Raw genomic sequence first — 235,160 nt, 5'->3', positions numbered from 1 at the left:
TTTTCAAAATAAATTAATGACTATAATTATTTTTTATAAAATTAAGTTAATATGTAGTTATTCTATGAAATTTTAATGGATAATGATACTTTGATAATATTTTTTTGACAATATTTTAATACAATATACGTGTCATTTTATGATTGGTCCAATTTGACCCCTTACATGGTTTGGTCCATGTTAGTATACTCTTGAAAAATTATAGGATGAGAATTATATATAATTTTCTAATAATTGTATCTGCAATATAAGACAATCGTATTAAAATTGACAACAAAATAAAGTATTTTTATAATATTTTAGTAAAATAAATTTGTAATACTATTTAGTTGTATAAAATCAAGTGTGTGGTTTGCAATTGTTTTTAATTATTTAAAAAAGTAGTTATTTTGAATATTAAATATTCTATTAAACTATAATTAATTAGTTTTATTTAATAATTTGAAATAAAAAATCAATTACATGAATATAAAATTTAGTACTTTTAATAGTTATTATGAAAATGTTGAAGTTTAGTTTCCAAAAATATTTTAGTGGGACTAAACCCACCTTAACCCTGACCCTAACCCCCTTGAGAGGGGGCTTTGGGGTTAGGACTTTTTTTTGGCCCCCATTTGAGGGACTTCTTAAGAATAGGCTTTTTGAAGAGTGAGTTAGGGTTAGTCCCGAGGTCATGGGTCAAATTGACAGCTCTAGAACTCTCCTCCTATAAAAATTTCAATTTATTTTCTATAGTAACTATTTTTGTAACAAATTAGGAGTTAATTATATTTTTTCTTGTATTCAAAATGAACATTTTTTCTAAAAAAAGGCTCATGGGTTGGCCCTGGCCCAGAGGGCTTTTGAAGATATTTTGGCCCCGTGGACTTTTTCTACGAGAGATTTTTTGGTTCTGTAGATATTTTTGGCCCCAACCCACGTGGGTTAAGACCAAATCATGTAAGGAAGACCAAATTGACTAGTCAAATTAGAGCTAGTCCCAGGATCATGGGTCAAATTGACAACTCTATATTAGTGTTCATAATTATTATTATTTATTATAAAATAATTTTGAATTAATCACATAACACAATAATATTAAAATATTGTAAAAAAAAAATATATTAAAAAAGTATGATTGTCCAAATTTAATACATACAGTTTGATTGTACCATATCCTGAGGCATGGATTCCGGTGTCTGGATATGCTTATTGAAAGGACATTCAAATGACATCTAAAGTTAGATTAGATAAAGAAAGATATATAATCCAGATGTGACATAATTATATGTTTTAAAAGTTAACACCGTCAACATTACACGTCATCATAATTATGAGTTTAAAAGTTTGAAAAAAAAATATAATATAAATTGTGAAGAAATTATTATTAACTTTATCTTATACCCTTATTATCCTTATTACCTATTTGAAGAGTTATATTATCCTATAATCATAATATTATGTCATCCCTGCGGTGCATGAAAGTGAATTAGCATAATAAACATATTTTATAGCTATGTAATATATAATATTATATCTAAAACATTTAAGGCGTTTTTACATTACAAACTAATATATTAAATTACTTTTATTCAAGATTTATGAATGGTTAAATCATATCTTAATCATTCAATGTAATTTGTCACAATCAATCTCTTAAAAGAACACGTATTAAGCATCTTCTATCAAGTACTAACATTTGTGACTGTAGAAAAAATAATATTAGTAAAAATTAACCTTTTCCTATAATGTTAATGTTATAATATCAGACTTGGTTTATTAATTGTATAATCCTTATTTGTGTAAAATTTTGGTAATTAAGGGTTCTCTTAAGTGAACATTGTCTAGAGAAGGAGGTTTGTTCTCTCAGTCTCTCTTGTTCAAGCAATGAAAATTCACTAAAACGAGAAAGTTTCAAAAGAATTTAAAGATAAATGAATGGTTAAAAGTTAAATGACATGTATATAAGAAAATTTTTACTAAGAGACTTACCCAAAAATAGAAAATCTCTCTTATTTTTTATGTTTTAAAAAATTTGAATTTATAAAAATTAATAAAATTAATTTATAATATATGATTAAACACACATCTTAAATTACTGAATTTATTTTGTATAATCAAATTAAACTTAAATTCACCGCGAAAAGAAAAAAGGTGTTATTTTTAACTCCATCATAACCACAAATTTTTAATTATTTTCAAATTTTTAAAATATCTCCAATAATATCCAAAGTTAACCAAACTTATTTTTAAACATGTTTAGAAAATAACATTTGTGTGGTCGTAATATTCCTGAAAATGTTATTCTCTATATTACAACGTGGATTACTTGAAATAAAAAATCATTAAACGTGTTGCATTTGACATCAATTTCGAGTTAAACTTTTTTATATTTTAAATTTTAATACTTGAAACATTATATATATTTACACGTTCTCATGATAAAAACTAATGGTTTAACTTTTAAAATATATATGTATTTGAAACGATATTATGGATTTCTAAAGAAAATAATGTTAAAGTATGTTTTTGCATAGATAATTAAAGAACTAAAAATCTCAAATCCACTCAACTTGAGATAATAAAAGTTTTAAGTTTGATAAAAATGTTAGATCTCATCTCAATTATAAATAAAGTAAAATTATACTATATAATTAAATGTAAACTTTATTTTGATTAATCAATTTTATGTAATTGAATTAAACTTAAATTTTATTGTTTTACTATGAAATTATATGTAAATCATTTGAGATCATAATCATTAAAAATTTACCTTAGTGAAAGTTATCATAATTCATTTATTTTCACGTGTCATATTTTTTGTTTGAATGAAATACCTTGAAAACTTATATAATTAGAAATATTATCAAATTATAATATATAAATATATGTAAATATCATTACAATAAACTAATTTTATAAAATTAAATTTTAAATTTTCGTAATGTGATATTAAGATAAATGTGAAATTAAACCGAATAAGAAAAATTTAACCATTAAACCTAGCAATTATTTATGTTCAAATTGTTGGTACCTAATGAGTAGATTATTAGGGAAGAGAGATGTTGATTTGAAAGTTTCACCTCTCCGAGTTCAAGAATGTAAAGACAAACGCACCGTCCGTACGGATTTGTGTGACTATGATTGTGATATTTGTGGTTAAAATCAGAGCAATGTGGTCTGGTCTGTGCCCACATTTGAAATATATAGAGACTAATGTATGGTCACTTTGCTCTTTCATGCTCCTACGTGGACACGTTTGCTGCCATTAAAAAGATCTATTTCTCTGTTTCAGATAGTAGCAACAGAAAATAAAATCGAATTAGGGCGTAAAATTAGAAAACCAAACAGATGACGACTTTTTATAATGTTTAATATGATAAATAATAAATAAAATAAGATTGCATTAAAAAATATTGTTTTCCTCCATTTCTCTTCTGTTCTATCAACCCATCTTGGTTTTTATTTTATTTTTTATCTTTGTTTATTCTCTTTATTTATTTTTTCACTACACCCTCGCAAATAAGTTTGAGACCTGAGACGGCTTGATCATTAAACCTTAATTTGGGAAATAATAAACGGAAAATTTACAAGAAGATGTGTGAATATTATTAAATAAGTTTCGAATACGTTTATATTTTTATTATATTTCTCGTTTCTTGTTTCTTGATTTCTTTTGCATGTGTGTTTTTTTTACGGGTGATGTAAGTTAAAAAATATGAATAGTTTCTGTTCTATATATGTAGGGATATATTTGATTATTTATATAACAAGTAAATTATAATAAGAAAAATTAACTTTGTATTTTATTTTAAAAAATGATAATGATGATAATGAAACTTTGATGCATTTAACCTCAATATTGAGAATTGTTTATATTGATTGAAAATGAGTAATCGTGATGATGTTATATATATATATATATATATATATATATATATATATATATATATATATATATATATATATATATATATATATTCACCTACAAAATCTTTTTTTAATATCTTAAAATTAATATTAAAAGTTCAGTTTATTTATCTACTTCATATATATAATTAAATACATAAACATGGGTGAAATTTAATACAACAAGCACATAATTGAATTCACAAGTTTCCATGCGAAGGTGGAGACAAATTTTGTTCACCGCCCTATCACGTTGGATTGCAGAACAAGGACGAATTAGGAACATAGTATCGACATTACAAACAGTTAAACAATATTACAACAATAAACATAAGAAGATATTTTTTGATCCATTATTTGTGTACTCTACATCTTAAAAAAAAAGTAGTTGTCGGATAGATCCTGAAGATTTGGTTATTTTTTTAAGAGAAAAAAAGCAACGAAAGGGACAATTTTGTAACCGAGCAACTATCATGACAAATGACAGGTTTACTAAGCGACAAACATGGAGGTCGGCAAGTGTCGGCCGGTGAAGCGGGAAAGAGAGAGAGAGAAACAACATTATTTTCATTCCTAAATTCCTAAAAAGCCAAAATTTGTCCCCAACTTATGCTTATCTTAGTTATATTTAATTAAATAATTTAATTATGCTGGTTCGTAAATAATGACATTAATTTTTTTTTTCTTTTTTGAGTTCTTGCTTTATAGTTTTTTATCATTATATTTTATTTTGTGTTTTTAATCTCCATACTTTTAAGACACTCATCATTTTAGTCTAATTTTTAGGGTTATATATGTTTTGTTTGTTTATTCTATTTCAGCTGTATTGAATATGTTTTTTTAAGATAAAAGTGATCTGATTATTTTAAATTAAAAATATACATATAAAATTTAAAATTAGAACAAAACCGTGAACTTTTTAAAATCTAAAGGCTAAAACAGTAAAAGTGCTAAAACGACGAAAATAATGTGAAAAATTTGAGAAAAACATATTTTATATGTGAGATGTCTCTCTTAATTTTTTTTAAAAAACTATAACTGTGTATTAATTTCTGTACATGTTATTTCTTTTCCAATATTTGAAATATTGTAAAAGAAAAAATATATATTTTAATAGCTCTTCGTTTCGATTCCTAACCACGAAACTATTGAGTAGACTTATATATATATATATATTAATAATTATTTAAATGAAAAATAATGAAACGAATAGAAATACAGTTTGTCCCGACAATTTTAATATGTTTTAAGAAAAATATTATAACTAGAAATAAATTATTAGTTAAAGTAATTAATCTGTTAATAAACTTAAAACAAGATCTTATCTTTAGGGTTGAAGAGATTAGTCAAAGAATGAAAAGTATAAGCATATAAAGTTTTCATCTTGATGAAAAAATTTGGCAGAGTTTGTTATGGTTCAAAGGGAAAGGGAATAGCGAAATGTAACGTGTGATCTATTCTCTCACATTCTTCTGCGTTTGCATTTCCTCTTTCCCTTTGTCCCCTCTGTCCTCGTGCGCTTCCTCCCAACTATTTGCTGTTTGGTTTCAACCTCAATACCTGTCTCTCTCGAAAACCAACATAGCTCACAGATCCTCAATTTCTGCTAATCTAAGAACCCGTTTTTTTATTCGCCTTCACATGCATCATTTTGTTCTGTCTATTCTCTCCTCTGGTGCGTCTTTCTCTTCTAAACCCTAACTAATTCTCTCTGATTCGGAATCTCTCTCTCTGTCTCTCTCTTTCAGAAGATTGAATATAAACGATTAACATGTTTTTCGATTTCTACTGCCGAAGGTGATCTGGTACCTCGGTGTTGTCAATTTGAGTGAAGATCTTAGCTCGTGATTGTGTGTTTGTGGTTTTTGCGGGAATTATGAAGACATCAATGTATTTTTTAAATTTGCACGTCCTGAATTTGTTTTCAATCAACGTTTCTCTTCTCCTTCCGGTGGAAGAATGTTCAATTGATGTGGATGTGTTTTCTTATTTTGTGTTAATTCAGTGTATTATGGAATTTTAGCTGTTGGTGTATTGTTTTTCGTGATGTCATGTCGACACATTCTTTTTTCCTGTTTAGTTATATTTTACCAGTCTTGTGGTCTATTTGGATGCAGAGAAAATGCTGAAAAAGAAAGTGACAGTTATTTGTTTATTTTAAATTTAAGAGGTGTTTATCAAATCTAATTCCTCACTGATTTGACTTTATCCTTTTTGGTTACATGTTTTTTGGCGCGTGTTCATTGCATAAAATGAATGCGCATTCGTAACAACCATTTTTTAAAATTTGTTTGTGAGGAAGATAGCGTGAACTTTATGATTTTTGCGTATAAAAAACGAGATTGAAGAATTTGTCTCCTCAATTCTCATTAAATATTGAATTCACTGAATTATGGTTAATATCTCGAACTTGCTACCTACTTTGGTAGTAGAACGTTCAGTTAGTTGGTTGCTGCAGTTTGGCTGATTTTTATTTATTTTTATTCTAAACTGGTTTAGGATTCCTTTTTATCCTACTTTACTAACTTTATTTCTGTCATCCTCTTGATCCTGCTTAATTTATACAGTTGAGGTTAGTTAGCACCTAAGTTTACACAGTGAATGTGGATAATGGATATTCCCGAGGTTGACGAAAATCTTTTTGCAGCAAGCGATGCCAAGGTATGATGATATATCTTTGATTATTGCAAGTTATGTTCTGGATTCTAATGCTATTTTGTAAATTAATACCTTGTAAAGCAAGTACTTAGATTGTTTGAGGTGTTTATAATAAGGTATAACTAAGGAGACAAATTGCTTTGTATTAGTCAATTTCTTTTTGGGTACAAGCACTGTTTGAAGCTCATTTGAATAATTTTCTTTTAATGTGTGACTTAAGTGAAGATGTAACATATCACCTAACAAATATATATTTTTTCCTTGTGAAGTTACATGGAGAAATGTGCAAGTCTCTTTCGGCAATACACTGCAAGATATTGTTATTATTCCCTTCTTTAGAAGCAGCTAGGCCTAGGAGCAAATCTGGAATTCAGGCATTATGCTCATTGCATGTAGCCTTAGAAAAGACAAAGAATGTTCTTCGACACTGCTCAGAGTCGAGTAAACTTTACTTGGTAAGATTATTATTGTACAACTCCACTTTCATTCTCTGATTTTTGTCTCCTGGCGTGTGAGGAAGATTTAATTTACCTTAGCTCTCCGTACATGTTATTTTATGTTGGTTGAGAAGGTTATTTAATGTGTAAGACATTTTGCAGAGTATCTTATATATAACTTCACTTATGATGCAGGCTATAACCGCAGATTCTGTTCTTCTAAAATTTGAAAAGGCTAAATGTGCTCTTGAGGATAGTCTTAATGGGGTGAAAGATATTGTTCCTCAATCTATTGGTTGTCAGGTGAGAAATTTCAACAAAATGGCATACGGTTCTCTCTATATTTTTCTTTTTTATGTTTGTAACCTCCATTCTGGGTTCATGATCCGGTAATCCGGCTCTTTTAAGTAAACACTTTTATTCTGCCTTGCTAATTGCTTTCTGATTATCTGAGCAAGGGGAAACCTAATTTATGAGCTTTCACGTATTATTTACACAATATTCAAAAGGCATGTTATTTGCAATACTGTGAAGTCAGCTTTCTTAGCATTCTGACACTTTTATCTAAACACACATGTATATGCACAATGGTACACTTTTAAGTCATCTTCATAGTTTGACTTTTTTTAAGTGGCATTTGTTCAGATTGATGAAATTGTGAATGAACTTGCAAATACGGTATTTGCACTTGATCCATCAGAGAAGCAAGTTGGTGATGATTTAATTGCATTGCTTCAAAAGGGAAGAAAGCTTAATGATTCTAATGACAGTAGTGAACTTGAATGCTTTCATCTAGCTGCTACTACTATTGGAATCACTTCTTCAAGAGCCGCTCTTGCAGAAAGAAGATCTCTTAGAAAACTCATAGAAAGAGCTCGAGCTGAGGATGACAAGCGGAAAGAATCAATTATTGCTTACCTTTTACACCTTATGAGGAAATATTCCAAATTATTTAGAAGTGAGTTCTCTGATGATAATGATTCTCAGGGTTCTCAACCTTGTTCTCCCACTGTTCAGAGATCTCTTGAGGATGGCATTACCGGTGGTCATTGTCATGTCTTTGACAGACAGCTTTCAAAACTTAGTTCCTTTAACTTTAAGCCTAGTAATAGGGAATCAGGGCAGATGCTCGTTTTGCCTGAAGAGTTACGATGTCCAATATCTCTACAACTTATGAGTGATCCTGTTATAATTGCTTCTGGGCAAACATATGAAAGGGTTTGCATTGAGAAGTGGTTCAGAGATGGGCACAAGACCTGCCCAAAGACACAACAGAAACTTTCACATCTTTCTTTGACTCCTAATTACTGTGTGAAGGGTCTTGTGGCTAGTTGGTGTGAACAGAATAGAGTTCCTATTCCTGAAGGCCCTCCAGAATCTCTTGATTTTAACTACTGGAGATTGGCGTTATCAGATACTGAATCCACAAATTCAAGATCTGCAAACAGTGTTGGCTCTTGCAAGTTGAAGGGTATCAAAGTTGTTCCTGTAGAAGAGAGTGGTATCTCAGAGGAAATGGGGGGGAATGCAGCTGAGGGCCTTTCTGCACAAGAGGAAGAAGATCATGAACGGTATCTTAGTTTTCTTAAAGTCTTGTCAGAAGGGAACAATTGGAAGAGGAAGTGCAAAGTTGTTGAACATTTGAGGCTGTTGCTGCGGGACGATGAGGAAGCCAGGATTTTTATGGGGGCTAATGGATTTGTTGATGCACTTATTCAGTTTCTGCAATCAGCCGTGCATGAAGGGAATGTGATGGCTCTTGAAAATGGAGCCATGGCTCTGTTCAACCTGGCTGTGAATAACAACAGGTGTGTATTGAATGGTAAAATAAAACTGCTTTCAATACAATTACAAAATTAAAAGTTATGTTATTTCAAAATTGACACCTTGTATTTACTCCATACAATTGCTTTGTTTTCTTGTGGTTAAAAAATCTTCAGTATCACAACAATCTGCTCCTCCTCTCGCTCTCAAATAGCCTTTACCCCATATATCAGCTGCTGCCAATTTTGGTTGACCTCCTGTACATCAGTAAAATACAGTGGCATTGGTCCAGCAAAACCTTTTAAACTTATTTTCGAAAATTAAAAATCCCTTTTTCTGGTTTGTTGAAGCATCTTTTTATTATGTATTTCCAAAAGAAATGTTATCATAGTAGAAAAACACGGAAGACGTGCATAGTGCACAAGTGTATGATGAAAATTGATAATCCCTTTATTCAGCACGTCGCAATCAAGTTTGTTGAGAAATAATAGAATTAATGTAATTGGCTCAATGTCTACTCTCTTTTTTTAATCATCAATAACACAAGGTTGCCCATTTTTTCTTTTTTCGACAGAAATAAGGAAATTATGATATCAGCAGGAATCTTGTCACTGTTGGAGGAAATGATATCAAAAACTAGTTCCCATGGTTGTGTAGCCGCCCTGTATCTGAATCTTTCTTGCCTTGAAGAAGCCAAGGACGTGATTGGCACGAGTCAGGCTGTCCAGTTCCTTATCCAGATTCTTCACGCCAAGACAGAAGTCCAGTGCAAGATAGATTCCCTCCATGCACTCTATAATATTTCTACATTGTCCTCCAACATTCCACATCTCCTTTCATCTGGCATCATTGAAAGCCTACGATCCATTCTTGTAGACCAGGGTGATTGCAGTTTGACAGAAAAATGCCTTGCTGTTTTGATAAATATGGCTGTCTCTCCAGCAGGAAGAGAGCAAATGATTTTGGCTCCTGCACTCATAAGTGCCTTGGCGTCCACGCTGGATACTGGTAAGCTCACAGAGCAGGAGCAAGCTGCATCTTGTCTCCTAATTTTGTGTAACAGGAGTGAGGAATGCTGTGAGATGGTCTTGCAAGAAGGCGTTATCCCTGCGTTGGTGTCATTATCTGTAAATGGAACCTCGAGAGGAAGAGAAAAGGCTCAGAAACTTTTGACGGTCTTCCGAGAGCAGCGTCAACGGGACCATTCACCTGTTGAGACAAATCAATGTGAACCTGAAAGTAGTGATTTCTCTATACCTCCTCCTGAAACGAAACCGTTATGTAAATCAATATCCAGAAGAAAGGTGGTAGGGAAAGCTTTTAGATTTCTCTGGAAAAGCAAGAGCTATTCTGTTTACCAGTGTTAAGTCTCATGTAAATTTCTGTTCGATTCTTAACTTTTATGGCCCTGCTTTTCACCCTCTCACCCGTTTCCACGGGTGCTACTTACTTTTTGGTTCCAAAGAAGAGATGTACAGGCATGTGTTATTTATGGGTTTTTTTTTCTCATCCATCTTTTTATATCGATCTCATTAAAGGGAGTTTTTTCATTTCCCTTCTAAAAGTTGAGGTAAATTTGAATTATGTCTTAACGACGAGGAAACCAGTGCAAAGAAACTACTTAGTATCTTAGGATAGATGCTGTTGCATGTTACGTTACTCGCCTGGTAGTGTGCCAGCTGCAAGGTATCTTTTGATTTTTGTTTTTTTTCTAACAACTAAAATGATTTGTTTTTTTTTGTTTGTTTAGACATAATGCTGACAGAAATCCTAATACAAACGAAACATTTATGGAGGGGAATTATATGTTTGTAGAAAAACGCACTACTACCTTAATATGATTAGTGACGATGGAGTGGGGACTTTCGAGCAAAAGTATACAGTTATAACTGATGATTTTCTGAATATAGGTAATTAGCGACGAAGTAAAAGTAAATTTTGCATTACTATCTTAAAATTCTATACAGTTAAAAACACGATAAAAAACATCAGCTACTGATGTTCGACTTTGTTTCTTTGGAAAAAACATTTTATGGCATATTACTCAATGAAACATTTTGATAGCTCGCCTATTTCTCCATAAAGTTACAAATTACTAAATTATCAAAATTAGCAAAGAACAAAATACAACAACTTCACACAAGACAAGAAACAAAGGTGGAGGCCAAAGAACCGATTCCTTATCAATAGAGAATAATAGGATTCCAATATTCACACTGTTGAAGAGCTTTGTCCACAATTTATTGGGGGTCCAACCAGTTTGGTTGATAGTTGCATCAAAACGTGTATTTCAAAGCGACATCTTCAATATCTCATGCTGCTGAGTTTGTATTATTTGACAATCTTTTAGTGTGAGCCACCCACCAATTTTGAAATCATTACTCGATTCTGAAGAAGTTTCACATGGCGGGCATCACAGTGACATTCAAATGTTAACTCAAAATGCATTTATCTAATAAGCAACAGCTCATTAGATAAAACAAGTCAATTATAAAAGTTCACTATATTTGTTTTTCATCTAAAGTTGTTTCAATTCAAAATCAAATACAGAAGGAGAATCTATTCTTCAACTCAGACATGTGAAGCTAAACACATGGCCAAAAAGAAAACAAAATGCAGGATTTTTTCAAGAAAAAAAAATACATCTGTTCCATTGATTTTGAAACGTTTGATTATTGGCAGAATGAATTGGGTATAAAGAAAAAGTAAAAAGAAAAAAAGAAGGAAAAGAGAACCAGATTCTGGTGCTGAAATTTATGCCACAAATCAAGCAAAAGAATAGATGAAAAGGAGTAGAAAAGTTTGGTGGAAATGCCTAATAATCCAAACTCCAAACTCAAAAGACAAGGACAATATACTGTTATTCTTTTTCTTAATTTATGCAGTACCTGGTTTAGCATTAGTTTGCCGTTCAAGTGATGCCACAGCCAGAAAAATCGCTCGGTAACAACCTTCCAATAATTCGTATGTTTTGCTAGTTTCATTTTATTGCTACCATATTATTCTGCTTCAATTGCTTCTGAACTGTAATAGTTGAATCCGTTTTCCTACATGATGCTTATGATGTTTGTTTGTTACTTGTAGTTTTTTAGTACACAGTAACTGCAGATTAACTTATTCATGACACTCCAATTTTAAATCGATAGGAGTAACCTCTCAACTTGAAAAGTATGCATATACATCACTGCATGTTGCAAGATTACAATAGAAAATTTGCTATGATTAACTTCTTGCACCATATTGCAGGCATTCCAGGAGACGGTAGATGTTTGTTTAGGGCTGTGGTCTACGGTGCATGCCTCAGATCAGGTGAACCATCTCCAAGTCTTAGTAGGCAAAGAGAACTTGCAGATGAACTTAGAGCCAAAGTACTGTTTTCTCCCCCATCTACCTAAAATTTGCAAATAGATTATGACTATTTTTCAGCTCAAATATCTGATCATGTATATCCTCCTTGAAAACTGATTGTTTCACGTTTCAAATTATGGGAAAACATCAAATCTTGTTTTTCTGCAGGTTGTTGATGAATTCATCAAGAGGAGGGCAGACACAGAGTGGTAAGTTATCTAAAAAGAATGATAATTCATCTCAATCTTCTAATTTGAAATGCTTCATATTTATAAAATTTGAAATCTTTTTCATGAATCCCTTTCGGTAGGTCCTACTTTAACTAGTTTGTCTGAAAAAATACGTATTCATATTTATATGCAGCAGCTATTTCTCATTAAGCAACTGCAGGTAGCATGTATGTTTACTTGTAATAGTGCATAATTTTGAAGTTTCATGCTGAGATTTTTGTGATTATTAACTTGTAAAACAGGTTTCTAGAAGGTGATTTTGAGACCTATACGATACAGATGCGAAAGCCCCACATATGGGGAGGAGAACCTGAACTTCTCATGTCCTCACATGTTTTACAGTTAAGTCTATTTCTTGTAAGTCATATGAGTATAACTTAATTTATGTTGATTAGAAATAAAGTTAATTTATATATTATAATATATAAGTGAGTGTAAATCTATCTTATAAATAAATTTTATGGAATTGAGTTAGAATTATGTTCTAATTATGATTATTTTATGTCTGATAATGATAATGATTGTGGTCGTAGGATGCCAATAACAGTGGTAATGCAGGATAAGAATTCGAGTAACCTTAAAGTTATAGCTGAATACGGTGAGGAATATGGAAAGGACAACCCTATTGGAGTGATTTATGATGGTTATGGCCACTACGATGCATTATTGAAGAGTTCTACTGCTTATGTGCAGTCTTAGCTAGCTTTAGCTTTCCAATAACTGTTCAGAATGTGCACATATTATAATATTACACATCAATGTGGAAGCTAATTGAAATTCTGAAGTTTGAGCAAACTTGATTACAAATTTGGGTTTTTGTTGAATTTTTTGGGTCATTATTTCATTATGTCTTCAAAATATATTAATATAAACTAATTTTGATATTTTAAAATATAATAATTTCTTTTAATATATTAACATAAGCGTATTTTAAAGATTTACTCTAAGACAATTAAAAAATTACAAAGATTCTGGATTAGTTAATTCATGGACATTAAAATGGGGGAATGTGTCTATGTCTTTTAAGAGTAAAAACGGTAATAAATTTATCCTTTGTAATAACTTTTTAATTTAATTTTAATTATGCGGTAATGATAAGACAAACATGTAATAATGCAAAGAATGAAAAGAAATATAATATTGTATGTCTATTGTAAAAATATTATGCAAATAATCATTAATTGACTGTAAAATTCATATATTAATTATTAAGGATGAGAAAGAGAAAGAGAGTAGAATATTTTTCTTATATATATATATATATATATATATATATATATATATATATATATATATATATATATATATATATATAACACCTTAAAATTAATATTTGTCCAAGTCAAACTAGATATATTAATTTCGGGATTACAAAATAATATTAAATTTGTTAAAGAGTGTATGCATTAAATAACATTAAATTGGTTACGAAATTAGCTATCAAATAATTTTCTGTCAAAATATGGGTATGAAGATATTGATATTCGGGGGAGTTAATAAAAGTTTAAAATATAAATTAAAGTTGGTTTTATACTCTTGTGATGATCACTTATCAAATATAAAAATATAATATTAGTTTAATTTTTATGAAATACTGAAAACAGAATTTTTATGGTGTAGATAGCTTAAGTAGTCCATATTAATACAAGTCTTGTATTTTTTTTAGAATATCATGTTTTATATTATAGTGCGTGATTTATTTTAAGGACGAGGTCTCTAATTCAAATTCAAGATGGCTAAGCTACTTTGAAGAAAGAAAATTATTTTTTCCTTCATGTATACGCCACTTGCCTCAAAGTCCCAAACCCATTTCATAAATAAATAAGTGAATAAATTGAGTAGATAATTCATGAAATATTTTCCATGATATTTTTATTCCAAAATTACGTAGAGAGTATAAAACTAATTATGAAAATTGAAAAGCCTCAAATGATGCTTTGTGTATTTCTAGAAACTTTAGACTTTGAGATATAGATAAGTCAATAAGGCTTACTTTTAAATATATTTAAAAAGACATAAACTTAAAAAATAGACCTACTAAAAAAATTAAATAATTATTACTAAAAGAATGAACAACCAAGGAACTATTACAAGCACAACAAATTTCATAGCCATAATCATGTTGAGGACATTTATTAACCTGAAGGTATGAAGTGGAGGTTAGTGGAAATAAACTACAATTGATTTATTATACATAAACATTTTTTAGTATGATATTAGACATAATGGATGATTCAAGATTCAATAGCAAGACATAATAAATTCAACAAACAACAAATTTCAAATATATTTGAAATAGTTCTGATATTATATTAAAAAATAAATTTTATACTTAATTCAATTTTAAAAATCGACCGACTAATAACGTAAGTTCTACAGTTATATAATTTAAATTTGCAATATTACAATTTCATAAGTGTTTCTCCAGAGACCCTACAACTGGTGTAAATGGATCCTATTAGTCCCCATAACCTGAACAGGATTAGAACTTGGATATGAATGTTCAACTGGATTGAGACATGCTGAAAACTGACCCAACCTCAATGGTCAAGTAATTTCAGATCAGACCAAATCTAAATCACATCCAAACAAACTCAACATTTGTTCTTGATTGGTTTGAACCATATTACTATAGACGCCAACATAGGAAAAGAAAAAGAGAGGGAAATAAGAGTAAATTTAGATTTATGTCTGAGTTATTTTTCCCCTAAAACTATCTCTAAGTTTCGGTTAAAATACAGATCACCTTACAGTGTGGTAAAATGACTTGCAATCCAAAGTCAACATCTTAAATTCGAAGAACTTACAGCCAATTGGAATGAGGAATAACCAAAATTATCATGCCATATTATTTCCAACTATACAAGAGTAATATGTAGTAAAGACTCAAAAACATGTATCCATTAAAAGACAGTAAGAAACACAAAAACACAATTACTGCAGTAACATCCGCATCACCTGCATAAACATTAATGTTTGTCCTCCTTATGAATGTCTTTAGGAGGAACCTTTGAATCAAGTTCTTTGGGAGTGGACTTCTCCATTGACCTATAAAGATGACACAAATTATGTTACAACATAAGCATTGAGACACTCTTACTAGTACAACAAGATTACGCATTATTTTATTACGCAAAGAGCGTAGGGGGTTTTCTATGAATTCTCTAACCTCAAAAAGGAGAGAATGATTTCAAATATTCAAATCTGGCAAAACAGATTTCATGGACACATTTCGATAATCCAAGTGGCAATAAATTTCAATCAGCACAAACATCTTAGTCATTGTAGAATTCGATTTTCATTTTTAAATAATCAGCACATTTCAACAGTTTAAGAGGTCAATAGATATGACGTCCTATGAGCTCACTAGCCAATTTCAAATAATCCATTGATCAGTCAACTGATCATATCCGCTTCATGAAGGATTTGTTATCTGTCTGAGGCAGAATATGATCGAAGAACATTCTCCAACCCAGTGATATTGGTCAAGGATAGCTTTCCGCACACAGAATCAGTCACTAGTTACATTACAGGTAGTGACCATTATCCTAAATAATAGGACTACTTGATCAAAATGCGCATAAATAATCATGTGTCTGCAATCCTTGCAATGCATGACTCAACCCTTATTTTCATCCCATTACTCATCAAACAAATCTTGACATATCATAATCATTGAAATGATCAAACATGGCAATCTACGCTTCCACATATTTTTTTTATCATCTTACCCACAAATCAACGACTCATTAAAGCAAACATATGCCTCGGGAATCATTCCATACAGGTTCTTTCTTTAATATTTAAACATCATACTATAGCAAGTACATTATTAGTATTCTTATTGTTGTAAATACTTAAGGTATGGTATTTTGGGATCTATTAATACTTATCCTACAATTTCAAATAATATATACAGACATGTACCATGCTCTTTTTTCTCATTTTGTCTATTCCTGCTAATGGGGTTTTTAAAGGAGTTATTGCTTAAGAGAACGGTTATCTTTTGGTATTTCAATCTCAGCCATACTTATTCACACTAGCAGCAGCATCATTGCAAAGCACAAATGAATGTTCCCAGTTGCCATCAGTTCCATGGTCTCTCTCCTTGCTAACACACTAACCCCAAAGCTTATTGTTAGAAATCAGACCACAGCCCATTTGACTAATGCAAGGTCCAAAACGATTAGTACCACACCAGCCCATCTGAAGGATTACATCCCATAGAGCTCTCTATGTCAGCATGTTTCTAGAATTGAAATCAAATATCAGTTTCATTTCTCCTATCAATTCTCAGGGGTTCTCTTAGCCATCAATTAAGGAAGAAAACACATAACACACATCCATACTAATCAATATGTTTGCTTAAAAAAAAAACCCCTAAAATGTTTTACTCAACGATTTACAATGTTCAATCTCAGATAAAATTTCACTCCTCCAAAACCCAAATTCCAATTCAGTCTCTCTTTTACGAGTACCCGAAAAAAACTCAAACTTTAATTAAAAATAAGAAGAAAGAGAGTAAAAGTAGTGACTTGGAAGAGGCGGCAGATTCTTCTTCAAGCCAGTTACGAATGTGCTTGACGTTGCGGCGGAAGATGGAGGCAGATTGCTTGACGTCACTCCTGAGGAGAAGCACAACGGCGCTTACACCCGCCACGGTCAGCACGAAATTCGTCAACCCCATGCCTTCGCTTTGCACTCAAAACAAGGGCTTTCTTTTTCTTTGGAGAATTCCGGCGGCTTTTATGCTTCGTAGGTTATAACCATCTAGACAAAGGTTATTGTTCCTTCCCTTTGAACCATTTGATTCAAAATAGCATGTTTTGGTAATTTAGTTTCTATCTTAATTTTACAATAAGATAAAAAAATAGTTTAACTTTTATTCATTGTTAAAAATATTTGTTGATATGGTTTTTAAGACAATTACTACAAAAATATGCAAACTTATAACGCATGATTGTTTAGAAAATTTGTGATGATTTTTAATTAAATGATAGAGAAAAAAATTATACCATACTATATTTTTTGAAATTTACTAGTTTATTATAATTATTTATAAAAATATCGAAACAATCCAATTAAGTATGTATTAGAGTAATTTACGTTACATCATTTAATAGTGTTTTTAAGTAAAAAAGTTATATTTAAATTAATTATTGAAAAAGATATTGAAAAAAACATGTCCTTAAAGCCTTGTTCGTAGAATTGAGAGAGTGGATTTGAGGGGATTTGAGAGGATTTGAAGATAAATTTTTTGTTGTTTATTTGAGTGAATTTGGAGGTAAATAAGAGTGAATTTGGAAATAAAATTTGTGAGAATTAGTATAGAATTGTATTGATGTGACAAATTAAAAAAATTTATTTCCAAATTCACTCTCATTTACCTCCAAATTCACTCAAATAAACGACAAAAAAATTTATCTTCAAATTCTCTCAAATCCCCTCGAATCCACTTCCTCAAATCCAATCCACTTCCTCAAATCCACTCAAAAGAACAATACCTAAATATTCTAATGAGACAAATACGGACAATAACGTAAAAAAAGTAAGATGAAAAGTTATTCTATATAGTTTCATTTTTTTTTCTCAATTATAATTATAATATGTTATTTTCTCCGTTCTTTCATTTTAAAGTTTATCTTAATAAAAATCAGACATTTTAAAACTCTTATATTATTTTACAGAAAAATGAAAAATATTTCAAAAACAATTTTTTATTGATTAACTTATTTACCAATAATATTTTCTAAAATATTTCTCAATTTGAAAATATTGTAGTAAGACGCGGCTCTAAAAAAAAGCTATAAAAAGGTATTCACTGCACAATTCTTTCTGGGGTGTTGCTCCCTCCACCACCACACCTTTCTCCCTCCACCTCCCATTTAATATTTTGCCCCTAAGTAAATTTTTTTTAGGGTTATTTTTTAATTTTACCCATTCACAACCCTATTCCACTAATAACTTATTCCAGTCCTTCGTATATGAGTAAAATATTCCACTAATAACTTATTCCAGTCCTTCGTATATGAGTAAAATATTTTTCTTTTATTTTAACATTATATTTCTTCCTCTCTTTCTTTTGTCGGTGTGAGATACTACAAGTTGTAAAGGTTGATGGTGGTGGAAAGAATTATCAAGCAGTCTCCCTCTCGTGGTGCAGTGTCGCTCTCGTGGTGCAATGTGTGGAGTGGTGCAGTGCGTGTGTTACTTCCTCAAGGTGCGTATTCGAATAAACCTTCAAATAAAACCCTAAAATAAAAAACGTAACCTTTAAACAGAGGTGACATCCTTCAACGGATGTCAAAATCCTTCAACGGATGTCAAAATCCTTCATCGGATGTTAAAATCCTTCAACGGATGTCAACATCCTTCAACGGATGTCAACATCTGTTTAAGGAAAAAACGGATCCGTTTTTTCCTTAAACGGATTTTGACATCCGTTTTTTCCTTAAACGGATGTTGACATCCGTTGAAGGATGTCACCTACGTTTTTAATTTTAGGGTTTATTTTATTAGTTTATTCTTTATTTTAGAAATATTTTAATAATTTAATTTAAATGTTTTGATTTATTATTTTTGAATATTTTTTTAATGTATTTTAATAATGTAAGGAAAATGAAGAAGAAAGAAACAGATGAGGAGAAGTGAAACGAATAAGACAAATGGAGTTGTAGAGTAAAACCGAAGACAAATTGTTAAATGGAATTGAGAGATGGAAAGATTGAATGGGAGTAAAGTAGGAGAACTAGGTTTGAAATAAATTAAAATAGTATAAGTAAAAAAATTTAATTTGAGGATATAATTGGAATTAAAAAAAATTGGGGAGGTGGAGGGAGAAAGGTGTGGTGGTGGAGGGAGCAAGACCCTTCTTTCTGCCGTCCATAATTTTACACAATAATTTATGATTTTTAATTTCAGTTCAAGATTTAGTAATCTAGAAAAATTCATAGATTATATAATTTATAACGTTAAATATTAATATTTTATATTTTGAAATATAAAATAAAAATAAATTTTAGATTCTATATTTTAAAATAATATTTTATATTTAGAAATATAAAATACTGCATGTCATTCCAATTGTGTCAAAAATATTCATAAGAATCTTTTTAATATGTTTTTAAACCTTAAAAGAATTATTTTTTTCTTAAAACCAATTCAGTTAGCATGTTTTCTTCTTTAACATAAAATAAGTAACTAATATTTTATTTACTTTTATTCTATATAAAACCACTAATAGATGTGTATAAGCATATCATTGAAGTTGCTTTTAAATAATCGAGGATTGTTACCTTAAAACATTAAAACATAACATCCATTAAGAATGATAGCAATATAATTGAAAAAATGGAATGAAATCCAACCTCACCACACATTTTAACTATCGTTTTCCTAAATTCAGATTTTATTAATCTATTCAATCAAAATCTCGTTGCAAAAACATTGTTCCATTGAATCTAAAGGTAAACAGTGGATAATCCTTGACAAATCTTTATATAGATACACACTTAATTAATATTTTAATACACAATTGTATTTAGTGAAAATATGTTTAAACACTTTATCAAGGTTGGACAAAATTGTGTGTTCGTGCATTAAGGTCCTGTTCTTTTGAGTGGATTTGAGGGAGTGGATTTGAGGGGATTTGAAGATAAATTTTTTTGTCGTTTATTTGAGTGAATTTAGAGGTAAATGAGAGTGAATTTAGAAATAAAATTTGTGAGAATTAGTATAAAATTGTATTGATGTGACAAATTAAAAAAAAATATTTCCAAATTCACTCTCATTTACCTCCAAATCCACTCAAATAAACGACAAAAAGAATTATCTTCAAATCTCCTCAAATCCACTCCCTCAAATCCACTCCTCAAATTTTCTGTTCACAGATTTACGACATCTCTGATGTTCACTTCAGCATATATGCGAAGAAGAGAGAACGAAGAATTGATACATCAAAGTGTTCGGATTTGGAAGGAATTATTTCAAATTGTCATATTTAACCCTTGCTATTTCTGAAATGACAAGCCAAATCCAAAGTAATACTTGTAATAGATTCCAAAATTTTCCACCACCTCCTAGTCTCACATTTCCTCGCGCCCCACCACCGTGAAAATTCCTTTCCACCTTTTTAGCACCACGTTCCATGTCACCTTACCTCCTCCTCTCCCTCCTTCAAAACCATGCTGCTGTCACACTAGCTACGGCGTGCGGCAACCGCGTGGCCCATGAAAAAAAGACGGTGGTAGGAAAGGGTGACCAGAAAAGGAAACATGTTAAATGATGGTGTATGTTTTGAGGTTTCTGAATCATTGTTTTGAAACTATTAAAACAAAATGACGAAGAACACAGGTGAAGAAAAATTGTTGTTTGCATGATTTTGTTATGCCACCTGCCTAGTTTTTTACCAACATTGAAAAAACAATAAAAAGATAATAAGTTTTATTGTATGTTTTAAATGCCTTCAAAATGCTATTATTAATTAATATTTCATTTATTAGGGTTAAGTGAATAATTAATTAAAGAAATAAAATATATAACTAATTACATTATTTTATTTTTACTTAATCAAATATTCTATTAATAGCCATAATTAAATATCACATAGTTATTTATTTTACTTAAATACAAATTTATTTTATTTTCAAAATTTATTTTTATTTTTTTCTCTCTCTTATAAAAAAAATTATTTCAATTTACTAAATAGCTAAACTTATTAAGAAAATTATTTCAATTTATTAAATTACAATTTTTTAAATTTTAAAAATTAATTTTTATTTTTTTCTTTATAAACATTTTTACATTTAAATATAACATTAACAATTGTTATTTTATATTACTTTAATAATTAGGGGCATTTTGGTAATCTTTAATTTCTACCAATTAAACTAATTTTTAAAATCTGTCACATCAATCAAATCATACACTAATTCTCACATACTTTACTTCCAAATCCACTCTCAATTACCCACAAATCCACTCAAAAAAATAACAAAAAATTACCCTCAAATACACTCAAATCCATTCAAATCATTTCCCCCAAATCCCTACAAAAGAACAAAGCCTATATATATATATCAACATGTCATTCAATGTAACGTTCATCTCATCGACAAATTTGTCTCTATCTATATCACATATGAATAAAGGCTAATATCATCATAAGAAATATTATAAAAAACACTGAAGAAGAGTTGAAAACAAAATTATCAATATTCACAGTTACATGTTCTAAATTTATTTAACTTTTCTTTTCAAGGAAGACTAACTTCGTTTTTCTTTTGACTAGTCAAATAAAAAGAAAGAGAATAAATGAGATTTTTACCTAATTAAAAGTAAAGTATTATTTTTAAACTTAAGAAGAATGAGATGGAGGAAAAAAAACTGTAAAGTGCAAAAAAAGAGTGCATTCAAATTTAATCAGAGCAACATTTAATAGTGAAATTAATGTATTTTTTAAAATTATTGAATTAAAAAAAATTGAATTTACTCAAAAATATTATTTATAGCATTAATAAAGGAAATTGATGAGACACATATTTCAAATTTTACTTTTTGAGTAAAATAATTTTTTTATCTATTTAAATTTAATCATTTTTTAATTTAAGCTAATCATCTTATTGTAAGACGATTGTATACAAACTTTTTTAAGTGATTATTTATTTAAATTTATTCATTTTTAAACTAAGATAATTTTCTTAATAATTTTCCCTTTTAAGTGGTCATTTATTTAAATTTAATTATCTTTTTAGCTAAATTGTATACTTACAGTAAAAAATAAAAAATACATGCACAAAAGAAAAACCCATGAGTTTCTACTAGTTAAAAATAATTATGGTATAAAAATCCAAAGAATACCTAAAATTAATGTTAACAGAACAAAGTAATACAAACATAATTTATATATAAAATAAGGGTGAAGTGGCATTGGCAAAACTTTGGTGGCCACGTGGATAGATTATTTGTTAATCACTGTCAGAATCACTGTACGAAAGATTAAAAAAATAATAATGACACTGTCAAAAGCTTAAATGGGTTTTATTATTTGATTTACTCGTGCATTGTTAGAAAATAAGTGCAGGCTAAATCCGGTTAGGATGATGATGATGGTAAAATGGTGCTATCATACGTTGAAAAATGCTTCGCATTGGAAAAACATCCACCTTCCTTGTCTCCTTTCACCTATCTATTTATCTTTTTTATCATCTCAATATTAAAAAAATTACTTATTAAAATATAAACTAAATAGGTTAAAAGAAATTTACGCCATCTTTTAGTTGAGAATAATTGTTCAAAAAATGGTTGATTTTTATAGTGAAAAAAAATAGAGACCTTAATGATGACTTTTTATCATATGGTAGTAAAAACTATTTTATTTTGTCTTGACTTTATGCTTATAAGATAGTTATTTTCGATAAAAAAATATATTATAATATAATATAATAAAATAAACACTTTTAAGAAGAAGAAAAAAAATTGTTCAAAAGGTAATAATTAATTCTAGAAAAAATCAATGCCAAATATATATTAATGATTCAAATGTTGTGTTGAATTCACACTAGAAGAACCTTTGGACAATTTTAAAATTTATACGTAGAAAAAGAAAAAGTTGAAATGTGAGACAGAATTGACTCATAAAAAGAAAAATATCGTATTTATGAACTAGTTTAGTAAACAAAAGAAATTTAGGCGAACTATAGCAAATAAAAAGAATCTTAAGTATATGTGTGTAAAAAGAATTTTATATTTTGCTTTAAAAGAAAAAAATCTTTACATTTATTACGTAAAGAAATACTACAAATACAATTTGAATTGTTTATATAACATGATACTACTCAAATAAAGTTTTTCATCAAAATAATTATTCACTCTCCCTTTTTATTGATTTAAAAAAAATACTTTTTGTTATTCTTTTCCATGTGCTAACCCGTGTTAATTAAGAGTACGTATGTTGGATAGAAAAAATAGAAGGTAAATTTAGAAAATTGAAAAATTCCCATAAAAAAACAAAATATTAATTATATAAATAAAGGTGACATGACATCTCATGTGATGAAATATGTTTACAAGAGCTGATATGGTTTTACGATACTGTGTCTTTTCTTTTGATGTGATTGAGACCTTCGTAGATCTTATTATGGTGATATTTCTCTTCTTCTTTAACTGTTTTAAAAATATTATATGAATAATAAGTATATAATAAATAAATAATATAGTTGAAAATGTCAATTTATTTTTTCCTGATGAATATTTTACCTTAATAGGAGTATGCAACTCATTAAAAATTTAGTAATTTACTAGTTTTTAATTTCGATATTATATACATAATATCGTCTATGTAGTTTAACACAAGATGATGTTAGTCTCAATACATTAATCACTTTCTAATTGATGTAAAAAAAATATGTAATAAATAAAAGAAAAATGAAGAGAATATGATATAGTTCTGAAATGGTTAAATTTATAAGAAAGAAAGATGATCACTGAAAAGGAAAATAATAAATATTTTATTGTTTTTTTGGATTCATAAAATATGAATGAATAAGGTTTAGCATATCATTAATAGTAACTTTAACTGCTTATTGTTTGTAAGAAAATACATATGTGCAATTTAATGAAGCTTTTAAATAAAAAAATTAAAGCTCAGATCCCCATCGTTTATATTATTAGGAATAATCTTGTTTGGATTATGGTAAAATTCACTTCTACATGCACATCTTTTTAAGAAATGTCTATATCTACAACTACTTCAATAATAATTTTAAACTGATACTCTTATTTATTAATATCCATGAATATGTAAACTCATTACACTTATTTCAATTAAATAAAATTTTATCTTTCATAATAAGTTTATAGAAAAAACTTAAACACTATTTTATAAATGTAATTTATGTTTTTTTATTGAGAATCAAAATTTGACTTTAATAATATAGTAAATATTTTTACTAAATACCAACATAAAATATCAAATCGAAACTTTAACTTTTATTACTAAAGGACAAAAACATATATATATATATATATATATATATATATATATATATATATATATCCTGTAGAACATAGATTATTAATAATAAACTTAATTGAAAAGATAGTAAGAAAAATCATTGATTAAAAATGGATAATGATACTTTGACAACATTTATTTGACAATATTTTAACATCATTTACGTGTCATTCTGTGATTGGTCCAAAATTATTCCACAATCAATAATAATAATCATAAACATATGGATCAATTACAAAATAACACAGATGATATCAAAATGTTGTCAAAAAAATGTTATCAAAGTATTATTATCCATTAAAAATATAGTATATAGCTTGAAATAAATTCAAAACAATCAAATCACGAAATAATAAATAAAGTAATGAAAAAAAAATTAATCATGCAAAATGATAAAGGAAAAAATCGTTCGTTATATAATTATTTTATCAGCAGTATACACATCCATATACCTTCTATTCCACTTTATTTATATCATATTTAAAATGTTGATACATGTATTAAGAAATGCAGTTAATTTCTCTGATTAATTATTTACTCTTAATGAATTAAGATAGTTCTAGACAAAATTAATACATTATTAATTTGTTAAAATAACAATTAAATTTCACCAAAACATTAAGCGCAACAATATATACATACATACATATATATAAAAACTACGTTAATTAATAATAATAATAATTTTTTTAAAGTTCTGATTACCCTCCACAATGAGTAAAACCGGTATACCAATCTCACGTAATTGTAGCTCCAACAACCAATTACCAAATAATCTTGCATAACTACGTCAAAATATTTTAACCACACCGAGCCAAAACCCAAGCTGTACTTTATTTATTTAAATAAAAAATTAATTTATTTATTCAGATGGTGAAACTGAGTTCCCTAAAAGTAAAACGAAACGTTTCTTGCATATAAAAACATGCAGTCCCTGCTCTGCACCTGGTTACAGCGAGTTACAACATTCATTTACAAAACAAAGCACCAAAATTCGTAGGTTTCGAGGAAAAGAACAAAGAAATGATGGTGCTGGCGAATTCTGGTTCGGGCCTTCGGAGACAGGTTTTTCCCGTGGACTACGAAACGGAGCTTTCGCAGCGTCTCGTAGAAGCGGCTTATTATGGCGACACCGACTCTGCTTTTGACTTTGTCGACAATCCCTCTGTCGACGTTAACTTCGTCGGAACGGTGTCGTTTAAGTTCAAAACGACGGAGATCGTGCTGCAGGACGAGTCGCCTCACCGAGTTAACTCGGTGTACGAGGAGTTCAAGACCGAGCTCACCGCTCTGTTCCTGGCCGCGCACACAGGGAATTTGACACTTCTTCGGAAGCTTCTGGTAACGCCTCTCAATGCTGTTTTCATTGTGTTTTGTTGTGATTTGTTTCTTAAAACGACGTCGAAGCATTCGACAGAACCAAATGAAGGTGTTCTGACAGTCCTTTTGTTTTGTTTTGTTTTCTCGAAACGCGATTCTGGAATCGTGGCGAACTTTTATTCTTTTGTTATTTGCAAATATTCGCTATTGTTTTTGTTGATACTTCTGTGCCTGCTTTTGCGTTATGTGTGATTGGGAGTGCTAATGCTCGATATTTGTTTTCGTTTTCTTTCCGTTTGATTGATTTACCAGTTTTTCAATTTTTGAAAACCAATTCATTTTCAAGCCACGAGAGTTTGTGAAATTGAAGAATTAAACCAAATTAAGGAGTATAGATAATTTTATTTTTTGATTTTTTTTTGTTAGAAAAGCTTTTGGATTTTCTTTGTGAAATTATGAACTAAAACCAAATAGGTTTTCTTTTTTTATTATAATGTTTTTCTCGTTAACTTTTGTGCTGAACAAAATCTCAATGCCAGGTAACACAAAGTAGCGTTTGCAGTATCACGTGACGTTCCTAAATTTTATTATTTATTTAATTGCATATAAATGTTAAAAAGAAAAAAATATATATTTCAGATTTAATTTAAGTTGACTTTTTTTTATAAGAAAATAAAATAAAAATATACTATTTTATTGGGATGAAAACTGCATTCAATAGTTAGATGATAATTTTTTTTTTCAGATTCCCAAAGTAAAAAGTTTACCCGAAACTAGAATTATATTTAATTTCTTAAAGTGAATTTCGGCTTCCACTAATCAAGTTAGATAAGAAAGTAACCAATCGTTTTCTTGCATGTGTTGAAAAAAAAGTAAAAGAAGAAACCCTTTGGCGGTTAATCATTCACTCCTCAATGAGGCTCAAAAAATATACTGTTCACCTAATTTATCTTAGTTTATTTTAAGTTAAAACTTAAAAGGTATGTTTAATTTTATATATGTATATATAATTCTCCCCTCATTTCTTAATTTTTGTAGTCACATGGAGTCATGTGACTATTCCGTAGGGTCTGGATATCCAAATTTAGTTTTTTTGATATCGTGCATGAAGAGAATTTTGTACTATTTAGTTACTAAAATAATATGATTAGTATACTTTTAGAGATAATTATGGTAAAAGTTAATGAATTTATTATTCGTATTAATTTTAGAGTAAATTCTTTTGCCCTATTAGTGTGTTAGTGCATAGAGTCGCCCCGTTGAATATGCTTTTCACAAAATTTCAAAGTAGAAGGAGCCATTTGCGATGTCAAATGTAAAATTTGCGCATGAAACTTTAATTAGGTTAGTAAAATTAAAACTTTTGTACAAAATGTCATTAATTTTGTTAAAGACATGCAAAACTAAGCTGATTTGTGATGCGTATAGTTTGATTTAGCTTGCACATCCAAACTGTGGGTTGGGTTGATTTTGACATTTTTTTATCTACTTTGGGAGTATCTTTCATCCTTGTTCTTTCGGATAACTGGTCAGCTCTCAAATTTGATCTTGTTATCTAACGCTAAACTCCATTTACACTTTTTGAACCAAAACATATTGAAATGTTGTCATGAGATATTCATCAATATATGTCCTACATCTTATCTGGCATTACTCTAAGGGCGATGTAGGAACAATATCATTAATTTGTCTATTTATTTTCCATAAATTTGCTTTTGAACTCTGAAATATTTGTACACACTGATCATAGAAAAGTTCTAAAATATTAGTTGTGGTGTCATCTGTTTAATAGTAAATTGTATCTTATAGTTTTTATGTCAGTCCATGACATCTTGGTTAGTGATGATGCAGTTTGAAGTCTTTTCTTGTCCCCTTAAATTAGATCTTATCAGCACTGTATGGAATAGAATGGTGCACCGAGAGATAGAGATTGGAGGAAGCAGAATGGGAACGAGATGTTTCATCTCAGAGTGTTCAATCTCCTTCTAGAAACCTGATAAGCAAATGAAACTAGTGATAATAGAAAGTATTTTATTCATGTAGCTCACGTGGTAGATATTTTTTATGTGGATGAAACAAGAAGAGACACGGTTTAAGTTTTGTTATGTCATTTGTAATAAACTTAGTTTTGATGTTTTCATGTGATAGAATGTTGGAGCTAATGTAAATATGAGAATGTTCCGGGGCTATGCCACAACAGCGTCAGTGAGAGAAGGGCATCTAAAAGTGTTGGAGGTCCTCATCAATGCTGGGGCATCACAACTTGCATGCGAGGAGGCTCTAATGGAAGCAAGCTATTTGGGCAGGGCCAGATTTGTTGAATTACTCATGCAATCCAACATGATTCGTCCTCAGGTTGCAGTTCATGCCCTTGTCTCTGCCTGTTGCAGAGGCTTCGTTGAGGTTGTTGATGTACTCATCAAGGTAACACCATTTTGCTTGATAATAATACAGATTGTGTAGTGTGTTCTTTTTTGAATAGTGGATGTGGTAATGTAGCTCCTCATGTATGCAAAGTATTATATTTGATTATTGAATGACACTGTTCTATATGTTGGCAGCATGGAGTGGATGCCAATGCAATTGATAGGACTTTGCTTCAATCTTCAAAGCCATTTCTTCATGCTAATGTTGATTGCAATGCATTATTTGCTGCTGTGGTCAGCAGGCAGATTGATGTTGTTAGATTACTGTTGCAGGTGGGCTTCTCTGACTTGCATAAGTAACCTTCACATGGAAAAAACATGTCTGGTTCTGAAAGCAATAATGGTGTTCATTAGCAAGTCTTTTTTATTTTTAATATTGGTTGTGTCGTTACAATGTGAGAAAACTTCATCCATGTTTGATGTCTGTTAACTTTGAAATGGGTTGAGAGACCCTTGTATGATCAAAATGTATTCATTACTGGCAATTTTACCGAATTGCTCTGTCATATGAAAATGAAAAGGGCATAATTAAGCATCACCTTTTATTGCTACCATATGGGATATTATGACGGTTCTGCAATTGGTTCAATTAATCATATAGTCTACTGATATTTATACAAATCTAATTGTGTTGGTCATATTTTGGCATCAAGTACACTTATTTTCTATTGTATGATAATTTATACTTTTGGAAACAGGTTGGAGTAAGGCTTGACATGAAGGTCAAACTGGGGGCTTGGTCCTGGGACACAGATACAGGAGAAGAATTTCGTGTAGGTGTTGGACTAGCTGAGGCCTATCCAATCACCTGGTGTGCCGTTGAGTATTTTGAGTCCACTGGTGCTATATTGCATATGCTGCTCTGCCATCTCTCACCTAATAGCTTACACATTGGGAGGAGTCTCTTGCACCATGCTATCACCTGTAACAACGAAAGAGCTGTAAATATTCTTCTAAACAATGGTGCTGATACAGAAGTGACTGTGCAAACCACTGAAGAAACCAATGAACGGCCTATTCACATTGCTGCACGGGTTGGATCATGCAACATTCTTCAGTGCCTGATCAATAGTGGTTGTAACTTGGATTCCCAGACAAAATGTGGAGATACAGCACTGATGATCTGCACAAGGCACAAACATGAGAAGTGCCTTGGGGTCCTAGCATCAGCAGGTGCTGATTTGGGAATGGTAAATTCATCTGATCAATGTGCAACTTCAATTGCAAACTTTGTTCAGTGGACTAAAGTCTACCAGAAAGTGATATTGGATGTAATCAGAGCAGGGAAGGTTGTTAAATCAAGCAATGCCGCTAGATTCTGCGCATTGTTATTTGTAACTCGTGCAAATGACATGGAGGGTATGAAGAAACTCATTGAAAATGGGAACATCAATCTGAATGAGCAAAATGCAAATGGATTTTCTGCTGCTATGATAGCTGCTGTAGTGGGTAACGTGGAGGCTTTGAAGTTGCTTCTTTATGCAGGAGCTGACGTGACTAGGCTTAAAAACAAATATGGTTTGACAGCACTTAACCTCGTTGATGTGAGCCAAAACAGTGAAGCGTTCCACAAGGTGATGCTTGAATATGCACTTAAAGGAGGAGGCGATGGTTCAATTGAGGCAAACCCTCTCCACCGTGCAGCTTGCTACGGAGACATAAGCATTGTTCACAAACTACTAAAAGAGGGTTATGAAGTAAATGCTTTTGATGGTGAAGGATATACCCCTTTGATGTTAGCAGCAAGAGGGTGCCGTGGTGAAATGTGTGAGCTTTTGATCTCATATGGAGCTGAATGTGATATTCAGAATGAGAGACATGAGACAGCCCTTTCACTTTCCAGAGAAAATGGTGCAGGAAATGATGCTGAACGTGTGATTTTGGATGAGCTAGCTAGAAAACTGGTCTTGGGTGGACATCGTGTGAAGAAGCATACAAAGTGTGGCAAAGGTTCACCTCATGGTAAGTTACTACAGATGATTGGTGCTGCTGGAATCTTACGTTGGGGAAAATCAAGTAAGAGAAATGTGATTTGTAAAGAGGCTGAGGTTGGGCCTAGTGTGAAATTTCGATGGAATCGTAGGAGGAAGTTTGATGTCGAGGAACCAGGATTGTTCCATGTTGTTACTACAAAAGATAAAGAGGTACATTTTGTGTGTGAAGGAGGGGTTGAAATGGCTGATTTGTGGGTAAGGGGGATTCAATTAGTAACTAGAGAAGCCATTTCTGGTAGAAGAGCTCCTGAGGTTTGAAGGAACAATGGCTAAAAGAAAACTTGGAGAAGGTTGTAGATGTATTTCTGTGTTCTAAATGTATATCCACTTCAGCTTTAAACATATGATGGAATGCCATGTTATTAGTGAAAAATGATAGAAAATATTTTTTTCTCTCTAAATGTTTTAGTGTAAAGGAAGTGAATTTCAAAATACAAAAGAAATAGGAATTTATCTAATTAAATTAATTTAATAAATCATGTACGGAAAGAGTATTTTATTATTTAAGTGTAAAATTAATAAATAGAAAAAATTAACTAATTAAAATTTCATTTTGAAAAAAAATCATCATTTTTTTAAAAAACTTTGTTTTATATTTTTTGTGTCTTCTTTATAGATTTTTGAAGAATTTATTCATTCAAAGTCCATTATAGAAATATTGCTGGAGAATATAGTAACTCTCTTTGATCAAATTTTGTTTTAGAGTAACTTTCTCTTTAACATTTTCTATACTTGGTTTCTCTGGAGTTATGAAAATAGGAATTTTGTACGTGGTTAATGAATGTTTATTAATCTAATAGTATATAGATATATTAAAATTATTGATTAAAATTTAACTTTCTTGTTAAAAATAAGGAAGTTGGAAACTTAAATTTCAATAAAAAAATATGATATGGATGTGAATGTGATGTAATCAAAAGATTTGATTTTACGTAAGAATTGTTTATTAATTTTAAATATATTGAAATTGTTTCAATCTTGAAGTAAATATTAATATATTGTGTATTTTAATAGTAAAAAGTTAAAATATTTCACTTGTGTCAAATTGTTATTATTTTGGAACAAAACATGTATGTTAGACATAGTATTACAAATTCAATTATCAAAATCAAATTAATTAAATTGATTTAAATAATATTATATTATGAAGGTTTAATGTCTCAATAGGTCCCTATTTTTGTTCAGAATTTGAAATAGGTCCCTTTATTTTTTGGCGTCTCAATTAGGTCCTTATTTTTGTTAATTTGATGCAAATAAATCCTTTCCGTCAATTTCATCAAACGGCGTTAATGAATGTGTGACGTGGCCTTACACCGTGTCAATACTGTCCTCAGGCCACGTCACACATTCATTAACGTCGATGAAATTGACGGAAAGGATTTATTTGCATCAAATTAACAAAAATAAGGACCCAATTAAGACGCTAAAAAATAAAGGGACCTATTTCAAATCCTGAACAAAAATAGGGACCTATTGAGACATTAAACCTATTATGAAATAAAAGTAAAATATATTAAATATTCAAATAATTAAAAATTTATGTTAAATGATCAAGTAATTATATAAAAAAATAATACTTTCAATATAAATCATGGATAAAAAAATTAAATTACTTTTCCATAGACATGTAACAAAAAAGAAAAAAGAAACAAAGAATTAACTATATTAAATGATTAACTAACAATTACAAGTCAACAAAACAAACATATGTAATAAAATATTTTTTTCTCATATTATAACATCCCTAATATTTTCTTTTTTCTTATATAATATTATAATATATTATAATTATACTAGATTTTTGTCATCATATTTTAAGTGAAAAAAAAGCAAGGAGACATATAAAGTAAGTGATAACCGCGGTTAAATATTTATTATTAAAAAATAAAATGAAAACAAAATTACACTTATACACCCGAGAAACCCCACCAACAAGATCTGTGCACTTATTATATAACCCACCAACTATTGGCAGTTGCTGATTCGCTAATCCTATTTTTAATGCCTAAAAAGTTAACTTCGAAAGAGGTGAAGCAGTGTCATTTCAAAAGAAAATTTACTTTTATGTCTTCAGATTCTCCAGGTCACGTCGCACAAAACATGGCAAATAATATATTATCCTCCTTCCTCGTCAAACAAACAAAAAATTTGTTGATCACAGTAGTACTGTAATGTTTTACACTTTGAAGTCGGCGTAAGAACCATAAACCTTGTACTGTTCTTATCCTCAAACATGTTTGTTTCTTCGAGTTTCTATTGTAATCAGCATTCCTGAACAAGTGAATTTTGCTGATTTTATTTCTCTGTTTCCTTCTGTTCCTTGCTTAGACTGAAAAATGAAACTAAGTCCAAGGGAGATCGAGAAACTAGACCTTCACAATGCTGGCTACCTTGCACAGAAGCGTCTTGCTCGTGGTTTAAGACTCAATTATGTTGAAACCGTGGCTCTCATAGCAACACAGGTTTGCTTCTGTTCCTCTTTGGTGTAAATTTTCAACCCTTTTAATTCTTCTTCTTCTGTGTTTTTAATTCCATGTTACAATATGGGTTATCTGTTAAGCAGTTTATCTTTTTTCTATTTCCTGTAAATCCTTTAGAAATTATTTTAATTTTTTTTTATGTTACTATCCTTTTTGTTGCATAGATTTTGGAATTTGTGCGTGATGGGGAGAAGTCTGTTGCACAGTTAATGTCCATTGGGAGAGAACTTCTGGGAAGGTATTGTGTTAATTTTCACTTTCTGGTGTTTTATTTTTGTTTTGCACTTTCTGGATTATAGTTTTTTCCCTTTAAATTGATATAATGCTGTTTGTACCCTAGAAAAGAAACGGGGAACAGTTCTTTATTTTAGAACAGACCTCTAAACTTATCTCATACTTTAACAGGAAACAAGTTCTTCCAGCTGTTCGACATCTCGTGGAAAGTGTTCAGGTATTTATGATTATGGCAATGTAGTTATACCATACAAATCACTTTCCCAAATGGCTTTGTGCATATTGCATGAAGTTAGATAATCATTCAATTTGTTACTATAAGAGGTCTTCAACGTTTCGTGCGAAGAATAACTTTAAAATAATTTTTCATTTTCAAAAAAACTCTTTTATGGCCCCTTTAACCTCTATTTTGGATCTTAAATCTTGAAAAGGATATAGCTCAATTTTTGCTATAAATTACTGTCTCACCCATGCTCAGAATGAAAGAATTTGCCACATGTTATTGCCATAATGTTTTTAAGTAAAATTCAATGTAGGTTGAAGCCACCTTTCGTGATGGAACTAAGTTAGTCACCATTCATGACCCGATCGCTTCCGAGAATGGAAACCTTGAACTAGCATTATTTGGTTCTTTTCTTCCAGGTATGTCTCTACTTTGTTGTAAAAAAGTAGATGATTTCAAACTTATTTGGATCAACTTTCCTGAAAATACTTCTAGGCTAAGAAGGTAAAATAAATTAAGTTTTAAAAGCAGCTTATGTACATCGATTTTTGGATAAGTTACTAGAGAAGATTGGTTACCTTTTTATTTTTCTTCTTTTAAAAATGTTTGTGAAGAAACTACCTTAAAATCTTAATGCATATCTCTACCAAGTGCTTCCATCTCTAAAAATGCTATTCTGTAACTAAATTCTCATTATTGTGTTTTTGTTCAATCGACACGACTTACAGTTACAGTATATATTTTATTTATCGTTTATCCATGATGAAATAATGTTCAGATTGAAATTTTGCAATCTTCTACCATGTGGTTTCAGAATTTTTGAAGTTGACATACAGAAGCACAAATTTTAAATTGAAGCCTCTACTAACATTTGTATATTTCTCTTATGGGTGGAAACTGTTTACAGTACCTTCACTGGACAAGTTTACAGAGAACGAAGAAGATCATAGAATTCCAGGACAAATAATATTTAGAGGTGAAAATCTGATTCTTAACCCTGGAAGACGTGCAATAATTCTCAGAGTTGTCAACAAAGGAAACAGGCCAATTCAGGTGTTTGCCTATGTGTTGCACCTAGCACCTTATCATTTTTTTCTTCTTTTGCTTTAAAATGATTAATTCATTTTTTCCATATAAAAATGGTTGGATTATGCTCTATTTACATGGAGTGCCGTTGTTTCTGAATTCAGTGTGATAGGCTTCCCACACATGATATAACAAAGTCAATGAGTGTAAATAATTGTTTTAAATATCCCAGCTAATCTACTAGCTGATTCCTTTTCCTACATAAAAATAAGTTAAAATAGCAACCATTTCATAATACTTCTGAAAATTTCAGGTTGGAAGCCACTATCATTTTATTGAAGTAAATCCTGACTTGATCTTTGATCGAAGGAAAGCATATGGCATGCGCCTCAACATAGCTGCTGGGAATGCCACACGCTTTGAGGTGAAATTCTACTTTGTTGATGTCAGTTTTCAAATTTACCACAGTAATATATAATGTCTAGTTCATTGAGTTTTTGCATTATAATCTATTTTTGTCCATTGTCAATATCATGTGGACAGGCTACGCATGTTCATTAGTTGAACTAATTCATTTATTATATTACAAATGATTAATTGAAAAACATTTTAATCTTTTAGCCAGGGGAATGTAAAAGTGTTGTACTTGTCAGCATTGGAGGTAGCAAAATCATCAGAGGAGGTAATAACATTGCTGATGGTCAAGTTAATGATTCCAATTGCATTGCAGCCATGGAGGCTGTGACCGCGAGGGGATTTAAACATGTTGAAGAGGAAAATGCTAGGTTTAAGATTTTCTTTTTGAAGTGATTATTATATAACTTCTCTTAGATGTGTTACAATTCCATGTCTGAGAAGATTTCTCACCACAAATATGAACTTCTCAGGGAAGGTATTACTGGAGAAGACTATTCATTAACTACAGTCATACTTCGAGAGGAATATGCCAACAAGTATGGCCCTACAAGTGGTGACAAAATTCGTCTTGGTGATACCGACTTGTTTGCTGAAATTGAAAAAGATTTTGCTCTCTATGGTGATGAATGTGTTTTTGGAGGTGGCAAAGTCATAAGAGATGGAATGGGTCAATCATGTGGTCATTTCCCTAAGGATTCCTTGGATACTGTTATAACAAATGCGGTGATCATTGATTATACCGGAATTATCAAAGCAGATATCGGTATTAAAAATGGATTGATTTTCTCAATTGGAAAAGCAGGAAATCCACACATTATGAATGATGTATCTCAGAATATGATAATTGGGGTAAGTTCCCTTCTAGATATCATAGGCAATGAGCTGAATTCCTACCTCATTATTGTGATACCACTTACAAATACACCCCTCATATCTAGGCTAATACTGAAGTTATTGCTGGAGAGGGCTTGATTTTGACAGCTGGGGCTATAGACTGTCATGTTCATTTTATATGCCCCCAGTTAGTAAATGAAGCCGTAACGAGTGGTAAGTTTCAAAACTTGAAGCAATTTATTCTAAGAGTGTGCATTTCATGTATTTGTAAACATTTAATGCATGTAGTATGCTGCATGCATGACTAGCATATGAATGGAAATTTTGGAAGTTGTTGGAGACAATTTGGTTGTGATTATGCTATATTTTTATGCATTAAAACTTCAGTAACCAAATTACTTATTTTACAAACATCCTTCTTGATGCAACCTGTTCTTTTGGATTTTATTCAGTCCTTTTCTGCATTGTTTATAGGTATCACAACATTAGTGGGAGGAGGAACAGGACCTGCTGAGGGAACACGTGCTACAACTTGTACACCAGCCCCAAATCAGATGAAAATGATGCTACAATCGACAGATGACATGCCTTTAAACTTTGGTTTCACTGGAAAAGTCTGTTATTTTTCTTTCCCATTTATTCATATATAATGCTTGTTCTGAGTTTTTGTTTGTCTAGTTTTTTTCCTTTTTTTTTTGCTTAACTTTGGGTACTGGGCCTCTAGAAAACTTTGATATATGACTGAAGTCAATTAAATCCTCCATTTATTGATTCAGGGGAATAGTGCCAAACCTGATGAACTGCATGAGATAATCAGCGCTGGAGCTATGGGACTGAAGCTGCATGAGGATTGGGGAACTACACCGGCTGCAATAGACAATTGTTTGTCTGTTGCAGAACAATATGATATCCAGGCACAACTTTCTCTGGCTTACTTATTCAATTGTGTTATTTTTTGATGACTTTCATCGTGAACCTGTATTATAACAGGTTAACATACATACTGACACCTTAAATGAATCTGGTTTTGTCGAACATACGATTGCTGCATTTAAAGGAAGAACCATTCATGCTTATCACAGGTATGTGTTAACTTAAGGATATTTAATAAAGCACTGGCATAGCATGGCTGTTATTTGTTAAGTACTGTTTGTAACAGCTGCTGAGGAAAAAATATCCACCTTAACTTTATTTGTAAAATTCATTACATAGAAGTATTAACACAGAGAAAAGGAGCATATCGACCTTGGAAACATCGAGTCTTTTCTGTAATAGGCGATAGGTTAAACCTTTTTTTTTTTCCACAATAGAAGGCCTGCATCAATAGGTGTCCTAGTATGCATTTGCATATTGCTGCTCATTGTCTTTTTTTAATCACCGGCTCTTCTTTCCGATTCTGTGTGGTATTCAAGGTGATCGTGGTTTATTATATTTTTGCTAACATCTGATGTAAATAGACTAGGAATTTTCTCTTCCCCTTCTACCATTCATTCTCTGAATTTGGATGTGTTTTCCAGTCTAAGTTGGCTGATTCTGGACTTTCCTCCAATATTTTATTGGACAGTGAAGGTGCAGGTGGTGGCCATGCTCCAGATATCATAAAAGTATGTGGTGTGAAGAATGTCCTGCCCTCTTCGACAAATCCCACACGCCCTTATACGTCTAATACCATAGATGAGCATCATGATATGTTGGTATGAACTAAATCACAGAACTAATAGTGCATATCTTGTGCTATTCATTCCTTAATTTACACTCATGATGTACAGATGGTCTGCCATCATCTTGATAACGATATTCCAGAAGATGTAGCTTTTGCAGATTCAAGAATAAGGGCTGAAACAATTGCTGCTGAAGATATTTTGCATGATATGGGGGCAATTAGCATTATATCTTCTGATTCACAGGCTATGGGTCGAATTGGAGAGGTCCTTCCTTAACTAAAGCTAGCCTATATGTACAACACTTAGTTGTGCTCATTAATTATGAAAAAGGAAATAGAATGATTCATGGTGTCATCAAATTGAATCCAGAAAACGAGTGAAAGTTCTCTCAATTTGTTTTCAGGTCTCTGTTATTGTTTTGTGCAGAAAGTGTCTGTGGAACAATGCACTCGTTTCTTACAGTTGTTAATATGACACCCCCGAATGTTCGCAGTTGTCTTTTTATTTACTTTTTATAGAATATTCATAAAAATAGATAAACTATTTTTGTTATCACCGGGAGTGAGGATTATATTGTTGAATCATTTTCTTGCTTAGGTGATATGCAGAACTTGGCAAACTGCAGATAAGATGAAGTCACATAGAGGACTACTGCAACCTGGTGAACAGAACGACAACGTTCGGATCAAACGTTATATTGCAAAGTACACTATAAACCCAGCTATAGCAAATGGTTTCTCGCAATATGTTGGTTCAGTTGAGGTATGATGTTTGAATGCATGGTGCTTTGTCTATTTGAACATGAATTTTCCAAGAAAACTGATAACTAGAAGTTCATCTTTCCTGTGAACAACAGCTATCAGTACTCAGTTACCTACGAAAGCTACGGAAAAAAAATTAGCATTACTAATGCAGCGGGAATCCGGGCCTAGATGGATTAATGGGCTCATAATCAAGACTAAGTGAATCAAACACTTCATCCATCTAGGCCTGGACTCCCAGCAACTAACTTTTTGTTTCTGATACGTAGTTCTCTCCATATTTGAACAAAGCTGCATTAATAATGCTAATTTCACAATACTTCAACAGTGAGTTATAACATGGAAATATTGGAGTATAAATGTTCCCTACTGCAATTCTACTTTCTGGAATTCAGATTGAGTCACCTATATTGCTTTCTATTGTGGATCTAAATACTACACTCCTCTTTTTTTTTTTTGTCCTCATAATTGTTTACATCAATTGTCATATCAAATTGGCTGCTATAAACCTGGTCCTTATAATAGCAGTATCATCTTGCCCCCCTCATTTAGGTCCAGTTTTGCAGGTGGGAAAGTTAGCTGATCTTGTATTATGGAAGCCGTCATTTTTTGGAGCAAAACCAGAAATGGTGATCAAAGGTGGTGCGATTGCATATTCTAACATGGGTGACCCAAATGCAAGCATTCCAACACCTGAACCGGTAATATGACTATATGTACAATTACCAACTGTATGTCAAACTTCGTTAAATCACACTTCTATAACGTTATAAAAAAGTTAATTTTATCAATCTATAAATAGAAGTTCTTGAACTAAACTAGGAAACAAACTGTTGTAGGTGTTTATGAGACCTATGTTCGGTGCATTTGGCAAGGCTGGTAGTGCACACTCCATTGCTTTTGTGAACAAGGCATGTCTCTCTTTCATGGACTCGTGCATAAACAGCATGCATATGTTTGTTTCTCTTCAAAATTCACATCACATGTTCTGTCACGCGCAGGTAGCTTTGGCCAATGGGGTAAAAGCTTCGTATGGGCTTAAAAAGAGGGTGGAAGCTGTGGAAAATGTAAGGAAGCTCACCAAGCTAGACATGAAACTGAATAATGCTCTTCCACATATCACTGTGGATCCCGAAACATACACAGTTACAGCAGATGGGGAGGTTCTCACCTGCACCGCAGCCAAAACTGTTCCTCTTTCTAGAAATTACTTCCTCTTTTGAATTCAAACTGCGTCTGCAATACACAATTTTATTGAAAGAAACATTGAATAAGCATGAACATTATCATGCTGATAGATATTCAAAATCAATAATTTTTTTCCCCTTCTTCCACAGTTGCATGAGTGCATCCTACTACTAGACTATATTTCATTTTATAAGTAATTTATGATCGAAGTTTGTGTCCTATTAAGCATCAAGCTTGCTAATCAGGTTATATAAGATCAAATTACTGTTTTTAGTTGTATTTTTCGACAGGCGAAAAGATCTGTGATAATAATTTGTTTTCGTTGCTCCTGCTGTTGTAATTGTATAAATTAAGGTCTTATCAAAGTTTTATTTTTAAAATCTGACTATGATAAGTTGACAATTTTTTAATAATAGATTATGTGTTATTATTTTATTGGTTTGTTTCAATTTATTTTAAAATAATTTATATTTATTTTTTCTTTAAAAATTATCTTAGAAGATAGAAAAAAATATTTAAATTATTTTAATCTTAATTTTTAAGCGATATAGAATTATTTTAATCTTAGTAACAATCGGGTCCACAAAATGATTTTTTTCATAAATTTAGAAGAATTTATCTAAGATAGAAAGATAAGTTAATAAGTGTAAAGTAATCAGCCTTGGAAAATTTTAATAAAATTTTATTATATTTAGTTTGTGTTTTACTAAATACATAAACTTCTATGTATACTTGATAGGGATAGTCATTTTTTATCAGTTTTAACCTGGTTTGATACTCAATAAATGGGATAGAAAAATGTTTCTTTAATAACGTTCTTTTGACAACTTTTTTACAACAATCTATATGATTTTAAATGAATGGGATAGAATATGATTTTAAATATACGAACGAATCAAATGTAATATTTCTTAAAAAGTTGTTAAAATATCATATTCTAGAATTGGGTAGAAAATCTTAAAAGACAATTTCTTCCTGCACTCCATCACTTTCTCTCCCACATCTCATCAACTTTGGAAAATGACAATTTTATCCATATAAAATTGTCTTTCAGATTATTAATTCCGGAGTAGGCTGTCCGGAACTAGATTTCCAGAGTTTCTGAAATAACATTTTCATAACAAAATTCCTGGAACTCGTGAAATAGATTTTGGAACACGTTTTTCAGAATAGATTTCTAAAACAAATTTCCCGAATGCATATTTCCAAACACATTAAATCTTTTGGAAATAACTTTTTGAAATGATTTCTTTTAGTATTTTTCCATTCTTCTTCCTTTGCAGTAACGGTTCAATGAAGAGTATTTCAGTATTTTATTGTGAGGTGCAGAAACAATTGCTTGAACTTTTACAATCAATTCAATAACATTTGATGGGCAACCTATAACATGTGGTTGCCTTTCTCCAATTTCCACGTCTTTACCTATATATATATATATATATATATATATATATATATATATATATATATATATATATATATATATATATATATTAAAAACAGGTCAAATCATATAAACATGTTTTATATTTTTAATTAATTAATTAATTTTTTAAATGTTAAATTATAACTGAATTTGTAGATGTTAATGGATTAATTTACAATATCATTATATATTTGTATTATTTAAATAATACAATGCAAAACAAATTATCTTTTAAACTATTTTTTATATGTTAATTTTTAATTTATAAAAGTTGGCTAGCATCCCATTCTTACCTTGTCTTTATCCCACCAGTTTAACAAATTAAGTAGAACTGATTAAGAAAAATGTATCAAAATAAATTGATAGATTAAAAATACTAATCCGACTTATCAAATTTGGATAAGTCAATAAACTTACTAAATTTTGATAAGTCAATAAGTTTACTAAATTTTGATAATTTAATAGACTTACCAAATTTTGATAGGTCAATAAATTAGTTCGTAAGTCAAAACCTATTTTATCACCATTTAAAAAAAAAAGAAGAAAACTAGTATAAGAAAGAAATTGGAGATTTAAGAAACAAGAAATAAAATTAAATAATAATAATAATGCATTAAAATACATTGATCGCTTTTCTAAAAGTTAATAACATGTAATTTTATTTTAAAAATTGATTATTAAATCAACTTAATGTAAATCTTATTAACTAAAGGTGTTCACTTTTAAAAGAAAAAAAAATGTATTAATAAGACACTCCTTACCATAATTCTAAATTTTGTTATTACACTTTCTTAACAAATCCCCAAATGAATAACTAAAAATGCCATTTCAAAACAAAAATACAAAAAGGTTTTATTGTCCTACATATCTGGTTACTTTTATTCATTCAATCATAAATTGTTACTCGTTTAACTTTTAACTAATTATTGTAAAATTTAACAGATTTTTTTGTTAAAAAATGTCAGAAAACTATTAAACAAGTTTGGAAAACTATGTTATCAACTTTACTCTACATTTTGGTTACCTTCTCAAATTTCCAAACAGCGAAAACCGAAATGGGGTAAACACGTGGTCTTCTGAGAAAGGAGTGAGGTAGTCAAATTGCTTGGCTCTATAGCTCCCACAACATGTTTGATATAATGTCTGAATCATAGAAGGTCTGAGTGTTGTGTGTTGACAATGTTTCATTGGAAACTGTGGTCGCTCAACAGTTTTTAACTTTCATTTTCAGGGCTGTTACAAGTACCCTCGTGATTCGAATAATGACATGAACTGTTTCTTTTAATGTCCTGATTGTTATGATGATAGCCTGTGATGGTAGTGAGGTTTTTACTTTAGCTTGTTCATGATTCTTCTGCTCTTCTTTTATCCAGATTACTTTTAAGCCTTCAGTCTTGTTGTTCTTGGAGAACAATTAAGACCGGCTTTTAAATTGCAGTGTCATGGGGTTTCTAAGGTTCATAAGACGGTATGGTTACCCCTTTAGGGATAAAACTCGAATTAGACTTTACGCACTTCAGCATATGCAAAGCAGAGGATTCTCAAAGGAGGGAGTTCCCAATGGCAATGATGCGGTGCATCCAGTTCTGATCATCGGCGCTGGACCTGTGGGTCTTGTTCTCTCTATTCTTCTCACAAAATTAGGTAGACTCTAAATGGTAAAGGCATTCCTATTGATTGATACCAACTGCATGTTTTGGATTCTATTGTGGTAAATCTGACATTAAAGTGCGTGTTAGGAAACTGTTCTTGTTCGTATATATTTTTCGTTTAAATCCACTTTTGGTCCCTGTAGTCTTATGAATGTGCAGTTTTGGTCCTTATAAAATTTTAATGGCAGATTTGATTCTTGAGTTTTCAAAAATTATGCAATTTCCGTGCATTGTATATATGTTATCTAATTGCTTACATGAAATACTACATGTTTGTTTGTGATAGTAGTATCGACTACTTATTTACTTAAGATATTAATAGTAGGTTTGACAATTAGCTTCAATAAATGTTAATCCTCTGTTTATAGAATTACTCCTATGCTTTAATTCAAGCTGATATTTGCTCATGACATTTGTATCGCTTTTTCATTATAGGTATTAATTGCACAGTTTTGGAGAGAAACAAGGCATTTTCTAAACATCCTCAAGCACACTTTATCAACAATCGATCCATGGAGGTTAAAAAATTCTCTGATAAATTATTTTATTTCCAAAAGAGCATTGTGATTTACTTTGATCAGTGTTGCAATTTTAGATATTCCGCAAAATTGATGGCTTTGTTGAAGAGATCCAAAGGTCTCAACCACCAGTAGATTTATGGAGGAAATTTATATATTGTACTTCCCTCTCTGGTTCAATTCTTGGATCTGTAGATCACATTCAACCTCAAGGTGCTATTCCATAGTTTATGAGAGTCGATTTCTGGTCTCATAGCAATAGGGAGATATATATTTTCAGTATAATTTTGACAATGTTTATGCATAGCATTCAAAATATGCGGTATATCAACAAACAGACTACATGATTTGTTCATTTTGGTCAATATTGAGCTTTAGAATATTCATATATCTTGTACTTGCTATCAGATCTTGAGCATGTTCTCAGCCCAGTCTCTGTTGCACACTTCTCACAGTACAAGCTAAATATGTTACTACTCAAGCAACTTGAAAATGTAGGCTTTCAAATATGTACACCTGAAAGCTTGGAAGGGAATGAACAGTCTTGTGAACAGAAAATAATGATGGGCCACGAGTGTGTATCTATTGATGCCAGTGATGATTTTATAACAGTAACTGCATCTTCTGTCATTAAGGGGAAGCGTGTAGAACAGAATATTCACTGTAACATCCTTATTGGCACAGATGGTGCAGGTAGTACTGTAAGAAAGCTTGTAGGAATAGAAATGAGAGGTGAGAAGGACTTGCAAAAGCTAGTCAGTGTCCATTTCTTTAGCAGAGACCTTGGCCAGTTTTTGCTCGAGGAAAATCCTGGTATGCTTTTTTTTATCTTCAACACTGAAGCTATCGGGGTCCTTGTTGCTCATGATCTCAGGCAAGGGGAATTTGTATTACAGGTATATTATGCTTTATTTCTGACAGAATCTGTACACCTTATATTAATCATCAAAATGTAAACACAAGAGTGTGATGATGAATGTTGAGCCTTGCATAACTTATTGCCACCCAAGCTAAAGAATGGGGCACAACATTTGCATGGCTCTTTACAAACTAAACTCCATAGCTTCAATGTTGGGAGATAAGTACTTACACTGAAGAACAACTGCTCCAAGTTATGAAGAATCAGCTATACTACCAGACACTTTGTCCACCACCATTTTGGAATCCATCTCAAAAATGACTTATGTATACTGCTGTTCATCCTGACCCATGGTTCAGCCCAAACCTTTATGTTAGATCCATTCCCAATCTTCCATCTGCCTTCACTAAGATCCATCCATATTGTGCCATATGAGTATGATATGCTTTATTGTAATTGGAAAAATGTCACTGTATTGGTTTCAACTGATTTTTTGTGAATCAAATTATATGATTGCAGATACCCTTTTATCCACCTCAGCAAACATTTGAGGATTTCAGTTCAAAGGTATCATTCACCCATCAAAGATGGTTTATACCCTTTATTCAATAAATTTGTCATAATATAATAGATAAAATTTCTGTGTTGACATTAAAATTTAGAATTTGTGGGAGGATAGAAATATGTTGTAGTATGCATATAAAGTAAAAAACAAACATGCATGATATTATTCATTCATTTTTATATGATTAAGCATAAGACATTTATGTAAGTAAATTTGATTTATAGTAGGCATGTGAGAAATTGATCGGCAAACTTGTTGGTCAAGAGTTTGGAGATGTAGATATAATAGATATAAAACCATGGATCATGCATGCTGAAGTTGCCGAGAGGTTTATATGTAGAGGTAGCCGAATATTACTCGCCGGTGATGCCGCTCATCGATTTCCTCCTGCTGGTGGATTTGGTTAGTTGCTTTATCTTCATTGTGGATAGTAGATGTCTAATGGTATAAGTAAAAGTAATATGTATTAATATTACTTTTGATCCATGCAAAGTAGGGCAGAATCTGAACTTTTACTCTCTTTTTTCTTGGGAGCATGATAGTGTCACTTCAAGAGACAAATCCATGTTTCATTTGCAGAACTTGCTTGTATCTTTTTCTTTGAATTTAGGCTTATGGCTTAACTCAAAACCATAAAAGTACAGAACTGCTTTATAAGGTGATAACTATTCATGCCTTGTAAGCTCTATTTTAGTCATATGTCTAGTTGTAGAGGCCAGGTAGGAGTGACCACAATTAAGGCAACTTTCCAACACCTTCCTTATGCCTTGGGCTTAAAAGGATAGAGATATGGCTTAAATGGTATTATAAGGCTTGGATAATTCTCATCTTCCAAACTGGTTTTGTGAAATAAAGTTAGACTCTAAGTTCAAATTCTAAGAATTTCTTTTTATGGGCATGGCATTGCCATTTTTCCATATTTCACAATGTCTTCAAAATTAGATATTTTCATGGGCCCTTCTAAACATACCTTATTTTTGTTATAAATATTTAACAATTCTCTAAATTTAGAAATGAAAAATTAACTCTTCTCTTTACCATACAAACTCCTCCAACCTCAAAGACCCTAACGAAAAGGAGAGGAATCCCATCCAATATGGAAAAGGAAATCAATAATTGAAATGTTGAATAATGAACATGCTGTAAATATCTAGTGTCTCAAGTGAATACTACTTAGATGTGTGCTATTGGGGCTTCAACATAGCTAAAACATATCTATGTACATAGGATGAATTTACCAGATGATAGGTACTTCTTTAAAGTCAGTATGTGGGTATTTTATTATAATGTTTGTTTCAAAACAAAATTGGAGCAGCAGTTCTGCATTTTATTTTCAAAGTTACTAAATAAAGTACACTCGCAAACATGTGGTTAACCATAACAAGTGGTTTTAGAAGATCTTAAAGCCAAGACTGATTGTCTGTTCTATTTCTGGGTACACAAGAGTCTGCACTCGTGGCACAGGGGCTGATGGTTTGGTACAAACAATCCTCTCCAAAGTGTCAGCTTTAGGATTTAAATTCCTCTTTGTTGATGCAGTTTAGATGAAGCAATTTGACATATAATATTGATGTGATATGCCAGGAATGAATACAGGCATTCAGGATGCCCATAATCTTGCCTGGAAAATTGCTTCTGTGATTAAGGGTATTGCCCCAACTTCAATGCTAAATACCTACGAAATTGAACGTAAACCGGTAGTACTTTTATCTCCTGTTACATCTTTTGAATGTGTATAGATATTGATGTTAGATAAACTGATTGAAATTTATTGCTGTCTATTATTTCCAGATTGCTTTATTCAATACAAGATTAAGTCTAGAAAACTATAAAGCTGCCATGTCTGTTCCTGCTGCACTTGGTCTTGATCCAACTATTGCAAATACAGGTACTTATAATCAGCGTATGAAATGATTTCTGTTGTTTTCTTCATCATCGATAGGTTAATCTTACAGAGAACGATGCTCAACACTTTCAATTGCTAATCAACTGAAATTGTCCTTATTTAATTGCAGTGCATCAATTTATTGTTAATGGGATTGGTTCCATCTTACCAACCGGGCTGCAGAAGGTAGCTTTGGATGGAATATTTGGTATAGGTCGTGCACAGCTCTCAGAATTTGTCCTAAATGAAAGTAACCCTCTTGGATCCTCAAGGTTGGCTAAGCTAAAACATATATTTGAAGAAGGAAAAAGCCTTCAGCTTCAGTTCCCTGCTGAAGATCTTGGTTTTAGGTATCATTGTGAATAATTAGTTATCCACATTTTGTATTATTGAGCTATGTATCTCCATTCACATATTCCTCTAACTCTATCAGTTTATTTATTAATAAGGTTTTGTTCATATTGGTCAGTTGGACCAATATTATTATTAGAGAATCAATTATTTGAGGGACGTATAACTCAGCTGCTGAACTTAGGTACCTACAAGGAGCACTTGTGCCAGAGAGTAATGACATTGAGAGTCCTCCAGAAGTACTAACAGGGCGTCGGAGGGACTACACCCCTTCAGCGCAGCCAGGATCAAGACTGCCTCATATGTTTGTGAAAGTAAACCCATTATGTGAGGTTTGTGGCACTGTATACATATATAATCCATGACTATTCATCATGACTATTCGCCTTTAATAAACAATTTTTTCCTCCCTGAAAATTTTGCATTTTCATTTTATACTTATTCAGATTTAGCTAGTGGGTGTTTACTGATTAAAACGCCAAGTTTCTTCTTTTCTTAAAGTGTAAGGATGTTTTGTAGGAGACTATTTCTACACTGGATCTTGTGTCAGTGGATAAAGTTGAATTCGTTCTCATCATCGCACCTGTGGAGGAATCTTATCATCTAGCTCGTGAAGCATTCAAGGTGGCTGAGGAACAAGAAATTTCTCTCAAAGTGTGTATTTTTTGGTCTACCGATTCTGTTGAAGGACTTGAGAAAGGAAGTGAAGCTGCATTATCACCTTGGAAGAATTATGCAGATGTTGTTGAAGCTCAGTCATCAACTTCAAATTGGTGGGATATGTGTAACATGACGAGCAGAGGGGCCATTTTAGTTAGACCTGATGAACATATTGCCTGGCGTACAAGTTTAGGACTTGCTGAGGATCCTAGAGTGGAAATGCAGAGGGTTTTTGCTGCTATACTGGGAGAACACCGTTAAAATACACAAATACACAAGATAATTTTATACTGATTTTTTCAAGTAGATATCATGGCGTACTCCATTTCAGAACTTGGTGGGGATCCTAGAGCATAATGCAGAGGGCTTTTTCTGCTACAGAGTGTGCACTGTTAAAATAAACAGATACACGGATTATTTGTATTGATTCTTTCAAGAAAACTTTTCTTTTTAAAGTTATTCAACTCTTTAATGAATAACCTCTCTGCTTCCAAGGGTTAGAAGCATACATTTGGCCATTCAATTCCTCTGACCTTCAATAATGGTAGGAGCCTAGTGGACCCAGCTCTCTTGATTTGAACAATTCTTGTGTGCTCTTGCCTGGTTGGCCTCTGTACCATTTAGACCAAATTTGAAGTGCCTCTCTTAAAAGTTATATATCACTGCACAGGATACGGTGTGTTTTATGGAATTTTCGTTGAATGTTAGCATTACTCGTGTTTTTTCTTTGATGGTCATTTGTACATGCTGGAAGTAAATTTTGGCTTTCGGCAATGAATCTCAGAATCCAAAAGCTATTTCTTACCTCTCAGTTGCACACTCCAAAAATCATTCTTTCCTTTCAAAAATGAATTTTGCATTGTACAATTCAGTAAAAATGAAATTTTATTATGACAGTACGGGAAGAAGTTTATGAAGGTGCAGGAATAAACTGTCCGGTTTCTCTTTTTTTTTCCTAGACAATCTCAATAGATGTGCACACTTCGTTTAACAAGACGCATAAGTTAGAGGGGAAGAAATTGAGGTTTTTTCTTCCAGGACCCCATAATTTTGATAATGACTTGTTTTGGTTCCGAAGTAAGCTTTCTAGAATTTCCAGAATATGATTTAAAAAACATATTAAATACTTTCATTATTAGAAAAACACCATCCTCTAACAGTAAGGGTTATTCGTAAGCATTGTGAAATGTTGAGATTTCTAAGAGTTTTGGAAATACGAGGGTTATCAGAGATAATTTTATATAGAAGAATTTGTTATTTTATTTTATTAATATACTTTACATATAGTGTAAAATGTAAATATAAATGATAATTCATTTTTAAAATTGAAAGGTATTTTTAAAACTGAAAAAATTCGTAAAAACTAATTTAAATAAAAAAAATATATCAAGTAGATATTCTCAACATGAGAGTAATTTCTAACACAAATACACTAAATTTATAATGTAAACAGGTTGAAAGAACGTCATATTCACATGTCATAACCAATGAGATTACTTTTGAGTGAGGAAAGAAAAAAAGTATTTGTAATATCACAAGAGTTGTATATAACCATGATCACAGCAAGAAAATGATTTAATGTAATGCTTAGAGATAAATCCATTCAAAAATTCTTAAACTGAACATGCTAAGAAGCATACAATAGGGCTAAAAAATGATCCCACAAGACATATTTCTATTCTATCAAGTGTAATCAATACAATTCAATTTATCGCCACTGTTGAAATCACAACAAGATTAAGTGATTACGGGCTGGGATAAGAATGAAGGAGCACATATCAGACTTTATGAAGGAACAAGGCTCTAGAAGACACTGGTGTTTTTGATTCCTATACAAGGGTCCTCTGGAGATGTCAACAACAAATCCTCAACTTCAGGTACTAGCCATGGTTATTAGATAACCAATACCTGCTGTTATAATTCCAAGTACCCCACCAGCAACAACCTGCAGTAAGTATTGAGAATATTAAAAAAGAAAACCAACAATTGAAGAGTCCCAAAGAAATGAATATCAACTCAATTTAAACATTCGGATCATGGAAACCATTAATCTAAAATACTAGACTACCTACTTGACCTTTCTTTTTGTTTCAAAATAAATTATAAAATATATATAACAAATTTAAACTACTTGTCTTATCTTCTAAAGATTTTATAAATTGGGTTGTTTAATATTCAGAGAGATAAGAGGGTGAGATTCAGTGAGATAAGTGAAACAGAAAATAATTCAAACCAAAAGTATTGCAGAGCGTGTCCAAAATGTGTACTAACGAGAAGGCCATAATCTTGTCAATGACTCTTTTTTTGTAATAACTTGAAACCATAGTTTTGGCTCATTCTAATCTCTGAATGGTGTGATTCGTCATTCACTTAATACTACTATATCAGATATTTTGACTATATAGAATCCTGATGGTACTGAAACAGTGTATTAAAAACAAGGAAAACCTCAGCCCTTAACATTTCAAAAAAAGTATGATATAGAATGATAAAACATAGATTCAAATGTTCATAAAAGACAAAAATTAACACGATCATAACCTAATTTTTTTAAGTAATGGCAGTTACATATTGAGTAAATAACATGGTGTCCGCTAATTATATTTTAATAAAAACAGTTGCGGAAAAGTGAATAACTTTTCCCTATTCAAATTGATACAAAGGGGAATAATAAATAGCAAGAGGAAATTAATTCTGTACACTAATCCTAGCCTGAATACCAAGGAAGGATCTGCCTGAATATCGGAGAAGAATCTCACTGAATATAAGGAAAGATTCTTTCCCATAAAGCTAATCTAAAAAACAAAGAAATAAAATCAGATCCTAATTACACCAAATCAAATTATGAGTATGATTGATTTCCGTAGATCAAAGTTATGATTCTGATTCTTTCCTTGACTATTAACACTCTCCCTTAAACTGGGTGGTAGAAATCTATCATTCCTAGATTGGAACTGATGCTTCCATAAGTATTTTTTGAGAGAGCTTTTCCCCAATTTTGTTTGTCAAGGTGTTGAGGAGCTATGACATAACTAAATTGTCCTCTAATTTCCATTTGGAAATTGGGTGTCCTTCCTCAGGAATTTTGGAGTTTCCTTTGATGTAGCCTTCCTTTTTCCTTTTGCGACGATTTGTACCAACCTCTCGCATTGGATATAGTTCTGACCACTTAATTTGTGGCCAGAAGTGGAGGACCTTCAGTGGAGCTGTTAAGGAGTGTACCTGTCTCCACCTAGGGCAGGCCATCTGTTTCCTTCCATGGCTGAGTCACCAATGAGACTGGAGATGGTTTAGATCATGCTCTGATACCATTCAGAGAAGTGAATATTTTTCCTTATTCAAATTAATTCAAAGGGAAGTAATAAATAGGAAGAGGAAGTTAATACTGTACATTAATCTAGGCTTAAATATCAAGGAAAGATCTGCCTAAATATCAGAGAAGATTCCCATTGAATATCTGGAAAGATTCTTTCTTATAAAGCTAATCTAAAGATAAAAAGAAATAAAATCAGATCCTCATTACACCAGATCAAATTACACAATTCCGATTGATTTCCATTGATTAAATCTACGACTCTGATGCTTTCCTTAAGTATCAACAAAAGACTTCATAGTATACATAAAAATCCCTTAGGTTTATACTAAACAGCTTTCCAAAGAATAATGTCATTCTATCAAGGATATAAACAAGTAAATGACACACTAAATTCCTTTGACCAAGATCCATAAAATAATCATGACAGGCGAACAAATAAAAAATGGTGAACCTGAGGGGGTGTATGCCCAAGTGGTTCCCGGAGTGGTCTGCTTTCAGCTAGAGGATGTTCAGCAGGAAGTTCAAACACGATTTGATTCAAAATCTGGGAAAATTCAGTTATTTAAACTCAGTAAAAGAAATAAATGGAAACCAACCAAACAAAACATAAAATATTTCTTTCGCTGGAATCACAGGCAAATAGAAAAGGCTTTTGTGGCATTCCGACTCTCACATTAGGCATGAAAGAAATACATATGACAGAATATGGTGCACACAAGTAAAACAAGGAGAAGAGTGTACCTCTGCTTGGCGTCCAGCTTGCAATCTTACACCAGTAGCATCATACATCACCTGCCAGCAATATGCCATATCAGAAACTCGCCCAACCATAAGCTAGTCATGAACAATTAGTTTATTGCTGTGTAATCTAGTCAAGTTTTAGGACATCAAATCCTTTCTCAAAGTTACTATGTTTGAATATTCAAGGGGGAGTGGAATGAAAGGAAATTAAGTTATCACTTTACTCTTTTGATATTTTATGGTGGAACATAAAAGAAATCCAACTCATGCCTCATAATTGAAAGGGGAAAAAAGAGGTGGACTGAACGGCATGGAATGGAATGTGTTCCACCAATTCCATTCCATTTGACCCCTTTGTCTACCAATCCAGACGTGAATCATGAAAACCACACATACATGTCCACTTCTTAAGAGCAGAAATAAAAGAAAAATAATAGATTGAATCTCCGTCATAACATCACAATTTGAAAAGAAGAAAATACCAAGCTCTTGATGAAATATCCATAAAATGATTGATTTGAAGAACTAAAGACATACAATACAAGCTAGAACCAAAGCAGTCGCAAAAAGAGGTCCTCCAAAGCCTTCATGGAACCCTATTGCGGCGGCAAGAGCAGCGACAGTAGCTGAATGGGAAGAAGGCATTCCACCAGATCCAACAAGTTGCTTCGGATCCCATCTTTTTTCCTTATACCTACATATTAACAATGATCATAACAATAAGAATAAAAATTATTATTATTAACCCTCAATTAAACACATCATTAGCCAAATAGCTACAATTCAACTGTTATAATTTCATTCTTCCAAAGAGATCCATAATTCACATATCATTGACAAACCAGAAACTTAAATCATTTTTCTAAACTATTGTTGTATTCTACACTGGATTCGTGAAATACGACAGAAAACAGTAATTGAAAGAAAAACAAAACGAACGAACCAGGTAGTGAAAAACTTGATTGCTTGTGCGATGACAAAAGCAACAATGGCGGAAACGAGAGGGTAATTGTGCATTATTGACGACGTCGTAACTGCCACCTCACCCATCTCCCTTCTCTGCTTATTTGTCAAATAGTTTTGTTTATAAATAAACAAATTAATTGTAGTTTTTCCTTTTTCTCCTTTGAGAAATGTTACAAGCAAACGCAAGCAGGAACAGGAATTGAATATCCTCTGAATTATGAAATGTTTTTTTGTTACACTAACGGTCTTGTTTATTTTCTTAGCTCAGCTCAGCTTAGCTTTCTCGAAAGTCGCTTCCCTTGTTCGATTACGTTAAGAATATGCCTTCATATGCTATGCACTTTTCCGCAACGAAAATGTCTTATTCAATTTATTTATTTATTATTTTCTTCTTGCTAGTACTTTTCCGCAACGCAACTTATTCTGCTTTGACCCAAAATTTGGAATTTGGAAATTCATATAGTTGAAAGTTCTTGGCAAAGAAAACTCGTATGCCACGAAATGCCATCTAGAAAATATTGACGAAATAGTTTTAACGAAAAGAACATTTCGTTAACTTTCTCTTATAGCAAGTGGCCACCTACCTTCATAATGAAAAATAATAGAATATATTCCGCACTGCGTAATTACGACACTATTAAGCACGACTGATAAATAACTTACAACGTTCATGTGCAAATTGGTATTTTATTCTATAAAAATGTTGACAAATATCCTTTGAACAAACATGGTTAAGAAATTCAACTTTAGAGTGTTTATGGGATAATATTATCAATGTATTTCTGCAATCATTTTCAATACAGAAACTATAATTTTTGGCAATTTTTATTTATAAATGTCTTCACTAGTATCATTTCCAACATTCTTTTATGGGATTCTAATTTTTGAAAGGCTGTTTCATATTCATTTTCAATTATTTCATCTACACATGCAATTTTCAAAAATAGTCTTAAAGGTTATTATTTTTTATCAATTTTCAAAATTCGATTAAAAATTTTATCTTCATCAAATTTCGAAATTTGAAAGATTTTTTAAAGACTTTAAAGAATTTCAAAATTTAATGAAAAAAAAATTTTCATCAAATTTTGAAATTCAATAAAACACAAAAATGAAATATTAGGTTTTTTGAATTTCAGAAGAAGACAGTTTTGAAATTTTAAAAAAATTTGGAGATACAAAATAAAATGTTATAGAGATTATCTATTATATATAAATATTTAAAAAAAACAAAAACAAAACATTCAATGTTTGTTGTTTTAAAATAATTTCTAACATTTAATTACTGTGTTTAATAATTTCTAACATTTGATCTAATTTTAGGGGCACAATAGCATACCCCTTCTCCCCTTTATTCATTTTTAATAGAATCATTCTCAAAATAAGGTATTTGATAAATTGTGTAACTGTGAATGCTACAATTCTGTCGGGTTGAGAGGTGCATGAAAAAAGAAATACACGAATGGATCTCAATCTATCTGCATGTGGTGACAGAGTGTTGTTTCACTGACAAACCTGCACGTGAAGTTTTGATAACTCACTTGAGTCAGAAAGAATAGGAATTTTGACAAGCAACAATGTAACAATGAATATGAATGCTTCTACTTCACACTTGCTTTGATGGATCACTAGTTGAGATGGAAATAACAAACAAGAATGCAGCAAGTGGAGGGGGCACATCATAGTCCTCCAAAATGCCTTTTAGCTTATGGCCTACCAACAAAAATAAGGAGGGAAAAAAAATAACTTTACAATTATGTCAAACACAACTTGGCATTTGTTACAAAATATATTAGAACCAACACAAACCAATTGGCAGTGGTTATTATCCCAAACAGCCTCCAACCTAAAACCATAAATGCACAAGCACTTGGTTTAGCTCCCATGTGTGGCCAAAAGGAAGTGCAGAAATGCTGCCAGGAATTCAAGGCACAACCTTAACATTGTCCTCTCACATTATGATGCAATTGCACCTTGATTCCAGCTTTGGGGGCTTCATACTATCTACTTTGTTAGAAAGTCCAACATTGTGTGTGAAAGACTCGCCAATATTTTCATCATTCTCAGCCTTGCCAGAAGGGGTTTTGACATCAGTTTCCACCCTCCTCTGCTTGGTCTTGGTCTTCTGGGATTTTGAAGTGCGCTTGCTGACAGGGCGGCTGCGACTATTTCTATCAGAATTGAATTTTCCCAAAAAGGTCACAGTCGGTTCAGAACCCTCAAATGGGTCGGAACATTCCTTTTCCATTGCTAGTGTTGCAGCCTGATATGCAAGATCCTGCACAATGGAACTGCAAAAAAGGATCGTGTCTGTTGCCTCTTCAAGTGTCAAGCTCCTAGTATTGCCTGCACCTTGACACTCCACTGTAACTGTTGATCCCTCTGGCATAAAGCATTAAAGAACTATTAGATATTGAACAAATAGTTTTCCAAAGAAAGTTTCATCTGATAAAATATATTGCAGGCACCATGTACACAGAGAGGAAGAATCTTAAGCGATAGAAAACTAAATAGGCCCTTTTTGTTTCCATGAATTTCAGTTAAGGTTCCCCCAAACAATGAAAACATAAATTCAGCTACGTTGCCGGTGAATCCTCAGTAAAATGACACTGAATTAAAATTGCATGCTGTTTTAAAAAAAGTAGCCAGAAAGACCACAGAAAGTCTTACTCTTGACCGAGAAGTTGGAAACTAGGCTAATAAACTGCCTGTAAAGTGCCCAGAACACATGAATGAGTATCAGAATACAAAGTCTAAAAATTACATCACTGAGTTTACATTGCACAGTATGAATCAACATTTCCAAAAATCATGACTATCTGTTCGAGGCAAAGCAGATTTACTGACATTAGATTGTTATTCTGCACATTTTAATATCTCAAAATTTATGCATTGTATGGCGTACTCAAACAAATTCATCTCTAAGAGAAGCATGAGAAATTATTATTCAGTTGTTATCAGTAAATGTAATAATATCTTTCATTTGAAATTTTAATACAGTAGATATCATACCAAAGCCATGGGACTCGGAGACATTGACCTCTGAAACAGAAGCGGGACAAGAATCACTGGAAGGATTTTGAGCTGAAGGTTCCCTAAAGTCATCAAGGGCCCTCTTTGACAGGTCATCATTAACCATGTCAACCATATTGTAACAACAGTTTTCTCCTTCTATTTCTGCTTCGGTAATAGAGGGACAGTTGGTTGCGACCAAAGCGTCCAATTCATTAACATCAGAATTCTGCACCTCATGTTTCTCTTGACTGGATAATTCTGGAGTCTTAGCTGATGTTTCTGTGTCTGAGTCACCCTTGGCATTATTTGGACGATCATCAACATTTTCGTGTGGCACACAATCCCCATGATTTGGAATTGATGTGACTGGATTGTCATCAGACTGGACAACAGTAGCCTGACTTGATAATTCTGAGCTGCAAGCATTATTCAATCTAGTGCTGTCATCACATTCAACTTCATCTTCCTCAGCAACTAAATCAATGGAAGAAGCATCAATTATCTCTGACATCGTGTTTCCGAAAGCTGGCATTTCTTGAAAAAGTTGAGATACCTCCTCTACAAAGCCATATTCTGTACTGCCTGTCTCTTGAGTTGCAAGACCTAACTCATGGCGAGAATGGTTTGAAGTTCCAGAAAAGGATGAAGCAGTGCTTAGAGGCTTGATCCTCAAGTCATATCCATAGTCCACATCCAGTTTCCTGGCACTCAACTGCCTTTGCACACGAAACTCCGTTTGCCTAGTTGAGCCAAGATCAATTGATGATGAGGCAGAATAACTACCAGGTCTTGTTGTGCTTCTAAAACTGCTTACACTGTCTCTAGCAAGAGACAGATCGTCGTAAGATAAGGTTGTGGCAGTAAAACTCCTGCTCTGAACTACAGGCCCTTTATTGCTGTTAGTCCTTTTCAGCAATAGAGAAATACCAGTGCCTTCTGTGGGGCCCACATTCAAATTAGGGCGATCACTTGAGTGATGCTTATCCCCAAATTCATAATTAGGCTTATTGTAATCAACTCCTGATTGGTTAATCTCTAGCTGGTTGCCACATGTCTGTCTGCCTCCCTCCCCCAAAGAATTTGGAAGAGAATTGTTTTGTGAGTGATCCTGCTTTAGTTCACTGCAAGAAGTTTGACTTTCCTCAGCATCCTGCTCACTGTAGGGAAACCTTAAGTTACCCACGTTAGTCTCTTCAGGCAGTTCCAATTGGTTTGCTTCAGATAATGATTTTTCTTCTTTAGGAATGTTGGCTGCAATCAATGGAGGGTCTTCAGATACTGTCAAAGGTGTCTCAGGGAAGATGACTCGCAACAATGAGGTTTTCCTACTGCATTCTGGACACAGCCCAATATTCTTCTCAGCATGATTAGTGACCTCATAACGACAACCACAATAAGAACAGCCAGCAGAATTTTCAAAACTATCAGTATCAGAAATGCCACCTCTAACCCGTGAAATTTCTGAACTTTCATTAACTCTAGTGTCAATGTGAATGTGGGATATAGAATCCGCAAATTCAATTGGAACTAAAACATTCTTTGGGTCTGTGTTTTCATTTTGCAGAACATGTACTGATTCCCTTTTAATCTCTTGCTCAATCTTTGCATTTAATGCATCAATCTTATCAAAGACAAACACTTCATGCATTTCAGGATATAGTATCTTATCAGCTTCACTTGCCATATCATCTTGATTATGTTCACTTCCTTCAGTGTCTAGTGCAAAGGTTGTACCTTGATCAGAGCTTGCATTGCTGCTTGTTGTAACAGATGAATTCCTAGATACAAGGGAACGATGTGCGGAATTTGCTTTTCCAGCATAAAAGGTTGTACTTGGAACACTGTATAGAAGTGGCCTGAACATGTTCTGAGGAGTTTTTCTATCCTGCATAGCATTTTAATGGTAACAAACAAAAGTTAGTATTTTTATTAAATTTGACTATTAATCATGGCAATAGATAATTAGGTGAGTTGCACAAATAAAAGACCCAATAGAAATCCAGATTTCCGTTCTTAATGTTCACCAAGTGTTGACTTCTTTGCTACAAAGATCAGCAGAGGTTTTAAAGTGTCAACCAACAGAAAAACCCTGATATAATGATTATGCTTGGTGCAAATATGTTATTTCGTATGCAGATCCTCAAACAAGATAGAAGATAACTTAATAAGAAGCCATTACTTCGGAGTACTTGTGTAATCAAATATAATTAAAAATATATGCAGATAGTACATGCATGCTCTAGAAATTAAGCATAGTAAGCACAGCCAAAAAAGTAAATATTTTGAAGATTGGCAATCCCAAAAGAAAGTTAAATCAGTCAAACTTTCAATGTCGTAAACTGGTACACATCAGAAAAGACGTATGAAAAAGAGACAGTGTGCTAGTGCATAGGAGGGTGGAGACAGAGGGTTGGCAGAAGCACAGGGAAATGCTTTAAAAGGAACTAAATCTCAAATTTCATGAAAATTAAACACACTTCATGATTTCTGTCAACCAATGTTGTTAAACAGCAATGCCATAATCACCATGGTCGAATGGCATGGCGGACATTTTGCCAATAACCACAAGCAATTTGTGAAGGGAGACCAGCTATGGCATTGCCATGCCGCCATTGGCTGCAATGGCATGTTTGTATGGCGGAATTTTGGCCTTTTGCCACATTCCACCGTCTGCCATTTATAACACTGACAAACCAAGGAAGTTGTTTTAAGTGATAAGATGAAAAAATACCATTTGCCTGATAACTGAATCGAAAGATCTTTTAGGAGCTGAACTTGGGGACACAATCCTGGCTGATTTCTTGGAGATGGTAGGATTTTTGTTGGTTGAAAATGAAGCACCTCTTCTTGAACTTAATCTGTCTACACTACCCACTGTGATCGATTGCAGAGAGTCTAGATCGTCGTCACCAGATGATGCAATGGAACCTTTGCTGCGTGTGCTCAATTGGTCTCTATCATGACTGTAAAAAGAGCTACTACTCCTAGAAGCAGTTGGAGACATTGATTGCCTATTGAATTTGGAGGCAGAGTCCCTACCATTTCTGGATGCTGGGGATGAACCCCTCACATATGATGCTGGTCGATCAGCCAATGAAGTACGAAGATTGGGAGGAACTTCAGAAGAGAAGCCAGGAATATTGGTTTGCCAAGCCCTTATCTTTGGTGATGCAGAGTTTCCACGATTTGTCTTCACTGGAGAAGTTCCCCTAACTCCTGATGAGACAACAGAACCACTGGAGCCAGTGCTTATCCTACGGGGAGTATAAGTGGAATGCTTGGAAGCAGGTGTTATGGGCTTACTTGGAGGTGGAGATGGTCTTCTCGATGGAGTGGCATATCGCACACTTGGGGATGGACTGGAATTTGGCACTGATGAAGGTCTTCCCCTTGATTGCAATGTGTTAGCTCCTGATCGAGGGGATGGACTTAAGCGATTTGGACTTGCACTGCCCCTACTGCTTCTGTGACTTTTATCCATCTAAAACAGGAGGGCGTTGAACATATGATGAATGATCAGTATAAGCACGGCTACATTTTTTGAGATGAAAAAAAAAAATCGGAGGAATTTTTCCCTTAAAGACATAACCATGCATGAATATAACAATATAAATGCATTCAAGCTCACCGTAGAAGATCTTGATATGGAAATCGGTTTACTCTGAGGCCTTCCTCTGCTTCCAAAACTAGTCTGTGATGGCTCATCATCTAACGAAGGAAACAGTGGTGTGTCTGGGGGCGTTAATAACCTTTAAAATGAATGGTACAGACATGACATCAGTGAGGTAAATGGTAATGATCAGAAATAAACTGATTCAGAACAAAGTCTCAAGCTTTGTGATCAAGAAACTTGAATAACTAACAGCATGGAATACACATGATTGGATACGGTCAGAATCAGAATTTTATATTTTGAGCACATTAAACAATGCAATCTAGTAGTAAAGTTAAAACATGAAAAATGACCCACCAGTCGTAATCATTCTTGTCACCATCATTAAGCAACTCGCTGCTCTCTCCTCTACCAGGAATGGAGATTGCAAGATTGACATCAGAAATATGTTTCAACTTTGTAGCTGTATAATAACACCCCAGAAAAAAATGCATGAATGTTAGCCAAAAGCAGCAGCCAAAAATAGGAACATTCTCTTCGTATGATGTAAGTAAAGAAAATTACAGAATGAGTCCTCCAAATCATCTGTCAGCTGAAGCAAAAAGCTCTCCTTCTCTCTGGATTGCATTTCATTGAACAAAGTAAGATCCTCATCCTTCTCCCGGATGAGCAATCCACTCTCAAGACTGCGCCCACGCTTGTGGCCGTCTGCTCTTGGCTCTCTCCCAGGAGAGAATCTCAATGCTGGAGAAGGTGGCATCTCCACTACCAAATACAGTGTCACCCCAAGCTCTCCACACAAGCCAAAACAATAAACCTTCTACACCCCAACCAGCAACCCATAATTAAGCTCAAGCCTACAACAAATTTAAGCACCAACCATCAATTCAGCGAGAAAAGAATTACCCACTTACTATATTCTCTTGGTTCATTAGATTAAATGAGCAGCACCCCTAAATACCCAATACACATTGTCATCAGCGTCAATAAGAATGAAAGCAAATTGGGCACATTAAAATAGTGACTCGTGGTGGCAAGAACTGTACCATTAAAATGCAATGCCTCTTCGGCATTCATTCAATTCATATGCAGCAAATATCCAAAATCAAATTGACCCAGAAACCCTAGAACATTTCCCAGTTACAGATCCCAATTATGGGGTTGAGAGTTAAAAGGGAACCTAATTGAAACCCAAAATTCAAGCTTGGGACCCACCAAGCCGCCATTGAAGTTGAAAGCAAGGTAGTAAAATTGAGCACTGTAATGAGTAACAGTAGTAGCAGCAGTTGAGCTTGACTTACCAAATTTCCAAGCCAAAATTGCTTGCAAAGAGTGTGGAACGTGGAAGAATGCGCTTAAGATCCCAAGTTCGAAGATAAAACAGAGCTTAAATGTCAATTACAATGCGAAGAATGTTGTATTAGACACTCGGATCTATAGCCTTCATGGCCATGGCCAAGCGACCAAAGTACAGATCGAAAACTAGGATGATCCAACGGTTACAACAAAAGCAATCAAAGTGAAAATAAAAATAAAATTTTGATCCATTATTCTCTCCCCTGCCAAATTCTTTAACTCTTCCTATTAAAAAACACTCACAATTATAGAGTGAAAGAATAATACCCAAAAACCTTTGTTTTTGTTGTCCTTGGATTTCGCTGCTTCCCTCAACAGCAAGCATCCAAGTTCTTTCTCTACCCCTTTTCCTTTTCTTTTTAGTTTTCTTTAATCCTTATTCGTTAAACAAAGATACTTCCCAAATCAACTTAGATACGTGACCAATATAAACCGTATAAATTTAGGAACTTAATCAAATACACACCATTTTTACTTAGGCAACTAAACATATGTAATTATATAGGTTAGCGTTGCTAACTGTTATAATCATTATTTTGAAAGTTTCATCATGATTTTTTTATTTTCTAACAATTGTTTGGGGCAAAATGACGCATAGATCAAAATATGACGGTGATCACATGTTATGATCAATTTCTTATTTTTTTCACCCACATATAATAGTCGAACAATCAAGTTAGGAATGATTTGGAGAAGAGATAGGATCATAGGGAAATAGTCAAAAAGCACATACTATGTTTTTTTGAGTCGGTTAAAATACCTGGATTTCGGTGTAAAAGGTAGTTAACTAGTTCGAACATTATGTGTTTGCATACTTAGAATTTGGTAGGAAAGTTTATAAAACAGTTGAAATACGATGTTATCGCGCGACAAAAAATGTTACTTCACACTTACTGTATCACAAAAATCAATATATAGAACCCTAATGTGACTATGTTTAAACACATTTTACAGTAATGTCATTTTAATCGAAATTGGGTTTTTCATCAATTTTATGTCGGTACATGATATAAATCAAAAATTATATTTAACAGTCTTATAAAAAAAATCTACATAATTAAATCATTAATATGAATTATAATACCAATGAAACCTGAGTTAAATAGATCTTCAAAATATTTTATTTTCTTATTTTTATCTAAGACTTACATTTAAAATTTTAATAAATACTACATTACAAAACTGTAAGCAACAACTAAACCATTAAGTACAACATCGGCTGGATCAGTCCAATTAATATTAATGAGCCAACATTCGTTAGTTGTAATAACAATTAAACAAGGAAAAGATAATAAAACAAAAACTAGAGACTATAATAATATGAAGTCGTAATTTGGCAATATATAATATTACTAAACTCATCATACTGTGTTGACTCAAGATAAAATAATATCTGAGAAAAGATATTAAAAAAAACATGTCTTTTATATTTTATTTTGGATGGTACAATATTAAATGTGAGCCGAAACAGACTAAACTAACCAATCATTACATGTATGGTTTTTTTTAGTCTAAGCATATAATTTTATTTTCCAACTATAATATTGATATGGAGAAGTAATACAATTTATGGTATAATGCACTCATTAGTATACACTTTGGATCAGCGAAAAATATGAAACAATAATAAAGTTATTTTTCGTATAAACTAACATTGATCCATAAAAGTTATAAGAAAATTAAAAATTTGAATGAAATAATATATTAAAAAAGAAAGAGAAAAACTTTTGTTAAGCATTATTGAACTTTAATATTTTAGCTATGTTGACATTCCTAAAATTCAATAATAGTTATCACATAAAATTTTTATTAAAAAAACACTAAAACAAATATATGGGAATCATCTATTAAAAAAAATACATCTTATCAAAATATAAACAAATAAGATTAGTTATGAAAAATATTTTGAATAATACAAAAAGAATCACCTTATATTATTCCTTATGAATAAAAAATAAAAGTCAACATGTTAATTTATTCGTATAATAATTATTTTCGTGAAAAACTTTAAACACTCGTTAGTGACATCACAAATACAAATAACATGTAATTTAAAACATTAATCATGACAGCAAATCTAAATATCAATTAAAACGTAAAAAAGTGGTTCACCCAATTGTGTGAAACTAATTAAGATGTATTAATTATTACTTTGGAAAATATCATGCAATTTTTGTAGTAAATTGTATGAAAATATCTTCATCTTCGAGTTGCTTTGTACTCTGGCTCAACAGTGACGTGTAGAAAGAAGCATTTCCTCACGTAGAGATGTAGAGTAGATGAAAGGTATTGTTCATACACTTTTTGGTGTGTTTCGTGATATTCATTATTTGTTTGCTGAAAATGGGTAACAATTATGATTACAAGTAAGCTTAAGAGTAGTTTTTCAATGTGAATTTTTGGATAAAGTGCATCTAAAGTAGGTTGGATAGGATTATCAAGTAATTTTCAAAACCATCATCGAGTGTCTCTTTTCCTTTTACTCTATGATTAGTTTTTATAAAGTTTTTTTTTCTTATCAATATTACACCAATGCCACTAATTTAATTTTCATAATAAAAGAAAATTTTAAGTCTCAAACTTTAAAATAAAATTGATTTTAATATAATCTCTAACTTTTAAAAATAAATAAATATAATTATTTTAATACAAGTGAATTAAATATGTTAGATATATTAAATTACATTTCAGACAGACATTTCAACTGGTTATAACATTTAACATGTTGTTGTTTAAATATAAATGTAAAATATTATATAATTTTTTTATCGTTTTTTTGGTTAAAATTATTATATTTATTCACTTTTAAAATTTAAGAATTAATATTTATCGTAATTTAAAATAAAGATGAATTTATCTCAAACTTCCTAAAATTACATTTTACAACTTATTTGTAATTATAGTTGTTGAAAAAAGTGTTTACTTTTGAAAATTTAAGCATCTATTTAGAGTAGAATGTGATATTGATAGTATATTGGATTGAACATTTTTCTTATAGTTTATTTTGTTGGGAGAATGTAAGAGGATGAGTTACTGAAACTAATAAAAGATTACTTTCATACGACACTGCTTTTTTTTTATAGAAATTAAAATAATAGAGTGGTATGCGAAGGATGTGAAACGTTGCATTAATGTTTGCTATATATTCCAAATCTAAAAATCTTATTAAGTTAAGCCTTAATGCATAATTATAATAATATATATATATATATATATATATATATATATAGAAGTGAATTTTAAATATAGTTCTATTTCACATAGTTAACTTATAAAATAATATTTTGCAGTCGTTTATATATTATTAAATTTGTTTTTGATGTAAAAATTTCAACAAAAATCAATAAATGCTGCATTGACAGATTTTGGCACGTTTAAAACCCCAAAAATCTGAAAATGGAGGAAAGAAACACATGCGTAAAAATGAAAACTATAAGAAACTGTATTAAATGTGTGGTGAATGTTACTCTATTGTTTAGATTGGTAAGGGTTGAGGTATTACATAACTATGAGAATAGTTATGGAATAATAACTCCAATTTAATATTCTGATCGTTATATTTACCATTTAACTTATCTAGTTGGACAGGGATTATATAGGTTCTGAGTTAATTCAGATGGTTTATTTAAATTATAAGTTTATATTGAGTAAACTTAAAAAAAAAAACTTTAATTTTAGTTTTGAACTAGTGAAGTAAATATACTAAATTAAAAAAATCACATATAAATGGTACCAACTTCAATTAACATATAATAAATATAGATTATTTTCAATAAATATAAACATTACATTCATCAAAATAAATTAAAAGATTTTATTGAATAGTTTCAATAAATATCGAGGTCAAAATAATATTAAACTCATTTAAATTCACTAAAACCCATATTTGTTTCCCAAAAAAAATAAGGATTTCAAAAAACAACAAGGAGAATATTTAGTGTTGTCAAAATAGGTTGTAATACATGAGTCAATCTTGCCCACCACGTGTTTGAGTTGGATTAGGTTTGAAAAAAATATAATTTTTTTATACGGGTTAGTTTTCAATCCGGCTTACTTAGAATCCGGCTCATTGAATCTATGGTGAGTCAGATTAGCTCACCAACCCACCTAATTTTATTTAATTATTTATTATTTTGTGTTTTAATAAGTTAGCATTTTTTTTATATTGTAGATGGGGATAAAAAAAAATGTTTCAAGAGAAAAAAATATTATGAATTTATCAATACTCTAATTATAAATGGACAAGTGATACAAAAATTATCAACATTAAAAACTTATTTGCTCGCCTTTTATGTTTGCTTTTGACTTACGCTTGGATCGTATGATTTTTTTTTTAATTGTCTTTATAGTTTAATCATTTTTTAGTGAAAATTATTTAAATTTGAAACAAATTATAATTTTTTTATTTTAAAAAACTTATAATTAAGTGAGTTAGTGAGTCAATCCGTTTAAGTTGGTGAGTTGGATCGAATTCAAAATTTTTAGCTTGCTAATAAATGAATCAGATTATATCGGCTCTTTAAATGATCAATCCGTGATGGGTCGAGCCGACCAAATTATCCGATTTCACAACAGTATCAAGTCAATAAAGTTACTTTTGGAGAACATGTCCCAACCAATTATCAATTCGGACATACCAATGTACCACTTCCAGCCAGACCACTAGTAAATTTAAGAACTATTATTAATCATGATATTTTTCACTTTTAATTTTAACTATTCTCCAATCAGAGGAAGCACATACGATAATTAATCAAAATTAAAGCTCCACCAAAATATTTGAACTATCACAGTCAGTGGAATCATATGGTGAGTTTGTCAAATAATGGAGTCACATGTCCAAATTAGTTATTTCAAGTTAAAATTTCTCTCAACTAAAATAATATTTATATAATACCTAAATGGTGTTAAACACGAAAACACATGTAGCGGCAAAGTTGGACAGTAGATAGATTTTTGTGGGACAGCGTGGGATAAAGTTGGAAGAACAACATTGTTATCATTAACCAGACATATAGGTAGCTATGGAAGATTTTCCAATTATGCCATTCTATGATTCCTAGGTGATGTAGGAAACTTAAAAGGCTACATGCTAATTATTCAAGCGCTTTCGATTGGTTTAAAATTAAAATAGTGATGAGGATATATTTATTCTTTTGGAAGAGATATTTTAATACTGTAATATTTGAAATCTTTTTTATATGAGATATGAGTGTGATGTTTTTTCTGGGTAATGGGTGAATTTTAATAAAAGTAACTTTTACAGTGTTAATGTTTTTGTTAGAAGGAAAGTATGATGGAAAGAATCCAGTTAATAAATTTAATAATTATTTCTTATTGTTTTATAATTTTTAAGTTTACAAATGATTTATTTAACTTTTTATTGAAGTAAAATATGGATTTAGAATATTTAACTTTTTATTGAAGTAAAATATGGATTTAGAATTTTGTTTGGACTTAAGATAAAGAGAAACTATAATGAGTATAGGTTGAATAGTGATTTATAGATTATTAATATTTAATTAATGAATAAATCTTATATACTACGTTTAGCGTAAGAGTTTGTTATTGATAACATAAATTACATTAAACTCATCCATATTCGATTTATTAAGTCTAAGTATTAGAATATATATTATTTAAATCGTCATTAATTTGATATTATATTAAGAATGCATGTGATGTTATTTTAAAAAATATTTTTTGAACACTAATTATATTAATTTTTGGAATAATGGTTGATATTTTGATATTTATATATCTAAATTGGTTATAGTTTTTTATTCTAACAGAGTTAGATTATACTTTGTTGTTAGTTCGACATGGACAAACTCACTGAAAATTTCCTTATTTTGTTGTTAGTTTATGTGATTTATCTTATTTAATGATTGATGAGGATGATGATGTGTCTAACTGGACTTTGACCAATATTGTTGTGTTTTATCACAAAACTGCAAATAAGTTTTACTCTTCTAGTATGAAATGTGTGGGATTAGGGAAACTTGATTTGATTGGATGATGTGCCATCACCTAAAACTTTAGTTTTTTGGAAATTGTTGTATGTTTGCTTACCTATTAATTTGGAGGTTAAAAAAATGAATGGTTGTATGCCCTTTGTGTGGTAATGATGTTGAATATTTCTCTCGTCTGTTCTTTCGTCGTTCTGTTGTTTAGTTTATGAAATCTCCTTGTGGTCATTTGCTTATAGTTATTAAAATGACCGTTATTATTGTAACTATTTAGATGGTTTACGGGATGAGAAGTGATAGTATATTCTAGGATCTAATTGTGTTTTCTACCACTATTTTTTCAAATTAAGGAGTTAATGGTTGGAAACGAATATAAGAAACATATAAGTGATATTGTCTTTAATTTTTTGGAGCTGAAAATTTTTCAATATTCAAACTAGGGTAGTTTCATTTATGGATATAATATGACAAGTTCAATATATTAATTTGCTTAAGGTGAATATTGATGGGGTGATTAGGAGTTGTCTCGATTTAACTTCATGTGATAATATTTTTAAAGAAAGTCAAGGTGAATATGTGAATAATTTTTTAGCTTTTTTAGAGATATAAACTTTTATTTATGATGAGTTTACGTTGATCATTTATGTTTTAAAACATGCTTTGAGAGAAAGTTTTAAAAGACTTTGGTTGAAAATTTATTACTCTCTAGTTTGTAATGATATTTTTAAATCAACGAGTGGTTTATTAAACAAGGAGATGACATTGATGTTTGCATTTTTATGTGTATATGCAATTCAAAGTTTGCTCATGTTTTTTTGTTAAGGAAGTCATTGTACTGATTGTTGGAAGTCCTAAATCGACTAGAGATAAAGCCAATTTATAATATATAAGTCAATGCAAACCTTATCTTATAAGCCAATTTTGTGAAGTTGAGTTAGACTTAAAATTTACTTCTTAACATGGTATTAGAATTATGGTTAGAGCATATACTAGTGATATTTGTTGTTTGTTAGACATATTGTTCCACTCGTTATCGAACGTTATCGGATCATCCATTAATATCTAAAGGTAATTTAATGTTTTACCTCCACATATATTTTTATATTTTTCTTATAATAAATATAATTTGTTTGCATAGTCAAGTATAAAATTTATCATAAATTTGGTATTGTCCTACACTTTGCATTTTTTTATTTTTATTTTTAATAATTTTTTTATAATCACAAATGATTGATAGGCTTTAAAGTGTATAAATATTAAAAAAGATTTTTTTTAAAACCTTGTTAAATTTCAAGATTAAACACACAAGAAATAAACATGTCTGTTTTATGAAAAAACATTTAAAAAAAACACATTTAAAACTGGAGCTATTTTGTTATATATATATATATATATATATATATATATATATATATATATATATATATATATATATATATATATATATATATATATATATATAGACTTTAGAACGAACTGGGTATTGCCCGAAACTAGCATAATAGGCTTATTGATTTTTTTCACAATTGTAAAAATTAAACATGTTACTCAACTAATATACTTCTGAATTTAATTTAGATATCGATAAAGAAAATTTTCAACAATTTCAAAACAAAAATTATATTTTGACACATAATTTTTTTACATTTATTTAATACTTTCTTTTTATTTTATATTTTCTTTAAGTATAAAATTTATTTGTTTATAATCATTTTATCTTTATACTGTGTTCAAATAAATATAAAAATGTATCACTTCATCCTTACTTACTTCAAAAGTATAAAAAATGATATTATTTATGAAATTGTACAATTTTTAAAAATATATTAAAATTTCTTGCTACAAATGGAGTTTAAGCCTAATATCTAAATTTAAATATTATAAAATTGTTGTACTTGTTTAAAGACTAAAATTTGCTGTTATGAATTGTGTATTTTTTTTTTTTAAATATCGTGACAAATATTTCAAATGTGGAAGATGCGACAAAACATATGTACACTTTTTTTATCTACTCTTCTATAAGCATAAAATGAAGAAATGTGGTTCACTGTTCTAGTTTTGACATGTGGAAGTTTGAATGAAAAATGAGAGAGTGAAGTGCCTCCGGAGACAAAACAAAAAATAGATTAATACGACACTTTTATTCATTCATTTATCTCTCTCTATATTTATATTTATTGTCCCACATATATAATAAATTCATGTAATCATACATCTAGCAAAACTACATATAAATGGGTGAACTAGGGTACGTGTGTCAAAAAATTATGTTTGTAGGATAATTATGAAAGGGACAAAACCTTCGAAAATTCAGTTTGTAGAAATTTATTTATCGTAAGACTGTGAAATATGCGTTGCTGAATATGATTAAGACTTTACATCTTTTCTCTCTTTGCCACAAAACCTATTATGTAACTTGGTGAAATGATTAACTATTTGAAGAAATTGCTATGTTGTCAACCAATTTAATATATATATATATATATATATATATATATATATATATATATATATATATATATATATATATATAAATTAAAGAACATGATTTAATGAGATTGATTAAATCTTTTTATTATGGAATAATTTAAACTTATATAATATTTATATATCATAATTAATTTCGATAATTTGATGTTATAATTATTATTTATAATAATGAATCATTTTATTATTATGAAATAAATATTATTTTAATACGAACATATAACATTTTATATTGATCATGTAAAGAGAATATTCATCACTCATATTTATTGTATATTCATAGAAATTCTAAACTCTCGTAGTAACTTGAGTGTTGGACTATCTTTTACAGAAAGACTCTTCATTTGAACAGCAAAGAATTCAATTTCAATCAACAATAATTTTCAGGCCATCACTAAAATTTTGTTATCTATCCGTAAATTTACACTCAAAATTTCAGTAAGATCCGTATATTTTATTCATTTAATTTAGTAAAAAAGAAAAAGAAAAAACAAAAACAATAATTTCCTAATGCACGATTCAATTTTCTGTGTTCTGCTTGTTTTCAGCCTCTCTAAAAATACATTAATAAAATAGGTAAAAACACTTTTGAGATGCAAAACCATGTTTAATATGTAAGGAACATAAAACTAAGTAATAGTGAAGAAAACAAAGCAAAACATGTTTTTCAACTTTACAATTGTAGCGCGGCGATTCCTAGTTGGACTAGTTTAACATTACTAAACTTTCCAAGTAAAACATGGGAATTGTGGAAAATATTTAGTACAAAAAAGAAAACGATGCCAGAAGAATTTCTATTGAAAAATGGACATCGATGTTGACATAAGATAAAGCTCTTTTGCTTATGCACGAATGCAAATAAATGTAAATTTGACCTTTGTCGCATGGTTGCATCATAGATCTTCCAAAAGAAATATCTTTTTCAATTTGTCATCATTCCCTTCTTATACGTTTGTATGTATGTGCTTCTCATAAAATAAGTGTGGACAATAGTTAAAGTTCATTTAAAAAAGATGTTTAAAGAAAAAATTAGAAAAAATATATAAAAAAATGGAAAATTCAATTTATATAATAATATAAATATACTTATTTTAGTTTTCTTTTATTACTGCAATTAAGGCTGGGCATAATTAACTTAGGTACAGTAAACTATAGATAATCTATACTATTTTGTACTATAAAAACTGAACTGTTTTTATAAAAACTGAATTATACTGTTTTTTGGTGCAGTTTAAAAAAACTAAACTTTTTCTATTAAGAGTAAAATTAACTGTTTTAAACTCTGAACTATGTTGTTTCGTTTTTTTTCTTCAAAATAAATAAACATTGAACTATCTTTTAGATTATATATATATATATATATATATATATATATATATATATATATATATAATATGGACAAATAAATAAATAACTGACTTTATATATAATATGGACAAATAAATAAATAACTGACTTTATAAAGTTAACTATAATAATTATTATAATAAAATAATATTATTAAATTTATACCAAAATTCATTAAATATTTTAAAAGAACTAAATTCTATTAAATTGAAATTATAAATCAATAATTACTTTGTAAATTAATAAAATTAAATATATATATATATATATATATATATATATATATATATAATATAGATAAATAAATAAATAACTGTTTTTAAATTATTTAAAAAGTTAATATAATAATTATTAAAATAAAATAATATTATTAAATTCATACTAAAATTCATTATATATTTTAAAAGAACTAAATTTTATTAAATTATAATTATGAATCGATAATTATTTTGTAAATTAATAAAACTAAATATATATATATATATATATATATATATATATATATAATATGAATAAATAAATAAATAACTGTTTTTAAAGTTCTTTAAAAAGTTAATATAATAATTATTAAAATAAAATAATATTATTAAATTCATACTAAAATTCATTATATATTTTAAAAGAACTAAATTTTATTAAATTGTAATTATAAATCGATAATTATTTTGTGAATTAATAAAACTATATATATATATATATATATATATATATATATATATATATTATGGATAAATAAATAAATAACTGTTTTTAAAGTTCTTTAAAAAGTTAATATAATAATTATTAAAATAAAATAATATTATTAAATTCATACTAAAATTCATTGTATATTTTAAAAGAACTAAATTTTATTAAATTGTGATTATGAATTGGTAATTATTTTTTAAATTAATAAAACTAAATATATTTGTAAAATGAAAAGATAAAAGTGTGTATGAGAAAATAATTATAAAATATAATACAATTATATATATATATTTCTATTTTGTGTGTGGTGTAAGCAATGATTAGTAATTTTTTCTATATTATAAATATTCAATATTATTAATATATAAGCAAGATCGGTATATGTACGTAAAAATTTATTAGATTTCAAAATTTATTAATATAGATAAATAAATAAATGTTGTTTTTCAAGTCTCTTAAAAAGTTAACTATTATTATAATAATTATTAAAATAAAATGATATTATTAAATTTATACTAAAATAATTATATATTTTAAAAAAAACTAAATTTTATTATATTGTAATTATATTTCAAAAACTGGTAATTATTTTTATAACTTAATAAAATTAACTATAATTGTAAAAATAAAAAGATAAAAGTACTTATGTAAATAATTATAAAATATAATATTATATATATATGAGAATTCAGAAAAAGGTGAGAAGAGAAGAAAGATGAGAGTTTTTATATTAAACTAGATAATTGTCAAAATTAAAAATATTTCGAATAACGCAAGACAGAGATAAACAGAAATATTTTTTAGAGATTAAGTTTTTAATATATATAAAATAATATATAAACAAATTTATATTATTAAATTAAACTATATTTAATATGAGAATCAAATTTTAGACATTTTATATTTTTAAATTAATAATAAATAGTAATGATAAATAATTATAGTTATTAATTTAATTTTAATAATATGATAAAATAGTACCAATAATATTTCATTAATTTTTTTAAATTTTTTATTATAATTATTTACTAATTCTAATTATATAGATTTATAATTTAATTTTTTTAAATGATGTGATGTTATTGAATATTAATTTATTTGTTTGTAATTATTAAAAAAAATCAAATTGAACTAATTCTTTTAACTCTATCGATAATTAGCCATTGACAGTTGTACAAGTTCAAAACTACATTTATTTATTAGAAAAAGGTGCATTGTAGTTAACTGAATTGTTTTGTAGTTAACTGAACTAAAAAATAGTTTAGTTCAGTTTTTTTGAATTATTTTCTAGTGCAGTTCAGTTTTTTTAAACTATTTTATAGTTAATTGTAATAGATTTATAGTACAGTACAAATAGTGCAGTTTGCCCACCCCTTACTGCAATCCACTACATCAAGGACCAAGTATGGGAAATGTTGAAAACTGAGTTCTTAGAATCCCATCTATGAAACTATATATACACACAGTAGACAAATAGAAAAAAAAAATTAACATTTTAGTGAATTTAAATAGGTTTAATATTATTTTGACCTCAATATTTATTGAAATTATTCAATAAAATCTTTTAATTTATTTTGATGAATGTAATGCTTATATTTATTAGAAAGAATCTATATTTATTATATGTTAAATTGAAGTTGGTACTATTTAAATAATAAGAATGCTAAAATATATATGTCAGATTGAATAATTGAATCACATTATTATCCACTAAACAAATTACTACCGATTTAATTAAAAGAATCATAAAAAAAAATTAGAAGATTACAATACACAATTTATAATATGAACAAAACGGTATTAACGATTTAATTAATGCTTTTAATCAAATTCAACCCAAAATACAACAGAGAAAAATTGCAAATGGGGATAGATTAATGGCAGCGAAAAAAAAACCTAGAAATGAAAACGGCGTCGTCGCGTTACCAAGGGTTATTCACAAACTCACTCGTACTGCTCTGGTTTGATTTGAGCGTGGAACTGGAATGTGGGGGCTTCTTCGAACTAGAACGTGTTTGCGATATTCAGAGGCCCTTCTTCTTCATCAACCATGGAAGAAGAAGGTAGGGTTCTGTTCTTTGTCCGCCGTTGACGGCCGTAATTGCCTTCTGGATCTGCCGGAGACCGAGAAGGTTCTGACGGATATCAAAGCTGACGACGTTAAGGTGATACCGGTTCCCAAGTACTGCGATTGGGCCGATTTCATGGTTCTCGCCACTGGCAGGTCCACCTGGCACGTCAAGAACATAGCCCAAGCCCTAATTTACAAGGCACCACACCCTCCTTCCTTCGTCCTTTTTATCGCTATATTTGCATTATTGATTTTCGATTGAAACTCAAAAGTGGTTTTCATTTTTGTTTTTCTTCCGACTTATGTATATTTGTGTAATTAACCAGGCCAAACAGAAACAGAGAGGAGCTGAACGAATGGTGCTACCGAGTGTAGAAGGGGAAGAGGGAGGAAAGTGGATAGTCATTGACTCTGGTATCTCGTGCTTTTGTAATCATTTTTGTGTTCATTTTGTTTGAGTTTAGAAAATCCATTAGGGGTCGTTTGGACAATCTTCTTCAATAGATAGTTTTTTTCGGTTAAAATTAATTTATACATACCCAAATTTGTAGAATTGTTCTTATATAACTTTTTGTTTTTGTTTTTTTTTTTATCTTTTACTTTGTGCAATGAGTTAATTAACTTACCTTCTCTTTTTTAATTTTTCTCACTTAAAGTCATTTTGAAGAAATTTGTCCAAACAGAACACTCCAAGTAAAGAAAATTGCAGTAGTGATAATGGCTGATAACAGATACAATGTCATGAATTAGCATCTTGACTGCCTTTGCTAAATGTTCTGTTCTTTTAGGAATGTTAGGTATTCACAGGCCTTTCCAATAATTAATATTTACGAAGAACTAGTTTACTATCTTTAATGGGGTCTTCTTTTTCAGAGACGTCTATTCCATCCACACACGATAGATGTTGTGTGATGTTATAAATTAGTAAACCAATATGCAGATACTGGTTGACAAGGCTTCGGGGAAAAAATTACTTTGTTAGTCTTTAGGGTTTAATAGGTCTTTTCTCTGTCACTTTCCTTCTATCAGTCTATTATTTTTGGTGATGTATGATTTGCTAGATCGGTGAACATTGCTTTTTATGTTATGAAAACTTTCAATTATTGGATTTATAGTTCTAACATGCCTTGCTTTCCCTTTTTGGTTCATTTTTTTTTATGTTTAGGTAAAGTTATAGTTCATGCACTTGATGAAAAGGCCAGAGCTTACTACAATTTGGAGGGTCTTTGGACCCGAGGGACAATTCAAAATGAACCTGATGGGGTAAGTACGAGGCTAGCTTATATTCGTTTTAAGTTGTAAGATAGTTAGATATAGTTTGGGTTTGTTACAGGTTTACTATTTAATCATTTTTTGATTTATAGCTTATATTTACACTGTCATACCTACCAAATTTTTTATTGGTTAATAGTGTAGATAACAGCACACCAAATAAAACTCAATTTGAAAACCATTAAGTGGAATTCACCATTTCTTACTTCTGTGCCTGCCACCTTAACATTCATTCACTACTTGGATTTATATTATGATGGTATTGCCACACCAAATCTTCCTATGGATTAGGCGTTGTGATTGAGGCCAATTCCTGTACCAGTTTGTGTCAAGAGTAGTTCAAAATGGTACTTTAAGTTATTCTTGGTGGAGGTCTTAGAGCAGGCATTCGATCGGTTTTGGGGGCTCGCGCGAGTTATCTGATTAGGCTTATGTGTATATGGCTTGGTTCAACTGGGCTTGAGCAATTACATAGACATATGTCTTTATTATTTTTATTATGATGATGAATATGTATTCTTGAGATAAATACTGTAGGATGAATGATTCGAATGATCATTTTTCTTTTTACTGATTGTAGGATTTACAAAAAGCTTTGGTGAAGGTTCGTCGAAAAAACAATTCGAAGAAACCTGTACAAAAGAATGCTTAATTGGTGTCTCAATGTAAACAACCTTTTAAAACTGTAGCTTCTGACTGCATCTGATCTAGACAATTTAGAAGTTTGTATACATATCACGGTTTTCTGATCTGTTATTTTAGTTGTTTTGAATACAAATTTTGCTAGGGTTGTCTAGCTGCAATGGTAAAGATAGAAAAGAGGTAACATTGATGCTGTCCATCATCATGCACTCCACTTTTATTTTTGGTGAGTCATGAATCGTTACTGGAGCCTGGACTTTTACATCACCTACATAAATATGTGAATTATAAAACCTGTTTACAAACAGAAAGTAAAATATATATATATATATATATATATATATATATATATATATATATATATATATATATATATATATATAACATACATCTCATTCTCCTAGGTGACAAAAATTACTTGAGTTGGAAAATGGCTAAAAAAATGAAATATTTTCAACTTAGAGTGATGAAAACGGAGGAAAGTATATTTTTCAATATAAAAATCAACTTTAACTTTTTTTAACAGTCAGATAATTCTCTTTAGAAATGGTTCTAACTTCTGAATTCTTTTTCTGTAGAAGTAAATTATTTTGAAAAAATTTCAGCTAATAATTAGAAGTTAATTTTGAATAAAAATTTCAAGAAATTCTATTTCTTAAATACTCTTTTTAATGTATATTAAGAACTTTGATGTCGCAAAATTTGGCAATATTTTCTAAATTCTTTTAGAATTTTTAATTTTTTACATTTTAAAATTAGAATTTACAGTTGTAAGTTTAACTGTACTTGCATTCGTAATAAATTTAAAATAATAATATATATATATTTTTTACTTATTGTATTTGCATAACTATTTTTTAACAATACATTATAAATTAATCAATGAAATAATGTATTATTTCAAGTCTTATGAGATAGCATGATATTATAAATAAATTATAATAATTTATAAAAATAATCTGCTTCTAAGCATGCTTTACAATTTCTCAAATATGTTTCTCTCTTTCGATTAATTTTTTCCTTTTCCTATCGGCCATGAGTCATTACAGTAAAACAATCCAGTGTAGGGACTTCCTCTGACATGTTATTTTACTTTTCCAACTTTAGGTAATATGCAATAGATCTTTCCTTAAAGCCAAGGGAGATTGTGCCAAAACAACCAAAGCATGAACAAACCCTTTTCCACATTTTGAAGACTATTATCAATGTGTCATTAGAAATCTTGTTTGATTAAACCCTTATGATGGATTACAACGCGGGAGATACTAATACCCAATGCATAACGGACCTGTTCATTATTATTTTTTTATTAACTATATTACATATTTTGCTACTTAACTATTATTATTTTATAAATTCTATAGTTGAAGTTTTTTAACATTTTAGTATTATATATATATTTTTATATTTTTTGTATTTTTCTTAATTGTTAAATGTATCATAAATTTTTTACGCGTCCTCCTTTTATCATCATTTGTTATTTAGTTACGTGGTTATGTTATTAATATAAAGCTAAAATATGGTACAAGAAAAAGTGAATGGTAAAATATAGGTAAATTGTAAATTTGAAAGGAAATAAAATTGAATGACACAGTAACAATTACTTCTTTATAACAAATGTGAATAAAATAAACTTGGACACAAATTTGGAGATTACTTCTAGATTCCTTTATTTTATTACCAATAGAAACATGTAATGAAATAAATTATGTAGAAAGAAGAAAAAATAAATTGTTGTATGCTCTAATCATAGTTTTGGTGAGTCAAACACGGGTTTAGTTTAGGTGAATGGTGTATCAATTCGCCCCCAACGAAAACGATGCTTCCAAGTATAAAGAAGACCTTCATTTACATTTTTACCCTCTATACACTCGTGTAGTCTCTCTTAATACACGGGCCCACACGGTAATTGCAGCCTCCCCTCTCACAGACCACACTCCCTTCGTTACCATCGCCCTCTCTTTTGCAACATTCACTCTCTGCGGAGCTTCCAACGCAAACACTAATCTTAACAACCACAACTAAATCTGTTTTAAAAACTGCAACACGCTTTCTTTCTCTCCTTCACGTTTATTTTCTCTCTGGCTTCTTCTTCCATTTTCGCTTCTCGTTGCGTTTTAAGAACACTCATGGCTTCTATTGCCGGATCCAATTGTGTCGCTCTTCGAACCGCCAACTTTGCCGCCTCTGGTAACCGGAAAGTCTGTCAGATCCGGCAATGGTCTCCGGTTCTCACGAATCACCGTTCCGTTTCCGGTCTTCGTCACCAATCGAATGCTCCGTTTAGATCCTCTGGTACCGATTTGTTTTTTTCTTTGCGTTTTGCTTTTCACTCGTTACTATGTACGCGTGTTCAGTTTTGGTGATTATTTGATACGCGTAAGTGCAGGTGTGAGGGCGCAGGTTGCTACTCTGGAGGAAGCGGGAACCGGAGCAACTCAGAAAGTGGAAGCGCCGGTTGTAGTGGTGACTGGAGCTTCCAGAGGTATTGGCCGAGCAATTGCACTGTCGTTAGGCAAAGCAGGTTGCAAGGTTCGTCTTCGCCTATCGTTGAGCGTAATCTGATAATGAACGATTCACTGTCGTAAAAAAACTAAAATGAAACTGACTGTTGATTATATTTTGTGCATTTCACATAGTGTACGTATGTATATATGTATCTCATTTTCAAATTGTTGCTTTTGAATTTGCTATTTTTTAAGTTGCGTGAGACTACGAGTGATAATGTGCAGTTTAAGTCGGTTGAACTTCTTTAGATTTAAAATTTGACACATAAGAAAATGCTTCTGGCGATTGTGACGCAATGTTGAAGATCCAGATTTTTGGATACGCAGTTCTCTTGTTAAATCTGTTTTTTGTTTTTTTCAAATTTTGTCACGATATAGAGTATTCCATGGAATTTTCTTTAAGAACTTAAAGTTGTCTACATTGCTGTAATACTATCGTGATTTGCTTTGGGATCCTGATGTTTAGTAACTTGGCCTTGTATTGCAGGTTCTGGTCAACTATGCAAGGTCATCGAAGGAAGCCGAGGAGGTTTCCAAGGAGGTAGAAATTTTCCTCCTGAAGTTTGTGTGATTACTTTTTTGTGCGCACAGTTGCAGTTTGTGATATAGCTTTCGTGCAGATGTCATATTTTGGGCCATAATGTAGAGTTATTTACTATGTCTGAACCTATAAGATTACTTTCATTATTTTATTATTCATTTTCTTCATTAACGATATACTTGAGATTCGGATATCCTACAGTATCAGCATACTTGTTATTATAGTCATTATCAATTTTGTTGTCTAAAATGCTTGTTATGATGATTATAAGTTGGTGGTGCCGTGCTAGAGGATTGCCCCGATAACACATGGATGCCTAATTTTTTTCTCTTACTCAGGAGAAAGGAGTGATTGCCTGAATTGCATTGATTTGTTTAGTTACGCATTTTACATTGTTTTAATTATGTCTTATTTGTTTGATTCTCTTCTTTTAGATTGAGGAATTTGGTGGGCAAGCTCTTACATTTGGTGGAGATGTTTCTAACGAAGCTGATGTGGAGGCTATGATTAAAACTGTGAGCAAATATTCTGGAATCATTACATTTACCTTATTCTACTTTGGCTGCTTCGTAACTTTTACATCTACAGGCAGTGGATGCTTGGGGAACAGTTGATGTATTGATAAACAATGCAGGTAAGTTGGAAGGCTCCGGTGGTTGAGCTAGCCCCCTTCCTTCCCTCTCTTTTTCTCCAGTCATTCTCAAATAAATATTATAATGTCTTTCAGGAATAACTAGAGATGGTTTATTAATGAGAATGAAGAAATCTCAATGGCAGGAGGTTATTGATCTAAATCTAACTGGTGTTTTTCTTTGCATACAGGTAAATATGTTTTCAATCAGAGTTTGTGTGAAATTCATGTTTAGCTTGAGAAATCATTTTCTGTTTTATAATATAATTATAAAAATGTCACTTGTTTATGAAGATTTGTAAGTAAAATATATATTTTTTGAAAAAGCCCTGCTTAAAATGTTATGTATAAATCTTTGGAAACAATGACAAGCAATTTGAAAATAGGGAGGCATTTCTGAAATTATTTTTAAATAAATAAATCAAGAAAGCATTGTCTCAAACCCAAAAGCTTGGTTTTTTTTTCTCTTCTTTTCAATTGGATCTGAGCTAGTTTATTTTTGCAGGCTGCTGCTAAAGTTATGATGAAGAAGAAGAAGGTGACATACCGCTAAACTGTTCTTTTACTATGATTCTCTTTTTGGAGAAATCCTTGGTGAAAAAGTTCAATGGACAGCTCTAGTGGTTAATTAATTCAATGACTGGTTACCGATTAATCATTTTAATATCATTAATATGTGAAGTGATTAATTATACCTAAAGTGAAAATATTTTTTCAAACGATTCCTTTTTTAAATTTAGTGCTTTTAGCATCCATTCTACCGCTATCTTATTTTATGGCTTGCAAGATGACAGCTAATGGTAACTAAGATATTCACTTTCATGTAAATTGTTTCTTGTAGGGAAGGATAGTCAATATTGCGTCAGTTGTTGGTTTGGTTGGCAATGTTGGGCAAGCCAATTATAGTGCTGCAAAAGCAGGAGTAATTGGCCTCACAAAAACAGTTGCAAAGGAATACGCTAGCAGAAACATCACCGTAATTTACCACATATCTATGCATTTTCTTTCTAGCATCAAAGGCTTGCAATGTCAGTTGACGGAGTTAACTTAAACCTGGTTTCCTTTGCCAGGTTAATGCAGTTGCTCCCGGGTTTATTGCATCTGACATGACTGCCAAGTTAGGACAGGACATTGAGAAAAAGATATTGGAGACAATCCCATTAGGTGAACACTGGGAATACTTTAATGGAGGTTCTAAATTGTTAAATTTTTTTGTTAACTTGCCGTTTTCAACTTGGATTCAGGAAGATATGGCCAACCAGAGGAAGTTGCCGGACTGGTGGAATTCTTGGCTCTTAATCAAGCTTCTAGTTACATCACTGGGCAGGTAAAATAGGGAAGTAAAATTAACCAAACCTTTTTTTTTTTTTTAAATCAAGTTATGCATTAGGGATAACTTACGTCGTTTACGTTTTTCCCCTTTTTCTTTTGGAGAGTTAACATTTCCACTTATCACATAAAACATTTATTTAGACTAGAATTGGTTGGCGCAGGTTTTCACCATTGATGGAGGTATGGTGATGTAATCCAGCAATCTGTTTACACTGGCAACGTGAGCTTTTGCAAACTCCTGCTGCTGTAAGGTGATAGTTTGTTCTTTGCCTGAGTTTTGTTTAAGTTAGTTTACCGTAGTAGAGGCTTATTTGAACTTCATGGTGAAATTCAAGATGTTCTGCATCTTTTGTTCCCTTTTGGGATTTATGGTCATGTTCGCGGAATAGGCATAATTCTGATAAGCAACTCTGTCGCTTTTGCCCTAGCTTTTCTTTCTTTCTTGGATGTTCATTACGGAAACTGCAATGTTTATTAACTAGATACCTGCCCATTATGGAAACATGCTGAATTATAATGCGACTCTGTTTAAAAATATTGTAGATTATAAATTATAAGTATTATAATTTTTAATTTTTATGTTTATATTCACACAAGTAACTTTAGTTTAGAGGGAAAGAATAGTTAAATTTCTAATCCTTGTAGATTTCGTATGAAGTTAGAAATATTCTCAACATACCAAATTTAAGAAAGTATTTGTTATTTATGAAAGCACTTTTAAATTTCTTTAAAAAGTTATCAAGTTTATTGAGGTATTTGCATCGTGTCCAAATTTGTGATGAAATAATTGAAGGTAAAAATTAAGATCGGCATCTAAAACTTATCCTCGAAATGTAATCATCCTCGAAATGTAATTAAAATTATCGCATAAAATCTAAAACTTTAATCGCATAATAATTTTCCAATTTACATAAAATTTAAAAATAAAAATGTGAAAATGTCATTAAAATTACACATTGATTTATTCATTAAAGTTAAAACCATACTAATTACAGCTATGAAGTTATACTTCGATTTAAGTACAATAGTTAGACACCGGTTTTATAAAGTGATGAGTTTTATATTTATTACTTAGATCATAAAAAAGTATAAATAAAATTAAGTTAAAATTTTCACGACTGGAAATGTCCGAACTTATATCTGCCTACGGTAATTTTTTTATATTAAAAGTACCAAAATTTTGGTCAAAGAAGTTCATCTGCTTATAAACAAACTTGAACACAACCAAATTCATTTATTTTCCAATTGACTTGACTAGCATAGGACTTTAAAAATGCTTCACGTTCTTATAGATTCGACAACGCCGTTTTTACTAACTAACAAGTTGCTTGCATGGTGAATCGTAAAAATTTTGCAAGCAAGACAACTGAAACTTAAGACAAAGAGAAACTCAACAGGAATGAATAGTAAAAAATATTAAATGACTGACTGCGGAAGTCCTATCACCAAGGCAGAATCAAATATTAGATAGTGATTTGTTGCTTATTACGACATAATTTTACACAATCCATATGTAAAATTATGAGTAAATTTTCACATGCATTTATAATAATTTTCACATGAAATTACTTGTATGATATAATTTCTAATACTTACAAGAAAGCTATTCAGAATTTAATATAATTAAGACATAATTTATTATATCTTAAACTTAAATATTATATTACATTGTCTTTAAAAAATCTTTACAGTTTCTATTTTACATTTATCGTTTCAATATGATATTATCTTAAATATTTATTTTGTTCATCGCATGAATCAACTATCTAATTGTGTAAAAAAACACCTAAACTTTATTGCTTAATTTTTATAACGAAGGTAATTCAAATTGTGTTCCTCGTTTTAAGACATTATAATCTAAAGACAAATAAGTTTACAAGGTGCACAACTAGATTCCCTAATTAAATTATTAAAATTGTAGTATAAAACTGAATATAATATAATATATATCTTGTAAAATGACAAGTGAAATATGATTAGTGTACATACAAAAAAAATAAAATTTTCTAAAGTAATAAATATGATTAATTAAACGGGTGGTCTGGCCGGTGTGGTTTGTAGAGGACACATTTTTACTGTTTCGATTCAACAAAATAACTAACGTCATGCAGGTTAATTCAGTGGTTACCTTAACAAAACGAATCTTCATCATCATATGCCAACAATTGAAGCGTTAATTAGATTGGAACCCCCACCATAATCAAGCTCGACAAAAGTTCCCCCTCCTTCTCCCTTGGCTAGTCTACCCGGATTGACAGCTATGCATTTCGTGTTATTTATGCCTTCACTTTCGCTGCTAAGTACCTGCAGGGTGGAGAGTTTATTTCTGAACTTTTTATCATTAAATAGTAACCAAAACTACCGGCTTATTTGGGGTTTGATGAAACTGATACATCTAATGAGGTGAAGACTTTTTTTTACCTTGACAAAGTGCTTGATGTCTGAAGGTAGGATAAGTACGTCCGGAACCAATGAAAGTTTAAGGGCTTCTGGAGCAAGCGAAAAGTCCAAGGGGACACTTTCTGCGGGTGGGTAAAGTGGATAGAAGCTGACTCAAAAATTGAAGGGCATTAGTTGTTTCTGATATTTCCTGAACCCAACATCAACCAAAATAAATCACAAGATATAAAAAGTATTACCTTTGTTGGTTGAGGATATGGTTTGCAAGTCTACTCATACGATCAATTGGTTTTCCATCTGCTGCAGTTCGTGATATCTCTTCTCCGCTGATTTGCTTGAGAACATCCACGGTGCAGCAACCAACCTTAACCTGAAAGCCAATTCTTGATCAATAATCTCTCACTTGCTCAACCTGTGACTTAACTTTTTTGTTTAAGTTTAAAAGAAAATCAGCAACTGGCAAGAAAAAACCTACAAGATCTTTTTTGAACATAGATGTAACACAAGGTTGAAACCAGAAGTCACTGAATCTTAAAGTAAAGGTTTCATTTACACAAAATCCATGACGTATATTACAGAACTTGAGAAAGCAACAAGGGTAAGTCGAAAATGAGACCCCGATACAATACCTCATTTGCCTCAAAGATTCCAGGATTAGCGAGACTGACTATCTGAAAAAAATAATTATGTAAGCATCATAGCCAAACTGAACCATTGCTGAACGATATTCTGCTAGTTCAAGGAACAGTTCTGAAGTTTAATTCTTAAGTGTTTAAAACCATTATGCCGTTTCTTTTTATGTAATGATCATACCTGAGATTTGAAATCAGATAAATTGATTTCCAGTGCGGGCTACAAAAACAAATTATTAAATAATATTTCAGATCCGGTTAAACAATACACTAAGAGAAACAAAAATCTTTACATCCTAATTGGTCCAATTAATCAAATACCTGAGGAAACACAAAATCATGGTTAGCATCCCGTATAGATGGAACAAGAACAACACGTGTTCCAGAACCCACGCGCTCTACATAATCTTCCAACTGGAAATGGCAAGTAGCCCACAGGAGTAAGAAAAATGAAAAAAAAATCCAAAAAAAGATCATTTCCTCTAAATTACCTTCCTCACGATTTCAAAATGAAATATTTCATCAAAACTCCTGTCTACGGTTCCTTTCTTAATATCTGGGAGCTCAGAATCCACAAATGGTCCCAGCTGAGACAAAACCCACTTGTCAACATCACCAAGTTTTCATGCTTAAAGGATCTAGCACATATTGTCAAAGGCAAAATAAAATAATTATGATAAAAATATGCGGATTGCAGTATAGGAGGTGTTTACCAATACAAGCAACTGTGGTGGTCTTCGTTTTGCATATTGCAGCAGTTCTGTAAGAGGCTCAAACAATAAATTGTCTGTCGTAGTAAAGGGACCAGCGGCAATAATCTGTTAAGCACCACAAGCAAGCGTAAATGATAAAATACTACCAGAAATGCAAGATGTATCTCAAGCAAGAGTATTTGAGACTGTAATTTCTTTCAAAATCTATATCTCAACTGTCACTTGTAGGAATGGATACAATATTACATGTGCCACATGAATGCCGTATGAGTTATGACCATTCCTTAGAAAAAATGTCATTGTTAAAACTGTAAAAGCAAAAGTTAAAAAATATTCTGACAATTCATCAAAATGAAATCTATAGCACAATATAAAGGAGATGCATTATACAAACCATCGATAACTCTCTCTGTTTATAAATCGTATCAGTAGACTGACTCTCCTTATCAATAGCTTGCTTCTTCAGAGGATTCAAATTCTCATCAGCAACAGATATTATAGGTATAGAATCCACCAATTTAGATGCAATAAAGCAATGCCCACTAGGATTATGTCCTCCAATACCAACTACCTATCAACATAAATCTTCCATTTATAACCTGTAAATATGCTATATTTGCACATTTAAAACCAGGGTTTTAACCCATCAAATTTACATTACTAACCTGGCCAGGAAAAATTGAATAATGGTTTAAACGTTGCAAGTCAAGGCGAACACATTCCCCTCCAGAATGCTCAATACTGCCAAGTTATTAGAAAACAGACCCATGTATGATAGATATAATTGAAAAGACAAAAATATAATGTAATGTTGCCCTTAAACAGTCAATGCCATATAGGATTTAACCTAAAATCTCCCATTATTTCCCTAAATAAATAATGGGTCACAAATTGTTAAGAATTGTATCACAGCATTCCACTCATTAGCAAAAGCTCTAGTCAAGTTGAATAGTCTGACTTTGATATTGTGAATGTTCGTTACATGTTTATAAAGGAAATCCAACACACCGGCAAACAGCATATCAGTCTGATGCTCGGATGAGATCACAGATACATGTGTATTGATGGCACATGGAGACTATTACCTGCTCTGCAGCATGACTGACTTCTCATTTAAACGTCCTTCAGCATCACAACAAATCATGCCAACAGCAAAAATGCTCCTCTGATAAATAACATAAATTCAAATTATTAGACAATCTACACACATTCAAAGATCATTCAATGCAGTCACAGATCAGATTATCAAATCTGATGCCCAGGTTAAGAAAAGAAAAAAATCATAACAATCTTTTTATCCAAGAGTCATAATTAAATTTTGGTGTTTCAAAATGTTGGTGTATAGCCATGACAAAACATAATTTTGCCTTCAAATTTCAGTGTGCATGGGACAGAAAGGGAAGTATTATATTTACCTGTGAAGCAGATGTGGGGTCTGTTGGTTCTTCATAGAGACCAGAAGCTACAAATGCCCTTGTATGTTTTCTAATTCGGTTTTCTATTGCATTAAGCTAAATAAAAATAATCAGACTTCAAAAAAAGAAATAGTGTAAAATGGTAATGATTTAGTTAGGAGTCATACTATACATCACATACCCTATCCTCCATTCTATCATACATGAATTTACAACACGGTTTGAGTCCTGATCCATGAATGACCAATGAACACCTTTCACGTTGTGGAACTCTTCTGACAACATCATCTTCATCATTCTCGGTATACTCGTGACGAGGTTCCTGCTTCCTATTCTCTACACTAGGGAGAGTGTTGATGCTAAATTTCACTGAAAACCTATCTGTTCGCTTTGAAAAGGGTGTTATTAGTTTTGATTTTGATGCTTTCCCAGAAGATAAAACATTCTCATACATTAAAGATATTGGATCAGTTGAAGGAGATAAAAGATCATGATGGTGATTTATTGGAGTTCCAGGAGTATCGTCCTTTGTATCATCATCATTATTTAAGTGCCTGCATAAAATGATTTCTTAACTAACATCAAGCAGTTCTTCCAGCCCCGTCAACTATTACATAACCATACAGGATATAGAGAAAAACAAACACCAATTGAACCAGTGAACAAGATATTATATCCCAAAACGCATGTGCCTTTATATTTAAAAAAAGGTAGAGAAAATATCAAACACAAGTCCAAGGAAAAAAGGGAAGCTGGTTGACAACAAATTGAAGTTTGAAAATATGAGGTCAAAAGATCATTTTCGTCTGCAATTATGATGTGATATACAGGAAGGCAAATTCAAACACCATTTATAGTATACTTGAAAATAGGTTGGGAAGGTTTAGAGAGAATCAATCATAGACGTTTGACCTGTAAAAAGAAATCACATCGTGATTATGCCTTAAAAAGTAAGTACGAGAAAAGGTAACTATATGTGGCTTGAGTTTAGTTGAAAATTTTACACTGAATCTTACCACAATCTTGCTTTTGAGACAATAGTTTCAAACATGAATCACTTATCTTGAACTTCAATAATAATGAAATTAAATTTTAAAAAATCAAAAGTCACTAAAAATCAAGTGAGAAGCACCTCATAAATACATATTAATGGAGGTACATAAATTATCTTTTTTTATTTATGTGCACTTTTTCATTTCACCGAGCTTGGAATTTCTTGTTTGGCAATAAAATTGCCCTTGATTCAATCGTTAAGATACTCAGGCAGACCAATAGAAACAATTCAAGCACAAAGCACCAGAAAACCATGGACATCAATACAAAATCGTAGGAGATGCTTACATTTCTACATCTCCGATAGAGTACATATGCAAGCCACCTTCTCCCCTTTCTTTTACACTGTCCTCTTTCTTCTCATTTTGCAGCTGCAACAGAAAGCCATCAATCTCGGCACTCTCTACAACTGGTTCATTCAGCTGTCTGTCAAAAACAACCAACTAAATTCAAACTGTAAACTATCTACCAAAGGATAACGCCTATCTTCCAGACCGAATCATTAAATCAACGCCTAAAATTATTAAAACATTGAGAAACTCAAATTAAAAAAGAAAAAAAAAATCTCAGTTAGAGCACATGACCTAACGCAGTTCTTTGTAATGCACATCTCAAACTACGAAATACCTAACAAACCAAAACACCTATTAACATTTCCTCTCATAACTAACTCCGATGTTTTTTTTTTTTTTTTCTAATTTATATTTTTATATTTTTTCATAAGAGGAACAGAAGTGTTTCGAGCAATACACCTTTTCTTTAAAAGGTTTATTTCATATCAAACAAACGATGCATCATAGTTTCCGTTTAGCAACCTAACGTGGATAACAGAGTACGCCTTCTTGTAGACTAAACAATCAATAAACTACGACGGAATAAATAATAATTAGTGAAAATACTAAATGAAAACAGTAGAAGAAGACGCAAACCTATTGAGATAATAAACTTCCCATCTTGAGACGAGTTTAGAAGGAGTGAAACTGTAGTTGGTGCAGAAAGTGACACCTACGCATCTCAGAAGATTAACCGATAAACTTTTGCACATGAACACTAGACAAATCGAAAAATCGCTTACATTTTCTGAGAATTTCTTGTTCGTCTTCGATGTCGAAACCGCTGCTTTTGAATTCGGATTTGATTTCTTCCTCCATTGCGCTCTTTCTCTCTAGGGTTTCTCTCACTTTAGAAGTAAGAGAAATATGGCGGGAACTTTGCCGGTTAAGTATATAAAGATTGTCTTTATTATATTCCGATTATGCCCTTCATAACGCGGACGAAATAGCGCGGCTTTGTCACGGTTTATAAAATGTCATTCCGAATAAAACAGACTAATTTTCAGAATTAAAGTTTTTCATTAAAAAAGATAATAAATATTAAACTTTACTTAAGAAAATCAAACATATATAATTTCAACTGACAATTACTATCATAAATAAGCATTCTCAAAAACTGTCGGACAAAAGAGGAAAAAAGGTGTGAAATATTTTAACAGAAGGAAATTTGATTGAACATCGTATTTAGGTGACAAGCAGAAATTTTAAAAATTAATGCATGTTTTTTATAATTTTTTATTCTTAATAGAAATATTTTATTCTCATCTAGACAGTTTGGAAGAATACATGTTATGATTTCTTTAAATTAATGTTTATTTTCGGTCAATCTCACCTTTATTAATTGTAATGGAAGATAGCAATTAAAAATCATAAGAAAGTAATGATATAAATGTTAAATGATTTAAAAAAATAATTAAATATATATCTTTAAAATAAGTTAAAAATAAAAAATCAGAAAAAGTTAAAATAAATTATTTAATAAATTAAAAATATTTTAATAATGAGTTAAATATATTTTTAGTTATTAAATTTTAATATAAAATTAAACGATCTAATTAACTTAAATTCACTATATTTATTATTTTTATCAAAAAATAATATTAATTTATTATGATCGCATTAAAACATTAGAAGTCAAATAACTTTTACTTGATTTTAAGAATTTCAACGAGTTTTCTGTTACAATGCAACCTTAAAAACTAACAATGGGTCAAAAAGACTTTTTATTCATGCAACACACTTTTTCGTGTTTTATGCCTGTGGAAGTACTTAAAATAAACTATTTTTAAGTTTAACAACCTACAAGAAACTAAACACTCTAAAAAACCTATTATTATTTCCAAGTAATAATCAGATTATGTTTCACGAAAAAATAAACTGTAATGACCAATATCTCCATCATCAATAACATAGGTGTGGTTGGCAAAACTATGAAAATGTCAAAGCTAACTAATTTAATTAATTGAGAGTAAGCAAATTCGTATAAGAAACTATAACACTGCTTTTAATCTAAAATTTTAAAATAATAAATTTATATTTCTTTTAATTTATGTAGTGTTTATCTTACTAATCGGGTTCCAACTTATAAGGAATTCTTAACATAGTTTACTTAGAATTTGTACATTTTCATGTACATTTTCATTATCAGAGTATTATTGAATGAAAATTTGAGTATTACACTTGTATTTTATTGTCAGTCATGTAATCTGAATGTGTTAGACCTTGAAAAGAGTACAATAACAGATTACAAAAAAATTGCTGTAAGAAGATACAGAACAGATAACATGTGTCCCACAAGAAGCAAACAAGCACCAACTATGGATGTGGTGGTTATTTTTGTACTGTACGCCAAACATTTCAGATATCATCACCACCTATGTGCATATTTTTGCACTAATCTTTACAAACTTGTCATTACAAGATCAATAGTAATATTTTATTTTCATCTTCTGACCAAAATTAACTGATCATAATCCTCAGGCAACTATGGAACTCAAACGCTTGTAACTCCTGTTTGACTTTGCACAGCTATTGGAATTTTCAACAGCCAAGCCTTGTGCCCCAAAGGAAAAATATCCATTCATCAATTTTTTATTGAGGGAACAATGTTTGTAGTTCAACAGAAGTTCTCTGTCCTCCAATGGTGGATCAGAGCAAGAGGGTCCCTTTATATCAGTACCCTTTTGTTTCTTGATGGAAGAAAGAGAAGCCACAGATAATTCTCGGAAAGGACTTGGAGTTGAATGAGAAAAATGTGGTTTTGCTTCAATCACACCTTGCATCAGACCAGCACTGAATTTCACTTTGGAGGTTGGACTTGGAAGAGAAGTTGTTCTTTTGTTCTTTGGGAGGGAGCATGGTTGTGAGTATCTTTGCCGCAATGGAATTGGAAAATCTTCCAAGTTTCTACTTGAACTAAAAGGATCAAGAGAATCGTCATCTTCTAATTCTGATGCAGCTGCTTTTGTCTCTTTTCTTTTAGGCCACCTGAGACGAAACTTCGAACGCCTTACAGCACGATTAGCAGAATTATCATACTTCTTGGTGTGTGGAGAATTTTCGGAGTCAGAATTGCTTGGTTCGTTTGAACGGGAATATGATTCCACACTTGCTTGATCATAATTAGCATCTGATGAATTCTCAATTCCAGTGTACAGGAATATCTCAGCATCTGGTATTCTAAACGAAGTGCCAGGACTCCCTCCAATGACATGAGCTTTGTGATGAGTGCAAAGTGCATTTTCTGCTATAGCATTTCGACCATCAGAGACCCCTCCAGAGGAAATTATCATCTTGATTAAAATATCAGAAGATGCTGATTTTGGTCTTTGTTTTAGAAGATCCAAAGGGGTCATCCCATCAGCATCACAAATGTTCAGATCAATTGATGGCACAGACATCAACAGTTCCACTAGCTCGCATTGAACATTATCAATCACTGACACATGAAGAACCGTTCTTCCATCATTGTTCTTGACATTGATGATGTTCTGTAAGTTCACAATCTTTCCACAAACCAATTGCTTCAAGAGTTCAGCATGTTTGTCCAGTCTACGGAAACCGGGACTTCTTAAACCAGCCACTGCCATATGAAGAAAAGTATCTCCATAGTGGTTGGTTAACAATGCTAACGAAGGAGATGCAAGAATCAGAATCTCCACCACAGATAAGTGACCCCCGTAAGATGCTACATGTAACGCTGTGTTCCCTTGATCATCTGTTAAGTTTACAACATCGAATGATGCAAGTAGATTTCTCACCACCTGCATCATTAAAATGATCAAAATAAGGGTCGCTGAAAACATTTTTGTTGCAGGTGTTAAACAGAAGATAAAACTGAGATACAGTTCCACAAAACATTTCTAGTTACTTTATATTAACATTTCTGGAAACATTTATCTTACAAATCACCAAAATAAATCTCTAACTCTCCTCTTTGACATAAACATCTACAAATCTGCATCAAAATTTTGTCTAAGGGAATGAGAATAATCTTAAAGAAAAAGAGCACAATGCTTGATAAATTCACCTGAAAGAGCAAAGTATCATTACCATTCTTCGATCAGATTTAAAATTTGACCTCGGTAACATGTGAAGACAATTAATAAGATGAAATTATAATTCTGATTATCTCCAAAAACTAGAAAAGTTTATGGTACTGTGTCTATGTTTTGTAGAGTAACCAAATTCCTCACCTGAACCTGTCCTCTGGCAGCTGCAGTATGCAAAACGGTGCAACCTTGAGCATCTCTAAACCCCAAAACGCCACAACCCTCTTCCACAAGCTGTTTCAGCATCTCCCAGTTCCCTCCTCTCGCAGCAGCATGAACCGCCCTATTCGTCATATCCCTCTCGTAAACCTCTTCCATCTGCGCCGGCGGCGAGAGAGCAGAACGAAACACAACCTCAAACACCTCACAGTTATTGCTCCTCGCAGCAGCATACAGTATATCAGTCACTCCATACTCTCCTTCTCCCAATACAAGCGCAGGGTTCCTCCCCAATAGTTCCCGGACGAAATCCACGTCACCGGCAGAGGCGGCGGTGTAGAGGAGCCACCCGCCGTACCCGGCGCGAATGAGAGAGTTGGTTCCTCTTCCCGTCTCGCATTCCAACATGAGGCTCCTCGCAACCTGCGAGCGACATTTCGCGACGTCCTCGAAGTGTTCCTCGTCGTCCCACACTGTTTCGAGGCGCCGAATTCTGCGGAGGGAAGTGAGCTTAATGAGGAGGTTGGCGTCGAGGTGGAGAAGTTCCACCACCAGATCGTAGTGGCCGTTCGCGGCGGCGCAATCGATCGGAGAAGCGTACCACCACTGTTCTCCGGTGCTCTCCCAGCGAAGAGGCAACAGTGAAGGAGACATTGCACATTTGCAATTTCACCCACCTCGAAAGAAACGAACTTGTGTGTGCAAAACACCAGTATCAATCAAAGTAAGTGTAACAATGCAGCAAACTTGTGATGGGAAGTGGTAGTTTTTTCAGTTCTGATTCAATGTTTTTCTTCCTTATTTCAGTTTCTCAAGGTGTAATAGATTGTGTGAAAAATTATTGGTGTGAGATTGATAGTGTGAAGAAGTGTGGGAAAGGGTCGGTGGGGGTGGCCTAATTAATTGCGAACATGAATCTAGCTACCGTTTTCTGCGGATATTGAGGGCAAAATGTTAAAAGACACAGTGAAAACACACGTCACACATGGTACTATAAATTATGATATTAGATGAACATGAGTTTGAGTGTGTGAGACAGTTTTTCTGTCAATGGTGCAGAAGAAAAGTTGGAAAGAGAGCATAGAAAGATTAAGATTCTCTGATCCGTGAGCATATGGCCAAAGGACATTTATTTAATCATGAATATCTGACCCAGTAACCAACTTGTAACTTTAAACAATTGCTTGCAGGACTCTGTTTGAACCTTGATTAAGATATTAAAAATACTATACAAGCACTCACAACAGTGTTGTTTAATGCATCTTAAACTTTTGATTTGCTGTTAAAATTGTCTGAAATTTAGGCCCGACCATTTTTAGATGTTATCAAGACCACCTTGTAACAGTATTGAAGGTTGTCTATTTGTTCTGTCATTTTTAATCATGAAAAATCTTGTAATTTTAAAAGCAGGTTGCTGTGAAAATTTGTTTCCATTCACTTTGAGAAATTTCAAGGATTGTGTTCACATGTGGTACAACATTCAAATGTGTGCAGATAAATGAAGACAGAGGGAAAAGACTATTTTTGACAAGTCAAATTTTTCATTCACCGTCTTTGTCTGCATTATCTGTGCAGCAAAGAATAAAGATTATTGCAGAAAGCATAAAGATATAAACTTGATAGAGCTGTTCTTCAGTCATTTAAGATTGGGACAAACCTACCTAGTTCATGTACTATCTTTGAGACTGGTAAATGTGAAAATTGTGACTTGGAAAAGCAGAAAAGAGAGAAGACTTACACATGATTGTTTGACTTTTGCCTTGTTGAGAAAAGTGCTAACTTGAGTAAATTCTTGTTTCTCTTTCTTTCTTTGGGATTCTGAACTTTTCAAGGTTTTAAAAAAAATAGGAAAAAAAAAATACTCTGCCACCTTATACACTCATTGGACACTATGTTATCTATTTTTCTATTATAAGAAGTTATGTCAAATAATGTAACAATGTGCCCTTACACACAAGTTTATAAATTTATATAAATTCACTTTTATTTCTTTAAAGATTTTAATTATCAGGGTGTGGTCTATTCTCTTTTAATTTGTTATTTATATATGGAAATGTATCAATAATAATTATATTTTCATTAATGGACTATTAAAGGACACATTTTCACATTTTTCTATGAAAAATAAGAATATACCCATAACACTTGCAAGAAAAAATGATTAAATTGAAATTGAAATGTTTTTCGGTGAGAAATTAATGTAGATTTCTGTGAATATAAAGACTATAAATTATTTAATATAAGGAAGTTAATTTTGGGACATTGTTATTTCAGGTACTTGTCCCACTTCAGGTACAGTTGTTTGTTTCTTTTAATGAAAGAGTTGAATGAGAGATGACATAACAAATAGACATTAATGAATTATATATTATAAACTGTTGATTTTCAATAAAAAAAAATTTATTCATTAATTTATCTATTCTTTATAAATTCAATCAAATTTAAGCTTTTGATTTCACTGTCATCAAAATAAAAGAAAAAACTTCTACATAAAATATTTTAATAAAAAATTGAAATATATGGTCATGTTTTTGAATTAATATAATAAACTCACACCTACTCAAAAGTGATATTTATCTTTATTTTAATAAAAGCATTACTTTCGAATCCAAAATTTGTAAGATAAAATTATTTATATAAATAGATAGACAATTACTTTAAAAAAAGGAAAAGTGTTTTAAAAATATAATTATTTTGTTTTAAAATAAAATTTGAACAATTAACTTTTTATTTATATGTTTCTTAACTTAATAATAAAATATTATATTTAATTTAATTTAATTTAAAGCAAATTAATTATATATTTTGAAGATAATATCTCTGATAACATGGTTAACCATTTGGTAGGATTGTCAATGTTCTACATTCAATGATTATAAATGAATTGGTGAAAATTGGACCTTCTAACTATTAGTTAGTGAGAATTAAATGCAAGAAAAAGTAGCCTCACACACATGGTTGCAATGACTAATGTTAATTGACAAAAGCAAGAGATAATTAATTAGCTATGTATGTATTGTATCAAATACCAGTACAACTATATATATGGCATTTACATGCACATGAAAACAAGCTTTGATTTTCACAACATTTTTCTAATAATATTTTAATATAATTTCACGTGTTACTAAATGATTAGTTCAAAATTACTCCACAATCAATAATAATAATCATAAACATCAAGATCAATCACATAATAATACGTAAAATGTTATAAAAAAATGTTGTCAAAATATTATTATTTATACAAATCAACATATTGTATAGATCCAAGTTTGATATCACACATGTTGAGTCTTCCAACACTTGTCCTTTGCAGTTTAAAGAATATAAATTATATCAAAATAGCTGTATTGAATCAAAACTGATACCAAATCCCCAATTTTACTGGGATGGTTTGAATTTTGTAGATTACTTTTGGTGTATTTTCATAATATACAGGCTAAATATTCATATTTTATTTGTTCTAATTTATTTTGGTGCCATGTTTTTAAACATTTAATAAAATTTAACTTAAACACATGTTTTTAATTAAAGGCTTAGATACTTTTTAGTTTAATGTTGATTTTTATTTTCAGATTTCAATTTTAGTAATTTATGTTAAATTTAATAATTTTTATGAGTTATTCAATTTTTTACACAGTATAATGTGGATATACATTATATTTGAATGAGTTATTCATTTTTTTACACAGTATAAGTTGGAATATATATTTTGAATGTCCATTAATCTCATGAAATTAAAGACAGTTTGAATATATATTTTTTTTTCATTTTTGAGACTTTTTAAAAAAATAAAACCATGATAAAAGTTTCAAATTTAAAAATAATAATATTTACTAATATTATATCTAAATCAGAAAATAAAATGAAAAAAGAAATAAATTTATGCCACATTAAATAGTTATGAATAATCCTATTTGGTACACCTTCATTCATCTCTTTTCACGTGGAAGGTGACTCTGGCGAAGGAATCGAGGAATATGCTTCACCACTCACCCATCTCTCTGCTCTCTGTTTATGCATTTTTTCTGATAAATCTGCGTCATGAGATCACTGTATCTGTTCGTAATATATATATATATATATAAAATAATGATCCTTTTACGATATTTTCTTATAACATTTTAATATTATTTATTTTCTTATAACATTTTAACATTATTCATGTATCATCTATTATTGATTTATATTAATATTTATAATTATTATTATTGGTTATAAAATAATTTTAGACTAATTGACAAATTATGTTAACTGCTACATGGATTATATGTAAAGGCTTATCAAATTTAATGGGTTTGTTTTGGTTTACATGTGTTGTTAAAAAATAATAAATAAATGTTACATATAGTTCTTAATATTTTGAGTATTTTTTTTTTCAAACATACTAGTGAACTGATAGTTATAAAATTTTATAAAATATTAAATAAAATAATTTTTTTATGATTTTCAATCAATTTTTTAATGCAAAAATTGTCGAAACTAGTTCAAAAACATATCTATCTGTCTAGCTTATCTTTAGTCAAATGAGACTAGCAACATCCATGTGCCACCGACAAATATGATAATATAAGTAGACCACCAACGCTTATAAACAAACTACATAAGACAAAAATCTGGCTTCCTAATAGAAAAAGATTGAATCAAATTAACCATTACTTCATACATTTCTGACTCTATTAGCTTAAATATACTAATTTTTTAATCTGACAAGAAGAAACTACTTTTTTTGTGTGTGTATGTTAGTTTTACAATCTTACTTTTAGTAAATAAACTAATTGAATTTTATTACTTGTTACTCTTTTGGTTGTGTCTTAAAATTTTGCAATTTACATTCACGCAGATAAAAAAATATATTTTCTGATTAAGGCGATTAAGTTATCTTGCACAAAGTTAATATAATTAATATAAATTAAAGATAATGAATAATATAAATTAAAAATAATAATAATTTCACAATATTTTTTTTTACAAAATATTATCTACGTAATTTATTAATAATTATAAACACTAACAGGAACACTAACATTATCAGACACATAAATAATGTTATAATATTATTAAAAAATTGTTGTGAAATATCATTATTCATAAATTAAATGTCTGATAACTAAAACAGCAAGGGGCAGAAGGTGAGAAACAAAATTTTCTACTGACCGAATGATTGATAAGAACATTTGCATGTGATGAATAAAATTATTTATAAATATAAAAAAGTATTCTATATAAGTCATTCACATAAATTACTTAATTTAAAGAAGTATTTTACGTGGAATTTATATTAAAATAATAACATTATTTTTATGTATTTTTAAATAACTTTCAAAATCACATTTTGTAACATGATTTAGCCTGCTCTACAATGATATTATTTTATTTTAGAAGAATTCTCGACAGAAAAAAAAAATTAAATCAATAAATAAAAATGTTTGTTAGGCATGCGTTTTAAATTTCACCCACAAGAATGATTAAGTAGGAAATAGGAAGTTAGGAGAAAAAATTCCAATCACAGCAAAAATGTTCATTCGACTATTATTTCTATATTTTCATTCGTGTCCATAACTTCAGTGTGCGTTTCATTTTTTTTTTCTGGGTTTTTATTTATGGGCTTTTCCATCTCGTACCAAACCTCTCCAATCTGACCCAACTAAATTTTGACACTCCTAAAATTAATAAATCAGTAATATAATCAGCATTATTGATAAAGTGAAAAACGAACATTCATCTTATTGAACAATTTTTTATATATGAATATACAAAACCAAGCATTCTAGTTTCATGATGTTGGGCTTGGGCCCTTCCCAATGATTGAAAAAGAGGACCAAATTACATGAAAATTAATAAATCAGTAATATAATCAGCATTTAACTATCACTTGGTTTCCCACAAAATAGATGGTTTTGATAATATGTAACGAAAAGAGAAATGGAAAACAAAATGTTGCTTTGTGTCATAGATCATAGATGATTATGATGACGAAACAAAAGAGTGAACCATTCATTACAATAGGAGAAAAACCCTAAGGCCGTTTACTAATAACTTCAAAAATGTAAATACAAATTGTAATCACTGTATTACAATGATATTACTCACAGCAACACAAGTGTTCTTATTCCGAATTCACACTAAAACTCGATTAAAATTTAGATCGGTGTAGCAGCAAAGCTCAGCCTCAATTCTTATGCCACGGATGCAATGTGGACAATCAAATCAATCACACGGGTACTGCAAAAAAAAAAAACATTGTCCTCATTACAAAGGATTTAGAAAAAAAAAAAAAAAACATGTTTCCTCGAACTTGTGTTCAGAGGATTGTCATGGTGTAGAACCATTACCTGTAACCCCATTCGTTGTCATACCACGAAACAAGCTTTACAAAGTTTTCATTCAAAGAAATTCCGGCCTTGGCGTCAAATATGCTAGACCTGTAAATGAAATTAACATTCAACAATGCATATAGTAAGTAATCAGATTCAGACAACAAAAACCGATCATTGTAATTTATCTTCCTTCCACCAACAAAGATTGTCGGAGAAGTAAGCATTGCTTCAGAACACAACTTCACCTGCTGTCACCAACAAAATCAGTAGAGACAACATCGTCTTCAGTGTAACCCAAAATACCCTTCAATTTGCCCTCTGATTCCTCCCTGGATTTTCAACACAAACGGTTGATGTCAGTAAGAACCAAAAAAAAAAAAACACGATTCAAATCAAATGACAAGTTCTTCAAAACCTTAAAACTTACTTGATAGCAGCCTTGATTTGCTCATAGGTTGCTGCCTTCTGTATCCTGACAGTGAGGTCAACAACTGAAACATCAACAGTAGGGACTCGGAAGGACATTCCGGTGAGTTTGCCATTCAGTGCTGGAAGAACTTTTCCTACAGCCTGTTCATCCCAAAATCATCGTTCAACAATGAAAAAGCTTAGGAACAATAAAATTAACATCATCCAACAAAAGGAGTGATATGAATAATTCTAGGTATAACGAAAATTGATACCTTGGCAGCTCCAGTGCTGCTGGGAATAATATTGAAGGAAGCAGCTCTTCCACCCCTCCAATCCTTGTTTGATGGACCATCAACAGTCTTCTGAGTCGCTGATTCATCACAAAAAGAAGATAATAATGAACATCATCGCCATCTTACATTGAACAAGAACATGGATTTATTCAAACAAAGGCTATTGTCGGACCTGTGATGGCGTGAACAGTGGTCATGAGACCCTCAACAATTCCGAATCGGTCATTGATGACCTATGCAAGATCAAAACTATGAATTAACAAACACGCATGCAACTTTAAAATACAGAGAGAAGCAGCAGGAAATATATCATTACAAAGGTATCAAACAAAAAACCTTGGCGAGGGGAGCAAGGCAATTGGTGGTGCAGCTAGCGTTGGAAACAATGTCAAGCTCTGGTTTGTATTCTTTCTCGTTAACTCCGACAACAAACATGGGTGCATCTTTGCTTGGGGCAGAAATCACAACCTTTTTGGCACCACCCTGAGAGCAACCAAACCCCAAATCACACTCATTTCAAACTACCAAATAATCTTTCCGGATATCTTTTTAAGGTGAAAAAGATCTAAAAATCAAATAACAACAGAAAAATTCTGTGGATCAGAAATCAGACTGAACCTTCAAGTGAGCAGCAGCCTTGTCCTTGTCAGTGAATACCCCAGTTGACTCGACAACATAGTCAGCACCAGCCTCACCCCATGGAATGTCCTCGGGGTTCCTGAGGAACAACATCAAATAATCAGATAAAAATTAAAAAAATAAAAATAAACCTTGAGTCCTAGTAATTACAGTAACAAATCAATGATTTAATCAAACACAAAAATTAAAAGCTCAGAGTTACCTGATACCAAAAACTGTCACGGGCTTCTCACCAAAGAGAAGGGTCTTAGAGTCCTTCACCTTGACATCAAAATGCTTCCATTGGCCATGAACAGTGTCATACTTGAACATATATGTCTGTGATTAAACAACAACACAGATTGTTAGCAAGCAAAAGCTACTAATCTCATGTACAATATTGTAATATTCTCTCTCGAAAAAGACAACAGAATAAACAATATAGATTTACCATGTAATCAGTGGTGATGAAAGGATCGTTGATCGCAACGAGTTCAACATCGTTCCTTTGAAGGGCAACCCTGGCCACCAAACGGCCAATCCTTCCGAATCCTACATGCAAAAAATTCATATGCTTTAGTTTATACATATATATATAGATAGATATAGATATAGATACATATAAAACATCCAAGTACAAAACAAAACAAAAAAGAGCAAAATCAAACGAAACAAAACCAATTACCGTTGATACCGATCCTAATTTTCTTGTCTGATGCTGTTCAATACAAGGAAGAAAAAGAAGCATCAAAAACATCAGATTATTAAGAGTGTGCAGAGATATATGAAGCTGAGAAAGAAGAAAGAAGAATAGAGCAGTGGTTACCCATGAGAGTGTTTGAGTTGGAATGAGATTTGAAAGGAGAAAGAAAGTGATTAGAGAGTGGTTTGGTGAAGAAAAAGAAGGTTAATAAGAGATATTTAAAGGAGGGTTATGTCTGAAGAAGCAGTGTGTCACGTGATAATCACGTGAGGACCGTGACCGTTCTGCTTGGGGAAAAAGAAAAAAGAGGTAGCTTGGAGCCGCTGATTTAGTTGCATTGGAAAATGAAAACCAAGGGTTGCCCCTGGTTCAACCTCGGTTGCCACTACCATCTAGAAATGTCTGATAAGACACTTGGCTGCATCATGTTGGTTTTGGACCTTCCTAATAATCTTGCTTTAATCAGAAATTAAACTAAGATAATACAAGTATTTTTCGTGTGTCAAATTTTTTTATTTTAAATTTAACATATATATACTAAATAACTAATTTGATGTCTTCAAAAAAGGAGAAACTCACATTAGATTACAAATATGTCAACTTTATGTGGTAGATTTTGAAATTTTAAAATTTAATAGTAAAATTTAAGATATAGGTAAAGTTTACGAAATTGAAAGTTTGATTTCATTAATTATTTGATAATCAATCATCATAAATGTAAAAGGTGAATAATTTTAAAGTTCATATGATAAAGTTTATTAAATCCATAAATTATGTAAAAAAACATAATATGGTAAAGTATGTAACTAAGTCTATTTAATCTATATTGAAATTAAAAAATTGTTTAATGTTTTTATTAAATATTAAATGTTTATAGTAACAGTGTCTGTTGTTTAACACTTTATTTTGTTTTTTTAATGATGTTTGGTAGCTGTTGCCGGAATTATAAACTGGAATTAAAGAATATTCGGGGTTTGAGCTGTTTTTATGCCGAGACTTGTCAAGTTTCGAATGGATTCTTTATTGACCCTGAACACAGTTAAAAAAGTTTTTTCTTTTTAACACCTACGTTTTACAATTCAAACCTTCATTAACATTATTAATCACATTCATTTAAAACGACAGTTAATTTTATTTGCTGTCAAATACATACATTCCTATAAGAGCTGTGAAAGTGGTATTTAAATATTTAATATTTATGATTACCAGTAAATTTAAGAGAGAAATATTCCGTAATAAATATAAGGTAATTAATGGAGAATATAGGAAAGAGTTTTAAAATAGACGGTGCAGTTTCTAGATTGTTCTACGACTTTATCAATGGCACGCATAAAGAAAAAACAACATCCTATTTGACAAGAATTCAAGAGATTGACGTTACCATTTTGACTACGTTTGATTTTTAACAGTTTGAAACTGTATCATTAGATTTTATATATTGTAAGGAGGATTTAAAAATTATAGAACAATGTTTTGCAATTCAAACCGTAATTAACATTATGAACAAAGATAGCTTAAATTGAAATATATTACCATCATATTACTTTTGTATCACTGTAATTAATTATATATTTTACTAAAATGTTTTTTTAGATTTTATGACAAAAATTATCATTTATTCTTGTTTATAAGTATTTTACATCACACATTCTTATGCTTACATGTCTTAACTTATTCTTTCAATGGATATTGTGTAAATTAAAAATAATACCGCAGATAAAAAAATAAATAAATAGCTCTTCCTTTCATGTCTAATATATTATTTATATACACAGATCTTCTAGAAATAGAACAGTTTTAAAAATACTATAATTAAAGCATAGTTACTTAAAAAAGTATTTATTAGCATTACAAAAGTAATGACTGAATTAATATTTAATTTTGTTTTAGGTCAATCGCCTAACTAAAAGGTTTTAATAAATCATTCTATCTAAATTTATCATAAACAATTTAACTCAACACCTAACTTAAGCACCTCAATTTCATAAGTTTCATTATTTTTAATGTTAAGTGAGCAAAATCCAATTTAAAGTTGTTGATGACATAATTAGATAAAAAAATATTTCCATATTTTAAATTCTAAACCCTAAATCATCATAGACATGTCTTATATATAAAACTAACAACTATCTAGTTAAATTTAAAATAACTAACTAATCAAAGAGCTTAATTATCATTTGTTTTTTCTTTTAATTATCATTCACTTGTTTGGTTGACTAGTTTCCATTAATTCTATTATATTCACCTATTTGATGTCATAGTGTTATGTATATTGAAATGGTAAAGCTTGAGCGTGATGCTTGACATCAGTCTTCATGTGAATCAATGATCATATGTTGCAATATTATGAATGTCTTACTAATTATTTTATTGTCACATATTAAGAGGGCATGGAACATGAACTCACAGCTCAAACACTGACACTAACTTTAATTTGAAACATTGTGCAGGGAACATAAAACATAAATTAAGGAATTTTGGTCAACGAGTACAATTTTTTAGGTCTATCATATAGTAGGAAGCAAAGTCAAACAAGGATCTTCCTTCATAAAAATTTCCCATTTTACATTTCTCAATATTTGACAACTGTATTGTGACTACTATGTGAATTATGCGATGGGTTATTTCTGTATTCATACCTACAAAGGGTTCGTATTCAAAATATCTAGAAACTTCCAGAAAGTCGAAATCAAAGGATAATTTGGTTTTGAAATTAGAACAAAACTGATGAAACATGAAAGTCGTCATAGATGGTTCCAAAATGTTAGAGTTAAAAGAAATATGTTTTGTAACTTTTTGTTTAAATAATTCATTTACATTTAAAAAAAACTGATTATAATGGCGTCGCCCGGACTCGAACCGGAGACCTTCAGTGTGTTAGACTGACGTGATAACCAACTACACCACGACACCGTATTTGCTCAACTGATTATTTAATTTGTCCTTGGTTGAGATAATATAAAATACATCTTTATGATTGTAAAATACTTTCTGCAAGACTATAAAAATATTTTATTTGTAATAAATACTTGAATTTAATTTTTTGTTTAGTATATGGTTTTGCTCCCCTTATTTTAAAATAAAAATATCTTATCTCATTTTTTCAAAAATTGTAATTTTAATCAAATAGTTTGTCTAGAACATACGTAAATTTGATATTTTTCAAAATAAGAAGTCCAAATACCTCCATTTTCAAGATGGAAGAATGAACAAAACCAAATTTAATTCTCTAATAAAATAAATTTTATAAAAACATTTTGATCACGCGGCAGTTATGCAAATATTTAAAAATACATGGCCTGATATCTTTCACAGCTTGTTCACGGTCATACACAGAGACAAGGTGTTCAAGTACGATTCTTCCACCTTGCATGCATATTTAGAATGCTCTAGTTTCTTTGCCTTTAAAAAAGAAAAAAAAAATGTATTCTTCAAAGAAAGTTCCACCTTGGCCAATGCTAAAATGAAACAAGATTTGAAAAATAGAAACAAAAAATAATATTCCAAAAATGAAGGGTCCAAATTGAACCAAGAAAGTAGAAACCCAACCATTCATTCACTTACAATTCAAGAAAAAGAAGCAATTGTTGACCAATTCTTTGAATTTGGTAGCCAAATTTGTAGGGTTTTTGCATCAACCATAAAACGAGCATGATTTTCGCATCACATTCACACATATAAACCAGTTGCCACATTCATCATTCCTCATTCAGTTTTGCTCCGCATCCTTCTTGTTAAGTTTCCTTGGAAGCGGAGCCTGTTTCTTGTTTTCTGTTTCTCCTTCGTTCAAGTTTCTCTTTTCTGCAGCTTCTCTTCTCAACATGGCCGCCAACAGATGGTTGAGACCTGAGGTACTTTTATGTTTCTTGTATATTCATGAATTGCATCTTATAAAGTTGGTTAAACTGGTGCACTTTTTGAACATATTTTCTTTGTTTTGATTTGGTTCTTGTTACGTGTGAATAGGTATACCCACTCTTCGCTGCAGTTGGTGCAGCTGTCGGGATCTGCGGTATGCAACTTGTGAGGAACATAACCACCAATCCTGAAGTCAGGTATGGTTTCATGTTTTTGTTTGATTATGGTTTCATTTTTCAATGTTTCATTAAATGTTGTCATGTTCTTGTAACGTATCTGTTCTGGTGTTTGTTGTTGAATTTGGTTATGGTTTGATGATTTCAGGGTGACCAAGAGCAACAGAGCTGCAGGAATTCTTGAGAACTTTGAGGAGGGAGAGAAATATTCACAACATGGTCTGAGGAAGTATGTTCGTGGGAGGACCCCTCAGATCATGCCATCCGTCAACAACTTCTTCTCTGAACCATCAAACTAAATCAGATGCCAAATTTTCTGTTCCATTTCCGATATTCGTATCAGTGATATCAAATTTTGGCTTTTTGGTTATTTGGAATCCAGAAGTAGGAGACAACACAACCAGATATTTCATTTTTCTTCAAAATGTACTATGATCCTGTAATTTGTTGATGGATGACATTCAATTTAACCTAATTATAATAAAATTCTATACTTTACACATTATCAAATTATCTTCGTCAGTTTTTATAATGTTTCAGTCTATCATAAACACAAGCACTTGCCGGGTAAACATTGACCTATAAAAGTAGAGGTTAGGCGTTATGTGTGTTCCATTGTTAGTTGGCTTACTTGTTTAGTACACAATTAAATGTTCAATGTCAAAGCTATTGTCCACTCAATTAAATTTTTATTAATCACTTTAAAAATTAAATTTAGAATAATTTTAAACTATCAAACATATTATATATACGGTGCATAAAATTTAGAGTTTCTTTCCTTTTATATATATATATATGTATGTATATATATATATATATATACATATATATATATATATATGTATGTATATATATATATGTATGTATATATATATGTATGTATATATATATATGTATGTATATATATATGTATGTATATATATATATATATAATATAATTTATTGTTTTAGTATACAGAATCGAGAGACACACTTTCACAATTTGATCTCACTTGTTTTCACTTAGTTTTTTTAATTCTCTTTAATCTTCTATCTTTCTCCTGGTTTTGTCCGAATTCAAGCGGTGGGTATCTGCTAAGGATACTCCGTCCGACACTCAAATCAATTTTAGATTACCGGTTATAAAAATTAAGTTTTAAATGTTCAATAAATGTCACCACCTCTGTATTTATAGGTTTATGCATGGGCCTTTGATTAATATATGTCGGGTGTTGCTTCCTCCACCACCACCTCTTGCTCCCTCCACCTCCCCATTACTGTTTTATCCCTCCCTCCACCTTCTTATTCCTTTTTTATCCTTCAGTACAATTTTATTTTTATGATTAATATTTTTCAACTTCTACCCACTCCAATCCCCTACATGAATGCGATGGTCTTGTTTATGTTTAACCAACAAGCATTTGTTATTGACAGTTATGTTGTTTTTTTCTCTCTTCGATCTCATTACCCAAACAACACAACCATTTTAATGGTGGACCCATGTTTCTATGTTTCATTTTCTTCTGTCTCTCTTTTTATTTTATGTTTCTTTCCATTGTTGTATCTTTTGAACTTTCTGATTGTTTATCTTATCCACACCAACGTACGAAGAGTTATGCAATCTCATATAAAAAATTGTTGATGCATGAGGAAGAAATATATGTCCCAATGCGGTGAGAAAAAAATATTATGGAGGATAGTTAATTTTATAAAAAGATTGAAACATTTTATATAATCATTTAAATAAAAAATAAAAATATTGAAATTTTAAAACTTTAAGAGAGAAATTTGATCATTTAAATTTATAAAATTTTAAATTATAATTAAATAGTGAGAATTTTGAACTTTTGAAATTTTTTTAATTAATTCATGTATACATTTTTCATTTTTTTTATTCGGTTATGGTTTTAAAATTGAGATACAGATACTTTAAGATATTTTACTAATAATAATGAATGTTTCTCTCATGTTAATAATCGATTGTGGTTAATTTCCATATTTAATTTGCAATCATTTTTTTACCAACATTAATGATATATGTTTCCATTGATGTCATTTAGAATTTTTTATCAATGTCAATAAAATTATTTTTTTTTATGTTAGTCATAAAATATTCATTATTGTTAGTCATAAAATATTCATTATTGTTTAAAACCGCTGCACCGCCGAATGACCATCGCAAACACCTCGCATCGCCGCACCACGAAACCAAATGGATATGGAGACAGGAATAATATGAAGAAGAACCAAACGGATATGGAGAAGAGAAGTAAGAATTGGGAGATGGGAAGAAACAGGTCCGGTGAGAGTTGGAGGGGGTGAGAATCTGGAAAGAGAGAAAGTGAGACCAGAGATAGTGGGGTGATTTAGGGTTTCAGAATAAAGTAAATAAATAGGGTGAAAAGTAAAAAAAAGACTACTTTTGTAATTATTTTTTTTTTGTAAAGGGTTGGGGAGGTGGAGGGAGCAAGGAGTGGTGATGGAGGGAGTATATATGTCCAATCATGACTCAATCATGGCCCAATGTCGTCTAAGTATATTTTTATCTTGCTTAATCAGAAAGGTAATTTCTTTGACCGGGCAAATCTTGCTTGTTGTGTTGACCGTTTGGTTAATTTTGCTGTTATGTTTCGAGAGATGATTTGTTATGCAGTTAACCGATCGGTCAGTATAGACCTATAAGTCCATATAGTACATATCTATAAATAATCAGTACAAGTATTAGAAAAAACTTATTATGCAGATAGATTTATTTGTGATTGAAATATATACTATAATTGTTAATATTTATGCATATTTTAATAAAAATTATTCAGGTTTCTCAATATAAAATAAAAACATTGTAGAAAAACAAATATTAGTCAGTAGCCTAAGAGTATTTACAAAAAAAAAAGTAAATTTATAGAAATACTCTTTTTTATGATTTTGTAATGTGTTTTTTATATTATATTTAGTAATTTTTAACTGAGAAGGCAGTATAATTGACAAGATCCTGAAATAAAATGTGTAAAATAAAATATTAGTATCATGAGAAGGCACGTATATATAACACACACTCACACGTGGACTTGCACTTAAAATTAATGGGATCGGGAATCTGAAAAGGCGATTCCTTTCACATGACCGTTAAATTGGAAATTTTTTAAACAATATTGACGTTGCACATTGGACCAACGAAGGCCCAATAGCAAGCCGCTCCCAAAAAAAAAAGAAAAAACTAGCCGTTATGGCTCTTCTTCCCCGTCAAGTTGTGGCTTTTCCACTTCCAATCCCTAATTTATTGCCATCCATTTCCCATTCCCAAACCAGTCACTACGCTCACCACATAAAATCGTTCTCATTTCTCCTATCCTTGAATCAAGTGATCCCAAAGTCTAAAAGCCTTTAACGTTTTTTTCTTTGTTGAAAATTAGACACCGAACAAAGGGAATGGCTGCAAGAACAGTTGCCAAAGACATAATCACTCTTCGTGGTTCCGCAGCAATCGTTAGCGAGTTCTTCGGTATTCCCTATTCTCTGATTTTTCTTTTTTGAGCATATTTAGTGTATTTTGCAATCGATAAAGTAATCTCTGAATTTTTTGCTGTTTATTTTTCAAAAAATCAGGATATGCTGCCAACAGGTTTGATCCTCGTGTCCTGCAATTTCTTTACCTTTGTTTTTCACATTTCAATTCATGCGTGTGGCTTGAAGTTTTGCGATGTTTTTAACATGGGAATTTGGTCAGCATTCTTTACAATCGCGGAGTTTATCCGGAAGAAAGTTTTGTGAAGGTGAAGAAATACGGGCTCCCCATGTTGCTCACTGAAGACGAGGGTGTCAAATCCTTTATAACCAATCTAACTGCTCAGCTATCTGGTAACTACTGATTTGTTCCTGTCATTGGTTAACTGGGGATTGTTGTTTTTGGATTTAATTGATCATAGTATTTAGGTGTAGCTTGGATTCTTGAGTCAGTGCTAGGATTTACTTATTTTCTTATTGCTTTAGTAGCAGTTCAGTTGTGGTATTCTTGTTGACCATTGCTTTTGAATGTTGAAAAGAATGGCTTGAGGCTGGCAAGTTGCAGAGGGTGGTCCTTGTTATAATGAGCAAGGCCACCAGTGAAGTGCTTGAAAGGTGGAACTTCAGCATTGAGACCGACGGTGAAGTTGTTGAAAAGGGGTGGGTAATCTCATAACTGAAGTCTTGTTCAGTAAATAAACTTCATATTGCTCAAAGCACTCCTGAGCAAACTGGGTTTCTCTTATAAGTTAAAAGTAACTCATTTGACCTTTACATTGCCTCTCTCATGCTAAAGTTTAACTCATTTAAAATAAACTGGGCCTAAGTTTCATGCTAAATTGTCTCCCTCAAAAGAATTTCCACCCTTGGTTTATGCTTTTCCTTGTGTTTAAACTTTCAGTGTCTCTCGAGAGAAGAGTGACAAAGAAATAATGAGAGAGATACAAGCGATTATGAGGCAGATTGCTTCAAGTATCACCTATTTACCTTGCCTGGACGAACCTTGTAAGACACATGCTTTTAATCTTATTATTCATTCAAAGTTTCTTCTATCTCCTAGCTGAGAAAGACTATCTTCTTTCAGGTGTTTTTGATGTGTTGGCGTACACTGACAAAGATGTGGCAGTTCCTTTCACTTGGATTGAAAGTGATCCAAAACTTATTGCAAATCCACAAATGGTGAAATTGCATTCCTTCGACACTAAGGTGAATTTGGATCCAAAGTTTGGTTAATTTATTTGACTCACATTTAATTTGGTTATTACTAATATTTTCGTTTTGGCTGTGCAGATTCACAAGGTTGACACACTCGTATCATACAAGAATGACGAATGGGATGAACAGTAGAGGAGTCCCTATTGTTCGTTCTCAGGTCTTGCAGTGAATTTTCTATTCACAATGTTATATGTGTGTACTGCTATGTGTCAACTAGTACGTAGTTTTAATCCTTCCTTCTGTGTGTTTGACTTGTTGTGGCTGTAAGAATTGCCATCTCAAGAATTCTTCCTCTTCGTCAGAAGGCTGGATTCATCAATCATTTCAGTTTTATAAGATAATATTTTTGTTGTTCAAACTATTGCTTGATTTTATCTAGTGAATCGTTAAAAGCCAAACAGAAATATGCAGAAAAAATATTGAGATAAATTTATTTTTAAATTCGATTAAGGATTCAAACAGATAGATACTTTAGGGTTAATGAAGATCTTAGTTTTAATTTCTGTATTTTATTCCCAAAGCTAACTCTAATCTTCCTGTGTCAGACCGAAGTTTGCAAATTCGAAAAAATAATAGATGAAACTAATGATTTAAAATTTGCAGGCAAAATGCAAATTTTGAAAAAAATTCAAGGACTAAAGTTACTGTTATTCCATTATTTTTATCTGAATATACACCCAAAAATCAATGAAATTATGAACCCTGTCACCACACGCGTCTGTAAGCAAATTAAATTATGAATACACCAAAAAATCAATGGAAGACTTCCTTCACAATGTAGTAATAGTAATTATTTAGTTACCAGTGAACGAAATCATTGGTTTTGCAAAATAACCTCTAACAGCAGTGTTTAGAAGAAGTTTAAAATAAAAAGAAAAAGAAATTAATTGAAACTAAATTACCAATGCGCCCTTCTTTTCCATACAAAAAGTAGCGCAGTGACCAAATTAATGAAGTAGAAGCCAATCATAATGACACATGTCTCTGTCTATGGCAACGAAGAAGGGGTATGGGGTATGGGTAATAATTATAATAAATATTATTATAATAATAATTATAATAATAATTATAATTTACACTAATAATATTTTATTTTAAATTATTTTTATGACTTAGAGTAAAATGTATTCTTTCGTTTTTGTCAATTGAAGTATTTTTTGTAATTTATCATACACACGTAATACACAAATTCAAATTTATTCTAATTATACAATATTTTCTTTAATTCAAACCATTTTATATTCACTTTATTTTTCTCTTAAAGTCAAATCCACTTTTCGGTATACATCTTCAAATCTAAAGGAGAAAAGGAAAACAGATTTGACGAGTAGGAGTATAATAACCCAAAATGCATTACAGCACATTATCCCAATACACTATACTGGATCAAGATCTCCTCGAAGGAATCTCAATTCTATTTGTTAATATTAATTGTGTTTAACACATTTTTAATATAGAATTTATATTTTCAATTTGTTTATTTATTCTTAATTTTTTAAAAGGAAATTTTTTCACTTGTCAGTTAAAAAAAACTGGTGTAACACTAAAATCAAATATGTTTCTAACAATCATACTATGTTTTTATATGATTATAAATATTTCTATTATAATGCTTCTAAATATACTATGTTTTTATATGATAATAAATAAACTAATTTGTATATTTCTAACAATCAACTATTATGACGAGTTAACTATTTACTTAGTAATTAACTTTTATTCAAAATTATATAAATATTTAATATCTGATGGATTACTTATCACATATTATATATTTTAAAGAAAAATTATTATAATAACTTAAAATATTCAATATATAGAAATATATAATATAATAATTTATAAATTTATTAATTGCAGAGTTTATGGTTATGAAAATACTGATTAAAATACATTATTTAAAATTCTATGTCTGTCAAGTCCTCTGGTTTTGTCAATATCGAATAGAAATAAATTAAAGCTTAACTAACAAAAGAATATCAAATCCAATGTTTTGAAAATTTAAAATTTGTCTACATACATTAACTAAATTCTATCTATATGAAGATATGTAAGACTAAGAACTCATTCTTATTAAGGTAAAGTAAGAAATGACAACAAAAAAATTAATAATAAGCATTTTAAAATATATAAATAACAGTTCGTTTTTATTTAAATTATGAAAAATGGTTTTATTTTATTTAAGGATTAAAATATTTTAAAATTATATTAATTCTACTTTTTTTTTATTTAAAGTTAATACTCTTACCAAAGTTATGAAAACCAATCCATCTGCGCATTAACCCACCCCAGTCGATAGAAAATCACTGATTCAGTTGCAATTGATATTTAATCATATGTATATAACATAAAATTTTAAGAGTATCAAATATATAAAATACATTAAAAGTGAAATAAATGATAACATTGTATTGTTTATTTTTTATTAATAAATTCGTATTAGTAAATGTAAGGACCTAGAATGATTGTTGTAATGTGGTTAAATTGAAAGCATGTGAAGGTATGATGTATTGTTGTGTTGAAAGTGAAAAGTATCAGTATTGGACGTAATTCCATGATCCTCAAGGGAGGGATACATGGTGGTGCCCTTTTAGTGTGTTTAGTATGATTTGCATGGAAGCTCAGTCTTGAGGGTTATCCTGAAACTACAATGGTCAATCATTCTCAAGTAGAGAGGATTGAACCATGTCATGAGTAGTAACAGGAAGTCCTAGTCTTGGGTGCTTCTAGTATGGCCCAAGGTGAGTGATGACAGACTAACCTAGTGAGTGTGGTAGGGTGAAATCCATTGGCAACGGCTTTGCAAAAGCAGTAGAAGTCACCACGAGTGCATGACCCGCCATAGCTCGGCAATCATTCTAAGTCCGGACGAGTCAAGTTTAAAGTGCAAAGTCATGTTTGTGTAGTGCATCTGTCCTTACTTGCATGTTGCTTGTGACTGTTATAACATGATTTTTGTATATCTAACTCACCTTTGCTTCTGTGTTTGTGTTTTGTTTGGGTATGTTTTTCTTTTGCAATGATCATCCACTTGGATGTGAGCAGAGGTAGATGAGGTGTCTCTGGAGCCGGCTTTGGAGGAAGATGATGTTGCAACCTAATCTCCTTAGGATTTTCTTAGTTATTTCATGTATTTTGAATTACTCTTTAGTACTTAAAGTTTTAAATTAGAAACTATTTTGGGATCACTGTAACTTTAATATTTTACTTACAGTCCACTTCTCACTGTTCTCTTATATTACAATGTGGACTTACTATATTATATGTTTCTATATAATATGAGATGTTACAGTAAACATATCATTTTAGATATTAGTTAATTTACTAGAATATTTTGAACATTTATATTAATACTTCATTTGATATGTATATGTTAGTTATTATGACAATCTAAATTAAGTATAGATCTATAAAATTATATTAGATACATATGAAAATATTTTTATTGGTTTTTTTAAATGTAGACAGTTGACTAAAGTCTGACCATTAACTGAATTAACTGATTTTCACAATTCACGTGGGAATAAGTTTTCACAACACTGGAGCATACACTTTCTTCCATCCCTTCATGTGCTAATTACATTTATTTCACATCTTGCGTCCCTTCAAATGCAATATCAGTCAAGATTTGGATACTACTGCAAGTAATAATTTCCAAAAAAAAAATCAACTGATTTAAGTTCGAAGTTAATAGCTTCGATTGTGCATAGGCAAACACGTTAGAAACTCGAGCAACTGTCAAAGTTCCTGCACAGACTAGAAGTATATAGCAATATTTGACGAAAATGATCCATTAAAAAATCTAGACAATAATAATAATATGTTGTCACTGCAAATGCATATTTACAGACATGTAAACGGCATTGATTGAAACGGATTTTTGTGCAGAAGGGCTAGTTAATTTACCTATCAAAAAACTATAAACAGCGTTATCAAATGTAAAACTAATACAATTTCAGGTTAGTGTCGCACATATATCAAAAACCTGAACAGACCCACCATAGTTCTCCAGATAATTTGATCATACCATCTACTTTCAAGTTTCAACTCACACCACGATATATAGCACCAGGTCGAAGATCATCCAAATTGTCAATATTTCTATATCCGTCAAATTCTCTTAGACATACCCAACCCCGCCGGGTCAGAAAATCACGGTAATCATTTTCAGTGTAAAATACCTTATCTTCAGTATGCACAGGAAGGTGCTCAGACTCGTCATAGAGACATAATTTAATGGCCATTCCTGCAATTATAATTAGATAAATATAACATCGTAACTTAAAAATACTAAAACCTAAAAAAATACTTTGAGATTTTAACAATCAAATATGCTATAATATTCAAGGGACAACCATACATGATCATATTCTTTAAAAATAACAAGCAAAATAAAATGACAAATATTTTATAGATGTTATTTCTAAGAAAAAATAAAAATAACATTGAGAAAGATTTTTTCCTTTCAAAAAAATTGTTGTCCAGCTGTGAAGCGATTATTTACTGGTTCAATTGCAAACCACTTTTGTGGTTTTAGTATACCAGATCTTAAACTAGTTTACCGGTTTGACCAGTCCTGTTTTCACAACATTAAAAATTAAATAAAACCATTAAATGTGTACATATCACAACAGTAATTAGACGAATAAAGTGAATCTAACCTTCATCAAGGTGAAGAGTGTAACTTCCAATAGGCATTTCACGGTCAATACTTCGGATAATCTGGTCCTCATCCTCCAACCAAAATGTGCGTTTAGTTCTCAACCTAAAAGCAGCTCTGATTGCTTCTTTGATGGCTTCTGGAGTGCCGTCAATACCTATTCGTCTTGTATAATCACACCATTTAACTGATATAACCCTTCCACAACATGACTGACTTTCTCCACCTGCCAAAGTAGGAAGAATTGGTTTCACAAATAAGATAGCAATTAAGCTAAAGAGGCGGGGGCACCGAATATAATTGATTCCATATTTTGGGGTATGAAATAATAATTTATTTTACCATGTTTTTCAGGTTCTACAATACTTTCCAAAAATTAACCAAAACTGCTGTCACAATGTACATTTACCAAGACTCGATGATTAACTTCTTATTTTTGCAGTCATTTTCTCTTTCATTGGTGAGAAAGCAAACATGCATCAAACTATGAAGCCCTACATAGCTTACCATTTCCAGAAGTCTCTCTCCAATTCCAAGGAGGGACTCCGCCAGCTGCAACAGCATCAGCTGTGGTAATGGCAAGAGGATGTCCATCATGATCCAAACTTCTCTCAAGATTAAGTGTTGGTCTTCCAGTAGCTATATGGCAAGTATTTGAGAATTATGGTAAATGAAATAGAAAAAATTATGGTAAAGGAAATAAAATGCATGTCCATATTCATTTTAAAAGAGACTCCCTCTCCTGAAATGTTAAGGGCTTGTTTACTTCTATTTTCATTTCCCGTTTTCATTTCTAGTAACAAAGTTGTCACCTTGTTTTCAACTTGTTTCCTGGTTTCAAAGAGTTGTACAGGAAACAGATAAAATAAAACAAAAACAAAATTGTTTTCACTCAAAGCAACATTATTTACTCAAAGAGAACATGCCCTAAAATCTTCATTCTAAAATGTTGAGAGTACTAGTTTTGGGCATTGAAATTCTGCAAAATGTAGACACCAGATGATAGAAAAAATGATAATGCTAGGCAATATGCCCGTGAATAATTCCTCCCACCAATACAATTGCCGCCTTATCTGGTCATATGCATAGCAAGAAGTAGTATGAGTACTTCAGCACATTATTTGGGTACTGTACTAGACATTATAATTAAGTGAAACTGATAAATGATAAGCATTATGCAACAAGAATAATTTTTCCCACATTGAGAAGAAATAATTATATGGCCACACGTTAGCAGAAAGAGTTCCTAATAAATTAAGATAACTAGAACTATACTGAAGAGTACAGCATTTGAATTATCATCTCAACAAACTGTTTAAGGTAAAATTCCACCCTTTATGTTGCTCTTCCTATCATTTTTTTAAATATTTACCTGAAAAGAAGCATTAAAATGCTGAAAAGTTGTCTATAGTGTTGGTTAAATTTCCATGCAACACATGTGACTATGTACGTACATTAGCATGGTTTTTTCTTACACTGGTTTAAAATTCCACCATTATTATGTTACTCGGATGTGGTGTGTATTAGCTACTTACCAGTATAAGAATCAAGTCAAAACCAAAATGCCTCGAGGAATTAAAACCTCACATGATTCATTTTGGAAATTTAAAATGATGAAGGACGCGAGTAAACAACAATACAGAGTACGTAGGCAGCTGAAAGCTGGATTACGATGACATACCTTCTACAGGTCCAAAAGAGATGCTAGTATCATCAATACCTGTAGAGCAAGACAACCAATTAAATTATTGTTCCTAAAGATGAGATGGGTGAAATTATAACCTCAACAGATATCCAAAGTGATAGTTTAACAGTACTGGAGAGGAATTAAACCCCACTTTCAAATTGTCGAGATTTATACTGTCCTATGTGAAACAGAGATATTCGACTTAAGGGTAAGGCTTTTCAACCAAGAAATAAACGTGATTTCTAATCACACTTACTAAACTTATACAGGGAAACTGAAAGCTTCTTTACTCCTTCAAATCTATGCTTCACAAAGTAACATAAAAATCAATCACCTCGTGCCAGCAATTTTAGACCAAAATGCCATTATTTTGGATTTTTGAAAATGCAATCCATTAAGCAGTTACCTTAGGTTTCCCCAGTTACGTTTTTCCCCACACAAGCTAATATTCCCGAACAAGAATGCTTGAAAAAGATAATGAAGTATCTCGGTTTCCAGACAAAATTTGTCAAATTTGGGAAACTCCAGAATGTTCAGCTTTAACCAATGTCACTTACACCATCTCAATTAAACAAACCGTCAAAAAAGTATCCACATCAGATATCAAACATCCCCACTCCCTGCCAGACTTAGAGACGCAGCTTCACAAGTAATTTGCTTACAAAGATTGTGTGATCAATATTCCGAAAGAATCTTCAGACTAACTTATTTCAGGCCTCATTTTAGCCCCAACACCAGTGCTTGGTTAGTACAGTTTAGTTCTTGCACCTAGAAACTATTCAATTTAGTCCCTCCTCGTGAGCTTTCTAATTCATTTTAGAACGTTTTAGAACTTAAAACTAGAAACTACTCCTTTTAGTCCCTAGAATTTTAGACAACAGAACTATTACTGAAACAACATTGTAAGAACAAGTTTAACTCTCACACTAATTCACCTCAAAAGTCAGATTCGTAGAGTGATCTGAACCTGGTGCAACAAAATCAAACATAGCATAATTCAATTGAAGGATTCCCAAATCTAACCTAACGGTTCACAGAAGTGACGAATTACAACGAGTGAACTACTACCTTTATCAGCAAACTGCATGAAAGAATCAACCTTTGGCGGAGGAGTGGGGCTCTTGTACTGCACGTTCTTGTTCCTCTCTCTGAGGATCTCGTCAATCTCCTTGTAATACGACATCTTAGCAGAGCCACTGCCTCCCCGGTCCTGGTGCTTGGCCTTCTTGAACTCCTTCAGGAGGTTGCGCCACTTATCGGTGCACATGGTGGGAGAGCGATCAAAACCCTTCTCTCTCATCTTGGCGGATATCTGTTCCCACAGGTGCTTGTTGGACTTGGAGGTATTGAAGAGCGCGTCCATCTCGCGGCGGAGGCCAATGAGCGAGCGCGTCTCGTCCTGTACCCACGTCTCGGCCCGTTTCTTGGGGGCCTTGATCTCCACCTCGGGGTCCTCTCCACTGCTCTCGCCGAGGATCATCGGCGGCGGGTGGTGCGGCGGCGGAGGCGGGAGTTCACCGTTGGAGACCACCTCGATCATCATGTCGCGCGCGCCTTCCTCCTTGTAGAAATCGATTGGACGCGGCTTCTCCGACAAATACATGGTTCGGTAAGTTGGTTGCTGTATGTGTGGGAGTGTGAATTTTTGGTTTGAGGGATTCTATTGCAGAAGGAAAATTGAGAAAGAGAGAGTGATGGCGATGGTAATTGTAATTGTAAAAGTTAGGGATTGGGTTTTGGGGTGAAATTTTGAAGTGGTGAAACAGTGAAGAAGGTTAGGGGTTTTGCGTTGTGTGTGTCAGCGTGAAGTAAAAGCTTTTTTGGATGCGGTGGAAAGCAAGGGGATGAGGAAGACGGACGTGTCTGTCTCTTCTTGACAATATTATCATTATTATTATCATCATTATTATTATTAACTATTATTATATCTTAATTAATTATGTACTACTGTTATTTCGTTTTTTTTTTCCTGAAAACAATAAATTTTCAGAACCAACTGAGTAAAATTACTTTAAATTTATATCGGTATATCCAAATAAATATGATAAAAAATTATATAAATATTAAATTTACTTGCTCATCTTTTAAATTTTAAATAAAAACTATCGCATTTTAAAAATTATAAACAAAATTGTCACGTGTATTAATTACACCATCTTAAAATTTGATCATCACATGATTAACAAAGTAAGATTTAATATGATTATGATTTTATATATAGGGGTTTGCTAATGTGCGCCTGTTTTTCAGTTGGTACATTTTAGCATACCGGATTTTAATAGACAAAAATATCCTTATATATTATGGATTCCAAGTTTTAAGGTTAAGGGTATTTTAATAATTTTCATTCTCAAAACTTAAAAAAAAAAAAAAAAAAAACTCTCAAACCCTTACTCACCTCTCTCATTCCTCTCAATCTTTTCTTGAGAGGAATGAGAGAGGTGAGAGGAATGAAAATTATTAAAATACCCTTAACCTTAAAACTTAGAATCCATGATATATAACGATATTTTTGTCTACTAAAATCCGGTACACATTGCTAAAATGTACCAACTGAAAAACAGACGTACGCGCGTTAGCAAACCCTATATATATATATATATATATATATATATATATATATATATATATATATATATATATATATATATATATATATATATATATATACACTTGTTATAATTCTTGCTACTTTACATGGCTATTGTATTTTCTCATAAAGTTTTCTTTTTGATAAATAATTATATCATCTCTAACAAAAATATATCTCATACTTTTTTTTTTATGAAAGAACTTCTTTCAACTCTTACACTTTTTTTTAGTTCAAAAATAATATATTTAGATAATTCAACCATTAAAATTCACTTGCATATCACAAATTTGAAAACATTCTAATCAAGATCATAAAATAATTCATCACACTAATTCATCAATATCCAAAATCATTTCATACGGCCAAAACACAATTATGCATAAAAACATTATTAGTTTTCCATTTTTGAAGGGAAAAGTTCTTAATTTAATTGTTACTCCTAATGGTTGAAATTTTCTAATGTTGTATTGGATAACATATGTGGTTAAGATGGGTTATCCAACCCAATGCAATATAGTTTATTCAGTTTATTTGGCAAACTAATCTAATTTGATTCATTTATTAGCGAGTTTAAATAAATTAAATATTATTCCATCATTAAGAATTTATGAGTTAAACTAACTTAATCTAATTCATTTATTAGCAAGTTTAAAAAAATTAAATATTATTCTATCGTTAAGAATTTGTGAGTTAAGAGTTAAACAAGTTGGCTGCCTAGTTCATTTAATTATAATTTTTGTTTTATTCAATCAAGAATAACAATTTTTTTCTAATAAAAATCTGAATAAAATTCAATAAACTCTATATACAATCCAAAAGATAAAAAATGCTTAATTCTTATTTTGGTCCTTATTTTCATCAATTTTATTTAAAGTTGTCATCAACTTTTATCGACATTCAAAGTGGTTCTAAATTTTGTTCAATTTGATCATTTTGTAACATCCTAATTTTTCGATTTTTTGGATGTCCCAATTACAAGTGAAATATAAAATTTTTAAAATCATAATATCATCGCTGAAATTCACTTATATAATACTGAAATTTGTAAAATAAAAACGAAATAAAATAAACCCGATTACATTGTCTCTAACATTTATAGTATAAAAACTTTAAATAACACAAATTTTTTTTTCACTCTCGCGTTTCTATCATGCATCTGGAGCATCTGCAACATCTACTGCTATATAACTAAAAGTTATACGATCATCGCAAGACACACACGACCACAAACACAAACAAATATGGGTAAGCTATCATAGCGCAACCAATAACAATAAAAAAATGTACATAGGAAACAAACACAACTTAATAACAAATCAATCATCTACAGTGCTACTATATTAACAAATCATTTATACACCATAATCATCATCAACTATATCATGACTATACCATCAACGTCATCCTTATAAACATCGTCACTACGAATCATCATCACATGTACCTCATTCAAAACTAACGTCATCATGAATCTTTCATCATGAATAAAACCATGAGCCTCCACAATACCATAACTCCATAGTGAAAAGAATTAGGCACACTCTTGTACCCTACCTCAAACTTGTAGCCTCCCCACAAGTCCCCTGTAGCCCCTCCTACAGGTTTGCTCGAGCAGTCCCGCCTACCTGGCTAAGGAACATGTTTCCTGCCACACAAGGATAAGGCAGACACCATCACCCCCATACAGAGAATGTTTAATACTTGAGCACCCCCTTTTCGCACACAAGACCAAAGGGAGTCACTATCTTGACCGGTCGATAGTCTTAGGCTTTACTAAGTACAACAAGTTGACCTATCTTTCACTCTTATGCTCATCAACGACACACTCATGTACATCTCAACACTCACTTGTTCCAACATCAATCAAAGTTCATCATATACCTAAATACAACAATCATTCTCATTCTCTATTTAGCACTATTCATTCGTTATTATCTAAAGTCTCGTTCAAAAATACAATGCAATCAATTGGTTCTACTCAAACAATATCAATCCATAGATCATTTATTATTTTAATCAATCATAAAATCAAATTCCCAATTAATTTAAAATCCCACTGGTTTCTATTTTTTTTAATCAAATTAATTTCCCTTTCTAGTTTTAATTTAAATTAATTTAATAACCAATTAATTGCTAAATAATTAATAATAAATTTCTTCTCATAATTACGATAATTCTTATCATAATTTAATGTTTTTGTCTCTCCTTTTACCATTTATTTTCAGTAATTAACATCAATAGTTAATTAATTATTTTTTTTATTATTTTAATTTTAAAGACATAAAATTTATTTTAAATCCTCTTATTTTATTCTTATTATTTATTTACATTGACTCAATCTTATTTTCACTGTTTAATATATTTTTTTTTAAATTACTTAATAAATCGTAAAATTTAGTTCTAAATTTTTTTCACAATCCCGACGCTGTCGCAGTGATGCCTACGGCCAGAGGCGCCGCCCTGAGCCGCCGCAATTGGCCCTCTCCTCCCCGCAAGAAACCGCTAGAACCAGAAAAGAAGGGAGGGAAGAAGGGCTCCCTGCTGCATCGAGCCCTCAACTGGAAAGAGGAAGGGATAGAATGTCTCTACGCGAAGAAGAACCCTCTAAAGCTGGGGTTGGTGCGCAAACCTGAAGCCATGACGGGGAAGCAGAAAGGTGCCCTTAACAAGTCTCTGGCGCGATAGCAATGAACCCTCACGTAGGGTTTTGTCCGTGAAAGAAGTTAAGATTGGGAAGAAAATCTCATTAGGATTCTGGAGGGAAACTGACATTTATAAAATATTAATTATAATTAATTAGGTTTAATGATAATGCGTAGTGATTAAACGGAATCCTATGTAGCACCATTTTTCCCTCTCGAATAAATAAAATCCTTCCATATTATCTTAAACATAAATCTTGGATGATATTAACACATTGCATTTATCTTCTTTCCATTTTATTTAGATCACTGATTGTCATTTCACAATCTAGTATGTACGGAAAACATAAAACCATTATTTAAATGGTTCCACATAACAGAGTTTTATGATCACAAAAGTTATCTAAATTAAACAAAAGCATTTCATCATCTTTTAAGCATTCAAAATTAAATTAACAATTATAAACATCCATAATTAAATAAGATCAAATAAAATTCATGAACACGTTCACATTATCATACAACAAGACAACTATAAGCTTCTCATACTCGTTATCTTCTGAAAATAATATTTTTCTTCTCTTCAATTTCTCTGTCTCACTGTGCTCTCTTTTGTTTTCTCTCAAATGTTACGTATCTCTCTTTTTACACTTTCTTTCTTTTTATTTCTTGTTTAACAAGTTCTTAATTTATTTTTAAAATTAAAATATTTAAACTCTAAATATAATCATAAAACACAAAAATATAAAATAAGTTATTATCTAACATCAAATCATTGTTCAATCTATAATATTATAATATTAATTTGATAAACCAATAACTTAAGATGGTTTAAGTCTAGACTTTCCAAATTTTTAATAGAATTTAAAATTTATGGATGAATTAGTATCAATGCGGCTCGCCACGAGTATAATCTAAGTTAAGTTCTTAACGAACGGATTCCATTTTGGTTTATATCAAAATTTATAATTTTTTTAAAATATAATCAAACTCAAATTCATTGACTATATTAATATCATGAAATTAAATATGTCTTGACACTATTAATTTCAAGATATTTTTATTTTATTTTTAACCTTTTTTTTCTAAAATGTGTGAATATTTATTTTGGTATACCAGTAGTTGTTAATGGGTTTCTGATTAGTTTTTCTATCTAAATAAGTTCATGCTTTTAAGACATTTAAAAAAAAAAACAATTGAAATCTATTTTTTGGGCAACCTTAATTTTCAATTACAAGTTGATCACAACATGTAATAAAATATATTGAACAAAATTTGGATAAAAAAGTTTAAAAATTTGTAGAAACGGTTGGAAGTCTCACATCGATTAGAATAAAGCCAAATTATAATATATAAGTGGGGTGCAAACCTCACCATATAAGCCGGTTTTGTGGGGTTGAGTTAGCCTTAAAACCCACTTTCTAACATGATATCAAAGTCATGGTTAGAGTTTATCCTAGTGATATTTCTTGTTTCTTGGACATTTCTATTCCACCTGTTGTTGGGCCACTATCGGACCACCCATTTCTACTATCACGCTCGAGATGTCTATACCTCGACGTGAATGGGGTGTATTGGAAGTCCCATATCGACTAGAATAAGACCAACTTAGAATATATAAGTGAGGTGCAAACCTCACCATACAAGCCGATTTTATGGGTTGAACTAGGCTTAAAACTCACTTTTTAATAGAAACACCTAACGTAGTTTCAAATAAAATGGAAGAATGTAACAACACTAAAGTCTTGGCTAGTTTATGAAATTTTTTATTGAACGACATACATATGTTGTTGATCTATATATCTTTAAGTTTAAATACCAAGTTTAATCAGTAGATATAAATAAAAAATTATCAACAACAAAACAATAGCATATGGATGTATTTCTTCATTAGAAGAAATAATAGTAAATTGGAAATGTTCTTAAATATATCCCATTAGTATTGTGAGAAAATTTATCACAGATAAAAATAACAAATATAAAGTTTAGTAATATAATAACATATTGTTTTCATATATATATATATATATATATATATATATATAGTGAAATTTTAAGTAGAAAAATAAAATCATATTTTTCTTTTTACAGTTATGTCTTATAACTTCAAAATAACATTGTTAGAATGATAATAGATATTTGAATAATTATTTTAAATTTAGATATATTGTGTCTAAAATAGAATCACTCACCTAAATTGTCTTCATACCAAAAATACACATAGATTCATTGGAAAGGAAAAGATCCACGTGGCATAAGATTTACAAGACAATGATAAGTATAAAATGTTCCTCAATGCATGTTCATGTTCTTCTCTCATCAGAAATTTTACATTGAAAATATGGATTCTGGTATGTCGTGGGCTGACCAATGGGACAACAACCCAGACCCATCCCCGACATCAGAGAAAGACAAGAAGAAGAGCAAGGACGACGAGTCAGGAGGTAAGAGCAAATTTGGAAAGACCGTGATGAACTTTAAATGGGTGAAAGAACTTCGCAAAAAAACAAGCAAGACATAAAAACATTTATTATTTGAGAATTTTGGTGACTTGTTCAAATTAAAATATGTAATTGATTCGAGATTGACTCGGTATAACTTGTTCGATTAAATAAATTTTATTTATTTATTTTTATATTGAAGATGGTGATGTATTGTTTTAAGTTATCTACTTTGTTTCTTTTAAGATTTTTCCACATTACACAATGAATGATGATCCTAAGACAAGAAATATGTCTTGTTTAAGATTTCATTATCTGTAATGAGAAAATGAATAAAACAATTTATCTTTAATTACTCAGTTACAAAATATTATACAAATATTATTACAATAAAAACTTGATTTTATTATATGAAAATTATTAAAAAATAGATAAAAAAATGTAATACATATAAAATTTATATTATACATATTACAAAAAAAATCCAAATAAATACAGGTAATTTATAAGTCACAATGATTTTCTTCTTACAAAATGAGAAATTTTAAATTATAAATATGTATAAAAATTCAAACACCAACGTTATCTTCTTTTAAGATTATAAATAATTACTCATTGATCCAAAAAAATTACGACAAAAACAAATAATAATCACTTTGTAACCAAATTTTTTGAAAATGTTTCTCTAAACATGATATAAAACATAAATTACCATCATAAATTCAACATAAATAAATAAGAGTCTGTATATCTAAAAAGCTACACATATATTCACTTGACTTTCTCAAAAACAACTCATAAATGCACCATTAAAATTTTCCTTAAACCAATTAGAACCTTTTATATAACGTCTATGAATGAAACAAACCATCATATCCTTTATAGTTTAAATATTAAAATATTTCAACATTAAAAAATTACAAAATAAGTCATTTTATATATTTTTTTAAGTAACAATTCCTGTTATTTTCTTAAGAAAATCTTAATTCGCCAAATTGGTCCATTGTACGAAATAAGCAAGTTTTATTTATTTATTTTACTTAAAAAGCATCCATCTTCATCCTTTATAATTTAAAAATACTATTTATAGTATCTATAAAATGAATATTTTTGATTTAAAATTGTTGAAACGACACTATGCCACACAGAATGTGTGTAATAAAAAATGGTATCTGATTTTTTTTTATTAAATGTTGAATTATGAGATAAATCAACTGAAATTACAGAGTTAAATAGAAATTCGCAAAAATAATAATAATAATTGTTTTCCTTTCATATTTTGAGTTTTGAAATTCACATCAAATTCAATTGCGTCATCTCATTTTCCGCCCAAAACAAAACGTTCCCTGGCGCTCGTCAAGGGAGAAAGAGAAAAGACAAAAAGAGCAGAGAAAATGACGGAAAGTGAAGGAAAGCGTGCGAAAATGCTCAAAGAGAAGAAAGGCGGAAGCCTCCTCGTTTTCACCGGAGGTGCTGCGGTGCTCGCGATTGCGGCGAATCTCGCCATCACCGCATTAAAGCACCGCAAGGAAAAAAATGCAAAGAAGAAAGGTATTTCTTCTTCTTGAACACTTCATTTTTCTCTTACTCTACGCTTTTCAGCGACCTGAAACGCGTGCTCAGTCAATAACTTGTTAAATTTTAAAATCGTTTCACTGAAGCCACTATTGGAAACTTGTAGATCTTGCAGGTTCTAAGGTTCGTGTTAACCTATCTGCGCCTGAGATTCTTAAGTTATCTGAACAAATCATTGCCAACTCAAAGAAGGTCCATAATTCTGTTGCGTCGGTGCCTCTCGACAAGGTACGGTCTGTTCGATCTACATACTGCACTGAATACTGATCTCACTGTTCGCTATCTAATTATGTCGAATCTTATTTATTTACTGGATTATTAGTTAAAGATATCGTCGCATTCGTTTTTAAAGATCGGTATTCTTTCTTTCACGCGAGACATCGTCTTTGAGATGTAGTAGCATTTTGTTCGTTATCTAATTTTTCAATCAGATTAATGTTAAGCTGCATCACTATTTTTGTAGAATACGCTTTTAATGCCTGAACTGAAAGTATAAAATTATACTGCACTGCTGCACAACAAGTCATGAAACTAGTGAAATTCCAAATAAGGCTCTGGAAGTGCAATCATGTTTGTACCAACTATTAATAGATGCGTGACTTTGGTAATAATATTACTGGGTAAATATTCAATTTGGTTATCCGAAATATGAGATATTGTCACTTCAGTCCTTGAAAATAATAAAATTAAAAAAGGGTTTTTAAAAGTTTAACTTGTCACTGACTTTAGTTTAAGTTTCGAATATTCATGTGATTTAAGTGACAATGTTAATATAGTTTTAAGGACTATAGTGACAATAAGTTGCTAAATTCATTGCTGAAGTGATAACAAAGACATTTATTTTGAATTCTTTTATGGGGGTAAAGTGATAACGTTTACATTTTTATGGTTACATTTTCACTCTCTCTCTCTCTCTCTGTGTGTGTGTGTGAAATTATATTTTTATATGATATGCATTTACTCATTTTCAGTTATTGTTTTGTGTTGACAATTACTGCAGGTTACATATGCAAATGTTATAGAACCTCTGGCAGAACTGCAAGCACAGCAATTTCCACTGGTTCAGTCTTGTGTGTTTCAGAAGATGGTATCTACTCGGGAGGATGTACGCAAGGCAAGTGCAGAAGCAGAGCGAAGAATAGATGATCATTTTGATGCGTGCAGGTTTGCTAACATTAATTTGTAGTTTCTTGCACTATTTATGATCTCTACGAAGTGCTGGACGTGAGTTTTTGATGGGGCAGAAATGCCCTACCAATCGAGAGATATAAGATGGATTTGGCAATGACGAAGTCTTGCCTATTGTCAGTGGTTTCAGATTTTACTGAAAGCTAATTATGAGGAGAGTGAGGATAAGTTCACACTACACTTTAAGCTGCGTGCATGGCTTGGTTGGTCTTATGAATTTGTTTGCACATTGTTTCATGGATATTGTTAGGTTGACTTTTCCAGATCACGTGCCTTTTCATCTCATAAATTATGAAACTGAATATTGTGTTGTTCATGCAAGTGGATCAGCAAACGTGAAGATGTCTACCTTGTCATTAAAGCTTTTGCAGTAAGGGGCGAGAAGATGAATGCTGAAGGCAGGCGCTTTGTTCAAACTCTGGTAAGAGCCAAGGAGTTTGTTTGAATGTAGTCTAGCTTTAATTCTTTTTTTTGATGCAAGATTTTCTTCGAAAGTAATAGCATGAACAAGGTGAATGTAGTATTGCACCGTGTCCTATTATACTTTTCCTTGAATGTATGAAATCCATATTTGATTTTTTTCCAATCAGTGACAGGTGAGAGACTTTGAGCGAAATGGACTGAACCTCACTGCAAGCAAAAGAGAAGAGCTGCAGCGTATAAGAGCTGAGATTGATGAGTTAAGCATCAAATATATCCAAAATCTCAATGACGATACCAAGATTTTCCTCTTCAGTGAATCAGAGTTAGTTGGATTACCTCCGGAATTTCTCAAGGTTTAGTGTGCCTATTCTTCCTTCAATCAATAAGGATTAAATTGTCTATAGATATGATTTACTACAGTACCTTATGACTTCATTTGATCCAATTAGCCAGTTCCACCTCATGAGAAAAGGCTTGGTTGTTGTTGTTGTGTTTTTTCATCAATCCATTTCAATAGTGTAGGCATGTTTCTGAAATTTTTCCTTTCCCTTTTTGCATCTTCCCCAAAGTCAACTTTTAATACTCTCATGCATTATGTACTTTGAAATCTGTGACAAATTAAATTGTTATTAATCCTCTGTCTTCTATTATTTCTTCATCCATAAATATCATATTAATTGTCTTTCTAAGTTGAACACTATTTGTGATTGGACTTGGAATGGCTGCTCTTCTGTGAACTATTCAATCCTAAAACACTACACGACTTTCCACTTTCTGTAATTGGGACAAAATAGGACAACTAAAGGAAAGGGACAATCATATCACTCATGTAGGTTTGGGACTCCTATTTAAAAATGGAGGGGTCATTGAGTAACCTGTTGCCTTTAGTTTTCTACTTACAGGGATGCGTTTGCATATTTCTAAACCAGCCCCTTTCCTTACCTTCCCACAGTGGAAATAGGTCAATAATCATTTGATTTCCATTTACTTCCACCCTATTTCTTCCCCTAAGTAAACAGTAATATTTAGTTTTTACTTATTATACATCCACACAATGTGACACCCTCCATCTCCTTTTGAAAACAATTCTCTCCACAGTCAATTTAAAATCCAAAATCCATCCCTGAAGTATGGATCTTTCGACTTAACAAAGAAGAATTGAAAGGAACCATTATTTCGGAGGTTGAAAAACGAGAGTATAAAAGAAGTATCAGCAACATAAATTGTAAGATAAGACGATATTTAACTGACTGGACTATTTAAGTTATACATAACGCAATGCACTAGTCCGCTCTCCATGTCTTACACAGATTGATTAAATATTTCTTCCAGACGACTGTGATGCAGATATCTAATTTAACTCTAATCAAGCGATCATGCATTTTGGAGGCTTGTTTCTGATTTTGCATCGGCTTCAATTGCTAATTTATTTTTTCTGGTTGCAATATTATTGAATTAAATGCATTTCTCTACAGGAATTAGACAAATCGGAAAATGGGAAATTTAAAATTTCCCTGAGAAGTCATCACGTTGCAGCTGTACTTCAATTTTGCAAGGTATGGGGAATGGATGTAAACTAATAGTTAAATAATTATTTGCTAAATAATTGATATTAAATTGACTCTTGCGCTACATGTAAACTACTAGTGAGAAGAAGCAGAAATTTTTTGTATATGGTTTAATAAAATGGGTTCTTGTATCTGTAAAAGTTTAAAATTTGGAGGAATGACTATTTGACTAATGCTTTCCGTGTGAGTTTGATTTGGGAAAGATCTAGACCAAGAAGCTAAGATACGTCCTTCCCTTTGCCTTCCCTTTGCGTTAAACATCTTTTTACAAAGGGCTACAGTTTTTTTTTTCCCACAATGACTTGTTTTTTTTTTGTTTATTGATAGTTCACACTGAGTTATCATTTTTTAATTCATTATTTGCTGTTAGATCATTTGAATATTTCAATAGGCATAAGCACAAATATCAATCTCAGAACATCATTGCCCAAACACTAGCAGCATTGTAACATCAGACCATCTTAGTATTTCTATAGAATGTTGTATTTTCTCCTTTTAACTTGGTAGATCTTTGTGTTTATTTTTATTTATTTGGGGAAATATACTGACGAGGTCTATTATATATTGAGCACATGAAGGTTGGAACTACTAGGAAGATGGTAGCAGGGGCATATGGGAAGCGGTGTGGGGAAACCAACATTTCTGTCTTGGAAAGCCTGGTAATTTTCATTCATTGGCATTACTCATCAAATACTTCTATCCTAATTCAGAGGCGTAAATTGAAAATTATCCTGTGATTGGACTGTGTTACAGGTCACTGATAATTTTGACAATCATTAAACCTCTGGTTATTTTGTTTTTATTAACAAGAGTTTTGTAGAAAAATTATGTTTCCTATGTAATTTTGAAGTTTTATATTGCTAATATGAGCAACTTTACCAATAAATAATAGTGACTATTAAGACAGTGGTACGTATTGGATTTGAATGGATATAGTTTAGTTTTAAATTTGTATGAGACTATCAAATTATGAGAAATATAAATTGTAGGTTTGTCTGACATCTTTCATATTGTTTTCTATGGTTCTTAATTTTGTTACTTCTGGACTTGTTTATTAGTATAATCATTTTAAAGTTTGTTCTTGTTGATATTTCATTGGGTTGATTCAGGTGCAACAGCGTCATAAATATGCTCGTTTACTTGGCTTTTCATGCTATGCAGAGTATGCCATCGATGTTAGAATGGCAAAGACTCCTAAAAAGGTTGGTAATCTCATCATGGGAATGCAATAATCTATTTTCCATCAGAAACTAGTTAGATTATTCCATGAATTAGTTTTCGTTGGTCTGCATATAAGTGGAAGTGCATTCCATTGAAACTATTTTTTTTGTAAGTTTTTCTCAGTAGATAAATGTTTCTGAAAGAAAGAAAGTAAAACTGTGCAATGTATCATGCAACCAGGCTTCTCTGGTTACTCACTTGTTTATACTTCCTATCTCTATACTAAGCTTTTCTCTTCTATCAGGTATTTCCTTATATGAATAGGTTTTAACACATCAATTATGCTGAAAAGTAAAATCATAAGAATGTTATTGAGATAGTTGTTGTCAGATGTTATCTGGTACTAAGAGCAATTTGAGCCCTTGTGTGCATAATGTTGGAGGCAGTAATTATTATAAAAAAAGTACAATAAAAATGAGTTGTTTTCTTAAAATATTTAAAAATGAATATCTCAAAATTCTAGTCTAGTTCTATAGTTTACACAAAAGATGTCTTAGATATTGACACACATGAGATTAATTAGAAATTCATTGTAAATATGCTATATTTGGGTTTCTCTTTGATGACAGCAGGTGCAGGACAGCTCTAATTTAAAATTAAAATAAATGTTTTGCGAACTTTCTTAGCTCAGTCTAGTCTAATAAGGAATAACTGCAGTATGCTGGATGATACTGGGAAAATAAAAAAGGAAATGGTAATCAGAGATGAACTTGTTTCTTTGCCATAATCTGAGTGTAATTTGCAACTTGAGAGATTGCTATATTTAATTTTGCACTGTTTTTTAAACTCTTTCCGTGATCCTGATATCTGATTCTGGATTTTTCTTCTGAATTTCATCCAGGTGTTTGAGTTCCTGAAAGACATATCAGCAAGTTTAACTGACTTGGCCACGAAAGAACTTAATATGTTGAAAGATTTGAAGGTTTACATTTTTTTGGTGTATGCTTTTTACATTAATTTATATTTATCGCATTACTGATTTCATTATGACATCAGAAGAAAGAAGAAGGAGAGCTTCCATTTGGAATTGAGGACCTACTATATTATGTAAAACGGATTGAAGAACAGAGCTACGATTTGGATTTTGGAGAAATCAAGCAATACTTTCCGATTAGTGTGGTTCTATCTGGGATCTTCAAAATTGTCCAAGATCTATTTGGTAATTATATATCTTACATAAACGTTCATAAAGTGTGGTTCCCGAGTAACGATTTGCCTACTCAGTTAACTGCTTGACTGCTTAACTTGGGCTGAACATATTTTATCATTATTTTTTTTACTTTTCCAAATATTGATTTCTTCGTCATAGAATGTATATTGCTACTTATTCTTGCATTTTTCTCACAGGCTTAAGGTTTGAGGAGATTTCAGGAGATGTTTGGCATTCTGATGTTCGTGTTTTTACAGTGCTGGACTTGGGTTCTAGCGAACTCTTAGGTTATTGTTACCTTGATTTGTTCGCAAGGTCGAACTTTTTAACTATTTGTGCTTCTGCTACATCAATTGTTTGCCAGTGAAAGGTGGGCACAGTTTCATGTTGCTTATTATTACAGGGAAGGAAAATATGGTCATACTTGTGTGTTGGCTCTCCAGAACAGCGCATTAACAATCAGTGGGGCAAAACAGGTTTTTTTTTTTTTTTTGTGAATTAAAGTTAAAGTTTATAATTATTCTGATTGTGAGCACCTTTTCCTATGTAGTTGGGTAGGCTTTGGAAGTTTCTTTTCTTATCCATGTAAAGGACCGTTTTTATCTCTGTTTTGGTGCATGTGTCGGTTCTTATATTCAGTTTAATATGTTTTTTTTAAGAAGTTGACTCTTCGTAATTATCAGATAGAGCGATTTGCTTAAAAGTAAAAAAAGACCATGCAATGAACACCAAAGAGGTGCTGTAGTCACAGCATGAATCACATTACCTTGCAATTCTGGTCTTTATCTTTCTTCGTTCCAAACCTTTGAAGTGTGTCATTGCTTTACGAAACTTTACCAACTGGAAGGATACAATCAGAACTCTATCAAGAACTGTTGTCAAGAGAAAAACAAGGGCCTAGTTCTAGTCTTAACCTCAGAGCGCATTTCTAATCTGTCATAGTTTAAGACATAAAATTAAGAAAACACTTTAGAGTTTAGAGATGTAATGTTTGCTTATATAGCTAAGAGCTGGCAGACCTTTAATGCATGGCTGGCCGTGATGTATCTATTTTTTTGTTTTGTTTAAATCTGTATGGTGAATAAGACACCAGCGTGCTCTTCATGCATGGCCGTTTATTAATAAAATTAGGACCTTGGGAATTGTATGAACAAAAAATCATGAGCTTCTTTCTCTTTCTTAAATTTTGTCCCTTTTTTGTTTATTCAGATACCAGTTGCGTTGCTAATATCTCAGTATCAGAAGGAAACTGATGGTAGTTCTGGATTATTGCGGTTTTCTGAAGTGGTCAGCCTTTTCCATGAGTTTGGCCACGTGGTATGTTTGCTTTTGCTTGCATTAAACATGATTTCCTAATCAGAACCATATTTTTATGTATCATGATATGCCTTATAATTCTTCTATTTGCTAGCTTGGGTTTGGGGGAAAGGTAAAAATAAATGGAAGTTGTCTATAATTGACATTCTTTTTTTTAGTATTTTACATACACTTGTCCTTTTATTTATGATATTTAAATATGTTAACAAGCATTGTTATCAAACACTGAACTCACTGACTAATGAGTTGGCAATTCTAGGGAGATATTGTTTTTTATGATCTACTCGATTTTTATGATTACTAATTGCTCTACCTAAGTTATTAGTAAGATTCATTCTGTAATAGCTTGAATTTGGGTATAAATTGTGCAGTATTTTCATGCAGGTGTGGCATATTACTTACTTGTTTAAATTTAGTTTTGATTGCACATGACATTATTTACCTTTCACCTTTATTCTGATGTTATTTTTAAAACCACTTTAGGTTCAACAAATTTGCAACCGTGCATCGTTTGCCAGAATTTCTGGATTGTGTGTTGATCCAGACTTTGTGGAAATTCCTTCTCTACTGTTAGAAAACTGGTAACAAAATTAATACATATCCATCCATCGGTGTTCAAATTCAAATTTAGGATAAACATTATCAAAAGATTAATCAAACATAGATTCTAACTTCCTACTTGTAGGTGTTATGAAAGCTATTCTCTCAAGTTGATTTCAGGATTCCATCAGGTGAGTTACACTAATTGTTCCCTCCATAATCTTCTAAAACTAGGTTTGTTTTTTCTTAATATATCGTCATTTTTTTAGGTAACCTCAATCTTGACACGACTACTAAATGCTTTTTTGAAGTATTAATATATTAACTGTCACTTGCAGGATATTACAAAACCGTTGAAGGATGACATATGCAATTCAATTAAAAGATGGAGAACTTCTTTTTCTGCACTTAAATTGAAGCAAGATATTCTATGCTGTATGCTTCACATTTTCATTGTTTCAGTTTACCTCTATATTTTCTAAATTTTCTTATACTTTTACTTATCTTACTTGATGCTTATTTGCATTATATTAGTCTGGTATGGAGAGTCATTTAAGCTGTAATCTGTAGTTCCTCTTAAATGGTAGTTGGTTAGATTACATTGTCATATACAATGGTTTGACCTCTACAAAGTAGAGAGTAATTCTTATCGTCTGGGATTCGATTTAGAGTCTGTTAATTTTTATAAAAAAAATATATTTTTGAAGTGAAAAATGATTTCAGTTTTGGTTAGTATTCTTCATCATGACTTATACAGCAAGTGAAATTGATTTTTAGTGGAGTGGCAATTTGTAGCTTTCTAGTAATTGGAATTGTTTCTGGTTGTTAGAAATGATTTAATGTTTGGTTATTATTCTTAAAACATCTATATTTATACTTCAGAAGTAACTATACTATCCATATAAAATCCATTCTTTTGTACTCACTTTTAAAATATCATTCCTAAGCATAAATTGATTTTTAAGCGTAATTTCCTTCAAAATCAATTCTATTAAAATCTAAACCAAACATACCTCAGTCAATAGCTGTATATTGTGTGTGTGTGTGTGTGTAGACATGAATGTATTCTCAATGTGCTTTTGTTAATGGTAGAAGTGAAATTAGATAAGTACGTAAAATATTTATTTTCTATTTGAAGAAACGTGAAACGATCATAAGTTCTACTTTCTATTTGTGCGTGGACTGTTTAGTTACTTTTGACTACTTTCTATTAGTACGTTTCATTATTTAACTTCTAAGATCTGCTTGTTATCAGGTCTTTTTGACCAAATCATACATTCCACGGATAACATAGACGTGCATGAATTATTCAAGCATCTTCATCCCATGGTAAATATTTAACATCACTTATAATTATAAGTTTAATGTTTGTGATAAAAGAGTGAGAGGAAGTTTTACTTAAATTCATTTCGTAGGAGATGTTGGGCTTGCCGATACCAGAAGGAACCAATCCAGCGTCATATTTTCCTTCTACTGTCATAGGTTATGAGGCAGCTTGCTATAGTCGTATATGGAGTGAGGTTTGAATTACTCGTTACATTGTGTGATACCCTTGTCAAAAATAATGATAATCATGTTTCTTTGCAAGCATCTTTTAATTTTCAGTCATCCATGGATATAGTTTTCTCACTTTCCTTATTGTGTTTCTGGAAAAAAGTCTTCCCCGATCATTGAATTTGAAAAATTAAAGCTGAAGTCTAAAATGTTTCAGGTTTGTGCTGCTGATATATTCGCCTCAAAGTTCTGCAACGATGTTTCAAACCAGCATGCCGGCATGCAATTCAGGAACAAGGTAAGTCATGGCATAGACGTCCTGATTTGGGAGCCGAAAATTTAGCATTATATTTATATGAAATTCGTATAAAATTTTCATTTCTAATATTATGTACTAATTTTTTGTTCTTGGGATAACGGTAGATGCAGCAATTTATTAGTTTGTTCTAATTTTATATTCATACTGATTTAAAAACATTTGCAGGTTTTGGCCACGGTCGGAATGAAAGATCCTAATGATGTCTTATCAGACTTTCTAGGAAGAGAACCATCAATCCAAGCTTACATTGAGAACAAAGTCAATTATGTTTCGTAAGGCTTATTGGCTGAAATTGTATATTGGCAATTTTTTTTGAAGCATCGTTTTTCATTGATAATTAATAGGTTATAATAAAAATTAGTATATTTTATTTATTATATATATAAATTAATTTAAAATTATTTGTTTAAAGTTTTTCTCCAAATTAAAGAAATATAAATTTAGTCGGTTCCCTTGATAGCTTTTCAAAATAGGTGGGAGAAATTTATATTATATATAAGTATATATGTTTAGCTAGATTAATTCCCTCAAAAAGATGTTAGACAATCAATCTTTTTTGTGTGGATATTTTTATTGCAAACCTGCAGAGACTTACAATCTTTTTCTTATAACTATTTTTCCATATTTTTGAATTGTTACCGTATTGACGAGTTTAATAGTAGGTCAACGAATAAAAGTAATTATGTATATTTTAAATACCACTTTATGAAATTGTTTTTTTAAAATATATTTGAACTTTCAGTAGTTCTGATAATTGTGTGGAAAATATAATTAAAATTCATTTTTTTACAACGTAAAACTTGGTACGAGTTTACAACTTCAAAAGTTGGATTGAGAATATTTTATTTAAAATTAAATAGTTTGTAGTCTTATAATTTAATATCACAAAATTAAAATTTGTTTTTATTTTTTATTTTTATATACATTTTGTTATCAAATTTTAAAAATAAATAAATATAATAATTTTAAGTCAACTGCATTTATTTGTTTTAACCTATTAAACAACGTTACATATTGATATATTTGATATGTAAAACGTTATCAACTGTTCAAACTTCAATTAAAAAATAATTTGTTATATCAAACAAATTTAACTGAGTTAAATTGAAAAAACTATACTTATTTATTTTTAAAATTTGAAACAATATTATGTTAAAATTTATGTTTAATTATTTCAGAAGTGTCTTTGTGTAGATTTGTCTCCAATAGATTATTGTATTTTTTTATTTTAATTATGTCTTTTTTTCTATAAAATTGAGTTAATTTTAATCTTATGGACCACGTTAAATTTAATATCTAATGACATGCTAGCAACTAACAAGCACGTGGTACAGTGAGGTCTCAATGAAAATATTTTATTTTAATAATTATGTAAAATGTTTACATATTGTCAGTAACAAACCAAAGAAAAATATTCCAATTATATGTTATATGATAGTATATCTTGAAATTTTTTCATATAGAAATATTATTATGTGAATTTTAAAAGAGTAAAAATAAAATTCGAAATTGAGATTTTCAAAATTGGAAAGGTTTTATTGGTTACTCAAACAGACTTAAACCTAACTCTCTTGTCGTATTTTGAACGCGCTTTTGGTTGGTAAGAGTGTATTTTTAAAGTTGATAGTTTTCTGGTAATGTATTCTGAACTTCTCAAGATTCTTTCCATTTTCTATTCAAACTTAAAAGCAATATCATTGTTTTCTATTTCAGTAATTTTATATGTTTATAAATTTTGTTTGAGAATTACAGTTTTTTATTGTTTTGAAAATAGAAATTTGGGTTAGTTGTAAAACTGGATTTGTAGGTAAAAATTATTATATTTTGTTATGAATATATTGTTATTGATAAAAAAAATTTGTTACATTGTTCACTTAGTGTAAATAAATAGTTTATAAGTATTTTCAATTATTACAAACTTATTCGATAATAAAAAAAAGTGATTTGATATTTAAATTAGGAATATGAGTGACGTGAGTATTTCTTTTTTTATAATAATAAAAAATAATAAATTATTATTGTTATAATTTTAAAATTAAATATAAATAATTTTTATGATTTTATTATAAATAGTTTTTATTTATTTTATAGGTAATTTTATAATTAGAAAATTATTGAGTTAAAAAAATCTCAAAACGAAAAAACGGTTAAATTTAAGAAAACATTTACTTAAAAGATAAAATGATTAAAATAATTGTTTTAATTTTAAAAAAATATTTAAAGAATAATATTGAAAAATAAATTAAATAATAAGTGAAAATATAATATATATTAATATCTATTCATTGAACTATTTCCTCTATTCAATAGAATTTTTCTTTGCATTACTTATTGTTTGGGTGAAAAAAGAATGTCTAATTTCAATCTTATTTTCGTTTAAAGGTAAAATTATGAACTTTTTTTTTGTTTAATCGTTTATGGTTTTTTTAAGTTGCAGACATTCTATAAAAAAAGATATGAAGTTGCTCTTACAAACTCCTATAACCAAGACATTTCAAAACATTAAAATCAAAGATTGATCTTGAATTAACATGATCTTCTAATCTCATACAAACTTGTGAACATTTACAAAATCCTATAAAAAATAACTAGAAAATAGTTTATATAGGATAATCAAACTTACTTTATTAAAAATCACGGTAGATTATAAATTATTCTTACCTTACCATTATCACATAAATACTCAAATATATTAACATTTTTTTTTATATTTTTAGAAAAATTAAAATACTTTATATTTTTAATAAAATAATATACAGTTTTATGTGTTTTAATGAATTAATATTTATCTTACTTGGTTGATTTAAAATTAACTAAAATTTAAATAGCAAATAATAAAAGTTAAAAGTTTAAAATAAAGATTCTATAAAACATTTTGTTTTGAATAATTTGATTATCATACTGTGACTGGATTATGAATGGTCTTGTAAGAGTGATTTTTTAAGATAGTACTGTTTTAGTATACAAATAAGAAAAAATATTTATTAAAGATATCAGTAAATTTATTAATTTATTATTATATTTAAACACGGTTGTAATAAAACTATATAAATACGTGGTAAGAAATACAAGCTTAAATCTAACTAAAATAATAAATATGATTGATGTTTTACCAATGACATAAGACGCAAATGTTTATTTTAAAGTTAGATAAACTGTGAATTTTATTCTTAAGGAATTACAGCAGAGACGGATGTAAATTTTCGATGATAAAACCATTCTACTTTTATTAATAAAAAAAAATATTTTTTTACAAAATTTAAAGTAAATTTAGTCAATATATTATTTTTTTATAACAAAGTTGATTATCACTTTACATTCGGCATAAAAAAATTAAGTTACTAAAAGCGGAATCAATGTTTTTAAAAAAGTAAAAAAATACATAAAGGAAAAACATTAATTTTAAATTAGAGAAGTGTGAATATCAATCTTAAATCTTACTTCGTCCTCGTGTTAAGTGGTAAATTTTTATTTAGTAGGCGGTTTTAAAGATGAAAGACATTAGATCCCTATGTTATGAAAAATGTATGAATAAGTTTCTGTCCGTTAAGTTGACAGCAACGACATTAAGTCCATGTTGATGTGGCAGTATTTTCTCTTTTCTCTCTTCTGCTGTCCACTTTTTTGTCTTTCTTGTTCAGCTTTTTTTTTTATTTGTTGAACTTATTTTTTCTTTGTGGACCTTATTCATATATTTTTCATACAATTACTTCATTTTTAAAATTGGATACTAAACAATGAATATAATTTTCTTTTACTGGGTAAACATGAGAAAATGAGTAGGTTAAAGGTAAACGTAAAAAAGATATATATATTTTCTCGGTTTTATAAAATTAAAAATAGCAAAAGAGTTATGCTAAAGAGTAACGTGAAAAGAATTTTCATGTTTAAATTTAGTTATAAGTTAAATCTGGTGAAATAATTTATATAATAACAGTAATGAATGATTAGGGTGATTTATGATCATTTATGAAGAAGACTTTAAGATAAGGTTAAAGAATAAATAAAGTGTGTAAAAGGTCTAAGCTTTAGCTTTCTATCGTCAAATTTAAACTCAAAAGTGGAAATCGTGAAAAGACAAGCGGATTTTCCCGTCAAATACTGTTACGTGTTCCAATTTATTGCAAACATTATAATATAAGAAATGATTCAATAACTTTATTCCTTATGAAAAAACTAAAACAAACAAATTATATTTGAATTTCATCTTCAATTTTATACGTATTTTTGTTTATTTTTAATTGAGCTCTTAAAACAATACATTAATTATAAGTATTGTTAATTAATTATAATTTACGTTGATCTCCATCACCGAAAATTTAAGGATATAGAAAAAGTAAAAGAATAGTAGATATAGTTTTAAATTAAAATATTTAATTATATTATTAAAATAATCTAATTTAATTAGTTATTATATTAATGTTATTGTCACGTGTTAATTTATAGTATTTTTAGTTTTATATTATTTAAATTCTCTTTTTTACTTTTTAAGGGAAAAAATTTAAATTGATATCACATGTCATTATTATTGTCACACAACAATATTTAAAAATTTAATTCAATTTAATATATATTTTTTTAAATGGAGTAATTTGATTTTTTTACAATTTGAGACAATATTAATAATTAAGTTTAATTATAACTTATATACATGTTAAAATACCTTTCAAGAATTTATTCATTAAATCGTTCTACCCAAATTTTTAAATTAATTTTATCTTTATATTTTTACATAAAAAATCACTATTTAAGGTTGTAATTTTTTTTAATATATTAAAAATGTAAATATAAAATAACACTTGTAACTTTTAGAAATTTATATTTGTTGCGTTAAAAATTTAAATATTACATGTGTCATTTTATATTTATATTTTTAGAAATTTTAAGTTTAAAATATATTTTTTTATGTAAAAGGAAATCAATTTGAATATTAAAGTAAAAGGATTTAATGCATAAAATTTACACAAATATTTTAATATGTATATATAAACTGTAATAAAATTTATTTATTAATTTTGTCTGAAATTACAAATTACAAAAATTACTTCATTTAAAAAAGAAAATAAAACTAATTGAATTAAAAAAGAACTAAGTATACCAAAATTACATACTAAAATTAAATTAAAAATTAAGGTTACAGCCAAAATTTTCATCCCAATTGCAATTTTTTTTCCTAAACATTTTCTTTAGTTCATTTTCTCTTTTATTATTATTAGCATAAGGTTTTTACTAGGTGGCGTGGTTTGATTTGACAAGTTCTTGGTTGAAGCAGACTTGAAATGAAAAATTAGTCCAAAATCAAACACACTTCCATTATTCATTCTACAAACTTGACTTTTTCAGTTCTCAAATTTATACGAATATAAAAAATAAGTTGAATATGTTTTTAGTCCCTAAACTATTGGTCATTTCTGGTTTTCGTTCCTCTTTTAAAATAAAATACAATTTGATTCTCGTTCTTTTCGAAACTTTAGTTTTAGTCCTCGAAAACTAATCTCGAAAACTACCACATTTTTAACCGTGTTAGTTGTCGAGGACTAAAATCAAAATTTTGAAAAAAATGAAGATCAAATTGTAACTTACTTTAAAAGAGGGACGAAAAACAGAAACGACTAATAATTTAGGGTTAAAAATATATTTAACCCAAAAAATAATAATAATAATTATTATAATAATTAAATTAAAAGCAGAAAATTCTCAGGTCAACAAACAACCACCACCACCAAGACAGCAAAACCGTGTTTGCTTCGTGTAATGTCTTTTCACAACATTTTATATTATAATATCAAATAATCTATTGCTAATGGTTTTGCAGCCACTCAGCTCATTCAAGATTTTTTCACTTTTAATTACTTAATTAATGCCTTTCAAAAACCCCACCTAACATTTCATTTTACTGTCACCATAATCATTTTTCTAATCACTGTCTTTATACAATTAAGTTTTTAAATCTTATATTTTTAATTATTTTATCTATTTAATACTTCAACTTTTTTATATTTTAAACCTTATATCTACTGTTTATTTCTTTTTATTTAATATGATTTTTATATTGCTTGGTCATCTTGTTTCATACTAAATACATAGTAAATATGATTTTTATTTAATATGATTTTTTAAATATATAGTAAATAAAAAATTTAAAATACATATGTGTAATAAAAAACTTAAAACTCAATGAAACTTAAATATTATTAATATCAAATATTTTCAACATAACTTATTACTTGTTTTTTTTTTTAAATTTGATTTTTAGATAAAAGTTTCTAATGTTCAGAATTAGTTACAGATAGTTTTAAAAATGACTTTTAAAATAATGAGAAAGGTAAAAAGAAGTCAAATAGTTATTATTAATCTTTTAGGTAAAAAGGTATTACATATTTGTATCTAATTTCAATTTTTTTTTTATATCGACGATTCAAATGAGTTATTTTCTTAATATTATAATTTGATTAAAAATTATTCTAAATATTGTATTTAAAATAAGTGTTATATTTTTAAATATTATATACTCTATTATTGTATTCCAATATAATATATCTTTATTTTATCATTTCTTTTCTAATAATATTTTGACTTTATTGACGTTTCCCTCTCCAAATTTCTCGCCTATTTTGTCTTCTCAAATTATTTTCTTTATGAATTTTTCTCTTAATTTTCATAGGATATTATTGTGATCTTTATAGTTTAAAGGAAAATCACCACCAATTTGTCTTTATTTGTTGTGTTTTTTTTCTTTCAACAGGTCAAAATTTATAACTTATTGAACATTGAGGATTTACTATTTTAAATGTTTTTTTAATAATTATCTAAAAAATGAAAAATTACAAACAGCATATTATAAGTTAAAATGTATTTTTCTGAAAATAACATGATCTTTCATGCGAAAATTACGCTTAAGTAGGGTAGAATAATTACAATGAACCTTTTTTAGTATTTTATGTAATTTTGCAAAATTAAAATTTAAAAAATTAAAGTCAATGGTTAAATTACAATAAAATCCCGTTCGGTGCTATAAATAAAAATATTTTAAAGCGATTACTATAAAATCAATATCAATAAATTTATTAAAATTTAAAATGTGTGATTTGATAATGTAAATATTATAAATGTAATACATTTCGCATGTTATAGTTTAATTGCTGTTTTTATGAATTATTTTTCCCTAAAATTCGAGATTTTATTTATTTATTTCTAACCATAAATACAACTCAAATTTTATTACACTTATTTTTTATTCTTAACCATCAGTATCGGTATTCTATCATTATTATCTTTAATTTTTTTATGGTTACAATTAATCATACCTCAACTGTTAACGAATTTGATTTATCTTTTGCTGAATAAAGATATCATTTAGATTAAAAAATCACTTTTTAAATGATGAAATGCAAAAAAAAAAAAAAAAAACCTTTTTTATAAGTACTCTAATTCATCTTTTAAAAAAAATTCTGTTACTTCATCGATAATTTCATTGAAATTGGTCGAAGTAAATAAATTGTATAATTGTTGTTTTCTTTTGTTATTTTTCTCGTTATTATCAATTAATTCACAGTAGGTATATGCTTGCCCCGCATGTGCTTCATTCGACTTTTTCTTCATTTCCGAATTATTTTAATTATATATTATCTGCAGAGCACAAATGGTCAGAAGTTGAAATTCTCGTTTATTTATTTTTTAACTGAAAGCGAATAAATATATACATTCGCTAAAAAACATGAAAATAAACGAAAAAGGGAAATCTGCGGAACATTCTTCATCTCGCTCTCGCTTTTCAAGCCCAACAACGCCCAAGATTGTGTCTCCGATAATTTGAATTCTGAGGAATTCTCAAACACTCTGTTTTTGATCATCGACGCTGATCTCTGTTTCCCTTCATCACTGTTTCTGATCGCAAAGGTCCAAGGTTTTCCGCATCAAAATCTAACTTTGTTGCCTCCATCATCACTATGGGTAGAATCACGAAACTGGGTTTTCTTCTGTTACCCAGATAAGTCAAAGGGTTTATTCTTTCTCTTATCTTTCGTTGCTATCGCCAATCGTATCAATTTTCGGACAAGTGCACAAACGACAACATTTGTATCTGGTCGCTTCTCGTTCCAATTGCGTGTTTCTTGTTCAGATTGTGAAGTTAACAAAGTTTAGGCATCTCTTTGTTTGTTTACAATTTTTATTTTGTTTTTGTTTTTTCAGGTTAGAAGAAAAAGGGTAAGGGTTGTTCCGTGTTTGTTTGATGAATTATGTTCAATAAGATATTCAGTAAACTCCCTCGGAAGTCATCGAGAGGTCCCGAACACGGTGGAAGTGGAAAAGGCCATCATGGCGTTACCACTTCTTCGAAGAACAGTGATTCTGTTAGTGCTTCCCCTGGTGGCACCAGACCGGGGAATTCTTCCGTTGCGGGGCAGAATCATGGTAACAGAGTTCCATTACCGAAGGTTGTGAATGAGAACAATATTCACAACAACCCCAATAACGGGAATTTGGGTTCCTATGAGGCATTGCCTGCATTCAGGGATGTTCCCTCTTCTGAGAAGACAACTTTGTTTGTGAAGAAGCTTAGAATGTGTTGTGTGGTGTTTGACTTCACTGACCCCACCAAACACGTCAAGGAGAAGGAGATTAAGAGACAGACCTTGGTGGAACTCTTGGATTATGTGACTTCTGCGAATGCTAAGTTCGCGGAGAATGTGATGCAGGAGGTTGTGAAAATGGTGTCTGCAAACATATTCAGGACACTCAGTCCTCAGCCACGCGAGAATAAGATCGTTGATGGTGTTGATGTGGAGGAGGAGGAGCCTTCCATGGATCCTGCTTGGCCTCATTTGCAGATTGTGTATGAGTTTTTTCTGCGGTTTGTGGCCTCACCTGAGCTGGATCCGAAGTTGGCCAAGAGATACATTGATCAGTCCTTCATTTTGAAGCTGCTGGATTTGTTTGACTCCGAGGATCCGAGGGAGCGGGAGTACTTGAAGATGACTCTGCACCGTATCTATGGCAAATTCATGGCGCATCGCCCTTTCATCAGGAAGGCCATCAACAATGTGTTTTTTAATTTTATTTTTGAGACTGATAAGCATAATGGGATTGCCGAATTCTTGGAAATTCTTGGGAGCATCATCAATGGTTTTGCATTGCCATTGAAGGAAGAACATAAATTGTTTCTTGTTCGCATCCTGATTCCTCTGCACAAGCCAAAATGCTTGGCAATGTATCATCAACAGTTGTCGTATTGCATTACTCAGTTTGTGGAGAAAGACTGCAAACTTGCTGATACAATTATCAGGGGGCTGTTGAAGTACTGGCCCATAACAAATAGTTCAAAGGAAGTTATGTTCCTGGGTGAGTTAGAAGAAGTCTTGGAAGCAACTCAACCCCCAGAATTCCAGCGTTGTATGGTGCCATTGTTTCGTCGGATTGCCCGTTGTTTGAATAGCCCTCATTTTCAGGTATGAATTTCCCTTGCTCCTTTTTGTTTCCTCTTTCTTAATTTCACGAGGAAATTGCACCTCACTTTCAAATTAATTTTCTCTTGCAACTTCTTTGACCGATTCCTGAAAACTGTATTTTAGTTCATTCCTCTTGTTTAGAAGCTGTTTTAGCTGGCTAGAAAAGTTGAAACGTAACGCAAATATCAAAATAAGAAACTCAATTCTTTGGTTTTGTTATGTCTTCTTAAAACACGGAATCAACATTTCAAATTGCAATTGTGGTCAGTTTTTTGTCCCATTTATTGATATTGTGGGAAATTGATGCCAATGTGGCACGATTGGGATTGTGTTCACTTAATAAACCTTGATGTTGCAGCCAAAAACCATGGTCATAGACCGTTTTCTTAAACATTGCACGGAGTGATGGAAAGCATTCATATCTATGCCCTCTAATGACTTGGGCTTTGGAAGTAAATCACCGTATTCCCTCATTGCAAGTATGAGATTCTAGTCTCCCAAGGTTCTTATCAACTGGCTTTAGAGCTTTCTACCATGTCTATTAACACAAAATGTGCAACGCCAGTGGTAACATTAGCGTTGTAGTGTTTGCCCAAGACTAGTCAAATGGCCAGTGCAATGCTAGTTCGTGCGGGTGCTGGGATTGTAGAGCTTTGTCGGATTTTAGGATTTAGGATCCAACTACAAGATGCGAGACTTATGGTGTGTTCTCGCAGAGTTGTTATCAATTTACTTGTAAGAAACCATATTCTAGGTTGTAAAAACATAATCCAACTTGTTACATGTCGAATTGTCACATATACATAAATGACGTGGAAGCATAGTCAACTTTTAGTAAATCATTGTTTAGTGTCAATTGTCACTTCACAGTCAAACAGAGCACATAATGATGTTCTACTGTGATGAATCCTGCCTGAAGAGGTTTTGATCTTGCTTGCAAATTTATATATTTGTTTTTTACCTTCAATGTTCCTATCCAATCAGAGACATCCTTCCCTCTTTCTCTATGTTGAGAGAAAAAGCCTGAGAATAGCTTTAAACTTTCTCATGTTCCCTCTTATGTAAAAGCTAAGCATGGAAGAAACGGATGTAAAACCTGGGATTGAAAATAATTTTAATTAAGAGAATTGGGGGGAGAGGGTAGCAAGGATTGAACTCTTAACTAGTTGATTGAACACAACGTTGAGTAGCTAAAATATCTTGGAAGGATGAGGTGTTGAATTTTGGACCGGGAATTGTTTTTTATATTTCTATGTCTAACTGGTTCAGTAAGGTTTATATTGTCTGTAGTAAATGAATATACAAGACTGTCCTTTCCCTCTGAAGAAGGGATTGACTGGTCTGATGTGTCAACCTCTTTCTTTTTCATCCTTTTAAACTTTTGCTGGCTGGCCATTCGTTATGGGCATGTGCTTACTTGACTCGAATGAGGACAGATTTGTATTTTTTTTTTATAATTTCACACTTAGAAAATCTTTCTATTTGTGACTATAAATAATTCGGCGGACTTCGTTGTGCATGCAGATTATCTACCACTTACTTTATATCTTAGTTTTGAATGTTGATGATTTTATATAATCTTCATCAAGCAATTTTCCAATATCATGTGATAGATGCAATTAATAAGGTACTGATAGGCAACAACATCAATGTCAAAGATTATAAGATGGTGCTTGTAAATTGTTATTAACTTTGAAAATTTAAGTTGAAATCCAGCGTAACGGTTTCTATCTAATTTGACTTTCCTTATCAAATTTGGACTCTTACAACTTGCTGTGATTATTACGCAGTGGGTTGTCAGCAAGATGAAATAATTCTTATTAGATGAGGCTTACTGTGTGGTTGTTGTACAGAAAACTGACCTCAGCAGTCCCTTTTTAGATGATTTTAAGTGGTTACAAGTTAAAATTGACTGGATTAACTAAGTCTTTGAGCAATTTCTCAGATAGCTTAGATACAATTTGTTTTCCATTATGTTTAAGGGAAAGGGCATCCAAAGCCCTTTCTGTAGTTCTAAAGCTCCGCAAAATAGGGATATCCTCTCTCTTGCAAATGTTTAGATGATGCTCATTTCATTGTATAAGTATTTGCATGCATAGGAAATGCTCTATAGATTTCTCAGAATATATTTATGAATGAATTTTTTGTTACATTAACCGAGTCATGTAACTAACCTAGAGAAATAAGGCTGTTGTTGATATTGTTGTTTGTTAGGAGTGTATTTTTGAACCGCTGATACATCTCTACTGCAATTTGCAAGAGTTAGTCTACACTTTGCGCTGCATGATGCTTCAATTTCTCATGTGATGTTTATAAAGGATCTGTTTACAAAACTGAACAATGATCTCTTTAGTTTTTTTTGTCGTGTTATCCTAGGACAAAACTTGGGTGTTTTATGGTGATGATCTCAAATCATAGTTAAGAGTTTGATCCTGATAACACGCCGATTTTTAACACTGATCTTTTGTATGCATGCGAAAATCCAATTTTAACGGAAGAAATAAACAATACCACAATACATAAACTACCGATCCTAAGTGTTGTCTTTTTGTCTTGCCCTGAATTAGTAGGGTTGTAGTAGTGGCAATATTCTATTTTCCCTTGAAGATCCACAAACATATATCTTGTCTTTCTTTTTCCTCAGGTGGCAGAAAGAGCTTTGTTTTTGTGGAACAATGATCATATCGTGAACTTAATCAAGCAAAACAGAAAAGTGATACTGCCCATCATCTTCCCTGCATTGGAGAGAAATACTAGAAGTCATTGGAACCAAGCTGTCCATAGTTTGACCTTAAATGTGCGGAAGATTTTTATTGATGTCGACGCTGATCTATCCAAAGAATGTTTACAAAAGTTTGAGGAAGACGAGTCAAAGGAAGATGAAGTCAAAGCAGGGCGTGAAGCCACGTGGAATCGCTTGGAAGAGCTTGCCATTAAGAAAGCTGCAAGTGGGGAAGCAGTGCTTATTGGTAAAGCACCAACTCGCCCCTCTGCAGGTTAGATAGAACTGGAATATGTGTATTCTGCTCCAATAGCTTCATTTTTTCAAAAAAAAAAAGATTTTTATAGTGTTCTTTTTTTGCATGTGATGGGTTGGCCAAGAGGGGCAATTTCTTGAATACTTTCTTATTCACTTCTTATAGAAAGCTATGATTAGTAGCAAATATCTCATGCAAAGCAACATCCAAAGCTTAATTATTAGTACACACACATACACATATACACATACATACATATATATATATATACATATATATATATACATATATATATATATATATATATATATATATATATATATATATATATATATATATATATATATATAGCTTATACTCTTGTGCCCAATGCTGCCACAAAGCACGTTTAGGTCACTTCCCTTTGCAATGAATATTTCGTTTCAAGACTCTAGGATTTCAGTTTGCAATAGTTTAAGGAAAAACTTAGAAACAGAGACAAAGCATTTTTCTAACGTAGACTTTGTCTTCATTTGACCTGTTTTGGTCCACAATCCAATGTATAGGTTGAATTTGAATTGCATGCCGGCCTTGTCCACTGGGGTGATTATGGTTGTGTGCTGTTCCCACGTTATTTTTCCCAAGGGACAAACCCTTCAAAAAAATTCATTTTTTTTCATTATTATTATTATTTTAAAACTTATACATCTTGTACAATTTCAATTAATTAACAATCTATCATAAATAATGTAATTTTCTAAAAAATTAAGGGAGGTTAATTTAATGTTTTAAGGTTATCAATGTAATGTTTTGAACAGTTAAAAGGATATTAACGTAGGGAATGAACAGATTAAACACGTATGTAGTTGGGTTTTACAAAATTTGAGTAGAGTAAGTACATTACTGTTTCAAAGTCAATACTAAAAATTAAAAATAATCGTTAATGATGACAGAATTTCAGAGAAAAGAGGAATTATCCGTAATATATTAATTTCTCATAAGAGAGAAATGCAATTTATCTACGCGAAGGGATGAGAATTATTTACTCATTTTAAAAATGTTATTTCATTCACACTAGTCAAATTAAAATAAAACTATTTAAATTAAATTATATAGTCGAATTTAATCAAATTAAAGCCCAGTTATAGTTTCTGGCGTGATAAAAAAAATTGAAACCCAACAATAAAGGCCGCATTATTGGTTTATTCATTTCTGAACCCGTTTTCACAATTTAAGGACGTAATATTATTTTAAGCCCAAAACATACTTTCATTGAAGTAAAAGTCTAAAGCAAAAAGGTGTAAAATTATTTGTTCTTTCCAATCTGTAGTAAGCATTTTTAAAATTAATGAATAATAAATTCACTTTTGTACTTTTACTTTTACATGTTTCTTTATTATAAACTTTTTAAGTTGTTAAAAGATTTAATTCTACATAAAGTAAAATTTTACAGATCAGTTAGACGTATTTGGAGAACCAAGTGTTATAAAATGTCATATAACTATTTAAACCTTTCGAAATATATTTTTTTTTTCAAATGTATGTTTTAAGACAAAAGTAAAAAAGAAACTTATATACTTTTGTCCTTATCATTATTATTATTACCATCATTGTTAGTTATTTCTATTTTATAATATCATTTATCATCACAAAATGATATTAAATTAATTAAAAATAATTATTACCATATGGCATGATTTGTAACAAGTACAGTTTTGAAAATTTTAAATGACAATAAAGTTTAAAACAATGAAATTAATGAAAACTTGATTCAAAATAACAAATTTAAAAAAGACAAAACATAATTACACGTTATTTATAAAAAGAAAAAATATTTTTTTATAAATTTAGATAAGGGATGAGTTATTATGATTTAATAAGAAAGAAGAAGAATATTTAAGGAGGAGAAATTTTAACATGTTTTTTGTTATATTATTTTTCTTATATTATATGGTGTGTGCGTGCCTCTTTTTCCGCCACGTGTATGGCCTGTTTTCCTTGCAATTATTAGTTCAATTAAAAAATAAAAAAGAAATGATAGGATAAGAAAAACTCTTTCACTCGTTTACTCTCGCTGTATCAATGGAAGTTGGAATGTCTCTGAACGCGCTCCTTCGTCTTCCTCCGACGAATTCACGCTTCCTCCACAACGACGACGTTTCCGTGAGACACTCTCTGGTTTCGAACCGGAGGCAGCACCGGAGCTTGAAGGCACCGCAGCGTCACGTGTTTGTGGTTGAAGCCAAGGGCAAAAAAGGAATGATGGCTCGTCAGTTTCAGCGTTCCACTCCCCCTCCTTTACCGAAAATTGAAGACGATGGCAATCCCAAATTCGTCGTCTTCATTCGCATGGCCAACGTAATCATTCCTTAATATTTAATTACTGTTAATTAAATTCAATGTTAAGTTTCTCATTCCATTCTTGCCCTTCGTTGCATTGCAGGTATACCTTTGGTACCCTCTCAGCATTGTAACAGGTGGCACCACCGCTAAAATCATGGTTGCAGCCAAAGATAATTTTCTCGGCAAGTATATCTACAAAGATACCCTTGACAGAAATCTCGCCGCTGTTATCTACAAAGTAAGCTCTTTTTTTTTCTTTCACATTTCGTAAATTATTTTGCTGATGAAAAAAATTGTTGTTGTGTGAGAAAAAGTAGCAGAAGGGGCATTCCGAGAATTGAACTCGGGACCTCTCGCACCCTAAGCGAGAATCATACCACTAGACCAAATGCCCACCTTGAAAAGATTTAATTTTTATAACAATTTGAATAATTGTTGCATTGGAATATGTTCTGTCCCAATAAAATAAACTGTTGTCATTTTAAAAATGAATAGTGCTTGGATTATCTATTCGAGAGATGGAAAAAAATTGAGTGTTGTGGGACCAATAATACAACTATGATGTGATGTGTTCTTAAACAACTGATGTTTATTGAGTCCTTTATAGCCACTTTTGGGTATTTCTTCAAATTTATAATTCATAAGCTGATAAGCATGATCCTGAAGCTTGCTAATGATAAAATAGCTAAACAAAGTTTATTTTGTTAAATTTCACTGCAGAACCCATTGAAATAAATTGAAAAGTGTTCATAGTTAGGTCATAAGTTACTTTCATATGTCCAAATAAGCTCTTTGTAAGTTCTCCCGAACACACTGGAGATCTTGGGTAACTGCTAATTATACTGGACTGTGTTTTCTTAATTTCTCGTTGTTCTGTTTTTGCTGCTGACTGTTTTCTTCAATTCAAAGGATGAGAAGGAAGTACAGAAATCTGCATTCAAACAATACCGTGTATTGCGTTCAGCTACTGATTTCAGATACGGCTACAAACTTGTTGTAATGCTCTTATACTTTCTTTTATAAATAAATGTTTTGACTCCAATTTCACTCTTTCCAACATTAAAATTTATGCATTACGAAGTTAGAAGACCATTCCCACATTTTGTTTAAAGTTCTCTGTATGATGATTTTGCAGGAGAATACCAATATAAGAGCTGCCCTTTCTACCACCGATGTTATTGAGGTAACATTCTTGACATGTTCTCCGTTGCTGTCATCATAAATTTTTTGAAGTTTCAACCGAACTTTAAACCTCACGGCAGTAAATATGTGTGTTTTACAAATACAACAAGAAATTCTGGTTGTTTACATTGGTTTTTATTTTTGATTTGGCAGGAAAATAGCAATTTTCTTAATCGTTGAACTTTTTAAATTTTTTGAAGCTCGACAATAGTTCATGTTAGAAATATTATATCTTTTATCTTTCAGTTTATCTTTCAGTTAGTTTGTTATTATTTATTATTTGTATTTTGGGCTTAGCCCATATTTTTTCTATTATAAATAGAGAACCCTATGTGTGTTTAACAAAAGGAAGATTAATTCCATATATAATTTTCATTATGTTTAACATGGTATCAGAGCAGGTTTTCTGATATCTTCCGGGCCGGCAGCCCCTAAAAATATCCAGAATCAGAGACAAGTCTCCTAGAAACCACTGCCTCCTCTGAATGACCGGACCTCCCTCTCTCTGTTTAGACCTTCCAGAGCAGTGATTGCTGCCATCAAAATCTGTCTTCTTCTCGTCGCATGTTTCTGCATCTTCGGACCTCCTTCTTTCTGCGTAATTTGCTGTAGAGGGTTTCGTCTCTGTATTGCTGTAGAGGGTTTCGCCTCTGTATTGCTGTTCTTGCCTTCTTCTTCCTTTCTTATTGTATCTGTCACACAGATCTGAAGTGTTTGTTGCTCCTTCTCTGCTGCTCTCCTTCTCTGCTCCTCTCCTTCTCTGCTGCTCTCCTTCGTACATTTTTGAAGTTGAAAACCTAGTTTAGTTATTTCAAGCTTGGTTCATACAATTTGTATGCTCCAGCTTGAGGGGGAGTGTTAGAAATATTATATCTTTTATCTTTCAGTTTATCTTTCAGTTAGTTTGTTATTATTTATTATTTGTATTTTGGACTTAGCCCATATTTTTTCTATTATAAATAGAGAACCCTACGTGTGTTTAACAAAAGGAAGATTAATTCCATATATAATTTTCATTATGTTTAACAGTTCATATTATAAAAATATATACTTTCTATCCCGGCATTACAAAAAATTTACTTGTGATATTTTCCCACTGATATAATGTTTGCATATCCAAATTGAAGCTCCCTACACCAGATAAACTAAAAACCGTCCTGGATAAAGTGAAAGACTTTTTTGGAGACGCGAAGGAATCTTTTGGGAAGATAACAGCATTGGGCACTACTACAACGGAGGATTCGGAGGAAGACGCCAACGAAAAAACCAAGTAAGTTTTACATCTTATTGCCTGAAGAAAAACTCTGAATTTTTTATTATTAGGGAATTTCTTCATTGTTTTCCTACTTTCCTCAACATCGACTGTTAACATGGATATTTGACGGAGTTTATCTGATCCTATGCATTTCTATGAATATTATTCAACTAACATGGACATGATAGCTTTTTTTTTGTTGCAAATTTGTGATGCTTTAGATTTTTTTTGGCCTATGTCAGGGTTAAAGGATGAAACTATAGCTGGAAATGATTTGCTTAAAGTGTTGAGTAGCCTGTGACCCTTTGAGCTCAGAATGCTCAATTATGTTTATGGATTGGTTGGAGAGGAAACTTCTGTGCACAACAATGCTACTCCAGGTTTTGTTCTTAGATCTGTAACCATCAAAATTACTTTATCTTTTGCAGAGTGAATACAACCTTTACGATGCTGATCACTAGTGTATGTTGTAATCCATGATGCTTTGGAATAGATAACATGTAAGATGAGCATGTGATGGTACCATTATCAGTTGTAGAGATTCCTGGAACTGTTGTACAAATTACGGTTTGTAATATCTTTGCATTTTGACAGAAATTCATTAAATTATTCACCCAGACTGCACTGTCAACTTCTGATAAAAAAAGATTGCATTGTTAACCAGACCAATTAACACTGGTATTGTAATCCTGGAAACTCGATGAAGTTTAGAATATCTATATAATTCACAATATAATGTGTGCCTTTTTGTTTATGGCTGTAGTATTAGCTATCTGTGTATGCAAATTAAATTTGCATGTAAAAAAAAGTTCAGGTTAAGTATAATAATGTCCACGCGCGATTAACCTTAAATTTTAAAAACGAGTCATTTACATGAGCTTGTTTTGCCTTCTTCATTGGTTTAAAGAATGTGAAATATTGTATTCTGTCATCAAAATTTCTATTTCTTCGTCAGCTTCCTCATTGAGGAAATTTTTCTCCTTTTTTCTGTCCGACATTACTTTGCAATGTGGCTGGCCTTGCCACAATTAGACAATTTTGTTGATCTGCACTTGTTTGGATAGTGAGTGTACTTATCACGTTTAAAACACTCAGTTTCACGACTTCCTCACCTCTTCCTTATCCACAATCAAGTCAGTTCTGCAAACCGGTATTTGTTGTATTCAAAATCACCTCAGCCATATATATATATATATATATATACACTACAATATTAAAAGTTGTCTTTCTAAAAAATTATTTTATTATTTTATCCATTTGATTTATTTTTAATCTAATTTACTGTAAAAATAGCAATATATTTCTACTCTATCATTTAATATCTAATAAATTATTATTTTAGTTCTTAAATAGGACTTTTACTTTCTTAAATTTGAATTTTTCATATCAATTTTTAAAATGTCAATTATGTATACATTTAAATTATATTGTTAATCAAGTTAATAATCCATGATATGTATTCCTAAAAATTATTTTAAAAATTTGTTGATTTTTAAAATAAATAAATAATTACTTCATTTAATGTGTGTCTTTAGACACATTTTAATCATTAATAACAAAATTTCTAAAGTATTTTGAATATATCAAATAGAACAAAAACACATTATACAAATATATCAAAAAAAAACATTACATGAGTCTAACCATATATAAAGTAAATATATATAAATTAGATAAATTTGTATAAAAAGTCATTAAACTAGTCTATCAATACATAATAAAAGAGTTGTTCATATATTAATTAAATGAGTATAACATAAAACATTACATATATTTAACAATATACATTAGACGAGTTTAAGAATATTAGATGATCAGTCATTTCATATATTGATTAAATGAGTTTAAGAAGACAATTAAATTAGTATGTTCACACATTGATCAGACCAGTCTTGTATACTAATTACACTAGTCTAACAATATAAGGTAGACAAGTCTTTTCGTACACATATAAGATCAATCTATTAATACATATTAGATGATCCTATCAATTTTATAATTAGGCAAGTCTTGCAATATACATTACATATACAAATTTCTATTCATATACTAATTCATACACTAATTTATATCTTTTATATTTTACAAAAATCTATTATTTATATTTTTATAAACATATTAATTTTCAAACTTATAAATTATTTTTACAATTAATTTTATTTAAAATTTAATTATAAACTTAAAAATATTCATTATTTTTCGTTTGATTTCTAATTCTGTTTTAATAAATACACATTTCAACATCAATCTAACCTATGTAGACACAAGTTTATTCATGGCGTTGCAGTTTGTGGTCTAAAACATGTGAATGTCATTCGATGGAGTCACTTGAGATTGAAGCACCTCGTTTATGGATAAATCTTATGTGGCACTCCACGATTTAACTGTTTAAAGGAATGAATGAGAAGTTTAATCAGCTACATTATGTTTTATATTTCTTCTCCACTTTATTTTTTTTATTAAAAAAAGAGAGAAGAATACAATGCTTAGTTTTATTTTAGTAGATTAAAGTAGCCCAAGTCTAAATTGATTTTTTTTTTTTTGTACAAAATTATTTCTGTCCATGAACACTTAATCAGATCAGAAATAGAAAAAATATATATATAAATCAAAATCAGTTTTTCACATAAGCCAAAATAATCTAGTCTTTTAATGGTTAGGGAGACTTTGATCTACTAGTTTTTTTTTTCACGTATATAAAATAATATATAAATTATTCTTTTTTCCAAATTTTAGTATTAAATATATGTTTTAATTTTTGTAAATTTAGTTTCACATTCATAAAATATTTTCTGTCCATAAACAAAACATAAGATTTAATATCTTGAAAATGATTTATTCAGAGAAATAAGAAAATTTAACAAGCCTGTACTTTTTTTTCACATGTTTCTGTGTATTAATAAACATAATTTCTTAATCTCATCTTCCAATAACCACCACGACATTATACTATTAATAAACATAATTTCTTAATCTCATCTTTGAATAGCCACCACTACATTATATCCGAATATTTGGATTTATATTTGTCAGTTTCAGATAAGACAGTGACTGTATGGAGCTATCTTCATTGAGTGTAAACAGACACGTAAGAACCCGCGATTAAGATTGGTCTTGGAACACGAAGGGCTCTCATTCATTCAGCAGAAAACGTGGTCAAAAGCTTATCCAACAAGTTGGAATCTTGAAAGGTTCCATCCTCTATCCTCTGTAACATGTCTGGTTCTGGAAAATTCTGGAAAACGAAATGATACTCCCATTCAGTGCTCATTTCTCACGACCCCACCCATGATGTCGCGTTTTCCAGAATTCTCCACACCTCCTTCTTCAAAGTTCTATTCTATATATATATATTTCACAAAAACCCTACCTTCTCCACACTTCCACCACTTCATCATATTAACAACCTTAATTTTTTCTTCTGTTTTGCGGTCTCAACAGACAGAACACAACACTCTTCAAAAATGGCACACGCTTTGTCCTCTAATTTGACTCTTAACCTTCCTACATCGAGGTATCTTCTTCACTCCAGACCAACCCAGTTGAAGCCAGTGAAGTTCATGGTCATGGGGGATGCAAGAGAAAAGCTTGACCACATCCCAAAACCCAACAAGAACCACCATCCTCTTCCCAAAAAGAAAGTTGCCCCTGCTGCACCCATAGGTACCTATTCTTATAATTCCATTTTGTTTTCGAAAATTTACTTTAGGAAACAAAAATTATCAGAAACATCTACCTAAAATTTCAAAACTTTTATTAGAAAAATGTTAAAATTCGAAATAAAGTCAATTTATGAATGAAAAAAAGTCAGGTTTTGTGGGTTAAGTTAAGTTTAAATCTATTTCTTAACATTAGAAATCAGAATCCTAATGATATTTATCGACCTCAGTTTTGTAGTTTTGTGGTAGTGAGTTAATACATGAATTTCTTTCAAACCGTATAAATAATCGGTTTTGTGGGTTTATTGTTTTAGTCTGAGTCAGCATTATTTTTGTTTCTGTAGTTGACACTGATTGTGTGAGTATGTACGTGTGTTGATTGAATCAAAACAGGGTTGTGGGACAGGTTTCCTACGGCAAGAACAATGCAAGAGATGATGGAGACGATGGAGAGGATGATGGAGGACCCTTTTGCATTTAGCACGCTTGAGTGGCCTTCGTCACCCTTACCGAGTGAGGGTGTGGGAGGGTACAGAAGAAGAGGAAGGGCACCATGGGAGATCAAAGAGGGAGAGAATGAGTACAAGATGAGGTTTGACATGCCTGGGATGAACAAAGAGGATGTGAAAGTTTGGGTGGAGGAAAAGATGCTTGTGGTTAAAGCAGAAAAGGCACCAAAGAAGAAAGAGATTGTTCAACAGGATCAACGGCCGAGGCAACCAGAAGAGGAAGAAGAAGAGGGATGGTCTGCAAAGAGCTATGGCAGGTATAGCAGTAGGATTGCTCTGCCCGACAATGTGCAGTTTGAGAATATTAAGGCTGAGGTTAAGGATGGTGTTCTCTACATAGCCATTCCCAAAGCTACTACTACTTACTCCAACATCTTAGATATCCAAGTTCAATGATTCATGTTTCTGTCTTCTATACTATACAGAGTTTTTTTTTTGGTTTCAACAACAGTTAATTATGTAGGTATCTACGTAAGTTATTTTAATTTCTTGTAATTTTCTTAATTTCGTTTCAGAAAAATACTCTGATTTCCAATTTTCTTTTTCTTTTTTCCCTCACGTTTTTCTTTATGATTAACAAAGAGAACACCTTATGACTAGATAATTCTACCTTCTCTCAGATTAATATTTTATTTATTATATTTGTCATGGTAATTAATAAATCTTTATATCTTATTAAATTACATTTATGTTCATCATTATGTCACATAATTAAATTTATTTATTAATTAATTATAACAGTCTAGTTAGTATTTACTGTAGTAACTGATTTATTAAATGTAGTTTTTGCTACGTGTCTTTTTCTAATTTTCTTAAAAGTTTTATTATTGACTTGAATATGTTTTCATTAATTATATTTGAGTTTATTTTTAATTACTATAATTTTTGTCTAATTTCCGTGTATAACTTTCAAATGATGTTTACACAAATAGAATCATCATAAAAAAAATTGTTTAAGAATTATGATATTTTTGTGTAATCGTCTTTCTCGTAATTCAAATGATTTTAGGTATCATTTTAGATCCGAACTTCTTTAGATCACTAAATAAATTTAATTCAATTTTAAATTTATGACAAAATTTAAATATTTTTAATCGAATTCTATTTAACTTATTTAATATTTTAAATACTTAAAATTTTATATTTATTAATTGAATACTTAAAATTAGTTATCGATATAAAATATCAATTAATCTCTTACTATCATCATTAATGGAAATAAATAAATATACACATTGATAGAATATATTTATATTCACTGTGTTTAAATGCATACATTAATATAATAAATATACACAGTGTTGTATTTATCATAACCTTTGGAATCTAATTTTATAGTTATTTTTTTCTAAACCGTAACAATAAGGAACTAAAAATACATTAAATATAATAATTGATTTAAACTTATTCATTATGGGTTCTCAATATAAAAGGATTGGAAATGTCCATAATTTTAATTTCTTCTCAAAAGTATTTGAACAAAAAAAATTCCATGTGCCATAAAAGAAAAAAAAATGTACATAATAAAACCTCATCGTGTTAACAAATTAGAAATGGACCACTTCATTCTATTTTCTGACATTTAGGGAAAGAAATTAGTATTGGATAATATATAATGTGGTAAATGTTGATAATAATAAGTACTTGTGAATGAAAAAAGTTCATGGATTATTATTGTAAAATAATTTATAGTCATTTCTTAAAAGATAATATTTGTAATATAATAATGACATCAAAATTAGAATCTATGACTTTTCTATACCATCAAAACCTCAATTACTATATGATGTCAGTTATCTTAAAAGAAAAGAAACAATAAATCAATTAATAAAATCATACTAATAAGCAACGACATTAAATATTTGGTAGATAAAAGACATTAAATATTGCAATTAGAAATATAAATAATTAGTTACCATTATTAGAACACTTTGGTTGAATATTATGGGTATAACATCCACTTTACCAGCTTACATAAAACAACATATAGATAAGACAAAAACATATTTTATATATATATATATATATATATATATATATATATATATATATATAATATTAATTAGTGTTGTCAAAATGGGTTGTAATCCGAGAACCATCCTGGTCCACCATGGTTTGAGTCGGATTGAGTTTGAAAAAAATGTAATTTTTTATGTGGATTAGTTTCAACCCGGCTCACTTAGAACCGGGTCACCCGAGTTGAACTCGTGGTAAGCCGGGTTGGCTTACCAACCCACTTAATTTAATTTAATTATTTATTATTTTGTGTTTTAATATTATTAGTTAACATTTTTTTATTATATTGTAGATGAGATAAAAAAAATTCTAATATTATAGATGACCAAGTGATACAAAAATTATCAATATTAAAAAGGGTGTTGCTCCCTCCACCACCACCCCTTGCTCCCTCAACCACCCAATTCCTGTTTTACCCCTTTCTTTATTTTTTCCATTCCTATTTTACCCTTAGTAAAATTTTAGGATTAATACTTTTTAACCTCTACCCACTCCAATCCTCTACATGTATGTAGTGGCAACTCTTCTTCCTCTTTGTCGTTCGTCCTATCATTGTTTCATTGTGCTCTTCTTCCTCTTTTTCACGTTCCACTTCTTCCTCTCATTCTTTAACTGTGATAGAATTGTGGTCTCAGAGTGTGGTGGACTTTCATTAACTGATGTGCTTAGTGAGAGATTGCAAGTGGTGGTGGAAGCAATTGACCAGCCGTGCCAAGATCGGTGTGTGGAGATGGTGTGGTGGTGCTTGAAGGATTCGTCGTGAATGCGCGTAATAAACCCTAAAAAAATAAACGTATAATCTTTAAACGGATGTGAGCATCCCTCAGCGGATGTCAACATCCGTTTAAGGGAAAACAGATGTCAATATCCGTTTAAGGGAAAACAAATGTCAATATCCGTTTTGCGACATCAGTTGACGGATGCTCGTTTAAAGTTACATGTTTATTTTCCAGTTTATTTTTGTTAGTTTATTTTTTATATTAATTTTGGAGATATTTTAATAATGTAATTTATATGTTTTGATGTATTACTTTTTAATATATTTTTGATGTATTTTAATAATGTATTTTTGAAGATCTTTATTGTTATTAGTTTATATTTATATCTTTTTGTATTTTACGGTTATATATAATTAGTTTTTTGTTTTAATGTTTTTGTATAATATATATTTTTTATACATGGTTTTTGTATTCTTTAACAATTTTATAATTATATAAAAAATTATTTATTAGTTTAATTATATGAAATATATAATTTTATTATATTAATATTTTTGTAATTAAAACAAATGGATGTAGTCGAGTTGGGGGTGAGAATCTGAAAAGAGAGAGGAGAGTTGGGAGGTGGGGCTTAGTAAAAAGTAAAAATGGATAGAAAGACAGGGTTTAAGTTTAAAGTAAATAAACAGGGTTAAAAGTAAAAAAGGTTATTTTTGTAATTAACTTTTTTTTGCAGAAGGTTTGGGCGGTGGAGGGAGAAGTGGTGGCGGTGGAGGGAGCAACACCCTATTAAAAACTTATTTATTCCTAGTGTTTGCTTTTGGATTAGGCTCCAATTGTATTATATTTGTTTTTTTAATTGTGTTTGGAGTTTAACACTATTTTAGAGTGAAATTTATTTATATTTGAATTAAAAAAATTATAATTTTTTATTTTAAAAAAACCTTATAATTAAGTGAGTCAACCTGAACCGGATCCGAATTTTTTCAGCTCGCTAATAAGTGAATCGGATTGAGTTAGTTCACTAAGTGACCAACCCGTGATTGGTCGAGTCGAGTTACCCGTTTTAAGAGTTCTAATATTAATATGATTATCTAAAATAAATAAATAATTATAATATATATATATATATATATATATATATATATATATATATATATATATAACAATTAGGATAATTTAGAATTTCTCAAAAATTTTATATCAAATAATTCCTAAACTTCAAATAAAAACTATTTTACAATATCAATCTCTTCTATCAAATATATATCAACATCTACTGTTTATCTTCTTGTACTAATAAAGTGATTTTTATAAAAAAAAATAAACAAAATATAAGAAACATAAAAGAAATGACACAAGTGTGCAAAAGATACATCTTAAGATAATTAAATTATATCAAATATAACTCAAACATAGATTAAAGATAATTAATTATATAAATATACATAAATAATTGATATTAGACTCAATTATTCAAAACTAATTAGAGGTAGACATGGTTTACGAGAAAAGAGAAACCAATCAATCCAAATTACAAAAATGTTTCAAAGGTCAATATTGAATACTCGATTTTAAGCAAGAAAAAAAATCTTTAAAATAATTATACAAATAGGTTAGATTTGTGTCCACTTCTTCTATATTCTCTTGCTCCAAATTGAAAGTATAATAACAACTTTACCAATTTAGCAAAAACAAACATCCCCGCTCCAAGCTATTATGAATTATTTTTTAGGATCCTAAATATCTTTCCACCAGCAATACAGTTTACTTGTTTGTTGTTTTCAGGAAAAAAAGTCACCTAACATATCTAAGAATTTATAATTTAAAAAAAAAATATATATATATATATATAAAGAAACGTATAACATAAAAAATTAATTAGATATCTATTATAACTCAGTTGAAAAAGAAATTATACTTTGTTTTTCAATGTGTGAAAAACTGATAGAGAAATAACTGATGGATTGATCATAAACACACACTTAATTATTAATTATTCAATTCAGCAATAATAATAATAATATTGAGAGAAAAAATGGAATGTTAATGAAAGAGGAAAAAGAAAATCTAACGGGCAAAACTGAAGAATAAAACAAAAATTAAGAAAACTAGACGTTAGGGGAAAGATTATTAGCACAAAAATAATGCAATGCAAAATTGTGGGGCAAATTAGAAGTGGGACCCACTCAAGAAAGGCTCATAAGCTTTAACAATGATATATTAGGGCAGAAGAGTCCACAAGAATCAACGTGTCTAAACCTCAACGTTACTGGAAGAAAAAGGAGGTTCCATTTTTTTCTCACCACATGCAATTCAGAAATTATATTTATTCGACCGTTTAATCGCTGATTCACGTTAATTTGTGAAGCAACACGCTTTGGATTTTTCACTCTCTGAATGTAGTTATAGAAATAGAAAAAGGAAGAGAAGAGGCGTAGTTTTTTTTTTTGGTTGAGTGAGTGCTTTGTTTTTCGTTATGGGTGAACCATCGGCATGTCTCGTTCGATCCTTCTCCAGTCCCGCCGACACTCGTTACGAGGTGAGTTTTTGTTTCGCAAAATAAGCTTTCGTATGTTTCTGTTTTGTTTTTTTGGTGTGGCTGTTGTTGTTGATAAATGGTGGTGTGGTATGTTTGGTTTTGGTTTTCGTTGTTGAGAGGTTGGAGTGTCTGTAACTGCTTTTTCGTTTCGATTTTGGATTTTAGCATTGCGTTTTCTGGTGCAATTTAACTGTGTTGTTGAAGCGTTTGTATAATTGCACAATACACTGAACTCCGGAACTTGTCGCATTCTCAAAAAAAATTTCATTCCAATTATCAGTTTATGGCTTCCTTTGCTGAAGTTTTAAAAATTTCTATCATTCAGTCTCACGTTGTTTTTGTCGAGGAAAGGAACCACCCATGGGTTTCGATGTCAATGGTAATAAATTCACCAATGCTGTTGTTCTGTTCTGGATATAATTTGTATCGATATTACAACAATTTTGCAGTTTCCTGTGGTGTGTTGAGTTTGGTGACTTGTGAAATGTATATTGGTGTTTATTGTTTTGCTTTTTGATTTTAGGGTAACCCTGTCCGTGCGCTTGGAGAATCTATCTCTTTTGGGAGGTTTATGACAGAAAACTTGGATTGGGAGAAATGGTCAACATTCACTCACAATCGCTATGTTGAAGAAGCTGAGAGATATTCTAAGCCGGGTTCTGTGGCAGCGAAGAAAGCCTACTTTGAGGCTCATTACAAGAGAAAGGCTGCTGAGAGAGCAGCTGCATTGGTCCAAGAAGCAAATGCAATTCATCAGGCTAATGGAACTTTTGAGTTGGAAGCTCAGCAAAGAAACTATGCTGATTCATCCTCTGAAACGAGTTCAAATGTGCAAAACGTTGTTGCCGCCAATGAACAGCCGGATGAAGAAACTTTCAATTACCAAGTTGTTGAATGTGCTGACGGGGACCAGAGAGAATGTGATGCCGGACAAAGTGATCTAGATATTTCCAACGTAGAAGGAGTAGTGGACGTGGCACATGCTCTTGTTAATACAAATATTAATTTGGGAAGTTTCACATCCATCGATAATTCGAACCATTTTGATCATGTTGAAGACAATACAAATACTGGCCCTGTGGAAGAGAAGATGCTTGATCATGTAAATTTATGCTTTCCTTCTTTGTTTAGATTTGATTCCTTTTTGTTTCTTATGAGTAATTTTCTAACTGTGATGTCTGTGCACATTTATCATACTGATGCTGCAGGGCACGGCTGGTCCCAATGTATCTACCAAAAAAAGACAAGCAAATTCTTCTCCAGAATTATCTACCAAAACTGTGTCTTCCAAATGTTTTCCTCTTGAAGAAAAGAAGGCTGCTGCTGCTTCTGTGTCATCCAGAAGTGGAATAAACAGTGGTCCGAAAGGCAAGAAATCTGTTGGAGACTTAGTTGAGAAGAATAAACTAACTGCGCAGTCAGTCCACTCGTCAATCAATCTTCCATCTCGTACTGGTGAAACACGCAAAAGAACTGCTGCAGCTACACAGTCCAGAAATGGTTTAAACACTTTTTCGATCAATAAGAAGTCTGTTGGAGGCATGGTTGAGAAGAAACGAGTAGGTACACCATTACTTAAAATGTCAATCAATCTCCCATCGGGTGCTGTTATGTCAAGCAACACAGATACTGCAGCTACTAAACCCAGAAATGGAACAAACTTTGTTTCGAAAGTTATGAAATCTATCGGAAATTCAGTGGCAAAGAGACCAACCTCAGGGTCACTCCACATGTCAATCAATCTGCCTTCTGGTGCTGCTGAAACAAGTAAAACAGCTTCAGTGTTTGGCCAGAACATAATTAAAAAAGTTCGTTCTAATTTGCCCAAACATAACCCAGTGGCATTGCGGGCATCGACTGAGGTATTAACTTATCCACCTTTTGCTTGTACCTACATTGGCATCAGTGGTTTTTCTGCGTAAATACACAAAATTTGAAATGGTACTCTGGTTGCTAAAGATTTTTTCCCCTTCTTTAGGCATCTCGTGGTTTGCAAGATCAAGGTTCTGCCAATCTCCTTTCTCAGAGTGGAAGGTATTTTGTCTTCTATGCCTTTTTTTTTTAGGTTATGAATGTTCAAATATGTTCCTTGTGAGGAGCTCAACTTTTCTAAGAAGCACTCTTTCACTATTTGAAATTCAAAATCAAAAGTTCAAACATGCATAAAATATGTGGTCTCATTAACGCGGCTTTCTTTGTTTTTGTTCCATAAATGTGCGAACAGCTACCTGAAATCTTCAAGCACCAACAAAAGCAATCTTCAATCAGCTACTATATCTTTGCCTTTTAAATTCAGAAGTGAAGAAAGAGCAGTTAAACGCAGAGAGGCAAGTTATTTTCCTCGTCTCTCACATTAATTGCGAAATTTATGGAAGAGCTATAGGTCTTATTGGCTTTCACATTTTCTTATTTCAGTTCTTGCAGAGGATTGATGAAACTAAATCCAAGGAAGAAGAGAAAATGAAGTTGCAAAGGACTCTCAAGGTGAATAATTTTATAATAATAATGGTTCTATCTTTGCACATGATATTAAGAGTCAAGACGTGGTTTCGTAATTCGTTTTCAACTGCTCTTTATTACTTAGTAAAAAGGTTATTCAACATCTTTAATTTGGATGCAGGGTAAAACAGTACTTGGTCACAAGAAGCTAGGGCAGAACTCCAAACTAAATGAGGACAAGGTTGGTGGATCGCATTCACCAAGTACTCATATTAGAAAGGTATATTTGCTTATTACTTCTGATGTTGAAAATAAACATTGTCTAAATGCTAGATGACAGCAGCCATAAATGCCCTTTTGTCGATCCATCTGGATGCTTTTTTTAGTGGCTTAGCCATAAGTCCTTGTTTGTGGCTTTTTGATTTATATTCTAGAGGATGTTGCTTGTCAATCAGTTCTGTTCATCTTGCCAATTCTTTATGACCATCCCACAAAATCTGTCAACCATCAATATCTGTCGGTTCATTCTTCCCTACCTGGAGATGCTTTCAACTTGTGATTTATAATATCGTACTTGTATTTTTTTTATTCTGGGTGATGCGTTCAACTTGTAACTTGTAATATATAATAATTTTATTTACTTATTCTTTTCAGACCTCACCTACACTGTCCCGGTCACCAAAACTTGTGAGGAAAGCAAGTTCTAGTTCTAGCACAGTCCAGGACAAAAGCTTAGGAAATTCATCGAAGCCGCCTATCAGCACAAATAATTCCAAACGTAATACTGAAAAGATTAACCGAACTACAAGACCAGTAAATTCACTATCTTGTACCACAAGAGAAAATGCTTCACCAAACATTCAACATTAGCAAGAAAAAAGTACTGACGGAGCCTGTGATTTGAAGAAAAATTTGTCAAAGAACTGAAACAAACCACTTGTATTCTTTCAGCCTGATGTTCATATCATTAATCAGTGATTGTAGTTTACTTGTAATTAGGAGAGATCATGTCCCGATGTGTTTTCACATTTCGTTGGAAAATTTTGTAGTTTTTTTTTTCTTTTGTAGTCCACATTAAATTTTGACATTGGAGATAACCAAGTTTGTGTAATTAGGTTTAGGCGATATACACATCAAGGTAAATAATAGCACATGTATTACCTTTAGTTTCATATAACTGTGATTGAGGACATGGACATGTTTTTTCCGTAAATTTGCGTTTGAGGAATTTGAATCCTGTACACAAAAGGTAGTACTTCTTCCACCTAATAAGAAATATTTGTTCAATTTTTCCAAAACAATGGCTTAGAACATATAGTACCCTTGTACTGTTCAAAATTCACTTTAAGCTTCTTTGTCCAACATTGCTTGGTTCTAAAACCATTCTTATAAACCAATCGCTTTAAAGTTGTTCCCGTGATCGATGCGCGCGGCTCCGAATTTTCAGCCAGCCCTGTCATATGATTAAAATAGAAAAGAGTACATCATTAGAAAGGTGAAAGTTCACAAGAGACGAAACTTTCCATGTGAGGTAATCTTTTATTTACATTTTACACTATAATATGCAGTTTAACTACTCTTATGGTTGGTTGAGTCGCCTACATTCTTTTTGACATGATTTTTGTAATAAAAAAGTAAATTATAATATATTAAATAAATGTAAAAATATGTCAAAGCATTTTAAAAAAAAAGAAACATGGTGACATCTTCTATGAACATTCTTTCAACTACGTTATTGTTAAATTTTAATCAAGACTTACTAAATAGTTTGAGTCCATTTTTTTTTAGTAAAACCCAAATTCATTCATTCATTCAATAATAATGTTTTCAGAGACATTTGTCAAATAATGCGGGTTGACATTTATCTATTTTTACCTTAAGCAAGGATAAAATAAGATGGAAGCAAGCTTATTAAGTAACCTCGATACTTGTCAGCACTCGTTTTTATACATACTGCAATATATCCAAATCCTCTATGATCGGAAAAAGAATACCCCAACCGTTGAGGTTGAAATTCTTCAACAAAGGTGTAGTTAGCTACAAGAAACATTAGATTGTCCTTTCATGATTGAATTTTGATTTTTGTTGAAGATGCAGGAAAGGCAAAGCAGCTCATGCTATGAATAGACCTTGATCCATAACTGAGTAATCGGCTGAATCATATAAGTGACTTGGAGCTTCTGCAATAAGCCCTGGATCATAATATTCTGACATTCCTATATTCTGCAGACCGAAGTTCATGTTATAACATTCACCCTGCAGCCACTGGAAATGCAAATCCTCATCCAAAGGTGCAGAAGCTGCCTCACCTCCCAAAAGAAGGTTTCTTTGGTAAATTTCCACATCAGAAATGCAACTGAGGTTATTATATCCATGTGCTTTCAATCCTGAATTTGTAGTTGAAATGGGTTCTAAAGATTGAGCATTCATAACAAGACTTCCTGGTTGAATTGGAAAGGTGTCAACTGCATTCCCTATTGAATTCACAGAACTGGATTGATCATTCTTGAAATCTGAAAACAAAGGTTTTGCTTCTATACAAGCAGGAACCTCTTCCTCCGTTATAGAGGGAGCTGAACTAATTGAAGCAACTGACTGTGATTGATCAACTTGGATGTGATGCTGCTTACCGTGTAATGGCATCTGATTGAAGCTATCTTCTAAATGAACAAGTGACTTGTGTTCTTCTTTGAGTTGCATGTGTGGAACTTCAGTCCATGAGTACTGTGTTGGCAAGGAGCAATCAAACACTGCATGGTTTCCTTCTGACTGGGCAAAAGGTTGATTGAGGCCAACCCTTGAACTCTCTCTCATATTTGAGTCGGTGACGTTACCAGTCAAGGGCCTTCCTTTTTTTGCTATGGTGAACTGTGAAACACTGCCCTTATCGCCTTCATGATTTTTATTTTCCACGGTAGGAAGATGTAATGATCCATCCGAATAATTGTAGCTGTCAGTTGAAACATCATTTTGTTGCTTGTTTACTGGGTTTTGAAATCCAAAACTTCCCAGATCTTTTGAAGGAAAATCTGAATGCTTCATACCACTCGAGGAAGATCTCCGATCGTTTTCTTTCTGAATCCTAATCAAATAAAGCCGGTATTTCTGCACAAGAAAATTTCTTATCAGGAACCCGAGTTTCAAACTTCAAACTCATGGAACATTACACAAACATACACTTTTTCTATACTATTTGTTTTGTCCTATTGAATTTACGAGATAATCTGCATCCAAGTTGTAATGTTTCTAAGAAACATTTGCACAGGACCTATGTTTGGAGGTAATTACTTACACTCTATTGTATCAAAGTGAAGTTTTGTTATGATTCTAGGTCTACCAAAAAGAATACATGAATGTAATCATGCATAATAAATTTTTCATCTGAATGAAAGACTCTATACATGTTTCTTTCTCAATAATCTAGGGGTAACATTGAAGGAGTGAAATTACAGCATCACCTGCAAGTGGCTGGCAACATTCTCTCTAGTCAGCCATGGAACATTCATCAGATCCAATATTTTCTTGGGCCCAACTTCTGCCAAACAGAAATTATTTGTTATAAATTATTTTTTTATGGAAGATATAAGATGACTACATGCACAAAAGATTATAATTGGCAGTCACACTTCAATTCATCAAGGATATGCTAGGTTATGCATATCAGCAAGATTTATAGAAGCCACAGTGACAATTACAAGCAACACTTTTATACAGAACCTCGAGAAGAAACTTACTATCAAATCCAATCTGATTCACAGCTTTAACAAACTTCTGATGAAGATCTACAGACCAGACTACTCTAGCTTTCTTGGCAGATGATGGATCCATACATTCTTTGTCATCGTGTTTGTTATCTGCATCTTTTCTTTTCTTTGTTGAGGTCACATCTTCTACAGCAAACAAGTTCCCCTCATCTGATAGCTCTGATCCATTTCTCATCAAGTGAATGCTCTCAAAACTCTCAAAGCTTTCAAACTCTTTTGCCTCGTGTATCCTTTTTCTAAAGACATGCTGCCATATATTTCGCAGTTCTTTCATCCTTATAGGCTTAAGGAGATAATCACATGCTCCATGTTGAACACCTTTCATGACCCTGCTTGTTTCCCCATCCACAGACATCACTGAACAGCATTGCAAAGTGTGACTTGTCAGAGCGTGGAGTTTCAATCAATGTGATCAAAGGATTACAATGATATCATATAACGAAAAACTTGAATATATTATTGATAGAGAACTGACTAATCACAGGAAGATCCATCTCAAGCCCAACATGCTCAAGAAGTTTAAAACCATCCATGTCAGGCATGTTTACATCGCTAATCACTATATCATATCCATCCTTCCTTTCACGAAGCAAGTTTAGAGCATGCCTTGCTAAACAACATGTAGTCACTGAATCAAATGAAAGAAGAGAATCAGAATAATGTGTTTGCTTTTCAAAATTTGTTACTTCTATAAAATCTCACTGATATGAACAGAAAGGCAAAAGAAAAAGAAAGAGAAACACAGATAGGGGATTGGTAGGCAGTATAGATGGTAACACAACAAAAAAGCTTTCAAAGTCTCTTGTTATACAAATATTTCTCAGATTACCTATTAGACATAAGCTCTTACTACTACCTATGACATTCACACTATCATTAAGAGATGTCTCTTCATATATTATCTGTTCTTGTTGCAATCATAGTCTCACTAATTCGGGTTTTGCTTTACTTGGTGTTTTTATTTGCCTCATGTTACTTCATAAGCACTAAACTCTCTACCTACCATTTATGAAAAACAATTTTTTAAAACCTACCAAGGACAAATGCTCAATCCAAGAGAGTTTTAGCGATAAACTAAGATCTCACGTATAAAAACCTCACAGAACATGTACAGTTTAATTTATTCAGATTTAATTCAGTTACCAGATATAGTTTTAAAAAAACTAATCCAACATGATGTACTGCTCGTGCACCAACCATCTTCTCATTAATATTTTGACTTTAGTGCATGTTATCAATGGATGAGACACTGTCGGATTACCAATATGGCATATCATAGCTCCTAAGATACCATAAATAAACAATGCCAGAAGACAGTAAATTTAGATTAGGAAGAATCAAATTCGACAAGAGAACTTCTTTATGCCCCTCTCTAAATGTCTTAATATTAACAGACACGGTAACACAGTAGATAGAATCCGAGGTAATCTACAACATGCCCCCTCTAATAGTAACTTCAAAATCTTAACTTTTCTGCAGTTCAAGTTTTTGCTTCTTGGAAAATGAAAAGGACCATCCTTTAAAGAGTTGAAAGATCAGTTCACCAAGTAAAATCCAAAATCAACCCAAATTTTAAAAAATGAATGCAAAATCATGAGTAATCAACACTATCTATTTGAGTGCCATCATCAGTTTACATGCTTAACAGAAGAAATTCTGTTTCATTTTTTTTTTGGCCATAAAAAAGCGAGCACATTCCTTACGAACTGATCCATGACAACGTGACATAACCCACCACAGGCTAAAGCTTAAAAAGAAATAAATCAAAACCTGGAAACTTTACATCAATTTTATAGATCTTAAGTACATGAAATTAACTAATAGTGGTAACTTGGCACATAACAAAAGTGGCAGTGTGCAAAAAAGAAAAAGGAACCACTCATGACTAAACAAAACCAACCTTCATAATTGCACTTCTTGAGCATCTTCTCAAGGATCTTGAGCCACGTAGGATCATCATCCACAACGAGAACTCGCAGACCAGCAGGGAAATCACGTCGAGGGGAAGAGAAACACCCATTATCCATTTTTGAGAGAGACAAAGAGTAGGATCAGTGGGTGTGCTGTGAGTTCAAAAAAGGTTGGGTTTGTGTTGTTGGGTTATAACAAGTTAAGAAGAGTTAAAAAAATATCAAAGGAAAGAAAGAAAGAAAGAAAGACAGAGGAAAAGAGAGAAAGAGAGAGAGAGCACCAACGAATATTGGCGCCGCACAGCTAACGGTCCCTGTGGCGTACGTTAGTATATATCCCTTTGGGTTTGGTTGGTTGGTCCTACCTAGCTAGCTGCAACTTCAGTGCTACTTGTTAAACAATGCACAGTAAGTATTATTATTATTGTGGGAAGGAACTAGGAACAGTGGAAGCAGTTTTTTAAGATTAATGCCGAAAGATAAGGGACACGTTGGGTGGCTTTGAGAAATTTAGATATTGAAAATTGAAAAAATGTTTGTGACACTGAAAAAGTGAACTGGGTTGGGTTGTGGTGGGAGGATTGTTGTGTTGGGGGCATCCTAGGGAAAGTTAGTGTGTGAGGGCTGTGATTGTGAAAATGCAAAAAGGTGTGTACTATTATACCACTGATAGAACATAACCTAGGGAAAACAAACAGTGTTTCTGCTTTATACTTTATACTATACTTCTCCAACCTCTCTTCTCTGTTTTGTTCTGTTGTCCCTGCACCTGCATCTGCACCACCTGCGTTTCTCGAACCTATTAACTCTTCTCATTATTACTGTTGTTTGTTTTAACTCAACTTTCTTTCAAACGTTGTTTTGTCTTTGGCTTGGAGTGTCACTTACTTCTTTCTCAACTGATATGTGTATAGCAGCAGTGATCAAGATTAATCTCTCAAAAAAAATTCCGGGTTGTTTTAGATAGTATAGTAAAAAACTACTCATTCACACTTTAATCACTAATCTTTTAAGAATAATGATACTTTAACAACATTTTTTGACAATATTTTAACATCATTTACGTGTCATTCTGTGATTGGTCTATGTTAGTCTTTATGATTATTATCATTGATTGTAGAATAATTTTGGACCAATCACAGAATGATACGTAGATGATGTTAAAATGTTGTCAAAAAAATGTTATCAAAATATCATTATCCATCTTTTAAAGTCGTTAGTCTTTTTTTTTCCTGTTCCAAAGAACGGTATACTTGTCAAAGATATTCTGATGCTTAAATCAGTCAAAAAATCTGATCGGTTATCACAACATAGTTTTAATTTCGTAACAAATACAATCATCTACCTCTTTACTTTATTTATGTATGTATAAATTTTAAAACGAATTTTTATGTAAGGTTGATTCATTTACGGTCCAAAAAATTATAAATATATTTTACCTTATTAAACATGATTCTAACGTATAATTGTCGATTGGTCGATGTGACCGATCAATTGAAGAAGTGTAAATGGTAAAAGAATTAGAAAAAATCTTTGTTATTTTATAAGAGTTAACTGCTATGTGATTAAAAGAATGCGTTGATAAGACGATTATATGGTACACCCGTCATTCTTAATTTATGTTTCTTCTTTTTCTTCACGCATAATAATGTTATTTTGTTAAGAAAATTTATTTCATATTAAACAGAGATAACAAACTGAAATAACATATAAAAACGAAAAATGAAAACCAGCTAAGAATTCACTGAAGATGGGATCTGGAAATGGAAAAAGAAAGGAAGATGGACATTGTGAAAATTCTTGTGATGAGTGACATAGTTTTGGTGGAAAGGCACGTGGAATGCATTTCACAGACATGATGGGAAAGTTGTTGGAGGAAAGAGCAATTCTTATGCATTCCCAATTTCATTTTAGTTCCCATCTCCAAATTCCAATCAATCATCAATTCTAATTCTACTAATAATTAACATTAACATTCATATTAATATTAATTAACTTTGAGTGCACTACTACCCAAATGTATTTATGCTATCCACAAGTTCCAAAGTGATACAAAAATTAAAATAATAGAAAATAGGTTTAATAGCTATCTTTTATCTTGTTAACTTAGTTTTAGTTTTTCTTAAAAATAACTACTTTCATTAAATTAATTTAATCGAGTCCAATATATTTTAAAAAGAGTTAATTTAATCCTTGGTAATAATGTTATTTAAAATACGTATATATAAACAATTTGTGTGATTTTCAATTTAATTTTTTTTAATAATATTTTAAATTTTGACATGTAATATCTTTTAAATATATTTTTGTTTGGGATGTGTCAAGCTGGTAACATAATTTAATAAAAAAAAATTAATTGATCCAAGAATATAAAATCAAAATAAATTTTAAATCAAAACATGAAGACCAAATTATTAATTAAATAATTAAAAAAACAGTCAAAACATTATATTATATTAATGACACATGATATAATTAATAAATTATTGATTTATGATCAAACAAATATAGATAGATGAAAAGATGCATAGATAATAGAAATAATTTGTAAGAAAACAAAACGAAAATATAAAAAATAGAGTAGTTTTTTTGAAAAAAAAAAAAGAAAATTATATATGCAAGTTATAACCCACCTCAGGGTGATGTTGGTTTCCAACGTGTGAATAATAAAATATGAATGGAGCCAAAAAAAAGTAACTGAATTGAACAAAGACAAAGCACAAAGGCGGAGGGACAAAACATCAGCGTCAGGTCAAAAAAATTTAAATAAAAACAAAGGTTCTGTCTTCGTACCATTGGCGCGTGTCTTCCACGCTTCCTTAATAAATAATAACCCTTTCAAAAAGTAACCAAAAGGGGTTATTGTACCAAATTTTAATTTCACACTCATTAAGTGCACATTAAAGTTGCAAACTTTTGTCTGTGTTAATCTTCCTTTTCCATCTGAATTTATAAAAGTAATTCGAGTATTATTTTAGAAAAATTATTTTCTTTATCATGAAACATTTCTTAAATTAAATTTATTTTTTAAACCGAGTTTAGAACACTTCAATAAATAAATAAATAAATAAATAAAACTAACTAGTTTAATGCATTCTACCAACAATTTAAGTGAAGATGTATAGACAAAAAAATCCAACTCTAAAGGCATAGAGTTTTATATTCTACCTCTAACTTTAACCTTTCCTTTATACCTTCATAGTACATGTGGAATTCAATTACCTACAAGGCTACAACCAAAAAAAATCCACATCTATTCACTTTACCCACAAGAAGATAAACAAGAAATAATAATTTTTAGTGTTGGTTTGAGAAATAAATAAATAAACAATGAAAAATAGTTTCATGGGATTCATAAAAAAAGACTTATTTCTTAAATTAATATAAAATGGGGAAGGTGATTTTTCCTTTTCTTTTATTTTTGTTTTAGTTATTTGGAAAGTTTTAAATACTAAATAATTTAATATTACGAAAAATAATCAAGTAAATGTTAACTTCTAATTAGTATAAAAACACTCTCGTGTACTTTATTTTTGTATTGTCTTTGTTCACTCATGCAAACAAATAGGGTGGAATATATTCACTTTTTCCCTCTCTTCTTTTAATCTCAATGAAACTTTTTTCATTCTTTTTATTTTTTCTTCTTCTTTTTTTTCACTTTCACTCGAATCCAACATAAATAATATATATATCTATCTCTCTCTCTCTCTCTCTCTATATATATATATATATATATTTATCTATCTACCTATATATATTTATTTATTTATTTATCTATATATATATATATATATATATATATATATATATATATATATATATATATATATATATATATATATATATATATAGATAGATAGATAGATATTCTTCAATTTCAATTTTTAAATATTTTTGTAATGATAATTAAGCACCTATTTTAATTAGAGAATATTTTATATTTTTAGTTGTTTAAATGCAATGAGAGAGTTGTGTGTGGAGAATATGCTTATGCCTAATGATTGGGCCACTTGCCAGAATCACACCCTTTGGTTGTGTAAATTGGGCTTGCTGAAGCAATTTTGTTATTCGGAAATCATCGTTGTAGTAGCAGTAATACACCCACTTGGGCTCCGTTAATAAACCTTTATTCTCTTTAATAAAAGCAACTGGGCCAGTTAAACACAGAACAAAAGTGCAAAAAATCTAACACTCTATCAAGGTTTTTTTAATAGGATGATGTTTATTCATCTATGTATGTTACTTCCCATCCATTTTCGAATCAATTCTTTAGAATATATATTTTATACTCTAAAAAATCTATTACCAAATGAAAATAAATAATGCAAGAAACTTGTAAAGTAATAGAGGCACTTTGCACCTTTTTTAAAAAAAAATTGATAAAAATTATAGATATAATCATAAATGGTAAATAATTTGTAAATGTATTATTAGGGAATATGAGTTATTTAGATAGTGTAATCATTGGACAATTAAATGGAAAAATAAAAGAATAATAGTTATAAAAGTAAAATAATTTTGTATTTAAAAAATTCAAGTGTGAGTATAACTAAGTCTTATAGAGATAAGACCAATTTAATGTATATAATGTTTTGTGAAATTAAGTTAGGCTTAATATGTTTTTTAACATACAAACATATAACTTATAAAAATACTTTAAAATGATATCAATTCTTATAAGATTTAACATAAAATGAGATTTTGATAAGAAAAATAGTACGAAAAAAATCAAAGAGATTATAGTTTTATATAGTGATTGAGATTAATTAAGTTTAAGCAAAAATGCTTAATTTGGCACCATTTATCTGTTGTGTGCATTGATGTTGTGCTGATCTTTTAGCATGATTATGTTTCTGAAAGAGGCATTAGATATTTGGAAAGAAAGAAGAACACAGCATGTCATCATATCATGTCTCATATATATGTTTACTTTATCTCATATTGTGAAAATAGGTACTGTTTATGATGACTCGGTGCACCATGATTTAGCCGTTGATTATTAGTGTATTAAAAGCCAGAACGTGTCCATTTCCAAGCCATTCAACCACAACTTTAGGCTCTCACAGGTAAAAGAAATCAAAATATCTATGATTGATGCCTTTCATAGTTTATGCTCTGTACTCTTTCAATATTATAAGCATGAGATTGAGGTGTTCACAACACAGGAAAAGCATATTTGTCTGATTCAACTATTTCAACTGCATAAAAGTTATAATTAAAACACTTTTTTTGTTGAAGTCATAGCATGTAATTGAATGTGTATAGTAGATGTGGTTCTGCTAAGATTGGAGGCAGAGTTTTAATGAAAAGGTACAAACGTCTCAAATTGTCTTTTGCAATGGTGAAGCTGTCAACCACATCACTGTTGCCAATGACCATCCATAAATCTGCAGGACTGATCCTTCTCATGCTTCCACGGCAAAAGGGACATGACTCTGATCTCATGTACCTGAATTTTTCATCTGTTACATTTTGCATTTACAAGACATAACACATACTTTTATATCTTATCGTACCATTCCCAACATACAATAAATATCACTAGGAGAGACTCTAATCCCGTTCTAATACCATGTTAAGAATGAATTTAAGTCTAACTCAATACCAAAAAACGAGCTGAAAGTGAGGTTTATATCCAGTTATATACTTTAAACTGGTCTTATATCGACCAATGATTTATGAAGTAGTTATAAATCGTTCCTTTTAGAAAGATCATGGTTTCTGTAAGTTCTTTCATAAATGAATAACCAAATTCAATTCATTTAGCTTTTTTCTCAGTGAAAGATTAATAAAATGATGTTATCTTGGCATATCATGACATTAAGGGTTTATCTGGAGAAATTTTTTCCATAATAGTTATCTTAGTTTAGTAAAAAAACTGATTTATTTCTATTGTATTTTCTCATTTATGAAAAAAAGAAGTTATCAGAATAGGCAAAGGAATTTAACTCTGTTGTGGCATCTGACATTACCAATCATGGAAGCAACTTATGCAGAAGGAATGTCCACAATTAGGCAGAACCATCTTCATGTTGTTTTCCATGCATATGCCACATTCTTCATCTCCCTCTAAATCTTTACTGAGAACCTTTTCAAGCCTCTTTCTCTTCACTTCTGCATAACTGTGTCTTGGATCATTGTTAAACTCGCCTTGAAGCAACCTTAATGAAGGGTATATAACAGCTGCAAAAAGCATGCCATCATCCTCAAAGTTGATTCACAGTTCAAGAGAAAAAAGGCACCAACAAAACCAGATACACACATGTAATATGTAACATAACATTAAAACATACCATAAAATTCCTTTATAGTTGCTTTCCTTTCACTTGAGGAAATAGATGGTATTCCATCAGCGTATACCTGGACTAAGACAAAAGAAACATAGCTAATTCATTTGCATTTATTTCCACCACAAAAGGGTGGGGAAAGTATACGAAAGAGTGAAAATTTAGAAAATTGAACAATGGTGACTTACATTGAAAATTAGTATATGGAGTAATCCCAAATACACAGGTAAAGTATCTGTGCAACTAAGATCCAACCATTGAATCAAGTGCAAGAAAAGAGGTGCAAAGGGGCTGTAAGATAATTTCATCTGAAAAAAGTTCCCATCACAATCTCCAGGAAGTGACAATGCCCTGCACTAATTTTAAAGTTCTCATCTGTCATAAACATAGCTAGTCAAACACAATATATCAGAGTTTTTTCCTATGCAATTTTTGCATTGATGAAACGACTTGCATGATAATTACTGTAGACATAGATAAACCACTGCATTTGTAATTACATGACAATGAAAAAATCTTAATTATTGTAAATATCAATAAACTTTCTAAATATGATTATTTGTGACTGGATAGCAGTAAAGAATCTTCCTAACATATTGGTATGACAAAGGACAAACATGCATTTCCCAGTTGCATGTAACACACGAATGAGTTCTTTGAGAGGATTCTGCATGTATTCATAACACTAAATGAGACATATCTTCACCTATATAAGATTTTAACACTACTTTTAACCTAAAACTCGGTATTTTTTTTCTTACCATCTTTACTCAAAGTGAGAGTTTTCCATCACACTTGAATTTCTAATCATACCAAACATATTTCAGTGATATTGCAGCCCTTTGTCATCCATAAAATGAAAACGGAAAGAAGAAGGCAAATGGGAATGGAATAATACACTTGGCTATAAAATTAAATAGAAGAATTAGCTTACAAGGAATTAGCATGTTGTATATCATCTTCAAGAGCCTTGACAGAATCACTGTAAGAAGAATGATTGGCCTGATTTTGCCACATTTATAAGTCTCCCCAAGAAAAATGTAGCAAAAAGGAAGAAAATTTGAAGAGAAAGAAAGGGTTTTAGCCTTTTAGAAATCAGACCAGTTTGGTTTTCTTAATCAAATTCAAAGAGAATAATAATATTTGAAGCATGGAAATAGAATGAAGAAGAAGGGATGTCTCTTAAAAGGAAGGTGAGAGAGTAGGTTGCTTACTTTTCAAACTTTGCAAACTGTAAGGAAAGAAAAGGATGGCTTCAGTCACAGACTTTTCTTTCCTTCTTCATTAATTGCTTCCTCAACTGCACAACACTGTTCAATGCTTTTACCATTGACATTTGCATTTAGACAAAGTCTTACAAAATTGAAGTCTATAATCCTAGAGCTTGTGCCATTGTTCCTAAGAACCCTTTATTAAATGTTTTGCCTACTTTTGTTTACCTGTGTTCATTTCTCATTTTTCTGCTACAGAGAGCATTAATGGCGCTGCTGCCACCATTTTTAGGTGATGAACAAGTTTGCTATTGCAACCTGTGACTTCATTTTCTTTTAATGAAAGGGACCAAAACCTAAAGCCACACGGCACCATACAGACCCTTTTGCATGTTCTTCAAATCATTTTCAGAGTTTATACAGTTCAGAATTTGCAAGTGGAGAGGTCACGAGACGGCATGGTTGATGTGTAGGGATAAAGCAGATAAACAAAATCTATTTCACCTAAAACATCAGCTGAATATGTTTGAAAGCGAATGTTTTTAGAATTGATGAAACATGTCTTGTATTCTTATAACAGGACATACTTAAAAATCGAACTTAGTTTATTATATAATATATTATATAATAATATAATTTTTAACTTTTATGTTAAAAATGATATTTTGAAGTACACTTATTTTTCTTTTAATTATTGTATAAATTTCTGTTTAGAAATAAATTTTATATTGTTTTTAGAAATAGAGTGAAGTCGTGTTTACAAACACTAGTCATGTTTACAAACACAACGCTGAAATTTTATTGAAAAATTAGAAGAAAGATATGATTTTAATTTAATTTTATTAACCTAATTATTTTAAATTAGCATGATTGATAGATCAAAAATATTAGCTCTGGTCCAAAAATAAAAGAAATAAAGAAATGTGTAAAGTGATTAAAAATTTTGAATATAACAAAAGTTATCAATGATTGAACTAGAAATATGTCTCATATATTTTCAAAATTTTTTTCCAGATGGCATCTCATGTATTCCCAAAAATTTGTTCCATAAAGTTCATTCTAAATCTTATTCTTGAAATTTTGTTCTGAAAATCATATATTTCAGAAATTCTAAAAAAGTTGTTCCAGAAGATGTACATAACACGGCATTGGGTGAACTGGTGCAGTTAGTAATTAGGAGGGTACAGGAAGTAAACAAACAAAAGAAATCGTTAACCAATTTAGAGATCCAGCCCATTTTATGGTCTAATTCCTAGAATTAAAAATATATATATATATATATATTTTCCGTTTGATAATTCACCGTCTTTTTTATATTTGGATAAACATTCTCATACATATCCAAGAAATTAAAGTAAAATAAAGTTAAATAAAATTCATATTTTAAAATTCGCTTACACAAATTAAGGAAACAAGTGAAAAATCACAAGAGTCTCTACAAATTAATTAATTCAAAAACTAATTTTAACTTTTTTGAGAATTTCGTTTTTTATTCTAAGTTTCTTATTTTGGTCTTTCCTTATGAAGAAGTTTACCTATACATACACATCTCATTATTTAACATAAAAGAGGAAAGAAGATAAATGAGATGTATGAAAAGATTTATTTTGTTTTGGGATTCATGTTGATATTACTGTTCGTCGTATAAATACAAAATGAAAAAAAAGTACAAGTTAAACGAAAATTTATATTTTTTTTTGTTAATCTATGGACATTAACTTTATCCTAAAGATAAATAGATTAATAATCTTGGTTGTCTAGAAACTAAATATGGTGATGAATATTTTACTCAAACTATTTTATCTTTTCTTTTTCTTTTTTTCATTTCTCTTTCTGTGTTACAAATTCTACGTGGAAAAAGTATATAAATATAATAGTGTTCTGTACTTGTCTATTGTTAACAGCAGTGATAGTTTGAGGAAGAAGAAAAAAATATATCTATTTTGATATTCATAAATTTTTTATATTCATTTATATTATTTTTTATTTTTTTAAAAAAATATAAAAAAATTATTTTTTATGATTATTTTACTCTTGTGTTTCATATTAACGTAAAAATATATCATACCATTACTAAAAATCATTAAAATATTTTTTAAATGTTTTAGATGAGTTCACATGGAACAAGAGAAAAGTGAGTTGGTATAATAAACTTTACGAAAGGATCATTATTCTGATTTTATTCATCCCAGCAAAGATTGAAAGAAAGTGATTGTAATTTGTCCACTTACACAAATAGCATAAGCATCTGTTTCAATTGTTGACTTTATTTTTCCATAATGTGGTCTGAGCCTATGCAGAATTTGATACTACTTTCACAGGGGAAAACATGAACAAGCACATTTGCATTTCAAGGACACAACAGAATAATAATTGTGTGCATCTTGGACCACTCAATTTAATTGTCTGTAACATATATTATTTTAAGCTTCAAATTAAGGAACACAAATCAATAAATTAATCACCCTTCATTCTAATCCTGCACAATTTTCCACCTTTTGGCTTTTGGCACGGTTAAGGCTGTGTCCAACACAGCTTTTACATTAGAAAGAATTTACATTGTTATCAACTTGTGTCAATATATCATTAGAGAAGTTTCAATTTCAGTTCAAAAAATTTCTGATACTTAATAACAAAGAAAAGAGGTTGATCTTACCGTAGTGTGGTGGTGCATGCAGAATTGTTGATGCAACCTGTTTAGCAACCCCTCATTGTTTCTGTTCATTGTCTTATAGCCACAACACAAGACATTTTTTTCTTCTATACAATTAGTCCTGTTTGGTGTGTTGCTTCTTCCTCCAGTGAAAACAAATCAGTGGGCTCAGATATTAATTTTCACATTTCTTCTAGGGAAAGAGAAAAAGATAAGGGGAACATGAAGTCATTTTCTTAAAGAAAAAGAAGATTCCTATATCAGATAAAGATACAACAAACGTGAATGAACAATCAATAATAAAAAAAAAAAGATAAAGTTAAGTGGGAGAAAGCTGGTTGTGATGCTGAGTTCAAGCAACAAACAGTTCATTTTGTCCATCACCCAATTTTCTTGATGCAAATTATTAGCTTCTCTTCCTGAATACAATGTGTTTATGGTCTCTTTTTGTGATTACTCTTCTTCTTGTGCTGAGATCACATGTGCTTTGCCAACTTCAAGGTATGTTGTTTTTAGCAGGCAAGTCAAGGAGTTATTTCTGAATTCTATTTCACTTCAAGCAACCATGAATTACAAAAACTATAACTCATTTTCATGAACACGAAATTCCTGAATAGAGCGTGTTTATTCTGCAAAATATCATGTCATTTTGAAAAGAGGAACAATATTTTGATGCAATAATCCCTTAACTTTTAGTTCTGTTTTCTAGTCAGAACTGAAGTTCTATCTTTGGAATATGCGCTTTAAATGTTTGCATTAAGATCAACACCAAAAATTAGAAGAATTTTGTTGGGCTCTAAATTTGTGAGATAATTGATTTGGGGTGCAGAGTTTATGAGTATTGACTGTGGAGGGACGAGTAACTACACTGATAAAGGAACGGGGCTTTCATGGATATCAGATTCTGGGATGATGAAACATGGGAAATCAGCGTTGGTACAAAATCCTAGAGAAAACAAGGTTCAGTATCAGAGACGCAGAGAGTTTCCAATTGACAGCAGAAAATACTGTTATACACTTGGTTCTGAGCAGAGAAGAAGGTATCTAGTGCGAGCAACGTTTCAGTATGGTATCTTGGATGATGGTGACACATACCCTCAGTTTCAGCTCTATTTGGATGCAACAAAATGGGCTACTGTGTCAATATATGATGCCACAAGAACTTATGTTAAGGAAATGATCTTCAGGGCACCCTCAAACTCCATTGATGTTTGCGTGTGCTGTGCTACCACCGGCTCTCCCTTCATATCTACCCTTGAACTAAGGCCCTTGAATCTTTCTATGTATGCCACAGATTTTGAGAGCAATTTCTTCTTGAAAGTGGCTGCAAGAATTAACTTTGGTGCTCCAAGTGAGGATGTAGTCAGGTCTGGTACCCCCTTATACTATTTTTTTCCCTTTTCTTCCAAAAGTTTTTTGCTCAAATATGGGGAGTTTCAACTGTATACACAAAATTTGCATCACTGTTTACTTTGTCTGGAAAAAAGGTGAATATATTTGGTGCCATTAGCTTGATTTGTTTATTAACAAATATGTATCAGGTATCCAGATGACCCATATGATAGAATTTGGGAGTCTGATCTTATTAAAAGACAAAACTATCTGGTTGGGGTGGCCCCGGGCACTGAAAGAATTAATACAACAAAGAAAATAGAAATAGAGACAAGAGAATACCCACCTGTTAAAGTGATGCAGACTGCAGTTGTTGGCACAAAAGGAGTCCTTAGCTATAGACTAAACCTGGAAGATTTCCCTGGAAATGCTAGAGCTTATGCATATTTTGCAGAGATTGAAGATCTGGCTAAGAATGAGACTAGAAAATTCAAATTGGAGCAACCTTACATAGCTGACTACAGTAATGCAGTGGTGAACATAGCTGAGAATGCCAATGGGACCTACACTCTTTATGAACCAAGTTATATGAACGTGAGTCTTGAGTTTGTGCTTTCGTTCTCCTTTGTTAAGACCAGGGATTCTACTCAAGGACCTCTTCTAAATGCAATGGAAATAAGCAAATACGTGCAAATTGCTTCGAAAACTGACAGACAAGACTGTAAGTTCTTAATATCATTTTATAATCTGTAAAAATTATCTTTTCTTGCACGTCCAAGATGTTACATAAAATAATTAGAGTTTGATAAAAAAAAGATTGCATTGCTGCATTGACTGAACAGGTTGCTAACCATATTCTTATTTTACAGCAAATTTTGTTAATGCGTTTCGCTTCTTATCAGCTGGAAGTGCCCTGATGAATGAAGGTGATCCCTGTGTTCCAACTCCCTGGGACTGGATAAATTGTAGTACAACTACACCTCCAAGAATTACAAAGATGTAACACCTCCATACCTTTTTGTTGATGTTTTTTTTTTTATGGTAGCTTCTAATCTGGTGAATTGTCATTCTGTGAATGAAGTCATCTCTGACAGCAGAATTTATGCAGACAACAGTGTTGAATTGTTAAAGTTGGTATAATAGAATGGCAGATATGTGATAATTATACATGCAGAACCAAATAAGCAGAAGCATGATTGAAAATTATCATGAAATGTTTCAATAGTTTGCATGTCATTTTGCCATGGGGAATATTTACTAGAATTTCAAGTAGTACAAATATTTACTAATTGTTATAAGTTGTATTAGAAATCTGTCACGAAGGAATCTGAAGGGTGAAATCCCGAGGGATCTCAACAACATGGAATCATTGACAGAACTGTAAGTAAATCGATCACCTTCAGAATAGAATTTTTTTCTTTTAGATATTGTTTCTTTTGTAATTCATTTTGTTTTCTTAGGTGGTTAGACGGGAACTTGCTTACAGGACAACTTCCTGACATGAGCAATCTTGTCAATCTAAAGATTGTGTAAGTTCTTTAGTTTCACTTATAAAATCTTCTATGAAAAGGTTGTGGTGGAATCAATATGTAGGAAAACACCATTCTATGTTTCCCTTTTCTTATTTTCAATTTCTCAACTACTGACATGCAGGCATCTGGAGAACAACAGATTGGCAGGTCCCTTACCATCTTACTTGGGTAGTTTACCAAGTTTACAAGCACTGTATGCAGCACTTGATCATCCATGTTTATCATCTATACTTTGGGAATTTGAAGCATTTTCCTAGTACCATAATTTTACCCTTCAGACACTTATTATAATCATTCTCATCTCTGGCAGGTTCATACAGAATAACTCTTTTAGTGGGGTAATACCATCAGGTTTACTGTCAGGCAAAATCATTTTCAAGTGAGTACCCACATCAAAAACATTTCTTTTCTAGTTTTAGGTCAATTTAAGTGAAGATGCTAGACACCCAATTGAATTTGAATAAATATGGTAGGACGAGGATCCTTTTTATGCCTTTAATATCGAGATTGAAGTAACCGATATTTATTTTTTCTGCAAGCTTTGATGATAATCCTGAACTGCATAAAGGGAACAAGAAGCATTTTCAGTTGATGCTAGGAATTTCTATTGGAGTACTAGGGATTCTATTAATATTATTCTTAGCAAGTTTGGTTCTATTGCTTAATCTGCGGAGAAAAACTTCTCGACAGAAACGAGATGAAAAGGGTTAGCGCACCAAGCCGAATTTGATACTTGTAAATTGAAAAATATGAAGTTCTACCATAAAAACAATCTTGTGCCTTACAGGTATTTCTGGGCGCAGCAGTACTAAACCTTTAACTGGATACTCATTTGGTCGAGGTGGAAATTTAATGGATGAAGGTACTGCTTGCTATATTACACTCTCTGAGTTGAAAGAAGCTACTAATAATTTCTCAAAGAAAATTGGCAAAGGAAGCTTTGGATCTGTCTACTATGGGAAAATGAGTGATGGAAAAGAGGTGGCAGTTAAGACTATGACCGATCCATCAAGCTATGGGAACCAGCAATTTGTAAATGAGGTAGCATTTCCGTAATTGAATTCTGAATGAGGCTTGGTTCAGTATAGTCAGTCAATCAGTATCATTCTATAGATTTTTGGCTGCATTCATTCAAAAGGATCGTGATCCTTGAATTTCATAAACACAGCATTCTTAATGTTAAAGATACAACGATATCAATTCTCAAACAACTTAAAAATTGCACTATAAAACCTTCTCAACTCCATCTCATGTCTAACTCCAGAAGACTTACTTTCGAACATGAGTTTCCAAAATAACTGACGAGAATGAGAACAGCTTAATTTTCATCCCATTGATTGTAGAGTCACAAATGCAGGTAGCCCTCTTATCAAGAATTCATCACAGAAACTTGGTTCCTCTGATTGGATATTGTGAAGAAGAATATCAGCATATGCTGGTTTACGAGTATATGCACAATGGCACTTTAAGGGAGTACATTCACGGTCTAATTCCACACCCTGATGCTCATTTACTTACCTAGTTGTAAAAACTGTGATCTGATATAAATTATAATGCTCTGACAGAATGTTCGAACCAGAAGCAATTGGATTGGTTAGCTCGCCTTCGAATTGCAGAAGATGCAGCTAGAGGTTGATTAATGGCTAGCTTATTGGTCGCTCCACAAGTAATTTTATCTTTTCACTTCCAAGTTAACAGTTAAAGAGCCATTTTCTATTTCTGTAGGTCTTGAATACTTACACACAGGATGCAATCCAAGTATCATTCACCGTGATGTGAAGACAAGCAATATTCTCCTAGACATCAATATGAGAGCAAAAGTGTCAGATTTTGGACTTTCAAGACTCGCTGAAGAAGATTTAACACACATATCAAGTGTTGCAAGGGGAACTGTAGGTTATCTGGATCCTGAGTAAGCCATGGTTCTCACGTGTCTATGTTCAACAAAACATCATTTCTACTTAAAACACTGAGCTCAGGTTTTTTACCCCTCAACAGGTACTACGCAAATCAGCAATTGACTGAAAAAAGTGACGTGTATAGTTTTGGAGTCGTTTTGTTGGAACTGATATCAGGAAAAAAACCTGTATCCTCAGAAGACTATGGTCCTGAAATGAACATCGTTCACTGGGTATGTTATCCTTTTCTCAACAATCCAAAGTCAAAAAATAGCTTCCACAAAGTTTGCCACACCAGAAGCTGAAACATAAACATGTGCAACAATTAAATGTGATCAAGAATCAACTAGTTTTGGTTAAATACAATCCCTAACTTTAAAAAGTTTGTAGTTCTATTGGAAGAAACTGTTCTTTCAGCTGAATTAGCAAACACTTATCTGATGTGGGGTGTGTCGTATTTTCTTAGTTTACCACATGTCATAAAGTTAATCAAATTAGTACAGTAAATTCATATATAACAGTGAAAAACTTGGTCCAACGAAATTATTTCAAGGGATCAAAGTGAAAAGGTTCTGACTTGAGAGAATAAACTAAGACCAAAGAATAAGATTATGGAACAAAAGTTCATTTTAGGCATTAATTTTTGTAGAAAGTACCTCTTTGAATACTTTGATGGCAGCCCCACATGCAAATTTACGTGTTTTGCAGGTAAGATCCTTAATTCGTAAAGGAGATGTGATAAGCATTATGGACCCTTCCCTTGTGGGGAATGCCAAAACTGAATCAATTTGGAGGGTTGCTGAAATTGCTATGCAATGTGTAGAACAACACGGTGCCTACAGGCCAAAAATGCAAGAGGTCATTTTGGCCATACAAGATGCTTCTAGCATTGAAAAAGGCACAGAAAATCAACTCAAGCTATCATCTTCGAGCGGTTCAAAGCCACAGTCTTCTCGTAAGACTTTGCTTGCAAGTTTTCTAGAAATTGAGAGCCCTGATTCCTGCCTCCCCTCAGCCAGATAACTTCTCTATTTTTTCTTCACATCATGTTGAGTTTTGTACATTGTTTATCACTGTTTTCTTTTGCCTTTTGTCCATTGTCATAGTACTAATATATGTTAATACCAATAATATTGATATAACCTTCAAATCTTAGAACCAACCAAAGAAAATGTATAATTCTTTCTTATCTTTATTTGACCACTTGCTGGAATTAACAAGTTATTTGAATTTAATTTGGGTATATATGTATTCGAAAAATAAGTGATATTAATTTTTACATTAAGTAAAAAAATAATAATTAGATTAAAATTAATGTCAATTTCTTAAATAGGTTAAACTCATATTTTATTAATATTCTATCTCCACAATAATTTTATCTCAAAACAACTTTTAATAATATTAAAGACGACGATTTAATTTAGTCATAAATTTAAACAAATTTCTTTATCTAAAGTTTTCCCTTTCCTTAAAGATAGCCAAACAAAAATTTTAAAATAAGGAAGAAAAAAAAGAAATTTACTTCAGAAAATCCATAATTTAATTGTTGAAAACGTTACTTAACTTGTTTTTATTAACATTATAAGTTACATAACTTGATTCGAAAAAGGGCAAACACAATTTTGTTTTGTCCAGTTTTTTTGAGTTAAAATAAACAAAAGTCAAAAAGTTGACAGTATTGCGTTTCTCCATTTTTAGACCGAAATTTTACATGATTTGAATATTTGAATAATTTGATTACTTGAAAATTAAAATCATTACCAATAAGTCTCATTCGTCGTTGTCGAATTAATTGAGCATATTATACAACATAGGTATACATAATATCGAATAATGAGCGTTCATTTGAAGAAGCTTCAATATTGTAACGTATTATCCTAATCTTGATTAGAATAAAATAAAGTATGCGTGGATTTGACTTTATTTTGATGGATTATATATACAGCAGATAAACCTAATCCTGGAATCTAAAATAAAATAATGATAATAACAATAATAATGTGATATAATGCTATTTAGAATATTCATTGCTAACGTAATGTTTTCTATTCAGTGAGCAGCCAAACCATGCGTGTTATACAAAAAAGATTGGGATAGAATAGAACATATAAACATAAAAAAAAGGATAATTTGAAGATTTATTAAGCTTCAATTTTCCGAAATATTTAATGCACTTTTTTAAATATTTGAATTTCGGTTGCTTTTATAAAAGAAATTTTCAATTTTACAATTATTAAATTTTGTAAATCTTATTTTTAATTTCTAACATGTGTTTGAAAGTAATTAATAATCTTTATTGTATATCTTAATTTTTTTTTCGTGTGGATCAAGTATTGGTGTGAGAATACTCAATGCAAATGTGCGTTATCCGATGTTATGTGGATGTTTACATGAACTTTTAAGCAAAAATAAAATAGTTTTATCGATATAATTTGACAATAAAAAGAATAAAATATTAATTTTTAATTTTAGTATTGTTATTGTATAAAATTGGTTTGTCAAAAATATGATATTGTTCTTTTGTTTGTTTGTCGAAGTATATTATCTCTTCAAATTTCAATGTATACCTACACGTTATTTATCATTAAAAAAAATCAATTATTATTATAAAAGTATGTCTTTTGGATTGAAAAATGTTAGAGTAACTTATCAAAGGTTAATGAACAAAAATTTTCATTATCTTATAAAAAAGTATATAGAAGTTTACGTTGATGATAGAGTAACGTCAGACTCACTAAAATAACATGTTAATATGATTAAACCCAGATAATATAAAAAAGTAAGGAAAAAAAAATATCAACAATTTTCAAGTTTTCAAGCATTTTTCTATCATTATTAATAAAGTTATAAAATATTTATGACTTTGAATGTTGAAATACTTATAAATATCTACCTCTTCAAGTTCATCACACCTGATATGACGACATACATGTTCCAGACAATAACAAAATGTAAAATAAAAACAAATAAACGTGAATTTAGAATTGAAACAAAATTAAGAACTTTTTTAAACATAAAGTCTAAAATTTTAAAATGTAAGTCGTGGGTAAAAATTAAGAAAGGACAAAATTCAATTTAAATTAATTTTTGTTCCCAGTAGAGTTGATCAAAACTTTGCAATTGATTTAAATTACTCGGTCGTTCAACTATTTAGATTTTTTTAACCTGTCATTAAACTTACAGCATTTAATTAAATCTTATCATATAATTTTTTGACTGAATCTTTAAAGATTTTAAAGTTGTCATAAATTATTAGTTCCTTACAATTTTAAACTATGAAAATTAGTGTCAACTCTGAATTTTTCAGAAAAATTCAACAGATTTCTAATTTAGGAAATTATTTATTTTCTTAAAAATAGTCCATGATCATCTTAATGGTTAACCTTTTTTGTATTTTTTATCCATTAAATGTCTTGTCGATATTCTTTTACTTACAAACCCAAGTTGTCTGTTTTCTTGTGTGTTGGTTGTAGTTTGCGTCGTATATCGTATGATTATCGTTGTCTCGTAGTGATAATCGTAGGTATGGTGATAATCTCGTCATGGGAAAAAACGCAATACGCAACGCAACGCATCGTTTCTGTTACGGCATTCCTTACCTCACCCACCGCAACACCCAAACACCAAAACCCAACCACACTCTCCTCAACTCATATATCTCTCAAAAGCTTCAAACTTTCGGACACAAAACATCAAAAAGCTTAGCCCTACTTCTTCTTCTCTCAATTCATCACTTCTCTATCTTGGTTTTCCTTTTTTTTAGGTGGGGATTAGGATAAGGGTCTTCTTCATCTCAAATTTGATCACTTCTCTCTCTTTCTGTGACCCTCTTCAGTTTTTCTCTTTCTTCTCTGCTTCAGCTTTCCACAAAGTAAAGCCAAAGAGGGAAAGATGGCAATGATTCCGTACCAACTTTCCCGTTTACCTTACCACGATTCCCTCAAAGTACTTGAAGCTGATATACAGCACGCTAATGCTTTGTGAGTCTAATATTTCCCCTACCCTTTAAATTTTTTTCATCAATTTATGAACTTTCCTTTGTATATGTGTGTTTTGGGTACTGGGAAAGAAGTGGGTGTGGGGATGGTCTTCTCGGTACTGTTGATTATCACCTTTAATTGCTTTCAAGTATGTTAATTTTATAAAAGGAACAGGATCAAGTATTGATAGGGTCATTGAATTTGTTGCTCATGATAGGAATTTGTTTGTCACTGGTGAATTTGATTGTGTTATTTTTTTTTTGTTGCCCCCCTTCTGAATTTGGATTGTGTGTTGTGCTGCCCTCTTCTAGGGCTGCTGCAATTCCCAGAGCCAAGGGTGGGACTGTTCTTCAAATGAAATTGGTTTACAATCAGTTGGCTCCTCTCTTCCTGTTATTTCTACAATGGATGGATTGTTCTTGTGCAGGCTTTCTCCATAGGTATCTCAACCTCTTCCACATAATTATATACAAGGTATCCTTCATCTATCTATCTCTCTCTGTTGATCCTTTTATGTTTTACGGTTTTGGACACTTTGGTATATGATACCCATGTTTCATGTTTTTTCTCTTGATGTTGTTGCTCTATAATTTACCAAAGGTACACAATGATGGTAGATCAAACATGTCTACCCATGGAAGGAAGGCTACCATTGGGGACTTTTATGGTGCGTGAATATTTGACTTTAAAGAAGAAAAAAACCATTTTTATTTTTTAATATTTTTCTTTAATCAAAAGTATAATCCGTTTGTGGCTGTCATCCATTGGTGACTATTCCTCACATTATTTATGTTATCACAAATTGAACTTTCAGCCGTTATATTGCCATCTCTCCAAAGGCTTCATGGTAGTTTGGAGAAGTTGGAGGCTGTTGAAGCAGGAGAATCAAGCATAGAAGGTTCAAGTCATGGCAATAAGTTGATTGAAGCAAGTGGGAGACTAACCAATATTGATTTGCAAAGAGAAGATGAATGTGGAATTTGCTTAGAGCCTTGCACCAAAATGGTTTTACCTGGTTGCTGCCATGCCATGTGTATCAAATGCTACCGCAAGTGGTAATCAAAATATTTGTCTCATATCCCATATGATCAAGTTTCAATTTTTATGTCATTTCCAATGGTTTATCATTTTTGACGGTTGTGCTGCTGGACTTGTTCAATTGCAGGAACAGAAAATCAGAGTCTTGTCCTTTTTGTCGTGGCAGTTTGAGGAGAGTTAATTCAGAGGATCTATGGGTGCTAACTTGTGACGATGATGTTGTTGATGCAGAAACAGTTTCTAAAGAGGATTTATTGCGTTTTTACCTCTATATCAGCAAGCTGCCAAAAGATCACCCAGATGCACTTTTCCTAATGTATTATGAATACCTCATTTAATTTTCCATTGAATAAGAACAAAAAGGAAAAAAATGTACAGATAGTCAATTCCGGAATACAAATGTGAATAGAGTCTGGAAAGAAAATACTCTGGTAATGTAATCACAGTTGTTCTGGTAAGAGATATTTCTGGTTTTTTGGCCCAGAAAAACCATTCTTCTTACTTCTGTGATGTATCTCCATTGTAGACATTGTTCTTGCAATTAACCTGGAATTCCTTGTATGAAGGATCCATTAAGTTAAATATTCTTGTATGTTACTTGTTGCCACAGACTGATGTTGAGAAAATGATTCTGTTGTGACTGTAATGTATGTTGGAAATGTAAACATTTGGAAAATCATAAGGTTCTCTAAAATATAAATGAGGGCAAAGTTTCTGTTAAGTTTCTCTAAAATTTATAAGGTTCCATTTTAGTTTTTATTATTTTATATTTTTAGTTTCTCTAATCTCAAAATGGATTTCTCTAGTCTATTATTAGAAGAGATAAAAATATATTAAGAATGGATTGAAGGAATCCCAAAGATATAACCTAAAATTTGATGATTATAAAAGAATACAGAACTATTTATTTATTGATTGAACCGTGTGAATCAGCCAAATGGATTTCTTTTATATAATTCAAAATAAATTTAATTAAGTTTCAACTCTATTCTAAATTTTGATATTTGTAACATAATTCTTATTAAATTTTTAGTTTATTAAGTATTTTTATAAAATTATATTTTTTAAGTGAATTTTTATCGTTTAATTAATTTCTGTTATTCATTTGATGTAGTTGTTATTTTTGTTTATTTATCTTACTTATTACTAAATATGAAGTTTTCTACTTAATACAGAATTATATTATAACTAATATAAAATTATAAGTAAAATTTAATGTTTTAACTGATTTTTTTTAATAACAACGACGATTTTATTAATGGTGCTGATGGAAAGTTTTTGATATATATAACAATTCTATTATTTAACATATTTTCAATTAAAGCAACATTTTTTTTCATGATTTCATGTTAACTATAATATTATCTTTATATTAAAAATATAATATAATTAATAAAAAAATCAGTTTAAAAAGTTTTTTTTATTTAATGAACAATTTGTTTTTAGTAATAATTCATTTAAAAAATACCTAAATTTATGAAAGTGAAAGAATTCGAACTTAATTAATTAAAGCCTTCAAAATATAATATCACAGGTAAGTGTAAGTTTCAATTTCAACATGGAGCCTACAAACAGTTATTTTGAAAGTAATATTTTTTTTTCCTTTCATTATTTTGTGTACTGAAATTTAAAAGCATGTACTAAAAATTAGGAAAATACATTTTCCACCTTTATTAAGATAACCTAAACTGCCAGCATAGGTTGAGTTGTATAAAGACAAAGTACTGTAACTGATCATATATCTTTGATATTATGTCTGATTCATGAATTAATCATCTTTAAAAGCTTAAGCATTTAGGTGGGGGAAATATCTGAATGCTTTTACATGTAGTGACGTGTGGTCTTTGAAATTTTCGTACAGAAGTTTGAATTGACATTTATGTTTTGCATTGATACAACTTTTTTTTCTTTCAATTCTACCACATTTAATATTAGTCTTGGTGTAAGGTGGAATATGGTATAACTTTTCATATAGACTTTTTATGCAAATTAGTAGTTCCTTGATTTTCTAGGGTTCAAATTAATCTATAATTTATAATGATCGTAATAGAATGTATATGAATATGATAGGAAGGTTTACATCGTGAGTTTAAGTATAAATAAATTAGCTATCAAGTTTGATATATTTGACATGGGAGCTAACCCTTTTATCATTATTAATTAAAGGTGACTTAATGTCTTATTATTATTATATGATATGATTGAATTATAGGTTTATTTATCAAAATGGGTCATTTTTCTTTTTAAACTTAAAAGTATTTGGATCGTTTTGTAAATTTATTATACATATGTGTTAAGTTGTATAAGGTTGATAATTTTATTTGAAAAAGTGATAAATAGTATGGATGATTCTTGATTACATTGAAGTTTGTATGTAATTTTAGTGACTTCGATAAGATGAAACTTAATTAATCACCATTTAAAATTTAAGTAAAAGTTGTAAATAATGACTTTAACTTGAAGTTGTACATGAGAATGACGACTGTAACAAATAAATTTTAAATTGAAATCATGTATAGGGTGGAAGACTTTAATGCAAACGATTTTGAATGAAATATCCACTTCATTATACATGTGATTTGAGCATGGAATGTAGCTCGAGAGCGAAACACAATCAAGAGGAGAACTTGTAAGAAGGTTGAGTAGCATGTGAAATTGAACAAGAAGGACAAGTACAAAGATAATTCGACAAGACAGTTACATAACGTTGAGAGGTCGGCAAGGTGCATTATGATAGACCAGTGATGCATTTCAATAGCCCGGTAAGGTACATGAAGAACTTAGATGGTTTGGCAGAAAATCCATATAACTTGGTAAAATGTATAGAGAACTATATGGCTCAGCGAAAAGTTCAAATAACTTGACAATGTGCATACAAAAATTTGATAACTTGGTGTGAAGTCCATATAACTCAGTAAGATGCATGGAGAACTCAAATAGCTTAATAAGATGCATGTACTCTTGAAGTGAGTGATATAATATGTATCTTACCGAGCTATTTGGACTTTCCACCAAGTTATATGAGTTATTCGTGCATCTTATTGAGATATCTAAACTTCTTATTGAGCTGAGTTTTCCATGCACCTTACTAAGACATATGAACTTGTTGTTGAGCTATTTAAGTTCTTCATATTCCTTACTAGACACATAGACTTCTTGTTGAAAAATATAGATTCTTAATACACCTTATGTAGACATCTAGACTTCTTGAAGAGTTATTTGAGTTTTTTTATGTATCTTATCGAATTATTGGAATGCACCACTAATTTATCTAAATATCTTTCCAACCTTTTAGTGCTACTTAATTATCGTGTCAAGTTATTTCTTATTAAATTTATCGTGCTACCTAACCTTTTTATAAAGTTTTTCTTTTTCTAGTGCTTGACTCTCATGTCATGTCATCTTTCATACATTAAGCATGTATATGTTGAAATTATAATGTAATATATGTTTAAAATTTATTTATGCTAAAGTTGGGATTTTTATATTAACTTCAGTTGAAATAAATTTAAAAAGTGAGACACGTAAATTTGAAAAAAAATTGACCCTTTGTACATAAACCTTGAATTGGTATATTGTATTTCAAGAAGTATTGCATAGCGGTCAATCCAATCCATTGAGAGCAGAGACAATACCACTTACAGAAAATCGAAAATAAAAATAATAAACAACAAAGACAGCGCAAAGTCAAAAGAAAGTGTGACAATAAATGTCAGGGGAACAAACACAGCCTTGCCCAACTAAACTTTTGTTTATTTTACACTTAAAATTAATTAACAGTTACCGTTATGAATGTATTGAATTTGGATTTTAATTTTTTTTATGAGTATTATCACTACCATTATATAACTTGGAACTTTTTCTGGATTTGTTTATTTTCTTTTCTATTCATTGCTAAATTTTGTTTAATATAACTAACCATTATGTCAGTGGTGAATTTAAGTAATTCATTTCTAAATTTTGTTTAATATAACTATAACCTTTATGGCAGTGGTGTTTATGTAATTTTAATTGAATTTTTATTAAAAAAACTATATTCTTTAATTTAGTTATTATGAATTGATTTTGTTGACAAGTTGAGTAATGTGACTCTTATTGAAAAAAAAAATGGATATTTTTATTAAATATTGTAAAAAATTTCTGTTTCATCGAGTGTTTAAGCTTTTTATATCATGTTAATTGAATAACCATTGATAGTACTGGGGTGAGATAAGTGTTTATTTTTGTAATTTTAAGTAAGACATTGTGAATTTGGACACTGAAGAAATAAAGTTTGAAAATCATAATTATCTTCATAAAAGAGTAGCATATTTTTTTTAAATTTAATACTTAAACAAAAATTAATTTAATCATGAGGAGATAAGAAATAAAAAAATTTGGTAAAAAAAATTAAAATTTCGGTACTTCATTTATTTTTATTGTTTTAGTTTGTAATGTTTTATTTAAAGCTTTAAAATGAAACTCAGTTAAAAACTGTGACATTTTTGGACAATTGAAAAGTTTTTTTTCATAAAAACTTAATAATATTTAAACTTAGAACTTAAATAAACCGTCTTTTTATTTTTCATACAAAAATACGTAAATAATAATCAAACAATTAATATTTAATTTAAAAATATAAAAAAATTAAACATTCAATAAAATAAATATCTTTTAACAAAAACTGCAAAAAACCAAATTTACAATTGTTTTAATTTTTTATTTATTATTTAATTTCTTATCTTTCTATTAATGCAAAAAGATTTAGCAAATTTCTCTCCCGAGGTGTGTTTGAGGTGAATTTAGGATAATACTTCGTCTTAATAGTATCACGTCCCAACTAATTATTTATTTAATAAAAAATAAAAATATTTATTTACTTTACTTTATTTCTTATTGTTAGTTCTTATAATTTAAACTTTTTCCAAAACTATTTTAAAACTTATAAATCTGCAATTTCCTTAAAAAAATCTTACTACATAAACTCATTGAAATGTAATTACAAAATGTTAGTTATAAAAATATATTTAAAAAATCTAATAAATCATATATTTTTTTAAATGAAAAAAATTGTTGTGTCTTAAAACAATCTTTAAAATCCCACCAACACAGGTAAATTATAATTTTGAAAAAAAAAAGTAATTTGTAAACGAAAAAAATTATAATTTATAGAAAATTACAAAGTGACGTATCAGCTCTTCCGCATCCAAATGACGTCGTTTTTGAGTACCAAAGAAATAGGACAGAAAGGTCAACGACGAGTCTGACAACGTTACCGTTTACCACAGACACAGACCAGTTTCAGGATCTGTAGTAGTACCAATAATCCAAAACTATAATAATAACCAAATAAAAATTAATAAAATAAAATCTGCTTTTAAATTTTATTATTTTTCTTAGAATCCGAAATTCGTCGTCTTAACAGGTATGCATTTACAGTTTGATTGGCTTTCACTCTGCTATTTCAGGTTTTCCAAGTCAATTTCATTTTAGGGTTTCATATATCAAAATAAATGTTCAAGCTCATTTGCTGTTTGATTGAATTAATTTGAATTTGTATTTAATTGGTTTTATTTTTGTTTGAGTTATCGTTTGTGCATTTTTTTTTTTGAAGGAAATAGAAATTGCAGATCCGAATCTCGTTTGGGAGTGAGGAATTTGAATGTTGAGATGTCTGAGAATCACGTAGCGGAGCTGGTTCCGGAAGCGGATTCGGATTCAGGGGGTGGTGTGGGGCACGAGCAATCAAATGTGGATAACGAATCAAACACTGGTACAAATCAAGACCAGGTACTTATTGGTTACCAATTGTTTATTATTCAAGCTACGAAAATTGGGCAATGCGGAGCACTGATGCTTTTCGATTAATGTGAGTGAAGCAGGGAGAGCGTGTTGATCATGGAGAACCTGATGATGAGAAGTCTGCAGAGGATACTGCCAGGGATGACATGTTTGTTGATTGTCCCGATGAGTTAACCGGGCAAAAGGATGAAGAAGTTTCAACTGAGAAGAATGAAGATGACGGAACGGAGGAAAATGAAGTTATGCATCACCAGCAGAGACATTCTGTTGAAATGGGCAATGGAGTCGGGGATTCTCACTCCCCAGATCAGCTGGAGAAAACTGATGCTGAGAAAGAACGGATTGTGCAGGAATACCAGGTTTGTCGTTTGTATTAATTTGAGAGTGGTTTTAGCTTGCACAGAATGAATTTTGATGTGAAGTACTCATTATTTCTTTTTTGAGTTGAGCAGGAAGAAAGACAAACTGTTACACAGGGAGTGCTTGATCTTCATTGTCAGCTAAAGACTCTCAACAATGGCAAAGAGAATGGAACTGAAGTTGGAGATAGGGACGTGAGTGAGTTTCCGTTGAGGGAGATGATAAAAGAATGTTTGGAATTTGTGAACACTGCTTCAGAAGAACGGTCAAACAGTGAAACCACTATAAGTAATCTTCGGGAACATCTGTCTATCAGGGACCGTGAGATAGAGGATCTTAATACAAAGCTAGCTCAGTTAATGGTATCTAATGATAATTTTCAGGTTTCAGCTCAAGCTCAACTTGAAAAGGATCGTTTTGTTGAGAATTTGATGGATAAAATGATATCCTCTCTTGCAACAGTTGTCACTCAAGAACAAGTATTGGATGATTCTATTAGTGGGAAAATAGTTTATATTGAAGAAGGCACTACGCATTTAATTGGAAAGTACAATCAGATTCTTTCTGAAATTTATCAACTTGGGCAATCTTTCTCCCAGGTAGGCTTGGATTCTAAAGAGCAGCAATATGGGAGCATACTTGCTGGTGCTCATGGTGGGTTACTGGAGCTCAAAAGAAAGGAAACAGAATTGGTTGAAAAACTGGCTCAGTTAGAAGATGAAAACCGGAAATTGGTTGATGAGCTTGATAAGGAAAAGGTGATGCTAGGGACATTGAATACTGAGCTAGGAAATTTGAAAATAGAACTTGAGCAGGAAAAGGTTAAATGTGCTAATACGAAAGAAAAGCTTAGTATGGCTGTGACCAAAGGAAAGGCATTGGTACAGCAGCGAGATTCGTTAAAGAAGTCTCTGGCTGATAAATCCAGCGAGCTTGAGAAATGTTTGATTGAATTGGAAGAGAAGTCAGTCGCACTCCAAGCTGCTGAGGTTGCTAAGGAAGAGTTGGTCCATAGTGAAAATATGGTCGTTTCCCTACAGAACTCATTATTAGAAAAGAATGCAGTTTGGGATCAAGTGGAAGAAATCTTGTCTTATGCCAAACCTGATGATCCTGGAATGTTTGATGTGCCAGAGAAACTCAGATGTTTTGCGGATGAGAGAAATACACTGAAGGAAGCCTTCATAGAGTTGTGCAAATTGAAGGAATCTCTATCTCTAGTGGACATACCAGAGCCTGTTTCATCATATGATTTGGAATCACAAGTGAATTGGATTGTGGATTCTTGTCTTAGGGCCCGGGAGATCATGGACACTCTACAGGAAGAAAATTCCACAATCATGGAAGCATCCCGTTACAATATTGATCAGTTGAGTATTTCTCTTGTGCTGGAATTGCAGGAAAAATATTTCCTTCTGTCAGAATTAACTGATTTGAAGTTCAAATATGATGAGCTTTTTGGCAAGAACTGTCAAATTTCTTTGGAGAAGGATCAGATAGTCAATATGTTAGTTGATCTTTGTGGCCTGAACAAGGAAGATGAAGGGATTGACTATTCCAACACTTCTGTGATCATCGATTTATGCTTTCAAATTCTAAAAGGGCAGAGTGCTCCCTTGTCTAGAGCATCTAAGATTGATGCTGAGTTGTTTGAAAACATTCAAAGTCTCTTGTATGTTAGAGACCAAGGTTTAATACTCTATGAAGATATACTAGAAGAGGAGATGCTAATTAGATCAAGTACAAATAAACTTTCAGAAGAACTAAAAGTGGCATCTGAGGAAATTGTAACTCTGAAAGAAGAAAGGAGTTCTCTGCTGCAAGATCTTGATCGATCAGAGGAGAAGACTGCCATGCTTAGGGATAAGTTGTCCATGGCAGTTAAGAAAGGAAAGGGGCTGGTTCAGGATAGGGACAATCTAAAAGGTTTTCTAAATGAAAGGAACTCAGAGATTGAGCAGTTGAAGGTTGATTTGCAGAAGCAAGAATCTGCTGTTTCTGAATACAGGGATGAGATCAACAGATTGTCCAGTGATTTGGAAAGCATCCCAAAGCTGGAGGCTGATCTTCTGGAAATGAAAAGGGAGAGGAATCAGTTAGACCAATTCTTAACTGAGAGCAATAACATTTTACAGAAAGTGATGGAGTGTATTGATGGTATCATTCTTCCTGTTGAGCCTGCTTTTGATGAACCAATAGAAAAGGTGAAGTGGCTTGCTGATTATATCAGTGAATTCCAAGATGCCAAGGTACACATAGAGCAAGAGTTGCAACTAGTGAAGGAGAATGCCAGTATACTTGAAAATAAAGTAGCTGAATCCCAAGCCACTGTAAAATCCCTTGAACGGGAATTATCGTCTTCGAATGACAGTGTTTCTCAACTTGCTGAAGAGAAAACAGAATTAGAATATCAGAAGGGAAAAATGGAGGAAGAGTTACAGAAAGTTAAAGATAAAGTTGCCGAGGTCTTCAGTACCAACAAGTCACTTGAAGATGCCTTATCAGAAGCAGAAAAAGATATTTCTATTCTTTCCGTAGAAAAAGAGCAAGCTCAAGCTAGCAGAGTTGCTGCTGAAAGAGAGTTAGAGAGTTTTAAAGATGAAGCAACCAGTCAAGCAAGCAAACTGGCAGAGGCTAGCAGGATCATAAAGGATCTGGAAGATAAACTATATCAGGTTGAGGGTACTAAGAAGTTACTTGAAGATGTGTTATCGCAAGCAGAAAAAGATATTTCTATTCTTTCCGAAGAAAAAGAGCAGGCTCAAGTTAGCAGAGTAGCTGCAGAGAGAGTGTTACAGAGTTTTAATGATGAAGCAGCCAGTCAAACTAGCAAACTGACAGAGGCCAGCAGGACCATAAAGGATCTAGAAGATAAACTATATCAGGTTCAGGGTACTAATAAGTCACTTGAAGAGGCGTTATCACAAGCAGCAAAAGATATTTCTATTCTTTCTGATGAAAAAGAGCAGGCTGAAGTTAGCAGAGTAGCTGCAGAGACAGTGTTAGAGAGTTTTAAAGATGAAGCAGCCAGCCAAACAAGCAAAATGGCACAGGCTAGCAGGAAAATAGAGGATCTAGAAGGTAGACTATCTGAGGTTGAGGGTAATGTCAATTTATTGAATGAAAAGTATAATGCTGATCAAGTTGTCAAGACTGAGATGGAAAATGAATTGAAGAAGCTGCAAGATGAAGCTGCAAATCATGCCAACAATTTGGTAGATGCTTCTGAAACTATAAAATCACTGGAGGATGCATTATCAAAGGCACAAGATGATGTTTCCGCCTTAGAAAATTCAAATGAAATTGCAAAACAGGAGATATCTTCACTCAGTTTGAAGTTAAATTCATGCATGGACGAGTTAGCTGGAAAGAATGGCAACTTAGAAAGCAGGTCCTTAAAGCTCATTGGACTTCTTAATGATCTTCAGGTGCTCATGAAGGACACTACTCTATTTCCCAGAATAAAACAATTCTTTGAGAGGAAATATGAGACCCTGAAGAATATGAATCTCGTTGTCAACAAAATTAGAGATAATGTTGCCTTAAATGCAAAGGACTCAAAGGGACAGCTAGTGATGGAGGTAGTATTGTTACCACCCCCTTTTGGTTGTTATTATTTTCTTTTATTTCGTAAGTTGAATACTTAATTAACCTGTTAATGTGCCGTCCAAGACTTCTCATGAGTAACATATGTGTCTACATATAATTGAAAAAAGTTAATGGTGATCAATGCATGATATGTGTATTGATTAGAAAATTACATGGCTTTTGATATCAAATGTGCTGTTTCAAATCTTTTCATTCTGTTAAATCATTCTGTGTGTGTGTGTCTATTGCTGTTTTTGTTCTGTTAATGCTTTTGTCTATATTTCTGTCTTAATGTGTTGTTTGCTCCAGGAAAATACAATTATGAGAACAACATTCTTGGATGGTCCTGAAAATTTTGAAGTTGAACTGGAAAACACAGAGATTGATGATGCTGATATTGACACCATAATCTTATCATTTGGAAAGATTGTGAAAGAATTTGAGTTGAGCAGCAAACACATTGCAGATAAGTTTGATGAATTTTCATATTCTATGGATGAGTTTATTTCTCCTCTCCATGGAAAACTGTTGGAGACTGAGACCATCTCGGAGACTATTGTTCAGAACATGGAAAGTTTGAAAGAAGAAGCAAATACCATGAAAAAGTTGAAAGAAGAACAGGAAAATATCATTGCCACTTTACAAAACAGTATCAATGTATTGCTATCTGCATGCACTGATTCTACCATTGCACTTCAGAGTGAAGTTGACAAGAATCTTGGGCTGCTAGACTCCATTTCTGAGGTTGAAAAGTTAAACCTTGAAGCAGATGCGCAAGCAGATCATCATAAGAACAGTAAATACGTGGAGGCCACACATAAGTTGATTAGTACTTGTAGAAAAACTCAAGCTTTGATTAGACAGTTTGAATTTAGAAGTGAGCAGTTAGATGCAACAATTGAAGATTTACAGAATAAATTGAAAGAAGCAACAGTTGCTTTTGAATTAGTCACAGATGATAGAGACTTAAATAAAAACAGAGTTTCGCTGCTGGAATCTGATATTCAATCACTCCAAAGTGCTGGCAGTGAGCTTAAGGATAAGTTAGAAAGTTATCATGCCCTAGAAGAAAAATTGAAAGAAAAAGAGGCTGAGATTTCATCAATGCAAGATGCTTTGTTAGCAAAAGAAGGTAAAGAAATTTGATATGTTTCTTGACTTAACCATATTGGATTTTATTTTATTTAATATGTTGATTTAATTTCAAATCTTCTTTTTCCATTGGCAGAAAACTCCCTCCTTACATCATCTCAAATGAGAGATGTCTTTGACAAGATAGATAGGATCAAAATCCCTATTGTAGAGTCTGAAGATGACTTGGAGCTACCTACTTCAGCCCCTATGAAAAAACTCTCTTACATTATTGATAGTATTACTGGGTTGCATGATCAATTAAACTCTATGTCTCATGATAAAGAAAAGCTGCAGTCAATCCTTGAAACAAAGGATCTTGAAATTAAGGATATGAAGGAGGAAGTTAAACAACTCAGTAGAAACTGTGAAGATGCAAATATGCTCAAGAATGAATTGTCTGAGCTCACTTATGTATTAGAAAAAATTATGGATATTTCTTTGGGAACCGGTGAATGGGTTGTAAGTAGGAAATCTAAGGATTTGAAGGAATTAATACCAGCATTGGAAAAACGTATTGTTGCCATTCGTTCAGAATGTGATGATTCAAAATCTAAGGCCCAAGAACTTGATATTAAGTTAGTTGGAAGTCAGAAGGTTATTGATGAATTAAAAACCAAGGTTAAACTACTTGAAGATTCACTTCAAGATAGGACTTCTCAGCCAGACATTGTCCAGGACAGGAGCATATATGAAGCATCCTCATTACCTACAGGGTCTGAGATAACTGAAGTTGAAGAGGTGGTCAATCTTAACCTTGTTTTCTAACCTTATAGTTCTTACATATGTGGTATTGGAAGTGGATCTGCAAGGATATTTAAGTTCAAATGTTTCAACGACTCATTAGAAACATATCCTGTGATTCTTTGTGACATAATATTGATGGTTTAATGTGTCATTAGTTAGCACCTGCCTTTGTCTTTCTGAATTGATCCTGAAATATGACAAATAGATATGTCTATCTACCGTTGCCTTATTTCTTTTATTGAAATAAATCCGGATGAACTAGAAATTTGTTTTGAAGGGAAATTTTCTCCCTTCACATACATATATTGGATATTCGTTTGATTTCTGACTGATCATGTCTTGCTTTTTCTTTTATCAATTCCTTTATATTATGATGCATTCTCGAATTACGTGTTAAAGTGAATAAGGGAAATGCATGTTAAATGTATGCTTCTTTGCACAGGGTTCATCACGTGGCAAGAAAGCAATATCACCTGTCTCATCAGCTGCTCATGTGCGGAATATGCGAAAAGGATCTGCTGACCATCTTGCACTTGATATTAGTATGGAGTCTGATAATTTGATTAACAGAGTGGATACGGATGAGGATAAAGGTAATTATGAGCTTGTCATTATTGTGAATTATTGATTTGAAAATTTGATGACTTAATTCTAGGTTACTTTGCAGGTCGCGTCTTCAAGTCTCTAAACACATCTGGATTTGTACCAAAACATGGAAAGCTCATTGCAGATCGTATTGATGGACTCTGGTAAAATTGTTATTTTCTTTTACTTTTTTAAACGAGGTAAACGAAGAGTGTTTAACATGAAAGAATTGTAGAATTTACATGGTAAAATTGATGGCCGAACGTTGAAGACCTAAAATTTTAAAGATGATATTTGTGCGTAGAATCTCAAAAAATACCGTGCTGTATTGAGAAAGACCGGCCAGAGGAGGCTAAAGATCCATGGTTAGGAGAGCGTTAAAGGAAGCAGTTACTAGACTGTTAAAATGGTTTCATTCTATATAGGAAAAAAATTTAAGGCTACATATATTTGGAATTATTTAGGAAAAAAAAGATATATTTCTCCTAGTATCAAATTCAAATCACCATACACCATGACATTTTCTTTGGAAAAAAAGGGACTAAAGATTTGTTCAAAAACTCTATTTTATTAAAGAAGGTAACTCGGCCCTGAATAATTGGAATTGATTTATTGGCGTTGTTTAGTTTGTTTAATGATAAAACTGCTAAAATAGCTTAACTAGAGACAACTGTATATGTTTAGTAGCATTGTGGTAACTACTTCTAAATAAAATCATTAAATAAGTTGGTAAATTCCGATCTCTATTATATTAATGCTAATAGTTCCTTTTAATTGAACTTAAATACTTTAAATGAAAGCATTTTCAGAAATACAAATTCAATGTTTTTATTATTGCAACTGAGAATACAACTCTAGTAGTGCTAATAGTTCCATTTATTTTGAACTCTATCAAAAAAAAGAACTTGATTTCCCTATGCAGGTTATCTGGTGGTCGAGTTCTCATGAGTCGTCCTAGAGCAAGATTAGGAGTTGTTGGTTATTTGCTTCTCTTGCATATCTGGCTGCTGGGGACGATCTTGTAGAAAAGTTTAGATCAAACCTACCTGGACTGCTCAACATTGGATGTCGCCTCTGCAAATTGTATTGTAGATATAAAGTTGTCTCTTTTTATTCATGTCTTTTTACTTCTTAGTGAAACCTAACCCGTTTTTCTCATATCTCATAAAATCCTCTATTTGTTCTCTGGAGTCACATTTTAGGGATTCAGAGATTCTGGTCTTCAATGTTAGGGCTCATATTTTGACAGCTTTTTTTTTTCCAAAAAGGAAGCCCCTCCATTGTATTGACCTATAATTGTTTCAATATCATAGTATGTGGTGGATAGAAAGTAGGTAGATGATTTTTTTGCATGCCAATGTAATAAAAATGTAGAAGGATTTTAAGGGTGATTCATTTATACAGAGACCAATTGAAGGATAGCTCTTTTCTCTCTTTATCAAGGAGAACTTGTATATGTGATTTTGTATGTTTTCATTGTTTTATGGTTTAATATTTTATGTTCTCTCATTATTGAGATTTTTTTTAGTTGTTTTACAATTTTTTAGCTTCAATTTAGTATATGTTTTTAGATGATTCAGTATTTTTCTTTTTGCCAATGATTTTCAATTGCTTAATTGAAGAAGTCAACGTGGCGCTAAAAACTTAAAAATAAGGGGAGTATAAAAAAATTTATAATATTTTCAACCAGGAATAGTTTGGGAAGTATCACTTATATCGGGATGCAGGAACAAGGAAGTTATCATTCCGGAATTTATATTTTGGAAAACACTAAATCAATTTGGATTTTTTTTTTCAGAACACAATCGCACATTCCTAGTACGGAAAGAAAAAATTTTCCAGAAGCTTTGATGGGATGCAGAAAAAAATTTGATGGGGTGCGACCCCAAGATAATATCAAGAACAACTCTTTTATCATTCTATATTTTGGCTTCATTCATAATGGGCAACCATACTTGAATTATTATTCTATTTTAGAGTTTTATCTTTAAAAAAGTTTCTGAAAATTGAAAAAATAAATAAATTATTTTTTATTTTAATTTTTAAACAATGTAAGAGTATTAGATATATCAAAAATATTTCTCAATAACGAGGTGAAGATTATATATAAAGATGAAGGAGTCACGGCAGTGCATTACTTCTTCCTTAGGTTAGATATTCACACCCACAACTAATTACAAGTGTAATTTTTTATTTAAAAAATGATTATGATAGAACTCTTTACTATGCATTTTTTATTCTTAAAAAATGTCTTATTATTAATTATTATTAACAAAAATTTTAAAAAAATTAATGTTAAAACAAAAAAAAAAGTCAGGTTAAAGTTACGTTTTTTATTTGGTATTTTGTAACGGAAACAGGTAATGGGAAAAGGACAACATTTGGTCTGTGCTATAGTTAACAAAAAATTAAAAAAAAAATTTGTAGAGAATTAAATAAACCGTGTTTTAGATGAGTTGGCCATGGAAATCCTACAGCTAATTTTCGTGCACTTCGTTTCCTGTTCTTGTAGATCTTTTATAAAACGCTATCCATTCCAACACTTTTAGCATTCGTCTTTTTCTGCACCTATTCATTTTCTTTACCGTTTCTGGCTTTGTTGATTATCATTAAGCTTCAATCCATGGCCTCGGTATGATTTCTTCACCACCTTCTCTATTACCATGCATCATTGCATTATGTCATTTCCATCATTTAGATTCTCTTCTTTTCTTGTCTGAACAAAATAGCTTGTTACAAACGATTAAATTAAAAAAAAAAAACAAAACTTTCCAATTTTTTTATAGACCCAGATGATATATATTACCATGGAAATGTTTGAATAGGATTTATCTTATCAAATCCAGAAGAAAGAATCAATCTTGTCCATATTCATTTTCTTGTCTTTTATGGAACAGATTTTGTTTATGTCATTTTTGTTGGGAAATCTTAAGATTGTCTGCAATATGCCATGGCAAAAGCTTCGACCAATTGATGATTTGTTTGGGTGATATTGACATTTTTGTTCATGCAGTATTATGATCAAAAACAAGGAAAGCCTTTACCCAAGTTTGGGGATTGGGATGTGAATGATCCTGCTTCAGCTGAAGGATTCACTGTTATATTCAACAAAGCCAGAGATGAAAAGAAAATTGCCTCAGTCTCGGGACGATTCCCTTCTCAGCGAAAATACGATTCTCGAAAACGCAAGAATCAAAAAAAGAGCAAGAGTGCCTCTAACACAAAGGTACATTCTCTTCAAACTATGATTAAGAATTACTATCTTTTCATGATCTGACACATACCCATTTTCAATTTACATGAAAAAAGTCTATAAATTCAATTTCTCACGCCGAAATTTTGAAGATTTTGATAATCTGCATTCTGACATATATAGCCATTTTAGCAACAAGGAATTCCTTTCAATGCAGATTCAATTATGTGATATTATTTGTGTGCAGAAAAAATGGTTTTGCTTTGGCCCTTAGAGGAGGATAACATAAGGAGGTGTTCGTTGATGGGAAGAAGTATTGATTGAAAATGTTATTATTACTTAAATTTGTTCTTGAGACTCGAGTGAAGTGAATAGTGCAGCTGATCGATGAATCTTCTTTTAGTTGTTTCATGTACTGACTGTATTGTGTGTTATTTATGAATTGCAATATACTTACATGAATCAATGTCAATCTTTTTGCAATAAACCATATATATATATATATATATATATATATATATATACACACACACACACACACACACATATATATATATATATATATATATATATATATATATATATATATATATATATATATATATATATATATATATATATATATATATATATTACCCGTAAATTTATATGAGGGTGATTTTATTGGTAAACTTTCTCAATTTCTACTTTTTAATTTACAGAATATCTTTATGCAGGCGTCTTCCATCAATGATTTAAATGTATGGTGTGTTGAAAAGTTGAAAGTGATGATGGAATTTAATCACGAAACGTTTGAATTAGCCAGGGCTAGCCATGTTTAATTAAATACTGCACACGTGTGCTTCTAGATGAAGCATGCTACTTATATATATATATGATAAGAAAATAATTAATGTTATCTCGGTAGAAAAAAAGTTGACAAATGCCAAACTTGAAAAAGAAAGGAAGGAAATTTAGTTGATATTAGGAAAAGAATTTTGTCTGCACGTATTAGTATAATATATTTTATATTAAGTTTGATAAACTTTGAATTAAGATTAAATGTTGTTTATAAATAAGAGATATTATTTTAATATAGATCTACTTATTTTAAATTTGGAAGTTGTTTATAAATTAAAGAAAATTGTTTATATAAATTATTTTTTTTAATTTAAGTAACTCGTGTCGCCTATATGATTTTTTTTTTAAATATTGTTTTATAATTATGAGTATGTTTATGAAATGATTGTTTTAAAATTAACAAATAATAATTAATTAAGAAAGTATAGTGTAGGGTTGAGTAGGAAGATTTGGTAAGAGATTGGTTCTATGATTTCCGTACAAGTCAGAGTCTTTTAACACTTTGGTTGTTATTTGTCAAATAAAACAATTCTTAAAAGCACTGTCATATATATCTTGGGAAATTCCGAAGCTAGCAAATTGTGGTGAAACAAACATCACGTGGAAGTGAAGGACTGTGTTCTCTGCATAATTAAGGAGGAACAGAACAGAACAGGAAAGTGCCAGCTTCGATTCAATGCAACTGTTTGAACTCTGAACTCTGAATCTGCAGATTGTAACTGTCAAATGAAATCAGAATGCCAAGCTGTGCCGTCAAAGGAGGTTGCCCCACTGACTATATAGCCATTGCTCTATCCATTCTTTCCTTCACTGTGTAAGTTTCTCCCTTTGCCCCTATCCGTGTGTAACGGGTCGTTCTTGTTGTGCCAAATTTCCTACTTTACCTGCTTGATCTTATGACCCTAAGAATTTTGAGCTTGACTGACAAGTTAAAATCTTGTACCTAGTCATATACCCTTTTAGTTTCCCTCCATCCCTATGAAGCAAAATTGTTTCTTTCCCCCTACCTGATCTGCTTACTGATTAAGGGTGTTTCCTTGGTGGGGCTCTCTCTTTGATGATTCATTGGATTCCTGTGTTGGGTGATTTGGTTTGTTCTTTTGGGTCATCTTTATGGTATCATTTGTTTCGAAATGAGATATACGTTTAGACTATAACTACTTTTATGATATAAAAAATTTCATAAAATTAGTTTATGCACAAACTTATGTTAGAGATTATTGTGAAAATCATTTTACTTTTTGAAAGGTTACGAGGAATTTTATCTAAACAGATCATATGTGACATTTGTTTTCTGATGCATTTGCTGTTGGTTGGCTTCTATTCTTCAGGCTTGTTTTATGGTGCATAGTTCCCTTCATAGTTCACAAGGTTCCTCGTACCAAAGGCAGTGGCTTCTGGATACCTGTAATTCAAGTTGTTGCCAGCTTCTTCCTTCTTCTATCTCTCGTGGTAGAAATGGGTTTTTTATGTCTCTGTCATTTATTTTCTGTTAAATTAAACAATCCCAACTCGTCTAGTAGTTTGGTGTTGCTGCAGTATCAACTCAGCATCGCCTTGTTCTCAAGCTTACTGATTGTATATTTGTTTTTTATGCAGATATCGAATAATTTTTTGAAACTTGGGGAGAGGCATTGGTTGCGGTCATGCTACTTATGGGGAGGTTATCTTTCTTTTTGCCATCTTTTCTGACTTGTTTATGCTTATGTATTGAAAAGAGGAACACTTGTAAGTATAATCATGTTTTTCCTGTTTATTTTCAGCCTGGGGTGAAGGTCCACTAGGATTTGGTTTGCTCTTCAGCTGTCGCATAACACAGGCTTCGCAATTATATTTTATCTTTGTCAAGTAAGTCACATCTTAATATTGGTTTTTAAGGCCGCTTTGTCGGAAGTTTCTGATTGACTACCTCTTAACCGTTAAAGCCAAAGTGATGGCTTTAGGGTACGTTTGGATTAAACAACTTAATTAAGTGCTTATTGGATAACTATTTGTCTTGTAAACTCTTGTGTATACTTTTTTTGGGTAATCAGAATAGGAAATATGATTAAAGTCTTTTTATATAAATTATAAGCTGTTTTTCATGAATGGTCATAGAGGTTGGAGGGCTTATTTAAATAAACTCAACAACTTGTGGAAAAATCGTCAGCTGCGGACTTGTTTAGACAAATTTTTCCTTAAACACTTCTAGGAGGAGAAATTAGTTTCTTCATAAACTAAGATTAGTTTATTCATAAGTCAATTTTGTTGAAGTTTTCCCACATTAGTTCCTGTAGAAGATCATTTTAAACTATTCATACACTAATTTTAATTTGTGGAGAAGTTTTTCGTAATTTTTTCTCTCAAAAGTACTTTTGGAGAAATTTATTTAAATAGACTCTATGTCAATAAGCCTGTTAAACACTTACACAAGTTCTTATGCATAATAAGTTCTACCAATAGCACCCTAAAGTTCATGATCCACAGCTGAAAGTAATTATTGTGTATTTTCCACAACCACAACACATAACAACCAACCTGTTGAATTTATGATCATAACATTCTGTTTGTCTGATTGGTTTTCACTGGTGAAACTATTATTCACTTGAGCTCATGGAGGCTTGTGATTTTTAACTGATGCGGTTATTTGTACTCATGATTGGCCATAATTAATTGGCACTTTGCCTATACTTTGAGATGCTATAAGTTTTTGTTGTTGATACTTCTTTTTTTGTTTCACTGCAATTTTTAACTGGTGCTAAAGGAGTCATCATTCATTTAGGACTTGGGTGTTTAATTTCCTCCTTTATTGATCTTTCAGGAGACGTTTACCACTGATACGATCATATATTTTTCTTCCACTCATTCTACTTCCCTGGATTGCCTGTGCTGCTGGTATAAATCTGAATTAATTTTAATTTTCTTATCTAGTCTTTATTTAGTGGAGTTAACAACTCGAAGTATATGTAGCAGGTGTAATTTTTTCACTTTCATCCATAGAATTTCATTTTTTTTTATCTCCTATCTAGTATATCAAAATTTTGCTGGACTCTGTCTCTTCAGTTGACATAGTTATTTTATTTTAAGTGTTTCTGCTTTATGTCCATGATTTTCTCAACATCTTGTGGAATTTATGGAAGTTATTGCCAGAACACACTCCCTTTTCTTTCCTTAATCATGTCTCATTTGTTTATGTTCTTTCCCCTATTTATTTCTAATAAATTATTCATCCATTCTCTAGTTATCCATTGGATGCAGCCTCTAAGCAGTCGCTGTCACATGAGAGCTCAATGGACCATCCCAGTTATAACCCTTCACTCATTGTACATTGCTATTTTGGTTGGGGTTACAACTGCTGTTCATCACATAGAATTCAGGTTTGATGAACTCAAAGACCTCTGGCGGGGAATACTCGTATCAACTGTGTCCATTGGTACACCTTTTTCTAGATTCATTAAAAACTCCTTATTTCTCTATTTATTTTGAAGTTCCTAGCTTCTTAGTAACCTGTTCTCTAAGGCTGTTACTAAGGTGATGAATTAACCCTTAAGTTCTTAGTTAGGTTTTCTGTTTTCAGGAAAAAAAAGCATTTCCTACCTAAATCTAAATGTGTAACATCCAAGTTAAAAGTCTGATACCATAATCAATGTTAACTCCGAAATACATATTTGCAAATGTTACAGATATCGCTCAGACAACTAGTTTTGCAGAAGCTTTACCCTAAATATAATATTTACTCCAAAGACAACATTTTTCACATATTTACTCCAAAGACAACATTTTTTACTTTCTGAAAAGAGAGTCCATGCTTTATAGTCTCTTAATTAACCACAATTTTCTTAACCATGGTTTTCTAATACAAAACCACCACATTCATTTTGCATTGCCCGGCACTATATCCACTTGTTTATTTTCAAACTAGTGTTATCAAATATGAGATTGTACTTTCAGGATAGCCTTTCTCGGTGCTCTTTATAATCTATCATTTGCTTATTTATCATGACAGTTATTTGGATTACTGCTTACATACTTAATGAAGTTTATGACAATATCTCATGGCTTGAAGTTGCGTCTAGATTTCTGCTTTTAGTTGTGGTATGCTTTCCTACCGTTTCTTATGTCTCAATAATATGAAATCTCAGACATTTTCAATACATATTGGAAGTTAAATCCAAGTGATTACTTCGTCAATCTTTTATTTACTTCCATTCTATGTGGGTTTTGTTCAAAGGCTAGCATACTTGTGGTTGCTTTCTTTTCAATATCAAGTTCTCAACCACTTCTCTCACAAATCAGCTTGAGGAGAAGAGAAACCCGAGAATTTCGCACAATGAGCCAGGCTCTGGGCATACCTGATAGTGGGGTATTAGCACAAAGTGAACCAATTTCAAGGATAGATCCTAATGAGCCGTTGGATAAGCTTCTCTTGAATAAGAGATTCCGGCAGTCTTTTATGGCATTTGCTGATAGGTAAAACATCTATCTTTGTACTCCAGTATGTTGGTACATATTTGTACGAATTATAGTTTCTCATTTTTGTCTTTGTTTAAACTAAAAAAGTATTATTGTTTTCACATATATACAGTTGCTTGGCTGGGGAGAGTGTGCACTTCTTTGATGAAGTGTATGAGCTTAGTAAAATACCTGAAGATGACTGTGTGAGAAGGATCTATATGGCACGACATATTATTCAGAAATACATAGTTGCAGGTGTGTAATTTCTATTCCAAGTGGCTTCCTTCTTTCATCCTTTCTCTTGGTTATTTCCACCATGATCATTTTTTGCCATATTCAGAATTGTAAGATCAGTTTTCTCTCAACCCTTTTGTGAATACTGTTATTTGATTTAACACAGTCGTATGTCTCGTCCATGGAATGAGTTGAATGTTTTGTAATTGTTCCTTTAAATATGGGAGCATTCTCTTATATTTGCTAGAATATAATTTTACAGGTGCGGCTATGGAGGTGAATATCTCTCATAGAAGCAAACAAGAAATTTTATCTACTTCCAACCTAGCGCGCCCTGATCTCTTCCAAAATGCACTCAACGAGATCATTCAGTTGATGAGAACAGTAAGTTCCTTAGGCTCAATACAATTTTAGGAGACACCCTTGATTAAAATTGAGTATGTTATATCCTCAAATTCATACTCGGTTCTTTCTATAAGAAACAAATGATAGTGCATTGCTTGTTATAAAAAGGACCGAAGATAGAATCTAGACAACATTGAAAACATTGTTATGCCAGTGTCTAAATTTGTCCATTAAAATTAGGCAAGCCATTGCTGCATAGTCTTTCATCTAAATTAAACATTCCACTTGTGCAGAACCTAGCCCGAGATTACTGGTCATCGATGTTCTTCCTGAAGTTCCAAGAAGACTCCAATTTGAGATCCAATGAGTATGAGCTGGAACAAATGACAGGGTGGAACTTTTCCCCAAGGTTGAGTTCTGTGCATGGTGCAGATGATCCTTTTCACCAGGACCATCTCCTCAAGAGCTCAGGCTGTAGCAGTGATACTACTGACTTATGACTTGTTAGTTTTTACCTCTTATTTACACAATTTCTCTAGTTTGGTAATACCTTGCCTAACTAGCTTCACTTTTACAACAAAAAAACAAAAAATCACTGGTATGTTTTTTTCTGACTACATTTATGTTCGTTGTCCATAAAAGATGAACAGTGGAGGAGAGCGGGGAGGTGTAAGGAAGAGATAACAGTGTTTTTTGTCTTTTTCCTTTTTTTTATTTTCAATCTATAAAACATGAGTAACATCCATAGAGTTAGGCTAGGACCTTGTACCTCCTGGCGTGTAGCTTGTATTATACTGATTTCATTTCAAAACTGAATAGTCTTCACATTGTCTAGCACTTTTAAAGAGTACAAGGTACATGAAAGAGATCAAAATGTTGTATGCAGCTTACAGCAACCACCTTGATTGTATATGTCTTTCATTCGATAATTACTTGTATTGATTGCCCTCTTAGTCTCATTGTAACAACAGTATTGTGAAAGAAAGATGTTAATTACATATATCTAACCCATGACCTATCATTTTAGTTACTGTTAGAAGTGGTTTTGCATTATTTGTTATCAAGTTTAGCACTTGTCTAGAGTGATGGATATTTGTTATTTTAGTCTGACAGAAATGAACCGAGTTGATAGCTTGTTGCGTTCTGTTTTTGTATCTATTTTTTTGATATATCGACATCAATATATTTATATAAACTCAACAGAAAAATAATACAAAAAAAAAAACTCAAGAACAAAAATCTGAACATTTTGAAAAATATCAATCACATCATTGATAGACAACCCACTTTATCCAATCGAGCACACACGCCTGTTCCACAACTTGTCAATCTTAAAGTACGAAAACAAAATGAAAGAAGTTGTCTTATCTACGGTTTATGTAACAAAGGGGTCAATTTTATTTTTTAAATTACGTATCTGATTTACTTTTTAAATTTATTATGGCTTCGGGTTAAGTAGTATATGGTTGACGATTTCATTGAAAAAGTGGTGAACGGTACAAACAATTTGTTAATAATATTGAAATCGAGTTTGATTTTGATGGCCTTTGATCACATATTAAACTTAATTATTCAGATCTTAAGTTTTAAGTAAAGTTGTATATGTGATTGGTGATTTCAATTTTAATATATTTGAATTGAAGTTGTGCATCATATAATTAATTGAAACCTTGAGAGGTTAGAAAGATAGTTATAGAGTTTAATTAAGTGTACAGAGAACTCATATAACTTGACAAAACATCTGGAAAGTTCAACTAAGTACATAAATAACTCAAATAGTTCAACAAGACATATAGAGAGGTCGGTAAAGATACACTTTAACTAGCTCTTCAAATGTTTTGCAAAACTATCTAGTGCACTTTATCGAGCTCTCTAGACGACTTGTTGAACTATTTGAATTTTCTATATACTTGGTTAAATTATTTGAATGTTTTGTTGAACTATTTGAGCTCTCAATACACTTATTAAAACTTTCTGAATATCTTATAAATCTTTTTATGCTTTAGTTAATTATATATATACGATTTTAGATAACTATATATATATATATATATATATATATATATATATATATATATATAATAATAATAATAATAATAATAATAAAGTGATTATTCTTATGCACAATTTCAGTTTAAATATATTAAAGTTGAAGTTATGTGTACAACTTTATTTAAAGTTTAAATAGTGATTAATTCGTTTTTATTTTGCTCAAATCATAATCGTGTGCATGATAACTTTCACATAATTAAAGAATTCATCAATATTATTCACAACTTTTTTTTTCCGTTAAATAATGAACAACATATAAATATGTAATAAAATTAAAAAGTAATGCAAATAAGATTAATCTACTTGGTAGATCTGACATTTCATTTATGAAGTATTAGGATGTTCCTTTTACTAAGATTATCATTAATTGTCCCCTGATCTCACATATAATGTTTGGAAGACTTTTAATCAAGTTTCTCTCTTATTTTACGAATTGAAAACCTCATTTGATTAAGTTATTTAGACAAATCTATCTTAGCAACTTGTAAACAATTTATAAGACACTATTTGAAGTTTGTTTTGGCTTATGAAAGTCTCAATTTGATTTGTTTTGCCTTATGAAAGTCTCAATTTGATTTGTTTTTTTAAATGATTTAGTTTATTTCTTCTAAATATGGCTAAGTTGTCTAACGACAATAACTGTAATGTGAGGTAGATAACGTTGAATAAAGAAAATACATTTAATTATATTTTTTTAAAATAAGATCAAATTGAGATTTTTAAAAATTGTGAGAACTGAATTGAAAAAACCAAAACAATAGTAAGATGAAATAAATTGTTATACCTATTTTCATTTCTAAAACAATTGTAAGATATGTATGTATGTATATTTTAGCTGATATTTGACATTGTTGGTAGTAGAAATATAGCTGACATGAGTGAAATGAAAAAAATGTATAACAATATTATTTATTGCCAATTTATTGTGAAACGTAGTATGTTAGGATTATTTTATTTACATTTTTTAAATATTTATATATACTTTTTTATCAGTATATATATATATATATATATTATTCTGAACCCAATTGGTTCCCTTTTATTTACAGTTAACCAATTACAAAAGATTATTTGAGACTGTCGTTTACAAATAGTGTAATTATTGCACAATTTATATTTCTTATTTTTCATTATTTAACACTACAAGTAGATATATTAATAATGAATTAGCACGATACCACTGATAAAAAATAACAATATTAAAATCTAATAATATTTAAAAGTACATAATGTATTATCATACCAGTGTATATAACTTTATTTTTTGACATTTTAAGCTTCGTTGCAAATATTATACTATATAAGATACATGAAAATATTAAAAGAAAATGACAAATGTATATTTCCATGTGAGATATATACCTATTTTATACTTTTACAAATAGCGTAATAGTTTAGATAAATTAATATGACTATTGGTTGGTAAATGTGCACTGCTACTATGTCTCCTTAAAAAACATCATTATTACAAACTCACCCACATTAACTGCATGATTCCGTTAAAGATTTTCATTTATTGAATCCAAGCTTTTTTTTATGTCCAGAACAAAAAATAATTATTCTTTTGTTGTACAAAGATTTATTTAAGAAATTGATATTCCAGAATATTTGAGTTGAGTAAATAATTTAGAATTTTCCTTTTTTTCTTTCCATTTCTGATGGGGATAGGGTTAAAGTATTAGAAAGTCACGAGATTTGTTGCAATTTGGCTGAAAGAAAATGGAGGGGTTGGACAGGTTTCTTGTGGCAACAAGCACCATAGGCTTCATTTGTGTGTGCAAGGTGTTTGTCAAATTTCTCAAGTGGGTGTGGGTGATGTTCTTGAGGCCACCAAAGAATCTCAAAGAATATGGTTCTTGGGCTATAATCACTGGATCCACTGATGGAATTGGCAAGGCCATGGCTTTTGAATTTGCATCCAAGGGACTCAACCTTCTCTTGGTTGGTCGAAACCCTCTGAAACTCGAGACGACATTGAAGGAAATAAGAGAGAGACATGGTGTTGAGGTCAAGTTTGTGGTCATAGATATGCAGAAAGTTAGTGGAGAGGAAATCGCTAAGAGAATAGAGGAAGCAATAGATGGTTTGGATGTGGGTTTGCTTGTTAATGGTGCTGGTTTGGCTTACCCTTATGCGAGATTCTTTCATGAAGTTGATTTGGAGCTTATGGATGCTATTGTGAAAGTGAATTTGGAGGCAACAACTTGGATCACAAAGGCCGTGATTCCATCCATGCTCAAGAAGAAAAAGGGTGCTATAGTGAACATTGGTTCTGGTTCTTCTGTGGTGCTTCCATCATACCCTCTAGTTACTCTCTATGCTGCTACAAAAGGGTAAGTTGGTTCATGGTTAAGTTTGTTCCATTCTCCAGTTCCATGTATCATGCACATGCTAGGGTTTTTAGGTGGGAATGTTCTTTGTTTGAAGGATCTTGCATCTTTTATGAAATCTCACTTTAATTTGTTCAGTTTTATGTCTTTCTTTTCTGTCCAAACAATGCTAAGAATGGAAATGTAGCTCCATTTTCATTTGCAAGGGATCTAGACGTCTCTCCTTTGCGTTTTCTTTCCTCCAACATGAATATTTTTTTGAAGATCTTACCAATTCTTCAATTTTGGATTGAATATATCATATGTTGAACAGATATTTCAATGAGATAAACCTTCATGCACTTACCTACTTTTCTCCTTATCATCTTGTCCTTTTTCCTACAAATTCAACTGAAAAATAAAAAGAAAATGATGTTGAAGCAGATATGTTTTCACTAGCCGAGTTATGATTTTATTTTTAGTTGAATGACAAATTGTGAATCCAGATCTGAGATGAACTTCCTATGTTTTTCAGATACCTAGCCATGTTCTCCAGATGCATCAGTTTGGAGTATAAGCATCAAGGAATTGATATCCAGTGTCAGGTGGTTCTCTTTTGCATCTTCTCTTCACTTTCTCTTTGAAATTATTTCATCATGGATCTTCCATACCCTTTTGACGTTCTGATTGTTTGGTTCTGGAGTATCATCATTTGCTGCAAATAGCATTCATTAATTACCTCGCTATGTTCTTCATAAACTCGTTTTAGTTTCTGTTTTAATCTGTTTTGAACTGTAATTTTGAATGGTAAAGTTAAAACAGAGCATGCAAGAATTAGAACATAATCAAATAATATATCACACATAACAAAATAACTGTCTGTGATGATTTTTTATGTGGTTGCTGAGTTATATACATACATACAGGTTCCATTATTTGTGTCAACCAAAATGACCAAAATGAAGAAATCAGTTTTTGTGCCAACACCAGAATTGTACAGCAAAACATGCACAAGGTGGATTGGATATGAAAAACTGGTTGAGCCATACTTTCTTCATTCTTTGCAAGGTTTTCTCATAAGAGCAATTCCTCATGCACTCATGGATTCCTACATGTTACGATATTTTCTTTATTTTCGTGCAAAAGGACTCTCCAAGGACTCCAACAAGGCTAAAGAAACATCATTAGCTGCATCTGATTCCCAAGAACCAAACATCATTAATCAAGATTACAGTTCAAATTACTAAGTCTTTGTGGGTGATTAGTGAAATAATTATATTTTTCTTTCTTGAATTTTACTTTTGGAAGTTCACCTGCTCCCCACTAGTGTTGTGATTGGTCTGTGCTTACTTAATTTAGTAGTGTTTGAATATTTGCTTTGCCATTTTTTCTGGTTCTTCTAAAAATATTTTTCAACTCCATTTGCAGCATAGATTAGCAATTTATTATAAAAATTTATACTAGTTGAGACAGCATTAAAGTTTATTGGTTGGTCAGATTGAAAATCCCATGAGTTTCAAATGTTATATAATCTTTTATACAAAATTTATCTAATTTTTTATTTGTAAAAAAGTGATAATTTAATGTAAAAAATGAAAGGTATATTTTATATATAAACCATATAAAATAAAAGAATAACAAATAACTCATGTAGATATGTATTTGATGGTGACATTCTGAATAATAACTTCTTTTTTCAATTCTATGTGTATACATAGATTAATGTAACAACATGTTTTTAATAAATTAAATATAAAATCATAATATACTATATTTTGAAAATATATGATAACATACTTTTTGTTGTCTACAAATTAATAAAAAATTATAATATATTTTATTTCGAAATAACAGTATTTACCATTTATTAATAGATCAATGAAAAACATTTGTTATTTTGTAGTGCTAACAAATCTATTAGAAAGCTGTAATATATTTTATTTCTAAACATATGAAACGATATATATTATTTTCGATTACTAATTTCTGATAAATTTCTACACCAAAATATTTCATCTATATTGGTTATATTTCAAGTATGTGATAACATTTTATTTAAAATTAAATATTTATTTCACCACATTCAATTGTCTACTTTAATAATCAAATATTAATTTCATTAATAAATATTAGAACATTCTTTATCTAAGTTTTGTAAGTTCAAAATTAACTTCTAGATAACATTGTATAATATTAATTTCTATTTCTAGTAACCAACGGGGAAAAAAAATTAGTTTATTTCATTCTTTACAGTTTTGAATTAACATGTGGTGGAAGTATCAAACTTTAAAAAGTTAATCTATAATGGCTTTAAAAAATATTTTTTTTCTTCATTTAATTTACACTAACCAAGGTTTTACTCTTGTCATAAAACTTAAATTCATCATCTGGAATAAATAGATCCCTTCTTCAGTAGTCCTTGATGTAACTCTTAATTCACTACTCATTCAGAAAATGTGATAGAGATTATTGAAAATTAAAATGTAAAAATAATTATTAATTAACATGATAATCATAATTTCGTGTCGAAATAACTATTTAGAGGGATGTAATTGGGATTGCACATTCCAATATAAAACTTTGGTGATACCCAAAATCATCTGTTTAGTTCCATGACCACCTATTTTTAGGTTTTAGATGCGATGCGATGTGAACCAACATCACATCACTGAGTATCGTGTGCAAGTGAAACTGTTTAATTTGGATTACTTACACTATATGCTACATATATAAAATAAAATTTATAGTGATATCTAATTACATGTGTGATACATTTATTAAAGTTTTATAATACTTATAATAATGTTATATTTATGATGATTATATGATTATTTCGAAATGGAAAAATAAAGTACTTGCTTATTTTAAGTTTCTTTTCTGTTTTGAACAAAATTCGTGTGAAGGTCTTTATGGTTTTAAAGGATGTAGTTTCTGCTCCACTTTGATTATTTCATTAACTTAGTACCGTAATACAGGTGCATTGATTGTATTATTTATCATTAAAATAATCACAATCATAATCATAATCATAATCATAATCATGATCATGATCATGATATTAAACACAACACAACGTACGTAAACTAAATGTTTTTCTGCTCTACCAGAATACGAACCTTTCAATGGTTTTATCAGCTCCCAGTTTTACACCACCCACTGCACTTCCAACCAAACAAACCCAAAACCAAACATGTCCACCCACAACTTCAACAATAAAACGGGCCTCACCCATTTATTTTTTGTTAATTGTCTAACACTGTCACTTTAGTTCATGAAAAATAAAAAATAAAATTGAAAACTTTTTAGGTTTCACGATTTACCCATAATAAAAAATGTATTTTTTCAATTGGCGATATTCATATCCAATGTTCTATTGAAAAATGATGTATAGTTTTATGAAACAACCGATTCGTCACATTTTATGGTGTGCAAAACAATTTTGGGGTTTGAATATTCAATGAATGCCACGGTACTGCGCCAACTTTCTACTTAATTCTGGTGGTTTTCCGCTCATCTACCTCACCCACACTTGCCTCTCACCACCTGTCTTTCACTCACCGTCATCATCATAATAAATTCAATGCTCTTATTGTTCTCATCATAAACCCAAAAGCTTCTCCTGAGCCATACCATCATCTTTCTCATCATTCACACCATCAAATTCCTAAAATGGAATGTTGTATAATCTCCAGGCTACGGGTTCAACCCCTATGGTTCGCGCTGCTCTTTCTTGTTGGACTATTGACGATTCTGAAACTAGCGTTCGTTGTTGTCAGATGGGTCTACGTCAATTTCCTCAGACCTCCCAAAAATCTTAGAAAGTACGGATCTTGGGCTGTCGTGACTGGACCCACTGACGGCATTGGAAAAAGCTTCGCTTTTGAGCTCGCGCGCAAAGGCCTCAACCTCGTACTCGTCGGTCGGAACCCCGAGAAGCTCAAAGACGTGTCGGATTCGATCGCCGCCAAGTTCGGGAAAACCGAGGTCAAGACCGTGGTGGTCGATTTCTCGGGGGATCTGGACGAGGGTGTGGCCAAGATTGGGGAAGCGATTGAGGGGTTGGACGTTGGAGTGCTGGTTAACAATGTGGGAGTTTCGTACCCTTACGCCAGGTTCTTCCATGAAGTGGACGAGGGGCTTCTCAACAACCTTATCAAGGTTAACGTTATCGGAACCACCAAGGTCACGCAGGCTGTTCTGCCGGGGATGCTGAAGAGAAAGAGAGGAGCGATTGTTAACATTGGTTCTGGTGCCGCTATTGTGATTCCTTCCGATCCCCTTTATGCTGTTTATGCCGCCACCAAAGCGTGAGTTCTCGTTGTTCATTGTTCTTGATTTTTGCATTCGCTCTTCATAGTATTTGTTGGTTGTTGAGGTTATGTTTTGGGTTCATTGTTTCAGGTACATCGATCAGTTTTCCAGAAGTCTCTATGTTGAATACAAGAAGAGTGGAATTGACGTTCAGTGCCAGGTATCGTGCTGTTTTTTAGTGTTCAATTGTTCATGTTAGCTTCTTGCTTGCTTAGTTTTTTTTTTCTCTTTTGTTGAGGTGAACAATTTTCTCATTCTTGTTTAATTCCCTTTATCGAGTTTCTGCCAATTAGTTTATTTATTGATGTGTGTTCGAGCTGAACTGCTCTGGTTTCAAATCTTTTAAACTGTGGTCATGGTAATGGATGTAGTTTTGTTTTGTTGTAATTCTTAATATAAAGGCATGGTATTGCGGTTGAAATTTCCTCTTAATGCAGCCGATTCAGTCACAGCTCTGGTCTTGGTGCAGCTGAAATTGCTATTGTGAAACAGTTTTTTGTGAAAATTTTGGATATCCAATTGGTATGGCCATGGGAGACACAAAAGTCTTACCTTTTTTTTCTTAAAAAAAATGACCATTTCAATTGGAGCTAGTTGGAGTTATACGGTGATGAAAAGAAAGCATAAGCGTTGCTGAGGAACAAATCCTCAAGTTATAACTGTTTTTTTCACTTACATAAACCTTGGACAAAAGTGAACGGAAATGAGTCCCCTTTATACCCTTTTCTTAGTTGAGGCAAGTATGGTTATAAATTGCTGAAAGTTGAAGATATGTCAGGACACTGTTTAATACTGATTATTGTGTACAACCTGTTCCTGATAAAAACTCTAGTACGTGCGGTTGTATCTGCTTGTAGTTTTCTTCAACCATCTGAATATAGCAGCAATTTCGAAAACTTCTTTTTCTTTTACTTTTAAAGTTTTGCTTTAATGTTAGGTATGTGGTATGCATACCAACCTTGTCTGATCAATCTTTTGTTTTATTGTTTATGAAAATGTAGAGCAATACATGATAGCATCTTTTGAGCTAATGTGGCTTCAATCATTGACCATTAGCCTAAATCTCATAGTGCACTTTAATATTCTTCGCGGCCTTTGCTACTACCCTTTCCCTTACTCCATCTTACATTCTTCTTGTATATTTGTGTGAAAGAGTATCCATGTATTTGCAATGAATGATCTTTATCATTTTTCTGATTGAGATTTTCCTGGTGCAGGTTCCTTTATATGTGGCAACCAAGATGGCATCAATAAGGAAATCTTCATTCTTTGTTCCATCAACAGATGGTTATGCCAAAGCTGGTGTGCGATGGATAGGTTACGAACCTCGATGCACGCCATATTGGCCACATACCCTTCTCTGGGCGGTTGCATGCTCATTGCCTGAATTTGTTGTTGATGCTTGGCGACTGTGGTTCTGCTTGGGTATTCGAAAGAGGGGGCAACGCAAAGAGTCCACCAAGAAGGAATAGATAGACAGAAGAATGCCTGGTTCTGTTCTTTAGGCAATATAAATGCTACTCATCTCACACATATTCAGATTGTTAGCAGATTAAGGATTCCCAAGTATCTGATATGTTTCTAAATTTCATCTTAATGTTGTTTAGTATCAGTTGTGTGGTCTAAAAATTCTTTTTACTCCCCTCTTTTGGCTGTTTCTGTTCACTGTTTCAGTACTTTGTTGAACTGATATGATGTGTATTGGCATATCGCTTAACCCGGTTTTCTATGTTGTCATTCCTTGCTTTTCTCTTACTGTGAACTTTTAGAAAAGTCTGTGTTTCAAGCCAATGGCTAAAGGTGTGTTCGGAAAAACATCGAGTTGGCGTAACCAGTGTTTTTCTCAATCCATCAGCACTACTTTTGTGTTTGGTAATGAATAAACCATTGGTGTTAATGTCTCAGACAATGTTTTCATCTTTAGATTTTAGTTGAAAATCTCGTACTAATTTTCATCTTTCATGGAACATTGTGTCAAACTCTGGCTATGTTAGATGTTATGATGCGTTTGTTTTTGGCTAAACTTAAGTTTAGATTTAATTGAATTTTTTTTAACCGAAATCCAAATACACATTTAGATTTAATTGAATGTTATTTTATAGTTGTTAAAATAAATTCCACTCAATGTTATGGTAAATTTTTTTGATAAAACAAGTTAAGCATTTGTGAACTAAATTAAATTAAATCATTTTTTGTACTTATTTAAGTTACACTCATTTAAAACATTTAAATTAAGTCTAAATAAATTTAAGGTGAATGAGTATGATTAATTGTGTGTGTGTGTAATTTATTTTGCATTTTAAATCGTTATATATGGATTATATTAGCGGAAAAATATATATTTTCGCGTTTGTTAATTTTTATTTCTATTAAAATAGTGTAATTTTGAAAAAAATAAAAATAATAAATAGTTTGTAAAGAAAATAATAGAACTATGTCCTTATTGTTTTAGTTGAGGAGCTACGTGATTATATTTTAGGTAAAGATTACATGATTATGTATTTTATGAAAATTACCTTGTTACTAGTACTAATGGAAACACATGTTTCTTTAAGCCTACATATCCTCGTCACAATTAAAATAACATAAATTTTAAAATATAAAATAATAAAATTGTAAGAAAATATAAAAATTGTATATAATTATTTTTTCGTTGAGGGAGGACTCGTTATTTTTATGGAAATATTATAGAATTATGTATATTATTAAACAATATAATTATTTTAATTTAATAATGGATAACACTTTTTAATTAAAAACATTAAAATTAGTTTAAAGGTTATATTTAATACAATGATACAGATAAATGTTTTATCTCTTATTTCTTACTGTTTTCGTTTTCTTTAATTACAATATAAATATTTTGGATTATCATAATTATACATACCAGCCTAAATACAAACACTCAGACTGTTGCGTTTATAGATCCGTATTTTTTTAAATAACTATATTATATTATAAGATAATAATATATTTAAATTGATTAAATTAATATATAAAAAAAATTAATGAGAGAATAGTGTGAAAAATAAAAATAAAAATTGTGTGAAAAATTATTATCTCTTTATATATAGAGGTATATACGGGTATACATTATATCAACTAAATTTCAGTAGTTTAAAAAATATTAATTAAAAATAATCTTAAACCAAAGAAAGCAAAAAAGCTAATATATATAAGTTGATGGAGGAAATTATATGACCTAATACCCTGAAGAGAGCTGTGGCGTGGTGCCATAAACCCCAGAAAGAGAAAACAAAACACGAGCCTATGAACGAACATGGCCACTCACAACACCAGCGTCGTTTACATACACACGAACCTCGATACCCGCTTGGCGCTCCTCGTTTCCGATCACGACACTGTCGCTGACCTCAAAAGTACTAATTTTTTGTCGTCAATTTTTAGACAGTGATTGTTGACATTTTTTTTTTTGGACATGCTCTTTAAATGTTTTTCTCTTGTTGACAGTTTTTGCTCTCAATCCATGGATTTTGATCATTTGTTTTTAATGTAACACTATTCACTGTTAGTTTACAGTGCTGATGTTTTATTTGAATTTTTTGAATTGTATGTAGGGAGCATTTTGTCCGAACACCCGCTATGCTTTCCCCAATTTGGGCAAATTCAGATTAATGGGATAAAGGTATTTCATATTCTCCTGTTGAAGTCACGCTTTGTTTTCTTCACTATGTATTGTTTTGCTTACAATCCAATTTTATTTAATTTGATGTAGGTTATGCGCGAGGGGCACTTTTATCACCTTGTAGATTCAATGCCTGTGAGAAGTGCCTTTACTGGTTCCCTCCAGAGTTGGTTTGTCAGTGTGGATGCTACTGAGGTGAGGGAGTGTTCTCAGAATTACCAGGTGGCCACTCTCGGAATTGTAAGTAATGCTTTGACTGGTCGTGGTGATAATGCTATCGGTTCTCCATCCAAGGGTGTGTTGCAGTTGGAGAACAAACTAGTTGAGAATGTAGAAGTTCCTGTTCCTAGTCCTTGTGTTTCACAACATACTGGCAAAGGAGCTGGTGAAAAGTTGGATACAGGTGTTAAATCATCTGTCGAAAATATTGAACTTCCAGGTTCAGCTATCGAGTATGAGGTTGATGGAACCGATAAAAACATTGGGAGTGTTTGTGTTGTACGCAAGGAGAGTAGTAAATCTGTATCAGATTCGAGTAGAAAACGTAAAGGTAAAAGGAAAAAAGAAGACGCATTTCGAGATGACACTTCAAATGTAGATGATGCTTCTGTTGTTGGGCTCAGTGATTGTGCAATTCAGCAGGATATCGAGGTTGTAGCGAAAACTTTGGAGAATGCAAATAAAGAAGTAATTATGGAATTTGAAGTTTTGAAGGAGCATCAGCATACTGATGGCAACAATAGGAACACTAAGAGGGACCTTGACACTGCTGTGTCAATGAAAGAAGCTTCAGAACCTGAACTTATTTCAGATAAGAAGCATAAGAAAAGGAAGAGGTCTTTGATTGATGATTCTAAAGAATTATTCAAGGAAGAGACGGCTGCTCAGAAGGATGAAGCGCATAAGTCCGATGAAGCACATGAGGAAAGGAAAGAATTGAAGGATCAGTTTGAACTTAAGAATGAAAACTATAGGTATGGTGTTGAATATAAGGATGATAAGGTAACTGGAGACATTTTAGATACAGTAACTCCTGCAAAGAAAAAGAGGAAGGGCAGCAAAGAAAAAAGTTTGTCCAAGGCCAAGTTGATTAATGATTTCAACGTAGACATTTCTTCTCATCATGATTTGGAGAAGCTACAGAAGATTAAAAACAGTAACGATGACCAATCAGCCGAAAAATTTAGTGACACTGATCCACTGAGAACTATATTGGAGGGTAGGAGGAGGAAAGGGAAGAAAAATTCATCAAATCCTCATGAAACACATTTAATTTCTTCTTCCAGGAACGTTGAACAAGAAGATCATTCAAGCATTCAAAAAGGTGGTCAGGAGGAAATTTCTCTCCCTAAAGGTGATACTACTTGAGAAAAGGGTGAACATAGTAAAGTACCAGCATTATTCGTGCTAACCTTGTACCATGTTATGACTAGTTTGCTATGTTTTTTTTTTTTTTATTATTGAGATCAAATTAATAAAAGAAATCTATTTTAGAATACTGAAAATATACTACTGATCTCTCTTTCTTTTTAGGGCCAGATATGAGTATGGGCAAAACTACTATTGACAACATGGAGACTGGAACTGATGCATGCAAAGAAGACATTCAAAGTACAGAAAAAACAAAAGGAAACTATAACAACCATGCTGATATTGAAATAATAGCACACCCTGCTAATGTGGTCGGGCATATGGAGCTCACTGAGGATAATGGTAAAAATGAAGCTGGTCATATTGAAGGAGCTGAGGAAGGAAGAGAGTTATCACAACAAAATGATCCTAAGCTAATGCTGTTAGATAAGTCCACACCATCCAAACAGAACAACTCAGATGCAAAAGTTGGAGAACTAAATGTGACTTCAAAAGTTGTGGATGTGAATGGATCAACTGAATCTAGAAAATCGAAGAAGGAAAAAAAGAAGAAAAAAGACAAGAATTCAGGTGGAGAGTCCCCGTTTAGGGATGGTACTGGCCATGTGGATGCTTCTGAGAGTAAAAATGGTATTATGGAAAAAAAGAACAAGAAAAAAGATAAGAATTCAGATGGAGAGTCCCCGTTTAGAGAAGGTTCTGGCCATGTGGATGCTTCTGAGAGTAAAAATGGTATTATGAAGTCCATTGGTGCAACAAATTATGATCCTAAATCAGGAAATACAGAGACAGTGGAGAACCCTTTAAATCAAATAGGTGAAAAAATACAGCAGGAGGAGATGCATGGGACTTCTGATAAGGAGATTGAGTTTAACATTGAGAGTGCTGAACACACGGGCAAGAGACAAAGAAAAAAGTCGAATGACAAACAGAATTCTATCTCAAAGAGTATGTTAAATATGCTTTTGAAAGATCAAGGTGATAGTAAGAATCTATCATCATCTTCTGACCGTGAAACACATGCCAAATCTTCAGTTGCAGTGACAAAGAAACGTAACTCTGCAAGCACAAAGTCCTCTAAGAAATCATGCAAAACAAATACGGAACTGGTGAAAGACTCTGTTAGACTTGAACCTTCTGATTCTCCGCATAATTCTGGGAGCAAGGATGCAGTGCAGCTTTCAACTCAGTCTCCTGGAAAGAAAGATGATGATAATTTGGAAGCACCTTCTAAAACTTTAAAGGTTAATGCTGATGAACAATTTTCATCCTGGAAACAGCCAGGTGAAACTAATTTGTCAGATGGCATGCTTGTTGACAAGATGAATGAAACAGAGATGAAAGATATTGAGACCATGACCAGAAATAATATTCATCAACTTGAAGCAACAAATGGACAAACTCATGCTAAGGATTTAAGCTCCTCACAGAAATTATCATCAAAGGAAGAGCTTGATGTAAGGATTCACCCTGGAGAGAAGGTACCAAATCCACACAGGAGTGGACAAGAATCAAAAGTGTCTGGTAACAGGACTGTGACTGAAGAAAACAAAAAGACTCGTGTCAAAGCTTCTGAGAAAAAAATTGATTTGGAGAAACAAAGAAAACATGTTCCTGTATCAAATTCAAAGCTGGAAGGTTCCATAAAAAGGGTTCCAAAAAAAGCAGGAAAAGCTTCCCGGAATAATGTTCATGGAGTTGTGGGTAAAACACCGCAAAAGAAGAGCTTGTTATCGGGAGCAATTTTCAAGGATGATAGTAGCAGCAGCTCTGACGGTGAAGATGGTAATTCTGGTGCCAGCACCAGAACTCCATCAGATAATCCGCTATTGTCTGATGAAGACAGCAGTTCAGGTATAGATTCACAAGTAGATGGTAACTGAAATATATGTATTAAATATATGTGCCTTTATGTTTTAATAAAGTTGATGAAAATGTAGTATAAAATAGTTTTCAATCTGTACGGGTAACTGTATAAGTGAGTTTCTGTTGAGTTGGTTGAGATTAACCTTTTTTAATTGAGATCTGATCTTTGGAATTTGGTTATCAACTGTTATTCCTTACTTGTTTTGTTCCAGGAGCTGGAAATAACCACATTATCATATTTATGAAGGTTGAAAATGTTGTAATTCCTAAAATTGAGGAAAGCTTGTATTTTCCCTTTCAATTTTGAGAACATTTTATGTTTTTAAGTTATTACTTTATTATTTTGTTCCAACTAATTTTTTAGAATGATCTATGCTCTCGAGGTTAATAATGTTTGAAGAAAAATGAACTGTCATTGGTCTTGAAATTTCATAGAAACTGCGGTGGTTATATTTCTAGTTGATGTAAGATTACAACACATTACCTCCTACCCAGCAGCGGGCATTTGGAGTGTGGACAAACGCGGGTGGCATAATAAAAGCAATTCCTCGTGCTTAAGAATAGGACGTCTAGTGATAGAACATTAAAGTTATATGAGAGGAAGAAAAGGAGAGGAGGGCAGAGTTTCCTTGAGAGTGACTCTTGTATACTGAATTCTTTCATTCATCTTAATAAAATACATACTATTCAGTCTATTTGTGTGTGTTATTGAGAGAAAGAGAGGGTTGATCGACTTCTTGACTAAAGAAGTCTATCATCTAGAGTGTAGACAAATACGGGTGACTCAAACAATTCAGAGCAGACATTGACACCATCTTAAAATTTGAACTTATTGTCTTCCACAATCTTACAAAACCAATTTGAATTGTGGGGACAGGCCTCATGACTACTGCATTCACTAAATTTCTAATCAACGTGATCTCAATAGTTAGATTGCAGGCAGTTCAGGCTTTTATTTTCGAAGAAATTATAGTAACATAGTTGATGTATATTTTTAGCTCACCACTTTCCTATACATTTGCTCTGGAAACTCATTTTCTAACGACTACATGGTACTTAGGGCATTACGGATAACCACTGGTTTTTCTTATCTAGTGTTTACCCAGGAAAGCTTTGCTATCTCACTTAGTTGTTAATACTGGTACTAAAATCAGCTTAACTATTTTTGTGTATCGAACTGTTTTCCTTTAGAACATGTATCCTGTTATGCTTTTTGAGTTTTGATGTTGGCATCGGTGACAAGCTTGAATTAAAGATTTATATGCCTATGTTCAGTTTATCTCGTTTCTTCATGAAAATAGTGATGAGGCAATCCAGAATCAATTTCTTTCGTTTTTTATCAGGTTCATATGGAGGGCAAAGTCTGGAAAATGGTGGAAGAAGTTCCTCAAAAGCACAGTAAGTTAATTATTTCTGCTGAATGATGTAAGTTGGCAAAGTCATTTGTATCTTGTTTTTGGCTACAAGTCGTTTTCAGGTTTGAATGACAATTTTCAGCAAAAAAATAAATCCCGTGTCTCTCTTTCTGCTACCGTTCTTACCCTTATTTTTTTTTTCATTTTAAATTTATTTGGACACGAGGAATTCTATTCCATCAAATCTTGAAACTCAAGTTTTAATTTAATAATTGATTGTGACAATGACTGACTCTGACCTGAACTTAGAGTTGAGCAATAACGTTATCTTCACATAAAGTAAACAGAGTATAGCTAGAATTACTCTGACTATTTTCTCTGGGCCATATTTATAATGCAATTTACATGTCAAAAGAAAAAATAAAAGCTGTTGAGGATATTTTGAAAATACTTTTTCTTTTCATTTTTATTTTAGTTCATTGTCGTATTTTATTTAAAGATCTAGATTTGATCGGTCCATTATGATATGAAATCTTTCAAATGAATGGTTTATTCCCAATCAATTGAGCCATTCACATATCATGGATTATGGCTTGAGCAGGGTATGGCCAATATATGCTGCGACTTTCACCTATTTGTTTTCGTGTTAGAATTTTAATATTGGTGAAGAATGATAATCCGTGAAATAAAAATGGAAACTATGCCGCTCAAAATTGTTAATTTGAAATTCTGAACTTGCATGCTTTCATCTCTGCATCATTGCTGACAACAAAAGTTTTTTGGGGTGTCTCTTTTTGTTTTTGTGGTTCATCATCATTCATAAATGATGTTACATAATTCACATTGCAGATGAGTCTGAAACCGTTGTTGGTGCAGTTTGACAGATACAAAAGAAATGTCAATCGATGACGTTGTCAGAAGCTCAACCTGGTTTAAGGAGGCTAAAATAACAGCCTCTCAATTGCAAGAGTCTCAAAGCCAGTCCCTCGAATTTGTCCCAGACAGCCTGGTTGATTGACAACACCTTCGAGCAGAAGAAAAGTAAAAGGACACCAACCACAACTGTGGTATTTTTGTTTGTTTTTGTTGTGTCCTCACATAGCTTCTTTCTCTTTTTTTCTTACCGTTCCAAAGACGACGGTATTTTGGCATTTTTAGCATTTTTACCGATCAAGCTGGCGGTTTATGTCACACGAACCAAATTGTTCTTTGTCGACTTATGTCACCAGCCAAGTTAATTATAATTATGAGAACAATGTGATATATTACTACTATAATATGTATGTTACTACAAATTCCTCTTATGCGTAGTTTTTATGATTTTGAGTGTGCTTTTTTTGGCAATCCTATCATTTTCATTTAGTTGACTGTCTTCTCTTCATTAACTTTTTTTCTTCTATTCATGGTATTATGGAAAGAACATTAACGTTCAAAAGAAAACATGGCAGAAATAAACTTACCAAATTTTCTGGAATCAGGAATAAAATAAAACCGTAACATCAAAATCTGAAAGCTTCAGATAAAGATATCAACCACGACATAAAAGAAATTATTAAACAAAAGTTGTTGAAGTCCATTATCACACAAGCAAGGAAATTAACATATTAAAGAATTTGCACTGACAAACTCACCATAAGACTCCACATCTACCAGCTTCTCTGAAAAGCTTAATAACATGTTAAACAAATACTTCAAATTAGATCAAGAAAGAAAATTCTCCAAGTTCTCATATAATATGTAGTGCGTTGGTGCTGATGTAACATATAATGTGTAGTTCTTTTAGCAATCTCAAACCAAAAACATTGTGCGCTGGAGTTTGATTAAGTGTGAGATCTCTTGTCAGTTAAAGAAATCAAAGAGAAGGAAACATTGATTGATAGATAGATAGATAATTTTTACACATAGAGAGAGGTAGATACAGGTTACAATGAAAAAAGCGATACAAAATTACATTCCCATATTCATTTTGATCTCATTCTGTTAAGCTGATTAAGTGCAGGTTGCAGAATGTTGAACAGAACCCACCCAATCGCCGGTGCAACCACCAACAGCAGAAGCTGACCCCTGTTGTCACTGCCCGCCGCAGCATCCGCAATCAGACCCATCTCACTCGCTGACGCTTCTGGGCTCCACACCAAGCTCGAGGCGCCGAGTCCAAGCCCAAGCCCAACCATGACCCCCTTGCTGCTTCGCATGCGGTTCACCTGGTTCAGCGCCGGCTGCAGAATGTTGAACAGCACCCACGCTAAGGCAGGAACCACCGGCAGCAACAGCGCAAGTCCACGGTTGTCGCCCTCCGCAATTTGGGCTATTTGCGACGCCGCAAAAGCCGCGTCGCAGTATCCTAGGGTGGAAAAAACTGCCCCCGCGATTGCAGTGCCCGCCATGGAAGATGTTGTTGATGACACGGTAGCGTTAACGGTGGAGGTTAGACCCTTTGGAAGGTTGAGATGGGAAAAGAGAGAAATGGTGGGTTTTGAAGGTGGGAGTGGGAGTTTTAGGCTCTTGGTGTTTACTATGGCCATGGTTGCTGCTATGGTTGCCGCCATTGTGAAACTTCGACAGCTTACTCACTCCAAACAACACTTTGGTTTGGAATATGATGGCTGAATGAAGTGCAGATATTTTCTGGAATCACGACCATCTCTTATCCCAGCATTTTTCATTCGTGCCTTTTCGACCTCATGTTCCTATGTCCTCTTATCACTTCAAATGCTTTAGTTAGTGCTTCTTTTTGAAAATTATGGGTGCATAAAGAAACTACGGGGGTGTAGAAAGAAAAATCGTCATACCATGGGTTCAGTTGAGCTCAGCCCAGTCCAAGTAGAAACTATGAAAATTAGCCCAGACTATGGAGGGGCCCAAGTCACACGCGTAATCTTTTGACTTTTGTTGCCGGTGTATCAGTGCTTTCATATATCTAACTTAGATTATAGAACAATAAATAAAATATTTAATTTTAAATTGTTTTTAGTCACGGTGCTTTCATGTATTGGGTTCCGATGTACATCAACCATGGTCTGGGAAAAAGGATTTTTATGTTGTGAAAAATAACCATAAATGCTTAGATTGCTGATATTTTATTTTTATTTGTATTTTTATAATTGTGAAATATGATATGGGTGGGCCCTTTGGATTTTCTAAAACCCAGGAAAGGAGGAGAAGAAAGGGAAGTAGGCAGGTCTGCGCTGCAACAAAATCTCCATAATTTTTCATCTGCGTAACTCCATTACCACTTCAAAGCTCCAGCTATATTCATTTTCAACCCAACCGCCAACTAGGTTTTTTACTTCCTCCTTTTAAACCCCCCGGTTCGTTGCGAACCGAATACCATGGCAGCTCTGTTACCTTGCGCGCCCAACATAGTCTCTGCTCCGTTCGGGAACCGGAGCACAAGCCGCCTTCCCAACCGTCCTCAATCCCACGCTTTCTCCGGTTCGACCAGGCACTTTCTTCGCGGCTCTCTATCCGTCGCCCGGTTCGGATTCAAACCCGAATTCTTGCCCGAGCCGGAGCACGCTGAAGGCGTGCTCAGAGAACTGTTTGGTCGAGCGGAGGGACTTCTTTACACGATTGCAGACGCCGCCGTATCTTCTTCTTCCGACACGGTTGCTGCTTCCGCCACCGCCAAACAGAGCAACGATTGGCTTTCCGGAATCACCAATTACATGGAGACGGTTCTTAAGGTATTGTTCTCTGAAGCACCGAACTCTTCGATTTGATTTGGTTTTCTCCATGCGTCAAATGGAAACTGTAATTTAAATTATCAACGCGCTGGACGGAGCTTGTTATTGGCGAGAAGGTATACCGTGTTTGAAGAAAATTTGATTAGCATGATTGAATGGAAACGTAAGATTAAGATTATAACTCTCTATAGTTTGCACTTGTTGTTATTGGTTGGTAGGATTGGTTTCTGGTGCGGATGGTCTGTGGTATTTGCTGCTGTAGTTGAGAATTGTGAAATATCATTGTTTCCACTCGTTCTAGTGATGTAATTTTCTGTTCTAGGTCTGGGCCATATAACGAACGACTGATAGGCGTTCCACATTGTGTAGGATGAGCTACTTAATATTGTATTTAAGTTTTGTACTCTCCCACCTAATGGAATAGTTTTTTGGGTTGAGTTCTCCTCTTTTGCATAAGTCCTAACAATTGATGCTCTTGTTAAGAGTTGGGTCACTGAAAGAGCTTTCTATGAGCTGGATTAAAGTGCAAACTGAATATTGATGGATGAGTGAAGTTATCTCAAGGTGGCAATGTTAGGAATCCCACATTGAATTGGACGAGTCTCTCCTACCTATTGGACTATTCTTTTATATTGGGCTCTTCTTAATGTGACACTGCTAACAACAACTTTAGATTTATGGTGATAATTTTTTCTTAGGAATAAAGTATTTGTTCCGGTTGAAATCTCGTCTTAAGTTCTAGCGTTGGAACTGATGCACTGGAGATTGCTAATTAAACAAATTCAGTCAATTTTTTTGTCAATGTTCCACCATGGGTTATTAAACCAATGTGGTAAACTCTTCCCCTGACTATACACGATAAATTTATTGACAAGACTGTAAACAACTTAGCAAAAGACAGACAAAGGAGGTTGCTCTTTATAGTTATAGAGTATTACAATGACTAACACGAGGACATACCTTACTTGTCATTTACTGTTGCATGTGAGTTAGATAGTTATTTTTGTCTCAAGGTTGTACTAGAACAAGTACACACTGGTCTACTTTTGTCTCTACATACTGTCCAGTAATTCTGAGCGGAAGTAATTTGCATTTCTCAGGTACTCAAGGATGGGCTTTCTGCTTTGCATGTCCCATATGCTTATGGTTTTGCAATTATACTGCTCACAGTTCTTGTAAAAGCTGCTACTTTTCCCCTAACCAAAAAGCAGGTTTGTATGCAGTTGTTGAAGTATGTTGACAGTGATCAATAGACTCCATGATCTTTTGAATCTTGTACTTTTATGGTTTTGAACCATCTATTGTTGCTTTTGACATTGAAAACCTTGGTAATGGATATAATATTCTCATATCATATTCATCATGTTTGTGTCAAATAAAATCTGAGTGATTATTCACAGGTAGAATCCTCCTTAGCTATGCGAACTTTGCAACCTCAAATAAAGGCTATCCAGGAGCGGTATGCTGGTGATCAGGTATTTGGCCTTTAGAAGTGTTACTTTCTCCAATACTATCTCGTTTATAACAATTAAACCACTGTCGGAACTACCGTATAAATTTTTAGACATTGCCTGAAAACTTTAACTGTTAAAGCATGACTCCATCTTTATTCCCCCTCTGCCACTGGTAGAGGGGGTGGCAGCATAAGCTCCTATAATTTTGATAGGATTCCATTTCTGGTACTCCTTTTACTGTGTGCTTAGAATGTTAAAAGATAGTATTTGATTGGATTTCTGATCAACAGTCGTATTTGGAATGATAAAAAATAGGATTTATTTTATTTTTAAAATCCATGGATTTCTATAATTTTTTATGAATCCTGACACATTTTGCAGGATTTGTGGGAATTGATTCATTTTACCCTTACTGAATTGCCTTGTGAAACGAAAAATCAATTTATTTTAATGAGTTCCAAACATAGGATTTTATTTTGAATCAGTTAAAATCTTTTTTATAATAGAGTCCTAACATAGAATTTATTATTTTGGAATCTAATAAAATAATTTGCTACTTTTGAGGATTCCAAACACAATGTTAGCTTTTGACTCTGCAAGCTCTTAACCAATGGAATTCCTTAAAAAGTAGTTCAAACTTGAAGATTTATTTATTGCTTCTTGCAGGAGAGACTTCAACTTGAAACTGCTAGATTGTATAAACTAGCCAACATTAATCCTCTAGCAGGTATTCATTTTATTATGCTGCAAAAGGTTTATTGATCTTTCGTTTTGGCTTTGAGGATTGAACCTTCCAAGGATTTCACATCACAAGTCCTATCGTTTCTTAGTTATTGTCACAATTTTTCTCCTAATGTTTCCTAGGTTAATAAATGGAACTATGAGCATTATGTGATTTTGAAAACATGAAGATGGTAACTCTTTTGTCAATGTCTTCATTTTTTTACTAGGATGCCTGCCCACACTCGCAACCATACCAGTGTGGATTGGGCTATATCGAGCCCTTTCAAATGTGGCTGACGAGGTATGCTGCTTATGATGTTGATTTTTAATTTGATAGTTAAATATGGAATTTTTTGTTCTTTAAATGACTCATATCTTTCATGGCTAATGTAATTCTTTTGTCGGATCTGATATATGAAGGGACTCCTTACTGAAGGCTTCTTTTGGATACCTTCTCTTGCTGGTCCAACTACAATCGCAGCTCGTCAAAATGGCAGTGGTATCTCTTGGCTTTTTCCTTTTGTGGTGAGTGTCAGTTAGAAAGTAAAATTTCATGTCATAAATATTTAGCTATGTAACCTTGTGGTTTTCTGTTTGCTCCTTTTTTAAGGCTCTACCATGTTGGCAACTTGATATTGTTTTCATTCTTTATAATCAGAGAAAGCCAAACTATCCATTATTCTAACTTTTGTGCCCGATAACCTCTCTTTCAGTAGTTACCCAGATCATATAGGGAAACCCCAACCTTTGGGGGTGTGCAAATAACAATCATGTCATATATGTACTAAAGTTGAATTCTTTGCTGGCTTCAGAGGGTATATTAGGTAAAATATTTGTATGCGAAAAAACTCTTAAAGTAATTTCGTTGTGGCATATATTTTTAGTATAAGCGGGCGGGTGTGTGTGCGTTGATCCACAAGTGTGGTTACCCAATAAAAAAAGGCAGGATAGGTGTGTATTTACATTACACGCATTATTAAGTTAAGCACTTACTTGAAGAGCTTACATTTATTCAGGACCAACTAAGATTCACCTCTCTTTCTCTGTTGTCAAAGTCAACAATTGAATGAATGTTAATGTTTGGTTTGTCAAGTGGAACAGATCATTTTTAATTTTGATTCACCTTCATTGTTTTAGATTATTGTATGATATTTGCCATATTTCTTTTTTTTGGTTTTTGTTCACATTGTTGGTGATTTATTGCAGATTCTAAGTAAATTTAAATGTGAATTTTGTTTTAGTGATTTTTTCTTTACTCTTTCTTCAGGATGGTGCCCCTCCCCTTGGATGGTCAGATACATTGGCTTATCTGGTCTTGCCGGTGTTGCTAATCGTCTCTCAGTACATATCTGTCCAAATAATGCAGTCATCACAGGTCAATCATGTTGCATATACCATTAAATTAAATGTGTGCTAATTTTATTCATGAAACCTGTGCCTTATAAAAGTTTTAGCCATTCTCTATTATAGCTTTAAATGGAACACATTTTCAAGCTGCTTGGTAATTTAACACTATGTTTTAATTTTGGCAATTTTGTATCCATAGTGTAGCCACATGGCCGGATTAACTTTGCATCCAATGTCATGTAACCCAACCCTTCCCCTCTGCTACAAGAATTAAAGAAAACTTTATTGATTTACTTTGTGTGTCTGCACATTAAAAGGCATCTGTGTATTTATTTTGGTGGCTGAGTTAGTTGTAATTTTCCTTGCCAATTTTCAGCCTAATGATCCCAACATGAAAAGTTCTCAAGTATTGACCAAGTTCCTTCCATTAATGATTGGTTACTTTGCTCTCTCAGTTCCTTCTGGTCTTAGCCTTTACTGGTCAGTATAGGTAAAGCTCACAGTTGGTTTTGTTTACTTAGCCCATATCTATATTTACCTATTATTTTTTATGTTGTGTAGGTTAACAAATAATATATTGAGCACTGGACAACAAGTATGGCTTCAAAAGTTAGGAGGTGCCAAAAATCCTGTGAGGCAAGTCCCAGATGATATCATCAAAAATGACGGAACCCGGGTTCAGAAGTCAATATCTAAGCTAAATTCCACAATAGTGGAAGAAGCCGGCCAAAGTGAGAAAACATCAGAGGGGCCACAACCTGGTGATAGGTTAGTAGTTATAGTTAGTTACACTCATTTCATTTGCCATTGGTTTATTTTCATATGTTGTGATTCTACTCCTCGTTGTGTTGAAGATTTAAGCAATTAAAGGAGCAAGAGGCAAGGAGAAGACAACAAAGAGAAGAAGAAGAAAAAATGAAAGGCATGGAAACAGCAGCTAGAGAGACTGAAGTAGATGATAGTCACGTGACACTTGAGAAAACTGGAGGTGATTTAACTGTTGAAAAATCTCGGTCTGTGGGTTCAGATACTGATCCCTCCATATCTGGAGTGGTAAATGGCAACTTATTAAGTACAGACTTAGAGGGAAATCAGAATTTTACATCTACATCTGAGACAGAAAATAATGAAGGCTCTGCTCATTTCAACAATGATGAGATAAACGAGAAAAATTCAGACAAGGTATTATTGCACATGAATATTTGACTTTTTCCTAATATTTATTTGTTAAAGATGCATTTGCTCCACCATATACATGTTAGGATAAGATTATTTCTTCCAAATAAAGTGATTGAAACATGGATAGTAGTGTAAGCGCTGATAATTAGTTGTTGAGTGAATTTCATTTAAATTTTATTAAAAACATTAAATTCAATTTTTTAAATAATTCTTAAATTTTTCATAATAGTTGAAAAATATTAAAAAAGGAGTTGGCTTAATATACTCAGAGCATATTGGGACTGTACACCAAAATTAAATGAACAAAATGCTACAACTTCACTTAACGGGTGTTTAAGTAAATTCATTTTTTAAAATTTAAAAACCGAAAACTCTCTTCATTTCCTAATCCTTCCTCAACATTACTCCTCTTCCCCCCGTATCCCTCCACCATCCCACCATGAACAATTCATTTTATTTCGAAAATTTAAAGATCAATCTTAGATTTTTTTTTTCCTTCGTATCTGTAGTAAACGCTAATCAATTCCGTGTAAAGATTTGGAGGGAAATCAGATTTTTGACATCTACATGAGACAGAAAATGTGAAAGTTCTGCTTATTTCAATCATGTTGAGATGAACTAGAAAAGTGTAGACAAGATATTATTGCACATATGAATATAGGGCATTTTTCGTAACATTTATTTGTCAAAGATGCACTCTTCATAATAGATATGCTAGAAAATACTCCTATCTAATTTCCATCACTGAACATGTGAGAAAGATGAGTAACGAGAGAAATATAAAGTGCTTTTGGCAATTTCTTCCTCTTCCTTTTGTGGGCAAGGAATGACAAGGTGTATATTAACACTCAATCATCACCTTTTCAGTTTGGCTGATATTACAAAGACTATGCAAGAGCTAATTTTTGTAGTGCTATATCCTTTAATGTGAAATGTTTGCTTGACAATTTTGCTTGCCTATTCCACTTTTAAAAGACTGTAAACACTCTCCCGTATACTAAATTGGGAAATCTTTTGTGAACAACAAAAAGTTGCCTTCTTTGATTTTGTGACACTTCTAGATGTGTGTGTGTATGAAGTCGCATACAGAATCTATAATTAGATGTTCAAATAATGGAACTGAATAGACTATACTGTGCGATACCATTCTTAGTGATTTGTTGGTACGTTGTGTGCGCGTTTCTTTTTTGAACTTTATATTACTTCTCTGGTGCCGAGAGAAACCATTAATTTTACCATCAGCACAAACATAACAACCTCATAATTCTATGTGTCTGATCCGTCATCTTACAGGAACCAAGAGAAGTATTAACATCTACAACCACTGCAAACAGACAACCTCCTGCAGAAGATTCAGATCGCATGACAAAGGATTGACCAACTAAACAGATTGATCTACTTGGATATTGACTCGCCCAGTTGCCACTACATGCCATATTGGATTAATACTGTCTGCCTTACAATTTGGCATTCGCCTGGTTAATGCTGTAGATTGTTACAGAAATGGTGCAATGAATGAGATTAAAGGTCTCTATATCGGCCGAGGAAGTGGTTAGATTTGACGGCTGATTTTACAGCCTTATAGTTTTAGTCTGTATTGTACTCTTCTCATCAATTTTCATTGTCAAGGATGGATGAATTCACATTAGATCAGATGTTTCACAATACCCTTTATAGTCAACTCGTTATCTTTAATATCATTTTTGTTTGTCACTGTAACATTTCAATAAATGCTGGCTTGAATCTGTATACTATACCGTGACGGGGAATATACGTGATGCGTTTTATCCATAATACCGGGACACTGAAGCTTTTGAATGCCATGTTTCATTTGTCTACGGTGACTCGGTTCCTGTTTTTCTATCACACCCTCCTACTTGTGTTCCTATGGAAGTGTAGAAAGAAATTACCAGCAAAGGAAGAGGGAGAGACCCAATAAATGTTTCCTGGTTTCTTATGTTCCTCATACTTTCATCTTTGGTT

At 31.5% G+C, this 235,160-nt stretch overlaps 34 protein-coding genes and 2 non-coding genes across 63 annotated transcripts; 24 read left to right on the top strand and 12 right to left on the bottom strand.

The window, feature by feature from the left end:
• Nucleotides 1-5,279: 5,279 nt before the first annotated feature.
• LOC124841080 (U-box domain-containing protein 45-like) lies at nt 5,280-10,256 on the top strand. 2 transcript variants are annotated; one of them, XM_047317263.2, is made up of 6 exons: nt 5,280-5,563; nt 6,456-6,549; nt 6,816-7,001; nt 7,179-7,286; nt 7,629-8,791; nt 9,322-10,256. In XM_047317263.2, the coding sequence occupies exons 2-6, from the start codon at nt 6,490-6,492 to the stop codon at nt 10,112-10,114; spliced, it is 2,310 nt and encodes a 769-aa protein (XP_047173219.2). In that variant the 5' UTR covers nt 5,280-5,563; nt 6,456-6,489; the 3' UTR covers nt 10,115-10,256. The 2 variants fall into 2 exon arrangements, with proteins under 2 accessions (XP_047173219.2, XP_047173220.2); XM_047317264.2 differs by lacking the exon at nt 5,280-5,563 and adding an exon at nt 5,581-5,778.
• Nucleotides 10,257-11,402: 1,146 nt separating this feature from the next.
• LOC124841085 (OVARIAN TUMOR DOMAIN-containing deubiquitinating enzyme 4-like) lies at nt 11,403-13,149 on the top strand. 2 transcript variants are annotated; one of them, XM_047317267.2, is made up of 5 exons: nt 11,403-11,711; nt 11,994-12,115; nt 12,264-12,304; nt 12,568-12,666; nt 12,859-13,149. In XM_047317267.2, exons 1-5 carry the CDS (start codon nt 11,666-11,668, stop codon nt 13,022-13,024), a joined length of 474 nt encoding a protein of 157 aa, XP_047173223.1. In that variant the 5' UTR covers nt 11,403-11,665; the 3' UTR covers nt 13,025-13,149. The 2 variants fall into 2 exon arrangements, with proteins under 2 accessions (XP_047173223.1, XP_047173224.1); XM_047317268.2 differs by having other exon boundaries at nt 11,417-11,690.
• Nucleotides 13,150-14,971: 1,822 nt separating this feature from the next.
• Nucleotides 14,972-17,109, bottom strand: LOC148198206 (uncharacterized). Its single transcript, XM_088115353.1, has 2 exons — nt 16,861-17,109; nt 14,972-15,373 (listed from the first exon to the last, which is right to left on the bottom strand). The coding sequence occupies exons 1-2, from the start codon at nt 17,010-17,012 to the stop codon at nt 15,295-15,297; spliced, it is 231 nt and encodes a 76-aa protein (XP_087971479.1). The 5' UTR covers nt 17,013-17,109; the 3' UTR covers nt 14,972-15,294.
• Nucleotides 17,110-25,233: 8,124 nt separating this feature from the next.
• LOC124820683 (ankyrin) lies at nt 25,234-30,479 on the top strand. Its single transcript, XM_047292429.2, has 4 exons — nt 25,234-25,679; nt 27,807-28,082; nt 28,220-28,357; nt 28,783-30,479. Exons 1-4 carry the CDS (start codon nt 25,362-25,364, stop codon nt 30,334-30,336), a joined length of 2,286 nt encoding a protein of 761 aa, XP_047148385.2. The 5' UTR covers nt 25,234-25,361; the 3' UTR covers nt 30,337-30,479.
• Nucleotides 30,480-32,089: 1,610 nt separating this feature from the next.
• On the top strand, nt 32,090-39,053 carry URE (urease). 4 transcript variants are annotated; one of them, XM_088091596.1, is made up of 19 exons: nt 32,091-32,290; nt 32,407-32,540; nt 32,723-32,796; nt 32,964-33,009; nt 33,329-33,434; nt 33,923-34,068; nt 34,355-34,465; nt 34,663-34,826; nt 34,929-35,307; nt 35,397-35,505; nt 35,767-35,906; nt 36,069-36,206; nt 36,283-36,374; nt 36,857-36,986; nt 37,062-37,220; nt 37,554-37,718; nt 38,284-38,418; nt 38,557-38,632; nt 38,723-39,053. In XM_088091596.1, the coding sequence occupies exons 2-19, from the start codon at nt 32,415-32,417 to the stop codon at nt 38,938-38,940; spliced, it is 2,514 nt and encodes an 837-aa protein (XP_087947722.1). In that variant the 5' UTR covers nt 32,091-32,290; nt 32,407-32,414; the 3' UTR covers nt 38,941-39,053. The 4 variants fall into 4 exon arrangements, with proteins under 4 accessions (XP_087947720.1, XP_087947719.1, XP_087947722.1 ...); XM_088091595.1 differs by having other exon boundaries at nt 32,092-32,290; nt 38,557-38,628; nt 38,719-39,053; XM_088091594.1 differs by having other exon boundaries at nt 32,090-32,272; nt 38,557-39,053.
• A 2,240-nt stretch (nt 39,054-41,293) lies between these two features.
• EMB2421 (FAD/NAD(P)-binding oxidoreductase family protein) lies at nt 41,294-47,550 on the top strand. 4 transcript variants are annotated; one of them, XM_088116746.1, is made up of 12 exons: nt 41,294-41,423; nt 41,705-41,975; nt 42,419-42,501; nt 42,579-42,714; nt 42,910-43,397; nt 43,880-43,927; nt 44,153-44,327; nt 45,510-45,622; nt 45,717-45,813; nt 45,941-46,160; nt 46,346-46,488; nt 46,681-46,821. In XM_088116746.1, coding segments are annotated over exons 2-12 (1,707 nt in total). In that variant the 5' UTR covers nt 41,294-41,423; nt 41,705-41,773; the 3' UTR covers nt 46,683-46,821. The 4 variants fall into 4 exon arrangements, with proteins under 4 accessions (XP_087972872.1, XP_087972869.1, XP_087972871.1 ...); XM_088116743.1 differs by having other exon boundaries at nt 41,295-41,423; nt 46,346-46,493; nt 46,681-47,550; XM_088116745.1 differs by having other exon boundaries at nt 41,349-41,488; nt 46,346-46,493; nt 46,681-47,550.
• Nucleotides 47,551-48,378: 828 nt separating this feature from the next.
• LOC148198204 (uncharacterized) lies at nt 48,379-52,158 on the bottom strand. 2 transcript variants are annotated; one of them, XM_088092156.1, is made up of 5 exons: nt 51,822-52,154; nt 51,416-51,572; nt 50,879-50,929; nt 50,589-50,681; nt 48,379-48,766 (listed from the first exon to the last, which is right to left on the bottom strand). In XM_088092156.1, exons 1-5 carry the CDS (start codon nt 51,926-51,928, stop codon nt 48,695-48,697), a joined length of 480 nt encoding a protein of 159 aa, XP_087948282.1. In that variant the 5' UTR covers nt 51,929-52,154; the 3' UTR covers nt 48,379-48,694. The 2 variants fall into 2 exon arrangements, with proteins under 2 accessions (XP_087948282.1, XP_087948283.1); XM_088092157.1 differs by lacking the exon at nt 48,379-48,766 and adding an exon at nt 49,393-50,123 and having other exon boundaries at nt 51,822-52,158.
• A 1,263-nt stretch (nt 52,159-53,421) lies between these two features.
• On the bottom strand, nt 53,422-60,204 carry LOC148198203 (uncharacterized). Of its 2 annotated transcripts, none has more exons than XM_088116599.1 (7): nt 59,771-60,204; nt 59,034-59,326; nt 58,827-58,932; nt 58,485-58,605; nt 57,588-58,337; nt 54,854-56,741; nt 53,422-54,223 (listed from the first exon to the last, which is right to left on the bottom strand). In XM_088116599.1, the coding sequence occupies exons 2-7, from the start codon at nt 59,227-59,229 to the stop codon at nt 53,793-53,795; spliced, it is 3,492 nt and encodes a 1,163-aa protein (XP_087972725.1). In that variant the 5' UTR covers nt 59,230-59,326; nt 59,771-60,204; the 3' UTR covers nt 53,422-53,792. The 2 variants fall into 2 exon arrangements, with proteins under 2 accessions (XP_087972725.1, XP_087972726.1); XM_088116600.1 differs by having other exon boundaries at nt 60,093-60,111.
• Nucleotides 60,205-72,214: 12,010 nt separating this feature from the next.
• LOC148198202 (Lojap-related protein) lies at nt 72,215-74,497 on the top strand. The gene is made up of 4 exons (XM_088115257.1): nt 72,215-72,585; nt 72,713-72,800; nt 73,552-73,649; nt 74,239-74,497. Exons 1-4 carry the CDS (start codon nt 72,301-72,303, stop codon nt 74,308-74,310), a joined length of 543 nt encoding a protein of 180 aa, XP_087971383.1. The 5' UTR covers nt 72,215-72,300; the 3' UTR covers nt 74,311-74,497.
• A 1,710-nt stretch (nt 74,498-76,207) lies between these two features.
• LOC148198201 (NAD(P)-binding Rossmann-fold superfamily protein) lies at nt 76,208-79,833 on the top strand. Its single transcript, XM_088092033.1, has 11 exons — nt 76,208-76,595; nt 76,690-76,832; nt 77,295-77,348; nt 77,783-77,863; nt 77,937-77,982; nt 78,076-78,170; nt 78,485-78,517; nt 78,821-78,955; nt 79,050-79,143; nt 79,224-79,306; nt 79,473-79,833. The coding sequence occupies exons 1-11, from the start codon at nt 76,430-76,432 to the stop codon at nt 79,503-79,505; spliced, it is 963 nt and encodes a 320-aa protein (XP_087948159.1). The 5' UTR covers nt 76,208-76,429; the 3' UTR covers nt 79,506-79,833.
• A 1,399-nt stretch (nt 79,834-81,232) lies between these two features.
• Nucleotides 81,233-86,735, bottom strand: POLA2 (DNA polymerase alpha 2). The gene is made up of 16 exons (XM_088115251.1): nt 86,600-86,735; nt 86,454-86,529; nt 85,813-85,950; nt 84,653-85,025; nt 84,472-84,567; nt 84,142-84,221; nt 83,722-83,797; nt 83,451-83,627; nt 83,057-83,161; nt 82,835-82,930; nt 82,665-82,757; nt 82,525-82,563; nt 82,341-82,382; nt 81,951-82,081; nt 81,733-81,859; nt 81,233-81,615 (listed from the first exon to the last, which is right to left on the bottom strand). Exons 1-16 carry the CDS (start codon nt 86,673-86,675, stop codon nt 81,463-81,465), a joined length of 1,878 nt encoding a protein of 625 aa, XP_087971377.1. The 5' UTR covers nt 86,676-86,735; the 3' UTR covers nt 81,233-81,462.
• Nucleotides 86,736-88,037: 1,302 nt separating this feature from the next.
• Nucleotides 88,038-91,159, bottom strand: LOC124842397 (uncharacterized). The gene is made up of 2 exons (XM_088116772.1): nt 90,053-91,159; nt 88,038-89,620 (listed from the first exon to the last, which is right to left on the bottom strand). The coding sequence occupies exons 1-2, from the start codon at nt 90,719-90,721 to the stop codon at nt 88,334-88,336; spliced, it is 1,956 nt and encodes a 651-aa protein (XP_087972898.1). The 5' UTR covers nt 90,722-91,159; the 3' UTR covers nt 88,038-88,333.
• Nucleotides 91,160-95,996: 4,837 nt separating this feature from the next.
• LOC148198200 (glyceraldehyde-3-phosphate dehydrogenase GAPC1, cytosolic) lies at nt 95,997-98,658 on the bottom strand. Its single transcript, XM_088116773.1, has 12 exons — nt 98,539-98,658; nt 98,398-98,430; nt 98,164-98,264; nt 97,936-98,051; nt 97,713-97,812; nt 97,431-97,577; nt 97,267-97,327; nt 97,074-97,171; nt 96,818-96,960; nt 96,636-96,719; nt 96,406-96,495; nt 95,997-96,295 (listed from the first exon to the last, which is right to left on the bottom strand). Exons 1-12 carry the CDS (start codon nt 98,540-98,542, stop codon nt 96,250-96,252), a joined length of 1,023 nt encoding a protein of 340 aa, XP_087972899.1. The 5' UTR covers nt 98,543-98,658; the 3' UTR covers nt 95,997-96,249.
• Nucleotides 98,659-101,254: 2,596 nt separating this feature from the next.
• Nucleotides 101,255-101,328, bottom strand: TRNAV-AAC (transfer RNA valine (anticodon AAC)). The gene has a single exon. It is a non-coding gene; the product is annotated as a tRNA-Val (tRNA).
• Nucleotides 101,329-102,007: 679 nt separating this feature from the next.
• LOC148198198 (uncharacterized) lies at nt 102,008-102,959 on the top strand. The gene is made up of 3 exons (XM_088091655.1): nt 102,008-102,266; nt 102,382-102,470; nt 102,598-102,959. The coding sequence occupies exons 1-3, from the start codon at nt 102,237-102,239 to the stop codon at nt 102,746-102,748; spliced, it is 270 nt and encodes an 89-aa protein (XP_087947781.1). The 5' UTR covers nt 102,008-102,236; the 3' UTR covers nt 102,749-102,959.
• A 2,599-nt stretch (nt 102,960-105,558) lies between these two features.
• Nucleotides 105,559-107,505, top strand: MAD2 (DNA-binding HORMA family protein). Its single transcript, XM_088091754.1, has 7 exons — nt 105,559-105,930; nt 106,035-106,050; nt 106,156-106,286; nt 106,472-106,592; nt 106,834-106,937; nt 107,017-107,138; nt 107,223-107,505. Exons 1-7 carry the CDS (start codon nt 105,858-105,860, stop codon nt 107,277-107,279), a joined length of 624 nt encoding a protein of 207 aa, XP_087947880.1. The 5' UTR covers nt 105,559-105,857; the 3' UTR covers nt 107,280-107,505.
• Nucleotides 107,506-110,914: 3,409 nt separating this feature from the next.
• LOC124843369 (trihelix transcription factor GT-4-like) lies at nt 110,915-115,326 on the bottom strand. Its single transcript, XM_088091776.1, has 5 exons — nt 114,563-115,326; nt 113,489-113,527; nt 112,315-112,446; nt 111,809-112,033; nt 110,915-111,393 (listed from the first exon to the last, which is right to left on the bottom strand). Exons 1-5 carry the CDS (start codon nt 115,095-115,097, stop codon nt 111,191-111,193), a joined length of 1,134 nt encoding a protein of 377 aa, XP_087947902.1. The 5' UTR covers nt 115,098-115,326; the 3' UTR covers nt 110,915-111,190.
• Nucleotides 115,327-121,069: 5,743 nt separating this feature from the next.
• On the top strand, nt 121,070-121,306 carry LOC124839999 (uncharacterized). Its single transcript, XM_047315962.2, has one exon. The coding sequence runs from the start codon at nt 121,071-121,073 to the stop codon at nt 121,248-121,250; it is 180 nt and encodes a 59-aa protein (XP_047171918.2). The 5' UTR covers nt 121,070; the 3' UTR covers nt 121,251-121,306.
• A 1,187-nt stretch (nt 121,307-122,493) lies between these two features.
• Nucleotides 122,494-132,376, top strand: LOC124840004 (Zincin-like metalloproteases family protein). Of its 2 annotated transcripts, none has more exons than XM_088115238.1 (20): nt 122,494-122,721; nt 122,852-122,973; nt 123,746-123,909; nt 124,264-124,354; nt 124,530-124,709; nt 125,832-125,912; nt 126,503-126,583; nt 127,034-127,126; nt 127,987-128,067; nt 128,145-128,304; nt 128,493-128,610; nt 128,699-128,771; nt 129,505-129,612; nt 130,096-130,193; nt 130,298-130,343; nt 130,491-130,587; nt 131,408-131,481; nt 131,568-131,672; nt 131,864-131,944; nt 132,131-132,376. In XM_088115238.1, exons 1-20 carry the CDS (start codon nt 122,565-122,567, stop codon nt 132,239-132,241), a joined length of 2,121 nt encoding a protein of 706 aa, XP_087971364.1. In that variant the 5' UTR covers nt 122,494-122,564; the 3' UTR covers nt 132,242-132,376. The 2 variants fall into 2 exon arrangements, with proteins under 2 accessions (XP_087971364.1, XP_087971363.1); XM_088115237.1 differs by having other exon boundaries at nt 128,142-128,304.
• A 7,299-nt stretch (nt 132,377-139,675) lies between these two features.
• On the top strand, nt 139,676-144,578 carry LOC124840000 (serine/threonine protein phosphatase 2A 57 kDa regulatory subunit B' theta isoform-like). Its single transcript, XM_047315963.2, has 3 exons — nt 139,676-140,051; nt 140,159-141,414; nt 144,059-144,578. The coding sequence occupies exons 2-3, from the start codon at nt 140,206-140,208 to the stop codon at nt 144,413-144,415; spliced, it is 1,566 nt and encodes a 521-aa protein (XP_047171919.1). The 5' UTR covers nt 139,676-140,051; nt 140,159-140,205; the 3' UTR covers nt 144,416-144,578.
• A 1,843-nt stretch (nt 144,579-146,421) lies between these two features.
• On the top strand, nt 146,422-149,768 carry LOC124840001 (multidrug resistance protein). 2 transcript variants are annotated; one of them, XM_047315964.2, is made up of 6 exons: nt 146,425-146,729; nt 146,815-146,952; nt 147,624-147,710; nt 147,850-147,897; nt 149,024-149,166; nt 149,394-149,768. In XM_047315964.2, exons 1-6 carry the CDS (start codon nt 146,454-146,456, stop codon nt 149,404-149,406), a joined length of 705 nt encoding a protein of 234 aa, XP_047171920.2. In that variant the 5' UTR covers nt 146,425-146,453; the 3' UTR covers nt 149,407-149,768. The 2 variants fall into 2 exon arrangements, with proteins under 2 accessions (XP_087948143.1, XP_047171920.2); XM_088092017.1 differs by lacking the exon at nt 149,394-149,768 and having other exon boundaries at nt 146,422-146,729; nt 149,024-149,170.
• On the bottom strand, nt 147,037-147,108 carry TRNAP-AGG (transfer RNA proline (anticodon AGG)). Its single transcript has one exon. It is a non-coding gene; the product is annotated as a tRNA-Pro (tRNA).
• A 2,550-nt stretch (nt 149,769-152,318) lies between the features above and the next one.
• Nucleotides 152,319-153,854, top strand: LOC124840002 (small heat shock protein, chloroplastic-like). Its single transcript, XM_047315966.2, has 2 exons — nt 152,319-152,814; nt 153,204-153,854. Exons 1-2 carry the CDS (start codon nt 152,616-152,618, stop codon nt 153,713-153,715), a joined length of 711 nt encoding a protein of 236 aa, XP_047171922.2. The 5' UTR covers nt 152,319-152,615; the 3' UTR covers nt 153,716-153,854.
• A 4,447-nt stretch (nt 153,855-158,301) lies between these two features.
• On the top strand, nt 158,302-162,248 carry LOC124847623 (TPX2 (targeting protein for Xklp2) protein family). Its single transcript, XM_047325163.2, has 8 exons — nt 158,302-158,596; nt 159,120-159,698; nt 159,805-160,458; nt 160,575-160,630; nt 160,821-160,923; nt 161,012-161,080; nt 161,217-161,315; nt 161,690-162,248. Exons 1-8 carry the CDS (start codon nt 158,534-158,536, stop codon nt 161,903-161,905), a joined length of 1,839 nt encoding a protein of 612 aa, XP_047181119.2. The 5' UTR covers nt 158,302-158,533; the 3' UTR covers nt 161,906-162,248.
• Nucleotides 162,249-162,943: 695 nt separating this feature from the next.
• LOC124847615 (two-component response regulator ARR11-like) lies at nt 162,944-167,451 on the bottom strand. 3 transcript variants are annotated; one of them, XM_088116167.1, is made up of 6 exons: nt 166,700-167,451; nt 165,275-165,427; nt 164,770-165,156; nt 164,494-164,570; nt 163,666-164,140; nt 162,944-163,509 (listed from the first exon to the last, which is right to left on the bottom strand). In XM_088116167.1, the coding sequence occupies exons 1-6, from the start codon at nt 166,824-166,826 to the stop codon at nt 163,148-163,150; spliced, it is 1,581 nt and encodes a 526-aa protein (XP_087972293.1). In that variant the 5' UTR covers nt 166,827-167,451; the 3' UTR covers nt 162,944-163,147. The 3 variants fall into 3 exon arrangements, with proteins under 3 accessions (XP_087972293.1, XP_087972291.1, XP_087972292.1); XM_088116165.1 differs by having other exon boundaries at nt 162,944-164,140; nt 166,700-166,862; nt 166,991-167,447; XM_088116166.1 differs by having other exon boundaries at nt 162,944-164,140; nt 166,700-166,862; nt 166,995-167,447.
• Nucleotides 167,452-171,776: 4,325 nt separating this feature from the next.
• Nucleotides 171,777-174,358, bottom strand: LOC124847612 (E3 ubiquitin-protein ligase AIRP2-like). 4 transcript variants are annotated; one of them, XM_088091872.1, is made up of 6 exons: nt 174,211-174,358; nt 173,931-173,998; nt 173,185-173,347; nt 173,003-173,069; nt 172,682-172,892; nt 171,777-172,158 (listed from the first exon to the last, which is right to left on the bottom strand). In XM_088091872.1, the coding sequence occupies exons 3-6, from the start codon at nt 173,302-173,304 to the stop codon at nt 171,948-171,950; spliced, it is 609 nt and encodes a 202-aa protein (XP_087947998.1). In that variant the 5' UTR covers nt 173,305-173,347; nt 173,931-173,998; nt 174,211-174,358; the 3' UTR covers nt 171,777-171,947. The 4 variants fall into 4 exon arrangements, with proteins under 4 accessions (XP_087947998.1, XP_047181103.1, XP_087947999.1 ...); XM_047325147.2 differs by lacking the exon at nt 174,211-174,358 and having other exon boundaries at nt 173,931-174,198; XM_088091873.1 differs by lacking the exon at nt 174,211-174,358 and having other exon boundaries at nt 173,185-173,371; nt 173,931-174,197.
• A 2,489-nt stretch (nt 174,359-176,847) lies between these two features.
• Nucleotides 176,848-182,857, top strand: LOC124847609 (Leucine-rich repeat protein kinase family protein). Of its 3 annotated transcripts, none has more exons than XM_088116553.1 (15): nt 177,067-177,361; nt 177,690-178,227; nt 178,402-178,913; nt 179,095-179,191; nt 179,501-179,572; nt 179,653-179,721; nt 179,846-179,917; nt 180,035-180,103; nt 180,264-180,430; nt 180,512-180,765; nt 181,082-181,208; nt 181,290-181,355; nt 181,450-181,636; nt 181,723-181,855; nt 182,331-182,857. In XM_088116553.1, exons 1-15 carry the CDS (start codon nt 177,289-177,291, stop codon nt 182,643-182,645), a joined length of 2,751 nt encoding a protein of 916 aa, XP_087972679.1. In that variant the 5' UTR covers nt 177,067-177,288; the 3' UTR covers nt 182,646-182,857. The 3 variants fall into 3 exon arrangements, with proteins under 3 accessions (XP_087972681.1, XP_087972679.1, XP_047181098.2); XM_047325142.2 differs by having other exon boundaries at nt 177,068-177,361; nt 179,062-179,191; XM_088116555.1 differs by lacking the exon at nt 182,331-182,857 and having other exon boundaries at nt 176,848-177,361; nt 179,062-179,191; nt 181,450-181,616; nt 181,723-181,838.
• A 2,368-nt stretch (nt 182,858-185,225) lies between these two features.
• On the top strand, nt 185,226-187,222 carry LOC124847610 (E3 ubiquitin-protein ligase AIRP2-like). 3 transcript variants are annotated; one of them, XM_088114851.1, is made up of 5 exons: nt 185,226-185,602; nt 185,914-186,076; nt 186,203-186,269; nt 186,417-186,657; nt 186,768-187,222. In XM_088114851.1, exons 1-5 carry the CDS (start codon nt 185,514-185,516, stop codon nt 186,976-186,978), a joined length of 771 nt encoding a protein of 256 aa, XP_087970977.1. In that variant the 5' UTR covers nt 185,226-185,513; the 3' UTR covers nt 186,979-187,222. The 3 variants fall into 3 exon arrangements, with proteins under 3 accessions (XP_087970977.1, XP_047181100.1, XP_087970976.1); XM_047325144.2 differs by having other exon boundaries at nt 185,229-185,602; nt 186,030-186,076; XM_088114850.1 differs by lacking the exon at nt 185,226-185,602 and having other exon boundaries at nt 185,613-186,076.
• Nucleotides 187,223-191,894: 4,672 nt separating this feature from the next.
• TNO1 (TGN-related, localized SYP41 interacting protein) lies at nt 191,895-200,300 on the top strand. 3 transcript variants are annotated; one of them, XM_047325119.2, is made up of 9 exons: nt 191,895-192,044; nt 192,234-192,409; nt 192,499-192,780; nt 192,874-196,362; nt 196,679-197,501; nt 197,598-198,241; nt 198,690-198,840; nt 198,915-198,996; nt 199,755-200,300. In XM_047325119.2, the coding sequence occupies exons 2-9, from the start codon at nt 192,290-192,292 to the stop codon at nt 199,855-199,857; spliced, it is 5,694 nt and encodes a 1,897-aa protein (XP_047181075.2). In that variant the 5' UTR covers nt 191,895-192,044; nt 192,234-192,289; the 3' UTR covers nt 199,858-200,300. The 3 variants fall into 3 exon arrangements, with proteins under 3 accessions (XP_047181075.2, XP_047181076.2, XP_047181077.2); XM_047325120.2 differs by lacking the exon at nt 191,895-192,044 and adding an exon at nt 192,069-192,087; XM_047325121.2 differs by lacking the exon at nt 191,895-192,044 and having other exon boundaries at nt 192,097-192,409; nt 192,502-192,780.
• Nucleotides 200,301-201,227: 927 nt separating this feature from the next.
• LOC124847624 (uncharacterized) lies at nt 201,228-202,497 on the top strand. Its single transcript, XM_047325164.2, has 3 exons — nt 201,228-201,464; nt 201,846-202,058; nt 202,273-202,497. The coding sequence occupies exons 1-3, from the start codon at nt 201,456-201,458 to the stop codon at nt 202,297-202,299; spliced, it is 249 nt and encodes an 82-aa protein (XP_047181120.1). The 5' UTR covers nt 201,228-201,455; the 3' UTR covers nt 202,300-202,497.
• A 908-nt stretch (nt 202,498-203,405) lies between these two features.
• RGS1 (REGULATOR OF G-PROTEIN SIGNALING 1) lies at nt 203,406-208,994 on the top strand. 3 transcript variants are annotated; one of them, XM_088092101.1, is made up of 11 exons: nt 203,406-203,679; nt 204,197-204,528; nt 204,629-204,713; nt 205,666-205,739; nt 206,086-206,277; nt 206,851-206,939; nt 207,076-207,314; nt 207,430-207,554; nt 207,796-207,917; nt 208,172-208,381; nt 208,521-208,994. In XM_088092101.1, the coding sequence occupies exons 1-10, from the start codon at nt 203,603-203,605 to the stop codon at nt 208,376-208,378; spliced, it is 1,542 nt and encodes a 513-aa protein (XP_087948227.1). In that variant the 5' UTR covers nt 203,406-203,602; the 3' UTR covers nt 208,379-208,381; nt 208,521-208,994. The 3 variants fall into 3 exon arrangements, with proteins under 3 accessions (XP_087948227.1, XP_047181128.2, XP_087948228.1); XM_047325172.2 differs by having other exon boundaries at nt 203,409-203,679; nt 204,197-204,317; nt 204,465-204,528; nt 208,172-208,994; XM_088092102.1 differs by lacking the exon at nt 203,406-203,679 and adding an exon at nt 203,717-203,981 and having other exon boundaries at nt 204,197-204,317; nt 204,465-204,528; nt 208,172-208,994.
• Nucleotides 208,995-211,533: 2,539 nt separating this feature from the next.
• LOC124847628 (very-long-chain 3-oxoacyl-CoA reductase 1-like) lies at nt 211,534-213,660 on the top strand. Its single transcript, XM_047325170.2, has 3 exons — nt 211,534-212,263; nt 212,775-212,844; nt 213,166-213,660. The coding sequence occupies exons 1-3, from the start codon at nt 211,650-211,652 to the stop codon at nt 213,484-213,486; spliced, it is 1,005 nt and encodes a 334-aa protein (XP_047181126.1). The 5' UTR covers nt 211,534-211,649; the 3' UTR covers nt 213,487-213,660.
• Nucleotides 213,661-215,633: 1,973 nt separating this feature from the next.
• Nucleotides 215,634-218,287, top strand: LOC124847606 (very-long-chain 3-oxoacyl-CoA reductase 1-like). Its single transcript, XM_047325135.2, has 3 exons — nt 215,634-216,546; nt 216,641-216,710; nt 217,768-218,287. The coding sequence occupies exons 1-3, from the start codon at nt 215,909-215,911 to the stop codon at nt 218,020-218,022; spliced, it is 963 nt and encodes a 320-aa protein (XP_047181091.1). The 5' UTR covers nt 215,634-215,908; the 3' UTR covers nt 218,023-218,287.
• Nucleotides 218,288-219,766: 1,479 nt separating this feature from the next.
• Nucleotides 219,767-226,092, top strand: LOC124847626 (uncharacterized). Of its 3 annotated transcripts, none has more exons than XM_047325167.2 (6): nt 219,767-219,930; nt 220,129-220,196; nt 220,287-221,550; nt 221,736-223,421; nt 224,777-224,831; nt 225,665-226,092. In XM_047325167.2, the coding sequence occupies exons 1-6, from the start codon at nt 219,831-219,833 to the stop codon at nt 225,804-225,806; spliced, it is 3,315 nt and encodes a 1,104-aa protein (XP_047181123.2). In that variant the 5' UTR covers nt 219,767-219,830; the 3' UTR covers nt 225,807-226,092. The 3 variants fall into 3 exon arrangements, with proteins under 3 accessions (XP_047181123.2, XP_047181122.2, XP_087970992.1); XM_047325166.2 differs by having other exon boundaries at nt 221,730-223,421; XM_088114866.1 differs by having other exon boundaries at nt 221,730-223,421; nt 225,638-225,802.
• A 539-nt stretch (nt 226,093-226,631) lies between these two features.
• Nucleotides 226,632-227,470, bottom strand: LOC124847627 (photosystem II reaction center proteins PsbY, chloroplastic-like). Its single transcript, XM_047325169.2, has one exon. It carries the CDS (start codon nt 227,335-227,337, stop codon nt 226,750-226,752), a length of 588 nt encoding a protein of 195 aa, XP_047181125.1. The 5' UTR covers nt 227,338-227,470; the 3' UTR covers nt 226,632-226,749.
• A 385-nt stretch (nt 227,471-227,855) lies between these two features.
• On the top strand, nt 227,856-234,877 carry ALB4 (OxaA/YidC-like membrane insertion protein). The gene is made up of 11 exons (XM_047325155.2): nt 227,856-228,474; nt 229,575-229,685; nt 229,875-229,949; nt 230,595-230,655; nt 230,879-230,952; nt 231,072-231,176; nt 231,919-232,026; nt 232,375-232,478; nt 232,560-232,766; nt 232,853-233,180; nt 234,471-234,877. Exons 1-11 carry the CDS (start codon nt 228,121-228,123, stop codon nt 234,552-234,554), a joined length of 1,611 nt encoding a protein of 536 aa, XP_047181111.1. The 5' UTR covers nt 227,856-228,120; the 3' UTR covers nt 234,555-234,877.
• The last annotated feature ends 283 nt before the right edge of the window (nt 234,878-235,160 follow it).

The sequence above is a fragment of the Vigna umbellata genome, chromosome 5 (assembly GCF_029865625.1).
Source record: "Vigna umbellata cultivar VRB3 chromosome 5, Vumbellata_1.0, whole genome shotgun sequence".
In the NCBI taxonomy this organism is placed as follows: Eukaryota; Viridiplantae; Streptophyta; class Magnoliopsida; order Fabales; family Fabaceae; genus Vigna; species Vigna umbellata.
Note: the sequence above shows the minus strand (reverse complement) of the source record. Positions and strands in the feature narration are given on the sequence as shown.

What these genes read in the sequence shown, in the direction of transcription:
- LOC124841080 (XM_047317263.2), top strand. Translation starts at nt 6,490, where the DNA reads ATGTGGATAATGGATATTCCCGAGGTTGACGAAAATCTTTTTGCAGCA. An exon ending in TTGCAGCAAGCGATGCCAAG is followed by an intron (nt 6,550 to 6,815) that starts GTATGATGATAT and finishes TTCCTTGTGAAG; the next exon opens with TTACATGGAGAAATGTGCAA. An exon ending in CTGGCTGTGAATAACAACAG is followed by an intron (nt 8,792 to 9,321) that starts GTGTGTATTGAA and finishes TTTTTTCGACAG; the next exon opens with AAATAAGGAAATTATGATAT.
- LOC124841085 (XM_047317267.2), top strand. Translation starts at nt 11,666, where the DNA reads ATGCCACAGCCAGAAAAATCGCTCGGTAACAACCTTCCAATAATTC. An exon ending in TAACAACCTTCCAATAATTC is followed by an intron (nt 11,712 to 11,993) that starts GTATGTTTTGCT and finishes ACCATATTGCAG; the next exon opens with GCATTCCAGGAGACGGTAGA. An exon ending in AGGAGGGCAGACACAGAGTG is followed by an intron (nt 12,305 to 12,567) that starts GTAAGTTATCTA and finishes CTTGTAAAACAG; the next exon opens with GTTTCTAGAAGGTGATTTTG.
- LOC148198206 (XM_088115353.1), bottom strand. Translation starts at nt 17,012, where the DNA reads ATGGGGTTGACGAATTTCGTGCTGACCGTGGCGGGTGTAAGCGCCGTT. An exon ending in GAATCTGCCGCCTCTTCCAA is followed by an intron (nt 15,374 to 16,860) that starts GTCACTACTTTT and finishes TCATCTTTATAG; the next exon opens with GTCAATGGAGAAGTCCACTC.
- LOC124820683 (XM_047292429.2), top strand. Translation starts at nt 25,362, where the DNA reads ATGATGGTGCTGGCGAATTCTGGTTCGGGCCTTCGGAGACAGGTTTTT. An exon ending in CACTTCTTCGGAAGCTTCTG is followed by an intron (nt 25,680 to 27,806) that starts GTAACGCCTCTC and finishes TTCATGTGATAG; the next exon opens with AATGTTGGAGCTAATGTAAA. An exon ending in TTGTTGATGTACTCATCAAG is followed by an intron (nt 28,083 to 28,219) that starts GTAACACCATTT and finishes ATATGTTGGCAG; the next exon opens with CATGGAGTGGATGCCAATGC.
- URE (XM_088091594.1), top strand. Translation starts at nt 32,415, where the DNA reads ATGAAACTAAGTCCAAGGGAGATCGAGAAACTAGACCTTCACAATGCT. An exon ending in AAGGAAACAGGCCAATTCAG is followed by an intron (nt 34,069 to 34,354) that starts GTGTTTGCCTAT and finishes TGAAAATTTCAG; the next exon opens with GTTGGAAGCCACTATCATTT. An exon ending in AATATGTTGGTTCAGTTGAG is followed by an intron (nt 37,719 to 38,283) that starts GTATGATGTTTG and finishes CCAGTTTTGCAG; the next exon opens with GTGGGAAAGTTAGCTGATCT.
- EMB2421 (XM_088116743.1), top strand. Translation starts at nt 41,774, where the DNA reads ATGGGGTTTCTAAGGTTCATAAGACGGTATGGTTACCCCTTTAGGGAT. An exon ending in TCAACAATCGATCCATGGAG is followed by an intron (nt 42,502 to 42,578) that starts GTTAAAAAATTC and finishes TTGCAATTTTAG; the next exon opens with ATATTCCGCAAAATTGATGG. An exon ending in AGATCACATTCAACCTCAAG is followed by an intron (nt 42,715 to 42,909) that starts GTGCTATTCCAT and finishes ACTTGCTATCAG; the next exon opens with ATCTTGAGCATGTTCTCAGC.
- LOC148198204 (XM_088092156.1), bottom strand. Translation starts at nt 51,928, where the DNA reads ATGGGTGAGGTGGCAGTTACGACGTCGTCAATAATGCACAATTACCCT. An exon ending in CTTTGGTTCTAGCTTGTATT is followed by an intron (nt 50,930 to 51,415) that starts GTATGTCTTTAG and finishes TATTGCTGGCAG; the next exon opens with GTGATGTATGATGCTACTGG. An exon ending in TTGGGCATACACCCCCTCAG is followed by an intron (nt 48,767 to 50,588) that starts GTTCACCATTTT and finishes TACTTACTGCAG; the next exon opens with GTTGTTGCTGGTGGGGTACT.
- LOC148198203 (XM_088116599.1), bottom strand. Translation starts at nt 59,229, where the DNA reads ATGCCACCTTCTCCAGCATTGAGATTCTCTCCTGGGAGAGAGCCAAGA. An exon ending in TGATTTGGAGGACTCATTCT is followed by an intron (nt 58,933 to 59,033) that starts GTAATTTTCTTT and finishes GTTATTATACAG; the next exon opens with CTACAAAGTTGAAACATATT. An exon ending in ATTCAGTTATCAGGCAAATG is followed by an intron (nt 56,742 to 57,587) that starts GTATTTTTTCAT and finishes AATGCTATGCAG; the next exon opens with GATAGAAAAACTCCTCAGAA.
- LOC148198202 (XM_088115257.1), top strand. Translation starts at nt 72,301, where the DNA reads ATGTGGGGGCTTCTTCGAACTAGAACGTGTTTGCGATATTCAGAGGCC. An exon ending in CCCAAGCCCTAATTTACAAG is followed by an intron (nt 72,586 to 72,712) that starts GCACCACACCCT and finishes GTAATTAACCAG; the next exon opens with GCCAAACAGAAACAGAGAGG. An exon ending in TTCAAAATGAACCTGATGGG is followed by an intron (nt 73,650 to 74,238) that starts GTAAGTACGAGG and finishes TACTGATTGTAG; the next exon opens with GATTTACAAAAAGCTTTGGT.
- LOC148198201 (XM_088092033.1), top strand. Translation starts at nt 76,430, where the DNA reads ATGGCTTCTATTGCCGGATCCAATTGTGTCGCTCTTCGAACCGCCAAC. An exon ending in TGGAGGCTATGATTAAAACT is followed by an intron (nt 77,864 to 77,936) that starts GTGAGCAAATAT and finishes TTACATCTACAG; the next exon opens with GCAGTGGATGCTTGGGGAAC. An exon ending in CTAGTTACATCACTGGGCAG is followed by an intron (nt 79,307 to 79,472) that starts GTAAAATAGGGA and finishes TGGTTGGCGCAG; the next exon opens with GTTTTCACCATTGATGGAGG.
- POLA2 (XM_088115251.1), bottom strand. Translation starts at nt 86,675, where the DNA reads ATGGAGGAAGAAATCAAATCCGAATTCAAAAGCAGCGGTTTCGACATC. An exon ending in ATTTTGAAATCGTGAGGAAG is followed by an intron (nt 82,758 to 82,834) that starts GTAATTTAGAGG and finishes TGCCATTTCCAG; the next exon opens with TTGGAAGATTATGTAGAGCG. An exon ending in GAATCTTTGAGGCAAATGAG is followed by an intron (nt 82,082 to 82,340) that starts GTATTGTATCGG and finishes ATTGGCTTTCAG; the next exon opens with GTTAAGGTTGGTTGCTGCAC.
- LOC124842397 (XM_088116772.1), bottom strand. Translation starts at nt 90,721, where the DNA reads ATGTCTCCTTCACTGTTGCCTCTTCGCTGGGAGAGCACCGGAGAACAG. An exon ending in CTGCCAGAGGACAGGTTCAG is followed by an intron (nt 89,621 to 90,052) that starts GTGAGGAATTTG and finishes TTAATGATGCAG; the next exon opens with GTGGTGAGAAATCTACTTGC.
- LOC148198200 (XM_088116773.1), bottom strand. An exon ending in AGGCTGCTGCTCACTTGAAG is followed by an intron (nt 97,578 to 97,712) that starts GTTCAGTCTGAT and finishes GGTTGCTCTCAG; the next exon opens with GGTGGTGCCAAAAAGGTTGT. An exon ending in CAAATCAAGGCTGCTATCAA is followed by an intron (nt 96,720 to 96,817) that starts GTAAGTTTTAAG and finishes TTGAAAATCCAG; the next exon opens with GGAGGAATCAGAGGGCAAAT.
- LOC148198198 (XM_088091655.1), top strand. Translation starts at nt 102,237, where the DNA reads ATGGCCGCCAACAGATGGTTGAGACCTGAG. An exon ending in ACAGATGGTTGAGACCTGAG is followed by an intron (nt 102,267 to 102,381) that starts GTACTTTTATGT and finishes ACGTGTGAATAG; the next exon opens with GTATACCCACTCTTCGCTGC. An exon ending in ACCACCAATCCTGAAGTCAG is followed by an intron (nt 102,471 to 102,597) that starts GTATGGTTTCAT and finishes TGATGATTTCAG; the next exon opens with GGTGACCAAGAGCAACAGAG.
- MAD2 (XM_088091754.1), top strand. Translation starts at nt 105,858, where the DNA reads ATGGCTGCAAGAACAGTTGCCAAAGACATAATCACTCTTCGTGGTTCC. An exon ending in TCTAACTGCTCAGCTATCTG is followed by an intron (nt 106,287 to 106,471) that starts GTAACTACTGAT and finishes AATGTTGAAAAG; the next exon opens with AATGGCTTGAGGCTGGCAAG. An exon ending in ACCTTGCCTGGACGAACCTT is followed by an intron (nt 106,938 to 107,016) that starts GTAAGACACATG and finishes ATCTTCTTTCAG; the next exon opens with GTGTTTTTGATGTGTTGGCG.
- LOC124843369 (XM_088091776.1), bottom strand. Translation starts at nt 115,097, where the DNA reads ATGTATTTGTCGGAGAAGCCGCGTCCAATCGATTTCTACAAGGAGGAA. An exon ending in CATGCAGTTTGCTGATAAAG is followed by an intron (nt 113,528 to 114,562) that starts GTAGTAGTTCAC and finishes CTTGCTCTACAG; the next exon opens with GTATTGATGATACTAGCATC. An exon ending in CTCTTTTGGACCTGTAGAAG is followed by an intron (nt 112,447 to 113,488) that starts GTATGTCATCGT and finishes CTTGCCATATAG; the next exon opens with CTACTGGAAGACCAACACTT.
- LOC124839999 (XM_047315962.2), top strand. Translation starts at nt 121,071, where the DNA reads ATGGATTCTGGTATGTCGTGGGCTGACCAATGGGACAACAACCCAGAC.
- LOC124840004 (XM_088115237.1), top strand. Translation starts at nt 122,565, where the DNA reads ATGACGGAAAGTGAAGGAAAGCGTGCGAAAATGCTCAAAGAGAAGAAA. An exon ending in TCCATGAGTTTGGCCACGTG is followed by an intron (nt 129,613 to 130,095) that starts GTATGTTTGCTT and finishes AAACCACTTTAG; the next exon opens with GTTCAACAAATTTGCAACCG. An exon ending in TGATTTCAGGATTCCATCAG is followed by an intron (nt 130,344 to 130,490) that starts GTGAGTTACACT and finishes TGTCACTTGCAG; the next exon opens with GATATTACAAAACCGTTGAA.
- LOC124840000 (XM_047315963.2), top strand. Translation starts at nt 140,206, where the DNA reads ATGTTCAATAAGATATTCAGTAAACTCCCTCGGAAGTCATCGAGAGGT. An exon ending in TGAATAGCCCTCATTTTCAG is followed by an intron (nt 141,415 to 144,058) that starts GTATGAATTTCC and finishes CTTTTTCCTCAG; the next exon opens with GTGGCAGAAAGAGCTTTGTT.
- LOC124840001 (XM_047315964.2), top strand. Translation starts at nt 146,454, where the DNA reads ATGGAAGTTGGAATGTCTCTGAACGCGCTCCTTCGTCTTCCTCCGACG. An exon ending in TCTTCATTCGCATGGCCAAC is followed by an intron (nt 146,730 to 146,814) that starts GTAATCATTCCT and finishes GTTGCATTGCAG; the next exon opens with GTATACCTTTGGTACCCTCT. An exon ending in TCGCCGCTGTTATCTACAAA is followed by an intron (nt 146,953 to 147,623) that starts GTAAGCTCTTTT and finishes TTCAATTCAAAG; the next exon opens with GATGAGAAGGAAGTACAGAA.
- LOC124840002 (XM_047315966.2), top strand. Translation starts at nt 152,616, where the DNA reads ATGGCACACGCTTTGTCCTCTAATTTGACTCTTAACCTTCCTACATCG. An exon ending in TGCCCCTGCTGCACCCATAG is followed by an intron (nt 152,815 to 153,203) that starts GTACCTATTCTT and finishes GAATCAAAACAG; the next exon opens with GGTTGTGGGACAGGTTTCCT.
- LOC124847623 (XM_047325163.2), top strand. Translation starts at nt 158,534, where the DNA reads ATGGGTGAACCATCGGCATGTCTCGTTCGATCCTTCTCCAGTCCCGCC. An exon ending in AAGAGAAGATGCTTGATCAT is followed by an intron (nt 159,699 to 159,804) that starts GTAAATTTATGC and finishes CTGATGCTGCAG; the next exon opens with GGCACGGCTGGTCCCAATGT. An exon ending in CTCCTTTCTCAGAGTGGAAG is followed by an intron (nt 160,631 to 160,820) that starts GTATTTTGTCTT and finishes ATGTGCGAACAG; the next exon opens with CTACCTGAAATCTTCAAGCA.
- LOC124847615 (XM_088116165.1), bottom strand. Translation starts at nt 166,826, where the DNA reads ATGGATAATGGGTGTTTCTCTTCCCCTCGACGTGATTTCCCTGCTGGT. An exon ending in GATGGATCTTCCTGTGATTA is followed by an intron (nt 165,157 to 165,274) that starts GTCAGTTCTCTA and finishes AATGCTGTTCAG; the next exon opens with TGATGTCTGTGGATGGGGAA. An exon ending in ATGTTGCCAGCCACTTGCAG is followed by an intron (nt 164,141 to 164,493) that starts GTGATGCTGTAA and finishes TTTCTTGTGCAG; the next exon opens with AAATACCGGCTTTATTTGAT.
- LOC124847612 (XM_047325147.2), bottom strand. Translation starts at nt 174,013, where the DNA reads ATGTGGCAAAATCAGGCCAATCATTCTTCTTACAGTGATTCTGTCAAG. An exon ending in ATACAACATGCTAATTCCTT is followed by an intron (nt 173,348 to 173,930) that starts GTAAGCTAATTC and finishes AAATTAGTGCAG; the next exon opens with GGCATTGTCACTTCCTGGAG. An exon ending in AACTATAAAGGAATTTTATG is followed by an intron (nt 172,893 to 173,002) that starts GTATGTTTTAAT and finishes TGCTTTTTGCAG; the next exon opens with CTGTTATATACCCTTCATTA.
- LOC124847609 (XM_047325142.2), top strand. Translation starts at nt 177,289, where the DNA reads ATGTGTTTATGGTCTCTTTTTGTGATTACTCTTCTTCTTGTGCTGAGA. An exon ending in ACAGAAACGAGATGAAAAGG is followed by an intron (nt 180,431 to 180,511) that starts GTTAGCGCACCA and finishes TGTGCCTTACAG; the next exon opens with GTATTTCTGGGCGCAGCAGT. An exon ending in TTTAAGGGAGTACATTCACG is followed by an intron (nt 181,209 to 181,289) that starts GTCTAATTCCAC and finishes ATGCTCTGACAG; the next exon opens with AATGTTCGAACCAGAAGCAA.
- LOC124847610 (XM_088114850.1), top strand. Translation starts at nt 185,813, where the DNA reads ATGATAGGAATTTGTTTGTCACTGGTGAATTTGATTGTGTTATTTTTT. An exon ending in TCCACATAATTATATACAAG is followed by an intron (nt 186,077 to 186,202) that starts GTATCCTTCATC and finishes AATTTACCAAAG; the next exon opens with GTACACAATGATGGTAGATC. An exon ending in ATCAAATGCTACCGCAAGTG is followed by an intron (nt 186,658 to 186,767) that starts GTAATCAAAATA and finishes GTTCAATTGCAG; the next exon opens with GAACAGAAAATCAGAGTCTT.
- TNO1 (XM_047325119.2), top strand. Translation starts at nt 192,290, where the DNA reads ATGTCTGAGAATCACGTAGCGGAGCTGGTTCCGGAAGCGGATTCGGAT. An exon ending in CTGGTACAAATCAAGACCAG is followed by an intron (nt 192,410 to 192,498) that starts GTACTTATTGGT and finishes ATGTGAGTGAAG; the next exon opens with CAGGGAGAGCGTGTTGATCA. An exon ending in TGCTTTGTTAGCAAAAGAAG is followed by an intron (nt 197,502 to 197,597) that starts GTAAAGAAATTT and finishes TTCCATTGGCAG; the next exon opens with AAAACTCCCTCCTTACATCA.
- LOC124847624 (XM_047325164.2), top strand. An exon ending in AGAGTGCCTCTAACACAAAG is followed by an intron (nt 202,059 to 202,272) that starts GTACATTCTCTT and finishes ATTTGTGTGCAG; the next exon opens with AAAAAATGGTTTTGCTTTGG.
- RGS1 (XM_088092101.1), top strand. Translation starts at nt 203,603, where the DNA reads ATGCCAAGCTGTGCCGTCAAAGGAGGTTGCCCCACTGACTATATAGCC. An exon ending in GATTTCTGCTTTTAGTTGTG is followed by an intron (nt 206,940 to 207,075) that starts GTATGCTTTCCT and finishes TTTTGTTCAAAG; the next exon opens with GCTAGCATACTTGTGGTTGC. An exon ending in TCATTCAGTTGATGAGAACA is followed by an intron (nt 207,918 to 208,171) that starts GTAAGTTCCTTA and finishes CCACTTGTGCAG; the next exon opens with AACCTAGCCCGAGATTACTG.
- LOC124847628 (XM_047325170.2), top strand. Translation starts at nt 211,650, where the DNA reads ATGGAGGGGTTGGACAGGTTTCTTGTGGCAACAAGCACCATAGGCTTC. An exon ending in CTCTATGCTGCTACAAAAGG is followed by an intron (nt 212,264 to 212,774) that starts GTAAGTTGGTTC and finishes TATGTTTTTCAG; the next exon opens with ATACCTAGCCATGTTCTCCA. An exon ending in GAATTGATATCCAGTGTCAG is followed by an intron (nt 212,845 to 213,165) that starts GTGGTTCTCTTT and finishes ACATACATACAG; the next exon opens with GTTCCATTATTTGTGTCAAC.
- LOC124847606 (XM_047325135.2), top strand. Translation starts at nt 215,909, where the DNA reads ATGGAATGTTGTATAATCTCCAGGCTACGGGTTCAACCCCTATGGTTC. An exon ending in GTTTATGCCGCCACCAAAGC is followed by an intron (nt 216,547 to 216,640) that starts GTGAGTTCTCGT and finishes TCATTGTTTCAG; the next exon opens with GTACATCGATCAGTTTTCCA. An exon ending in GAATTGACGTTCAGTGCCAG is followed by an intron (nt 216,711 to 217,767) that starts GTATCGTGCTGT and finishes TTCCTGGTGCAG; the next exon opens with GTTCCTTTATATGTGGCAAC.
- LOC124847626 (XM_047325166.2), top strand. Translation starts at nt 219,831, where the DNA reads ATGGCCACTCACAACACCAGCGTCGTTTACATACACACGAACCTCGAT. An exon ending in GGAAATTTCTCTCCCTAAAG is followed by an intron (nt 221,551 to 221,729) that starts GTGATACTACTT and finishes CTTTCTTTTTAG; the next exon opens with GGCCAGATATGAGTATGGGC. An exon ending in AGAAGTTCCTCAAAAGCACA is followed by an intron (nt 224,832 to 225,664) that starts GTAAGTTAATTA and finishes TTGTTGGTGCAG; the next exon opens with TTTGACAGATACAAAAGAAA.
- LOC124847627 (XM_047325169.2), bottom strand. Translation starts at nt 227,337, where the DNA reads ATGGCGGCAACCATAGCAGCAACCATGGCCATAGTAAACACCAAGAGC.
- ALB4 (XM_047325155.2), top strand. Translation starts at nt 228,121, where the DNA reads ATGGCAGCTCTGTTACCTTGCGCGCCCAACATAGTCTCTGCTCCGTTC. An exon ending in TTCCCCTAACCAAAAAGCAG is followed by an intron (nt 229,686 to 229,874) that starts GTTTGTATGCAG and finishes GATTATTCACAG; the next exon opens with GTAGAATCCTCCTTAGCTAT. An exon ending in GGGCCACAACCTGGTGATAG is followed by an intron (nt 232,767 to 232,852) that starts GTTAGTAGTTAT and finishes GTTGTGTTGAAG; the next exon opens with ATTTAAGCAATTAAAGGAGC.